The sequence below is a fragment of the Wyeomyia smithii genome, chromosome 3, assembly GCF_029784165.1.
Source record: "Wyeomyia smithii strain HCP4-BCI-WySm-NY-G18 chromosome 3, ASM2978416v1, whole genome shotgun sequence".
NCBI lineage: Eukaryota > Metazoa > Arthropoda > Insecta > Diptera > Culicidae > Wyeomyia > Wyeomyia smithii.
In genome coordinates this window covers 4,010,642-4,298,999 of record NC_073696.1, presented here as the reverse complement: position 1 = coordinate 4,298,999, position 288,358 = coordinate 4,010,642, and the positions used below count along the sequence as shown (strand labels likewise).

General features: G+C 38.8%; 11 protein-coding genes and 2 pseudogenes across 11 annotated transcripts; 4 read left to right on the top strand and 9 right to left on the bottom strand.

Annotated features, from left to right (window-relative positions):
* Positions 1–62,981: 62,981 nt before the first annotated feature.
* Positions 62,982–98,927, bottom strand: LOC129726772 (achaete-scute homolog 2-like). The gene is made up of 2 exons (XM_055683847.1): positions 98,442–98,927; positions 62,982–63,774 (listed from the first exon to the last, which is right to left on the bottom strand). Exons 1-2 carry the CDS (start codon positions 98,650–98,652, stop codon positions 63,401–63,403), a joined length of 585 nt encoding a protein of 194 aa, XP_055539822.1. The 5' UTR covers positions 98,653–98,927; the 3' UTR covers positions 62,982–63,400.
* On the bottom strand, positions 63,983–65,846 carry LOC129726769 (zinc finger protein OZF-like). The gene is made up of 3 exons (XM_055683844.1): positions 65,605–65,846; positions 64,288–65,522; positions 63,983–64,221 (listed from the first exon to the last, which is right to left on the bottom strand). The coding sequence occupies exons 1-3, from the start codon at positions 65,734–65,736 to the stop codon at positions 64,140–64,142; spliced, it is 1,449 nt and encodes a 482-aa protein (XP_055539819.1). The 5' UTR covers positions 65,737–65,846; the 3' UTR covers positions 63,983–64,139.
* On the top strand, positions 71,129–73,267 carry LOC129726764 (zinc finger protein 436-like). The gene is made up of 4 exons (XM_055683839.1): positions 71,129–71,360; positions 71,418–72,861; positions 72,934–73,017; positions 73,078–73,267. The coding sequence occupies exons 1-4, from the start codon at positions 71,220–71,222 to the stop codon at positions 73,188–73,190; spliced, it is 1,782 nt and encodes a 593-aa protein (XP_055539814.1). The 5' UTR covers positions 71,129–71,219; the 3' UTR covers positions 73,191–73,267.
* Positions 73,696–75,505, top strand: LOC129726771 (pyridoxal phosphate phosphatase PHOSPHO2). Its single transcript, XM_055683846.1, has one exon. The coding sequence runs from the start codon at positions 73,835–73,837 to the stop codon at positions 74,567–74,569; it is 735 nt and encodes a 244-aa protein (XP_055539821.1). The 5' UTR covers positions 73,696–73,834; the 3' UTR covers positions 74,570–75,505.
* Positions 98,928–99,343: 416 nt separating the features above from the next.
* Positions 99,344–180,077, bottom strand: LOC129726770 (alpha-tocopherol transfer protein-like). Its single transcript, XM_055683845.1, has 6 exons — positions 179,231–180,077; positions 163,503–163,597; positions 163,156–163,309; positions 99,867–100,171; positions 99,654–99,804; positions 99,344–99,593 (listed from the first exon to the last, which is right to left on the bottom strand). Exons 1-6 carry the CDS (start codon positions 179,412–179,414, stop codon positions 99,559–99,561), a joined length of 924 nt encoding a protein of 307 aa, XP_055539820.1. The 5' UTR covers positions 179,415–180,077; the 3' UTR covers positions 99,344–99,558.
* On the bottom strand, positions 118,968–120,864 carry LOC129726765 (cytochrome P450 9e2-like). The gene is made up of 2 exons (XM_055683840.1): positions 120,277–120,864; positions 118,968–120,228 (listed from the first exon to the last, which is right to left on the bottom strand). The coding sequence occupies exons 1-2, from the start codon at positions 120,828–120,830 to the stop codon at positions 119,154–119,156; spliced, it is 1,629 nt and encodes a 542-aa protein (XP_055539815.1). The 5' UTR covers positions 120,831–120,864; the 3' UTR covers positions 118,968–119,153.
* LOC129726767 (probable cytochrome P450 9f2) lies at positions 130,221–131,904 on the bottom strand. The gene is made up of 2 exons (XM_055683843.1): positions 131,371–131,904; positions 130,221–131,311 (listed from the first exon to the last, which is right to left on the bottom strand). The coding sequence occupies exons 1-2, from the start codon at positions 131,901–131,903 to the stop codon at positions 130,231–130,233; spliced, it is 1,614 nt and encodes a 537-aa protein (XP_055539818.1). The 5' UTR covers position 131,904; the 3' UTR covers positions 130,221–130,230.
* LOC129726766 (probable cytochrome P450 9f2) lies at positions 151,849–153,639 on the bottom strand. The gene is made up of 2 exons (XM_055683842.1): positions 153,009–153,639; positions 151,849–152,945 (listed from the first exon to the last, which is right to left on the bottom strand). The coding sequence occupies exons 1-2, from the start codon at positions 153,569–153,571 to the stop codon at positions 151,880–151,882; spliced, it is 1,629 nt and encodes a 542-aa protein (XP_055539817.1). The 5' UTR covers positions 153,572–153,639; the 3' UTR covers positions 151,849–151,879.
* Positions 153,923–155,659, top strand: LOC129726768 (cytochrome P450 9e2-like; annotated as a pseudogene).
* Positions 180,078–181,170: 1,093 nt separating the features above from the next.
* LOC129730433 (retinaldehyde-binding protein 1-like) lies at positions 181,171–182,706 on the bottom strand. The gene is made up of 6 exons (XM_055689755.1): positions 182,431–182,706; positions 182,164–182,258; positions 181,953–182,106; positions 181,589–181,893; positions 181,368–181,518; positions 181,171–181,303 (listed from the first exon to the last, which is right to left on the bottom strand). The coding sequence occupies exons 1-6, from the start codon at positions 182,609–182,611 to the stop codon at positions 181,266–181,268; spliced, it is 924 nt and encodes a 307-aa protein (XP_055545730.1). The 5' UTR covers positions 182,612–182,706; the 3' UTR covers positions 181,171–181,265.
* A 14,929-nt stretch (positions 182,707–197,635) lies between these two features.
* LOC129730002 (alpha-tocopherol transfer protein-like) lies at positions 197,636–198,832 on the bottom strand. The gene is made up of 3 exons (XM_055688942.1): positions 198,559–198,832; positions 198,032–198,493; positions 197,636–197,973 (listed from the first exon to the last, which is right to left on the bottom strand). Exons 1-3 carry the CDS (start codon positions 198,772–198,774, stop codon positions 197,797–197,799), a joined length of 855 nt encoding a protein of 284 aa, XP_055544917.1. The 5' UTR covers positions 198,775–198,832; the 3' UTR covers positions 197,636–197,796.
* A 579-nt stretch (positions 198,833–199,411) lies between these two features.
* Positions 199,412–200,396, bottom strand: LOC129730003 (retinaldehyde-binding protein 1-like; annotated as a pseudogene).
* A 27,960-nt stretch (positions 200,397–228,356) lies between these two features.
* Positions 228,357–246,719, top strand: LOC129731700 (clavesin-1-like). The gene is made up of 4 exons (XM_055691902.1): positions 228,357–228,909; positions 245,787–246,091; positions 246,160–246,310; positions 246,448–246,719. The coding sequence occupies exons 1-4, from the start codon at positions 228,477–228,479 to the stop codon at positions 246,495–246,497; spliced, it is 939 nt and encodes a 312-aa protein (XP_055547877.1). The 5' UTR covers positions 228,357–228,476; the 3' UTR covers positions 246,498–246,719.
* Positions 246,720–288,358: the final 41,639 nt, after the last annotated feature.

Genomic DNA, 288,358 nt, shown 5'->3' with positions numbered 1-288,358 from the left:
AATTTTATGTTTTACAATTGCTGTTGCTAGCGGAAAAAACCTTGCAAAAATGCATGTTTATGTTGATGTTAATTTCACGACAGCGCTAGGTGTTAGCAGCTGAAATGAGGAAAGACAAAATAGTACCGGTCATCTCGTGCCGGTTTCACCCGTTATGCTGGTGGCTGTTAGTAATAAATGGCTACTGCAAAATACTAAAATGGCTGGAATTCTGGACGAGAATAATCGGAAACAGGTACCTTTTGGAGCCTCGAAATTTGGTTACAGAAGTTTTGTAAAAGAAGCGTTGCAATTCCCTCTACTATTTGCTTCAATGGAATATTTTTTTTTTTTAAGAATACGGTAGTCAACGTCATGCGGTCGTGTCTTGAATACCACCCTCCTACTTTTTTTTATCAATGCCCAGTCCGTTTAGCAATTGTTAAGGCAAAGTAAACAAAATTCAATTTCTAAATTAAAACCAACTTCAAAACAAAATTCTCCAAGCGTACCAGTGACGCATAATTTACCTACTTCTTTGCATACCCGTTTAACTTATGCACAGGTTACAGGTAGTTCGAACATTATACCGCCTAGTGTTGGTAGTTCGAAAATGACCGTTAATGTGGGTAAGCAAAACACGCTAGAAAATAATTGTACACCTATTACTCCAGCTAATATTGCTGCCGAAAATATTTTTTCTAATGTCAACTGCCTGGGGCCTATTACGGCAGGTAAACTTTCTTTTTTGCAACAGGCAATGTTCGATCTTATGAACGCCATGTTTCAATCAGTTTGCTTTCTTCAATAAGTAAACTGTTTGAGAGAATTATTCTTAACAGAATGATGTCACACATCAACGAAAATTCAATTTTTGCAAATGAACAGTTTGGATTTCGCCATGGGCATTCCACAACTCATCAATTGCTCAGGGTTACTAATATGATACGAGCTAACAAATCTGAAGGTTATTCCACTGGAGCTGCCCTTTTAGACATAGAAAAGGCATTCGACAGTGTTTGGCATAATGGTTTGATTGCGAAATTGCAAACTTTTAATTTTCCAATTTTCCTAATCAAAATTTTAAAAAATTATCTTACTGATCGAACTCTGCAGGTTGTCTATCAGAATTCAAAATCTGATAGACTTCCTGTCAGAGCAGGTGTACCTCAAAGTTCAGTCTTGGGTCCAGTCCTGTATAACATATTCACTTCAGATCTTCCTGATTTGCCTCCAGGATGCACAAAGTCATTGTTCTGCGATGACATAAGCATTTCCGTAAAAGGAAAAAGTCTTCGTGTCATATGCAGTCGATTGCAGAAAAGTTTAGATATTTTTTCTTCCTTCTTGCAAAAGTGGAAAATCTCTCCCAATGCTTCTAAAACTCAAATGATAATTTTTCCGCATAAGCCTAGGGCTTCTTTCCTCAAGCCAAACAATAATCACGTTGTCAAGATGAATGGGGTTATTTTAAGTTGGTCCGACAAGGTTAAGTACTTGGGACTAATTTATGATAAAAAACTTATTTTCAAAGAGCACATTGAGAGTATACAAGCCAAGTGCATCAAATATACGAGATGTTTATATCCTCTCATTAACAGGAATTCTAAACTTTGTTTAAAGAACAAACTTTTGATTTACAAACAAATTTTTAGACCAGCAATGCTTTATGCGGTACCGATCTGGTCAAGTTGCTGTTCAACAAGGAAGAAAACGCTCCAAAGTATTCAGAATAAAATTCTGAAAATGATTTTGAAGCGTCCTCCTTGGTTTGGTACACTCGAGTTACATAGACTTACTGGTGTTGAACCATTAGAAGCTATGTCAACTAAAATTATTAACAATTTTCGACAAAAATCGTTGCAATCCTCAATTGCTACGATAGGCTCTCTTTATAGCCAATAAGTTAGCAATTAAGTTAGTTGTAAGTTTACTTCCCCTTTCCTGACAAGTAGGTTTAAATCCCTACGAATGATAAGTCCTAATTGCGAAAGCAAACAAATCCTAACAATTAAAATTACAAATTACTAACAGTGTTGAGAAGTCACCATTTGTGATTGGACACACATACTATTACATTATTTACTAATATTTATCATAAATACTTAAGCTACTAACAAATCCCCCCCTTTAAAAAAAAAAATAAAAAGAGAGATGATCTCCAACTAATGGAAAGTCAGAAACACAGTTTTTGTTTTTACATTGCCCAAATAAACATTTTATCATAATTCTTTTACCCTCATCGAAATCAGGGTCTATGCTCTGGAGGCTAGCAGTGAAAATTTTTATCATTTTTTTATGGGTATTGTAGTGTTGCACATTACCTACAACTTTGCCGAAGGCACTATTTTAATTAAACGCACCAATTATATGTCATATTCTCTTTTCGGGAAAGTATTCGTGAAATCAAATAATACATCAATATTAATTCTATCAAATCAAAACAACTGTGGAAAGGTTAATCAATATCGCAACTTGTAAAGAAGAATAAAATTTGGTTATGTAATACGAAAATTCTAAAAGTAATACATTAAGCTTAAATATACAAAAGCTAATCTGGAATATGCGAATAGTTGAAGTATTCGCTTTATTTATACGAATTAGAAAAAAAATCGCTAGGGGCAATACAAACGCGTGGGGGGGCTAAGCCCCTTCTAGCCCAGGTAACTACGGGCCTGCTATCACATTTGGGCAATCGGAAAAGTTTTCTTTTCGCAATTTACTTCATCTTTCGTGCGAATTGAGATTCTGTTATAATACTCTTACATGCAATGTCTACGTCTACAAACTTGAAACTTGAAAATGATGTCAACTCATAGCACAGCAACCAAACAGCGAGCATAGCACTACATATGGGTCATTCCAAGTCAAGTGTCCGAGGAAATGCATCGACCATCTCCGATTTCGACCAAAACTTGTGAATCGATGTATTTTGGGCTGGAACTTATAACTACAAAGTGTTGTACCGATTGGTGGACCCCTCGGCCAATGGGACTCCCTCCACTTTTTGCGAATTTAACAAAACACCTTTTTGCCTTTCTCCTAGAAAGGTATAGCAATCACTTGCAAAACCGAAAGTATAAAAGTGTTCCAAAGGGCCGAATGGCATATATCACTCGACTCAGCTCGACGAGCTGAGCATTTTCTGTATGTGTGTGTGTGTATGTGTGTGTGTGTGTGTGTGTGTGTGTGTGTGTGTGTGTGTGTGTGTGTGTGTGTGTGTGTGTGTGTGTATGTACAGATTTTTATTCTCACTCACTTTTCTCAGAGATGACTGGACCGATTTTCATGAAATTAATTGCAAATGAAAGGTCTTCTTGTCCTATAAGACACTTTCAAATTTTATTGTAATCGGATTTTTAGTTTAGAGGTTATGTATCAAATGTAAATCATGAAACATCATTATTTCTAAAACCACACAACCGATTTGAACAAAATTGGTTTCAAATGAACGGGCTACCTTGAAAACCCTTAACTTTTGAATTTTATAAAGATTGAATTTGTGGTTCAAAAGTTACGAAAAATAACGTGTTCTAAAGACCGTTTAATCTCACTCATGTTTCTCAGAGATGGCTGGACCGATTTTCATAAAATCAGTGTCAAATGGAAGGTATAGTTGCCTTATAAGACCCTATTGATTTGTTTTGCAATCGGACTATTACTTTGATTGTTATATTTAAAAATGTGAAATCCAGCTTTGAAAAGGAACATATTTCGAAGACTACTTGGACTCACTCACTTTTCTCAGAGATGGCTGAACCGATTTCCACAAAATTCATGTCAATTGATAAGTCTAGCTGCCTCATAACACCCTATTGAATTTTACTGTAATCGAACTGTAACTTCGTCTGTAATGTACCGAAATGTGAAAATCACGAAACTTCATTATCTCAGAAACTACACAATCAACATTATAATCAGACGAGCGGACTAGTAAAGCGTTAACTGATGGACTATGATTGAACACGTGGTTTCAAAGTTTGGCTGCCCTTTACGTTCCCAATTCATTTGATCATAATCGAACTTGAGTAATCGTTATTAAATTGTTAATAAAACAACAAAAGTCTATTATCTCAAAAATTACATGACTTATTTGAACATAACTAGTGTCATACGAACGAGTCATCCCTCAAACTTATAAATAACAAATTTCATAACAATTTGATATGTGGCTCAAAAATTATGGAAAGAAAAGAAATTCAAAGACTATTTAAAACGATACCTGCTTTGATCGATATTTGTGACCTCAATATAATTTAAATGCGGTATCGTACTATTTGAACGTTCCAAATTCGTTGATTCCTTGCGATGTGTTTAAAGTCTGCAAATGCATGGAGAATCGGCCATAGGATATGATCAAATTCAAATAACAAATCGTTTGAAATGACTGGTTTCATCGAAAAGACAACATCCTCGACTTTTGGCTTCTGTACATCGCCTTAATTCTGAATATATTCATATTGGGTGGTATTCGGTCATTTTCAGCAGATTCTCCGGCATCAATCTGACACATGTATTTAGTTATTTTGGTTGTTTTCCAGAAACTAAAAGTGGTCGTCTTTAAATTCAAAATAGTGTCCAGGGTCAATGTTTGGTTTCTATGCATCATCCCGATATCCATATTGAGTATTATTCGGTTATTTTCGACTGTTTCCTAGAAGCCACGAAATAATTCAAAATGGTGCCTGATTGTTTATTTTAGGCTGTTTTTCACAAACCGGAAGTCGTCGTCTTGGATTTCAAAATGATATTTCAGATAATTTCTGGCCTCTGAGCGTCATTCTGGGTGTTATTCGATCATTTTCGGCTGTTTCCCAGGAACCGGAAGTCGCCAACCTATAATCCAAAATGGGTTCTGTGGTCAATTTCAGCTGCTGTGTATCATTCTAGTTCCGGAGATACACATGTTAGGCGGAAATCGGCCATTTTTGGCTGTTTTCCAGAAACCAGAAGTTGCCATCCTACAATTCATAGTGGTGTCTGAAGTAAATTTTTAGCTTCTTGCAACATTCTGGCTCCGGAGATACTCATATTGGGTGGTATTTGGTCATTTTCAGCTGTTTTTCTGAAACCGGAAGTCGCCATCTTAGAATTCAAAATGATATCTGTGGTCGATTTGAGCTCCTGTGTATCATTCTAGTTCCGGATATTATTACATTGGGTGGAAATCGGCCATTTTTGGTTGTTTTCCAGAAACCGTATGTTGTCATCTTACAATCCAAAATGTTGCCTGAGGTCAATTATGGAACATATTGGTTACCACTGAAAACTTTCAATCACCAAATATGGTTCCATATAGGGTAAATGACCCAATAGTGGAGGAGCTAAGCACGAGCTATGCATGTTTAGCCATGTTTTGGCTAGGATAAACGAATCTAGCTGGTCCATTTCACTATTTTCTGTTGAAATGGGTTCTATTTGATAATTTTGCACCTTAAAATTGTTTTTGAACCCGCTTTGAGGGTTTAAATTAACTAAAATATGTTGCACGCTTTTGTTCCAATAGTTGCGGTAGAGTTCCTATAGTTGTGAATGGGTGTTCCTGTAGTTGCGGTATATAAAACATTCGTGTTTGTGTGGTTTGCCTCGCTTGAAGTGGTTTTTGATTGTTTTACTTTATTTATCATATTGTTTTTAATAGGTTGACATAGGTTTGCAAGTAAATACAAAAATGCACGAAGTTAACTAAGAGACGGATTTTGCGCCAATTTGGTCAGATGTTGGCAAAATTCAGTGAGGGTATGTAGGTTTTTTTAAAATTAAACAAATTTTGCATACTTTTTATAAAATGTCTTTAGACTAACATTTGAAAAGGACTGAAATTGGAAGATCAATGGCGCTCATTTTGAAATATTCAGAAAAGTTTTTTTTCACAAATGGTGACTTCTCAACACTGGAAGTTAGAGTCTATTACCTCTGCTTAGTACCATGTTTGCGCCTACATTTTCGACGTTGGTGTTTACTAAAAGAGCGGCCGAAGCTGTGAAAGGCTCGTTAAAAGAATTACAAGACCAAAAGCAGTGGGTAAGCTTCGATGAAGAGGTCATAAATGCATAATACAGCATTTTAGGGGTGAGAGCGATAGCTTTTGTGGCCGATCATGTATGAAGTATCGGTAAACACACGGTGGCAGGGGAAGGTGGGGTTCAAAAATTGAACAGTAATAAGTTACATCATTTAGGTATGTCCCCTAGTACCTGCTTGTCCCTAATATATACAAGTAGGCCCACATACATATGTTCTGATAAACGTAAATCAGAATTGCGAAACATACCGCAACTATAAGAGCATAGTGTATCCTGTGATCCAATAGTGGAGGAAGTAATTTATAAATAATATGAGCATCTATTAACGAACTTCACCTGTGAAACAGTTTCCATAATAAACTATTATCTGGGAAGATAATTATATCAGTAATAATCGTACTAAAACCACACACATAACTTAAAACCTTCGTGGACAAAATAAGAAAATGGGTAGTGAGTGGTGCCTTCCGGGTAAGTTTCTGAAAAATACAATATTCTTCAGTAATTTGGATATTTTCAGTATATATTGTTGTAGTAACATATGTACTTATGTTTAATCTATCATTTCTTCAACATGTAGCATAAGCAATTCGGTTCTAATTAGTTTAAACGATGAATTTAAAAGCGATGCCGCAACTATTGGTGCTACCACAACTATTGGATCATCTACCCTAGTTGATTAGTTCGCGAGATGTGCAGAAATTTGTGCAGAAACATGTGCTTCCAGAAGAAGGAGGGGCGTCGAACCATTATGGACATATTTGTTACCTCTCAAAACATTCTCATTCCAAATTTGGTTGTATTTTCTTGATTGGTTCTAGAGCTGTGCGAAAATTGTGTTTCATTTGTATGGGACCTCTCCCTCATAGAAAAGGGAGGGGTGTCACACCATCATGCACATATTTGTTACCTCTAAAAATATTCACCTACCAAATTTGGTTCCATTTAGTTGGTTAGTTCTCAAGATGTGCAGAAATCTGTGTTTTATTTGTATGGCAGTTCTCCCTTCCAAAAGAAGGAGGGGTGTCAAAACATTATGAACATATTTTTTACCACTAAAAATATTTACCTGCCAAATATGGTTCCATTTAGTTGATTAGTTTTCGAGATGGGCAGAAATTTGTGTTTCATTTGTATGGGACCCCTCCCTTCCATCATAGGAACCTTTATCGGCACCAAAAACCCATACATACAAATTTTCACGCCGATCGGTTCGGTAGTTTTCGAGCCTATAAGGATCAGACAGACAGACAGATCGGACTGCATTTTTAGATAGAGTATAGATTACAACATCAATTTTTTAGAACCTTAAGAGTGAATATACATTTATTGGATTGAAGCGTTCTTGTAAATCTATTTTCATAAATAATAAGTTTGAATGAGAAAGGCTGGGTCTGACCGCTAGATGGGTTAATTTAGGTTTTTATTCTGTGAATACCTCGGGACCCTGAAGAGCTACAGGTGATATTGACATATCATTTTGGAGGGTTTTAGATGTAGAATCGAACTACGTTGTCAATTTTTTTTCTGCAGTGTTGCCAACAATGCATTTTTTTCGATTCAAAACTTAATTTGCAATTTCCTCGAAATACCCCCCCCTTCGATTTTGATTTTGACCACGCCAATATGTTTAGCAGATGATTTTACATAGGAATCACTTAAAAACAAAACAAAATGTAGCGTTCCAGAGATACAGCATTTTCAAAAGTGCAAGATTTTGGATTTTGTCTACGCACGAGAGCGCTTCTACATAAATTGCTGCTATCTTAATGGTATCCTAGCACGCGTTTGTGTAATCGAAGAGATGGTCCTTAGAGGAGCATCCGTTAATTATGTAACGCAAAAAAATCCCCTTCTAGAATCATTTTCACGGAAGGTTACAGGAGAGTTTTGGTTACACTTTTCACATGAATCTTCATTTTAATGGTTTATCACATTGTAAAGATCATCCTCACTCAATTAAACCGTTTCCCAACAGGCGAATGATCATGTTTTTCATGATTTAAGGTTTGCTATGATTTCAAAATTGTAAACAATGTGTCTCATCACGTGTGCAGTCATTTCATTCTTGAAGATGGTGTGTTTAATTGGATTGTATTTAAAACAAATTTGTATCGCTGGAAAACGGTATTGGCTGTCGCAGCAGCTTACGCGATGAGATTTACTAGCTACTAAGGGAGCATGCATAAATGACGTAGCTTTTTTCACCCCCCTTCCCTCTCTCCCACCGTAGCATTTCGTCACAAAGTCAGACCCCCTATAGATAATTACGTAGCTTTATAACAAAACTGAGAATTGTTCGCTTTGGAGAAAAACTTGTCTGAACATCTGTTCCCCAGGTTAGGGACGGCTCAAACTGCGACTAGACCGGAGCGGACTGCTGAACTATCGAATGCGGTGTCCCAGCTACATTCAAAACGGCAGCCCCGTCGAGAGACTAGGCATCGCAGCCCTAGTAAGGCAGAATGCCCACTACACGACATAAAGATCGTTATCAGAGATTTGTACGCACAACTCGGACGAGATGAATTCAGATGTCCGGGTCGGCTCACATTCTCTGGACTAGATTGTCCGGAGTAATGCCAGGCCCGCTCACAACCATCATGTCGCTCCTCGCTCTTGCGAAACGGGGACAAATGAAAAAGACATGCTCAGCAGTCTTCTCCGCCTTCACGCACTTGGGACACATGGAGGACCCCGCGTGTCCGAACCTGTGCAGATATTGCTTGAAGCAACCATGACCTGACAGGATCTATGTCAGGTGGAAGTTCAATTCACCATGGCACCTCCCGACCCAACCGGATATCTCCGGTATAAGTCGGTGCGTCCATTTGCCCTTTGTGGAGTTAGACCATTCCCGCTGCCAGCGGAGCATCGAGAATGACCTTCTGGTACCTCGAAAACCCTTTCTGTCACATTAGTCGAAGTGCTGCTATAGCCGATGAGGCCCTCTTATAGGTATAGTCGACGTGACTCCCGAACGTGAGCTTATCGTCAACCATAACCCCCAAGTTTTGAGCTGATGGTGTAGTCTCCGACTCTGACCACCGCCTGTTGCTCCGATTTACGGTTGTTTACAACCGTGACCTCCATCTTATGATGCGCTAGCTTCAGTTTCATGGAGCGCATTAATGGAGCGCATCCATATGCAGTGTGCGGCCGTTAACTCAACTCCTCCGACCGATTTGTCGCAGACTCCAGCGTTATGTCGTTCGCAAAGCCGACGATCACAACCGCTGCAGGGAACTCCCGTCATACATGACTTTCCACAACAACGGACCCAGGATAGAACCTTGCGGAACTCCTACGGTGATTGTAGTGCACTTCTGACCCTGCTCCGTGTTGTAGAAAATTAATTTTCCTGAATCTTGTACAGCGACACCGGTACATGGATAGACTTGAGCGCGACGCTATGGAGTCCCAACTGGCGTTATTGAACAGCTTCTTCACGGCGAGCGTGACGATTGCGAAATAGCGTATTCCTCTTGGTCTTGGTAACGGAGGAAATGGCATCCAGCGTGGACCTGCCCTTCCGTGAGCCGAACTGGTTGTACACCCTCCGTGTACCTCACCAGGCACCTCTGCATGACTGCCCTGAACTCATTCGTAACCCTTGCCTCCTCCTCAACCTCGACACGGCTGTCGTGGCTCACAGATTGGATGTTCGGAAGGCTGGCCGACCATTCCTGGTCTATGTCTGAAATACTGGAACGTAGGACGTGAGACTCGACCGCCGGAGGCCAAGGGCTTGGATAGTGACGCGAAAACAGTCCCTCGATGACACGCTTCAGCATCGTTGGTCATCGCTCTGCAGGCGCCAGCACGCCTTTAGTCTTGGCCATTACGATCCTGTAGGTGTCACCCCACGTATGGGCACTCGCACATAGCCTATCGAAGCAGGCCCTCTTGCTAGCCTTTATCACACTCTCTTCTTCATTTCGCGCACGCTGCATCCTCCGTCTTGCACGGATGCACGCACTGCGATGGTCGGTTGTCGCGTACGTCCACCAGTAAACCGGTGGCTCCCCATTCCTAGGTTGGTGAGTCCTGGGCATGGTGGCGTCACACGCCCGCGATAGCATGGCAACTAGTTGGTCTGCAGTCGGGCGCAGCCAACGGCCCTCTTCGCACTCTCTTCTCATTGCCTCTTCGAATACCTCGGCATCGAAATGCGATGTCTCCCACCCGCAGACGGTCGGAGTGTTGGCTCTACCCGTCGTTTACCGCCTCTCGTTGACCGGCTGGTGGTCGCTATTGGTGTAGCCATCGTCTACCCTCCAGTTCTTGATCAGTTCTGGGCTGTCGAACGTCACCATTTCTGCTGTATGTAATTTTGTTCCCAAAGTTGACCAGATCTAGGTTGAGCTTTGCCAAACCTTTCAACAAGATCTGACCCCTCTGGTTCGTGAAGCGACTTCCCCACTTAACAGCCCAAGCGTTGAAGTCGCCCGCCGTCACCAACGGCGTTAGGCCCGTTAGCTCCATGGATCACAAGTCGACCATCTGGGTGTACCTTTCGGTAGACCAACGTGGCGGAGCATAACAACTACAGTAGAACACTTCTTCTGAGGTTGAAACAACCTCCTGAACCGGGAACTTGCTCGTCGTCCATATGGCCGCCATACTGGACTTATTCGCAACCCAGTTACCGTTTCCGGGAGGGATATGTTGGCGATTTCCGACAACGACTCAGTGGCTGCTTGGTGTAGAAGCTGCTGGGCCGCGAAGCAATGGTTCAGGTTCAGTTGCGTCACCCCTACGCCCATGGTTTCGCAGCCGGCTTACCGGCTGGGCACCTGGAGCCTCCCATAAAGTGTTTAGCATTCCGTTTCCCGGAACATACCATACACTTGGGAGACTCTCCACAGTCCGTTTTGCTCGTCCATATCGACCATATGCTAATCGACGGTCGGCACTATCCAGACGGCATAGATGTGCGGTTCTCTCGAGGGCCAAACATCGACTCGGATCACTATCTCACGGAAGGTAAGACTCGCGCCCGGCTGTCCATCGTATTTGAATCGAGATCGGCGAGAAAAATACGTCTGGACATGCAGAGTATACTCAGAAACTTGATAGGCGAATCGATGAACCAGCTTGGAGTGGACTCAAACGAGTAGTGGAAGCACATTCATGATGCGGTCAGCTAAACAGTGCATGAAGCGATAGGCATAACAACGAGAACCACGCGTCGTGGGTGGTTCGAGCTGAGTGTCTTGATGATGATGATGATGGTCCCGCCACATACCCCTACAAAGGTTTGAGCTGGACGATTTATCTATAGATAATTAATGTAGTCACATTTAAATCAGTTATACAAAAAAAAAAAAAACGAACTGATTTTACCTCCAGATATAAATTTCTTCAAAAACTGATTACTTGATTCACATCGGTAAGAATGTGAAGAGCTATAGAGCTACACAAAACTAGCACAGGGTTTTCATGACCTTCAGCCAGACTAACCACAACTACTTCATGATTTTTCTCTAAGCATTGTTAAAGAATCCATTTATATCTGAATTCCGCGCGCGAGGCTCAAACTTATGTAGTCACTTTCTATTATTTTTTAAAGCTACAACAACATAAAGGAAAAAATCCATCATCACCACCGTGACGAACACAGTAGTTTTTGTTATTACATTACATATTAAAAAAGATCTAATATAAAATATGAATAAAATTTTACAACACAATCAGATCCGTTCGTAAAAACTTCGTCAGTTACATTCTTCAATAGAACAATAAATAAATAGATAGGTTCCAAAAATAAATAGTTCATCCAAAATAAATCCGTTATTTAAACTTCGTCAGATAAACTCTCGTCATTTTATAAAAGTTTTAATTTTCGTTCTGTACAACAGAAACTTTCACGTGTGAAATACATTGTCTCTTGAACTCCGCAAGCGTTGGTGCACGTTTAACATGTCTTGGCATCGAATTGAAAAAAATTATACCTTTATAAAACAATGAATTTTGTGAAGCTCTTGTTAGAAAGAAAGGTGTTCTTAGTTCATCCGCGTTTCTAGTGTTATATCTATGAAAATCTCTTCCTCTTTCAATTCGATCACACAAATATTGAGGTAGCAAACCATTAATTATTTTGAAAATGAACACCATAGACAAATAAACAATTCGTTGCTTCACGGATAACCATTGCAAAGCGTCCAACATAAAGGTAGAGGAAGTTAATCTATCACAATTTAAAATCAAACGCATTATTCTATTCTGCAAACGCTGTAACCTCAATAATTGTGTGTTATTGGCCAAAAACAAAAAGGTAGGGCAAAAATCCAAATGTGGAGAGATGATTGACTTGTATAGCTGTATTTTACTACTAATCGTTAATTCGTTTTTCAAACGGCATAGAATTCCATACTTTTTGGCAATTTTCTTGATGACATTGTCAATGTGAGCGTTGAACTTTAGGTTGTCATCAATAATCACGCCAAGATATTTAATCTCCCGAACGCGACCAATTGCCTCATCATCAATCAAAACAGAGACATCGTCATTTACAACGGTGCGCGAGAAAATCATATATTTAGTTTTATCTATATTTAATTTCAATTGCTTATACTTCAACCATCTGTTTAGAGAACGTAAATCTTCGTTCAAGTGTGAAACGGCTTCTTCTACATTCTTAGCTGCAATGAATAATACGGTGTCGTCGGCAAAAAGATTGATATCACAAAAACGTAAAACTCGTCGCATGTCATTTATATACATAATGAACAAAAGGGGCCCTAATACACTTCCCTGTGGAACTCCAAGATCATTCTCCACGGGACTAGATACCGAATCATTAAAAACAGTCCGTTGAGTTCTGTCAGACAAATAGCTCTCAAACCATCTGAATGCAGTACTCGAAATTCCAAAGCGCTTGATTGTGTTCAACAATAAGGGCCTAGAAATTGTCTCAAAAGCGCGTTTTAGATCCAAAAAAACAGCAAATATTGTGTCTCTATTCTCTAAGTTGTCTTTCCATTTTGCTAGTACTAAGTTCAACGCGGTTTCACACGAATGGCCTTCCCGGTAGCCAGATTGTTCCGGAATTAATAACGAGTTACTATTTAAATATTCTAACAGCTGACCTTTAACAACAAGTTCTAATATCTTTTCTAACGTGTGTAACATGTTGATGGGACGAAACTCTTCGGCTTTAATCGTTCCAGCAACCTTTTGAATCGGAACAACCAACGATTCTTTCCACACTTTAGGCACGTACCCAGTTAGCAATGATTTATTAATAAGGTTCAGCAGAGTGTGACCAATAACATTGAAGCAATCTTGAATGACCCTAGCATTTACATTGTCTACTCCAGCCGTTTTACCTAATGAAAAACAAATATTTTTAAGGTCATCCATTGTGATTGGGTGAAAACCATCAAATCTACTATTAACGTTAGTCGGCTGTTTTATTTCATCCGGTTCATCGACCAGTTCAATTGATTGATTGATCAATGAAACACTATTGATGAAATAATCATTGAACTTACTAGCAATTACTTGTTCTGTTTGTTCTAATGTGCCATCAAAAGTTATGGACCGCGGTTTATTATTACTAGGTTTTAATAAAGATTTCAAAATTTTCCATAACTCTTTGCTGTTGTATTGATGCTGAATAATCTTCCTCTGTATATATTCACAACGCGTCTTTTTTAACGTTTGTGAATACTTATTACGCGCGATCGTGTACTCCTTCCAATGATTCTGCCTGTTAGACCTACAAAACTTTTTGTACAATTTATCCCTCTTGCGTTTAAGGCGCAAAAGATCAAAATTGTACCAGCTGTTCGAGTTTTTCAGAGAAACTAATTTGTGTTCAACTAATTGATTCGTACACGTTTTCAATATGTTTGTAAGAACAGCTGCCGAATCATCTAAATTACGGCCCGCGATTGGAAAATCCAAGCTTCTTTCAACAAGATTCGAAACAGCCTGTTTCGAATATTTTCTCCAGCATTTCAATTTTATTAAATCATTATAATCATTCATTATATCTAATACATTAATCATCAATGTCTCATGATCGGTTATTTTCAAGTCGGAATTCGTAACTGAACGAATAGAATCAAAATTGGAATAAACATGATCAATCAAAGTTCTACTTCGCTGAGAAATGCGCGTATATTCGTCAACACTTTGTTTTAAATTGAAAGATTCAACTAAGCGCTTCAAATGATTCGAATTTGCATCATCACGCCAGTTAATATTGAAATCACCAGCCAATATGTTCAATTTACTAAAATCAAGAAATTCCTCAAGCCAGTTTTCCAATATTTCAAGGAAACGCTGGTCACTGGTATTAGGAGAATGATATAAAACACCAAAATTACCCAACTTCATGCCACGAATTACTGTAATGCCCAAGAACCAGTTACCATCCTTAGCTTCGTTTCGGCAAAGCTCGAACTGAACCGATTCTCTGACATAAATAGCAACACCGCCAGTTTGTCTAGAGTGTGATAAACAAGCAGCAACGTTATATCCCGGAATACTATATTGATCAAATGCTTCAATATCGACAATATGTGTCTCTGATAAGAACACTAAAAGTGGACGTTTATCTTCAACAACCTGACGTAATGCAACGTAGTTTGTTGTCAACCCTGCAATATTAAAATACAGAAAATCAATGTGATTCACACTCTTCTTGGAACTTGTTTGCTATTTATTGAAACGCAAGCTGCTTCTCTTTTGATTAAAAAGTCTTTTATAAATCACGCACTCTGAACTGAATGCGGCATGGTTGACGTCCAAGTTCATTTTACGCTCTCTATTCATTTTTAAACAATTAACGCATTTCAATACAGTAGACGTGCACTCAGATGTCTTGTGCTTTTGGCTACACCTAGAGCATGTATCACAATTTTTGCAATCCATGCTCTTGTGTCCAAATTCTCCACATTTGAAGCATCTCAACACGTTTATCGCGGGAAGTACTAAGCATCGATCAAACTCTACATTCACTTGCTTAGCAGCTAATAAGCTATTATACGCTTCTAAATCAACTTCTATTACCGCGCTATACTTGTTATAAGTGAAGCGTGGATTTTCAAAGGTATTTACTACTTTTATATTATTTATTGTGATGCCTTCATTTTGACTCTTTAAATAGTCAATGAAAACATCAGGAGAAAGATTCTCGCTCATGCCCACTATTTTCAATCTTGGCACCGATGTGGGTACAACAGCGCTGTAATTTTCACCCAGATTATTTTCAATGCCATTTTTCACATTTTCAACATTTTCGCCAATAGCGCATTCAACAATAATGGAACCATCTTTACCGTTCCTAAAATTACTAACTTTGTGTGTTTTTGGATCTAAGTTAGTTTTCAAAAACTTCCGAGTTTCCTCGCAAGCTTGTTTGGACTCTTTAGGTTTAATCACAATAACCGGACGAGTCTTAGGTTTGGCCGGTTTAAAACCATTATTATTATTACTATTACTAATCATTTGACTTGTACTCGTTTTTTTACTTTTACTGTGTCTTTTAACGACTTCCGCAAATGTTGCGTCGTCATCAAAGACATCATTTTGATCGTTGTTATCATATTCAATTTTGCGCTTTTTGCCGATTTGGTCCGATTCAGAAGGAACCGGCCCATTCCGCGCGCGAGCATCTTTCATCGCAGCTATATTCTGACGCGTATTTAATTCCAAAACTGAGTTATTCAATTTTTCAAATTGCTCACAAAATAATTTTTCAAGAGACTCATTAACATTTAATCTCAACTGTTCAACACCGGCACTCAACGCGTTGTTTATCTGGGCCGATATTTGGTCTCGCATTGCAATGACCGAATCAGTGAGAGAAGATAATTTCTTCATCTCTTCTTCGATACGCTTGACGTCCGAAACCAAATGCTGCCCACCACAACACTGGTTTGATAAACATTCATCACACTTGAAGCAAAGGTTATCGTTATCTGTTATAATCTTTGCCGTTGCCTTGGTGAGTCCAGTGCACTTGTAGTGAAACAAACGTGCACAGTTGAAGCCCACACATTTCAACGGCAAATCCGATAGGACAATTGCCGTTCCACAGCCAGAACAAATCATCGCACACAACACACGTTAACACGGGACGCTATACCAACAGACATGCAGGGAAACAAGAGATAGGCAAAAAAAAAATGATCACCACCGCAGCTAATGCGCTGGGGGGATTTTATTTAAACAAACTTTAATGCGAACAAGCTGCTTAAGCAACTGTTCTTGTACTTAGCCTTGTGTAGATTCACTACCGAAACACGTTAGAATATATCTACCGTGAATCACTTCACTATTTCACACGTAAAATAACGATTAAATATCACCACAAAATAACACGAACTACTCTGTTCGCCATCAAAGAGGTCTTGCGGTGACGGAAGAGAAGAGCCGGGCCTACGCCAACACGTTGATAGCAGCTAATAGTGTTACGCGTTATGTGAGTGAAATACCGGTCTGCCGTCGAGGAAACCAGGTTGGATATTAAATAGGACGGACAAGCTGTGGACCCACAAACATTGGACGAGGTTAAGAATGCTTGCAAAGAGCTGAAGATCCACAACACGGCTTGGGAAAACGGCTTACCGGCAGAACTTTCCAAAGTCGGGAACGGGCGGATGTGAAGTACAATTCACCAGATTATCCTAAGGGTTTCTATTTCGCTTATAAAATTCTCTCCCGTATCCTGTTCCAGCGACTGAGGCCATTCCAGGAAGCCTTTGTTGGAGAATACCAATGCAGTTTTCGAGCGGAACGATCTACAACGGACTAGATATTCGAGAACACAACTTGCAGACACATAATCTATTTATAGACTTTAACGCGGCGTACGATACAGTGAATCGCGACAAGCTATGGCGAATTATGCCTAAACATGGTTTTCCAACAAATCTGATTAAACTCATACGTACAACGTTTGACGGTTTCACATCAAGCGTCAGGACAGCGGACAAATTTTCGTGATGATCTGAAGTAAGGTGCAATACTCAGGCCTTAACCAAGTAGTTCTGATGAAACAAAAATCACGAGGTGAAACCATTCAGAAATTTTCTTGTGACTTTTTAAATCATTTTAACCACAATGAGGTTTACAATTTAAAAATTTATAGAAAGTACATGCTATGATGTAAGGGTAGACTAGGAGTTGTATAGAGAATTCGATAGAAGTGCAAAGAATATCACTCTATGCCGTATGCCGCCAACGATATGGGAAAACGGGCCCAAATTTTGGCACATGGATTCAGAATGTTAAATGTCTCAAAAGGACACATATCCAGTGAAAGAGAATGAAAATTTTCGTTGTACCATTTATAATGGCAACCATATGTCAAATTTTTACCAATGCTCTCCGTTTAAGGTTTGCTAAACTTAGTATTTGGCCGTTTCCTTTTACTCACTTCAGCGCCTCTAGTTGTCGTATCGCGAAACTAACGACGTTTTGATCTTAAAGGTTTGTCTGGAGGTGTTGAAAATTTCGTCAGGATTGGTACACGCGTTGAAAAGTTATCCAAGATGGAACGCGAGATACGAGAAAAATAGTGCACACCTACGTTGAAAACATAACGTGGTCAGGGGAAATTATCGCCAAGGCTCTCAAACTACCGAAATCGACTGTGAATACCGTGCCTAAACGTTACCGGAACACTTTAAAAGTGGATCGCGTTAAACAAACCAAACGTAGAAGTGGAAAATTGGACTGGAAACTAGTTAGTCGAATCTGTACGCGTGAAGGATAACGGTCGTACCATGCCAGGAAACAACCCAACAGGACGTTGAAACAGAAGCTGATTGCCAAAACTCGAGCAAGAAAGCTATACGATCAAGTCCTGACAGACTACAACGGCTGCATTTTGATGGACGATGGAACATACGTCAAAATGGACTTTGGACAAATCCCGGGTCTAAATTTTTACCTTGCTTACCGTAAAGAAAAAGCTCCAGGTAGGTTTAAGTTTGTTTTTGCGGATGAATTCTTCCGCATGTTCATGATTTGGTAAGCCATCTGTAGCTATGGAAAGAAAACAAAAGTTTTCATCACTGGAGAAGTGTTTTCAGGAGATAGTTTTGCCGCTTATCCAGTCACACGAAGGTCCCGTGAAGTTCTTGCCCGATCTAGCTAGCTACCACTACACCCGGGATGTATTGGAATGGTACAAGCAGAATAATATTGATGTTATCAAAAAAAGTCCACCAAACTGCCCACAGTTTCGTCCCATTGATAGATATTATAATGGTCAAGCGTTAATTGAAGAAGTGTGGCAAATCAATCAAATATCATCTGATATGGCGAAGTGGTAGAAAAAATATCCAATACGGAATGTTGCCAATGTGCAAATTGATAGGATGTATTTGACAAAAAGTTCGAGAATTCATCAGAACAGCAGACAAATATTTTTTCTTGTATCTTTACCTCGAAGTTTAATAAAATCCCTGCAAAAACATATTTTTCTTAATTTTGTACGTTATTTCCCCATGGAAAGATCGGAAACTGTATGCAGCCAAATTATAAATGAAACAAACCTTAGCTATAGAGATTTACTGGAGCCGAAACATTCGAAGCTTTGTGAAATAAAATGATAACCAATTTTCTGAAATTCCGGTAAATAATATTCATAAATCATTTTAAAGAACATAAAAACAAGAAGCTTATTTTGCTGTGTCAATTTTTAAAAACAATAAAAAGCCATAACATCGAACCACATTCCGAGAATCACTCCGGTCTCGAACTGACCTCATTATTACCGTTGTTCAGTCAAATTAATACGTAACCTAATATCTCTGCTCTTCCCGTCAAATTTTAGAAATGTGATTATTAAGTAAATATTATCGTTATGTCCCCTGCGTGCAGAGTTGAAAAAAAAACTTCATTTCTCTTTCCACACGTTTTCTTCACGCACACACCCTACTTGTACACAAATTATTCTTTTCTCTCTTTTTCTGCAGTCCGGAACCGCGTTCACCGGCTTAGCATGGGTTCTGCCGCAATCTTTCAACTGGTTAACAACCTCCAGCCACGTCTGAGGCTGGCACTGTTACTGACTCATCGCTGCCCTGATAGATTAACCACTTTTATGCTAACAAGCGATCGTCACACCATAAATTTATGCCCCCAATAAAATTTTACATTAATAATTAATGTATACCCGTGGTCTCAGAATACCAACACGGTGTCAGAATTTCAAAACATCTCCGTGGTCCCGTTCGTCGCTAACGCGCGGTTTCAGTTTTGCAATCGGTCCGACCTGGTGGAAGCAATCAGTCCCGAACGCCTACGAGATCACACGCACTACCGCCTTGGTTCAATCGTGTCAGATGTCTTCCCTAATTTAAATGTCAACGTAAACATTCCACCACCGACCGACCGCTGGCCTGGATCGCGTCGTGGCCCACATGGGAAGTTGCTTATCGTCTCGACCGACGCTGAGTTGTAAATCAACTCATCTTCGGATTGGAGATATTTCAAAACAAATATTTTGAAATGCCACAATTAGGTGACTGTGTTTTGATTCGAATAACCTTGCGTGGTTGTTACGGAAATATCCGAAAACCACAACTCCGTCAAGTTATGCATCAAGTTTTCGCCCTCATCCCCCTGTGTGTATCAATCGCCCCATAACCTAGTTCCCAATTTTTCGTAACCATCGACACGGATTTTCGGTTCGATTGTATTACATCGATTGTCTCGCCAATCTCGCCAACTTGATCTTGTCCTGCTTTCCGGAAAGTTGTATACACCGCTGCAAGAGCTGCATAGCATCGAAAGCCGATATTACATCATACGAAAGAGCGTCTCGAGCATCCACTCTACCCTACTCTACTCTTTCATGCCTCTCTCTGCTCTGGTGCTGCATTGTATTTCCTTTCCTTTTCGGTTGTTGCAACCGATTCGAATGTGTTGTTCACGACGATAGCGAGACGAGAGGTGAGCCACTATGTCAAGAGTTCGCGCGGGTACAGAGAAGGAAAAAAAGCAACTTCGCGCCATGGCCCAAACCTAATGCAATTTTGATCGGCTGGGATTACTGGTGTCGCGAATAGAGAGAGGTTATGGGGGCTTAAGCAGAAGAGAAAAACATTAAAATGTTCGCTCATACAACAACGGCTACGTAACCGACCTCAACAAAAGGACGGGGAGATAAATGCACGTGCGCTGCGGTTCAAATTCGTCTGGTCAGAGTGAGCGGGGAATGGAAGATACACATAAGTGGATATGTGGACATACTTTTTGAATTCTGCTGAAGATGATGATGACTAACATCAGCTAAGCTTTTTTTTCCAAATCGTCTAAACTGTCAGATTCATCATCATCATATCATCATCATCATCATCATATAAATTTTTTAACTTATTTAGTAATATTTTTTTTATCTGTCTGTTATGGAGATGACTCTTCCCTAAAACAGTTTACTTTATTTAAGGTGAGATCATTTGAATGACTGAAAAAAGTAGGAGGGTGGTATTCAAGACACGACCGCATGACGTTGGACTACGGTATTCTTATATTCCATTAAAACAAATAATAGAGAGAATTGCAACTCTAGTATTTGCTGCAATTTTATCTTACAGTGCATTTCTGGATGCTGAGACGTTAAAACGTTATAATAAATAATATATACTAAAAGAATGGATATCTTTTATTTAATCGCTGTCATTTCATACATATTCGAATCAACCCTTTGTTTGCTGCACTACCAAGACAATCATTTAATTGAGCGAATTGGTAAAATTTTCCTATCTAAGCAAAAAGCAAACTTTACGAAACTATCTGAAATTGGAGCCCAGAACGATTCAACCGAAAATTTTAAATTTGAAAATTGTTTGACATTAAATCGATAAAACTCATGCTAGGTTAGTTCCAGCCCAGCATATAACTTCATGTATTTGAAAAAAAAAACGTTTGGTTCAATAACTCAATATAGCAAGAGCTCAATCACACGTTTTTCGGTAGTTGTTATCAAGGTTTGGGCGAGTGACAGGAAAATATCTCAACTTCTTCAGTTGTGATTTAGAGCATTTCTAATTGTTTTGTTATTTTTCACGATAGCGACAAGTTTGTTTCTTTCTCTGTGTGCGAGAAACAAAATCAAAACCGCGCACCGAGAAACAAAAACGAAAATTTAATGAATGCTCATTGAGAAAACTTGCAACTCTTTTTATCAATAATTTATGATACTCATAAGAACCCGTTTTGATCTAAATCAAATTTCTAGTAAATAAGTGTTGATCATTCATAGGTAGTAATTTTTCCTCGATGAATAAAGACTGGCTGAAGAAGTTAAAATCGCTGCTGTAAAATCAAATTCACAACTGTGTTCGTTAAGACGTTTTAATATTTTCAATGACAATAATAATCTTCGATAAACACCCGCTATAGTTATTCACACACATGCTATAACTATCTAAACACGCGTTAAAACTATTCATACACACGCTGTAGCTATAGCTATCCATACACACGCTATTCCTTTCCATACATCCGATACAACTATCTATACACACGCATAAGCTATCCAACCATGTGCTATTACTATCCATACATACGCTATAACTAATCATTACACACGCAGCAGCTATCCACACACAAGCTATAACTATCCGTACACACGCTGAAGATATACACGCAATAGCCATAATATGCTACACATGCTAGTGTCTTACACACGCTATAGCTAGCCATACACACGCAACAGCGCCATCCCTATCATCGCAAATGTCATAGCAATACAGATGCACATACGCTATATGTGCACACTGCACACACACCCAACTTTTTCACCCAACGATATCTGAATTGGATTACCGCTGGTGGGGTCCAACTCAGATCGAAGGAGCACCGAACTGAATGAAGAAATGCAGCTTCCCACTACCTCCGCCGCTGCTGCCTGATACCACCGCTCTGGTTCTGCTGCAGCTCAGTTTGGCCGCTGGAATCAGCCACCGCTGCTGATTATACAAGACCGGCCTGGTGGCCTTTCACTTGTTAACTGATGACTGTTATGAGACGACACAGGCTATTATATAGCCCAAAGCAAAAATCCATCCGCGAGCAAACAAGAAGCGAGCTTGTGATTGGTTGAGTGTGCACGACTTTTAACACAACTTTTAACTAGTTTAGTATCGAAACCATATTTAAATTATTATATGACAATCTTGCGCAATATTTCCCCTATCAATCAAGCCATTGGTGTTTAGAATCTGTTCAGTGGTAATGATAAAAGAAGCATTTTAAAACGGTGTTGAAACACCTGTTGCAGCTACCGAAAGCGAGCTCGTTATTGGTTGAAAGCTGTGAGACTGTTTACAAAGTCAGATCGGTTGTATCCGTTAGTGTCGACTGTGCTTGTGAAGAGAGGTGGTGATTGGTTGCTCGGTATGATTTAGACAATCGATGTGATTTATCAATTTTTCAATAGTGTATCTCGAACAATAGGTTATTTTTGTTACATAAATTCAACCGTAAAAGAATTTCTGATCGGTTGATGCCAAAACCTCGAAATTCTGAAAAGAAATGACTGATATATAAGCGCTCAAAACCTGACCACTTTTCCCTGGTTTTCCCCGGTTGAATTACTAGATTTTCAAATTCAGGTGCCTAACTTCGATATAGACGTTAGTCCAACGTCAAAAGTCATAAACAGGGCAGCACTCAATCTGATTCATCGGAGCATTTTTAGCTGCAACCGAGCGCTACAGGAAATCGGCGGAATTTCGCTGTTACGACATCACGAGTGTGTCGAAATTCATCGCCATCGTAAGAACAGAATTCCTGTTTTTGCATCACCACTCTACTGGTAAGCAGCAGCAACAACTCCGGCAGTACCTCTAGAGTAGGCAGACATTGCGCCTGGTGGTAACGATTACGTGAGCATCAAGCAGCCCGCCAGCCAGCCAGCAAAGGTGAAAGTGATCGTCATGGTAGCACAAGATTGAACCCCGCTTGCTGCGAATTGCAATCGTATTCCCAGAAAATAATTTTTCCTCCACGTACTCGACGGGTTCCTAACAACAGCGACCACAGAGCGGCAATAGAGCAAACCATGACGACGATGACGAAGACAAAGGCACAAGGAACGATCGCAGGCTGTGACTGCTATGCAGGCTATGGCGATGGCGATGACTGTGTAGCATATTACCTCATAGCTTCAGTCGAGTGTGCTGACAGAAGGACCACCACCTTCCAGTACTCCCTCCTCTTGCTGTTGACTGAGGGGGGAGTACAAGCACTATCGGCCGCGAGGGGTGCTTTCCTGAGTAATCCAAACCAACGAAAAAAATAAATAACATCACAATCGTGGGAGCCGTGTGGGGTACAGCAAGGAGTGTCGAAGCAGGAGATCTTAAAGTTTTGTGTTAGTATGTCTTTGGAGCAACCATTAGTGGCACGTGAATTTCTGCTTTTCCCGTGCCACCCGAGTAATGACGGCGACGCCGCGGTGAAGACAAGCGAAATCATTGGCGGAAAGGGTGGCCTACTATGCAATAGGCCAACTCAGGCTGCCGTTGTTGTTTGCTGCATCAGGTCAGTATACTACACTCGCGTAATTCATGCACTTTTGATGCGGAATGACACGCTGCACCGGAGAGAGGTGCGATATGACGGTGAAGCTGCTGAAGGCGTTATAATTGACGTCAATTCGGAATGCGTAAGAGCGGGCGTAGCAAGTTGGAAGCAGTGCGTTGAAAACGATTGATGAAAATAGAAGACTAGCTGGGTACCCAATCCTGCTCGGGATACAATATCAGCTCTTGTTATGATGATGGTTTCAAAGCTACTAAATGTAGGGGAGGATTGTACAAAACGCACCAAAGCATTTACAGCGCTGCGAATCATTTCAAAGCGACATTCAACGTTTAAGATGATTGTAGGATCTATTTATTGTATGTTTACGACGAAGTCTATTATAAAATAATCGATTTCAATGTCTTTTTCGGTAAAAACTACCGTTGCCGCCTAACAAGCCAACCAAAACGCACCACAACAAAGGTCAGTATGCTCCAAGGCTAGTAGGCTAATATGCCACTAGCAGATGTCAGCACGCGAAGTGAGAAGCGCTTGAAGTCTCGAAAGTAAAATAAAAAATAATGGAACATGCTCTAAGTTGTCCAGCAATCTCCTGCAAGCTCTTCATAGTGCATTCTGCCCCAATTTTAATTTTGTTTGTTTTTAGGTAAAGTTGACGAAAGTTAGTGAAATAATTTGAACTACTCATAATATTATAAACTCCGAAAGTATAAAGTTAGGGGAACCATAGTTTTTTTTTGTTTTATTTACAAGTCAATTAATCATAAAAGCTTAAATAAAATTCATAAATAATTACATGTTGAACAGAGCCACAGCCAATTGCACATTTTTTTGAATACTTTAGTCATTATGGGACACTTTTTTATATGAGAACTGTAGAGAAGCTGGGTTTTTATGAGAAAAGCGAAGAATTCCGTCATAATAAGCCACATGTTTAAGTATTTTGGGGAGTTAATAGCATGGGCCATCTTACCCAACTGGTGCGTCTTGTACGGTTCTCCCCTAGACTATCTGATTTGATTCGAGCTGATTGCTTGTTTTTCTAAACTTTTTCGAATTTTTTGATTTTGTTCACTTTTGTATTTTTTTGGCTTCTGTAACTGTCTTGACTTTTGTGATTTCCTTAATTTTTTTTTTTGTATTGTGTGACTTTCTCAACTCTCTTAGTTTTCTTTAATTTCCTGACACCCTCGCCTTATAGTGTCTTCGGAACGATTGTATGTATGAATGACCGGCGTAATCGCAAATTGTCAAAAATTATGAAAAGTCTACTATACTAAAAATAAAACAACTATCTTTTTTGTGTTAAGAGATAGAGGAATAATTTATTCAGAAAAGTTGTAGAAAATTCAAAAATATGGAACTTTGTTGAACTAATGAAAATCCTATATTCATTAGGTACAAAGTTATAATGTATATTATATGTAACTTACCTAAAATTTCGTTGTTAGCTACATTTTACACGAAAGTGTTGTATGGAGGAATCGTTAGAACACACAAAACACACATTTTTGCCAAAGATTATACATCTCCAGGACTTTTCAGTACAATTTCATTGCGGTTATGCGGGTCATTTATACATACAATCGTTCCGAAGAAACTATTAAGCTAGGATGAAGGTGAAAGGTGCTATGGAATTAAGTTCCACTTTTTGCCTTATTGGACCACTGTGTGCTGGTGCGTTCTGTACGGTTGTAGATAGAATTGCGAAGTGTTGGTGGCATAAAGTATACTGTCTTTATCACCAAATTGGCTAACAGACTGGGCATATTTCGGGCACTCGGCAGCGAAAAATTATTTCTATCTGACTATGTTTAAAACCTTGCATAGTTTCAGCAAATAACTAAAACTGAGATTGTCAATGGTATGGCTCGCCAAATAAATATTTTTACAAACCACAACTAAACCCTCTAGTGCTCAGTGCCGCCTTTAGACACGCTTTAGTTAAACCTCTAGAAAGCTTCAATAAATACTTCAAAAATGTTAATAAAGCAAACAACATTGTGGAAAAATTGTAGAAAATAACAAGTTGTACTAACAAAAGGGGTCGTAAGTTGCTGTGCGTTGGTCAGGTAATCTCTAGGTTGTTTTGTGGATGTTCTTGTGGGAGTGGAACGTGCTTCTAACTACCAGTCCAGTGAAAATAAGATCTCAAGCTAATAAAAATTATGGAAATAGGCTCAGAAATCTAGAACAAGCCATAAATTACCACCTTCGAAAGCACGCAAACCTGTCAATATTTAGAAATTGGGCACGAAATTTCTAAAAATCCTTCTTGTACATTGATGAACCAGAAAATGTAAAAAATCAAAGAATATCTTGTTCTGCTCTATTTCAAAAAGCAAATTTTGGTGAGAGCTTGACATGATTGAGTATATATGTTCCTGATTGGGCGTACCTTAACACTTCGATAGTCTCACTGGAGGCACTAGCCTTAGTCTTCAGATTACCCATCTACAGAGCACTATAACTCGCAACGCGGTCTTCGGACGCATCCGTAGTGAAATATATATATCACAATTGGGTACAGAAAATAACTTTATTGAATGTTGCAAAACTTCTATTTATTAATTAAAACTTTGAAATCATTCTCGACTCTTTAGCGCGGGTCAGCAAGATTGCTTAACGATCGAATAAGAACTGAACTGTGTACAAGTGGGGTACGGCATTATATGCCAGTAGTGGTGAATACAGTACTTGATCTCGCACGATGGATTGATTTCTTTCCTTATTGCCCTAATTTGATAAGCGCGATGGCACGGTAAGAGGGAAATATTGTGGATCACGTTTGAGTTGCCAGTAAATCCTGCTTATTAAATCTTAAACAATCGCTGTCGCCAATCGACTGCTGCAACCGAAGCCGAACAGTGAGGGAGAGCAACTTCCATCAACCAGCCAAACCGCTGTTGGCAGCCGTCAGCCAATACCAGGATCATCTTCCGATCCGGACAAAGACGGCAACTTCACTGCAAAGTGAGCAGCCTTCGCTGCGTGCAAGCGAATCTCCATCACGCAAAAGGCGCCTCGGGTGTTCTTTGCAGGAGATTCGCCAAAGAGCAGCTAGCGGCTGCTTTCATCCAGGAGCCGTGGATCAACGAATCCAAAGTTCTCGGACTTAACGCTCCTAACGGTAGGTTAATCTACTGTGACACGCAGTCCAAACCAAGGACTGCAATTCTGCTAAATAGAGAACTAAATTGTTTACCTATTACAGAATTTATCCAACGCGACGTCGTTGCCGTTACGGTTGAAGTACCGACAACCAGAGGAAAGCAGGAAATGGTTGTCGCGTCGGCCTACTTCCCGGGCGACCAAGGTGATATACCGCCACCCGAAGTTGCTGCGCTCGTGCGGTACTGCAAGGCCATCAACAAGCCGTTTCTGATCGGCTGCGATGCCAACGCTCACCACACGATCTGGGGCAGCTCGGACACCAACACCAGGGGTGAGTACCTACTTGAATACCTTACTTCTAACGATGTCAATGTATGTAATGTAGGGAATAACCCCACGTTTATCAACACTATCAGACAGGAGGTCCTTGATCTCACTCTGTGTAGCGCCTCTATTTCTGAAAGGATTAAAAATTGGCATGTCTCCGATGAAACTAGTTTGTCGGACCACAGACACATCGTTTTTAATATAGAGGCTAACCCTCTGAAAAGAGAGCTGTTCAGAAATCCTAAGAATACAGATTGGGAATCCTTTAAGGAACACCTGATCGATTCACGAACTTTCAGTAACAGCAACATTCGAAATTCTGTTGACCTGAATTCGGCAGCAAATGATCTACAAAACAGAATCATGGATGCTTTCGACGCTAACTGTCCACTAACACAGCGGTCAGTATGCCGTGACGTACCCTGGTGGAATGATCAATTTAGTGACCTTCGTCGGGAAACTAGGCGGTTGTTCAACAGGGCGAAAGTCACGTCTAACTGGGACGACTACAGGGCGTCCCTCACTAAGTACAACGCCGAGCTACGCAAGGCTAAACGGAAATCAAGAGTTAGTTTCTGTGAAAGAATCCAAACTCTGCCGGAAGCTACGCGGCTCCAAAAGGCGATGTCCAAAGACCATACTAATGGTTTAGGACAGGTGAGGAAAGAGTATGGATGCCTCACTGTCACTACCAAGGAAACGCTGGAGGTTCTTATAAACACCTACTTTCCTGGATCGACAGAGACCGAAGAACTGAATAGTGATGGGTCGCGGCAGTACAATTCGACACATATGGCGTCTCGGGAGTCCATCTTGCTGGCCCGTCGACTGTTCACGGAAGCTTCAATAGGTTGGGCTCTAAGCTCATTCGACCCTATGAAGTCTCCTGGTCCAGACGGCATACTACCCATCTTTCTACAAAAATCGGCCGCAGTTATCATGTCCGAACTCATCAACCTCTTCAGAGCCAGCTTTATCCTGGGCCATATTCCGGATAACTGGCTGAAGGTGAAGGTAGTGTTTATCCCCAAAGTTGGAAGAAAGGACAAAACCCTACCTAAAACTTTCAGACCCATAAGTCTGACTTCATCGCTTCTCAAGTTGATGGAGAAAATAATGGATAAATATATCCGTGACGAGTTTCTTAAAGACTCCCCGCTGAACAGGAACCAACATGCCTATCAAAGCGGCAAGTCAACAGAAACTGCTCTTCACAGCTTAGTGACGTTGATTGAAAAGTCCCTAAGTTATCAGGAGACGGCGCTATGTGCCTTACTTGATATTGAAGGGGCCTTCGATAACACGTCCTTTGCATCAATCGATACGGCTCTTTCTAATAAGGGAATCGACCAAACTTCAAGGAACTGGATACACGCAATGCTCTCTAGCAGAGTGATCACAGCAACCTTGGGAGATTCGTCTGTTACAATGTCGGCGATCAAGGGATGCCCGCAAGGAGGGGTTCTCTCGCCCTTGTTATGGTCACTAGTCGTCGACACACTTCTCAATAAGCTTTCACAGCTTGGTTACGAGGTCATTGGATACGCCGATGACATCGTCCTCATCGTCAGAGGTAAAGATGACGCAACTCTGTCGAGCCGAATGCAAACGGCTCTGAATACCACCATGTCATGGTGTTTACAGGAGGGTCTAAACATAAACCCCTTAAAAACAGTCCTAATTCCATTCGGCAGACGAAGGACGATCTCCATCACTCCTCCAATACTGAATGGAGTTAGACTGGGCTTCAGCAATGAAGTCAAATATCTCGGAATTATTTTGGACAAGAAACTGAACTGGTCTGCACAACTGGATCATGTCGCTAAGAAAGCGATCTCAGCGATCTGGGCCTGCAGAACTCTGTTCGGTAAGACCTGGGGGCTAAAACCAGACTTGGCACTCTGGTCTTACAAGACCATTGCCCGACCAAGAATCACCTATGCTGCCCTAGTGTGGTGGCCTAAGGTGAACGAAGTGACTGCGCAAGCCAAACTCAAAAAAGTTCAAAGACTTGCATGTCTTTCGGTTACCAGCGCTATGCGAACAACTCCAACTGCAGCCATGGAAGCTATACTTTGCCTGGAGTTCAAACTAACTCCGCTATTAACCACAGTCTCCGACTGGATGGACGTTAGGACCAACATGGATATTCCATATAGAGTGATTGAAACAAACCGCTCTATGTGGAACAATGGAGGGCCTAATCTTCCACCTGACATCGTCAATTTTTATACGGACGGCTCGAAAATGGGATCCCTAACGGGATCTGGTATATACGGACCCGGTATCAGGGAAACGTTTTCCCTGGGAAAATGGCCCACCGTTTTTCAAGCAGAGGTATATGCCATATATATCTGCGCAAAAATATGTCTGCAACGCAACTACAGACATGCGAAAATCGGTATATTCTCGGACAGTCAAGCAGCACTACTAGCACTTAAGTCCGTCAAATGCGCTTCCAAACTTGTTTGGGAATGCATTGAAACTCTACGGGAACTTTCCCGACAGAATTCAGTTTTTCTGTTTTGGGTGCCTGGACACTGCGGAGTCGAGGGTAATGAACACGCTGACTACCTAGCAAGACAGGGATCAGCTCAGCGGTTTATTGGTCCCGAGCCGTTTCTGGGTACGTCCATTTCCGCTATCAAAAGCGAACTATTAACTTGGGAAAGGCTAGAAATAGTATCCCAATGGCAACAGGCACAGGGTTGTAGACAAGGCAAACAGTTTATCTATCCGAACCCTGGAACCGCCAGAAAGCTACTTAGTCTAAATCGTAGTGACCTGCGGATAATCACGGGACTCCTCACCGGACACTGCCCCGCTTTTTATCATTTAAAGAAAATCGGCGTAGTGTTGAACGACACCTGCCGATTCTGCAAATCTGAACCAGAGAGTTCAGAGCATTTGCTTTGCTCTTGCGAAGCTCTTGCTTCCTCTAGGTACAACTTCTTAGGAAGTTACCTTTTAACTCCATACCAAGCATGGAGCTCCAATCCCAAGCAGGTCATTAGTTTCATCAACTATGTTGTACCTAATTGGGGTACAAGTTTACAACAAAACAGTTCTACTCCATCAATGAGTACGAACAATCCGTAACCTGTGCACAGCAATCGGGGCCCGCCACAAGAGACAATCAGCAAGAATGTCGCAGTGGCATTTCAGTACCCAGTGCCCTTCAGGCATACAGAGAAGTGAAAATCTTAAACAATATAGTTCCCACAAGTCCAATATGTTTTTTCAAACGCCCTGTAACTTTTTTTTCCGAGAGAATATTAAGCCATTTCAAGCCAAACAAGCTATCGATCTATCAATCTACCACTCTAGCAAGTAAGTGATAAGCGAAGACTAATATTTATTTCTTAAAACATTACTTTTCAATGTACTAAAAAATGTATGGCACACTGATTCTTAACCGGAAACCACGCTTATCGCTATCGCCCTACAATTTCATATGAATCACCCACATTCGCCGCTGTCATCCTGAAACCACTTGTAAACATCTGGCCTCTAAAAACGCGGCGGTAGCGTGGGAAAAGTGTTGCGTCGCCTTCGAACCAAAGCGATGTAAACAAACGAAAACAGAGATCCTTTTCGAGAGCAAACTGGGAAAAAAGGAAGAAGACCCAACCCAAGGTTCCACATATGGCCTAGAAGCAGCAGCATCAATCAAAGCAGCCATAGTATGCGTTCGGGTTTCCGCTCAGTTCGCTACGCTCCGGGATGGAATTGATCCTTTTTCACCGTAACACTTTCCTTCGCCGCACCGGAGACTAGCCTCTAGGAGTAAGTGTCACCCGCAAACGCCCCGGCATCGTTCAACCGTTTCGTTCCGTTGTTTCCAAACGAGGATCGATAGCGGGGCTGGTGCGGGTGGTTTCGCGCTAACCGAGCTGAAAGGATATTATTACACGTGATTTGAATGCTCGGGCGAGAGGCGTACCCGAAGCTCTAGGGGACCGAACACGTGCAATTATCAGAAGCCCTGTTCTCCCGGCGACATGATGGGAAAGTATTTATGTATACTAGAAGACGACAAATGAGGAAATGATCTCAGCTAATCGAAGCTCGTCACGAAACATAATAATATGCGCTACGACACAAGATGGAACAGAGCGGACGGAACGTGAAGCGCGGACCAGAGCGAAACATAACAATCGTGATGGAACGTAATCGGTTAAATTAGTGCTACTGTTTTTAATGTGTGTGCGAGCGTTGTGATGAACCAAAGTGGCGCACCCTCTCGGGTCGTCGTCGCGTTGCGAAACCCAAGCTGGCCAAAACTCAACCAACAGAGGAAGGAAGATCAAGGGATCCAGTCAGCCAGTATGAGTATGTGACATTTTCAGTTTGATTGGCTCAATTGAAGTTGCTTGAACTGTGAACTGCACGATTTCACAGCCTTAGCCTGGATACGTACAAGCCCTGGGGGAGACACTAGAGTGGTGGCACTCGGTGCACCGGACTGACTTCCTCCGGTGACCCATCATCTGTAGTAGAGTAGCGCAGATAGTTCCTGCGCTGTCAAGCTGTGTAGCGAAAGTGGTTCGAAAAACAAACCGATCGGATTCAAAGGGGAGAGACAGCGAGACAGACAGTCAGACCCCGATCCAATTCACTCTGGCGCATGAGAGGCCGCCCGGTTTGGCTTGCGTTCCAGCGACAAGTGGATACGAAGAATAAAATTTATTCGAATTTATTATTATTATTGCTACTTAGATCGTTGTCTTATTTAGAACGGTTTCCCCTTCGTCCGGGTTTTCGCTCAGCTTGGGTCCCCATTGCGTGAAGATGTTTATTCACTTTTCATATGCATATGATCGGAACGAACGAGAGAAGCTGGAACGGCTGTGGGAGAACTGGACGGAGCACACGGATGCTTCGGAAGCGGCGATCTTCGCGTTGTCGGATGGAGCTTCTTCTGGTTCTGGTTGGCACAGCGTTAATTGGCTGTGGAATGTCAACGAGAATTTGAGGAGAGTGTTTTGTTAAGCGAAGCGATTGGAATGAGCTGAAGTAGTTAAGGTTGTTTCTCCACTGAAACAATGTTGTAGTGAAAATTTAGAACAGATAAAAAGCAGAATTACAATTAATTGGTTTGTAAATGTATGTAAAAGATATTTTGTAAATTTTATATTTAGTTTAAACACAGAATTATTGAGTACTGTGAGAAATCTAAGTGTGGAAATCTATAACCTGAAAATTGAAACCTGAATCTTAGATGTTAAATATTTGACATCAAGAATTTAAACCACAAAAAATAGCAATAAACTAGATGAACTTTAACCTGAAACCAGAATTAATCCTCCTATACTAACTATAGCACTAATAGCATATAGCTCATTATGCCAGTAATAACCGCAAATCGTATACCAACGTAAGAAGTACGATTTAATGAATGAATGAAATGAACTTTAAAGAAGAGAAAGTTTTCCAGAGGGTAAACTAAATACGATCATTGAATCAAAGCATGACGAGGTTTTCACAAATATTATGAATGTTTAATGTTGTTACTAGAGTATACAATATGTGTTTTATTTTTCGATCACAAACCAATTTTTTAAATGCTGGCTAGAAGCAACTTGAGTTATTTGTTTTTGGGTACACAGTACATGAAAAAGCTTACCCAACAGAAAAAAACTCCCAAAAATGACACTCATACGTAATTAATTCATATCTCGATGGTTCATAGATGGATTTTCGATCTTTGGGTACCAATTAACTCTTCATTACGAGTTCTAGTTTATTGTTAATATATAAATCTGAAAGAAAAAAAATGTCAGAGAAAGTTCTACGCGTTGCAAAAATGTACATTTTGACACACGCTACTTTTCAGTAGCGAAACATTTCCAGTGACCTTTGCGAACCTGTTTCATCAAAATTGAATTATTTTTCGTAAAGTTCTGGCCATAAAAATTGACAAAATTTTCCCTGTCTCAATCATCTTGTCTCCTCTGTAACTACAGACGAAAGTTGTCAATTTAGTTCTTTCAAATGCATCATCTGAAAATGAAGGTTTTCTGGGACATTTAAGGATTTAAGCTTTTCAGAGTGTAGTTGAGAATATAAACAGTGGAGTAACTCTGTTTGCACTGAGTCTTAAATTAGAAAGCAATATTTATATCTTATATAAGCATATCATAGCACATATCTTTGGTAAAGCTTTTCAAAACATCAATCAATTTATTATACATTTTAAGATTTTAAGTGAGAATGGAAGCTTTGCAAGCGGAACAGGAGCCAAGTAAGCATTGTTCAATTGTTATAATTCAATCAAAATGTTTCTAACATGCATAATAGACTTTATAATTTATTTTCATTTAAAAAACGCATGCTCGAAAAAATTAACAATTTTCGCTCCCAGACTTTGGACGGACCGGAGCAGAGCCAATCGCACCGGATTTAAATGATTTAGAGAATAGCTTTTCTAGATTAGTGTCTCCAATATGTAATAGATAATTTTCTAGTTTGCTTCAGATTTCATAGTGACAAACCCAAATTCCAGAAATGATGTCACGTCTTGGAAATTAACGAGATTTCAGTGCCGATGAACAAGAAAAAGAAAATTGAACAAACACATTTGCTCCCGGCACTTCCGATTCGATCAACTACCGACGTTTCTACACAATCAAGACAATTTATTTCGATTAGAAGTAAAAAAAAAATTTTTTTTAAATAGTTATCTGGTCACTCTAATTTCGAGGAAATGGTAACCATAGGAGCCAAATATTCGGTGCATATCGGTAACGCACCGAGTATATGAAGTTTGACAAGCACACCATCTCCCTGCATTCATTCCTCGGCACGGGTCGCGTGGCACCTTAGATTAAAGGTTTATTCATTTTTTCACGTAATAAAAGCCATGTATTTCCTATTACCACTAAAACGATCTATTGCAGGCGGAGTTTGAAAATTAAAAAAAAAAATAGCGATACTTGATATAAAACAAAAATAAAATCAGACATTTCAAAACAGGAATTCAAAATTAAAAATGGGAACTTCAGATCAAAAATTTCGGAATTAAACCACAAAAAGTGTGACAGTCGTAGATTGGATTAAAGGCTATGTATAGTTAAAGTTTTATAATTCAAAACAAAACAGTGAAACATCCAAACCAAACTTACCAGACAAGTTATGAATTTTGAATTCTAATGTTCGAAAAACATTACTTACTTTACTTACTTACTTTTAAGGCGACAGACCGATTACACTGTGCTACAGCGATTTAGAACTTCTGAAGTGACCTAGTGTAGATTGTAGGTCATGTTGAGTGTAACATTCGCTCATAATAGAAATTTACAAACACTCCCAAAATCTGAGGTTATGGTCAAAATACGATTTTTTGGACTTCAGCGCATATAATATTTTTTAACTCAGTCATTTATCAACCGATTTTCAATGTTAAAGCAGTTTTAGAAAGAAGACAAATAGAGCTTTCAAAATATATATAGGGTTGTTCTAATATCAATAAAACATGTTGAGTTATTTGAGCTTAAATATAATTTTTTAGACTTTTTCACGCAATTTTCAATTTAATCGTGAATTTTCCGTCTATTTTTGTGAGAAACATACCACACATATAGTATAATTTTGAAAGTTCATTCAATTTCGAATCAATTGAAAGTAGTTTTGTAAAAATCGGTTGATATTTGGCTAAGTTATATATTTTTTAAGAAAACCAGAATTTTTGGCTTCTAACGCACAATTATTTCACGGAGCTACAAATGATGAGAAAAATGCAAGATGTGACTTAGTGTGGGTTGTAGCTTTAGTCAAATGTTACTTGCGCGTTAACTTGAAGTTTTTTAAATACCCCAAAAATTATTCGTTATGGTCAAAACCCTGTTTTTCACCTTAGCTCACATTTTTATGTTAATTCAGTTATTTTTCAACCAATTTTTTATATTTTGGCTGTTTTGGGAAGGCGAAAAATAGAACTCTTGAAACATATAAATATGTCTAAAGAGTTTACCTATATGTGATGAATAGTTTTAAATGAAATAAGATGATTTATATTCAATAAAATAAGTTGATTTATTTTTTTTTCAAATTTTACCTATATGTGATGAATAGTTTTGAAATAAATAAAATAGTTTATGTTATACTTAAATTTTTCCAAATTTATTCGCAATTTTTTACACATTTTTGTAATGAACGAGCTTTAATTGCTGTAGAATTTGAAAAGTACATTTAGTACACATGCCGAACGCAAACAGTAAGTGTTGTTTATGAAAATCTGTTATAATTTGGCTGAGATATGACTTGATATTTTCCACCATATACTTAGATTTCATCAAATCATTTCTTAGCATAATTATAACAGATTTTCATTAACAACACCTATTGTTTTCGTTTGGTACTAAAAAGAACTTTCCAAATTTTACAGCAATTGAAGCTCCATCATTACAAAAATGTGTGATTAATTGCGAATAAATTTGGAAAAATTTGTAAATAACATAAACCATTTTATTTATTTTAAAACTATTTATCACATAAAGGTAAACTTTTTAGACATATTTATATGTTTCAAATGCTCTATTTTTCGCCTTTCGAAAACAGCCAAAATATAAAAAATCGTTTGAAAAATAACCGTTTTAAACTTAAAAATGTGAGCTAAGGTAAAAAACAGGGTTTTGACCATAACTTATAATTTTCGGGGTGTTTGAAAAACTTCAAGTAAACGCGCAAGTAACACTTGACTAAAGCTACAACCCACACTAAGTCACATCAGAAGTTCTTGCATTTTTTCATCATTTGCAGCACCGTGGAATAAATGCGATAGAAGCCAAAAACTTTGGTTTTCTTTATAAAATATATAACTTAGCCAAATATCAACCGATTTCCATAAAACTGCTTTCATTTGATTCGGAATCGAATATACTTTCGAAATTATAGTGTATTTGTGGTATGTTTCTTACAAAAATAGACGGCAAATTTAAAATTAAATTGAAAAATTGCGTGAAAAATCTATAAAATTAGATATAAACTCAAATCACTTAGCATGTTTTATTGATGTTAGAACAAACCTGTATACATTTTGAAAGCTCTATTTGTCCTCTTTCTAAAAGTGCTTTAATATTGAAAATCGGTTGACAAATGACTGAGTTAAAAAAATCGTATTGTATTTTGACCATAACTTCAGATTTTGGGGGTGTTTGGAAAATTTCTAGTATGAGCGAATGTTACACTCAACAAGACCTACAACCTACACTAGGTCACTTCAGAAGTTCTTGAATTTTTTTTTTCATTTGTAGCACAGTGTTATCGATCCAGTGCTGAATCCAGAATACGCCGCCATGTTCCTCGGGCTTCATCTGTTTTCCAATTAGCACGAAACCGACTCCTCTTTCTGCTTTCACGCCGCCGCTATAGTAGATGTGGTAATTAAATGAAGTGTCCGCAATAGGATCTACTACTCGGAATTCGCGTTCTCCCGATTTCGGCTACCGCACCTCTTGGATAGCTGCATCCTTTACATTTACCTTCCGCAGCTCTCTAGCCAGGATACTTGCGCCGGCACGCAAGAGTCCTTACATTCCAAGTACCGAGTTTTCAATAATCGTTGTCCTTTTTCGTTCGCCTAGGTCCATGCCGATTATTCCGTTCCGTATTTATATCTGGATTGTTCGTAGTATTTAATATTCGGTATGCTTCCTTACTAGGATACCTAGTCTCGCGACGGGGCTGCCGTCTTTGGTATAGCTGGCGGGACACCGCGTTTCATGATTCAGCCACCCGCTCTGGATCAAACGCTGTTGTACGCCGCTCCTAACATGGGGAAACAGCCGCGTAAAATTCCACAATCGGAAATTTGATACTAGAAATATGAAATTTTGGTTTGTGTCTTTCTTGGAACAATTTTCTTATTATTTTAATTTTTGAACTTTGAAATCTGTAATCCACAATTTTCAATTTTTATATTTCAATTGCAGAAACCCGACTTGGAGCGTGCTTTTTTTCAAATCCGGTTTTTGGAAATATAAAATCAGAATGCGAAATCTGAATCCAAAGTCTAAAATTCAATAGTTTGCTTTTATGGAGACTTTTTCTGCAAATTTAGAACACGTCTCCACATCTCCATCACATCACATATCCAACAAGTACGGAGCTACCACGGAGTCGCCGGAATATTATCTTCGCTGGTCGCTCTTTCAGCATTCGTGCCAAGTGATCAGCCCACTGTAACAAGTCTACAAACAAATGATGAATGAACTAAATTTACTTCTCTAAACTTGTCAAAGATTAAACGCTAGGTGAGTATTCGGTCCTGATCTAGCACTGGCACCCTCCAACTGTGATTCCTGCAATGGCCTCTGTCTATAAAACCGAAAGTCTTATTTGTAAAATTGAGGAGTGTTATGCCTTGACAATTGCTGCAATCGAGTCGGTGGCCCTTTTTTTATAGACTGAACCAATAAGTCCGTCCAACTAGTCCACTAGTCCAGTTTGTTTTCGACCCATATTTTTAAGTTGACCTGAGCCAATGTGCTCAGATCCGGTTTTTAAAAATTCGCTGGGATAAGGTGATGATTTTTCTGTTTTTATTCTGATTTTTCGATATCGAAATTCAAAATCCACGGCCTCAAATCATCATCAAAATCATTGCAGAAGTTTAACCTTAAATATGAAATATTGTTCAAATCCGGATTCCCGAAATGGAAATCAAGAATGAGGAATCCAAAAATCGAGATTCTGAGTTACGCACGCTTAATCTATCATCTCACGGCCGCCATGAGAGGAAAAAAGTAGTTGCCCTTGGCATGTTTGCTGTACTTTATATTTAGGAAATTAACAATTGAGTACAATTAAAACTAGGCGTTTTATTGTGAACCCAACTTAAGTTGCAAAGAATTTCCGAATATCAATATAACTATGTAAAGGAACAAGCAAAAATATCATTGCATTTTTTAGTAATTTTAGCAAAATTGTCAAACAATCAAACAAAACACAGTTACAGTCAGTTAAGATGCTTTAATGTAGTATAGAAGATGAACCAAGAATGCAACCAAGACGCATTTTATAGAAAAACCTTAACAGGCATTTTTGACCTCAAAAAGACAATAAATTAGTTTAAACAACAATGAAAAACATAAACTAATCATAAAATCGACTTTATATTCTAACTTCTTCTCTTAAAACTTTTTATGTTAAAAGGTTCTTTTCAAATAAATTTCAGATAAATTGAGTAATTATCAAAAATGTCATCCTCCGACTCGGTTGCGTCATAGAACCGCCGCAGATAGAAAATAGTAGGAGGGTGGTATCCAAGACACGACCGCTTAGTTGACGTAGGACTACAATAATTTTATATTTTAATTTTGAAGCTATGTTCGATTTAAGCTCGTTTTTCTTTTGCAGTTTGCTCGATTTATTTCAATTAATTTAAGCTCAACATCTTCCAAAAGGAAGGTATTTTGGTACTAGTTCATTGGTGGCCATTTATACTGATAAGGTCGTCCTTGACTATTTCAAAAGTCAAAAAAGTCATGAAAAAAGAACTGTTCATCATTGGCGTGGTTTGATTTTGGCAGCAGAAAAAATTCTGACGTGTTGCCAAAATCGAACGGGGTCTGTATTTTGATTATTTCTTTGCAGCACTCTATCTTAGAAGAAAAAATATTCTCTTTAACATTCACAAAGGTCCAGAAACCAAATTTAGGGGGAAATTTGGGTCTAGAGCTCTATAGCAATGTTTTAGAGAATAACTTTTTTTACAAAGTTACTTAAAATTATTGGAGCTATAAAATTGTAGAACAAGGTTTTCTATCTACAAAAATAAAAAAGTTAGATACTTGATAGAATCGAAAATTTTGGTCAGACTAATTTTGATACTTTTTCAATAAGCGCTTTATCATATGTAACAAATTTGTAGAAGAAAGGTTTTCTCTCAAATATTGCTACAGAGCTCTAGACCCTAATTTCTCCCTAAATTTGGTTTCTGGACCATTGATGAATACCTCTCATTCTAGTACAGCGAATTTTCTTTAAAACGCGAAAAGGCAACCTCCTATAAAATATTTAATTGAGTACGATTTAGTAGAAATTAAACTTCTTTTTATATCTATTTGTCTTGTTGAAGTTGGCTCACTCACCGATTACAAAGCGGCAAAGATGTCACATAAATTTTTTCCTGCAGGTACAAACTCGTGGAAAAAATATCGATAACAAATTACAGTTTTAGTAGAAAATGTATATATGAAATTGACATAGAATTTTATGAATATGTTTAGATTCAGTTCAGGTCAATTGAAACATTTTATCAGTATACAGAACCAATCAGAAAAAAAAACAACTAGTATTGTCATATTGGACTAAATTCATTTAGCTAGTAAAATACAAGTACCACTCGTTCAACTACCTATTCAAAGATCGGTACGGAGCATTTTGGTTTTCTATTGTCTTTTAAATACCCTATATTCAGTTATTTAAATAAATCTGAAAAAAGCAGAGTGTAGAGTTCAAAAATAAACAACGCATTTTGTCTTCCCCGGCATATTTTGCGGCACCCGAAAAATCATATTGAATTCGATCCATATTTGCTGCTATACTAAACAAGAAGAAGGAGAAGAAGAAGAAGACAATTCAAACGGCAATTCGATTGTGTTCCACGCCCCACTGTGCATCAACAGCGGCGATAAAGTTTTCACTTGGCTTGACTGCACAAAAATGAATTTCGAGTTTTTTTTGCACTGATAGACGACGAGTAACCAGCGCTCTGTTCATACATTGCTCGGTGCAGTACTGTTGCCTGTGCCATCATATTCTCTTTCAAGACATCAGTTTTATTAACATTAACATATTTGTTAACAGCAGAACTTAATACTGTTTGATAGTGGAGGTGGTTACGAATTTTCCGAAAAAGCTTCACCTTCAAGACATCAAAATAGTCTAGGCTCATGGAAGCTAACATTAGTAGACCTATTGGGACGGGGGGATTCTGTCAATTTTTTTTTGCCACTGCTATACAGGATATCACAGCAGGCAGTTGGTGTCTATTCATGAAGTCTGTGCCAGGCGTGCTCGCATATGATTGGTACATTGTTGGTGAAATTTCGACCTTGAAACTTTTATTCAATTTTTCACTGTTTAACAATGAAGTAATAATGAAAATTAAAGAATCACAAAATTGTCCATCATTTTATCAATCCAACGACATATTGACTATGGTGATCCATCATGTGGTTACATCAACCGTTTGAAATCTTTCATTCCGACGATACATCTTGGTTTTAGTTTTCGCGGAATGTATCTCGATAAAGTGCGGTTAGACGTAGTCCTACGTCAAAAAAATTGCACGCCAACTGCGCCTCCGCAACGAAACTCTCACTCTTGCCACGGCTGCAGCCGCTCCGCCGGCAAATGTGCAACAAGTATGCATTGCTCAATTCGCTCGCACATTTCTCTCTCTTCCAGTTCAGCAACCCCGATCGATGAATGGCGGGCATGCTTGGATGCAACGCGCGGGAAGGCGTTGAACGGAATGGAAATGCGCGATCTTTTGGCGAAATGTGGGTCACTACGATTTGTTTCTTCGCCAGCTTTTTTCCCCGCTGCACGTTCGCGTACACGCGCGCGGCATGACTGCCGGCATATGATTTGCGGACACCGTGCGGCAGTCATCGACCCTGTCATTGTTGCGAAGATGTGCCCCTCGTTTCGATCGACTTAGCCAAACTAGGCGGCGCTTGATGGCAGATGTCGATGATCGATTAAAAATAACCGAACACAGGGCCCGTTACCGGCAAAATAAATTGGTCAATTAAAACTTGCTCTAGCTTTTGATTTGTTGTAAATAAAAAAATAAACTTGATATCTCAAAGGAATTAAGTTTGTTTTTATGGCAGTATAAGCAAAGAAATTTTACTACTGTCCAGCTCTAAGCGCACTTTGTGATTCTCGAACGGCTATCGAGAATTTCCTGTTTCAGCACGTTGAACGGAGGCACGCAATTCTGTACGGCCGTCCAAAATTCAAATTTGTTTTAATCCAAATAATTGGATATTTACGATCCCGCTAGTGCGCGGAGGATGAAAAGTGTAAACAAACGATAAATTTGAATTAATAACATGGAAAGAGTTCAGAACGAAAAACAAGAGTAGAAAGTGAAAAAACAATGCAGTGCATACGCACACGCGAGAAACAACAGTCGACCAAGGCGGATAGAACAAAAGCGCATCAAATTAAACCGAATTGAGAACAAATTAGTTTTTTAAAATAAATGACTGCCGGCCGGTCGGCGTTGCCGTCGCCGTCGTCGTCTCCACCTCGCTTATGCTACTGTTTATTTTTTACTAACGTCAGCGAAAATAAAACCTACTTGGTGCATTTTAAGTAATAAATTCATTATGGTGGCGTTCCATTTTCAAACAAAAATCTAGCCTTTTCCGGTCTCCGCTTACCAAGCAATGATGCAGCCGCGTTGTGCAATGAGTGATCTCATCTGGAATTTTGGTTTGCTGGAAAAACGAAAAATTCCGATCAAACAACAATATACGGACGGGACCCGAGAAGCACCTTTCGATCTTACCCATTTCACATAATGGACAACTGCATCCCAACATCCTGTTCTTTGACCACTGTAGCAATAATAACAATAAATGATGCTCGGCAAAAGGGCAGAAATGGACCAACAGAAAAAGGAAGTCAAGTTTTAGGCCGCCGAGGTATGAAGTGAAAAAAAAAGCTGACAGGACTTCTTTTTCCATCATCGATGAATAATGACCGCTTGCTGTGCTGGATTCGAGATATTTTGCAGCGTCGGTCGTCGTCGGTAGGTGTTTACTGCTTTGGAAGTCAATAGAACTTGACGTTTGGTGTGTGTGTGTGTGTGTGTGTTTTTTTCTGTCATCCCAAAATCTTCTAAAGTTGACAATAAAGAGGAAGTTCATAAAAATTCTTATTCGGTCTCGGAAATCAATCATTTCCTTTGTTTGTGCTGCTCGAAAGTGAAGTGCGTAGCATTGGAAAGCCTGCCGCTCTGTGAGTTCGTTTGCTGTCCTTTCGGAGAAATGCATAATCGGCTGGGATATGGGTTTTAGCGGCCTTGTTTTGATAGTGTCAATTACAGTACGAAGTTTGAAAAGAGAAAAGGGAAGTTTTTCTTTTTAATTTAGTAGGTGTCAAAACGCTATTCTAACGAATAAGAAAGCAAGAAGTTCACCCCAATTGGTCCACTTTCCCACGCTTATCCACATCCATCAATCAAGGGCGAGGAGTCCCCAAAAGTCATTCTCGCAGTTTGGCATCGCTGCTGCGCAGTTCACTAGCCTCATATCTCCCTTTCGGCTTATCAAGTATCATTATGTTTTTGGACCGGATGGGTTACACATTTAGTGGTCGGCGGCCTCCGTTTGGCAGGGAGAAATGACGACGACGACGAAGACTGACTGACATAGTCCTCAAGTTTGGCGCAAATTTATGTTTGAAATTTGATGTCCCTTTCATCGTCACCACCGAATGCGGTTGCTTTTTGCTCCGGCGACGGTCGGTTTGCGATCCTCTCGGGTTAATTCGCACATATGTGCCCCTCTCGATCGAAGTGGATGGAGTTTAATGATAGTAACCCCGGGGTATTTTTTTCGCTCTGTCGATCGGCACACCAAGCGAAGTCAGTGATAGTGAACTGAAAACATATTGTAGTTCTAGCGGCTCCGTATCGGATTACCTATCGTAAATAAGTCATCAGTTTTTCTGCTTGTTGCAAACCAGTAACGTAACGGAGGCAAAAGGCATTTTAGAATTACCGATATCTGCGTGTTTTTAAGAGTGTTCTCACGGTCCCATGGGGACCTCCCATGAGATTTTCTTTCTCAAATCAGTAGCGATATAAAAACGAAACGGTTAAAAAAGTGGTTGATTAAATATCGGTATTCGGGAAAAGTTCGAACCTTATCGGAAGCTCAGTTCATCAATTTTTAAGGTACCTAATTTTTTAATTGCTCACTATAAGAGTAAATAAGAATGCAATTCCATACAAAAGAGTCCTCTTCGATATTTCTTTCTCCGATCATGCTCAAAATAGTTGTAACTGGTTTTTCCTGAAATATGTTAGACTCGTTTTTTTGTTTGGCCCTTTGGCCACTCTCTGATACAGAGTGGTCCAAAAAATTGGCATCTACAAAAACGTTTTCCAAATTGCGAGATTTAAACATCCAAAATCCAAAAATTCTTATGGAAAGTCCAATGATCATCGAAGCGATATTTACTGTTTTCTATTCTCTACCGACCGAAATGGTCATTTTAATCTATTATCGATTTGTGTTCAACTAGAATTTTAATTGTTATCCAGATTTCCTAAATTCGAAATACGAACATGTCCACAGGAAAAGTAACGGAATTTCGCTTCGTTCAAAAGTCGGTTCCGAATCCAGGTGCACTAGCCGCGGGTTCCCACATCAACCGCGGCACAATCCAGAAATGGGTCCCGAATTTCTTCGAACCGGACCCCGTGCTTATTGCCGTGTTTGGTATGCAGGAGGTGTTATTTCCTGTCGCTCGACTCAACATTAGCATCATCATTTTCACATCGATTCTCCGTCCATCCATCCATCCATCCATCGGCCGGCCGCGATTCGTTGTTCATTCTAAACACCGTGCAACATTCCAGAGTCGCGCCTGTGGTCATAGTCTCCCCACCACACCCTTTCACCCACACATTATGCTGCCCCGTGGGTGAAGAAAGGGTGCTGATGGAACCGCGCACAGTCACGGCGGACGAGGCAAGTCGATGTGCATATCATTTTCATGGGAAAATTAAATGGTTGTAAACAATTGTTTTTGACGATTTGCGAAGAGAAAGAAGCCGAACTGACAAACATTTCGATGACGAATGACGAACGACAGGCTCGCCTTGAAACGATGATATGCGCGAATATGAAGGAAGGTCGAAACGATTCTGGAAGCTAACACCGATAGGCATGATTCCAGGAATTTATGCATTTATAGAATTGACGACACTCAATCATTTTTTGTTTCAAAGCTAAGTAGCAAGTCATACTTAGTGGACATTAGAAAACCCAGTTCGGAGAGACACTTGCGGGCATCACAACTGGTGCAGTTACCCTAGTGTTGCAAATCACCCAGTCGGAAGGAATGGATTTGCCCATTGGCGACACCCGTTTGGGTATTCATGATGCGTGCGCTTTCACGGGAATTTGTTCGATTGTTTTATGGTTATTATCGGCTGGAAATAAGATATTCCCGATGTACACGGCATTCATTCTACACTGTTATTTAATCCTACGACTAGTGCTAAGAAGTAAACAATCGGAACGCTACATCAATAACTGTAAATAAACCGTTGAGAAAGGTATGTTTCGCACAAACGGAATCATAACGATTTCCACGAACCTGAGCGGCTTCGACCTTGTCGTTCCCCAGCTATTTGTAGTCCGGGATAGAGACGGATGCCTTTGCAAGTACGAAGCTTCAGTGCGTAAGCGAAATACCTAATCATCATATAGCTAAAAAAGTGTCTGTTTACCAGTAAAGTAAACAAATTCACTTCACTTGCATTATCTCGACGATTTACTTGCGGAAACTTTACAAACTCTCATCCGATTTTTACGACCCCCCTGGCTGCTGCTGATGGCAATGATTTCACTCATCTGTTAGCTCATTCCGTCGGGCTTCCTGGCAAGGTTTTTGTTTTTCCGGACACAAGTACGAGCTGTTTATGAGCAACACGTGTTTTCCTAGCCGGCAACATGATGATGACGCGGCTCGTTTCGCTCGCATTCTGTGTCATTATCTTGGTGGGGTGGTGCAGCAGCACGGAGATTGGATTGCAGCGTCTGAGTAACCGCCGAACTGTTTTGACAGCAGTGATCGTAAGTGGTGATTTTGCATAAGATTTATTGTGTTTATTATTTGCACTGTACGGTAAAACTATCATGGAAAATTGTTGCTGAGAATAACATTTAGTTAAGATACAAATATGTTGGGCCAATTAGGTAGTGTAATAACTATCAGTGCGTCTTGAACTGTCCTACAGATCAAACGTTTTTTCGGTTGCTTGTGGACTGGTCTTTGACTGCCTATAGCTTCAAAGTTTGTGTTTTGTCAGTGTGTCTTTTAAAGACTACCTGAAAGTTATTTCCCATCAGTCTTTCTCAAGACTACCTACTTTTGAATTTAACATTTGTTTTAACTTTTTTCGTATCACCTGAAATGGCTGGACGGAAAAAGAAACCTCGCATCGCTGCGGGGAGGAAAAGAGAGGCATCTCTTTCTGACACATCGAGTGTCTGTAGTGACAATTCTTTTGATATTTTGCCTGAGCAAGAAGCTGGTGAAATGGAAGTTATTAATAATGAAACTATACAAAATATAAAATCTTTAAAAAAGGAGAAAGTTCCACCTATTGTGGTAACTATTTCTTCTGAATTTAATATATTCAAAAAGGAACTTTCAACGTTTGTTTCTGACGTTAAAGTTACCTATCAAATTGGCCGTAGAAGTAAATGCCGCTTATTAGCCGACTCAGTAAAGGGTCGTGATCGTCTTGTTCAGTATTGAACTGACAAGATGTACAAATTTTTTACATATGACACCAAGAACGCCAAGCCGTTCAAGGTTTCTTGAAAGGTCTCACCAACGATCAAACCGTTGATGAGATCAAACTTACTTTAAAAGAATTACTTGGCATAGCTCCTACCCAAGTAATTCTAATGAAACAAAAATCACGAGGCGAAAACAGTCAGAGAACTGGAATTTCCCTTGTTAATTGTTTAATTCATTTTAACCGCAATGAGGTTAACAACTTAAAATTTTTTGAAAAGGCTTTGTATAATGTGCGTGTAAAGTGGGAAATTTATAGGAAGTATGGCGGAGGTGAAAAGCATATCACCCAATGCCGTACTTGCCAACGTTATGGCCATGGTTCCAAATTCTGTAACATGGACCAAAAATGTCTTAATTGTGGAGACTCTTCTCACAAAAAGGACACATGTCCTGTGAAAGAGAGTAAAAATTTTCGCTGTGCGAATTGTAACGGCAACCATATGTCAAATTTTTATCAATGCCCAGTCCGTTTAGCAATTGTTAAGGCAAGGCCAGGTAAACAAAATTCAATTTCTCAATTAAAACCAACTTCAAAACAAAATTCTCCAAGCGTACCAGTGACGAATAGTTTACCTACTCCTTTGCATACCCGTTTAACTTATGCACAGGTTACAGGTAGTTCGAACATTATACCGCCTAGTGTTGGTAGTTCGAAAATGACCGTTAATATGGGTAAGCAAAACACGCTAGACAATAATTGTACACCTATTACTCCAGCTAATATTGCTGCCGAAAATATTTTTTCTGATGTCAACTGCCAGGGGCCTATTACGGCAGGTAAACTTTCTTTTTTGCGACAGGCAATGTTCGATCTTATGAACGCCATGTTGCAGGCAAAATCAATGTTTGAAGCCATTCAAATAGGCACAAATTTTACTATTAAAATTGTTTCTAATTTAAAATTTAGCAATGATTTTGAATAAAACAATTAAAATATTAAATTGGAATGCTCGCTCATTGAAGGCCAATGAGAATGAGCTTTTTAATTTTTTAACAGTAAAAATGTGCATATTGCAATTATTACTGAAACATTTTTGAAACCTAACATAAAATTAAAATATGATCCCAATTACGTGGTTCATAGATATGATAGGATTCAGGGTTCCGGCGGTGGAGTTGCAATTGTTATTCATCGCCGAATCAAACATCGTGATCTTCCCCATCTTGAGACGAAAGTTATTGAAACTTTGGGAATTGAAGTTCAAACTGAACTTGGGATTTTATTTATTGCCGCAGCATATTTACCATTTCAATGCACACGCGAGCTCAAAAATTATTTTAAAGGTGATTAACAAAAACTCACCAGAAATCGTTCGAAATTTTTCATAATCGGCGATTTTAACGCTAAACATCGTTCATGGAATAATTCTCAAAGTAATTCCAATGGCAAAATTTTATTCAATGATTGTTCTTCAGGATACTATTCTATTTTGTCTCCGAATAGTCCTACATGCTTTTCTTCTGTAAGAAACCCTTCAACAATTGATTTGGTGCTTACAGATCAAAGTCATGTATGTAGTGATTTGATCACACATGCTGACTTTGATTCTGACCATCTTCCAATAGCCTTTTCTTTATCACATGAATCAGTTTTAAACCCTATGAGCTCTGTTTTTAATTATAACAAGGCTAATTGGGAAAGATACAAAACTCATATTGAGAGAAATTTCAATAATGAGCTTGATTTGCAAAACGAAGTGAATATTGATTCCGCTTTGGAAGCATTAAAATGTGCAATTGTTGATGCCAGGAATTATTCTGTTCCAAAGGCTCAAGTGAAATTTGATTCAACAATAATTGACGAAAATCATCAACTTCTAATTCGTTTGAAAAATGTCCGCAGACGTCAATATCAACGTTCTCGTGACCCTGTTTTTAAAACTATTTATAAAGATTTACAGAAAGAGATTAAACATAGATTTACTCTTCTGAGAAATCAAAATTTTGAGACTAAAGTTGAAAAATTGAAACCATATTCAAAACCATTTTGGAAGCTGTCGAAGATTCTTAAGAAACCTTCAAAGCCTATTCCAGTTTTAAAAGATGGTGAACGTTTTCTTGTATCCAATGAACAAAAGGCTTAAAGACTTGCTCAGCAGTTTGAGAGTGTTCATAACTCAAATTTGAATTTTGTGAGTCCAATTGAAAATGAAGTCACACGTCAATTTGATTTAATTTCTTCCCAGAATTTTTTACCTGCAGAAATAATTGAAACTAACTCGAATGAGATTAAATCAATTATTAAAAATATCAAAAATATGAAAGCACCTGGTGACGATGGAATCTTTAATATACTAATCAAACATCTCCCTGAGAGCACAATGGAATTTTTAGTAAAAATTTTCAATTGCTGCTTCAAAATTGCATATTTTCCCAAATTATGGAAAAATGCAAAAATTACTCCCATTTTAAAACCGGATAAGAACCCAGCTGAAGTTTCAAGTTATCGACCAATCAGTTTGCTTTCTTCAATAAGTAAACTGTTTGAGAGAATTATTCTTAACACATCAACGAAAATTCAATTTTTGCAAATGAACAGTTTGGATTTCGCCATGGGCATTCCACTACTCATCAATTGCTCAGAGTTACTTATATGATACGAGCTAATAAATCTGAAGGTTATTCCACTGGAGCTGCTCTTTTAGACATAGAAAAAGCATTCGACAGTGTTTGGCATAAAGGTTCGATTGCGAAATTGCAAACTTTTAATTTTCCAATTTTCCTAATCAAAATTTTAAAAAATTATCTTACTGATCGAACTCTGCAGGTTGTCTATCAGAATTCAAAATCTGATAGATTTCCTGTCAGAGCAGGTGTACCTCAAGGTTCAGTCTTGGGTCCAGTCCTGTACAACATATTCACTTCAGATCTTCCTGATTTGCCTCCAGGATGCACAAAGTCATTGTTCTGCGATGACACAAGCATTTCCGTAAAAGGAAAAAGTCTTCGTGTCATATGCAGTCGATTGCAGAAAAGTTTAGATATTTTTTCTTCCTACTTGCAAAAGTGGAAAATCTCTCCCAATGCTTCTAAAACTCAAATGATAATTTTTCCGCATAAGCCTAGGGCTTCTTTCCTCAAGCCAAACAATAATCACGTTGTCAAGATGAATGGGGTTATTTTAAGTTGGTCCGACAAGGTTAAGTACTTGGGACTAATTTATGATAAAAAACTTATTTTCAAAGAGCACATTGAGAGTATACAAGCCAAGTGCATCAAATATACGAGATGTTTGTATCCTCTCATTAACAGGAATTCTAAACTTTGTTTAAAGAACAAACTTTTGATTTACAAACAAATTTTTAGACCAGCAATGCTTCATGCTGTACCGATCTGGTCAAGTTGCTGTTCAACAAGGAAGAAAACGCTCCAAAGGATTCAGAATAAAATTCTGAAACTGATTTTGAAGCGTCCTCCTTGGTTTGGTACACTCGAATTACATAGACTTACTGGTGTTGAACCATTAGAAGCTATGTCAAATAAAATTATTAACAATTTTCGACAAAAATCGTTGCAATCCTCAATTGCTACGATAAGCTCTCTTTATAGCCAATAAGTTAGCAATTAAGTTAGTTGTAAGTTTACTTCCCCTTTTCTGACAAGTAGGTTTAAATCCCTACGAATGATAAGTCCTAATTGCGAAAACAATCAAATCCTAACAATTAAAATTACAAATTTCTAACAGTGTTGAGAAGTCCCCATTTGTGATTGGACACACATACTCATTATTTACTAATATTTATCATAAATACTTAAGCTACTAACAAATCCCCCCTTAAAAAAAAAAATAGTGCAATAACTATTGATTGCTTTTCTTCCTGCGTTAAAGAACGCTTTATATCTCACTTTATTCAAGGTAACTAGAAAAATGTAAAGCGACATTTTTAAAAGGTTGCGTTTAGGAGCATTTTTGGCGTAAGACTACGTCTTGTTTTAATAGGTAATGCTAAAAAAGTGTGGAAAAAAGTGCACTTTTTTTTGTTTAACCCTTTATTAGGCAGTGGCAACTATATTGCCACCAGCGAGAAAAAAAATTTGCTACACCAAGAATTTTGTTCATGAATCTTGCTGGTTCAAGTACTTCAAAGGATATCTTGCAACACTCGAAGTTTTCTAAAGCTGCTAGAAGTGTACAATGTTAATTTAGTGATAAATTTTACATTGAAGGCAAAGTGTTCCACCTGGTTCGTTTAGCAAACCATGAAACGAGTTGGGCTTCGTGGGTTCAAGGTCCGGAAGGCGCCGGACCGACGTGATCAACAAAACACGGCGGCCAAATCCCGCGCAGGAAGGCTGTATCGAGAGTGGTTAACGAAACCGATGTATGACGTTGACGATGACGTTGGATTGGTACTAGCGAACCTATACATTAGAGAAATGACAAGGCACTCACCGTTAAGGCAACTGTCAACATCAAAACGGATAACGGCAATGCAAAATTATACAGATCGCCCGTTTTGATGTTGACAGCTGCCTTAACGGTGAGTGTCTCGGCGTCTCTGGTGTATAGGCTGACTAATTGGTACAGAGACAAAACGTTGTTTTTGTACCAAAAACCGCCAAGCCCCCCCCCCCCCCGCCAAAATTCACCAGAGATTTGTCTGGTGGAAAGGTGTTGGGCCATAATGAAGGCCAAAGTTCGAAAATCGACCAAGGTGCTTAAGAACGAGTTGGAGTTAAAAAAAGAATGGATGAAAGTGACCAAAAGGTTGGCTCCACCATTGCACAAAATGTAATGAGGAGTGTCAAGGGAAAGGTACGGGCTTTTAGCAATGGAAAGAAAATTGAATGAAGCTATTATGCCGAAACATAAACATAAATATCTATATGTATTAGTTCATTCCCTGAAGGTTTCAAGAAAATCCGACTTTAAATAATTTTTTGGCGACTTTTGTCTGGTGCGTTTTTTTTTTCGAATACAGGCTATCTTTATCAGGTCTTTAAAAGGCTGACTGTGGATTTTTCCATACATTTTTGAGGTTAGGTTTTTTCTCACTTATCATTTTTAGGCGTACGTTGGTGACGATGGATAGAGAGATGTACAGTGCGAGTTTCGGGGACGCTCTCGAGTTATTTCGAATCTCGAAGAGGATTGCGTCAGGGTGATGAGCTCTCATGTCTGCTTTTTAACATTGCCATGGAGGGTGTTATTAGAAGAGCGGGGATAGGCACGAGCAACGTTGCCAGTATGCCAGATAAATCTGGATTTTGCCAGATTTTTGTTTGCGCGCCAGACAAAAGGATAAACCTCAGAATCTGCCAGATATTTGAAAATGAGACAGAATTTTGCCAGATTTCATTCGCGTCGTCTCGCAAAAAGGTCATCGCGAGACAGGCCGTGGTCGGCCTTTACACCCGGCGACAGCAAAAAAAGGTCTTCACTTTTAATTTTTGTCAGGAATTTTATCCGAAAATGAGTGCCAGATTTTTGCCAGACTTTTTATTTTCGTTTTGCCAGGTTTTATTTAAAACTTTGTGGCAACGCTGATCGTCGCTCTGACCAATCGTGTAATTTTGTTCGGGAACCCGTGTTCGTGCATGATTTGCCATAGCTGATCTCGTTCGATTGTGTCATATGTCACTCTGAAGTAATGAGGTATTTATAGGTGAGGAAGAAGAAGACATTTGTCTGTTTAGTAGCGAAAAATAAGCAAAAACCACGTGCTTTTGGACTGTGACGTAGATTTTTAAAAACAAGCAAATGCCATTTGAAATTGTATTTCGCATTGTTTATTGGCACAGGAAGGCTTTTTCAGCCGTAAACTGTCATAACTTGTAAAAAATACTTTAGGAACGTACCGAACATTGAATTTTGGACATTATACTTCTACGTCATCAATGTTGACAAAAAAGGGTCCTTTTAAAGATTTGCCTTACCTGTTTACAGTCCTTTGGCTTTAAAGTCGATGTAGTTGTTCGATGTTGGGTGGTGGCGTTCGACTTTGACGCGTGCTATAGACCTTTTTACGTACGAATGTGTTAGTGCCACTAGTTGGGGAAAATATTTATAAATAGCTGTTTTGTTTGCAATGCTATGTTTTTAGCAGCTGGACGAAAATTCATTTGAACACTCATTATATGTTTTAAACTTGTTTCTGAATAAATTTTCTCATTCGTGATCAGAGTTCGGAAGTAGGCGCTAAATATAATCGACCAAAAATGGTGAAAAAGTGTCAAAAGTCGAAGCAACGAGATGCGATGATTTACAGGTTGGAAGAAACAAAAGCAACTTTACACGGGTTTACACGTTTACTAGTGTGCGTAGGTGAAAAGTCACTTATCTCTATACACAGTCGAGAGTTTTGAGCGCATGGAAATGCGCATGGAAATCAACTCTCTGCCCAGAGTTGATGCCAAATAGTGACGTAGTTATTTGGATTTACCATTGAGTTCCTCTAGTTGTTTACTTTTGAAGCATTTACTAATACTAGAAAAATGCACTCTACACACTTTGATATTACCACTGAGTACGGTAAAATAAATTACCGAGATTTCAACAGCTGAGATCTCGGTAAAAATTTCGGTAATACATCAAAATACCGAAATTCTTTAAAAGCAACCATTGAAAAATTGTCAAACTTTAACGATAATATTTTATCGGGATACTCATTAGTTAAAACCGAAACTCGTTTTAATTTATTGAACACTCGGACAATTCAACTGTCAAACTATTACGAAAACTTTTACTATTACTAAATTTACTGAAGTACGTATTTTGCGATTTTTCAGATAAATCCATAAAATGATCCAAACAATTGATTATCTGTATAATTTTAATTATGATTAAGTTGATTGATTCAACAAATTACAGCATTGATAGAAATGAGAAAGTTGTGTTGCTTGCTGGAAATAAAACAACATCCATCCCTCTGCCACTTTCATCCTGCGAAGCGAGTCGTTAACCTAAAAAATTGAGGAAAGAAAGAATTAATCGTTTTCTTTTAGTATTATTTGCAATAAACACAAACAAGATCTGAGAAAAAATAGTGTATACTCACTCAATATTTCAGGTCAATCAGAATATTACAGATTTCTCCATAATGATAATTAACTGCAACACCTGCTTCTATCACTTCTGAACCGAAACACGAGCAAAACTGATAGTGAAGCTTTCGTTTTTAACAGCTTTCTTTCTTGGAATCTCGGTAAAAGTTTTTTTGGTTCGACGAGATCTCGGTTAATGATGTCAGGGTTCCGCTATTTTAGTTTATTGAACATGGAAATTTGCTGTTTTACGGATTTTTCCGGCAAACACGGTATCCCGCTAAACACATTCGGTTTCTGATTTCTCAGTGAATTTTTTACGGAACAACGGATTGATTGGCGAGAAATGTCATTGTCAAAAGAATCGCATGTATCCGTGACCGTTCACCAAGAGAAAATTTGTCCTTTGGTCACTTATAAATTATTAAAAAAGGTAAACATCGGTAAACAACAATCACGACAAAATTTTGACCAAAATACTGAATAGACGCCATTAAACTGTCTGACAAACACACTAAACATGTTTGGTCAGACAGTGGAGAAATATTTGGCAGAAGTGTTTGATGTCAAATAAATTTGATCATTACACTGACGGTTAATTTTTTTTTTTCGGAAAAACGTCAAATGTTTGACTATTGGCCAAAGAGTGTACTATAGTTGTTAGAGCGTTCGTAACTTTTTAACGGACCTAATAAACATTTTGTAGTTCCTTGAATTTGTGCTAAGAACACTGATATCAGTTTATACACCCAACGCAAACGGGGAATATTTTATTACTTTTGGGCAATTTTTTGTTACTTTTTGTGCCTTATGACTGCGCATTATACACAAAAAGTAACAAACAAAAAGTAATAAAAATTATGACGGCCACACGCTTGTATGTGTTTCTGGAGAAGAACATACAGCCAAGCACCGCAATGCATGTGTTAGCAAGACTTCACTCGCTGCATTTGTATTGATGCAACGATCAGGTTCATTTTTGTCCCCTTCATCCACACATATTCAGAATCTCAACCGTCAACCTCAAATGACTAATTAGAAACACTTTCGTTTAGTCCCCCAGTGTTTACTTGAAATGGAAATATGTTATACTGTCTGACCAGAGTTGCCGAAGTTGCGAATATTGTTCTGGATGGGCACGAGTTTTGTATATTCAAACAGGTCCAAATGAGTTTCCATGAACCAATGATTATGTGCTGTAAATAGCTTGCAAGAAAGCGAATGTTTTTATTTTTCTCTAACGCAGTTTACAGATAGTGATGTCATTTTAAGGCGCATTTCAAGTCTTTGAAATCATCAACGTTAGCATACTCTATGACAGGGAAAATGCTGCTTGGCAGCTCTTGTCATATTCTTCCTCTACTCCGTATGCATACAACGAGCGAACTAATACACGTTCACCGGATGAATTGGAGATTGAAAAAACTTGTAACATGTGCAACTTATGCGACGGTGTGTGATTTTTTTTTGACTTGAGGTGGAAAGGGAGCATTTTTCGACAGAAAAAACGTTGCATGTGGCTGAAACGACCATAATTAGATAGTCGTACTCTCATAACACGTGCTAAATGTATGACAGTATGTGTTGTTACTTAACTGGGGAAGAATTTTATTGCTTTTTAAGTAATGGATTTGTTACCTAAAAGGTAATTTTGCGCTATTGCTTTTAAAGTAATAAGGAAAAGTTTTGCGTGTACGTATTTATAGCACCTTGCTGATAACATAAATTCAGAGCCGGATTTATGGGGGGGCCCAGGGGGCCCGGGCCCCGGGCCCCCACATTTTTGGGGCCCACACAAATTGAGAAAAAAATTTTTTCTCTTTAAAAAATGAGATTTAATCAAAAGTTTGATTTACAATAAGAAAATTTGATCAGACCATTTCAATCTGACACTTTCTTTCAGTGTTATTTTTTCGCTAGCGCCAATATCACAACTACATCCATAAGAGTTCACCTTGGATCAGGGTTGCCACATTTATTTCTGTATTTTTGCTCGAAAATGTCTGTATTATCTGTTTCACGGGCTAAAAAATCTATATAAAAAATCTGTATCCAGCAAACTAAAAATGTTGCATGAAAATCTTCTTCCTTAAAGAATATATTGAAACAAATCACCATTTTTTGCTTTGGCCTAATTTTTTATTGGTTCCAAACTTATAATTCGGCGAGTTAATCAAATGTAGTAACTGAACACGATATTGCTTATTTATCTTTACGTGATGTTCATGCATGTTTTTGTTAATTTAATTTTAGTAGCTCCTGCGCGGTTAGCAACGTAGCTTTAAGCTTTTAAAATTGAGCTCATAAGCTTAGGGGCCATGAGATTTCTGGCTTTAGACTTGCTGCAATTATATATTGAAAATATGCGTTCTACAAAAGCCGAAGAATGTGGAATTATTGAAAAAAACAGGAGGGTTGTGTGCAAAGCCACGACCGCAAGTTTGAAGTAGAATACTTTTACAAGAAAGATAACCCGGCTGCGTGTCAGTAATTTTTTCTAGTAAATAAACGTTGACTAATCAGAATTTTGCGCTTCAACAAGGATTGACCATTTTCAATAATATAGCAAGTTGCTTGTCATGGTTGAGGCTTGACAATTTTTAAGTTTTGAGATGAAATTTTTTCGGATGTCGTGCTCATGACTAAACGAAATGATAATTCAGTACGTTCTAAGACACGGAGATAAAGTAAAATTTATAACTTTTACAAATTTAAAAATGTGAATTAACTCATTAGAAAATTTTAACTCTTCAATCAAGTTTTTATTTCATCCTGAAAAGGACAATTTGTTGTTCATTTTAGTATCGGATAAGATGCCGATCACATTTTTGCGTTATCACTGACAGTGTGAATAAAATATTCCTTGTGATAAAATAAACAGTGAAAAGCTGATTTAACACTCAAAACTAGACGGGCCACGTGTTGTCAAAATGAGTCAACTTTTCATTGAATGCATTTACTAGTGCCCATTATCGCTCAGAGACTGCATTTCACTAAAGTGCCTCACTACATCAGCCGCTATCGATGCTGAGATCCGCTGCAACTAGTTCGCTACCCATAGCCATGCCACAGTTATGGCCGCTATACGCTGCCATTGGTATTCACTGTCCCTGCATCAGCTGACCCAGCTGCTATCGTTGCTGGAATCCGCTGCAACTAGTGCGCTATCCATTGCTACGCCACAGCTGTGGCCGCTTTCCGCCATCGCTGGTATCCACTGCACTGTTAGTGCTGCTGCTAAGGGAGGACGACTGCTGTTGTCGCTGTCTAGAACTATTATGAGCGGCTTCGGCTGAAACAGGCTCTTATATAGGCCAAATAGCATGTTTTAAATTGCAAGGTATATGATTCTGTCGACCGTGCTTGGGAAGCAATCATATAACGACCAATCAGAGGTCGAATTTTTCGTTTTGACAAGGCTTGAATATTTTCTATAGTACAATAGTGTGAATAATAAACTTACAATTATCTTCTTTCAGGAAGAATCTTAGAAGATTTTCCAATCTATTACTGCAAGAATGAAGGAAATCCATCGAATACTGACCGATTTATTAACATTTGAAATTGGACATATTTTTCACTATTTTCGGTTTTAGATTTTCATTTCACATCCCTATGTAGCCCAACTTCCTGAGAGAAGTATTCTACTTCAAAAATCGCACAAATGATCTCAGTAACGGAAACATGAATTTACCATTGGCATTGTGGCGTCCAACTACTCAGACCAAGTTAAGTCATCTGTTTCATCGAATCTTCCGGTCAGAAAGTTTGTTCTTAGCGAGTAAAATCAGTTACTGTTACGAATTTTGGAAATCAAATCACTTAAATTTTCCAATTTCACGAATGTTTAGAATTGAATAAAGCTACCGTTTTTACAGCAGGATCGATAAAATCGAACAGCTTTGCAATTTGTTTCACAAATTTTAAATAGAAATCCCGTCAAATATTTCGAAACGTTATTTTCCGCCTTCGTCCAAGCCTCATCCCTCTTCTTCTGCAACGATACTAACATAAACAGCATCAGGTTTTTTCACAAAAGTTTGAAAGTCGTTGAATTGAATTTAACCTTCCAAAAAATTGATTTCATTTCGAATAGCAAAAGATCCTGTAAAATCTGTATTTTTGACAATATTCTATAATTCTGTAATACAGATTCTGTATTGCTTTTTTAGTTCAAAAATCTGTAAAATACAGAAAAATCTGTATATGTGGCATTCCTGCCTTGGATTCTCTTGGAATGACACACATTAACACACCATTTGAATCGAACCAGCGCGCATGGGAGATAAAGCAGAGAAAGAAAATAACCCACAAGTTTTTTTAATGCATTGCTTTTGCTAACTTGTCCGAATCAGGAACACCAGATGTGCTTTGCAGAATGCAGATTTTCTGAGTTCGTGTGCAGATTTTATTGACCTGCAGATGTGTGTAGTTTTTTCCTAGTTTCTGTAGATTATTGTCAGAGTCGTCTTATATTTGCGCAGTCTTTCTCAAATTGTGTGCAAATTTTTGCCTGTGGATCGCAATTTTTTCAAATTAGGTTTTTTTTTCAGGTGTCAAGAAAAAAAAATCGAAGATGAAACTAATTAAAAATAGGTTGCGTACGACTGTGGAGAATGAAAGGCAGTCTTAGCATCAGAGCCGGATTTAAGGGGGGGCCCAGGGGGCCCGGGCCCCGGGCCCCCACATTTTTGGGGCCTCCACAACACGAGAAAAAGTTCTTTTCTCTATCAAAAATGAGATTCAATCAAAAGTTCAATTTACAGTAAGAAAATTTGAACAGACCATTTCAATCTGAAACTTTCCTTCAGTGTTATTTTTTCGCGAGCGCCAATATCACAACCACATCCATAAGATTTCACCTTCGATTCTCTTGGAACACATTAACACACCATTTGAATCGAACCAGCGCGCATGGGAAATCAAGCAGGAAAGAAGATAATCCACAAGTTTTTTAATACATTGCTGTTGATTCCGAAAATAAGTTTACCTATCCGAATCAGGGATACTAGATTTGCGTTGCAAAATGCAGATTTTCAGAGTCCGTGTGCAGATTTTATTGACCTGCAGAAGTGTGTAGGGGTAAACAGGGTAAGACCGCCCTGCGGGGTAAGACCGCCCACTGTAGTTTTACTACCAAGTTATAAAATAATTGAAAAATTTCATTAACGTGTCTATCACAGTATAATTACATAACATTTTGCACGTTTTTCTGTTTTGATAGTGCGCGAACGGTCGCAGAAATAATCAAAAACAACCTTTCAGCTGGCAACCAGTCAATGCGCTATTGTTTTGCGGCAACGGGACTTAAGGTTTTTCAGTCTAAAAATCTATTGTTTTGTTCGTGAATATACGTTTAATCGCTTGCCTGAATCTATCTTCTTCCGGGAATATCGAAGGCCGTGAGTAATCTTGTAATTTTGACTACTTTTTCGGTCAAATATGAAAATGTTCCACTGGGGGTAAAGTCGCCCACTATACATGGGGGTAAAACCGCCACGTATACAAGTGCTTGTTGTTTTACTTCAAGACCCAAATACCTCGACACTACAAAGGGAATATTTACAGGATCAGTAAAGCAACTTCAAGCCACATAAGACATCGATGTTAATCGACCATTTTCGATTTGGTTGAAGCTTTTCTAGTAATATATTTTAACAAGACTTATTTTTAAAAAAAGTAAACCTGTGTGAAAATGGTGTTAATGAACCAAAATAATTTTAGAGCCATGACGGTTTGTTTGATTGATATGACGTCTCCGGCAGAATTGAAAATAGTAGTTTTTTACTTCCGAAAAAATACACACTATAAAAAAATTTAAAGAAAAGATATAAAAATAGAATCAAAAATATATTTTTTTTTCAAATTTATTTGAAAAAATATGTTTTTGCCTGTAAAATCTACAAAAGGTAAGCTAAAATTTTATGGTTGTTGGATCATGGAGTAATAGAAATATTAATAGCTAAATTTTTGTGAAGAATTTTTTTTTTGACGGTTTATTTGGTGTATAGAGTCGTTGATAATTTTGTTCTTCAAAAAAAACATAGAAAATTGAAAATATAAATAAACGAAAGAATAATTATTAGTATTTTTCTATACATAATAAGTCTTCAAAAGAATCATACAGACAGGTTTAATGAGTTTTAATTTTTAGCTTAAAGATAGGTATATTATGAATTCAATATCTTGAAAACCCCCAATTCTGAAAAATCTATTTATTTTGAAAACCAAAAAAGTTACCTAAACATTGATCTGAACTTGAATAATCAGAAAACAAAATAAGTTGAAACTTAGAAATTTTTTTTTCAGATTTTTCACAGTGTATATTTTATTTAAAAAGAAAAAAAAATACCATCCACAACTTTGTCAGAGACACTATACCGATAAAATCAACCGTTTCGGCCCTAAAAATATTGTTTATCCTCAAAAAATGGTGGGCGATCTTACCCCGCTGGTGGGCGGGCTTACCCCGCATGAAAAAGATCTGCACATTTTCAATGAATTTTTAAAAATTGGAAAAAAAACTGGAAAATAAACAAAAATATTTCAGTTCTTATTTTTTAAATGCGGGTATTGAATAGAAGAACCTCTTAGCGAAGAAAAAATGAAATTGCAGCCGCAACTTTTTTTTCTATAAACCGAATTGCTTAAGGGCGGTCTTACCCCGCTTACCCCTAGTTTTTTCCTAGGTTCTGTAGATTATTGCCAGCGTAGCCTTATATCTGCGCAGTCTTTCTCAAATTGTGTGCAAATTTTTGCTTGCGGATCGCATTTATTCGAATTGCGGTAGGTTTTTATTTTTCAGATATCAAGAAAAAAATTCCGGATTTCGAGCAGTTGCATACATTTATTTATTTGAGCCTAATGATCTCGAACGCAACTGGAGAAAGGTCTTTATCGAAGATGAAACTGATTGAAAATAGGTTGCGTACGACTATGAAGAGTGAAAGGCTGTCAAACTTAGCATTGTTAAGTTGAGAGTACAATATTCTGAAGGAGCTGAATGTTGATTATTCAATCAATAAGTTCTCTGCAAAAAAAAAAAACTCGTAAGAAAAATTTCTAGCAAATTTTTGGTATCTTTTCAATGAGAAATAAGTGTTTTTAACTCGTACGATAAAAAAACGGGTTTGTTTTATTCTGGGGCCCCCACTGTAAACTGGGCCCCGGGCCCCCACAATCGTAAATCCGGCTCTGCTTAGCATTATTAAGTTTCGAGTACGAGTATACTGAAGGAGTTGAATGTTGATTATTTAATTAATAAGTTTTCTGCAAAACAACACGTAAGAGAAAAATTTAACAAATTTTTGATAACTTTTCAATAGCAAATAAGTGTTTTTAACTCGTACGATAAAAAAAAGGTTTTGTTTTATTTCGGGGCCCCCACTATAACTGGGCCCCGGGCTACCACAATCGTAAATCCGGCCCTGCATAAGTTTCACTTCCACTATATTCCCGATCGTTTCCAGCCAAAATGAAAATTTTGAGAAAAATTACCTTTCTTGTCTGTTATTTTTTATCGTTGCATCCGTTACGGAGAAAACTTTTGATTTATTCATCCAATCTTTTTTGCTACCAAAAAATAAAGTCAATCATATTGATTACACATTTCTACAGTGATGGCATGAACTCGTGCAAAGTTGAACTGAGTAACACTTTTCCAGATTTGAATCCAACTTGAATCTGCTTCCTCTCGATAGTTTGAGTTATTTTTGCACCGCACACTCTGATCGATTGAGTTTAAATGCGTGCAATGCATGCAGTGCACGATGTATCCAGCGATGCAGGCAAAGATGTAACGCGATGAGTTTTTTTTTTAGATCGAATTTATGCTTTCAAAGGACAATGCAACAAACTGTTGCAGCAGACGCGGCGCGAATTTCATCGCATTTCGATTTTTATGCAATTGTTGTTATGTAGGATTAAAACTCAAATCCAACTCAAGTGTGATGCACTGTTAGTAGGGTTTACGTGCAAACCGAAAATAAATGTGCAAGCAAGTTTTAAAACTCACTTGGATACGAGGGCAAAGTCACACTGCCTACTCTGCATTTCTATGAAACTAGAGGTGTTCCTAGAAAATCACGAAAAACTTATTAACAGCATTTTTTATAAGCTATATATTAGCTCAGCGCTCTTATTTGTTATATTTTTTTCTATTCTGTTGATCATTAGCTGAACAGGCTTTTGCCTGTCAATAATTGGGTCACCCCCAGTCTATTTTGAGCGCAATTTTTTTTTTATTACTCACAGCGTATGATTGTTCTTTCAGTTTCACAATGATAGACTTTTCAATGTCTGATAAAAACGAAGAATTTTGCGTATTCATACAGCTAATTTTATTGCACGACGTATGCTTCATGAGTCATTGATTTGTGAAGCATGACAGGTAGGGGAAAGTAGGTAAAGACGGACACTGCGGGTAATATGGACACTTTTAATATTTCACAAACTAGAATGTATTATGATAGTTGAGTGATGCGAATACCTTCTTTATAGTATGTTAATGCTTTTGAGTTGCATTATCGGTTTTCAGCAAGCAAACCGTCAAATTTGTAAGTAAAACAAAGAAAGTTTTCGTGAACGCGCAATTTCATGTAATTTTTAATCCACGGAAAATAGTGAAAAACTCGTGAAACTTACGTGTTTTCATTTGTTTACAATAGTAAAGTGATAAATTAGTCTTTCCTCGGTTTTCTAGTGAAAATCCAGCAGATTTTCGATGTTCCGATGAAGAGCTACGATCGTTTGAAAAATTTACAACCAGGTCGGGCAAGACGGACACACTAAGGTAGGGAAAGATGGACATACAAATTTTCCAAGAATTTTTACATGCAGCATCTGTTATGTACTACAGATGTTCACAAAGTACACCCGCGAGAGAAACCAGCAGATATTAATCACTTAGCAGTTAGAACAGGCCATATAGGCGGAGAATTTTCGCCTTCATCGAAACCCATCCTCTCAAACTGTTCACGTGATGTATAGATGGACTCTAATAACGTAGAGTAATGTATGGCCATCACTTAACACATAAATCAAAAGAATACTTAACGTACTACATCTTTTTTGTGAGTGTCCACCGTTACCTTCGTAGTGTCCATCTTACCCACCCCAAGTGTCCGTCTTTCCCAACCATGTCAAAAAACAGCAATTTGTAGTCTTATTTTTGAAGACCCAAAACACATAAAACTTGGAGGAAGTTCACTAATACCAAAAATGATTATGAAAACAAATGACCTTAAGTTTCAATTTGTATGACTACTGCGATCTAAATAGCAATACCTAAGTAATTATTTAGATTAAACCTTAGGGTGTCCGTCTTTACCTACTTTCCCCTACATTCTACCTATGACATTTTTTTTCTTCGATCGTCATGCTTCGTGCGATAATAAAAAATCCCATGTTAAATCAGCTTTCCACAAAACAATTCATAGTTAGTTTCAATGATAAGAAAACACATTATGTCTGAAACAATAATAATTGACAGCAAAATATGCTTAGATCAAATTCCGAAAATAACTGTCATATAATGTTTAAAGTTATTATTAGAAACATATCCTAAACTACAGGACGAATAACCCTCTAGTGACCAGTTCTGCCTTTAGACACGCTTCAGATGAACCTCTAAAAAGCTTCAATAAATACTTAAAAAATGTTAATAAAGATTCATAGTAATTTTACCAAGGTCCGTCTGAAAAATAACTTGGGTACTAGAGGGTTAAGCCCAAATTGTTAATCAACTGCATTAGAATACAGCTTAAAAAAGGAAACAGTTATCAAGCATACCAACATTTTACGTAATGCAGCCGGAGCTTTTTTTTCAAGATGGTAAAATCGAATTAATCGAAGTGTTTAAATTGCATGGCCTCAAGCAGCGTTTCCTTTTTATTTTCGTTCAATTCAATCTCGGTGATATGTATTTACGCTACTCAGAAGTTCCACATGTTTTTCCCCTCTTATCTTTGCATGGCATTCAGCTGCAATTACACGCATCAAGCAAAGTCCCGTTGGCTCTGCCGGGCGCAGCACAGGTGCCAATAGCCAAGTGACCTGACGCTGAATCTAATCGTGCCAACAATGGGAATTTAATCTCGGTTTTGTTCGGATTAAGAAGGCAACAACAGGAAAAAAAAACAATTAATTGCTCGAACTCTTACTCCATCGAGAGAATGCCACTTCACGTTGGTATGCATGCGCCAACAATTTCGATCGATGAAACGTAAGCAGGAAGAAAGGCTCCATCCAGTATGTAATAATAATCGGAGCTGCTGGTGCCACCCAAGGGCTCCGATCTGACCAGCACAACACGCACCAGAAGCCGGGCCAGTGCCACAGCCGAGGTCATTCGTTCCAATCGGCTAACCACGCGTCATTTGCTGATCCCTCTTCTCGGCCACCACATCACACACAGCCGGGCAAGATTGCCGAGGACGGTGCCCGCGAGCACCGAGAGGGCAACCGCGAAGGAAGCGAGGATGGTCAAAACAAAAAAGCAGAAATAAAACCCAGGTTAATCAACTTTTACGGAATAGAAAAGCAATTTATTATGAATATCAAGTAAATGATGAGGCAGCTAAGCCAGATGGAGGGCGAATAGAACAAAATCACGGTGAAAGAAACTAAAGAAGAAAAAATGACTAGAACAAATTCGAGCTTAAAATTAAAAGGGAGGCAGGCGCAAAATAAGCGAAAAGAAAAGATTAGAGAAACTCTTTTTTCGTCTAATCCATCTCCCTTTCAGTATTTTCTCGGGCGATCCTCCCCCCACGGGAACGACGACGGGAGCGCTTGTAAAACTCGGAGATCGAAGGAGAGCGCGCGCGATAGTTCCCTAAACATCTATAATTTACCAATATTTTAAACCGCAATTACTCAGACTGCAACGTTCCCTAATTAGGCGGCAGCTTTTTCCATCGTCGGTCGGCGGCTGATGGGGCTGCCGTCGATGATTGGGAAGATTTCATCCCGGCACTAGCATCAGTCAGGAAGCTCTCGAAAGTGGCCAGACGCCGTCGGAGTTCCCCAATGTAGTCCACTGCCCGTTTAAGGGTTTTCACTTTCGAGACTCGCTTGGACGAGGATCGTGTCGCTGGCACCATCTGGCGGAGTCTAGCGAAAGCTTCGTTTACCATACGCACACGGACGCGCTCACGCTGGTTACGTCGTTCGATGATGTTGGTGTACCGACGGGCGGTCGCAGCAGGCGATGTTGCTGGAAAAACTCGGGCTGCTGACGGTAAGGATGGTGATGGCGGTGCGTAGCCTGGCGGATTTAATAAAAATAAAATGTTTGATTAATTCGACAATATTGGCATAATTCGAAAAACATTCACAATTGTTTCTAAAATTTGCTTCATATTTTTTCAAGTACGAGAACATGCGTACCAAAACTAACGAAAATTTTGGCCCTCTTTTCGACACATTTTAAAGTAATGCAAAACGTTTTTATAATGCTCACAGACACATAATCGTAATAACAGTACAACACTAGTGGTCTTCTTCATCTAATTAAAACAAACTCAAAGCTGTTTTTACAATTTTAATTGCGAAAACATTCGCTCTGGCATGTACGGGAGTATTTTTAAATAAACACTTTTTGGTCTAAATTGCATCGGGAAATCACAACTTTCACGGTTGATTTTTCTGCTTCATATGAATCAGCTCGTGGCGCATACGATTGGTGGAGTCCGCGAATGCTGCATCGCAGTGCCTGTTGGTAACAAAAGAAAACCTAAACTTCTAGAAAATTTCATTTTGCTTTAGCAGAGTCAATTACCTGCACGGATACGGCCGCTCTCCAGTGTGCGTTCGCATGTGATACGTCAGTTTGTTCTTTACGCGAAAACCCTTATTGCAGACATCGCACACGTACGGCAGGCGATTCTCGTGGGCCAAAAGGTGCGCATGTAGGATCTTGTTTTGCTTGAATGCTTTCCCACAAAGGTTGCAAACAAACCGCGGAACAGCAGCGTGCTTTCTTATGTGATCTTTCAGCTGTTGCGCGGTATAGAACCGTTTAGGACAGATTTCACACGGTACATTTTTCTCGTTTCGATGAATCCGCTCGTGAAGTATCAAATCACTAGGGCTGTGAAACTTTTCACCGCACATTGAACATTGGTGGCGTTTGGGTAGATACTTTCGTATCCGATGCTGCTGCAAACCTTTTTCAGTTGAGAAATGTTTGTGGCAGATATCGCACCCTATGGGACGATCCTGATTGAAACCGATATCGGCTTCGATTTTGTTAAACTTATGAACTGTTCGAGCGTGCTGCATCAGCAACTCGTCGGTGGGGAAGGAACAGTTACAGTTAATTGCACAACATAATTTACCCAGCGTAGCTTTAATTTCTTCCGTAACAATGTTTGCCTTTTTATCATGATTATGGGCATGATTCCGTCGTTTAACGCAGTTCACATGCCGCATCTGACAAATTTTGCACTCGTACACAGTCATCCGTTGAACCTTCTCGCGATGCTCTTTGATAGCCCTTCGTGTCAGGTAGCCTCGGAAGCAAATTTCGCAAAAGTGTCTTTTAACAGAATCGGGTGGAGGATTCTTGCGATGGGTCGATTCTCCGTGTTCCGTTAACGCATCCAACGTGGAGTAACTTTTGAAGCATGCACAGCACACAAAATGACCGCTGGGTATTTCAACTCTGTCAAAGGTTTTTGCTTCGAGGTCATCCATTACATCGGGCTCTACGGATAACTTTGGTTTTGGTTTTCGTCCTGGTTTCTTTGAACGGGTGCTGTGCGCAAAAACATCCGCATCGAGCGGATTATCAGAATAGTCTTCTAGCTTAATTTGGTTCTCATCTTCTAGAAGATCAGCCGATTGTTGTGCGAATTCTTCCAAATCTATCAGTTTGACCTCAAACGCCTGTTTGAACAACTTTCGCAAAAGTTTATCAGTCTCTTTGACCTTTTTGATAAAGCCAACAAAGCTGTTTAGTAGCTTTAAACAATTTTCGCAAATGAGATTAGGAAGCAGTTGATCGTCGGTAATCTAAAATTTTAAAAATATCAGTCCCGCGCACAGATTGAAGTTGGTTTTTGCCCCACATCACTCATTAGTGTATTCTATTTACCTGAACGGCCGTGCACTCCGTCACAACACAGGCGATTGTTGTTTCCTCTAACGGATCGAAAATTGACACAGCATTGGTTGCATTTTGCATACACGTTCGGCAGGTATCGGTTAGCTTCCGTGTCTCGCTCATAACTGGCTAATTTTGCACTGTTTAGCTCAACATTAACATAGAAATCGTTATCAATGTTCACCGAGAGTCTTCATGTTTTGATTTGTATGCGCTGCACTGATTGGCTTTGACACGACCTATCAGCAATTGAAGTGTTAACCCAGCTGAACATGTTTTTATATTGTAGGGTGCCGTCACGAAAGACGTGGTAGGTTGATAAGTGTTTAGAGGCTGCTCTTCTGATAAATACACTGAAGTAGTTTAGCATTTCGAAATAGCGGTAAGTTACAAATAAATTCCGGAATACTTCGTGATAAGGGCGAATCTAACAAACTGTAAACAAAATGAGGTTATACCGAAAACGTATGGAGTGAACTACTATTTACCTTCAAACTTCGAGAAAATAATGTATCTCTTTCATAACTATTGAAAAGTTCGATGTTTGCTAAGAGCGAATACTACTTTATATCAAAATGAAATAGAATGAAGAATAAGCCCTTTTTGCTGTTTACGTTAGTGAAAGGCGAAACTTGACTTCATCTTGATGAATGGGCGAAATCAAAGTTGTCAGCAAAATAAACAACAAAAGCAAAGGGCGTACTCCGATACAATAACGTAATCACGGCGTATAGTAAAGGGCGATACTGTCGAGCAGATGAAAACAAGGCGCATAGTAAAGGGCGATACTGTCGAGCAAATCAAAATAAGGCGCATAGTAAAGGACGATACTGTCGAGCAGTTCAGAATAAGGCACAAAGTATTGGGCGATACTGTCGAGCAGATCGAAAAACGCGCATAGTAAAGGGCGAAACAATCAATTCTTGAATATACCATGTAAAGCGACTGAAATTCAAGTTTTAGGTTTACCATGTACAAAGCTAGAGCAATTTTGCTTTTATTAGAATATTTGGATGACAAACATATTGTTCAATAGTTATTTAGGATTTGAATTAGTGATTGAAAACTTTGTTTGCCTTTTTTGAGTTTTGTTGTCATTGTAAGATTCGCCCTAATCACGAAGTAGTCCGGAATTATAATTTTATATATGAAACTGAATAATAATTAAAGGGTCCATTACTTAGTAAAAAAAAATATTTTATTTTTCGGAGAAAACTTTTTTCTTGAAAAGTCGAAAATACAATTCAATGAGTTAGAACTATAAAAATAATCAACAATCAAAATATATCAAAGCCCCTTTCCTAGGTTGAGGGGCATGGCGGTTTTGCAACCAGTAATATCTAAGATGACATTGCGCATTTAGTAACTCGAACAAAACTAAATGATCGCTGGTGGGCGTTATGTTTCGTTTTTCGTATTTTTTTCGGCTTTGCGGGTTAGATGAGCCGTAGGACAAATGACAATGATAGCTCCTTTTGAGCCTGAAACAAAACTGGTAGTGTGCGACGTGCTCGAAAATAGGGAAAATCGTTCGAATCGAGCTGGCTTTTAAAATTATGAACTGCCAGTTCGCAAATTAAAGTTTACTCCGCGTTTCAAATCCTCCTGATATGTTCAGCGCGTTAAGGCCAGATATCGATTGCAAAAACACTTCAAAAGTCCATAGGAAAGATCGAAACATGGAGGAAAAATCGAACAAAACAAAGATCAACCGGGGAGAAAACACTGATATTTGTTCCTGGAACGTTCGGGGATGTAGAAAAATGAGACAAATTGAACGAAATACTAATTAAATAAGCAGTTACAATTGCTGCAATTGGGTTGTTTAGCTATTCACCGCTTTCTGATTTTTATATATTAGCAAAAAGAGTAACTTTCTGAGCAAAACGTTTAAAGTTTTATATCATTGTCCTTCGATTTTAAGTGAAGAATAAAAATCGCTCTAAATCGCTACAATGACAGTTGATACATTAGCAACTGTCACTGTAGCGACTTCGAGCAGATTTTGAGCAGTTTTATTTCGTGGATTAAAAATTAAAGGACAACGATAGGTATTTTTCTAAAATCACGTTTTGCTTAAAAATGAGGCTCTTCGAGATGATATGAAAACTGATATAACTTAACAACCCAATTCAGGAATCACGACTGCCTGGTGGTACAATCAACGAAAAACTACTACTGGTATAACATAAACGAGACCACGAGAAGGAGGGTACATCGATCGCAGTGGTGAAATTCATCACTTTACTTTTTAGTTCTATCACTTTTCACTTATCACTTGCAATTGCGCATTTTTTTGTGCTTAGATGGACTGAAGAAGGCGCTTTGTAAGCTGCGCATTTGCAAGTAATAAAACTGCGCATTTGGAAGTAATAAAGTAATAAGTGGAAAGTGATAGAATTAAAAAGTGAAGTGAAATAAAAGAGTAGTGTGAAGTATGTATATTCTGTCAACAGCTCATGTAAGAATTAATGAAGAATATGATTACGTTTGAATCCCGATCAACCACTCTTTATGCACCTTCATGAAACGACAACAACTGAAAACAATCGATATAGGTTCAAAACTAATCGATAGCGATCGTTATCGTTTCATGAAGAAACTTAAAGAGTGGTTGGTCGGGATGTTAACGTTTTACCCTGACATATTCAAAATCACCCTCAGCAAAAACAACATGGTTCAACAGAAGTAGCGACGGTTCAATTGAAGTAGCGACATAATACTTCATAACATTCCCAAACGTTTAATGCTTTGTTCCTCCAGATAATATATTACCATTCCAGCTGAAAATAAAAAAAAACGACTAGCGCCATTCATGCTTTCTGTCGCGAAGTGTTATATCGATTTTCAACTGGGACAATAATAAGTGACTATAAAATGTTTTATGCGAATTAAACTACACAGTACCAAAAAATGAAATTTACAACTAATACAAATGAAAGCACATAACGATTTCTAGCACATAAAGTGAAAAACATATACAATTTCACACCGTTAATAATGCACAATACAGAATCGTTTTAACCCATGTAAATTTGTACGTTAATTGATATAAACTTGAAGCTTCGAATATAAATATGCATGCAAATTAACAATATATCCATTTACTTTGCATATGAATATAATGCCACACGGAATATTGGTTTCCAATGCTCCATTTATGTGCATTTAAAGTAATGTAAATTTTTTATACTGTGTAGCCAAAACCTAACCCCTCTATCTTTGGCTAATTAACTAGCCAAAATCTAACCCCTCGGATCAAACTTCCCTCCATCCGACGAAACGAATAAAGCCGGACCTAGAAGGTTTGAAAAATCAAGAGGAAAAGAGGGGTAGATAACAAATCTCACTCAATAGGAAACTACATTCTCACTCACAGAGGAAATTGGCATCGATGGAATCAAAATGGAAAGCGTTAACAAAATCAATGAATGAAGATGGTGAAAATACTACCAAAGCACCAACATCACCAATAACTCCCAGACGAGAAATTGCTAGTAAAAAGTACCACAAAGTTCAGTTAAAAAACAACCAAAATAACCAGATTGCAAAAGGAAGAGGCTTTTGACCAACGTTTTTAAGGGAAAGTGAATAAGTTCTTAGAAGAGACGAATAACGAGACCTCACTGAATGTGATGGTGAAAACATTCAGTTTTATCAAAAACACACCGCAGAGAAGATGAAAAAAGTCGCGGAAAAAACATTTACCTAAGGGACTCCCAAATAACAACAGGTCTGAAGAAACATCACAAATTGATACCGAAGAACAAAATAATAGATCGCAATCCGAATATATTGCAGTAAGGAAGCTAAGCAGTTACATGATCAGCAATAAGATCAGAGTGACCCGACTGAACCGTAAGCATTAAACGATAGCTTTTTACTGGCACTAACTCAGCCTTCCTCATACCAAATAGCTCTGTATAAACTAACCTAATGCATATTACCTTCATATGAACATTACTAATTTGTAATAACATTATGATAAACTATCATTACTGCCAGCAAAATATGTGCTTATAGTGCTACCGCGAAGGCTTTGATGTAGCGCTTGAATGCATTTGGAAAAAGCTTTTGTGCCAAAAACAAGCTTAAAACAAGCGGAGATTCTTAAAAACGGGTATTCTCTGCTCATTCACGTACTTCAGCAGCGGCCGAAACAACAACAAACGAATGCATGAAATAAACCATATGGATTACGTTTGAAGACTTTCATTTGCTTTTTTTTTGGACATCAAAATAACTAATGTTTTTCTTGTTTTTTTTTTCTCTACGTGAATATAAAAGATGTGACATCTCGAGAGTGCACCAAATAAGCTATTATCAGAGTGCATTTTTGAAATTGTTGTGATATTCGCGAGAAATATCGATTTTAATGTTTAAACCGTTATAATCCTGCACAGCCAAGGCAACCTCCGCCCAATGTTGAAAAATGAAGAATGATATTGATACGTTCGTAGCCTGCGTACTTGCATATGTGGAAATGAAATGGCATGTTACAATACTGTGCTTTACAACCCGAAAAAAATTTACGATGTATTTTGCGGTGAGAACAGTAAACGGACAATGTTTTTAATTGTAACCATAATAAACACGGTATTTTTACTGTGAGCTTTCAAACGATTGTTGTCATTATTATGTTTTAACAACGTTTTTTTGTTGTTGAATCTACCACCGACAATAATTTTACCATGTAAAAAATTGTCAGTGACTTCTTAATGTATTGGAAAAATGCCTGAGAAAATGTTGTTGAGAAACATAACGACCCACCTTTTTCATGATGAAAATGGCAAAAACGATGTTTTTCATTGTTTTGGACAATTATATTTAATGTAAAATTGATGTATTTACAATGAAAAACATAGTTAAATTATGGTATGTCTTAGGTATGTGGTATTACAGCAACTTTTAAGGTTTTTTATTGTTATTTTTTTTTCGGGAATACTGCTTCATACCAGTATGAACAGAGATGTCGGCAGATTAGGCAACAATGAACAAGAGTGAAGAGCACATCAGCTCTCTTCCCTTTGCGGCAATTGTTGTTTGGGGCTCTGCATCGAGGGGTTCGTCATAATGAGGGTACTGTCAAACTATAGGTAGCAAAATTACGGTGTCAGGGAGGTGATGGAAACCAATACAAAAACAATATCGCACGCTTAGCCTTGGGGCTAATAGCGGTCTCAATCAACTAGATTAGTTGAGAGAATTCGATACACCGTACAACGATACACCGTGCCCCAGTGCTGAGTCGAGAAAGTTTCCAGCTCGAAGATCCTCGACTCGATCGGGAATCGAACCCGATATCACAACCGTGTGGGAGAGCTAGCCGACCGACATCGCTAACCACAGAACCATGGGGACCACGCGATGATGCGTGATTGAGTTCTTCTGAAAAGAGAGTTATTATCTACCCAAAGTGTAGTACATTTACCAGGACGTATACAACATCAAACAGTTTATCATGACCTCTGAAAAATTTCAATCTACTTTGGTAGAAAAAAAGCAAAAAACAGCGCAGCTGCTGTCAACGATTGTTTGTTATTACGTATGACGCTCGCGTAATAAATAAAATATTTTCAATCTAAAGCGGTTAAAATCGTAAAAAAATGGAAAGCTTTTCTGTTGATAAAAATTACTCTTTGCTGTGCCGGGTGTGTGCTAAGGTGCATGAAAGAATGACACCATTATTTTCGATGCTTGAAGATGTCCTCATCGCAAACATTATAACGGAGTTCACTGCCGTTCAGGTGAGTAATTGCTGATGTAAACAATTCCGAAATCGAATATCCTCTTCTTTCTCCTAGATCCAGGAAGATGATGGTCTTCCGGAAAACGTTTGCGCCGTCTGCGTGAGTGATATTCAACAATTCATAGCCTTCATCGAAAGGGCTAGAAAATCCGATCGCTCTTTGAGAAAGATGTTCAAAGGTGAAGTGAAATCAGATCTCGATAGAATGATGGAGACTGAAATCGTGGACAAGGATAGTCAGCCCATTGAAGAGTTAGATTTGGAGGCAGTGAAAATCGAAACCCTGTCGCAGGATAGCGAGGAAGAATTGCAAGATTTTGAAGATGCGGATTGTGCTGAGTTCACTGGTGATGATCGATCCTGCGAGCTTGATGGACCAAAAATTGAAGAAACCCAAACAGATCGAACAAATGATGAAGCTAGTGCTGTAAAGCAGAAAAAAAGAAGGCGCAAACGAGGGGACGATGGAGAATTTGATGAAGCTCCAGAGTTGGAGACGTTAGATGAGATTGAATTAAAGACATTTCAGGTTATCAACGTTGGTGATAAACTTGTTTGCTGCACATGCTACAAGCTGTATGATACGGCCGACGAGGTGAAGAAACATGGCCAAAAGGAACATGTTTCCAGTAGAAGATCTAAATCTACAAAAAAGCACATTTGTGAGTTCTGCCTGCGCGGATATTGTTCGGCAACAGCTCTGAAAATGCATCGCAAGAAAGTATATAGTACTAAAAAAGTTTACGATTGCTTGAAATGTCCAACTCGGTTCACAGCCACGAAATCGCGTCGAAATCACGCTCACCAACACCCAGTAATTAAAACAAAGTCATCCATAATAGTGGTCCCAATACCACTGGAAGAGCAGGAAAAATTGGGTAAAATCTGCTGCTCTCGGCAGTGCAGCGAGGTTTTTGAAACAGAAGAACAACTTCTTAACCATGCGGCTGACGTTCACAGAGCAAACAAAATTCATTCCGATTTAATCAGTGTAGAACTGCGACCAGTGGAATGCCCGGTCTGCTTCAAACGTTTCGCAGATAAACATGGTCTCAAATGTCACCAGCAGAGAATTTACGCACCCAAAAAGTACGTTTGTTCGATCTGTGGACAAAAGTTTTTAAATGTAAATCAACTGCAGCGGCATGAGCGCGAGCATCGCAACGAGAAAATCTTCAAATGTGAACTCTGTCCAAAGGCTTACTTCGCAGCGGAACATCTGAAGGCACACACGAAGCGTCATTCGGCGACCAGGGAACACATGTGCAACATTTGTGGTCAATCGTATCTGCAAAAGCACAGCCTGCAGACGCATATGCTGATGCACGAAGGAAAACTTCCGTTTGAGTGCGATATCTGTGGTAAGGCATTCCGAACGAAGGCTAAACTTATCTATCACGCCCGGGTGCATACCGGCGTGAAGCCATACCAGTGCCGATATTGCGATAAAGCTTTCGCGGACAGCACCAATCGAATGCGACATGAAATGTCCCACACGGGTACGTGTTTGGTTTGATATTGTTTTTTGAGGGCGTTAATTCGGGATGTTTTTTTTTTTTTCGTTCTTACAGGTGTCAAACCGTACAAATGTGACCACTGCGAAAAAACGTTCATTACCAAACGGTTAAAAAGGGAACATGAGAGCACTCATACAGGTAGATGATTATACGACATTTTGGCTTGTTAAATGTTTATCGTTTATTTTTCCTTCCAAGGGCAAAAACCATATCGCTGCACGGAGTGTTTGGTGTCGTTTAGCACTGGAAGTGCTTTGAAAAGTCACAACACGACAATGCATTGCGATACACTAGAGGTGGATTACACGTGACGCCGAACAAGCATTATCTGGTGAATAAAAGTAGGTACTTCAAAACGATATTTTTAAAGTAACTAATGTCTCAGTCCTAAGGGGAAAAAACTTTTTAGGCATATGTTGATACGGAACAGTGGCCGTTGTTATTACATCGAATTGAACAAACACATTACAAAAAAATCGAATTTATGCCAAATTTTTGCTGAATTTGTTTATTTCTATTAGACCTAGATTGTCTTGAAATTTTTTTAAAGTTAACTAGATACCATACTATTTGATGCGTAGATATTTGATAAAATCCTGGTTTGCCAAGCCTAATGGCAACCGTACTTGTGAGTAAACAAAGCAACTGAGAGCTTAGAGAGTTAAGTTTTTGAGAGTTTGTTTGTTGTCTTGTCTCGCGTTGCTCCCGATCTGATAAGTGCGCTAAATCGGCATGACTATCAGCAACCATAATAATCAACAATCTTCATAGTGTAAACCGACCTTAACCTGCTATCAAGGTCATCAAACATGCAAGTGTTGATTGTTTCGATTCAGTCAAATCTGAGCAGTCAAACCAGACAGTCAACGCAATGCTAAATTTTGTGTAAACATTTGTAACAATCTCTGATAAAATTGTAAATATTATATAAGGCTTGATTTTTTCTCGTGAAAACATGATTTCAAAGCGATTGGCAGTTTTTGATTTCGATCACACAATCAGCGAACACAACACCGACATCGTCGTTCGAGATTTGCTGAAACCAGAATTAATCACCGCGGAGATAAAAGATGTGCTGCATTCTGGGTGGATTCCCTACATGCAACGGATCTTTGGATTGTTGTACCAGAATGGATTCCGCCGGACGGACATTCTTTCTGCGATCGAAGCAATACCTGAGGTGGAAGGAATTAAGTATTGTATCCGAGAGTTGGCCAGGAGTGGTTTTCATGTAATAATTATAAGTGATTCGAATTCCGAGTTCATTGAGACGTGGAACAATTTCAACAGCATTGACCATTTCATTCACACGGTATTTACGAATCCAGCTAACTTCAATAGCGAGGGTCTGCTGGAGGTTCGCCCATTCCACTATCAAACAAAATGCAACTTAAGTTCGAGAAATCTCTGCAAAGGAATGATCATGGAGAACTTTCTGAGCAGCCAGAGTGATAAAGCCGACACAGAGTATGAGAAAATTTTCTACATCGGAGATGGCAAAAATGATGTTTGTCCCATGCTACGGCTGAAAGAAAACGGATTCGCCTGTCCACGGGAAGGATATGCTTGCTGTGATGCACTTCAGTCGGCTATAAACAAGGGTGGAGGAAATTACGCGGCTCAAATACTTAAGTGGAGTACCGGAAAACAACTTTTGAGTCTGATTAGAGAGGAATCAAATGGTCCGTGAAATTTGAATCGGATACGTAGTATCGGTGCAACGTTGTATCAGGGATTGTCGTTTATTTTGATGCTGTACATTCGCTATTTTTGTATTCAATAGAACGTTTTTTGCATATCGAATGTCGTTTTTTTTCACTAGTGTTAGCTGAGTATCGCGAGCGAAACGCTCTTTGTTTTTGCGAATTGGATGTTGTGTGCGTTTTAATTATTTTGAAAATGCAATACAATTCATCTTGTTTTTTTGCGCAGCTTGTATTTCGCACTCGACTTCCCGTTAGATTGTGTGATTCATGAAATTGAAATGAAATGAAAGTTTTTGTTTATTTTTTTTTCAGCTTATTTTGGCTTGATTTCAGTTTGCGTTACATTCCCGGTAACAACGGCGAACAGAGTATATTCTCTGACAAAGTTCAATCAACCGTATTAGTGTTCGACATTGATCACTTTTTTGATATTTTGATTGCTAGACTATATTTTAGGGACATTCTGGTCAAATCAAATTGAAACTTGACGTAAAACTGATGATGACCCCGATTGTCCTCTAGGCTAGAAGTTGTCATGCTGTGAGTTTGCGAGAGGAAGACGAGAACGCTGCTGAAAAAAATATTCATCGCACAATTGACAAAAGACTGTGATGGTCCAAAGCAGTTTCTAGAAATGCCAGCAACCTGAAAAGGAATACTGTTTTAGGTTACCTGAAAACCTTACCTGACCGGAATGCGAATGACTGAACAGATATCGACTGGAATAGAAGAGAGACAACGTTTCGAGCCAGTAAAAACCACAACGCCTCTAACTTGAGCACCACTTCAAAGACCCGCATAACTAAGCCAACACTGCTCCAAGCTTGAAGCTTGCTATTTATTGGAATTTTAGAATGCATAATTTGTTTTATCAATCCCAGCTCGAAAATGATAACAACATTAAAAACAATTCTTTTCAATTTGGTGGGTTCGTACTATACTTAAAACCCTCGGTAACTGTTTGTAACTACTGAATAAATCTGCTTTTCGAAGGTTAAGTAGGGACTAGTCTGTTTCCGGCAGCTTGTTCACTCGTGGCACTAGCTGGAACCAAAAACCACCAACCGCTTCAGTTCCGAGTGAACGCTTGTCGAGCTCAATTGGAACGGTGGTCTTTTGAGACATCTCCACGGTAAAGTAGGTCAGAACATAAAACAGGAAACACTTGGCCTGCATCAGGGCCAGTCTCGATCCGATGCAATTTCTCGGTCCACTTCCGAAGGGCAGATAGGCATTCTGGTTGACTTTCGCCCGATTCTCGTCGGAGAATCGGTCTGGATCGAAAGGCAACGGATCCGGAAAGAAGTACTCGTCCCAATGTATAGCTTGTATAGGAATCACAATCAATTGATCTTTTTCGACTGTGACGCTTGTTCCGTCACTGTTTTCCATCTGGTATGGCTTGGTGCATTTACGAATGGTCACTCCAAACGGTGGCCATCGACGGAGCGTTTCGCTCATTACCATGTCTAGGTATTTCATTTGTTGTCACGTTTCGTAGGAAAGGTTCTGTTTTCCAAGGTTTTCACGCACACTATCAATCTCGGATCGGAGTTTCTCCTGAATGTGCGGATTGAGGGCTATCTCGTAGAGGGCTGAACAGAGCGTACTGGTGGTTGTGTCTATTCCTCCCACAAAAAAACACCAAGCTAAAGCGGCAATATCCATGTCAGTCCATTGAAATTGTGCATCTTCCGGAAGTGCTTGTGAGTGCTCTTTGACTGTTAAATATCCAATATTACTTGATTGTTCGTCGGTTAGGTCTGCTTTGAGCATATATATCCGATCGGTTCACTAATTTCATTTTAGGGGTCGACTGCTGACCTCCTAAAAGCGAAAGTGTTTATAACCAGTGATCTAAACGGAGTGATATTTTTGGAAAGATTCGTTTGTTCTAATCAGGCAGATCACAAAGACGCTATCTTTTCGACAGCCATTGCAGTGCGCGTCACTTGCATACAAGTCTTCGTCTCTCTACCGTGAGTGCTCTCTCGTAGAGCAAATCCTTTCGCTCCCCTGTATCGGTTGTAATTCATCTGAGCGGCTATCGGAAGAAAAAAAACTGCTGGCAACCTATATCACTACTTGACCCCGTGCCAGCGATGTCGCTGGACGGGATGTTTCCACCTCTGCCTGATTCAGGTGGGGGAGGAATATCTCAATACTTGGATAGTTCGTACACCGGCGCAACGTTACCGTCCTACATGGATCCTAATAGACTCCATGGCGAACTGGTGGTATTAAAACTTCAATCAGCTCCCGAAGATGGAAAACTACCATCAAACCCATTCATGATCCGCTCATCGATCGAAGAGTGGATTAAGGGTAAAATTGACGGTGCTATTCCCGAGGTTAGAGGTAAAACCTATGCTCTCAAGGTTAGATCTAAATGGCTAGTGGAACGCTTGCTCTCTATGAACCAATTAGATGATGGAACTAAGATTCAGATTACCAAACATGCAAATCTCAACACAGTCCGCTGCGTGATCAGTTGCCAGGAAATCGCACAGGTGAAAGATGAAGTTATCTTATCAAATCTAAAACAACAAAAAGTCGAAAGTATTCGCCGGATCACGAGACGAACCGGCCCCGGAAACGAAAGGGAACCCACCGCAACAATCATTCTCACAATCGAAGGGACACGGATCCCTGAGCACATTGATATCGGATACCTCCGATGCAAAACTCGTCCTTACTACCCTGCCCCAATGTTGTGTTTCAAGTGCTACACTTTTGGACATACAAAACTGCGATGCCAGCAACCGACTTTTACTTGTGGTCACTATGCCCAGAAACACGCTATTGTGGAAAACTCCCCTTGTACTGCAACCGCTTTCTGCCCCAGATGCTTAACAAACCTTCATTCAATCTCTAGTCGCAATTGCCCGGTATATCAACAAGAAGACGCCATTCAGCGGATTCGGGTGGACAAGGGAATCTCGTACCCCGCAGCGAGAAGGATCTTTGAAACGGCCACTGGCAACAATTCCTTTGCCGGTGTGACCAAAGATAGTAAAGATAGGACGATTGAAACTCTGGAATTGAGGCTGGAATAAGTAATCAAGGAACTTGTTGATCAGGACAGGAAAATTAACGCTCTCGAAGAAACACTAAAGACCAGCCCAGTGGCTATTGGCTCTGATGTACAAACATTAGTCGAATTCAGGCTGGCTATCACCGAGCTCCGCGAAGAACTGCAACGTAAAGACGAGAGAATCAAAAGCTTGGAAAACGCCCTTACAGGACAAGATAGGATGACATTAACGAAAAAATACGGAACAATCTCTGACCTGGTCTCTCAAGTTCAGCAACTCAAAAAAGATGTGGCTTCTAAAGACTACGAAATTACTACCCTTCGTGCCAACCAAACCCAGAACTCCCTACCAACATCAGACGAACTACTGTCAGCTAACACAACAAAACCAACCGAAGATCTAATATCCAATGTAACCAATACCTCCCAATCAAAATCCAAGCATCAGAAGAACACCGGAACTAAGAAAAAAACCACTTCACAGAAGAATATTAAACCAAAAAGAAGAAAAGGAACTGACTCACCAATCATTTTTTCGGACTTCGAAGAAACTCCGAGCCTGAATGGTAGCATGCTCTCGGGTACTACCGATAATCTAGACCTAGCGATATCATCGGGCGACGAGCCAATGAATCAAATAGATTCGTTGGAACTCCAATAAAACCCGTTCATCCTCGTCCTCAGCTTGGCCTAACACCTAACCGACGAACTACACTTCCTACAACACCCATGGCTCCAAAACCTATTCAAAATCGTAACAGCAAAAAACCAACCGCTGAGGACAAAAATCACTCTAACAGAATTATAACCACATCATACACCACAACCCCAACCAACCAAAACCTTGTAACTACTCCCTCGGGATCCGCTACCGCGAACACCTTTTCCACCACCACCACAAAAACAACAAACGTGACCGGATCACAGGAGCACCGAGGCCCTATCGGTACGCACAGCAACGAAGAGGCGGACAACCCTAGGTCTTCTGTTTGGGTCGCAAAAGGGACGGAAAAGCAGGTTATCCTGTATCCCCCTAAGGACAACAACGGACTCAAAAGCTGTTCGAACACTGAAGATGAGATGGCCTATTTGGAAACTCGGTCGGGACTCTTTTCGGGCGTCACCGGGTCGAGTGATAACATCACAATCCCTCAACAGGACACGGAGGGAGGCCCGGAAGCTGAATCGAGTGATAACTTCACGACCCCCCTACAGGATGTCACCAACCACCTGAGATCTATTAGACCCCCCAACAGTAAAACCATACCGATACTTGCCCGTACCGATTCGGAAGTTTACGATCGTTGGTATGCGGAAACAGAAGGCACTGCCTTACCCGTAGCAGGATCGTCATCAACGCCTCACAGTCGATCATTCCCCACCGGTGTGACTCATTCTCATTCGGGGTCGCGTGATAACCTCACTCTCCCCCCGCAAGATCACTGGAAAGGAAATGCCCCATCACTTAATCCCATGGCCAGAGTTTTTCAACCCAATAGGGCCTCGGGACCCTTCACTACCCCCGCATCGGTCAATCTAACCACCCGATCCTTTGAACCGGGAAGATCGCAGCAACCAACTTTTTCCATACAGTGGAATATCAATGGCTACTACAAAAACCTTGGCGACTTAGAACTCTTGGTGAGAAACTACTCCTTCGTTATAATTGCTTTACAGGAGGTACATAGAGCCGATCCATCACATATGAATCGTACACTCGGCGGAAAGTATCGCTGGATCTATAATGCAGCCAATCTAACATCTACCATTCCGTAGCGATTGGCATATCAGAAGACATACAATTCTCCCCGATGCACTTCGACATTAATCTCCCAATCGTCGGTATAAAGTTAGATTACCCTTTTCCGATAACGGTTGTAAGCATTTACTTGCCCAATGGTAAACTTGCCGACCTTCACCCCAAACTTCAGCATACACTAGAGAATATTTCAGGACCACTTTTAGTTCTAAGTGACTCTAACGGACACCATCCTTCGTGGGGAAGTCTAAAAGCCAACCACCGCGGCTCTACTTTCGCCAAAATATTGGAAAATTTGGACCTCGTTATTCTTAACGACGGTTCCATAACATTTATCCGTGGACAAACCGAAACAGCGATCGACGTATCCGCCGTCAGCTCCTCCATTGTTAACAGGTTCATGTGGAAAACTTTGGAAGACCCGGCAGGCAGCGATCATGTCCCAATCATCGTCTCTATGGGAAACATTACCCCAGAAACATCCCGTCGTCCTAGATGGTTATACGGCCAGGCCAATTGGGAGATGTACACACAAACTATGGTTCAGCTAACAAAGGAAAGTCCATTGGTAAACATGGAGGAATTGGAGGAGTGCATTCTCATAGCGGCCAACGCGGCTATCCCTAAGTCAAGTTCAAACCCCGGTCGGAAATCGCTTCATTGGTGGTCTCCCGAAGCTAAAGTTGCAGTTAAAGCCAGAAGGAAGGCACTAGGAACCGCTAAACGACTCCCTGTCGGCCACCCAGATAAAGATAAGGCTATCGAGCTATATCGAATGAGGCGAAACGAATGCCGCCAGATCATTAGATCAGCGAAAACAAACAGTTGGAACGAGTTCTTAGAAAGCATTAACGCTGGTCAATCGGCATCCGATATATGGAGCAAAATTAATGCCTTAAACGGAAAACGAAAAGCGAAAGGGATAGCTATCCGTTCGCCAGATGGTATCACACGTGATCCCATAATTGTCGCTGACACTCTTGCCGATTATTTCGCCACCTTATCTGCCATTGACAGATACGACAATGATTTTATACGGCGAAACAACGTAACCACACTATCGTTGAATGACATGGTTATCCCGGAAGACAACCCTCCCCTAGCTATCAACGCTCCTTTCCGCGTGGAGGAACTGGACCTCGCCCTGAGTCGCTGTAAAGGGAACTCCGCCGGCCCTGACGATATTGGTTACCCTATGTTTAAATACCTCCCAGTCGAAACTAAACTAGCGTTCCTGAACCTTCTAAACAGTCATTGGACAAACAACACCCTACCTGCAGCCTGGAACCACAGCCTAGTAGTCCCTATCCCTAAACAAGGTCAAGCAGCTTCTACTCCAAGCCACTATCGTCCTATCTCGTTGACGTGCTGTGCCAGCAAAATATAAGAAAGGATGGTCAACCGTCGCCTGAATAAACACCTCCAGGACAACGCTCTCCTAGACCACCGCCAACACGCTTTCCGTCCCGGTCACGGGACGAGTACGTACTTCGCAGGGCTCGCAGACGTATTACAAGACGCAATGGAAGAAGATATGCACGTGGACATCGTATCTATGGATTTGGCAAAAGCATACAACCGCGCGTGGACCCCACGCGTTGTTCAACAGCTTATCGAATGGGGACTAGGCGGACATCTATTGCACTTCATAAAGAATTTCCTGCGTGGTCGAACTTTTCAAGTAGCCATCGGCAATCATCTCTCTTCAACCCGAACGGAGAAAACTGGTGTTCCGCAAGGGTCCGTCCTTGCAGTCACCATCTTTTTAATCGCCATGAACGGTATTTTCAAATCCCTCGTGAAGGATGTGTACATCTTCGTATACGCAGACGATATTGTCCTGCTAGCAATGGGTCGCACTCTGAAAAGACTACACACAAAAATTCAAGCCGCCGTATCAGCTGCTACTAAATGGGCATCCAAGGCCGGATTCGTTCTATCAGCGGAAAAGAGTGTGAGGTCCCACATATGCAGATCTCGCCATCGCCCACTACCAAAGGCCGTTACTTCGAACGGAACCCCAATCTCTTTTAAAAAGACTATTCAAATCCTCGGTGTACGACTGGACCGTTGCCTTAAATTTGTAGATCATTTCAACGATACTAGAGAAAAATGTAGGACTCGTTTGAACATACTCAAAACGCTCTCTAAACCACACAAGAGCAGCAACAGAGACATTCTTCTCCGAGTCTCCAAAGCCACAGTAAACAGTAAATTATTTTACGGTATCGAGTTATATTGCATGGCCGGCGACTCGTTTAACACAAAACTTTCTCCCATATACAATCATGCAACACGAATCATCGCAGGACTTCTCCCATCTACCCCAGCCGAATCCGCCTGTGTTGAACTCGGCATCCTGCCCTTCCAGTACCAATTCGCGGAAATATTAAACTGCAGAACCATCAGTTATTTAGAGAAAACCTACGGAAACTCTGAGGTCTTTCTCCTCAAAGAGGGGAATAGAGTTCTCAGCTCCCTCACCCATCTAGAGCTCCCTCCGGTGCCATGCATCCACTGGACTGGAACTAGGAGATGAAATGCGCCAACTCTGAAAATCGATCGTTCCATTAGTAACAAATTTCGAGCAGGAGATAATTCTCGTACCATGCACGCATACGTTGCAGAATTGCTGGGTAAGCAATATCAAGATTTTCACCATCGGTTCACTGACGGCTCCAAGACTGCAAACAGGGTAGGTTTCGGAATTGCCGATCAGACTTGCAGCGTTTTTTCTCGTCTACCAGATCAATGTTCGATCTTCTCGGCCGAAACAGCAGCAATATTTTACGCGGCCACCACACCAGCTAACAAACCTTTATGTATTCTGTCCGACTCCGCTAGTGCCCTCGCTGCATTGGAATCACCGACATCAAAACACCCATGGATACAAGCAGTACAAAAGTGGGCCCCCCAGAATACAGTTTTTGTTTGGATCCCGGGCCACTGCGGAATCCAAGGCAACATTGAGGCCGACCATCTTGCGGCTATTGGCCGTTCCGGCACGCTGGCAACCAAATATGTCCCAGGACACGACGCTAAAAAATTTGTGAAATGTGCTCTTCGTTCTTCCTGGTCTGCAGAATGGTCAAGTAACACGACACTTTTCACCCGCAAAGTAAAAGGCGAAACCACCAAATGGGTGGATGTTTCGAACTGGCGCGACCAACGCGTTTTATCCCGCCTACGATCAGGACTTGTAATACTACAATGACGGTGGAACACATGGTTATAAACTGTCCCTGTTTTCAAAGCATCCGGGATTTCCATGGAATCCCGGACAGTATTAGAGATGCCCTGGCGAACGATCCATCAACGGAAGCTACACTATTAAATTTCATGAAGGATACCAGTATATATAATCAAATCTGACATGATGATAAACAAGACGTCAAGCATTTCATCGACAGTACCTAGACAGGCAACCGAAAACGAAATAACACCGACAAGAACAAACTCCGACAGTGAACACGAAAAACCTCTCTTTTTTTTTCGAATGTATTATTTGTAACTATTATGTATAACTTTTTCGCGGCGACTGTTTGTGATTTCAGGTTTTGGATTTTCGGCTTTGCAGTCTCAGTAGATCTAACCAAATACCATGCAGCAACTGTGACGGCAAGTATATTGGCATGACACGCAACACCCTGAAGTCCAGAATCTACGGCCACAAATCCAACATGAACAAACTCGATCGACTTATAGAGTCAGGTCATACATACACAGACCAAGCAGTGGTAGAGTTGGGAAATAAAACAGCCCTCTTAGAACACTGCATCCACCACCAACACCGCTTAACATTAGAAGAAACCAAAATATTAGACCGTACTCTGAACCCACAAACACTCCCACTATTGGAGTGTTTCCATATCAGCAACACCGCACATACCGTCAACCACCGAAAAGACGTCGACGGAATAAATTGCACATATGCAGGACTTTTACACCAAGTGAAAGCAACACAAGAACGGAGACAAGCCACCAAAACCTTACAACCAAACACAGCCACACACACACAAACACCATTAACAACCATAGTCTCAACCAATAGATTCACCAACAACCCTCCGAGAAAAATACTTGCTCCGCTATTCTCACCAAAGCTCTACCGGTTTAAGTTGAAGCTCACACACAAGGGCTAAACAGTACAGTCAGTGAGTGGAATCAAACACAAATAAGTGATAACGAAAATCGAAGAAAAATTGCCGATAGAAAACGTTGAATAACGATAGTAGAATGGTAGAAGTGAAAAAACAACTAATAGTTAACAGTTTAAACAAAAATCCCCCTTTCCCTTCAGCTCAAAATACCCTAGTTGATTAATTCTGATTACACAAAACCGCAAAGCTCATGCGCTAAACAAAAAACGATACCTTTGTAAGTGAACGATAGACCACAATGATTTTAGAATATTGTTAAATAAACCCATCTATTTTAGTATTCCTTTGAAAAAGGCCGCAACGTCGGATGTGAAGAAAATATTCGTTTAGATCTACTGAGACTGCAAAGCCGAAAATCCAAAACCATTATGTATAACAATCAGGGAAACTCCCTTCCGGGGCTTCCGGAGATGAACCAGCCGAAGGCTGAAAATCTCCTTAAGAAAGAGAAATAAAAAAAAAAGGTTTGAGTTTACCTCTGAATAAAGTCCTTCATTTCCCGCTCTAACCGTTCACCATTCAAACCTTCAGCAAGCTTACGCAAAACACCTTCTGAGTAGGTCGAAATCAGTCCAAACATGTTCCTCATCTTACTGCCGGTAAATGCTGGACTTAATCCCGACCTTCCATGACGCCAACGACTTCCATTGGTAAAAAACAACGTTCGTCCCGCCAACGGATCAACATCCTCTGTCAGATTGTTGGCGTGATCGGTAAAATGATTGAAATCCTTAATCGTGATCTGTTTGATTAGTTCCGGGTCATGGAGCAAATAACCGGGACGACGGAACGCGAACAAACCGGAAAATCTAGCCTCCGGAAACAGATCAAAACCCACCGAAAACGCTTCATTTAAGTGCATTTTCCCGGTCATTAAAGACCAAAAATGGCCGAACAAGGGAAAGGGTTTTCCATATGGAACACGACTGTTCACAATTAGAAATAAGGCCGATTATTTAAGCATCCCTAAGATGTGATCCACAGTAGCGATCATTTCCCCCTATCATTCAATACGAGATCGGTAATCAAAATTTGTATTTGTGTAGGCATGACACGATCACACGACGATCGTGATCCCAATTATATTCACCACTGACCCATCATACCCATCGTTCAATTCGAGGACAGGGGCAGTTCGGTTTTGATAGCGAGAGATAACGCATGTCGTTTGAACACACTGGCAATAAAGTGATAGAAATTGGCTGAACCTAATCGCTAAAATACAATTTATTTTTCGGAACTAGTTGCGTATTATTTTGAAGTCACCCGCGGTCCTAGTCACATTCATAAACATTTTTTGGTCCTTCGAACCGGATACTGTGAACCGGTGGGACTGTACGGTGACTAGCGAACTAGTGAAAGTGCGCGGAACAATTGAACAATAGACGCAGTGGTGTGGATTCGCCATTACGATCGTGGCATGTAGCGTGGCGTGGGTTAGCCGCCATCGCGATTGCAGTTGGAGTGCTTTGTTGAATAAAACGTGGTTACGGTGATGGATGATGGTAGCGGCTAATCAACGTGAGGACATCGATCGGCAGTTTGGACGAGCTCAGTTACTACAAAAATCAGCGGTCAGAGGGAAGTAGACACTTGCTTGTGATCTGTGGTGGCATCAAGCATGTGATGCTCATCAAAAAAGGGTAGAAAATTAAAATGATTTGGTGGAAACTGGTACTTTCATTGCATGCGAATTTTGTGATCCCTGCTTAGATTGACGGTTGGTCTTGGTTCTGCTGGCTATAATTTCGCTCGGTTGTTCACCTGGTTGGTTCCCCTCGCTGCAGTCAAATTGGGTTGATTCATTTTCTGTCATCCGTGGGACGTCGAGTCGAATCGCGATCGCGTATTGTCAACGGTGAATCAAAGTGAACCATTTTTTATGGAATATTAATAATAGACTAACTGAAGTGAAGTTATACTAACATAGTGAACATTACCATTTGATATATTAGTTCGAGAGTGAAAATAATTAAGTATGGCTAGTGATTTGCGTGATTTAAAAAGGCAGGAGAGGCAGTTGTTGGCAACGTTTGAGGGTGCCAGAAAGTTTTTACAGAAATTTAAAGCAGAGAAACATACAGGGCAAGTTGAGAGTCGCCTAGAGCTTCTTGAAACAGCAATGAAGAAGTTTTACACCGTTCGTAGGAAAATAGAATTGCTGGTCGAGGAAGCTGACGAAAAAGAATCAACTGACTCTAAAGAAGCTGTAACTGAACGGGCTACGCGGGCGCAGATGCTTGCTGAAAGGCGGGAGGCCGAGAATGTTGAGGTAATGCAATCGACAGAAGATCTCTATTGTGAGCTTAAGTCATCTTTGCAAGCTCTGCTTCCCAAACCGATCGAGCAGCCAGTGTCGTGTCCTACACCGACCATAGTACAGGCTGCTCCCGAGACGATGTCAAGGGTCAAACTCCCCGAGATACGGCTGCCTAGTTTTAATGGTAGAACTAGTGATTGGGTTACATTTCGAGATATGTTCCAAAGCCTGATTCACAACAATAATCAACTCAGTGCGATGGACAAGTTTTCGTATCTTCGCTCATCCCTTGTAGGAGAATCCCTTCAGGAAATTGAATCCATCGAGATGACGGTAGCCAACTATGAAATCGAATGGGATCTGCTAAAGAAGCGCTACGAGAACCGCAAATTAATAGTAAAAGCGCATCTTGATGCATTGTTTGCTGTGGAGCCAATGAAGCGGGAGAGTTACGACGGCTTAAACCAAGTGATTAGCGAGTTCGATAAAAACTTGCAAATGTTGGAAAAGGTGGGAGAAAATTCTTCGCAATGGAGCACTGTTTTGGCACATATGATGTGTTCGAGATTGTTAGTTTTCTTCGGAGCTAGTTAGTTTTCTTCGGAATCATTGCTCCGTCCTTCAATCAATCGCTCCGCTGAGACCAGCACATGCGGAGGTGAAGAAGTCGAAGTTCACCGTTGTTCATGCGTCAACACAGTCGTTTAAACGATGCCCATTTTGTGGCGAGAGCCCGCATTCCGCTTTCAAGTGCCAGAAATTTTTGAAGATGAGAGTTAGTGAACGATATGAGAAGGTGAAACGAAGTGGGTTGTGTTTGAATTGTTTTTCCCCCATGCATTTGGTTCGAGTGTGCACAAGAGGTGTGTGCCAGCATTGTCAGACGAAACACCACACGCTTCTGCATAACGCGCCATCGTCTGGTGAAAGGTCTGCAACGTCAGCAGCATCGCAGAATGATTCCTCCGTCCCACGAGTCAAATATGGTCCCCAGGCAATGAACACACCGCAAACACAATCACAAGCCCAGAACCAAACCACACCTACTCAGCACACAAGTCAATCTACAAGCTCATACCCTATTGCCAACACAAATTCGCAACATACACCAAACACCACAGATCAAGTAATCAAATCCAACTGCTTCAATACCAACATCTTTGTTTTACTCTCTACCGCCATAGTGCGTGTATCAGACATGTATGGAAATGTCCAGCTAGCCAGGGCATTATTGGACTCCTGCTCGGAGTATTGCTTTATAACCACAAACCTCTCTCAAAAGTTGAAGTTAGTGGAAGGTGCCAGCTACCTGTCTGTAGCAGGTATTGGTGGTTCTGTAGTCAAATCTACAAGAAAGGTTGAAGCAACGATTGCGGCTCGATCATTCTCAATTTCATCATACGTGGAAACTGTTCAATTACATGTACTTCCAAGGCTCACATCCAAACTACCCTTGCATGCAGTGAATTTGCAGAAATTGGCGATTCCGGATACCATAACGCTCGCAGATCCTGAATTTCATCAACCGGCTCCGATAGACCTCATCATTGGGGCGGAATACTACTACGATTTACTGATGAATGAGCGGATGAAGCTTACAGATGACGGACCCACTCTTCAGAAAACTGTTTTCGGATGGGTTGTATCGGGTCGTATCCCTGGTAGTAAACTTGAAGTTCCTAGAACCATTACTTACTCGTGTTCAACACATGATCTTCGGGAGCTGCTAGCAAAATTTTGGGAAGTAGAATCATGCAACATCAAGAGTACGCATTCAGTAGAAGAATCGACCTGTGAAGAACTCTATGAACGCACGACGGTACGTGACAGTGAAGGAAAATTTGTAGTAACACTTCCCAAGAAGGACTACGTAAGTAGTCAGTTAGGGGATTCAAAATCCATCGCACTGAAAAGGTTCTACGGACTGGAGAGACGATTCGCTACGAACGAGGAGTTGAGAATTATGTACAGTACCTTTATGAATGAATACATCTCCATGGGTCATATGCAACAAGTACACGAGGAAGCGAGTGACTATCCCTCGTACTACATGCCTCATCATGTGGTCTTAAACCCCGATAGCACAACAACTAAGCTGCGGGTTGTATTCGACGCTTCCTGTCGTACATCTTCGGGAATATCCTTAAACGACGGACTCATGGTAGGACCCGTTGTGCAGGAAGATTTACTCTCCATCATTCTTCGGTTTCGATTTCGTCAATTCGTATTGGTGGCAGATGTTGCCAAAATGTACCGTATGGTAAAGGTAGTCGGTGCTGATCAATCACTTCAGCGCATACTATGGAGAAGTTCTCCAACCGAACCTGTCAAGTCCTTCCAATTAACCACTGTTACATACGGGACAGCCTCGGCGCCGTATCTGGCAACCAAAAGCCTTCAAAAGTTGGCATCTGAAGGAGAAGCCACACACAAAGCTGCAGCGAGAGTAATCAAAAAGGACTTTTACGTCGATGATATGCTGACAGGTACAGATGATTTGGAAGAGGCAAAGGCACTAGCAGCAGAAATCATCCAGCTCATGAATTCAGCAGGCTTCACGTTGAGGAAGTGGAACTCCAACAGCGCAGAACTCCTATCGACTATACCACAGATTCTGAGGGACGATCGAGCTACTCTCGAACTTGATTCGTCTACGTCACCCATAAAAACGTTGGGGCTGATATGGCAACCAGCTTCCGACAATTTTCTATTTGTTGTTCCTCAGTGGAACCCTGAGCCAACAATCACCAAACGGGTGGTACTTTCGGATACAGCTCGTATATTTGACCCCCTTGGCTTGATCGGTCCTGTCACAGTTCTGGCTAAAATTTTCTTGCAGGATTTGTGGAATGATTTGGGATGATCCGTTACCAGAAGATCTTCAAACATTCTGGAATGAATACCGCAGGAATATCGCAGCTCTCGAATCCCTGACGGTTCCAAGATGGACATGCTACATCAACGATTTGAAATCGGTAGAGCTACACGGTTTTTGCGACGCTTCGGAGGCAGCCTATGGGGCTTGTCTATATCTGCGGTGTGAGATGGAAGATGGCTCAGTCACTGTGCGTTTGATCACCTCTAAATCTCGCGTTGCTCCTTTGGAAGACCTCTCCCGCAAAAAGAAAAAACTCTCCATTCCTCGCTTAGAACTCTCTTTAGCCTTACTTCTTAGTCATCTATATGAAAAACTGCGAAGTAGCATAGAATTACCCGCTAACGCCTATTTCTGGACAGACTCGATGATTGTAAAGCGTTGGTTATCTTCACTGCCGTCCCGGTGGCAGATATTTATAGCGAATCGTGTATCAGAAATACAGCATCTCACCAAAAATGGAGTATGGAGTCACGTTGCTGGTGTTGAGAATCCAGCGGATATCATTTCGCGAGGAATGACGCCGGTACAGCTTCAATATCAATCTTTGTGGTTCAATGGTCAGTTGTGGTTGCGTCAAGATCATGCTACTTGGCCGAATTCATCAGAAACACAACTTGATCTAGATAAATCACTGTTAGAGGAGAGAACATCAGCTTTTCCAGTTCGAGTAATGACCGCTTGTGAAATTTTCACGTTACGTTCGTCGCTGCCAGAACTCATCAGATTGGTTGGCTGAGAACTATCACCGTAAACATTTTCACGCTGGGCAGCAGTTGTTGATAGCTACAGTACGCGAGAAATTTTGGCCCCTTCGTATTCGCAGTCTCGCTCGCCAGGTAATTCATCGCTGTATCTCCTGTTACCGGAGCAAACCAACGAATCAAGAACAGTTAATGGCCGATTTACCATCGGTACGAATAACACCTGGAGCAGTATTTTCGTCGGTTGGACTAGACTTCTGCGGTCCATTTCAAATTAAATACCCAGGTCGTAAAGGAATTCCAATCAAAACCTTCGTATGCATTTTTGTCTGTCTAGTGACCAAGGCAGTGCACATGGAAGTTGTGGCAGATTTATCTACACAAGCATTTATAGCTGCTTTGAAACGATTCGTTGCGATTCGTGGGAAGCCCCATATCATCATGTGCGATAATGCTACCAATTTCATTGGAGCGAACAGAGAACTCGAAAAATTACGGTCACAGCTCAGCGAACAGCAGTTCCAGTACACCACTAGCAAGTTTGCTGAAGAGGAAGGAATTGATTTCAAGTTCATCCCGCCTCGCTCCCCCAATTTTGGAGGACTATGGGAGGCGGCCGTTAAGTCCTTCAAGACCCATTTTCGTAAAACCATCGGAATCCAAACACTAACGTACGATGAGCTACACACCGTGGTTCAGCGAATTTCAGCCATCCTCAATTCTAGACCGTTGACACCACTGAGCAAAATAATTAAAATCAACCTTTCAGCTGGCAACCAGTCAACGCGCTATTATTTTGCGGCAACGGGACTTAAGGTTTTTCTGTCTAAAAATCTATTGTTTTATTCGTGAATATACGTTTAACCGCTTGCCTGAATCTGTCTTCTTTCGGAAATATCGAAGGCCGTGAGTAATCTTGTAATTTTGACTACTTTTTCGATGGAATATGAAAATGTTCCACTGGGGGTAAAGTCGCCCACTATACATGGGGTAAAACCGCCACGTATACAAGTGCTTGTTGTTTTACTTCAAGACCCAAATGCCTCAACACTACAAAGGGAATATTTACAGGATCAGTGAAGCAATTTCAAGCCACATAAGCCACATAATTTTTTTTTAACGCGACTAATTTTTGAAAAAAGTAAACTTGTGTGAAAATGGTATTAATGAACAAAAAAAAATTTAGAGCCAGGACGGTTTGTTTGATCGATATGACTTCTCCGGCAGAGTTGAAAATAGCAGTTTTTTACTTCCGAAAAAAGAATACACTGTAAAAAAATTAAAGAAAAGATATATAAAAAGAATTGAATTTTTTTTTTAATTTATTTGAAAAAAAATGATGTTTCTGCCTGCAGAATCTACAAAAGGTAAGCTAAAATTTGATGGTTATTTGATCATGGAGTAATAGAAATATTAATAGCTATGTATTTTGAAAAAAAAAAAAAAACAAAGAGTTACCTAAACATTGATTTGAACTTGGATAATCAAAAAACAAAAAAAGTTAAAACTTAGAAAAAAAAATTTTTTTTCAGATTTTTCCCAGTGTAGGTATATTTTATCAAAAAAGAAAAAAAATACCATCCACAACTTTGTCAAAGACACTATACCGATAAAATCAACCCAACTTGGCACTAAAAATATTTGTTATTCTCAAAAAATGGTGGGCGGGCTTACCCCGCATGAAAAAGATCTGCACATTTCCAATGAATTTTTAAAATTGAAAAAAGCTGAAAAATAAACAAAAAATTTCAGTTCTTGTTTTTTAAATGCGGGTATTGAATAGAAGAACCTCTTTGCGAAGAAAAAATGAAATTGCAGCCGCAACTTTTTTTTTATAAACAGAATTGCTTAAAGGGGCGGTCTTACCCCGCTTACCCCTACACAAAACAATACCCAAACTCTCAAACACCAGTTAAACTTAAGTTTTGTTCAACGGTTTTAGCGACCTACCGATTTCTCTGGTAGGTCCACGTAGACTGAACCAGAGAAAAAAATCGCTCGCACTGAGCGTTGCGTCCCAAAACCGAAAAAAATCTGATCGCAATGATCTGAATATCCGACAATATTTCATTGCCATTTAAACTGAAGTTTTGACTGTTTCAAATTATTATGTACAATTATATCCAAATATCAGCAAGAATTATAGATACTATTTATAGACCAGGTAAGTAATTTAAAGTAATTCAAAACTGAGTAATTTTAGACCAGCTCAGCTTGATTAAGTTTGATTAATGAGTTTCTTACCAGGATCGAGTGGAAGTGTATCTCGAATATAATAATTATTGCTTGAGATTAGCCATTCGATGTGCATCCCAAATAACCCTTGGATGCTTATCAGTACCGGCCTATCGGGTAAGAACGCAGATCAACGAAGAAAAGAAAAAAAGCTTGTTTTAGTAACGGTTATTTTCCCATCACTTGTTTTTGAAATAATTTTTGGTTCTTCAAATTTGAAAAGGTATGTCACAAATAACAATCAAGCGATTCCTGTAACTTTATCAAATGTAAACATTTCATTCAGTTGTTAAAAAACTTTCGTGATTAAAATTTGTTTTTCGAGGTGCCAAAAAACGCACGAGTTTTTTTCAGTATTCGAAGATTGATAGTAGAGCATGTTTGGCAAAAGTTACCGTCAATTTGCACACCAGCATCAGAATATCCGTCACAGACAGTCTCCCGGAATGCCAGGGGTATCGTGAGGCAGGCGGAACAAGATCGATGCCTATCCAGCTTGAGAGTGTTCAGAATTCTAATTTGAATTTTTTAAGTTCAATTTATTATGAAGTCACTCGTCAAGATAACCTAATTTCTTCCCAGGACTTGAATGAGATTAAATGAATTATTGAAAATTTCAAAAAAATGGAAGCACCTGGTGACGATTGGATCCTCAATATATTGATCAAACATCTCACTGAGAGCACAATAGACAATTTTCCTAAATTATGCAAAAATGCAAAAATCACTGCAATTTTAAACCAGATAAAAATCTAGCTGAGTTTTCAAGTTATCGGCCAATCAATTTGATTTCTCCGATAAGTAAACTGTTTGAGAGAATTATTCTTAACAGCATGATGTCACACATCAATGAAAACTCAATTTTTTCAGATGAATAGTTTGGATTTCGCCATGAGCGTTCCACTACTCATCAATTGCTCAGAGTTACTAATATGATACGAGCTAACATATCTGAAGGTTATTCCACTGGAACTGCTCTTTTATACAAAAAGTCTTCGTGTCATATGCCGTCGATTGCAGAAAAGTTTAGATATTTTTTGTTCCTACTTGCAAAAGTGGAAAATCTCTCCCAATGCTCCTAAAACTCAATTGATAATTTTTCCTCATAAGACTAGGGCTTCTTTTTTATTTTAACCTTAATCTAAAAACGTAAAATCTTTGTTTTACAGGTTTACTGCTCTAAAACTAATCAATATGCATAAAAAATGGAAAGATTTACTTCGTAATGTGCGAATATTACCATGTTGTTTGAAAACACAGCAACTTTATCGCAGAATAAAGTCTAAACAACTACTTTTGTTAACAGTAACTTTAAAATTGACCTTTTGTTAGTATAATTTCTGATAATTCAGACTTTTTCACTAACCACTAACCTTATTATAAAATTTATTTTCAAAGACAGTCAGTACCAGTCGGAGATCTCGTCATGTTTTTTTTCGTTTCCGAGATTTTGACATCAAACATAAAAACAAAACATTCAAATACAGCACTTCCAGTTGTTAGGTTTTCTTCGCTAGAGCCTAGAGAGTAGTTGAATTGAATGAATTGCATTTCTAAAAAAAACTAAAATACATATATTTTTAAACGTTTTTAGTAATGTTGTTTCAAAACAACAATGTGCATTTAAGAGTTAAGTTTAACAAGATTAAATACTTGGGACTAATTTACGACAAAAAACTTATTTTCAAAGAGCGCATTGAGAGCATATTGCGCCAAACATACGAGATGTTTATATCCTCTCATTAACAGGAATCCTAAACTTTATTTAAAGATAGTGTGGCAGAATACAATACAAATTCTGAATAAATATTAGTTAATAATTATTTTATCACAAAACATCCCCCTATTAAAACAACTTTGTTTAAAGAATGGACTTTTAATTTAACAAATTTTTAGACCAGCAATGCTTCATGCTGAACCGATCTTGTCAAGTTGTTGTTCAACAAGAAAGAAAACGCTTCAAAGGATTCAGAATAATATTCTGAAGATGATTTTGAAGCGTCCTTCTTGGTTAGGTACACTCGAATTAAACATAGACTTACTGGCGTTAAAACATCAGAAGCTATGTCAAATAAAATTTTTACCAATTTTCGACACAAATCGTTGCAATCTTCAATTGCTATGATAAGCTCTCTTTATAGCCCATAAGTTAGCAATTAAGTTAGTTGAATGTTTATTTCCCTTATTTTGACATGTAGGTTTGAATTCCTACGAATGATCGATTGGCGGTTGTGTTTTTGCAAAAAAAAAACCCTTCTGTTGATTTGTGCAGAATCGATTGGAAAAAAGTTTTTTGGTTTGTGCTTTTGTGGATAGTGGCATCAACCATCGTATTACCCACGATAATTAAATATTTTTGATGCGATATTCAAACTGGGTTTTGCTAAACTAAGGGAAGTGATTCTAAACTTATGCCGGATAGTGTACATTGGTTGCAAGATAATTAAATTGGGCTTCTGACGCGACTGCATAGCCTGCATCGGAATCTCATTCAATTGATCTGTTTCGACTCTGACGCAGCGGTAAACGTTTTTATTGTAACATTTGTGCGTCGCCCAACAGCCTGATGATATGTTGGTTTAAATCGGATCCACATCGTGTAGTAAAATATTGTGCGTTTCATTAAGATATATGGCAGGCGTGCAGCCGAACCGAATCAAGTGCCAAAAACATTTCGAGTAATTGGAGATTCAAAGTTCAAAGTCGTTTTGGTTCGAAAGAAATTCACTCATCCCGAAGGTTTTTTTTGCAAGCTGCTATTAAGAATCTATGTTATAATTTCATTATGAACTATCCAAATGATTTCGTTTTTTAATGAAATATAGATTCATAATTTTCACATCCACTGGTGTTATCAACTCAGTTTTATAGAAAAATGGCGCATGGTTCGGTCTGGTCGCATGTCAACTATATCACATACAATTGTGCATGGTCCCAATAGGATTCTATTGTCTGTTGGTTGAAATCTGTCTCAAATCAAAAAAATTAAACAATTTTGTGCTTTTTGTGCAACCATTTTGCGTTTTTGAGGTTAACACTTACGTACCCGACCCCTCCGGAGCCGAAAAAAATGAAAAACCTTTTACCTGCCATTCCTCAAGATCTGAACCGATTTTGATCGAACCTTTCTCAAAAGATCACAAATTCATCATAGTTTTTGGGGCTGTAGGAGACATTTTGGAATTTTCCGTTGTTCTCTTTCCGTTGTGGGGTAAGAACCCTTCCAGAGACACAGGCTAGATTAAAAATGATAACGAAACCTTGCTTGGAACATATCAAACTTCAAGTTTTTGCAAAACAACACTATTGGCGATTGGTATTTAGCCACTTGGGCGTGTTTTGGCCGCTCCTGTCCGGGTTTTGTGATATGCCGCATGCTAGGTCTCGGAACCACTCCCAGAACCGATCTCAGGAATTCGGCCAGTAGTAGTAGGACGGCATTCCCGCCGAACTCTTCAAAGTCTGGAGCGAACAGCTGTATCGTGCCATCCATCGGATCATGCAGAGAGTGTGGTCTGTTGAAGAATTGCCCTCGGACTGGTTGGAGGGTTTCATATGCCCGATCTACGAAAAAGGTCCTCGCTTGGACTGTAGCAATTATCGGGGCATAACTCTTCTCAATACCGTGTACAAAATTCTCTCCCGCATCCTGTTCCACAGACTGAAGCCGTTGCAGGAGACCTTTGTTGGCGAGTACCAATGCGGTTTTCAAGGGGAACGCGCCATGACGGACCAAATGTTTACCTTGCGACAATGCTCATAGACTTCAGGGCAGCGTACGATTCAGTTAAGAGAAATGAGTTATGGCCAGGGTTGATATTTGTTGACACTCTTGAGTGAAAGTGAAAAAAAGCATCCGTAAACGTTATTTTTTCACAATCCTTTCAGAGTTCTCCTTTCCCGCTTTTTGCATGCGATGGAAGACAACAAAATCAGTTTATCAGTTAACGAAGATTGTCAAGGCATCGGTCAGTGTCAGTGAAAAAGTGTTTCGGTGAGGTTCTTTTGGTTGAGTACACTGTTTGTTTTTCTTTTTCGCTTTGAGGTGAAGATCATTCGGTTGGATTTGTCGTCAAATTTTATTCCGTAACCGTGAACGATGCGCGCAATCTATTTCATTTGAGTATAACAGCACGTTACTAGGACGAAAATCTAGTGTATCTGAAAGAGTGCTGCGATCATTGAAAGTGAAAATTGAAAATGATTGGCTGTAATTTTCGAAGAATTTTGCTGGGGAAAATTACTTTCATCAGCACTGGTTATGGCAGATTATGCTCGAACATGGCTCCCCAACCAAGCTGAATAGGCTGATATGTGCCACCCTTGAAGGTTCTACTTCAAGCGTCAGGATAGCCGGTGAGATATCGGACTCTTTTGTGACGTTAGATGGTTTGAAGCAGGGTGACGGGCTGTCGAACTTATTGTACTCCTACACTAATCAAAATGCCGATATATGGGTTACATAGCCTGGCATGATTAAGTCAAATTCGTTTTTACGGCAGGACTATACCGCCCCGGACTACACTTTGCAGCTGAAAAAAAAAACACTTTCCGAGCAGTTGCAATGGTGTGTGTAATACCAAAGGTACAGACGGTGTTATGAACAGATACGCAAAGAGTGAGGTCGAAAACTCCAAGTGAACCGTCAAATCGAGGCTCCAAGTGTGCAAAGTAAACAAACTCATGCGTGTTACTTTTCGTACAGAATTTGTGTTGCGATCAGTTTCAATTCTGTGAATCACGTGCAATTATAGTTCCAACGAAAAATGTGTTCGTCACGCTCATGTTATGAGTGATGCATTGGAAATTATTATAATTATATGAACAAGCACTGAAACTCAGTAATATATCCTTACAAAGTTTCGAAATTTCATTACATTTTCTAGTGCGTATGAAAAGTCATGCGAAAATAAATGTGGTTGCCAGAATTGTTTAAAACAAAATATTAGCAAAGGGTTGCCATATTTACTGCTTTTCTCTTTGCGTATCTCTTTATAACACAGTCTCTAACCAAAGGTAGCTGTCACTTTTGTTTTGGTCATTATCGCCATTGTCTTTTTGTCGCATTTGTGTTACTGTATGAAAAATTTGCTAATTTACTGAAAAATGACAAAATAACAAAATAAAATAAATAAAATCCAATCTGATGTGTGACAAGCGAAGAACGACAATCAAAGCAAACGGATTTTGACACATTTCTTTTTTATTTTGACCCATACGTGTGAATGTGTTGGTGTCCTCAAAACTGTACTCTGAGAAACGTTGTTGACGTTCATTAGACCTAAATTTGAATATTAAAACAAAGTATACTGCTCTCTTCCAAGCATAGTTGTCCTAGCGTGCATAAGGTTTGTGTAGAACATGGGACTACTATGATTGGAACGGCTGTATATTATGGGCAAAATACTGGGTGGCCCATAATGTTGAAAAAATTGAATTTCGCGACCAGCATTATGGACCAATGTTCAGCAGCGTATAAGAGTATTATAAATACGAAATTAAGAGTGGTTATTTCGTAATTCGATGAATACATACCAATTATTTGTAGTCCCATTCATTTTGTTTAATAAAACGATGTTTTCAGTGGTTTCTAGCCTTATCTTTTTCGACCGACTTTTTGTGACTGCGGCAAACACAACAAATTATCAGCTGATGATAATCTACCGACATTTATTGGAAAATTTAAGAATTATGCTCATTAGTGCAGGGGTTTCGCACAAAAAACCAAAAGTCTAATGGAATCATCACTATTCGATTCCCTGGAAGTTCTTACAACGAATGAGTATCATGTTCCGCGACGATTTTGATTATATGAATTTCTGAATGAAAATCACAAAAATAAGGTGAATTGGAGCAAGTTACACACTTAAAATTTATTGTCGGGTTAGGTAATTTATTGTCGAGAACGGCACCACTGAGTGCTCGGTTAAAAAAACAATGACAGCTGTCACATTTTTTCGTGAATCTCGGTTCACCTAACTGGAATTTCGGCTCGGTAATATTTTGTGCCGAAATTTCAGTTATATTGAACCGAGATTTACGAGAACATATGACACCTGTCATTTTTTTAACCGAGCACTCAGTGGTGCCGTTCTCGGCAATAAAATTACCGAGACCTGGCAAAAAAATGTAAGTGTGTATATCATTTTCATGACCTGGATCTAAATGGAACCACTATCATCAGATTTTCTGGAACTTTTCACATATGATAAGTTTGCTTTCGAACTGTAAGTTGAGCGGCGTTTGCTGTAAGGGGCCATCCATATTCCACGTGGACAGTTGGGGGGGGTCCATCTAATGTCCACGGTCCATACAAAATTTTCAGAATTTATACGAGCAGTTGTCCACGGAGGGGGGGGTGGGGTCAAAATCGTTAAAAATTTGTCCACGTAGAATGTTTGAGGGCCCCTTATACACGTTTAAGCAAGAAAATTACATAAATAAGGTGAAACGGGGAGAAATATACCATGTTTAGAGCCGGGAAACCGAAATGTTTTCACTTTTGCTCAAAACCACGCAAATATAGGGTGAAAAAGGGCAAAATTGACCATTTTTGAATAAGAAGTGCTATATTTCAGGTTACCAGCTTAGCTGTTACTCAATCAAATTGTTTATTGGGTTGGCAGTTTATTCACAAAACAATCTTTCATTTTCTCATTATCTAATAAATTTACGTATTTTGCATTGACATGAAGTATGAGCATTTTGAGTCCAGTACACCAGTTTTTGACCGCTTTCTTGCCTTTATGATTTTTCGAAAAGGCTGTTTTCAAAATACAACCGTCGAAAAAACCATCACCAGAATGTCGAACCTCTGAATCATGCTTACCATTATCTTCTGGAGGATATCCAAACTGAACTTGTACATCCCTGCAATAATTTCTGCCAAAACTTGTTACTGTTTCCTTATCTGCTTGGTATAACTCAAAACCTTCACTGCACATCAAATCTTTTACACTTCCACTCCAACTGGCATCATTGGAAGAGGAATTCTGCTCGTAGCACTGATGATGAAAATAGCACTCGTACAGTTCTTGCATGGCAGCTTCGGTACGATATGCACAAAATGTGGTCTACTAGGATCACCGACAGGATTCAAACGAAACAATCATCCACTCGCGACGGCAATCGAAATTACAGTAACGATCACTAGAACTACGCAGTTGGCTCGTGCCGGTTCTTGCGTCTTTGTTTTCAAATTAACAACAAACTAATAAAGGATTCCCTACACTACAGAACGTTGATATCGCCCGGTGAAACCTGCTGGTAGCCGCGGCTTCCTTCCAGAGAGATAGACATACAAAAACAGAGAGAGAACAATTATAGCAGCACCGGTACGGTGCGCGGTGGTAAGTGATAACACCTTTCCTCCGGGTTTTTATTTTATTGTATTCCATTTCAAATGGCACGTGGTAGTACCTACCTTCCTACACGCAGTTCCTTTCTGTGCTCTAGCTTTCTTCTCTAGAAGTAATTTTTTGTGAGTTTTGCATTCTCAACCTAACATCTACGGGTATGGCACCGGACAGATGCGGAACGTTCAACAGGCATGACGCACCTTTCCACCATCGTCAAAGTGGCTTATGTGGGTTGAACCTATACATTTTTTTTTAACGAAGAGGAGCCGCTTTAATTGGGGAAGGGCTGTCATCCAAACTTACCGAGCGTCAGTTTTATTCTAGTTCGGTTACGGACACCGGTTTTGCTTATCACCGTTCAAATTAGTTTAAACTCTGAGTCGTAATTTCGTGCTGACTTTTGTAAATTTATTTATTATAGATATGTATACGTTATGTTTATTGAATACTTACAATTCATAACCAGCAGATGACCTTGTTTTAAATTCTTATAATTTAATCATGTCCATAAGCCTGATACTGATTTATCACAAATAACCATGAATTAAAATATTCGCAATCTTTTATCATAACCTGGTGTTCTTAGCATTACATCTTTTTTGTATAGCCATAGGAGTTTGCGACTGAAAAAAAGAAAGAAAGTATATTTAGTTTAGTTGGTTTTCAACCTTTACTTCACTTACTTTCATAATCCTTTTGGTAGTGCGTAAGCAGTTCACCAATGAGTCGGCCCTCGCACTCCGGAGTCTCCAGTGTACCGCCATACCGTGGCCGTAGGCAGCCCGGATCGACCTGGGCCGTGAGCGAAGCCCAATTCCTGTTGTGGAACGTTATCTGAGAACAGTAGCAAATTATGGGTTAATTTTAATCAGAGGAGGAAAATAACTTCGACATACCCGCTTCTTCAGCTTATTGGACAAAAACGGCTTGAAGATGGTGAACAGCATGTTGAACAGGTACGAATTGTTAACGATGTGGATCGCCTTCAGACGCATTGCCGTGCACTCCTGGACCCAGTCGACGGCAATTGCCGCGAAGCGGGGCGAAAATTGGACAATCTGCGACAGCGAGAGACCGTCCATGTCCAGGATGACGATGGCACCGTTCAGCTGGGTACGCGGTTCGGTCATACCAGCCTCCAGGGCGACCTGAATCGCACGGAACAGATCGTTCAGTGGCACTTTCGATGGTTTCCATTTTTCTGAGGAAAGGGAGAAATCGAGAATGAAGTACGGGGTTATTTTTTATTTACTGTTTTAGAATAATGCTAGGTTGTCATTTTTTTCTTTCATAACCCTTCCTCGGGATACAGGAATTATGTTATTAAGTTGTTCTAGAGCATTTGGCCAATTAAAATTGTTTGAACTACACTTGTGATAAAATGTGCAAGTATGAACTTGAAACTTTTCGATTTCGATCGATCGAACACTCCCGCCCATACAAGATAAGTAAAAAGTAAACAATCAAACGCGCGCCAGTCGTATTGAGATAAAATGTTGCTTTCCCAAGCGAAGGAAAGGTAAATAATGCAGTCTGACGCTTTTATATTCTGAACTAATGTGCGATAATATGAAAGTAATCGAGGGAATATGCGGTGGGATGGTAAAATTACAATTGTATAAGAGCTAATAGAAGTTCAGAAGGGTGAGATTAGTGAAGACCAAAACATTCTGAGATAAGATAACAAACGACGCTGTCTCCAAGTTGCTCCTCATTGCGTCATCATCTTCTGCCAATTCAGTTTGCTATAAATACTTGACTTCATCGCGATTACCGCGTAAGTTCTATTCTTGATTCAGTAACATGATGATGGTCGGTGATTAGAAGAAAGCAGCATCCGGCGGATGCAGCCATACTTGGATATAAGCTGTTCCCGCAGAATCGCTTGTCGGGGATGTTTCAGTTCCGTCGACCGGGCTTTATGATACACGATCCTGAATTGGTGAAGCTGATAACTATCAAGGACTTCGATCACTTCACGGATCACTCGAATGTGGTACCAATTGACGTAGATCCCTTGCTAGGACGGTCACTCTTTTTTATGGAAGGTCATCGGTGGAAAACGGCTCGATCGGGGTTGAGTCCGGCATTCACCGGGAGTAAAATGCGAAATATGTGTACTTTATTGTCGAAATACGCGAATGAGGCTATGCAGCGTTTGGTGAAAGATGCTGGTGGTAAAAAGCTGGAGAGAGAGGTTCCCCAAGTAACAATTTAAGTCGTATTGCATTCTTTTAGCGGTTTTCATGACCAATTTCGCAAAATTGCTGTTAAAACTAAAACTATCAGAACCTCCTGATAACCGCTATAAGTTTGCTTTACAGCCAGGTGGCCCATCCTTGCCAAGCTTATTGAATCAATTATAAGAATGGCAATAAAACTACTTTGAAACCACATGGAAAGAGTACCGCATACTATAAGCAGCTGGCATTACCTCTTTAAGAGCGCAATAAGTTTGGTTGCATTATTGCGCTCTGCTACTTGCCACAAGAAGTCCAAATCAACTTTTCATTGTTTGACAGCAACCGTAATAAGTTGATTTGTTGTGCCGTTCCTGCACACACACCAGAACATCACGCCACTTTTTTAATAAGGAAATCTCTCGTCGCGGGAGAAATGTTTTACCTGTGTTGGTTATCATCGTTTATTTGCTTTTATTTGATGGTGATATTGTAGAAAGATAAGGAATAAGGAGGGGTTTTTGGTAGGTTTTGTAGCTCTCAAGCATATGCGCATGAAATTTTGTCGTGCATTTTGAGATCATAGGCGCTTAAAATTTATGCGCCATCAAAATAGTACGGGCTTACAAAAATGATCTCATTGTTAGCAAAAATGAATTGGATTGTTTCAGCTCAGTTTTTCAGAAAAAAAATCTAGCCGTGTTCTTCAATACAGAGACAGATCAAAATCAACTTTGGATATTCAATTTATTTGTTAGTCAGACGACAATTCGATTTTCGTTTCAAGATTATAAAAAGTTTCAAAAATATCGTATGGCGCGGTTGGTAATTAGTTGGCCTTAATCGTAGCCGCAATAAGCCTAGTTCAATGATATATATGTTGTAAGGTGCGGCAAAGGTTGGATGCCTGTATTATTAGAGAAAAATATGGTAAATCCCTGCTCGGGCCTAGACAACTTTATTTTTATGAAAAATCTGACATCACACCGACGATAATGAGAAATCAACAAACTTTGATATAAATAGAGAGGTGCACGAAAAATGCAAAGATACATACTTAGTTCAATTGAATATTGAATATATTTCGAAATATATCAATAGTGTCTTGCCCCTACCTTATTTTTAAGGACGCATAATTTAACGACATAGGAAATTATTTTCAACCAAAACAAGACAAACTGGCGATAAAATTTAAAAAAAAAAACTACCGAAAAGTACTAAGTTTGCTGTGTTACTTTATTAGATTTTTGGAGTTCTTCGTCATCAATGTTTACAAATGCGCTGCAAGATGCTTTGAAGCATTTTACACACATCTTACGGAGACTACGACAGAATTCTGCATCACACTAAACCAACTCAGCCGCTTTTGTCTCACCTTTATGTATATCATTGCCTGCATATATTTAATTACAAGTTTGACAGGTTAAAACTGGGCATTTGAATGACCGCAATAAAACTGGTTTCTATGTTATATGACAGCAAGCTGGAGTGGTTTTATGGGGCAATAGATAGTAATAATAAAACCAATAATAAAGCAAAATCGCATTGACTCTTGCCGGTTTTATTGGAAGTTTTATTAGAGTTTTATTGACAGCTATCAGTGTTCATTACGACTTGCTATTTTTGGCAACGGGTTTAACCGCCATAAAATCGTTGGTAATATTCATTGCTGTGATAAAACCGTTAGAAAACCAAGTAGCTATAGAATTGTTACTTGGGTCGTGAGCTGCTTCAAAAGTGAGTAACCTAATTATTTTGGTGACCTTTTAATAAGCAGTTTTCTTCCAGGTTTGGCAGTGATGTTATTACTTCGATCTCTTTCGGCGTAGAAGTGGATTCGGTTCACGATCCGGATGAAATATTTTATCAAATGGGTCAACGATTGACTCGAACTGGTGGAATTCAAGGCATAAAATTTTTCCTGAGCTTCATACTTCCGTCAACAATTTTCAAGGCGCTGAAGATTCGTTTCCAACCAAAAGACGTAGCTGATTTCTATTTGAATGCGACAACTGCGGCGATTCAGCAGAGGGAACAGCAAAATATTGTTCGCCCTGATTTTATTCACCTGCTTTTGCAAGCGCGGAAGAGTGAATTAAAAGAGGAGCAGATTGATGAAGTGTATAGCAGTGCCGGGTTTTCCACCGTTCAAGAACATATGAAATCGTCAATCGAGAGAAGCAATTATACCGACATGGATATCGCTGCGGCAACTGCTAACTTTTACTTTGGCGGAATTGAAACTACGACGGTTACGCTCAGTTTTGCCATTTATGAGTTGGCGTTGAATCCTTCGATCCAGGAAAAACAACGTGCTGAATTTGACAGTGTTAGGAAAGAGTTGAACAACAAAGATCTGACGTACGAAGCTATCCAGCAAATGAAATACCTAGACATGGTGGTATCGGAAACACTACGGAAATGGCCTCCACTAGGGGTGACCAATCGACGCCGCGGGAAGTCTTACACCGTCGAAGACTACAATGGGAACAAAGTTGTCATCGAAGCAGGAACGCTGATACAAATTCCGATTGTGGCAATTCATCGAGATCCAAAGTATTTCCCCGAGCCACTTCGATTCGATCCGGAGCGATTTTCCGACCAGAATCGGTCGCGCATCAATCAGGACGCATTTATGCCGTTCGGGACTGGACCGAGAAATTGTATCGCCTCGAGATTAGCATTGATGCAGGCCAATTGTTTTCTGTTCTACATTTCGGCTAACTTTGTGGTGGAATTCTCCAGTAGGATGAAACTTCCCATCGAAATTGATAGGACTTCACTAGGTCTGAAGGCGGTAGGAGGATTTTGGTTCAATTTCATACCGAGGAATGCTGATGAAAATGTTGATGATTTTATATAGTTTTATTAAGAATTGACTGGTATAATATGATTTAGTTTAGTCTAAGCGGGATAAATACAATTTTATTTATCTTGTCATCAAGAACTCGATTCCATACGAAAGAACTTACTATCCGTTGTGTGAGATTGGAAAATCACTTGACTATAGCTGAATATTGAAACCTAATGAAACATTACACTGTGCTACAGCGATTTATAACTTCTGAAGTGGCCTAGTGTAGGTTGTAGGTCTTGTTGAGTGTAACATTCGCTCATACTAGAAATTTTCCAAACACCCCCAAAATCTGAAGTTATGGTCAAAATACGGTTTTTTGGACCTCAGTGCATACAATTTTTTTAACTCAGTCATTTCTCAACCGATTTTCAATATTGAGGCAGTTTTGGAAAGAAGATAAACAAAGCTTTCAAAACATCTACTAGTTTGTACTAATATCACTAAAACATGTTGAGTTATTTGAGTTTAAATATAATCTTTTAGACTTTTACATGCTATTTTTCGACACCGAGGAAAATCGACTTAAGAACATCAGTACCAAATCTGCAATTCTAAATTCAAATAAACAATTTTTTAAATTTTGTAACCTACCTCTGGATGAAGTTCTTCATTTCCCGCGCCAACCGTTCACCATTCGAATCCTTAGCAAGCTTACGCAAAACACCTTCCGAGTAAGTCGAAATCAATCCAAACATATTCCTCATCTTACTACCGGTGAATACTGGACTTAAATCGGACCTTCCACGCCGCCAACGATTTCCTTCGATAAAAAGCAACGACCGTCCCACCAGCGGATCCACGTCTTCCGTCAGATTGTTAGCACGATCGGTAAAATGATCGAAATCCTTAATCGTGATCTGTTTGATCAGTTCCGGGTCATGGATCAAATAACCGGGACGACGGAACGCAAACACACCGGAAAATCTCGAATCCGGGAACAGATGGTATCCCTCCGAAATGACATCATTCGAGTGTATTTTCCCGGTGAATAAAGGCTAAAAATTACCGACCAAGGGAAGCGGTTTCTTGTATGGAATATGACGCCGTTCAAAGAAGTCGAAGGGTGCGATGCTCCAGCGGTAAAAGCTATAACCTACCGCCACCAGAACTGCCGGGATCAGCGCCCAGTCAAGCAAATCCATGATGAGACACAAGAACAAAATCAACGCAAGTCACGGTCAAATCACAACTAAGTCGCTACCGACTCCATGGGATCATTTTTAACTGAAAATGCTTAGTCACTGCGAACGGTGCTAGGGTGGATCTGTAGGTTAATATGTAAGATATCATCACCTACAGAAAAAAAATTGAGTAAAAGTACTACCATCCGTATCCCACAATGGAGGAGCCAAAAACATTGATGGAATGTCTCAAGTTTGTGAAATCACAATACGTAATTATTCATCATCATTAAAATTGATCATCCCAAACTAGTGGCAGACTACCAATCAAAACATCACTAAACTTATGATGAAACTAGACCATCACTATGAAGAATATTATTTTGGTCTTTTGGCTCTCTGGAGTTCTTTAGATTGATCGTTTGGGACGAACGCACGTGGAGGTGGCTAAAACTGGATCTGCAAGGTCTTTTATCGCACGCGCTCGCCTACAGATTACCGGCATTTTTTGCTGATTTTTCCCACTGGTGGAACAGCATTTTGTTGCTTTGCCATTATGCTTTGGAAGTTGCATCAGAAATTTTAAAAATAGGATCGAGTAGATTATTAGTTTTGGAATCCCATTAGACAGCGAATGTTCCAAAATGAATTTACATTCGACTAACAGTTCTAATAAAAGCCAATAAGGGACAAGTTGGGCCAAACTGACTTGAAAAACCCATCCAAACGATTGATGTTCAATCAGTGCTTCGAAAGTAGAGACCGCACCAGAAATCGTTTTCTGTTTTCGCTGTTTGTGTAAGTTATGTCATTTTCATGCAAGTGCAATGGTTTTCCATCGCTTATTTTCAAAATGCGAGATTATTCATCGCAGCGCCACAAAAAAATTGTGCATAAAAGGCTATACGAGAACTATCGTGGAAAAAGTTGAGGAAAGAGAAAAAAAAGAGAAAAAACTAAAATTCGCAAGCTTGTATAGGCAAACTTTTTTGAGAATCAAATTGACAAGAAGATCAATAAAAAGTTTAATCGAAAGTTCATCATTATCATTAGTGAGTGAGTGATGTGTTTCATGCATTCTTTCCCTCAAGTGCGGATTTCAGCGAAGAAATAATTAGAGGTCTTATCAGGATCGGATTTTGGTGCTCTGGGCCGGGGTATATATTTTCGTGGGACCCTCTTTTCTTGAAAAATTTAGAGGTAAGATAATTTTAATTTGTGTGCTTCGCTGGTAGGTGACTATCAAAAAAGAGGTCGTCACTCTGTCTTCCCGTCCGTCATGTCTTGTGAGGGGCCTCTCGAGTGGAAGGCAAACCTCCAAGCCGATGGACAAAAAGCCTGAGGTCCTAAGGACGGAATTGCTGGCAACAATCCACACGCGAAGGACATGTAAGACGATTCATGACGAGAAGCAGAGTTCGCCTAGAACTGCAATTTTTTTGACAATACACTAAAATGTTACCATATTAAAAAGTTCATTAACCGTTGGTACTTGGTAGTTTTAACACCCGTGAGTGCTCGGCAGGGTACCCAATTAACCACCAAAAAGAAATGCTTCTAACTATTTCAATTCTTGACCGATTTGTTTATATTCTTGTTTATTCTTCAATTTATACATGTAGAGTAAGGGTTCACCCTTTTTAATTTCAACAATCGCAATTTTGCTGTTCACACCACATTCTACTCAATAAACTTTTAATCAAACTTTATTACTTGAAAAAAAAAAACTTACTATACATATTACCCTGACCATCACTCTACAATCCAACAACTCATGCTAATACCTTTCATTTAGCCAGCTTTTACATACGAAACGGAATCTTTTCGTTGTTTCAATTGTTTTAATTTCATTAGGAAGTAGATTCCAAATGGTAATTGCCCGTACGAAGAAAGTATTGCTGTAAAATGCAGTGTTATGATGCGCAACTACAAAGTTACGAACTCTAGTACTTCTAAATGGTACCAACTTATCAAACAGGTAGTGAGGTCCGTGATGAATAATTTTAAATAGAGAAATATAGCATCGAAATTTGAAGAAATTGTAAAAAGAACAACCCAACAGTTGGTGTTGAAGGTGGGTCACGCTCGAGTATCTAGACAGATTAAAAACCTAGACAGATTAAAAAATTTGGTATCTTGACCCTTCAAAAGGTTGAAAAATTTGACCAAAAGAACCGTTGGAACCATACGGTTTCCGTAAATCCGGAAGTCCAGGACAAATCTCAAGGTCGAAAATTTACGCCGAAATGGTCGTTTCGGGAACAACTCATCAGATGAACTCGAAATGAATTAAAATCAACTCCTGAAGTGATTACATGAGTTTTGATGGCAATGTTGTACGGTTTTCAGTAAAACATGGTCCCGAAGATGCGGATTTGCAGGAACCAGATGTGGCCCCAGGTTCCTGTCGGTTGCAGATTCTAAAAATAGACAAATTTTGCTATATTTTAACGTGTCAAGACATAAAATCGGCTCATAATTGAAAAAGTTAGAAGCATTTCATTTGGGATGGTGCCTAGGTACTCGCCGAGCAGTTATAGGGTAGAAAAATTAAGAGAAACTTTCTTCGACCCCTCCCTCGTCCTGCTGCTATAAACAGTTTGATGATGGAACATGATTTGATTCCCCTAGTTAGCAGCATTCTATGAGTTTTAACTGGCTGAGTTGAGGACCACCTTGTTTTCTAAAGCAATAAAATCTGCAATGGTGCCCGGGTACCCTGCCGAGCACATAACGGTTAAGCGCGACATCGTAGTGATCAGGGCCAAGGTTCCAACCATCAGAGGAAAGACTGACATAGTTATAGCCTAAGCGTACTTCCCTGGTGACTTTCTTCACGCTAATAAGTCCTTTATCATAAATCATCGCTAGCATTTCGCAATCCTAGGGAAACAAATTGACTGGGATATGCGTATCACTTGAATTTTGCTGCTCCCACAAATGATGATAGTTCAATCGAGCAATTTCAAGCTTCTTCTCCAACGCTAAGCGAAATGACCTTTTTTTGAAAGATGGTGGGGACATCTGCAAACAGACATCTGAGAAGAGCACTCAGGGTGTGGGTATGAGACTAGGAGCAAAAACACCATATCAAGAAGACTGGCATCTCTGGATCGATCCCATACAAATGTCAAGCGTCAAATCAAACAGCGCACTCCATCTAATAAAGGTGGAAGTTTGCTATGAAAGTGCTGGTAATACATCGCTGCGAAGACAGATTGTGCGTATGTGGTAGTCCAGCCTGTACTTTCGGCTTGCATTCGCATCGCCAGCACACATACTAGCATGCGTCAGTTCCACTTTTACTCAAAAGACGGTGCTGCCAAAACTGTCGCTCAATCTCAGGCAGAGTTCCCAGTCTTCTTGATATGATGTTTTTGCTAGGAGAGTGATGCTGGGAGAGTTACACTCCTCCAGACACATACTCGGCCTGTTCCGAACAGTGCTTTGTAAAGGATCGCAAGTTGACTGTTAAAACACGAATGCGATCGCCTTCCGCAGTCAACTTGTCTGCTCGGCATAGTACAGCAATCGCCCGGAGAAAGAGCAGTCAAAGTGGAATTGAACATTTGTTTAGTTCCTAGGTGGCGGTCATTCGCTATAGCAGCGCTCGTTTATTTCGTTCAATCTTTCATTATATATACGTTCAAGGCACAAAGTGAATAGGGCAGTTAGTACCATTTCAACAGCTTCGCTGAGTTGCGGGCCAGCGAGGACGGCACCGAAGGCGGGAAGTTAAGAATGGAATAATTTTCGGTCGCTTGCGCGGCAATTAACACCTGTGATTTGCTATTTCCTAATTGTGTGCTATGCATCTGAGGTGGATGACCTTTGAAGGTGTAAAAGAAATCATATTTACTAATCAATATTTTGTACTGTAAAACGGGGTTTCATTAATCAGCGGGGTAACATTGATCAGTTTTACCCTTCTCATGAATAGTTGAAATAAAACTGCCCCGTGATTACTTTTGCTAAATTTGAGTAAAACATCTTAGTCTTGTGTCATTCGAAATCTGAACAATATTGCATTGTTTGAATTTTTTTATTGTTTTGATAACCAAATTTTAAAATCAATTCGACCGTTATATTTCTTACTCTCAGTAAGTGCCAAAAAAGCACTTTATACTAGTCGAATATTAAACATTTCGTATTCATTGACACGTTTTCCAGATCCGTTATCTAATTTTCTCAATCAACTAGAAAAAAATTTATGGAAATTTGTTACATTTACAGTTAATTAATTTATATATGTTAAGAAAGTCCAGTTTTATGCTCTAACCAAGACATCATCCTGGCCTACGTTGGTTTGGAAAGGCCTTGCATATATGATCAACATACGTTTTCTGCAACGATTGCAGACTTACTTTTACTTTTTTTACGCGGTTGGTTGTACTGCGTTGAAAAAATCCGCGTATAAAAAACCGCGTAATTTTTAAAAATCGCTTGAAAAAACTTCATTCAATAATAAGATCCGATTAAAAATAATGGCACGTAAGTAAATATAAACTTGAAAAATGATATGAAAATGGTAACGAAACACACAAAATAAGTTTTAGTGCTTCTAAAATGAAAATTCATTGAAGAACATGACAATAACTTGTTTAATAATAATTACGCTACATGTTTAAGCTTTCGTTTCTTAAACGAAAGTAAATCGCAACGACCCTGACTCGTATCGTAGTAAAATTATTAATGTATTTTTGTTTCTTCTTCCCGAATCAACGGAAATTGCCTGTTTTTTGATAATAACAGCAAATATATTAAAAATATGGATTATTTAGATTAATAAAACAGAATATCTTATTGTCATGAACCATACGATTGATTTTTACTTTATTGCATTTACTTATACTAAACTTATTTCGCGTAAAAATAATCGTCACTGTGCAACAGCGATTTATAACTTCTTAAGTGATCTAGTGTAGGTTGTAGGTCTTGTTGAGTATAACATTCGCCCATACTAGAAATTTTACAAACACCCTCAAATTCTGAAGTTAGAGTCAAAATACGGTTTTTTGAACCTCAGCGCATATAATATTTTTTAACTCAGTCATTTATCAACCGATTTTTAATATTTAAGCAGTTTTAAAAAGGGCACAAATAGAGCTTTCAAAATAAATACAGATTTTTACTAATATCAATAAAACATGTTGAGTTATTTGAGTTTAAATATAAGTTTTTAGATTTTTCAACGCAGTTTTTCGACTTAATTTGAAATTTGCCGTCTATTTTTTTAAGAAACATACCACAATTATATTATTATTATATAATTTTGAAAGTATATTTACTTTCGAATCAAATAAAAGTAGTTTTGTGAAAATCGGTTGATATTTGGCTTAGTTACATCTTATTTTAGAAAACCAGTATTTTTGGCTTCTATCGCTACAAATGATAAAAAAATGCAAGAACTATTGATGTGATTTAGTGTGGGTTATAGTTTTAGTCAAGTGTTACCTGCGCGTTTACTTGAAGTTTTTCAAAAAAACCCCAAATTTTGGAAAGGCGAAAAATAGAAATTTTGATATACATAAATATGTTTAAAGAGTTTACCTCTATGTGATGAATAGTTCTAAAATAAATAAGATGAGTTATAATTAATAAAATAAGATGATTTATATTTTTTTTAAATTTTACCTATATGTGATAAATAGTATGTTACACTCAACAAGACCTATAACCTACACTAGGTCACTTCAGAAGTTCTTGCATTTTTTTTTTTCATTTGTAGCACAGTGTAATCCGCGTTATGTCAAAAAAACCGCGTAAAAATAATCCGCGTTATTGTAAAAAATCGCGTAAAAAAGTCGCGTATAAAAAAACCGCGTAAAAAAAGTCCCCAGTGTACTCGCGAAAAAGTGAAAAAACTAATCAATGTTACCCCGTTTTACGGTATATACCTACCTTTTTTCGTTGTTGCGAGCACGAATGGTGATTTTTCTTTAAATGCTGTTAATCAATATACTCCGATAACTTATTTTGATTTTTGAATTTCATAGATTCAAGTGCACTAATGCAGTGCAGACCATGTAACAAAACGAGACGATCAAAAGAATTGGAATTTTGTATTAAAACGTAATTGTATTTGGATACGACGGCCATGTAGCATGTACCACTTTCACTCTATGAAAAAACAACGGATACAAAAGTTGCGAGCGATTCATTAAAAATATATATATTTAAAACTTATTCCAACCACAAATCGTATTTTTGACAACAACGCGAATGTTAAGCATCATTTCGGAATTCTCTCGCTACGCCTCAAACGTAAGAATGCTTTAGACTAATTGACTGTTTTTTCTGTCGATCATGAACATAAACGAAAAACGGAATTATAATGCAGATAGAACATTGTACGAAGTTTCCCGAACGGCCTTGAATACCGAGGCCGTGCTCCTTTTGCGGAAACAACGCACGCAGCCCGTTGCATATTCGTGAATGTTGAAGACTGATTGACTGTTTTTTCGGACGATCATGAACGCAAACGAAAAATGGTATGTGAATGCCGGTATGACGGACATGAAAGACAAAGCGGCGGTCCTTTTGCGGAAGCAAAGGTTGCACGCAGCTCGTTCCATATTCGTTCTGCTTTAAACCGTTCTTTGAAATTGAACATGCTGCAGATACAAGTTGAAAATGAGCGAAGGATCGCACAAAAAGGAAAGGAAAGCACTGAACGAGAAAACGTTCAAGCGTCTTTTTAAAAAAGGATTTTTCAAAGCTCTGGTTCTGAAACCACTAAATCCCTTTCAAGCCTCCAGCCCCAATCTTCCCGAGACGACGGTTGAGTATCACGTCGGGGAGTAACTTTTGTGCTGGATGCACCCACTTAACTCTTATGACCTCCTAGCTAACTACATGGAGACTGACGTGTTGGTGGTTGACCCGCCACACGCGTTGCAGCTGCAGGACAATTTGAGAGGCGGCCGAGGCAACCGCGCTCCAGATGTGGTGTCTAGTCCGCTCACTGCTGTCGCTTCTGTCCACGTACAAAACATGGGCATGCGAAAAAGACGTGCTCAGCAGTCTCTTCAGCATCCACGCACTCAGGACACATGGAGGACCGAGCATACCGAACCTGTGCAGAAGCAACCATGGCCTGACTAGATCTGTGTCAGGTGAAAGTTCACTTCGCAATGGTGCCTCCGACCCAACCGGAAACCTACGGAATAAGTCGGTGCGTTCATCTACCCTTCGTGGAATTGGAAATCGGACCATTCCCGCTGCCATCGGGATATCGAGATTGACCTTCCCACGTTGGTCGAAGCGTTCTGTCCTCCTTAATGGCGTTGCTGATAGGCATCATGCCCCAGTTCCTGTTTGCCACGATGACTTTTAGTACCTGGAGCTCTGGACCACACCGGTCCACCATACCTAAGTATGGACGAAACCAAGCTGGCAAGAAGTTTTCGCTTGCCGCCATACACCGCTGAGCTATTGGACATCATACGAGACAGTGCTGCAATAGCCAACGAGGCCCCAAACGTGAGTTTGTCGTCGCCCATAGCCCCCAAGAGCTTCAGAGATTTGAGTTAATGGTGCAGTCTCCGACTCTGACCACCGCCTGCTGCTCCGATTTCCGATTGTACACCACCCTGACCACCGTTTCCTGGAGCGCATCCAGCCTTCGACTTTGCGTGTACAGTGCGCGACCTTCTAGATCGACTCGCCGTAGATCTCTAGCGTTATGTCATCTGCAAAGCTGACGATCACAACTTCTCCAGGGAACTTGAGTTTTAACCAGGCTTCTTCCGTTCTCTTGATTTTTGCCCAAATTTCCTTTTCTACCTGCCAAACCTCTTGGAGAACTAGACTTTCTCTCACACAGTCGTATTTCAGTCGCAGTATTTCAGTCGCAGAGTTCCTTTTCACTCTTTATCGTCACGTGTTAGGGATAAACATTTATTTGCTCTCTCAGTTTAAGAGGGAGTAGTTTTCGTTAGCTTCCCCTTTACTAGAAGAGAAGTTGGCCAAATATCAAAACATTTAGGTTCACATTGAAGCCACATCCTAACCGTTTTCTAATTTAATATTATAGGAAGATTCACAACTCACCATGGGTGCGTATTCTGCAGAAAGCTCGATTTTATACTGTTTTTGTCGCACCCCAGAGCGATTAGAACGGTAACGCAACGCTCAGTTGGTCGCCGAGCAATTTATTTCGTTTATCTTGCGTGCGCGGATGAGCAATTTACAAGAGTTTCACTGGATTTTTGCTCTGTCAAATTAGGAGCGTTTTTTTCGTCAGAGAAACTATTACTCTGCGCTCTCTCTACAGCAGATGGTGTGATGCACATTGAATGTAAGCTCGCAGTTGTTAAGAGGGAAAAAAACTCTTCCTCTTTAAGATGAAGATGAGCAAAACATACATGACATTCCACAACACCGGGTCCAGTATAGAACCTTGCGGAACTCCTGCGGTGATTGGGACGCACTTCTGATCCTTAATATCGAAGTCTCGATATTGGAGAATCTTAGAAAAACATCTCGAAAAATGCTTAATAAAGTGAAACGTACCTAAAATTGGGCTTAGTATAGGAAAGCACTTATCGAATAAGAAAATATGAGAGAAAAGCATAGATTCAAACGTGTGAAGTATTGACAACTACGGTTGCTAGGCTACACAAAACGCTTGCCAAAAACTACATTATTGCAATTGATAGCCTAAAGTATCAAAACACAGACTCCTGTTGACACGCTAAATTTGATTATGGATTCCCGGGCTTGGCTATATACTCTTTGGAGATTTTATCGGAGTCTTAACGAGAAGATTTTTTAATTTGAAATATATCTTCAACCACTTCACCATTTCCACTTCAACCAGAATGGAAAATGCTGTGAGATCTTATTATTTCAAGTCTGCAGATGTTGTCGGATTTTTTCCAGCGTTGGTTCAAAAAGATGAGGCATTATTGATACGGTTACTAAGGAATAAGCGGTCTTGCACTTTTGAAACAAAATATTTGGTTATGTCCAAAGTTTCGACACCGAGTGGTGTCTTCCTCAGGGAAAAAATCTAGTTTTGTTCTGAGACTTTTTTTGAAGAACACAACGGTGCAGGATGGCGAAAAAAAAATTCACAATTGAATTTCCTGATTTTCCCTCAAAATTAAATTTTCTGCAATCAGCACAAAAAAGTGCAACTCTGAAATTCCAGTGGCAAAAGTGTTCGATCGGATATGAAACCAAAGCGTAGAGGTCCCGCATTAGCCCTTTACGCTAAATAATCCGTTTTGGCGCCAAAGGGTTCTTTTGAAAAAGAATCGCGTCTCGGTTAAAATTTTTTCCCTGATTCTTTTTCAGTTATACCTGATATTCCCTGATTTCCCTGATCGTAAAATGAAATCCCTGACATTCCTTGATTTGCCAGGTTTTCACCATTCTGACTGTGTGTTTGGTGTAGTTTGCTAATGTTGACATAAATATTTTCCTGCTGTTGACCGAATTCAAAGAAACTTTATGTTTGTTGGCCTTACTGGACTAAGCAACTTTACATATTTTTTTCAAAATTTTATCTGGACCAATATTTGAGTGTTGAAGTTTTTTTGAAAATCGATACATCTAAATAATGACAAGAGATAGATAAAAGCTGTCATTGGGTGATTTCTAGGGAATAGTCTAAACTTCCTTTTGAAAATTTTGAAAAAAAAAATGAATTTAAGATACTACACTGAAAAAAATTTATCACGCCTTCCATCGCATGAGGAAGTAAAGCCGTTGGCGCCGGTCCGTTAATAAACGGGTCGTGAGTTAGGGTCCTGGGTGTGGAGTCGCCTCCCTGGGCGTCCGTGATTGGCCACAACAGTGGCGGAACTAGACCGACGGAAAATAAGCGAGAATAAAAAAAAAGTGATTTTTAAAAATCATGACCGATTCAGATTGTTCTTCAAAATAAGTTCTTTAAATAGATGAACAAATTTAGAAATAAAAGTATTCGCTAGAAAAACTTTTATTCCTCAACAGACATTTGTCATATGTTCAGAAGAGTTTTAGGTAGGTAACCAAATTGTCTATCTGAAAAACTTATTTTAAGACTCATCTGAGATAACTAGCTTTTTTAAATTACTTTTTATTTTTGAATCTATGTAGCACTAAGGCTTCGCTCTTTTAATATCTCAATTTTTTTCAATACTTTTGAATTGAATACAATTTCCTACAACTCACTCAACTTATCTCTATCTCTCGTTATTCTTTAGATATATCGATATATGGAGAAGAGGCTGGTAATAATGTCTACACACCCGCAAACTTTTATTAAATTCTGAAAGGGGACTGCCAGCCCTTCAGTCGAGTTGGAGCATATTCAAAATCTGGATATACTACAGAAGTTCTAATCAATGGACACAGTAGTCTAACTCCACAAAAAAGTAGTGAAACAAAAATGTATCAAACATTGTGTGTTCTAAGAACAGACTTGGTTTGAGGGCATACAAGCAACAGCGTATACTAAAAAGAAGCCAGAAACAAGCAGCATCTGTTTTCAGGCATTGGGAAAAACTAGAAATCATGTGGAAGCAGCAGATATGGTTGATAACTTCAAAGTGGCTACTTCCTTGAAAAAATGTTTTGTTCTGAATCTTAAGAAAAATGCTAGAGGAATGGTCCCCCATCTTATAAATGAATAGAAAAAGTGGAAATATTTCGTAGTTGGATATGTCAGAGTCATTCCATGCTACTTCGCAAATCGATTTTGATCGACCATCTCCGATTTCGCTGAAATTTTTCACAGTTGTTCCTTTATGATAAAAAGATCATTTTGTGATAACCGCTGTTCATGTTGACTCACGATTGTTGTTTCAAATGATGTGGTCTACCCAAAAATGTTCTATATTAGAAAAACGACTTGTTTAATTGAAATGGTGTCTTTAGCAAAGTTATAGGTATTGAAATTGCGGCTCTATGAAAAAAATATGTACACCGCAAATTTTTTTTTCTGTGCAAAATTTTCTAAATTATCATAAAATATTAAATATCTCAAATACAGTCATCCCAGTATTATGGGCCAACACACTTTGTATTGGTTTCTAACGTATTTTAATAACTTGTAATAGTTTAATTTAAGTTTGGTGAATGTTGTTCACGTTCACTAAACCTATATTTGACTACCGTTTTTCACACACTGAAGATGACAATATGCATTACTATCTGTTAAAATTTGGTGATGGTAAGATGAAAAAAGTTACAAAAAATTTTTGAACGCTTGAGTATTTTGACATTTTCACTCTTAACTTTATCTACAACTTTGCTGAACAATTAAACAAGTCGTTTTTCTGATATAGAAAATTTTATTCATCAATCACCATTTTATACCCTTGCTAAAAATATATTTTTTTCCAAAATTCCATGGAGCAATAAAAAATAACGCCCGACTGGATCGACGTCTTCTGTTAAATTGTTGACAAGATCGGCGAAATGATCAAAATCCTAATCGTAATCAGTTTGTTCAGTTCCGGATCAGGGATCAAAAAGCCACACACCAGAAAATCTCGCATCCAGAAACAGACGGTAACCCTTCGAAATGACATCATTCGAGTGTATTTTTCCGGTGAATAAAGGCCAAAAATTACGTCATATCCGACCGCCTCCAGAGGGGGAACCAGTGCCTAATGAATAGTCCGACAAATGCATAATGAAGCACAAAAATTAAACCAACGCAATTCACGGTCAAATCACAACTAAGCGTGCTGTTGATTCGATGGAATCCTTTTATAGACAAAATGCTTACTCACTGCAAACGGTGCTAGGGTGGATGCCTAGGAAAATACGAAAGTCATCATCCTTATCTCTCACTGCAAGAGCCGAAAGCTCTATTGAAATATTTCAAGTTTGCGGAATCATACCCATGCATTTTTATGATTGCTTTACTCTAGTGACAGTAGCGTATAAATTTAAATCATCTTTTTATTCGATCATCCCAAACTCCTACAGTATGCTTCAGATCTAAACTTCACTAACGTTTTGGTTTCTCGGTCAGCTGGTGCCGGTCTTTCAGTCAGTGTGTTGGTTAACGTTCACTTGCCAGGGTGTGTGCTCCTCCATTTCTTGAGTTTGATTGGCAAGGTCTTTTATCGCACGCGCTCGTCTACGGATTACCGGCGTTTGTTGCTGATAACCATTTATGGAACAGTGTTTTTTTCGACTATTCTGTGGTGAAAAACTCCAGCGCATAAACGAAGAGACGTTAAAAACACATAAAACACGTTTTAAAAACAGCTTGGGTGTAGACTAGAGTGGGGCGTTGTTATATGGAAAAAATGAAACTTGATAGCACAAACCCAAATTCAAGTTTTTTTTTGTTCTATTTGGGGCTCCTAACAATCCTAAATTAATTGGAAGTCGATTGGTTTCGTCTCCGCTTGGCGCATTGCATTTCAAATTTTATATAAGAATTTGTATGGGGAAACCTGCTTTTTGCATTTTCCTTTCTAGAGACCTAAAAATGGCTCAAACCATGCGTTTTATGACTTTCAAAGGTAGGTTTTTCGATGCTTAACAACTTTACCGAAGACACTAAAGAGCTAGGATGTCTCTGAAAAATATAATAAGTGTTCAAAGTTGAGTTTGTAGAATTGAATGCAGAAAATATTTTTTTCTGCCAACTGTATCTGTGTCAGTCAGATTTTCATCAGAAGTTACCTCTGCAACATGGTGTAGATCCTTTCTGCGCCTATAATTTTGATCTACATTTGTTTGCTTGGTCCAACTGAGTGTCCAGACTCGATACGTCATGAAACTTCTGATGGTAATCCTAGAGACTGTGTTATAAAGAGATACGCAAAGAGAAAAGCAGTGAATATGGCAACCCTTTGCTAATATTTTATTTTAAACAATTCTGGCAACCACATTTATTTTCGCATGACTTTTCATACGCACTAGAAAGTGTAATGAAAATTTCGAAACTTTGTATCACATTCTGTGATCGCAACACACATTCTGTACGAAAAGTAACACGCAGGAGTTTGTTTACTTTGCACACTTGGAGCCTCGATTTGACGGTTCACTTGGAGTTTTCGACCTCACCCTTTGCGTATCTGTTCATAACACCGTCTGTAGGTAATCCTAATGACGCAGGTACTACTGGTAGTGTTGGCAGAAAAACTGATTTTTTGCATTCAATTCGACATACTCATCTTTGAACAGTCATAACTTTTTTTAGTGATATCCTAGCTCTTCAGTGTCTTCGGCGAAGTTGTTAAGCAGCTAAATTACTTTACTTATACGCAATGTATTGCGTTATTCTAGCAGGTTTTTCAACACAAATTTGAAGTTCAATGTGTCAAGCGGAGATAAAACCAATCGACTTCTGGTGAGTTTAGGAATGTGTGGGGCTCCAAATAAAACCTAAAATCTTGGTTCTGGAAAATCGATCACTTTAACCCACCCTAGTAGGTAGGTATACACCAGGAGTTATAGAAATAGGATTTCTGTGCATAGACTTGGCTGCTATCGTTTGTTCACATTAGTCTTATCATTCTCATGCAAGCCCAGTGTTTTTTCTTTCCTTATTTCCTAAATGCGAGAGCATTCACCATAACGCGATAAACAAATGTGAACAAATAGTCCTTTGGGTACTGTCGCGGAGAAAGTTAGGAAAAAAAGGAGTAAGCATCAAACCAGTTTGTACTGAAATCCGTAAGTTAAAGGAGAAAAACTCGCTCGGAAATTTCCCAATACGTGATCAAGCACATCACTGACAAGATAAAAGAATCGTTCAATCGCGAAAGTTCAACTTTAGCAAGTGACGTAGTGAAATAGATGTGTATCAATCGTTGTGCGTGCTAAGAAGAGACTTACTTTGAAGACATATAAGTAGCATCCTTATGAAATCAAATTTCCCATTGATTAATACATTCACCCTTTATTAAAACATTAGTTTAAAATATTATGTTTCGAAAATATCAATAAAATTTAAAATAGACATGCAAAATAATCTCTTTTTTGGTTAGTTTGTACCTAAGTCTGAACCTTTCGACTACTTCTGACTACTTAAAGACTCTACTTTTATGAGGGCTGATCGCTGATGCCGAATTAGTTTATTTTCGGCAGCTTGTCAACCCGTGGAGTTAAATGGAACCAAAATCCGCCCACCGCGTCAATGCTGAATGATCGCTTGTCAAGTTGAATCGGAACGGTGGTCCGTTGGGACATTTCCACGGTAAAGTAGGCCAGTAGATAAAACAAGAAACACTTGGCCTGCATCAGGGCTAGCCTCGATCCGATGCAATTTCTCGGTCCACTTCCGAAGGGTAGATAGGCGTTCTGATTGATTTTCGCCCGATTCTCGTCGGAAAATCGGTCCGGATCGAAGCGCAACGGATCCGGATAGATACGTTCATCCCAATGTACAGCCTGTATCGGGATTTCAATCAATTGATCTTTTTCGACTGTGACGCTGGTTCCGTCACTGTTTTTCATCTGGTATGGCTTGGTGCACTTTCGGTTGGTCACTCCGATTGGTGGCCATCGGCGGAGCGTTTCACTCATCACCATGTCTAAATATTTCATTTGCTGCAACACGTCGTAGGAGAGGTTTTGATTTCCAATATTTTCACGAGCGTTGTCTATCTCAGATCGAAGTTTCTCCTGAATTTGTGGATTGAGGGCCATTTCGTAGAGAGCGAAACAGAGTGTACTTGTGGTAGTGTCTATTCCTCCTACGAAAAAAGTCGCAGCCGCAGCGGCAATATCCATGTCAGTCCATCGCGATTTTATGTCTTCCGGAAGTGCTTGGGAGTACTCTTTCACTGTTGAAAATCCGAAACTGCTCGATTTATCATCAGCTAGTTCTGCTTTGAGTTTATTTTTCCGCGCCAACGTCAGCAGATGAATAAAATCTGGCCGGACAATTTTCAGCTGCTCGCGCTGAGCGATTGTTGTGGCTACCGTGTGCTCGTAGAAATCGGCCACGTCCTTAGGAACGATCTTGATGCCGAGTGTTGTGAAAAATTCCGCCGGAAGCATCGTCAGGACAAACAATTTAAATCCCTGAATTCCCTTTGTCGATATTAACCGCTGACCGTAGGTGAAAAAATCATTATTAGAATCGTGAATGGAGTCCACCTCGACGCCGAGAGATATCGATGAAATAACATCGGTAGCAAATCTATAATGTAAAGCTTCAATCAAAATCTTTCCAAATGCTGGAACCTACCTCTGGATGAAGTCCTTCATCTCCCGCTCCAACCGTTCAACCTTCAAACCTTTAGCAAGTCTGCACAAAACACCCTCCGAGTAAGTCGAAATCAGTTCGAACATATTTCTCATCTTACTTCCTGTAAAAGCTGGACTTAAACCCGACCTCCCAAGCCGCCAATGATTTCCTGTATTAAAAAATAACGCCCTTCCTACCAACGGATCGACATCTTCCGTCAGATTGTTGGCATGATCGGTAAAATGATCAAAATCCTTAATCGTAATCTGTTTGATTAGTTCTGGATCATGGATCAAATAGCCGGGACGACGAAACGCAAACACACCGGAAAATCTTGCATTAGGAAACAGACGGTAGCCCTCCGAGATGACATCATTCGAGTGTATTTTCCCGGTAAATAAATGCCAAAAATTACCGAACAGGGGAATGGGTTTCCTGTATGGAACACTACGTCGTTCAAAGTAGTCAAATGTGGCGATACTCCAACGGTAAAATCCATATCCGATAATTAACAGAAGGCCCGGAATAAGTGCCCAATAGTCCAGCAAATCCATGATGAAGCACGCAAATTAAACCAACGCAAGTCACGGTCAAATCACAACTAAGCGTGCTGTCGATTCGATGGAATCCTTTAATAGACAAAATGCTAACTCATTACAAATGGTGTTAGGGTGGATGCATAGCAAAATATGAAAGTCATTGTCATTCTTATCTCATATTTTAGAGGCCGAAAGCTTTGTTGAAATATTTCAAGTTTGCGGAATCATACCCGCACATGGATTGGCAAGGTCTTTTATCACAACGCTCTACGGATTACCGGCGTTTGTTGCTGATAACCATTTATGGAACAGTATTTTGTTCGACTATTCTTTGGTGGAAAAATCCAGCACATAAACAAAGAGGCATAGAAACACACGATACCAGCACTACCAGATCAGAAATTGTGAAAATAGAGTTTAGTGAAATATTATTTTAGAAATCGCACTAGGCAGCGAATATCTCAAAGAAAACACCATGAAAAGTCATCGTAAAACTCTCATAAAAGACCTTAAGTATAGCTTCTAATGACTATAACAAAATTTATCCTAAATTGAGCCTTAAACCTCTGAAAACCCCTTCTAAAGATTCAGGGTTTCGTAAAGATAGATCACATCTGAAAATATGGGTATACTGAAAAAACGTCGACCCGTAAACCACTTTTGGTGCGTCGGATTGTCTGTTCTTTTTTGTGCACGTTAGTTTAGCATTTTTTCGCATATTTGAACGCGAATATATTTTTTGCACATCCCTCGAAGTCGGCTTGTTGTGGCTTAAATTTCGTTGTTAGCTTTTCTAAAGATTCTTTATTTTGGTATTTTCTGAGAATAAACCCTTGAAAGCCTACTAAAATTTAATTGCTAGTATTCTATACCACAGAAAGATGGGGAATTTTATAAGGAAAAACTTCCTAGAAAACTCAAAAATACTATCTTAAATCGTTGTTGAGCTATTCGAGTTTCATTATGGAAAGAATATTGTAAAATGTGACAATCATAAGTGTATGCAACATTGAGTGTACCGTTTCTGACTACGGTTTCACTTTTTTTATTACAATTTTTTTTTCACTTGAGAATTTTGCATACGGAACCCAAATATATTTTTTGCGCATCCCTCGGAGTCCAAACTAAAACTAAAAGGAAGAAAAACAGACTATCTGACAAAACTTTATTTTGGGACACCCTATTCTGCATGCCTTATCCACTATGTAGAAAACATTTCGTTTAAACGATAGTTAACTATCCAAGATAACGTCGAGATCTTTTTCATAGTCGACACGTTGAATTTCGATACATGAGAAATACATTTGAAGAAGACCGGATGACGAATACGAGCGAAGGAATTTATAGTGATTTCTCAGGATTGTAGTTTACGTTATACCAATTCATGCACTGCCGCTCATAGCAAGTCCGTCCCATTTGCGTTTTGGTGCTGATGAGAAAACAGCAATTGAAAATCGTAACGCTTTAGGTGAAATTTTGCACTCAAATACTTTTTCAATCAAGACCATCAACAGAATTTAGAACTGCAATGACAATCTAACACTTTTGCATCATAAAACTTGCATAAGAACCGAAATTTGATTAAAATTAGTTAAAAATCATAAGCTGGGATTCACATGCGATTACTTTTACGGTGCATAGCCAGAATGATAGCAAGTCAACCCCATAGCCAGCTACGACCGGTGATGAAAAACAAACCCTACTGCAAATCGATGGCGGTGCTATACTGCCCCCCCCCTTTTTTTAAGGGGGGGATTTGTTAGTAGCTTTAGTATTTATGATAAATATTAGTAAATAATGAGTATGTGTGTCCAATCACAAATGGTGACTTCTCAACACTGTTAGAAATTTGTAATTTTTATTATTAGGATTTGTTTGCTTTCGCAATTAGGACTTATCGTTCGTAGGGATTTAAACCTACTTGTCAGAGAAGGGGAAGTAAACTTACAACTAACTTAATTGCTAACTTATTGGCTATAAAGAGAGCTTATCGTAGCAATTGAGGATTGCAACGATTTTTGTCGAAAATTGTTAATAATTTTATTTGACATAGCTTCTAATGGTTCAACACCAGTAAGTCTATGTAATTCGAGTGAACCAAACCAAGGAGGACGCTTAAAAACCATTTTCAGAATTTTATTCTGAATCCTTTGGAGCGTTTTCTTCCTTGTTGAACAGCAACTTGACCAGATCGGTACAGCATAAAGCATTGCTGGTCTAAAAATTTGTTTGTAAATCAAAAGTTTGTTCTTTAAACAAAGTTTAGAATTCCTGTTAATGAGAGGATATAAACATCTCGTATATTTGATGCACTTGACTTGTATACTCTCAATGTGCTCTTTGAAAATAAGTTTTTTATCATAAATTAGTCCCAAGTACTTAACCTTGTCGGACCAACTTAAAATAACCCCATTCATCTTGACAACGTGATTATTGTTTGGCTTGAGGAAAGAAGCCCTAGGCTTATGCGGAAAAATTATCATTTGAGTTTTAGAAGCATTGGGAGAGATTTTCCACTTTTGCAAGTAGGAAGAAAAAATATCTAAACTTTTCTGCAATCGACTGCATATGACACGAAGACTTTTTCCTTTTACGGAAATGCTTGTGTCATCGCAGAACAATGACTTTGTGCATCCTGGAGGCAAATCAGGAAGATCTGAAGTGAATATGTTGTACAGGACTGGACCCAAGACTGAACCTTGAGGTACACCTGCTCTGACAGGAAATCTATCAGATTTTGAATTCTGATAGACAACCTGCAGAGTTCGATCAGTAAGATAATTTTTAAAAATTTTGATTAGGAAAATTGGAAAATTAAAAGTTTGCAATTTCGAAATCAAACCTTTATGCCAAACACTGTCGAACGCTTTTTCTATATCTAAAAGAGCAGCTCCAGTGGAATAACCTTCAGATTTGTTAGCTCGTATCATATTAGTAACTCGGAGCAATTGATGAGTTGTGGAATGCCCATGGCGAAATCCAAACTGTTCATTCGCAAAAATTGAATTTTCGTTGATGTGTGACATCATTCTGTTAAGAATAATTCTCTCAAACAGTTTACTCATTGAAGAAAGCAAACTGATTGGTCGATAACTTGAAACTTCAGCTGGGTTCTTATCCGGTTTAAAATTGGAGTAATTTTGGCATTTTTCCATAATTTGGGAAAATATGCAATTTTGAAGCAGCAATTGAAAATTTTCACTCAAAATTCCATTGTGCTCTCAGGAAGATGTTTGATTAGTATATTAAAGATTCCATCGTCACCAGGTGCTTTCATATTTTTGAATTTTTTAATAATTGACTTAATCTCATCCAAGTTAGTTTCAATTATTTCTGCAGGTAAAAAATTCTGGGAAGAAATTAAATCAAATTGACGTGTGACTTCATTTTCAATAGGACTCACAAAACTCAAATTTGAGTTATGAACACTCTCAAACTGCTGAGTAAGTCTTTGAGCCTTTTGTTCATTGGATACAAGAAAACGTTCACCATCTTTCAAAACTGGAATAGGCTTTGAAGGTTTCTTAAGAATCTTCGACAGCTTCCAAAAGGGTTTTGAATATGGTTTCAATCTTTCAACTTTAGTCTCAAAATTTTGATTTCTCAGAAGAGTAAATCTATGTTTAATCTCTTTCTGTAAATCTTTATAAATAGTTTTAAAAACAGGGTCACGAGAACGTTGATATTGACGTCTGCGGACATTTTTCAAACGAATTAGAAGTTGAAGATTTTCGTCAATTATTGGTGAATCGAATTTCACTTGAGCCTTTGGAACAGAATAATTCCTGGCATCAACAATTGCACATTTCAATGCTTCCAAAGCGGAATCAATATTCACTTCGTTTTGCAAATCAAGCTCATTATTGAAATTTCTCTCAATATAATTTTTGTATCTTTCCCAATTAGCTTTGTTATAATTAAAAACAGAGCTCATAGGGTTTAAAACTGATTCATGTGATAAAGAAAAAGTTATTGGAAGATGGTCAGAATCAAAGTCAACATGTGTGATCAAATCACTACATACCTGACTTTGATCTGTTAGCACCAAATCAATTGTTGAAGGGTTTCTTACAGAAGAAAAGCATGTAGGACTATTCGGAGACAAAATAGAATAGTATCCTGAAGAACAATCATTGAATAAAATTTTGCCATTGGAATTACTTTGAGAATTATTCCATGAACGATGTTTAGCGTTACAATCGCCGATTATGAAAAATTTCGAACGATTTCTGGTGAGTTTTTGTAAATCACCTTTTAATTAATTTTTGAGCTCGCGTGTGCATTGAAATGGTAAATATGCTGCGGCAATGAATAAAATCCCAAGTTCAGTTTGAACTTCAATTCCCAAAGTTTCAATAACTTTCGTCTCAAGATGGGGAAGAGCACGATGTTTGATTCGGCGATGAATAACAATTGCAACTCCACCGCCGGAACCCTGAATCCTATCATATCTATGAACCACGTAATTGGGATCATATTTTAATTTTATGTTAGGTTTCAAAAATGTTTCAGTAATAATTGCAATATGCACATTATTTACTGTTAAAAAATTAAAAAGCCCATTCTCATTGGCCTTCAATGAGCGAGCATTCCAACTTAATATTTTAATTGTTTTATTTAAAACCATTGCTAAATTTTAAATTAGAAACAATTTTAATAGTAAAATTTGTGCCTATTTGAATGGTTTCAAACATTGATTTTGCCTGCAACATGGCGTTCATAAGATCGAACATTGCCTGTTGCGAAAAAGAAAGTTTACCTGCCGTACTAGGCCCTAGGCAGTTGACATTAGAAAAAATATTTTCGGCAGCAATATTAGCTGGAGTAATAAGGTGTACAATTATTTTCTAGCGTGTTTTGCTTACCCATATTAACGGTCATTTTCGAACTACCAACACTAGGCGGTATAATGTTCGAACTACCTGTAACCTGTGCATAAGTTAAACGGGTATGCAAAGGAGTAGGTAAACTATGCGTCACTGGTACGCTTGGAGAATTTTGTTTTGAAGTTTGTTTTGCATTTTGTTTACCTTGCCTTGCCTTAACAATTGCTAAACGGACATTGGCATTGAAAAAAATTCGACATATGGTTGCCGTTACATTTCGCACAGCGGAAATTTTTACTCTCTTTCACAGGACATGTGTCCTATTTGTGAGAAGAGTCTCCACAATTAAGACATTTTTGGTCCATGTTACAGAATTTGGAACCATGGCCATAACGTTGGCAAGTACGGCATTGGGTGATATGCTTTTCACCTCCGCCATACTTCCTATAAATTTCCCACTTTACACGCACATTATACAAAGCATGTGCTTTTTCAAAAAATTTTAAGTTGTTAACCTCATTTCGGTTAAAAGGGAAATTCCAGTTCTCCGACTGTTTTCGCCTCGGGATTTTTGTTTCATTAGAATTACTTGGGTAGGGGCTATGCCAAGTAATTCTGTTAAAGTAAGTTTGATCTCATCAACGGTTTGATCGTTGGTGAGACCTTTCAATACGACCTTGAACGGATTGGCGCTCTTCGTGTCATATGTAAAAAATTAATACATCTTTTCAGTTAAATACTGAACAAGACGATCACGACCCTTTACTTAGTCGGCTAATAAGCGGCATTCACCTCTACGGCCAATTTGATAGGTAACTTTAACGTCAGAAACAAACGTTGAAAGTTCCTTTTTGAATATATTGAATTCAGAAGAAATAGTTACCACAATAGGCGGAGCTTTCTCCTTTTTTAAAGATTTTATATTTTGTATAGTTTCATTATTGGTAACTTCCATTTCACCAGCTTCTTGCTCAGGCAAAATATCAAAAGGATTGTCACTACAGACACTCGATGTGTCAGAAAGAGATGCCTCTCTTTTCCTCCCCGCAGCGATGCGAGGTTTCTTTTTCCGTCCAGCCATTTCAGGTGATACGAAAAAAGTTAAAACAAATGTTAAATTCAAAAGTAGGTAGTCTTGAGAAAGACTGATGGGAAATAACTTTCAGGTAGTCTTTAAAAGACACACTGACAAAACACAAACTTTGAAGCTATAGGCAGTCAAAGACCAGTCCACAAGCAACCGAAAAAACGTCTGATCTGTAGGACAGTTCAAGACGCACTGAAAACTCTTTAATCATTAATGCGAGCTATACTGCCCCTGTTTACATAGTTGACGTAACAACCAACACCATCGTCGCGAGAAAAACGCGTTTTTGTTATTTTAACCCAAATCATTTTATTGAGATACAATTTCAACAAAATAGTCTGTCAATTTTATTAAGATTGATGTTTGAAAGGAGGCCCCATAAGTTATACGAGTCGGCCCGTGGTAACTGATCCAGAAAAACCGCTACGCCAGTTTATGCGAATAAACATGTATTTTTCTCGCAGATTGTTCGCATAGCTTGGCGTAAAAACTTGACTACTTTCTACTCTGCCTCGCAGTTGATTCAGTTTTATCCATCGTGTTTCGGTCATACGTCAGCTATTGTCCATCGGCAGTTTCAATTAGACAAACACGCACAAACACACATACAAACACATGCATAAAGACTTACATTTACGCTAAGGGGAGTAATCGTTACATGGAAAAATGCAAACTTGACAGCACAGAGCCAGGACAAAGTTTTAATTTGGTTCAATTTAGGCTCCCAGACAATTGTAAACCTGCCGGATATGGATTACTTGTGCCTCTGATTGGTGCATTACATATGCATGTACATAAATTTGTATGAAAATTAATATAGGAAAACTTTTGCGCATGTTTCTTTCTAGAGAGCTATCGATCAATCCACTTCCGGTAGTGTCAGGATAGTTTGGGGCCCCAAATAGAACCTTAAAAACGTTCTGGCAAATCAATTAAGTTTACCCACCGTAATATACACACACGATTTAATTTTTTCAGCTGATGCAAATATCCATTAGTAGGGGGAAAGGACACGGTGACTTTACACCTTCCTGAGGCTGAGTGTTTTGTGAAAAATATTAATGTACAATACAATTATTCAATCCCACTTTCCCCTTTACCCCTTTCCCCTTTTTTATGTCGAATTAAACGACTTAACTTAGACAAACAGACAGTAGTTAGACAGTCGAATAAAACGACCTAACATAAACAATTGCACCTTGTATGGAGTGACGCCAGTTTTAGCAACCAATTGGCAGTTACACCAAAACGTTTTTCCAATATTTCTCAAAAGTTTCAGAACAAAATGGTTTTCTTTTTGTTTGTAGTGTATGTATCTTAGGGAAAGGAAGCTGAATCAACGAAAAAGTGCAATTTGGACATTTTGGCTCTTACGTCAACTATGTAAACAGGGGCAGTATAGCTTGCGTTTGGAATGAATTCATCGCTGGTCAATTCATAAATGACCTTCTCTCGTGCTTCATTAAACAAGTTTTTTGTGAGAAGCATAACACAATGTACCAACTGCGCCGCTCAAAATAAAATTAGATTTAGTGTTTACATTTGATACTACTGATAAATTCAAAATTAGTTTAGGTGTAGGAACTTGTTCTAAATTTTCCTGAGAGCGGTCACACGTTCGTGACGGCGGACAGCTTCCACGTAGCAGTGGAAGCAAATAAGAAAGAACACATATAGCTTAGGAAAATGTTTGCTCCGTTAAAAACAGCTAAGTAGCGTACCGAAGTATTTGATATGACTGACAAATCCTTAAAAACGTAATTCACGACAATAATTGAACAATTCTCACCCACGTCTTTACATAAAATACGGATAAAGTACGAAAAGTAGTATTTACTGAAGAATACTTTAACAAACAATGCAGTGACACATCTGAAGCGTTCACTGTCAACAAACAACAGCTGAAAGAAGCTACTGGTGGAAAATTTGTCTTGAAGGAAACACTATCAGCTAGAGCCACACGATGTAGAACGCGTAAAATTCAATCAAACCTCCTATCGAATATCACATGGTACATCCAATTCTAATCCTGAAGACCATAAGTTGTGATAAATATCACATTTTTCATAATCATTATTGGCTGCGGGGTTAAATTGCGAAGATTTTTTCCATGGGACAAACCGACTCGCTATTTTTTTCATCGTTCCTCGGAACGAAGTATTCAAAAATATTTGTTTTATCGAAAGTAGATATAAAAAGGAATTGATTCTATAAATAAACTCAAAATTGATAAAAATGCAATTGGGACGGACTTGCCATGAGCGGCAGTGCAGGTGTCTACCTTTCGCTGGAGGCAGATTGCATCCACCATCAGCGAAGGATAAACGAGAGCATTTAAGTACTTAGTTAATATCATTGGAGTACAACGATCCCAATTGGCTGCCTTGTAGGAATCTGGATGAGGCCAAAAAGCATTTAATTGAAAATCAACGATTATCACAATCAGTTTCCGACTGACAAGGTCAAAATGGCTCCAACGTGCGATGTAAGACATAAGAGATTTGAGGTTGTTGATCTACCCGAGACGAATCCTTGTTGATCCTCGCTCAGGTGTTGTTTGCAGTGTGACAGCAAAGGAGTCATAATAAAAAGGTTTAAGAACTAGAAAATGGCACAAAGATGATGATATTTCGCGGTAGTTGTTTACATCCATTCGGTCTACTTTTTGTGAACGGGAAACATGTAGGTAGGGTTCTCCATGCAGACGGATATATCCCGCTTGAAAGAGACTGGCCAAACACAAGCTGAAGAGGAGTTATCAGATTCTCAATATGTTTATGGTGGTTCTATTTTTGGTGGTCCCATTGACATGTTTATTCAAATTATCATTTCAGGAACAACGCTTTCCGGTGTCATGGAAAATTTCGTGCATGTTTTTAGTTTTTAAGAAAGGTGATAAATGTAACCTCTACATATAATTCGCTACGTTGTTCCGACAACATGTTACTGCATTTGCTAACCATATGATATTCAGTTAATAAATCCTAAGTATTCATTTAGACACGTTCAGTCCGATGAATGAATAATAATAATAGGAATAATAAAAACGCAGACGGATTTCCATCTGGGACCGATTTTGTCGACAATTTCAATAGTAAGGCGACTAGAGATCATTGCTTCGTTAATGTTAAGTCTGCTTAGCTTATTCTAAACTATAAAGGGGAACGTTGCGAGCAGCCTGGGTTACTTCGTCAGCCAGGATCACTTCGTTGCAGATAGTCGTGATGGAAAATAATTCACCTCATTCCCAAATTAAAACTGCTATTCTTTCATTCAAGTAAAGGAGATTCGAATAAAGGGGATATTATTATCCACGCACGAATATCTAATCATCATATGGTTCTGGTGGCGCAACACAGAATACATCACGCCTTCCTAATCACACCTTACTGATAGCGAGTTCTTTCATATGCAATCCAGTTCGTGATAACATGATAATTAAAATTGTGTTTACTCACACTAAACTAAAACAAATCATATCAGTCTCCTGTTCATAATAATACTATATAAAACCACCGTCACCAACATTTTCACTAGCATTCTTCGGTATGAAATTGAACCAAAATCCTCCCACCGCCTTTAAACCCAGCGAAGTCTTATCAATTTCGATAGGCAACTTCATTTTGCTGGAGAACTCCACCTCAAAATTAGCCAAAATGTAGAACAGGAAACACTTGGCCTGCATCAGAGCCAACCGCGAGGCGATACAGTTTCTCGGTCCAGTCCCGAACGGCATAAATGCGTCCTGGTTGAGGCGCGATCGATTCTGGTCGGAAAATCGTTCCGGATCGAATCGCAGTGGTTCAGGGAAATACTTTCCATCTCGATGAATTGCGAATATCGGAATTTGTATCAGCGTTCCTGCTTCGATGACAACTTTGTTTCCATCGTAGTCTTCGACGGTGTATGATTTCACGCAGCGTCTGTTGGTCACCCCTAGGGGAGGCCATTTCCGTAGCGTTTCAGATACCACCATGTCTAGGTATTTCATTTGCTGGATAGCTTCGTACGACAGTTCCTTGTTGTCTAACTCTCTCCAAACGCTGTCAATTTCAGCGCGTAGTTTTTCTTGGATCGAAGGATTTAACGCCATCTCATAAATGGCGAAACTGAGTAAAACGGTCGTAGTTTCAATTCCACCAAAGTAAAAGGTAGCAGTTGCCGCAGCGATGTCCATGTCGGTGTAATTACTTTCCGCGGTTGAGGATTTCATATGTTCTTGGACGGTGGAAAACCCGGCACTACTGTACTTAACATCGGCCTGTTCCGCTTTCAACTCGCTATTCCGCGCTTGCAAAAGCAAGTGGATAAAATCTGGACGAACAACTTTATGTTGTTCTCTTTGCTGAATCGCCTCGGTAGTTGTGTTCAGATAGAAATCAACTGTGTCTTTTGGGTGGAAGCGAATCTTCAGTGCTTTAAAAATTGATACTGGTAGTATAAAACTCAAGAAAAATTTTATGCCTTGAAGTCCTCCAGTTCGAGTCAATCGCTGACCCATTCGATAAAATATGTCACTCGAGTCGTGTACCGAATCCACTTCTATGCCGAACGAGATTGAAGTAGTAACATCACTGCCAAACCTGAAGGAGAAATCTACTAGAGTGTGACCTTAATTTTGAAAAGATCTCAGCTAACTCACTTTTGAAACATCTCCCGGACTTCTTTCTCCAGCTTCCTGCCACCAGCATCTTTCACCAGGCGCTGCGTTGCCTCATTCGCATATTTAGACAATAAAGAACACATATTCCGCATTTTACTGCCGGTGAACGCCGGACTCAATCCCGATCTAGCGGTTTTCCATCGTTGACCTTCCATGAAGAAGAGCGACCGGCCCAAAAACGGATCCACGTCAATCGGTACCACATTTGAGTGGTCCGTAAAGTGATCGAAATCCTTAATCGTTATCAGCTTCACTAATTCTGGATCGTGTAACAGATAGCCCGGTCGACGGAACTGAAACATTCCTGACAACCGATTCTGAGGAAACTTCTCGTACCCAAGTATAGCCGCATCCACCGGATGCTGCTTTCTTCTAATCACCGGCCATAGATTACCGACAAGGGGTAGTGGCTTCACAAAAGGCACTCCGCGTTTTTCGAAGTAATCGAATGTCGCGACACTCCACCGATAGACGAGATAAACTACGAGCGCTAGTAACAACAGTAGCATCATGTTGCTGAATCAAGAATAGAACTAACACCTTGACCATCGAAAGTCAAGTATTTATAGCTAACTGAATTGATATGATGATGAAATTGAAGAGCAACCTTCAGACAACGTCGTTGGTTATCTTATATTTGAGTGTTTCGGTATTCGCTAATCGCACCCCACTGGACCCCTACTAGCGCTTATAAAATTGTTCGAATACCTTCTCACAAAGTTGTTGCTACTTGCCGTGTTATTTTGGGGTGTATTTCTGTGAAATAAAAATCAAACCATCCGACCGAATGAATGACCTTTCATTCATTTGGAAAAGTAACATTTTATCTAAATACTACCGGCACGCGTTTATTTGTTTACCTTTTCCTAATCTTGTCTGGACGGATGCATTCGACAATCGAAATCATTTGCGGGTGATTGGACACGCTCGAACAGGTTCATACTCGCTCATTTTAGCGCAATTATTGTTCGGACAGGTTCCAGCAAGGATTTAATTAGTCTATTTCTGGGTAATTGACAGAGAAACACAGAATGATTCTCAGGCAAAACTACAAGTTCGTAGACACACCAGTCGAAAAGTGATCAATCCGAAAATCGAGAACGAAAAATGCTACAATCTGGAAATGTATTTTTAAAGCGTATAAACTTCCAAAGTAATCAACACAACAGTTAAAATACAAACTCAGTATTAAAGTCATAGACAAAAGTGAAAACGCTTAATCAGCTTCGGATCAGGTGGGCAGGTGAAAGGTGAAATGTTCTGAAAATCTTACCTACAGAAATGGTTAATCCGGCGAATGGCCACAGCATTCCATGGTACAGAAAATAGTAGTACGTATGTGTAGGATTTCGCAAACTTGAAATATTTCATTCGAGCGTTCGGCTCCTTCAATGTGAGATAAGGATGAAGATGACTTTACTTCCATCCCATCGAGTCGACAATGCGCTTAGTTGTGTTTTGACCGCGAATTGCGTTGGTTCAATTTTTGTGGCTCACCATGGATTTTCTAGACTGGACGTTGATCCCGGCTGTTCTGGTAGCGATCGGTTACGGCTTTTACCGCTGGAGTATCGCCACCTTTGATTACTTCGAGCAGCGTCGTGTCTCATACAGGAAACCTTTTCCCCTGTTTGGTAATTTTTGGCCTTTGTTAACCGGAGAAATGCACTCGAATGATGCCATTTCGGTGGGTTACCATCTGTTTCCGGATGCAAGATTTTCCGGTATGTTTGCGTTTCGTCGTCCCGGCTATTTGATCCATGACCCGAAACTAATTAAACAGATCACGATTAAGGATTTCGATCACTTTATTGATCATGCCAACAATTTGACGGTGGATGTTGATCCGTTGGTAGGACGGGCGTTGTTTTTTACTAATGGAAATCATTGGCGGCTTGGAAGATCAGGTTTAAGTCCAGCATTTACCGGAAGTAAGATGAGAAATATGTTTGAACTGATTTCGACTTAGTCGGAAGGTGTTTTGCACAAGCTTGCTGAAGGTTTGAAAGGTGAACGGTTAGAGCGGGAGATAAAAGACTTCATCCAGAGGTAAGTTGTAGCATTTGGAAGAATTTTCATTTCCGCTTGACATTACAGATTTGCTACCGATGTTATTTCATCGATCTCCCTCGGTATCGAGGTGGACTCCATTCACAATTCCAATAATGATTTTTTCACCTATGGTCAACGTTTAATGTCGATGAAGGGAATTCAGGGATTCAAATTATTCGTAATGACGATGCTTCCGGCGAAAGTTTTCACGACACTGGGCACACGGTAACCACAAAAATCGCACAGCGTGAACAGAAGAACATTATTATTATGAACTTAAATCAGAACTAGCCGATGAAGAGACGAGTAATATCTGATTTTCAACAGTGAAAGAGTATTCCCAAGCACTCCCGGAGGACAAACAATCTCGATGGACTGACATGGATATTGCCTCTGCGGCTGGATCTTTCTTCGTCGGGGGAGTAGATACCACCACCAATACACTCTGTTTAGCCCTTTATGAGATGGCTCTCAACACACATGTTCAGGAGAAACTTCGATCTGAGATTGACAGCGTGCGTGAAAACATTGGAAATCGGAACCTTTCTTACGACGTGTTGCAGCAAATGAAATATTTGGACATGGTGATGAGTGAGACGCTCCGTCGATGGCCACCAGTTGGAGTGACCAACCGAAAATGCACCAAACCATACCAGATGGAGAACAGTGACGGAACAAGCATCATAGTCGAAAAAGATCAATTGATTGAAATTTCGATTCAGGCCATACATTGCGACGAGCGCCACTATCCGGATCCGTTGCGCTTCGATCCGGAGCGGTTCTCCGACAAAAATCGGGCGAAAATCAACCAGAACGCTTATTTAACCTTCGGAAGTGGGCCGAGAAATTGCATCGGATCCAGGTTGGCCCTGATGCAGGCCAAGTGTTTCCTGTTTTATGTTCTGGCTTACTTTACCGTGGAAATGTCCCAACGGACCACGGTTCCGATTCAGCTCGATAAGCGATCCTTTGGCGTTGATGCGGTGGGCGGTTTTTGGTTCCATTTGGTGCCACGAGTGGAAAAACTGTAACTGGAGGTCATCGATTAGCCTAAGTAGGAGTAGAGCTTTTTAGTAGTCAGAAGCAGTTATCGAATGTTTCGAGTTCACTACAAACTGATTAATAAAAAGATATTATTTCGCATTTCTGTTTCGAATGCTATTGACATTTTTGGAATATAACTCAGATACTTATATAGGGTACCAGTGGCTTTTGTTTCTGCCTACAAAACTTGTTTGTTGAAAATTCCCAAGCCTTTCAATATTTTCTTCAATACTATAATACAGAAATCAAAACTTCGAATGATTACAACATCTTAACGTTTTCTTCACTTATGAGACTTACTAACAGGTCTCCTAATTGGACAGCAATCATAATGAAGTTGAAATTTTGAATGAGTTCTCTTTTCGATAAGACGAAACTTTTGAACCCTATTTATAAGCGAAATTATTAGGTCAATTTTTTCCCATATATTTCTATTGGTGCCAAGCTCAAAATTTTTCAAAGTCCCAGAAAGTTGATTTTTTTAAAAGTGTTTTTTTCGAGGAAACCCCAGATCAACGTTTTATGCATTTCTTAGACGTTTGCATATAACGCGGAATGATTCTTGTCTTCTATCACACGATATTCCCGAGTTGTGTCGTTGCATGGAACTGGTGGTTTTATCTATGTTACGTATTACTAAATTGCCGTGAAACGCATATCAGTCTCATCTGGGAAATCATCGAACGGAGAAAACTGCGATAACAGATCTTGAATGTTTAATTCAATAAAATACGATCCGCTTGTGATATTAATGTTTTTTCTTCTCAGATTTTCGTTACTTTCGTTTCATAAAAAGTTAGTTTATAACAATTACAATGAAATAAGTTATAGTGGGACTGATATGCGATTATTTTGCATTACAGCGAGTAAATTAATCGCCTTACAATCCCAGTCTTTATGACCACTGAGAATGAATCAGTTTGTTGCTGTTTATAGTTATCAAACTTGTTAATTTTGCTGGAAGAGAATCATTCAGAAATTGTGAAAATATTGTCTCGTGCAAAATATCATCGTCAGATCTGATCCGTGCTTGTTACGCATATGAAGATAGCTTTGTTGAAGATTGTCTCAGTTTGGATCTGGCTCTTTTTGATGACTTTTTATTTATTTTTTCGTGTAGTTTTACTCAACATTAACAAGGAAGAATACAATGTTGTGGAAAAAAGCATTTGAACTTTGAATATAAGCGTTATTTTTTATAATACTCATTGTGGGACAAAATGACCTGATATTTTTTGAAAATTTTTGAGAACAAACTATGTTATTTTTCACATTTATTTTGTAGAGCATTGCCGATTCTAACCTCTGATGGTCATAACTCAAAATCGACAAAAATTCAGATGGGGGCGTCTTGAGCTGCCCGACAGATCAGACGTGTTTTCGGTTGCTTGTGGACTGGTCTTTGACTGCCTATAGCTTCAAAGTTTGTGTTTTGTCAGTGTGTCTTTTAAAGATTACCTGGAAGTTAACTTACATCATCATTCTCAAGACTACCTATTTCTTTCTTTCTCAATACTTGCAATTTGATATTATTTTTGAACTTTTTTCGTATCACCTGAAATGGCAGGACGAAAAAAGAAACCACGCATCGCTACGGGGAGGAAAAGAGAGGCATCTCTTTCTGAAACTAGCTTATGCAGTGAAAATTTATATGATATTCTGCCTGAGCAAGAAGCCGGCGAAATTGAAATGTTCGAAAGTAAAACTATTCAAAGTGAAATTTCTGTAAAAAAGGAGAAAGTTCCACCTGTTGTTAATATTTTTAAAAGAGAACTTTCTTCTTATCAAATTGGCCGAAGAGGCGAATGCCGTTTACTGGCCCAAACATTGAAGATTGGAATCGTCTTATTCAGTATTTAACTGAAAAGATGTATAAATTTTTTACATATGATACGAAGAGCGCCAAGCCGTTCAAGGTCGTATTGAAAGGTCTTACCAACGATCAAACCGTTGATGAGATCAAAATTACTTTGACAGAATTACTTGGTATAGCCCCTACCCAAGTAACTCTGATGAAACAAAAATCACGAGGCGGAAACAGTCAGCGAACTGGAATTTCCCTTGTAAATTATTTAATTCATTTTAACCGCAGTGAGGTCAATAACTAAAAATTTTTTGAAAAAGCACATGCTTTATATAACGTGCGTGTAAAATGGGAATTATATCGAAAGTTTGGCGGAGGTGAAAAGCATATCACCCAATGCCGTGTTTGCCAACGTTATGGCCATGGTTCAAAGTTTTGTAACATGGACCAAAAAAGCCTCATTTGTTGAGACTCTTCTCACAAAAAGGACCCATGTCCTGTGAAAGAGAGTAAAAATTTTCGCTGTGCGAATTGTAACGGCAACCATATGTCGAATTTTTATCAATGCCCAGCCCGTTTAGCAATTGTTAAGGCAAGGCAAGGTAAACAAAATGCAAAACAAACTTCTAAACAAAATTCTCCAAGCGTACCAGTGACGCATAGTTTACCTACTCCTTTGCATACCCGTTTAACTTATGCACAGGTTACAGGTAGTTCGAACATTATACCGCCTAGTGTTGGTAGTTCGAAAATGACCGTTAATATGGGTAAGCAAAACACGCTAGAAAATAATTGTACACCTATTACTCCAGCTAATATTGCTGCCGAAAATATTTTTTCTAATGTCAACTGCCTGGGGCCTATTACGGCAGGTAAACTTTCTTTTTTGCAACAGGCAATGTTCGATCTTATGAACGCCATGTTGCAGGCAAAATCAATGTTTGAAGCCATTCAAATAGGCACAAATTTTACTATTAAAATTGTTTCTAATTTAAAATTTAGCAATGATTTTAAATAAAACAATTAAAATATTAAGTTGGAATGCTCGCTCATTGAAGGCCAATGAGAATGGGCTTTTTATTTTTTTAACAGTAAATAATGTGCATATTGCAATTATTACTGAAACATTTTTGAAACCTAACATAAAATTAAAATATGATCCCAATTACGTGGTTCATAGATATGATAGGATTCAGGGTTCCGGTGGTGGAGTTGCAATTGTTATTCATCGCCGAATCAAACATCGTGCTCTTCCCCATCTTGAGACGAAAGTTATTGAAACTTTGGGAATTGAAGTTCAAACTGAACTTGGGATTTTATTTATTGCCGCAGCATATTTACCATTTCAATGCACACGCGAGCACAAAAATTATTTTAAAGGTGATTTACAAAAACTCACCAGAAATCGTTCGAATTTTTTTATAATCGGCGATTTTAACGCTAAACATCGTTCATGGAATAATTCTCAAAGTAATTCCAATGGCAAAATTTTATTCAATGATTGTTCTTAAGGATACTATTCTATTTTGTCTCCGAATAGTCCTACATGCTTTTCTTCTGTAAGAAACCCTTCAACAATTGATTTGGTGCTTACAGATCAAAGTCAGGTATGTAGTGATTTGATCACACATGCTGACTTTGATTCTTACCATCTTCCAATAACTTTTTCTTTATCACATGAATCAGTTTTAAACCCTATGAGCTCTGTTTTTAATTATAACAAAGCTAATTGGGAAAGATACAAAAATTATATTGAGAGAAATTTCAATAATGAGCTTGATTTGCAAAACGAAGTGAATATTGATTCCGCTTTGGAAGCATTAAAATGTGCAATTGTTGATGCCAGGAACTATTCTGTTCCAAAGGCTCAAGTGAAATTTGATTCACCAATAATTGACGAAAATCTTCAACTTCTAATTCGTTTGAAAAATGTCCGCAGACGTCAATATCAACGTTCTCGTGACCCTGTTTTTAAAACTATTTATAAAGATTTACAGAAAGAGATTAAACATAGATTTACTCTTCTGAGAAATCAAAATTTTGAGACTAAAGTTGAAAAATTGAAACCATATTCAAAACCTTTTTGGAAGCTGTCGAAGATTCTTAAGAAACCTTCAAAGCCTCTTCCAGTTTTAAAAGATGGTGAACGTTTTCTTGTATCCAATGAACAAAAGGCTCAAAGACTTGCTCAGCAGTTTGAGAGTGTTCATAACTCAAATTTGAATTTTGTGAGTCCAATTGTTCATTTTCAATTCACACGTCAATTTGATTTAATTTCTTCCCAGAATTTTTTACCTGCAGAAATAATTGAAACTAACTTGAATGAGATTAAATCAATTATTAAAAATTTCAAAAATATGAAAGCACCTGGTGACGATGGAATCTTTAATATACTAATCAAACATCTCCCTGAGAGCACAATGGAATTTTTAGTGAAAATTTTCTATTGCTGCTTCAAAATTGCATATTTTCCCAAATTATGGAAAAATGCAAAAATTACTCCCATTTTAAAACCGGATAAGAACCCAGCTGAAGTTTCAAGTTATCGACCAATCAGTTTGCTTTCTTCAATAAGTAAACTGTTTGAGAGAATTATTCTTAACAGAATGATGTCACACATCAACGAAAATTCAATTTTTGCAAATGAACAGTTTGGATTTCGCCATGGGCATTCCACAACTCATCAATTGCTCAGAGTTACTAATATGATACGAGCTAACAAATCTGAAGGTTATTCCACTGGAGCTGCTCTTTTAGACATAGAAAAAGCATTCGACAGTGTTTGGCATAAAGGTTTGATTGCGAAATTGCAAACTTTTAATTTTCCAATTTTCCTAATCAAAATTTTAAAAAAATATCTTACTGATCGAACTCTGCAGGTTGTCTATCAGAATTCAAAATCTGATAGATTTCCTGTCAGAGCAGGTGTACCTCAAGGTTCAGTCTTGGGTCCAGTCCTGTACAACATATTCACTTCAGATCTTCCTGATTTGCCTCCAGGATGCACAAAGTCATTGTTCTGCGATGACACAAGCATTTCCGTAAAAGGAAAAAGTCTTCGTGTCATATGCAGTCGATTGCAGAAAAGTTTAGATATTTTTTCTTCCTACTTGCAAAAGTGGAAAATCTCTCCCAATGCTTCTAAAACTCAAATGATAATTTTTCCGCATAAGCCTAGGACTTCCTTCCTCAAGCCAAACAATAATCACGTTGTCAAGATGAATGGGGTTATTTTAAGTTGGTCCGACAAGGTTAAGTACTTGGGACTAATTTATGATAAAAAACTTATTTTCAAAGAGCACATTGAGAGTATACAAGCCAAGTGCATCAAATATACGAGATGTTTATATCCTCTCATTAACAGGAATTCTAAACTTTGTTTGAAGAACAAACTTTTGATTTACAAACAAATTTTTAGACCAGCAATGCTTTATGCTGTACCGATCTGGTCAAGTTGCTGTTCAACAAGGAAGAAAACGATCCAAAGGATTCAGAATAAAATTCTGAAAATGATTTTGAAGCGTCCTCCTTGGTTTGGTACACTTGAATTACATAGACTTACTGGTGTTGAACCATTAGAAGCTATGTCAAATAAAATTATTAACAATTTTCGACAATAAGTTAGCAATTAAGTTAGTTGTAAGTTTACTTCCCTTTTTCTGACAAGTAGGTTTACATCCCTACGAATGATAAGTCCTAATTGCGAAAGCAAACAAATCCTAAGAATTAAAATTACAAATTTCTAACAGTGTTGAGAAGTCACCATTTGTGATTGGACACACATACTCACTATTTACTAATATTTATCATAAATACTTAAGCTACTAACAAATCCCCCCATAAAAAAAATCAGATGGGACTAATATGCGTTTCACGGCAGTAAATTGCTTGGAATAAATGTAAATCATTCTACCACCTACGTCACGCCGCGCCGTAAGTTGCCTGTTGCGTTAGTCGTCTTCGTATGAATTCAAAACAATTACACAACTAGCAGTTTTGTTAATCGTCACATCGCTATTCCATTCGATTGTCTGGTCGTGGCAAAGATCTCGTGCTGGGTTTCAATTCGTTCATCGTCGAATTTGTCGTCTTTTGCGTAGTGGAAATTATGCGCGTTAGTGCTGGAGTACCTGTCGGCAGTGTTGTTAAACTCGCTCGCATTAAGCATGCGATACTCCAAGTGGCGTTCTCGCTGCAACCGAAATCTCACACTAGAGGTACTCCTGTCGAACTGTTTCTCGTTCTCTATTCCTTTTTTCATTTCACACTACCGAGCGTTGATGCTTGCGAGTTTTCTCGTAAGCCGACTTGTCATGGACACTCACTCTCGCTCGGTGCACGAAGCAAAACTGCTTGACATTTTTCCAGCAATTGACATATCGCATGCGCGAGTCGATGAAGAAGGCATTTTTGTTTTCGGGCACAATTTTCGAGCAATCCTAGTCAAGTACTCTTATTCGAATACTCGCGTACTCGGCATGAGTAAAAAGACAAAAGAGAATTCGCGAGCAGTTGGATGCTGACTGCTGCTCTGGCAAGTGCGTGAATAATAAAAAGTTTCTCGAAAATGTGTATACGAACGACTGGAGATGCACAGTGGTCGAAACCTCGATTTTTCATGTCAATATTTTTTATGTTTTCTTTTTTTCCGAAGATTCTTAAACTGTAAATCACCTTTTCCCAAAGTTTTATGACAATCGGTTGAGATATTGATTTTTTATCGCACTTTGAATGTTACTATATCGGGCAATTTCGATGATTTTTATGTTAGAAATCACAATTTTTAGTTTAACTTCAAACACCTATCACTCCTTCAGTTATGATTCAGTTTTATTCAACAAGTTTCATTTTGAAGGGAAATTTATGTACTTTTTGGTTGATTTTCAAGACTTGCCAAAAATACAACCAATTTCTCAATCGAGGCAAAACATATTGCAGGGAAGCCAAAAAAACATGTATTTCTAATTTCATTTCTACCGTACAATCTTGTGAAACAGTTCAGAACGATCGGATAGCAAACAATCAATGGGAAATTTATTGTACTTTTCAGATTTTTGGGTCCCGTTCTGCACTTCGTTGCTCATAGGGAGATATTTTGAAAATAAAACTATGGAGACGAATTGTGATCAGTTGTAAAATATTCAGTTTGGCGTCGTACACAAATTACGTAACGCATGAAGGGGGGGAGGGGGGTTTAGTCAGCGTAACTTATTGTAACATAGGGGGGAGAGGGGGTTGTTGAGACAGTTACGTAACTGAAAAATTTGCTCAAAATTAAAAATTTGGAGGGGGGTCAGGTTGTTTATCGTTACGCAATTTTAAGGGGGGGGGGGTATATTTAAACAAAATGATTAACTGAGAAGTATACATGAAGTTATTTTCAGTAGTCTCAAGCATTTTTATATAAATTTGTAAATCGCTTTCAGTACTGCAAGATGTATAAAGAGAGGATAAATTTAATTGATGAGAAAAAAATACATCATCTTTTATATTTCAAATGACGTTGAAATAAACTACCGTACGATCTCATAATTTTCCTTAAAAGCCCTCTAAGATGTCGCAGAAAGATTTAGGATTGGTAAAATGGCCTAAAAGCCAAAAAAAAAATCAAAATAAAATAAATTGAATTATGACGACTTTTGCACCACCCTAAATTATAAAGGAGTACCCTAACAACCAAACAAAATACAACAAGGTATACAGCCCTAGGGGTTGTTTGAAATGCTGACGTAGGACAAATATAAACATTGATTTTAATTCTTGTTTAACATATTTAACTGCGCCTGTTATACACCGTGTATTTAACACAGGTATAAGAGATCCACTTGCTATCGTGTTAAGAACAAGAATGAAGTTGAATTTCGGGGTGGCGACTCAATTTCCAAAAGTCAATTCCCTGATATTCCCTGATTTTCCCTGATGTTTCCAATTTTTTCCCTGACTGTTCAAATTCATTTTTAACTGATTTAAGTTACGACTATCATAGGTTTTTCCACCTAAATCTCAAAAGTCAAAACCAAAAAGGATCAGCCTCAAACTGGTTCCTGCTGAAATTCCCACCAGTAATTGAAACAGTTTAGCTTCGCTTTTCCTAACTTGAATCTTGAATAATTTTTTTTTTTGAGAAACACATCCAGTATGATAAAATTTAAAATGAAAATTACACTGGTCGACAAAAGTGAAAAAAAGTTGTCCTAAAGCTCAAATAAGTACCCTAGAAATATTAAAGCTTCTTAACCTGTTCATTTTGGTGCCCCTGGTAAATGCAGAAGTGCGTCAAAACACCGCAGAGTAATTGTACGGCGAAGCGTCGTTTTTCCGTTTACTTACGGGAAAATTTTATTAAAGTCTCTGAAGACTTGAGGCATTTCCGAAAACTCTAGGGGCACCAAAAATCACAGGAATAGTGTTATCAATTCACTGTTTTGAGACACACCTGCTTTGACAAGAAAATCAATCAGATCTGGAATTCTGGTTGGATCAGTTAAATAATTGTTTTCAATTCTTGACTGTAAAAAGTAAAAAATTAGAAATTAACAATTTCGCAATCAAACCTTAATGCTTAACACTGTGGAATGCTTTTTTATGTATAGAAGAGCAGCTTCACTTGAATAACCTTCAGATTTATTAGCTGGTATCATCATAAAATGATTGCTTGACAACTTTAAACTTGGTTTAAAGTTGGTTTCTTATCCGGCTTTAAAAGTTGAGTATTTTCAGCGTTTTTCAATAATTTGGCAAAATATTCATTTTGAGACAATTCCTGAGAATTTCTCAAGAACTTTATTAAAAATGTTTAAAATCCCATCGTGACAAAAATTTTAATGATAGATTTAATCTCATTTAAGTTAGTTTCAATTAATTCTGCTGGTAAAAATTCCGGGGAAGAAATTTGATAATATGAACTCACTACTCACTCAGTATATTTCGAGTTATGAACACACTCAAACTACTGAGCAAGTCTTTGAGTTTTCTGTTAATTGGTTGCAAGGAAGTAATCACCATTTTTAATTACTGGAATATGACAATGGCGATAGTGAAGCTTGCTCAGGCGATGTTAGAAGGTGCGTTGATAGTTTGGAAGCAATTGCAAGAAACCGAAGAAAAAAATCTCGTCTAACCACTGGTTTTATAAAAAAAGAGTAGTGATTAGCATAGAATTCGCGCACTACTTGATGACATGTTAGTACCTATTTGGATACTTTTCAAAAAATTTAATCACTATTTCTTGACATCTTGGTCACTAACGTCACTACAGTTGCATTGTCTAACCGTTATGAGCCCTGTACAAGGTACCATCAGTGCTACAATGCTCTAATCTATTCTCGCGGCAATTTAACTAAAATTTAAACTTTTATTGCAGTTTAACAAATATATTTGAAATTTTTAACGATGGACAACAACAGAGTTCAGAGTTCATGCAAATTGTGCATGTTGCTGAGTAAGAAGAGTTTGAAGGTCCTGTCACTCCGCGGTGATGGGGTTAAATAAAGCCTTTGCTAAAACGGATGCGTTATTCTAGAAAATTACTTTCCTGGAAAAGTCTTCTACCTGGAACAAATTATCATTGACTGTTGTTGTAGGGTTGCTGGAGACCGTCCACAGCAAATGCATTGAAATAAATCCAATTCAGAACTAACTCCGTAAAAAATCCCAAGCCATTAAAATTTTCCCTGATGACTTTTTAAATTCCCTGATATTCTCTGATTTCCCTGATCGAAAAATTAAATCCCTGATATTCCCTGATTCTCCCGGTTTTTCCCGGTAGTCGCAGTCTTTTGTATCGAGTTGAGCGAAGATTGTTGCGTTGAAGGCGTGGCCACGCAGTCTCGAGAAAGAATAACGAGACAAAACACCTTCGATACTAGAAGAAAGTTCACGCTTTCCCGATGCGAAAATTACTCTGGTTCTTAGATTAACTAATTTGCGTCATTGGTAACGGGTGTTAAATAAAAAATGAGAATTTTTTCAATACCTTTCAGTAACTCAAATACAGAGCGTAAAATTTTCTTTCTCCAAGAAAATTGCTCTTTGGGCTCCCTAGAAACAGTAGGCGTGTTTGGTTTTGCTAGTTTGAATTTAGTCAAAGCAAAGGTGGTGTCGAAACAGCACGTGCTCCGCGAACGCATTGTACGGTTCTACGAAACGCATTTCCAGCAAGGAAAAAAGTTCACGGTGACACATTTTAAGAAAGAAAATGTACCTGTCAGTACGGTATATCGTATCCTGGGTTCCCTGAACGTAGAGCGGAAGGTCGGAAGTGGTCGTCCGGTGACGATAATGACGAAGCAGAGGAAGACATCGTTAAAGAAGCTGTTTGACAACAAGGACGCAACCAGCCTGCGTGACGCCGGTCGGAAATATGGCTGCTCCCACGTATTGATCCACCGGACCTTCAAGATGGAAGGAATCGTCTGCAGGAAGAAGACGAGGTCGCCGGAGTACACGGAGGAGCAGATTGAGACGGTTAAAACACAGTGTCGGTGGATGACCAAAAAATACCGCGGGACGTCTTTCGTTCTGGACGACGAAGGCTATTTTCCCCTGTCCAAAACGCATATTCCAGGAAATGATAATTACTACTCCAGCGACAAGTCATACACACCGCCTGAAGTGAAATACAAGTTCAAGCACAAGTTTGAAAAAAAGGTTATGTTGTACATCGCCATTTCCGACCGGGGCATTTCAAAGCCTTGGTTTAAGCCGAGCGGTCTGGCAATCAACCAACAAATCTATCAAGAAGAGTGCCTCGATAAAATCCTGCTGCCGTTCCTGAACGAGCATCACGCGGATGGGAAGTACGTCTTCTGGCCAGACAAGACGTCTTACCATTACGCCAAGAAGACGTATCTTGAGGAGAAATTTTTTTTTATATGTGATAGAAAAAATTCTCATTTTTTATTTAACACCCGTTATTTGACCGATAACGGTGTTCGAGTGGGCACAAAGGAACAATTGAACCGGAAAATCATCCAATTAAGCAGTGAAATTTCTTAAAATGTGGGATATATCTTGCTGCGATAAACTGTTCATAGGCAACACTACCGTTTATCTTTGGTGCCCTGGTCGTTATTGTAAAAATGATTATTGAGAAATACATGAAAATTTCACACTTGTAGTCGTTGCGAAAATTCTCATAACTCTTATCTTCAAGCATTCATAATTCTGAAAAGAACTGATTCCATAATTTTCAAATAGAAGTGTGTACTACAGAACGCTGAAGATCGCACCACCCGGTAGCATCGAATATTTTGCTTGGCCGCACATAATATTTTGCGTTGAATGCGTGACCACGCGGTCTCGATAAAGAGAAACGAAACAAAACACTTTATTGAGTCAGGATATGTAACCAGTGGAATTTGTACCGTCCATGTTATTGTTATCCGTGCTCGGGAAGCAAGGCAATAGCGAGGGAAATGGCACTTTTCACCTATTTTCACCATTTAGCAGTAAAGCAACAACACAGCAACGCAACGAAACAAAAATAACTAAGATGCATTAAGTCGTTCCCTTGCTATAATCGTTTGAAATCTGACGTAAATGTAAACTAGCATAGAAAACAAAGACGTAGTCCTACGTCGACAAAACGATCTTAATGTTTTTCGATGAAGAACAAGTAAGGGAACCACTCCAATATTCATTTTAGTACTTAGATTCTTCTCGTCGCTTCTATTTCGCTCTTCTCACCGCTCTTAACTTCCGACTACTCGGCTGAATCGAGAGAGGAAATAAAACTACTTTTACTTAAAAAAAGTAAAATTTTACAGTAAGTTGGACAAATAAGTGCAATGAGATAAATATAGGTGTTGAGAAGAATATAACAGTGGTTCCCCTATAACAATTTTAAGCATGATTGAAGCAAAAGAAATTTCTGATCACGAGAAAGACCTAATAACACTTTAGGTGCATAAATTGCTATTTTCAACATTTTCTGACATCAGAAATGAGTTCTTAGCCCCAAAATTGTAATAATATGTAACTTCCAATCATTTAAAAAAGACTTTTAGGTTTTTTTTCCGACTTTTGTTAAGAGACCTGCCACTGTGCGATGTGGCGGAATTATCCCACGTCATCTGCACTTGACAATCCACAATGACAAAGAATTGAACAAACTTTCATTCGACGTCGCTACTGCCCAGGGAGGTGTTCTGCCGAACGTCCAAGCTGTTCTGTTCCCGAAGAAAACGGGAAAGAAGGCATTATTTGCTTAATTTCCCGCTTTGTGAAACCTAAAACCAATCGTTAATCTAAGGACAACCACATATTTTCAATTAAATCATTAAAAATAAGTTGACAAATTTGGACATTTTTGATTTATTTCTTGCGTTCTTGTTGTAATAGTTCAACAAATTTTATTTACAGTGGTGGGCACCGTTCCGCTAATTCGCTAATTAGCGACGCTAAAATTCAGTTAGCGATTTAGCGATTTCGCTAATTTTTGAGCTGGTTAGCGAAACTGTTAGCGTCGCTAAAATTTTGGCCTTCGAAACGCTAATTCGCTAAATTTTGTGGAGAAGCGACAATAGAAATATTTAGAAAAACTTTGAATTGCTGATGGCGTACGTAAATTGCTTCGAAAGATGAACATACTTTACTGCGAAAGTTACTTTTGTCAGTTTCTTTTACCGTAGAATGGAGTTCCAGTTATCGTACAAGCTACAGGAGCATTTTGAAGAACAAGCACAAGGTCTAGATTGAATTTGTTGCACACCAAGAACTTTGGTAAATTGCAATGCGCTTGAAATTATGACAACTTTGGTTCTACTTTTTCGATTCAGATAATAATTGAATTTTCATGAAAATATTCCTAAGAGCAAGCCCACCAGTGGCTAAATTGAAGTTTCTAAACCATAACGCGGCAACCCAAGTAACAATTTAAGCCGTATTGCATTCTTTTAGCGGTTTTCATGACCAATTTCGCAAAATTGCTGTTAAAACTAAAAATACTATCAGAACCTCCTGATAACCGCTATAAGCTTGCTTTACAGCCAGGTGGCCCACCCTTGCCAAGCTTATTGAATCAATTATAAGAATGGCAATAAAACTACTTTGAAACCACATGGAAAGAGAACCGCATACTATAAGCAGCTGGCATTACCTCTTTAAGAGCGCAATAAGTTTGGTTGCATTATTGCGCTCTGCTACTTGCCACAATAAGTCCAAATCAACTTTCCATTGCTTGACAGCAACCGTAATAAGTTGATTTGTTGTGCCGTTCCTGCACACACACCAGAACATCACGCAACTTTTTTTAATAAGGAAATCTCTCGTCGCGGGAGAAATGTTTTACCTGTGTTGGTTATCATCGTGCAATCAATTTTATTTGATGGTGATATTGTAGAAAGATAAGGAATAAGGAGGGGTTTTTGGTAGGTTTTGTAGCTCTCAAGCATATGCGCATGAAATTTTGTCGTGCATTTTGAGATCATAGGCGCTTAAAATTTATGCGCCATCAAAATAGTACGGGCTTACAAAAATGATCTCATTGTTAGCAAAAATGAATTGAATTGTTTCAGCTCAGTTTTTCAGAAAAAAAATCTAGCCGTGTTCTTCAATACAGAGATAGATCAAAATCAACTTTGGATATTCAATTTATTTGTTTGTCAGACGACAATTCGATTTTCGTTTCAAGATTATAAAAAGTTTCAAAAATATCAATATGACGCGGTTGGTAATTAGTTGGCATTAATCGTAGCCGCAATAAGCCTAGTTCAATGATATATATGTTGTAAGGTGCGGCAAAGGTTGGATGCCTGTATTATTAGAGAAAAATATGGTAAATCCCTGCTCGGGCCTAGACAACTTTATTTTTATAAAAAATCTGACATCACACCGACGATAATGAGGAATCAACAAACTTTGATATAAATAGAGAGGTGCACGAAAAATGCAACGATACATACATAGTTTAATTGAATATTGAATATATTTCGAAATATATCAATAGTGTCTTGCCCCTACCTTATTTTTAAGGACGCATAATTTAACGACATAGGAAATTATTTTCAACCAAAACAAGACAAACTGGCGATAAAATTAAAAAAAAAAAAACTACCGAAAAGTACTAAGTTTGCTGTGTTACTTTATTAGATTTTTGGAGTTCTACGTCATCAATGTTTACAAATGCGCTGCAAGATGCTCTAAAGCATTTTACACACATCTTACGGAGACTGCGACAGAATTCTGCATCACACTAAACCAACTCAGCCGCTTTTGTCTCACCTTTATGTATATCATTGCCTGCATATATTTGTTTACAAGTTTGACAGGTTAAAACTGGGCATTTGAATGACCGCAATAAAACTGGTTTCTATGTTATATGACAGCAAGCTGGAGTGGTTTTATGTGGCAATAGATAGTAATAATAAAACCAATAATAAAGCAAAATCGCATTGACTCTTGCCGGTTTTATTGGAAGTTTTATTAGAGTTTTATTGACAGCTATCAGTGTTCATTACGACTTGCTATTTTTGGCAACGGGTTTAACCGCCATAAAATCGTTGGTAATATTCATTGCTGTGATAAAACCGTTAGAAAACCAAGTAGTTATAGAATTGTTACTTGGGAACCGCACGTTGCTATGTTGGTTTGGGAAATAGCAACCCCCACCTCGGATAGTAGCGAGTTATTAAATTTGGCAACGCGATAGCAACGTGCCGGATTGCGTAGCTATTTGATGAATAATGTCAAACTGTTATTTGTTTTGTTGTGCTCGATAGTAAATGTTCGTAACAATATTATGAAAATAATGAGTGTTTCGAACATAATTGGTCGGCCCCGAAGACGAAACGCTTCGCCTTGGTTAAACACATCGTAGGACGCAAGTATCGGCGTGAACCAGTCTATTTTAATTTCGATTGAGCTGAACAACAGGGTGTTTTTTCGGGCGGGTAAACATTTATAGTTTTTTTTTGAAATTCGAGATGACCATTTTGGTTGGCACTAATCTACACGAAGCATAAAGCCCAAGTCCTCACAAGATTGGTCAACCATGTCATTATTTCAATAAACCTGGAAGGTTTGAGCGAATTGCTCGGGAGTATTACCGACTATTGCTGCTGACTCTTTGAAGGCATGTTAGTCTCAGTTTCCCGTTGCGTCCGGTTGTTGAATAAAAAACCATTTTTCGCATCTACAGCTGTTTTAATCTTCGATAACAACGTAAGACGAATTCGAAAGCAGCGTCGGAAATGGTCATCGTTATAGACCGGTGTTTCCGAGAAAAAAAAACATTGTTATAACGCTGGATGGCAAACTTCCTCAGCATAGCTGTAGCGTCGTCACGAATTGATACCTTTTTCTTCGTGATAGACTTAATGCTGGCATGTGACTAGGAGTAGGTCCATGTCAAATGAAAACGAAATTGGAATAAATGGGATAAGGCAAAAAGGGATTTTGTCCTTTTTTCGGCCCTTTCGTATTTTCCACGCCTTCTTGCATAGCGTGATTTCTTACACGCCCACGCGTAGATTGGAAGAAGTCTATTTTACTAGTATGTGAGATACACGTGGTGTATGACTTATCCTGCGCGGGGGACATATCGCTGCACTATATTTGATATAAGGAATGAAACTCGCGTCTCGAGTAAACAACGCGTTCTATCAGTAGGTCTGAAATGCTAAGATTAGAGTCGAAGATATTTTCTGTCCTTATCAGGTTGCTTAGAGTTAAGGAAACTCTGTTCAAAGAATGTGTTAGAGAAGGCTACCAACACAATGCATTTAAATTTATATCTCTGTATTGGAGGGAAAGAATTGTATCAAGGATAGGAATACGATAAGTAACTGAATGTTTTGTAAAATTATATTTCTATCGCTGTTCAACAAACTAAGGCTAGGCTTAAAAAATGATTTTAGAAGATATACGAATGTGAAATTCTTCAGCTAGCCTTAAAGTAGTAGTTGTAATTTTACCCCCTAAGATGTGAATTTGTATAAACTTTTTCACTATATAAGCCAATATTTTTGAGAATAAAATTTAGTATCAGTTTAAGATTGAAACTCAACGTGTTTTCCTGTGCTAAGGATCACATCCCGAACTCTGACTAGTAAAAGCGGTTTTCCCGTGCTAAGGAAAACTTTCGTCGACCCGTTTCTGTTCCAAGGAACGTATAAAGAGAGGATCCTTCGCCCTCTTGGTCGCATCAGAAACGCGATTACAATAGCGGTCAAGATTTTACCGTTTTCCAGGGTGAGAGCCACCCCGAATCTTTCCGAAAATCCTTTTCATGCTCGCGTATAAAAAGATTTGTTTCGCGAAATCATTTTCTTGGTCACTAGAATCAACCGCGTTCTACATTTAAATTTTGTTTGGCAGCAAATTTGCAAATATTGATAGCAAATTGTAGGAATCGAGGCAGCACAAAGTACAAAATACAATTAATGATAGTTCGCCAATTTTGCGTTTAATAGTTATTGAAGGCAACGTTGCGAAACGTTCCACGGTCTCACGCGATTACTTTAATTAAACATACAAGGATAAAAAAATCCATGCACGCACAAACGAAGAAACCTGCAACAGAATTGTGTTATCGATAATTTGGGAGAACGGAAACAAAGTTAAAACAGAATTGCTTGAAATAAAGGGGATATTTTATAAAGCAGAAAGAACGCAGATCATTCCGTAAACAATTGGGTTATTTAGCTATTCACGGATTTTCGATTTCCATATACCATCTGAAAGAGTGTAGTTTTCTGAGCAAAACGTGATTTTTTAAAACTTTATATCATTATCCTTCGATTTTTAAATGAAGAATTAAAATTCGCTCCAAATCGCTACAATGACAGTTGGTATATGGGCGAACATTCATTGTAGCGATTTCGAGCAGATTTCGAGCAGTTTTAAATCTTGATTTAAAAAGCGAAGAACAACGATAGAAAATTTTTTTAAATCACGTTTTACTCAGTAAATGCAGATCTCTCAGATGATATAAAAAACTGATATAGCTAAACAACCCAATTGACGGACAGATAAATTGGTTATCACTAGTTGCGCAGAATTTTTTGGGAAATACGACACACACAAACATTTTGCTAATGCTAGCTAGCCGGCGTTCAAAAGAAATAGATGAATTGGTAATCCCCAATAGCAATGACCGGTGCGAACATCGGTTGCTATCCAAAATAGCAACGGCCAGCGTTGTGAAAATAGCAACTCAAATGGCAACTCACCGGTGCGCTTGCTCTAAGAGTATCTATTTTCAATGCAAGCTAAATAACTTTTGTTATTCTTGTTTTTACAAAATCAAATATGAATACCGTTTCGTGAACCTCTTACTGTAAATAGCTTTAAAAAGTAATTGTTTTCGTTTGTTTAACCAAAACAGATCAAAGTTGTCCAAATCTTACAAAACACGAGCAATAAATATAGCGATATGACTATTTACATATTAAAAAGTTAGCGTTTAGCGATTAGCGAAAGTTCCGCTAATGTGGGTTTAGCGTTTAGCGTTTAGTGATTATCGAGCTAAATTTTCCGGTTAGCGACTTAGCGATTAGCGTCGCTAAATTTCGGTTAGCGGTGCCCACTACTGTTTATTTATAATCATTGTGTTTACAATTCTATAATATCTCGTAAAATTCATGAATTTCACCTTAAATTCTCCCTCGAACGAGGAGTCAACCGAAACCAAAACCCATTCTTCGCGTTCATGCCAATCGCTCGCTTGTCCAGTTCAATAGGCACATCAGTCCGACCTGAAAGCTCCACGCTAAAGTGTACCAACAAATAGTACAGAAAGCATTTGGCTTGCATTAGTGCCAACCTCGAGCCGATACAGTTTCTAGGTCCACTACCGAACGGTAGAAAAGCATCCGGATTTAGCTGGTGCCGATTGCGTTCCGCAAATCGCTCCGGATCGAATCGCATCGGATCCGGATAGTAGCGAGCATCCCGATGAATGGCTTGTATGGAAAAGGTAATGATTTGACCCTTCGTGATGGTGACCTTGGTGCCGTCGGAATTCTCCATCGCATACTCTTTGGTACACTTTCGATTCAGCGCCCCGAACGGAGGCCATTTGCGTAACGTTTCGGTGACCACCATGTCCAGGAATTTCATCTCCTGAATGCATTCGTAGGTGAGCGTTTCACTATCCAGATTCTGATGGATTGAGTCGATTTCTGCTCGAAGTTTTTCCTGAATTTCCAAATTAAGTGACAGCTCGTAGAGGGTAAAGCAGAGCAATGTTGTTGTGGTTTCGATACCGCCGAAAAAGAAGGAAGTAGCTGCTGCCGTGATGTCTAAATCACTCCATTTTTGCTGTTCATTAGTCGATGTTTGCAAATGTTCTTCTACCGTAGAGAACCCGGCATTGCCAAGTTTTTCATCAGATGCATCTTTGCTAAGCTCATTCTTCCGTGCCAGCATAAGCAGATGAATAAAATCTGGTCTGTGAATGTGGTTCTCTTCCCGATACTTTATGGTGTCCGATACGATTTTTCGGTAGAAATCGGTCACATCTTTTGGCATGATTCTAATGCCGAATGTCGTCAAAAACTTCGGTGGCAACAAGGTCATTACGAACAACTTGAACCCGTGCAGTCCACTAGTTGAGCTTAGACATTTGCCTTTCAACAGAAACTCATTATCGGGATCATGAACAGAATCGATCTCGACTCCGAAGGAAATCGATGTCATTACGTCATTGCCAAATCTGAAACGGTAAAGTGGCACCTGTAAAGCAGGGAAGGTTGAAAATATCAACAAAAAGTGCTACCTCTGAAACAGGTCTCGCATCTCCCGCTCCAGCGTCCCACCATCAGCATCCTTCACTAACCTCTGCATTGCGGCAGATGTGTAACTCGATAGTAAAGTGAACATATTACGCATTTTGCTACCGGTAAAGGCCGGACTTAATGCCGTCCTCCCGGGTTTCCAGTGTGGATTGTTCATAAAGACCAAGGCTCGACCTAGCAGTGGGTCAACCTCCGGTGTAATGTTGTTAGCCCGGTCTGTGAAGTGATCAAAATCCGTCCCCGTTATCCGCTTAACCAGCTTCGGATCGTGAATCAAGTAACCGGGCACGTGAAAGGTAAAATGACCAGAAAATCGTGCCTCCGGAAACTGATGATAGCCTTGTCCGATGGCATCATTTACGTGCATTTTTCCGGTAAAGAATGGCCACAATATACCAAACAGAGGATACGGTTCCACGAAAGGCACCCCACGGTGCCGAAAATAACCGTGCAAAGTGCGGTTCCACCAGTGGTAGATAAGATAAGCACCGATTGCCGGTAATCCGTAGGCGAGCGCGTACGATAAAAGACCTTGAAAATCCATCTTCAACCGGCGCGCCTCCTTCGCTTGCGCTCGTTCCAAACGATCGATCTGCAGAACTGCAAAAGCACACACCCTGTCAAGTGGATGTTTACCAATACACTGAGTGATGGACTGATTGACCGCCGCCAACTGACCGAAAAACCAAAATAATGTTCTTCATTGTGATGGTCGGGTTTTTTGTGTGGGATGCTCAATTTTAACAGAGTTATTTCAGTTTCGGCTCTATGCATCCACCCTAGCTCCGTTCGCAGTGAATAAGCATTTTGTCAATAAAATGATCTCATCGAATCGGCAGCGCGCTCAGTTGTGATTTTACCGTGACTTGCTTTGGTTGGATTTTTGTGACTCATGATGGAATTGCTGGACTGGGCGCTGATCCCGGTTTTTCTGGTAGCGATCGGTTATGGCTTCTACCGCTGGAGTATCGCAACCTTTGACTACTTCGAACGACGTCGTGTTCCCTACGGGAAAACTTATCCTCTGGTCGGTGGCCATTTTTCGCCGGCAAAATGCACTCGAATGATGCCATTTCGGACGGATACCATCTGTTTCCGCATTCCAGATTTTCTGGTGTGTTTGCGTTCCGTCGTCCTGGGTATTTAATTCATGACTGAAACAGAATACGATAAAAGATTTTGATCATTTTACCGATCATGCCAACAATCTGACGTAAAATGTTGATCCTCTGGTGGGACGGGCTTTGTTTTTCATAGATGGAAATCGTTGGCGATGTGGAAGATCGGGACTAAGTCCAGCATTTACCGGCAGTAAGATAAGAAATATGTGTGGACTGATTTCGACTTACTCGGAAGGTGTTTTGCGTAAGCTTGCTAAAGGTTCGAATGGTGAACGGTTGGAACGGGAAATGAAGGACTTCATCCAGAGGTAAATTCAAACATTTATACAAAGAATGTGTATTAAAATTCGAATTTGTAGATTTGGTACCGATGTTATTTCATCGATCTCCCTCGGTGTCGAGGTGGACTCCATTCACGATCCAAAAAATGTTTTTTTCACCAATGTTAAGCGGTTAATATCTACGAGTGGAATTCAGGGATTGAAGCTATTCATGCTCCCGGAGAAGTTTTTCACAATACTGGGTATCACAATAACTCCCCGAGAGGTGGCCAAATTTTACGAGCACGCAGTTGCCACAACAATCACACAGCGCGAGCAGAATAAAATTGTCCGTCCAGACTTCATTCATTTGATGATGTTGGCGCGGAAAGATGAACTGAAAGCAGAGCTTGCCGATGAACTGTCAAGTAATATAGGATTTTCAGTAGTGAAAGAGTACTCCCATACACGTCCGGAGGACAAAAAATCTCAATGGACTGACATGGATATTGCCGCAGCAGCTGCATCTTTCTTCGTGGGAGGAATAGACACTACCACCAGTGCACTCTGTTTAGCACTCTATGAAATAGCCCTCAATCTAAACATTCAGCTTAAACTTCGATCCGAGATTGACAGCGTCCGTGAAAATATTGGAAATCAGGACCTTTTCCTACGAAGCGTTGCAGAAGATGAAATATTTGGACATGGTGATGAGTGAGACGCTCCGGCGATGGCCGCCGTTTGGAGTGACCAACCGAAAATGTACCAAACCGTACCAGATGGAGAACAGTGACGGAACGAGTGTCACTGTCGAAAAAGATCAATTGATCGTGATCCCGATACAGGCTATTCATTGGGACGAACGCTTTTATGCGGATCCGTTGCATTTCGAACCGGACAGGTTTTCTGACGAGAATCGTGCGAAAATCAATCATAACACATATCTGCCATTTGGAAGTGGACCGCGAAATTGCATCGGATCGAGGCTGGCCCTGATGCAGGCCAAGTGTTTTTTGTTTTATCTTCTGGCCTACTTCACCGTGGAAATGTCGCAACGGACCACTGTTCCGATTCAGCTCGACAAGCGATCGTTCGGCGTTGATGCGGTGGGCGGTTTTTGGTTCCATTTGGTACCACGAGTGGATAAGCTGCCGAAAACAGCATAAATTCACCAAATTACCTCCATAAAAGCTAAGCTTTTTGGCGATAATGATTAACTTTTTAGAGCTTTTAGTATACGAACTAACCTAATTGAGAAGATATTATCTCACATTTCTTTAATAAACCTTATTAATATGTTTAATATATTAATATTAAAATAGTAATCTACCCTTCGTGAAAATATGAAATCATTTGAAGAGCTTGTGGACGACGATTTCAGGATCTGTAAAAGAGTTGTTTTATTGTTATTTTAATTTAAAAGATTCAATAAAACTTACGCTCAAATATTTTTTTGATTTTTGGGCAAATGTGCTGCTTGTGCCGTTCGCTATCGTCACTATTTTTGTTTCGCTCTATGGTTTTGATGTTTCTCAATTGGAATTGCAGCTGTAATTCAATTGATCTAAACAGTGGTGATAATCCATGAGTTATTCATTATAATACGACGGTGATTTCCATCAACCAGTTTTCAACGCAAGATCATTTCATTGGAAAGTGTTAATCTTCGAAAGATCAACACTAAATCACTTCAACTTGCAGTGTGATGTGACGAATTGAGTCAAGTGCAAAAACATTTGAAGTAATCGTGATATTTTTTTATAGTGTACGAAAAAAATGACAGCTGAATGTAGTATCGTTTGAGTGTTCGTTTTCGAGCTAAGAAGTGTACTCCGGGACGGTATACTGCCTATAATCGCATATCAGTTTCATCTGGAAAATCATCGAGTTGAGAAAACATCGCTTGAAGATATTTTTCTTGTTTTGAGTATTTCACCTGTTGGGGTGGGTTATTCTTATTTTTTCGACATAATGTAATGAAATAGACCTCAATCATAACTTCTCCATTAAAGAAATGCCTTTTTCGTGAATATTACAATGAAAAATAAGGAAGAGACTAATATGCGATTATTTAGGCCATCGAGCAGCAAAATAATCGCATACCAGTCTCACTTTTAATCGCTCGGTGTAGGAGTAGTCATATTTTTCTCAAGTATTTTAAAATGGGCAGATTATTCCGCATTAGCCCGTGCATTTAGCATATTGGAAAAGTGGTATTGAGAAAGGAAAGTTTCCAATATCATTACAACAGTTTTTTGACGGAAGGCGACGGCGATGAAAAGAGATACAAGCTGTTTTTAGCTAAGCAACTAAAAACGATTTATTTCGAGCTCTGACAATTTCAACTTGAATGGTCATTTGAAGAGAGCAAATCATCCCCAATTAATCCCTTGCAGAAAGCAGCTTTGCTCAAGGCTATTATCCCTCTGATTGACGAAGCCAATAACCTTTCGGGACCGAACTTTCAAGAAAAGTTGCAGTTTCAGTGTCAACTTTATATTAACTTTTGTGTGGAATTTATTTGAAACATTTGAAACATTATTTGATGATTTTTTAACAGTAAAAAGCTTGAAAAACAGCACCAAGTATTTGTTGTATGGATTGAAGTAACAAATCTGGCCATACTCAGGAAAAACATTTGGTGTGACTGAAATGCGATTATTTTTAAGATGGGATAATTTGACCTCACATTTTTTCTGAATTTTTCAAATAACACATACTTTTTTGTTTCTGCAATCGATAGTAAAGCAAGAAATGAATGGACTCTAATATTTAACTCAAAAACGATTAAAATCCATATGGGACTGGTATGCGATTATAGGCAGTGTAGCACCGTCGCGAAAAAGAATTCGGCATAAGAGAGTGTAAAGCAGCTGTGCCCTGTTCATTTCCATGCAAGCTGTGCAGTTGTGCCTTATTAATTTCCATGCAAGTGTAAGAAGTAGGGTAGTTTGGGATAATTTGGAAATGGACAGGTGCTTTATCTTGGAAAGTATGACTTTTGTGGGTTACGTATACTAATTTATCCTTTCCTTGAACTACTAAACCCTACCAAAGATGACTAGAACAAGATACCTGACTCTTGAAGAATTCATCCAACATGATTGTCGCTGCGCGTGAGCAAAAGTCGAACTAATTTATACACTGTTAATATGATGTATACTTAACGTAAAAATCAACTGATGACAAGGCCGATACATGAGTGTTGAAAGGTGAAACAATTTTTTCAGTATCCATGTGGACGATTGTACGGTGCTGCCATCCGAAAAATGATAATAATGTGTACGAATGTATGTTTAAACATGAAACTTTCCAGAAGAATTGGGAATTATCGGCGCGTCATTAAAAATTAAGCGTACCATAAGAACTTCCTGATAACCCCTATAAGCACGCTCTACAGCCAAGTTTTCCACTCTTGCCGAGGTTAATAAAGCAAAAATCGGGTGTCCCGGTGAACCTGACCATATGCACAATGGTTCTGAAACCTGGCTTGCGACATATCAAACTTTAATTGCCAGATATATTGTTTTTGTATTTGAAAACTAAATTTACATTTTTCGGCAAATGCAGCCATTTTGATTTTAAATCTGATAATTTCATCGTGTTCCTTGGAAAATTTCACATAAGAAACAACTATCATCTCGAGGTAATATGAGCCAATCTCGAGATATAACATTTTTACGAAAAAAGTTGTAAACTTCGTAATTATTTTATTTATTATTTATGGACGTAAGAAACCCGAAAAATAGTGATAGGTGAATTTTGAAGAAAATAAACCAAGGAATCCAGAAAAAATATTGTGTTTGACCAGAAGTGTTGTCAGAATAATTATTTTTTTATTAAAAAGTTAAATTTGCATTTTTTGGCCAATGCAGCTAATTTTACTTTAAATTTGATGGTTTCATCGTATCTCTCGGAAAATTTTACGTAAGAAACACTTACCACCCCAAAGTAATATGAGCCAATCTTGAGATATAACATTTTTACGAAAAATTAATTACGAAATTCAGAACTCTTTTCGTAAAAATGCCCGTATTATTATAGGGTGATCCTTTTTGGATTAGGGTTTCCAAAAATCGACAATCATTTTTCAAAAAATTGTTACTTTTGAGCCGTTTGACCGATTTAAAGATTTAATGGAAAATTGAAGATATTGGATAGGTCTTTCAATGAAAAATAAGGTATTCGTTATATATTTTTTTCGTTTCACGGATTTGGGATAAACGGATTTGGAGTGGCGATATGCAAACCGAGATCCAAAAATTCTAAAAGTACGGTTAATTTCCCATGGGCAGTTGATTATCTGTTCATTCTGAACTGTTTCACAAGCCTGTACGGTAAACATCCCAAGTAACACACGTTGTTATAGAGCAGTTGAGATAACTCCTCTAATACAACCTTCAGTTATAGATTTCAGTTGACATTAACTTTTCCATGACTTCTCTATCACCAGAAAAGCGCAAAAATTAAAGGCTACTAGAACAAGTACTGGTACTATATGAAGTATTATAAAACTTCATGAAAGCAAGCCATCTTGTTAGACCGAAGCTGTAGAATACATCTCGAGTACCAAAACGGTAGAAATACGTTGAAAATAGGTTATTTTTAAGTTGTAATTGCTAACTAATCAAAACATCGTTGACGCAAGCATAAAACTTCAGAATAAAAATTTCGCAGAACGACACTGATTTATATCAGGAACAATAATGAAAAAAAAAGTGATTATGGCGTTTCGAATAATCGAATAAGAAACAATAATAAATCAACCATTTGATGCTTTTAATACAAAGTTTTACGTGCGCGTCAAATTTCATGGTGAAACATTACGTTTAACTTCTGAAAAAATTATGCGCCATTAATTGGGTATTGTTTTCTATTTGCCAATCAGTGGAAAATAGATTAGGCATTACAGAATGTTCACTGATTTATTTCATTGCGAAGAGTCAATTTACACCACAGCATGGGCTTAGTTCGTGAACAACTATCTGGCATCTCTTTCTTACATGCGTAGTAAATCGCAATGTTCTTTTTTTTTCTTGGGTAGATCTGCACTGACCCAGTGCAATGAAGAAATTCGCGCATTCATGGGTCAGAATTCGCCATAACAAAGCGCATGCGCAAATGCGTTGCTATGACAACATTTACCCAGCGCATGTGCAAATGTATTGTTATGCGCAGTGCAACCAGTTCGATGATCGTTTTTGTCAGTAGCATTTTTAATCAATTATAAATTGATGCAATGTTCAACCTTTCAAAATTTATTGTTTCTGTCGCTTGAATATTAAAATTGGTTTCGCATAGTTTCAACGTTATCTAGACATAAAATAATTCAAAACTAGGAAAACGTTGTTGGTTGATATTGGTTGCACTGTAAGCGTTTTGTTTACCTTTTCATGGCGCATTTCGACCCACCTCGAATAGGTTTATTAAAATCGTTTAGATAATTCCATTAACAATTTGATCAAGTAGTTTTACGTTGGTTTTCGAATACCAATAATAGAAAAAGTACTTTACAGGTACGTAGTATTGTTATTAGGCGTATAATATTGAACGCGCACGGCTTCCCTGGCTGGGCATTTCATACACAGTTTTTCTAATACATAGTGAAAACATCTGGAGGACAACTTTACGACAAGTGTCATTTGTGTCATAGTTGTTGTTTGTTCAACTCATGTTATTGAAAAACGTCTCCAAAACCAGGAAAAAATGAGTTTGAGTTCGAAATGTGGTTGAATTACTAATGAAAAACAACTTCTCACAAATGTTGTATTTTAAGTTGCTTTCTGTACTGTTGTGATAACATCATAAACACAAGTTACAGATAAGCAGCAGAAGTTTATATTTTATAATCTATTAAATACACTTATGCTATGAAATAACATCTCGAGAACAAGAATATAACAACACAAGTTTTGAATTGCGCTTATAGTATTCTTATATGACTACTGTCATTGTGAATTATTTTCTAACATGTTTTGTGTGTTACTTGGGATGAGTTCTGCAATACATGGTTTTTGGTATTCCGACAAAATGTTTAAAATGTTTTGAACTTGATTCAAAAACTGATTATATTTTTGGTAAACGTTGGGAAAAAAATAAGTTTTCTATACAATGCAGGTTCAAATGACAATAAACGAACTAAACGTGCAAGAAAAATGGTACAACAAAAGTTAAAAGGTATGTGCCTAAGCGAATAATATTTGCCACCACCCGCTTTCTGCTGCTCCAGAAAGAAACTTCCGCTTTGCCAGTTGTTGAACGAATGAGAAATTTAATTAACAAGCATTTATATTGTTTATATATACTCATTGAACCAAACGATTGGAATCGTTTCATCTACCCTTTTGAAATCTGCGTTAGGGAAATGCGCCACTCGAATGGAATGTGTATGGGAAAATTCGACCTTGAAACTTTTTCGTAGTTTTCACCATGTAATAAAAAAATGGTGGTGTTCAAGGATGGAAAAACTCGTATCGCATAACAATCATTCGGGTATCATTTCTGCACGTGCTATTTATAAGCTTTCAATCCTAGCAAACCATCGCTATTAAAAGTTACATTCTCAAGCTTGCAAGAGATAACTTAGAGAAAAGAAATATATGGTAGCTTTCTTTGATAATTTTGTTTCAGTATTGCCTGCTTTAGGCGGAGCGAGCAACATATAGCGAGTGTTTCACGAAAGAATCGTAAACGATTGCACTCAAGCGATCGCAATGATTCTTTCAAATGTTGGTTGCTTGTAGGCGTAATTCGGCTACTCCACGTCGTGCTTTCATCGTGATATACCACGATGATTCTTGGTGATTTCAAGTATCAGATGCTAATGCACCATGCTACAATTTCCGTAAGCATTGATGATACCTATTTGCTTCGGAAAGCAAACAATTGAACGCAATCTAACGTTCATTTGGATTCATAATTTTGTATCACTGGCGATAATATCTCAAAGCTTCTCGCGATAATGTTGAGAGCAAGTGAACTTGGATACAATAAATAATATCGTGTTTGAATCATTCAGTCTCCTTCTATGTTATTCGGAACTGTTAGAAGCGAAAAACAATCAGCAGCGTTTCTATGGAAAACTTGTACGCGAGTGGAAATAGTTGAACGATAACTGATAAATCAAAGAACACATTTGCATGAAATATTGCTAGTGAGTGAACTTTTCCATGCTTGGTGGTGATGATTATCATCTATTAAAAATCTTCTTCGTTTTAGCTATCCAACGAAATATTAATTATTAAATTCGGTATAGTTGTTTATCGGCTATTCCCATTTGAAATCTTCCGTTCCGCCAACTCAAAACGTTTCCATGCTCATTTCAGTTTTAACAGAATGTATCTTAGTGTAGAGAAGAAAGACGTAGTCCCACATCAAAATGGATTCCCGAAAAGTTTGAGAGTGTCCGAGATATGTCGAAAAAATGTCACAAATGTTTGATCATAAAAATCATAAATCTAGAATGAGAGAAAATTTCGTAAACATGCTGGTAAAATGTCATTTCAAAATAATCGGATATATTTAGGAGAGATTCCAGAAAACAATGTGTCGAAATATGGTGTTAAATAAACAGACGATAAACTTAGGGGCCATCCACATACCACGTAGACAGCTTTGGGGGGAGGGGGAGGGCATGCGTAATGTCCACGCTCCATACAAATTTTTTAGAATATATATGGACAGATGTCCACGGTTAAAATCGTATAAAATCTGTCCAAAGAATTATAGTAAGGCTCAGAAATATATTAAAACTGGCAATGAAATGTTAAAAGTATGTTGAAAAATTGCTGAAAATCTCGAAAATGTGTCAGAATTGGTTAAAACAAAAGCAACGACAAAAGTCAGCCATACGAAAAAGGTCACCAAAATATACAGATGAAATTTTGAAAAGCAACTAATAAATTCTAGGAAATATCCCGAAAATATTTTGTTATCATTAAGGACACCCACATTACAAATGTAATGTGAAAATATATAAAAAAGATTTCTTAAAAAACGAAATGCGAAGCAATAAAGAAATCATGTGTCAAAAAAAAAATTGAACTTGAAAAATTGGTATATAAAAAATTTTAATTTCATTTCAATGAACTTCAAAATCACATGTCATAAATTTTTATAGATAAAGGACAAGACGCATTTTGCAACAAAAAATTAAATTTCATTCTGGTATTTATTCCGTAGCTTTCATTAATCGTAAGTGTTAAAAGTGCATGCGAGCACTGTTTCCGACAGTGCAAAGGCACTCTATATTTCAAAAGAAAATATGGCTACCAAATACCGCTAGCATCGAAGATGTGTCCCGTGAATGTTTTTTTTTCGGCAGTATGTAACACTTTCAATAGAGTTGAAATGCATTTTATTGAAAAACAATTAACATGTTGAGTTTCAAATAAAGTGATTCATTCATGCCAACAGAAAAATTCATTGTTTAAGGTAAGATGACATATATTGAGATCCGAAGTGAAATATAGGCAGCAGAGCTTTGCAAACTAAACCTGGCTCACGAAACATATCACTTGACGAAGCCGTCAGATACCCTTGATAAAAAATATCTGTTAAATAATACTATCATTGTCGCAATGTGTTGAAAAATTCGGAACCTATCGAAATTCGGAACCTATTAACGATTCGCTAAAAATTGCACTTCCATGAGATTTGGGGAATTACTTTCAGTTTCGTAGGGTGTTATAATACACTTAAAAGCATTTTTTTAAATATTCAGGAAAAGGAAAATACGCAATACTTACTGCCTACTTCCAGCACCAGTATCCGACTACCGTTTTGATCACGCAGAGGTTGGAAAAACACCAGCCCTTCCTCGTACACGTGTTTCACCGTCCCCGGAAACAGATCATCGCAGATTTCGGGATGTTTTTGCCTAAACCGATAGTACCGTTGAATCTATTTTCGAAACAAACAAACAAAAACATTACTTTCAAAATTAGCCGAACGAATGAGCCGAATGAAACGCTTCGGTGGTTAATTTACAACTCATTACAGGAAGTGACTTGGCTAAGCGTATATAAGCGGCAGTGGCGGCGTGGCGCTCGATTAATGAGAGAGACGACGCTCGCGTCGCTCCAGGTTGACTCACCAGGGCAAAGGCGCTGTCCGGATAGTATTTGCACGGTCGTAGGAACTTGACGAGGAAGGCGTCATTTTCGATTGGCACGTAGAGTGACTTTTCCTCTAAAAGAAAGAATAAACAAGAAAAATAAGGAAATGAGATTCTGGGTTAGAATTACACGTAATGTTGTTTGCATTGTTAATTACTGTTGACCTGTCGCTGACTCCGCATGATATCTAGTTCCTTTTGTTTAACACTATTTGTGCGCTTGTAACATCTATCAATCAGCAGAAAAAGCACAGTTACAGCTTAATTGCCCGCTGAGTTATAAAGGTTAACGATAACGGCAATGGAATTAATTGTAATCGAAATCGACCTTGGTTACGAACATGAGCTTGCGGGAATATTATATAATAATGAGGTCTAACCGTTATTATCATCTATTCGATGCAATAATTTTCATTGCGTGAGATTAAATAGGTGAATTTTTATATCAAACTAATAACAACGCCAAATTTTCTCACGCAATAAACAGCAAAACCTACCGAAAGCGCAATCGCAAATTTATCAATCAGTTAGAAAAAATGAACAACTTCTATTACGACGCCGGTGCCGGGTATGCGTTACCTGGGCAAGTGTCGCTGTCACACTATGCTACCCTTGACCGAGCTCTAAAGACATGGTTTTTTCCACCGGCAGCAGGTTTTTTTTTCTTTCGTCGCGTCACACGGTTTCTGGGGAATTCTCGTGGTCAAGTTCAAAGTGACGACAGTGTTGACAATCAGAGGACGGAAGCTTCTCTCATATTTGCTCCATAAGCACTGAATGAATGTTGATTGTCATTCCTTCGCGTCAGTTAAAATGCAAATATGATTCTAGAATCATTTCACAGTTTAGAAAACCAGAACTCTTTGCTGGGCGAAAGCCATTGCGTAAACTTAAAATCGAACCACCCGATTCGCAAAACAGGTTTCACACTGTATGCCTTCGTTTGAGTTGAGAATAAGAATTAGCATTTTAATCGGGCAGAGAAAAAACTGAATAGAGTTTCAAATTTGCAATAAAAAGATACTAAGAGCATAGCCTTAGACCATGATTTTTATACAACTCTTAACTGTCTAGAGAAATTCATTTTTTGTCTCCTATAATGAATTTATTTTTAACCTACGCATTGACGTATTGGTTTTGACGATCCTTTCTATAATTTATATCAATTGTATTAATCTTTTTCGTCAATTGTGCTTGAATACATCATATTCATTTGCACTCAAATATGTCTATCTATAATTTCCGGAAGGTGCTTGTTTGTTGACTTGGTTCTTCAGATACTTGTCATCATTGTTACCAAATATAGTGTTGATATTTAAATAGTTCTTTATTACTTCCTGAATTAGAACGGTGTTGAATTTTGTTGTGAAATTCTTAACGAGAAATCAAAAAAGTTGAACCAACACCAATTTAGCTTTCTCATGCAAGTTAAGATGATTTTTAAACACAATTGAGAAGAACCTCAATTAATGTATAAGCAAAGCTTAAACAAGTATTGTAGATTAAACAAACTTAGTATAATTTAAATTCAAAACACAATCTTTTATGAAAAGCATGCAAACGCTTGGAAATGGCTTGGCGGGTAACTCCTAACACCAGAATTTATACAAAGATGTAAGACATATGAAATGACAATTTGCTTACTGATTGGACATATTAATTTTGCGTTGAGTGTGGAGTCCATTGCACAATGGTCTAGAAACCAAATTTAGAGGGAAATTTGGGTCTAGAGCTCTACAGCATTATTTTAGAGAAAACTTTCTTCTACAAAGTTGTTATATATAATAAAGCGCTTATTGAAAAAATATCTAAAATTAGGGTGACCTGCTTTGTGCTCTAACTTTTTTATTTCAATTTTCATCTTAAAAATGTCTTTGAACGACTTTTAGGGCTTTTTAAGAGGAACAATTTGCAATTCAATATCGTGAATATCTCAATTCTACTTTAAGTTATTAATGTTTTTCATAAAAAAAAATTCTTTTTTCATTTGTTTGTCATTTTTTTGGGGCAAACTTAAAAAGTATCTAAGTGTATATAAAGAAATTTAAAAAAATATGTTTGTTTCTTAATTTGAGTAAATTCAGTTTAAAAACATGCCAAAAATTTCAATAATTTTAAATAATTTGCATGTAAAAGCATACAGATCCATTTTTCGAATGCGAATTTACGAATTGTTTCTCTCGGTCGTTTTTTTACGCGGGGGATGCGTTCCAAATTTGTATGGGCCCGCGTAAAAAACGACTTTTTTGAGTTGCAAATATAACAAAGAAAACCGTCCTGAAACGTTTAAACCTCCAATCTAGAGATCAAAATGCAATATTTTAAATTTTGAGTATTTACACCGAAAATTGTGAAATTTTTTTGAATACTGATATATATATATATATATATATATATATATATATATATATATATATATATATATATATATATATATATATATATATATATATATATATATATATATATATATATATATATATATATATATATATATATATATATATATATATATATATATATAAATATTGTACGGGCGAAATGCTGGTTCTCCGGATGGTGATTAAAGTTGGAAGCAGGACCGATCGTGATATCACAGAGTCAAGAATTCGACACTATCTTGTTCCACTGAACAACGTGGTCACTCTCTGCTCTAATCTTTATTGATAGAGAATTAGATGTATGGTGTGGTGTCTATAACGTACTTTATTCGAGTGAGGATGAAATATTCTTTCGATCTAGCTTACAGTAAAGAGAGCGAATAAAATAATGAGTTTCTCTTTGTGTGGTGTGGAGTTGTGTAGAGTTACATTCGATGTTCCCTTTTAGGGTGATAGTCCTAATATAGCGTTAACATTCCGCCCACCATTGAAATTTAATTTAAATTTACAATTATAATAATGTTTGAATCAGTAGTATAGGAATAATTGTCGGTTTCTGCCTGAGTTGAGGTATGCGTTCTCGGTTTTCTTCGCCGGTTGTATCGGATTGCGGTACAGGTCCTCTCGGGGCCCACTGATCGAAATGTCCTTCTGCATCGATGTTCCTCGACCAACGGTTGTGGGTTGATAGGTTGGATCTCGTTACTAAGCCGGTTGGTCAATCCCCAAGGTATCTGTCAAAAACGCGGCGACTTTAGATGGAGAAACCATAGTCTGGAATAAATTGATGGAAACTAGCTACTTAACTTGTGAGAGGACCATAAGGCCCTTTGATAATGTGGCCGTCCCTTCCAGGAAAAACTTCTAGCACTCGACCGTATCTCCACTTCATGGGTGGCAAATTGTCTTCTCGCAGTAACACCATCGTTCCAATTCGGATATTATCTCGTTCATGGGTCCACCGCGTTCTTTGTTGAAGACCAGAGAGATATTCGGTGGACCAACGTTTCCACAGGCGACGCAGATATTCTTGAATGGTTTGCCACTGTGACAATCGATTAGCTGGTATTTCCTCATATGATGGTTCCGGGATGGCTGTTAGAGGGCGGTGTACCAAAAAGTGGCCAGGTGTCAAAACGTCCATATCATCGCGATGATTACTCATAGGCGTCAACGGTCTGGAGTTTAAACAAGCTTCCACTTGACTCAGAAGCGTCAGCATTTGCTCGGTTGTTACGAGTGCAGTCTTGAGGGTTCGGTAGAGATGGGTTTTGAGAGACTTTACAGCAGCCTCCCACAGTCCTCCGAAATGAGGTGATCTTGGTGGTATGAACTGGAACTGAATGCCCTGATTCGAGCACTGGTTGGCTACATGCTCTCGAGTTTGTTGTGAACGGAACAGTTGGGCAAATTCGTTCAAAATGCGATGAGTACCGACAAAGTTGGTGGCGTTGTCGCTGAAAATGGATTTTGGAATCCCACGCCTTGCCGTAAATCGTTTTAGTGATGCGAGAAACGAATCAGCCGAAAGATCGCTAACGAGCTCTAAATGTACGGCCTTCGTTGACATGCAGACGAATACTGCTACATAGCATTTTTGTGGGGCAGCCTTTCGATGAGGTGGCTTCAAATGGAAGGGGCCACAGAAATCCACACCTGCATTTAGGAATGGAAGTGTAGGAGACACACGAGCTGGCGGAAGATCTGCCATAAGTTGGTTCGATACGGTGGGTTTGCATCGAAAGCAAGTGATGCATTGATGCACTACATTTCGAGCAAGATTGCGAAGTCGAATTGGCCAAAATCTTTGACGCAGTGCTGACATTAAGAGCTGCGGCCCAGCATTGATGTGATAATGTCTCGCAATGAGAAGTGTTAAAGGATGCTTACTGTCTAAAATCATCGGTTGTTTCTGATCATACGAAACTAAGGCGTTGCGCAAGCGACCGCGCACACGTAGAATATCATTCACAAGGATTGGTGATAATGCCTTTATCTTGGACGTAGATTTAACTTGGCCATTTGTTTGAATTGACCGTATTTCACCCGGAAAAGATTCCTGCTGCGATAATTGAACAAGGTTCCGTAAAGATGCTTCAAGTTCGCTTGTGGATAAGGGTCCAGTTATTCTTATGTTTCTGTTCCCTTTTTTCGAATTGTAAGAGAATCTTCGTATGTAGGCAACCATGCGTATGAGTTCAGTAAAGGACGATTTAATACCGAAAATACTACTGGTGTCAACAACAGGTAACGAAGTAACGACCTTTTCCTCCAAGTGGTCTGCTTCGTAGAGATCGTCGGTAGTTCTGAGTAGAGTAGGCCAAAACCTGCAGGATTGGCTTAACCAAGCAGGCCCATGCCACCAGGGATTGTATTCGACGAGTTGAGAGGCTGGCATTCCGCGTGAAATCGCATCTGCTGGGTTTTCGGTTCCCGCTACGTGTCCCCATGTGCCAGCTGCCGTGATATGCTGGATTTCTGCAACCTGGTTTGCTACAAATTTCTTCCATCGACTTGGTGTTGCCGCCAGCCAATGGACGACAATCATTGAATCTGTCCAAAAATACGATCGACCGGACACTTGTAATGCTTCTTGTACCCTTTCGTATAGCTGCTGATAATTCCAGTCTTGGTAAAGAGATTTGTCGTTTCTTCCCAGAGTTTAAGGGAGCTGCCTTTGATTTATCGGTCAGGAGGTGAACGGTAATCGTTCCGGTGGCAGTTACTGTACGTAAGAAGAGACACGCACCGTATGCGCGTTCCGATGCTTCACAGAACCCATGTAGTTCTAAGTTTGTTTCACTGATACAAGGAGCTGCCCATCGTGGTACGGAAAAGGTACGTAGAATCTCTAGGTACTCGCAGAACTCTTTCCAGGACCTTTGTAAGGGTTCATCCAATGGAACATCCCACACAAGTTTCAAAGCCCATAATCGTTGCATAAAAAGTTTCGATATCAACACAGTTGGGCCCAACAACCCTAACGAGTCGAACAATCTGGCAGCATCCGACAGTACTGAGCGCTTTGTGATTGCGCTCCTTTCCGGCCACTCTGGTACCTTAAAACGAAAGACATCTTCGAACGGTTGCCACAAAAGACCAATGGTTTTTACTGGAGATGACGAAGAATCAATTTCTAATACGTCGCGGTTTTCTCGGAGCTCAGCAGGAATATTTTTAATTATGTTTGGGATATTGGAAGCCCATTTGTGCAAGTTGAATCCTGCCGATTGCAGAAGTGAAATAAGTTGACTGCAAAGCTCCGTTCCTTCTTCCTCTGTATCGGTACCGCCAAGTAGATCGTCTATTCGTCTAAATTCTATCGTCTAAATTCTTCAACAAAGCTTTAGCAGCCCTTGAGTGGGTCGATTTCCCTTCTGTTGCTAACTGTTGCAGACAACGCGTTGCCAGAAATGGCGCTGACGCGGTGCCGTATGTAACGGTTAAAAGTTCGTAACACTGAATGGGGTCGGTAGGAGAATCACGCCAGAGGATACGTTGCAGGTGACGGTCTGAAGGATGTACTAACACCTGCCGGTACATTTTTTCTAAATCGGCTACGACGGCATACCGATGACGACGAAAGCGAAGAATGATGCTGTATAGATCGTCTTGGTCGTTGTGACCAACCATTAGAGCATCATTTAGTGATAATCCTGTGTCAGTAGCGCAAGATGCGTCGAAAACCACTCGAAGTTTCGTGGTTGCACTGTCTGGCCTTTCAATACAGTGGTGGGGCATGTAGTATGGATTGGTTTGGAGAAGACTATCCTTGGTTGGATCTACAGGCGACATATGTCCAAGCAGTTCATACTCCCTGATAAATGATGCCTCTTTCAGCAATGGTTTTGCTTGCAAACGACGTTCCAAAGACAAGTATCGGCGAAGTGCTATTGCATACGAGTCACCGAGCTGAGCGAGAATTGTTTCCTTTTTCGGGAGTGAAACAACAAAACGTCCAGAGGAATCACGAAAGGTTGTGTTAGAGAAATGCGCTTCACATAAACGTTCCTCTATCGAAAGAGCATTTTCAGAATGGCAAGATTCGAGCTCCCAAAAGCGAGTAAGTTGGTGTTCGAGTTCGGCGTTGCTGCAAACCATTGTCAACGCGGTTTGCTGATCCGGAGTGGTGTCACATTTTCCCGACACAATCCAGCCAAAAACGGTCTCTTTCAGAATCGGCATACTCACTCCTAGTGTCACAAAACCGCCTAACAATAAATGGTAATACACCTCAGCTCCAATGATTGCATCAATTCGATGTGGCTCATAAAAGTGCGGATCGGCTAAGCACAGAGATGATGGTATTTTCCAGGTCGAGACTGGAACACGGTTCGATGGGATGATTGGTTTAAATTCAGGAAGGATGTGGAATCGTAAATCAGTACAGTAATCAGAGCAGCGAGATAACACCTTAACCATTGCAGACTGTTTGGATTTGGCAGGAGTTGAACTAACACCTTGAAACGAAAGTGGATCGTCCTGTCTACGAAGCATCAATTTTTGAGCGAGTTGTTCACTTATCAACTTTCGTTCTGAACAGCAATCTAAGAGAATTCGAGCCAAAAGAGTGTTTCCCTTGTAGTCTGCCAATTTGTTGGGATTCAATTTTTGAAAGGAATCGCATTTAAAGGGAGAATGGGACGGTTTTTGGCAGAAAGGGCACGGCTTGTTTGTTACTGCAGTTGTTGTGAGAGTTGATTCAATCCTCGGTCTCGACGGAGGTTTCACCGTTTCATGACGATGATCGCGATTGCGCTGTTTCGATTCGGAAAGTGGTTGAAGGGTAGCGAGATGTTCACGTAAAAATTTTAACAACTCTTCATACCTCGGCACCTCATGGCTCTTGTGTGTGCGTTCCCAATGTCGCTGAGTGTCTGAGTCAAGTCGTCTGTATAACAAATGAGCGAGAAGATGAGACCATTCTTCAGGTTGCAAACCAAGCTTTTTTAACTGAAGTAAATGGCGTTCAAAAGAGTCGATGAGGTGAACTAAGGCGTCGAAAGACTCTTTTCTCATCGGTTCCGCTTCCAGAAAACCGTCAATCAATGTGCGGGCGATTATCTTTTTGTTTTCAAACCGCTCCTGCAGCATCGACCAAGCCACTTCGTAATTCGCGGCGGTTACCTCTATCGATTTTACTAACGTCCTGGCATCTTTAGTAAGCACGGTTAACAGATAATTAAACTTGTCGAAAGCGGTTAGCGACGGTTCCTTATCGATCATGCTCTGGAAAGCATCACGAAAACTAAGCCAATCCTTTACACTGCCATCAAAAGAAGGGATTTTGAAAACTGGAAGGTGGATTCGAGATGCTAACGGTTGGCAGGGCAAGGATACGGGAGAGGGAGCAGCTACAGCAGTCGGTTTGGCTAGGTGAGAAAGCAGAAAGTCTTTTAAGTCGAAATATCTATTCTCAAAACTCAAACGGTTGGATTTATTCGCAGCATCGACGTCCAGTTTCACCTGTTTCTCTTTTGGGTCGGATGCATCGCTCTTTAAATTCAAGTCCTGCTCTTGACGCGATTCTATTTTAGCTCGATTCGTCCGAAATTCGCTAAATAAAGTTTCCAACCGATCCAGACGCGAACTGATTTTCGGTTGATCTCGGTTTTTGTCGAAGCCGCTAACAAATTGTTCGAGGTTAGATAGCGAATCATCAAGCCCTCGCTCGATTTTGATCATTTCTCGTAAAGATGTCATTACAATATTTTTATACTACCCTACAATTCGCAAATTGATAATTTGATAGCGAAAAACACCTTACATCTAAGTGAAACTAGCGTGCACCTTCTATTGAGCTATTGTACTCACGCTACCAGCCTATTGTTCTCAACCCAAGCCACGCCGATGTGTGTCCCAGCGAATTGGAGGATGAATAATCGAAAACTTCACAAATAACTCCACTCTGCGGACCTGATATCGTGGTTGTAGATTGAGCACGTTGGTAGAATGTCGAGCGTCGAAACTGACAGATTGTCGAAATATCACCGGGTCGCATGTGCTCATACGACGGTACCCTTGTTGGCGCTAATTTACCACCATCCGGTTCGAAGGACCATTAATGTACGGGCGAAATGCTGGTTCTCCGGATGGTGATTAAAGTTGGAAGCAGGACCGATCGTGATATCACAGAGTCAAGAATTCGACACTATCTTGTTCCACTGAACAACGTGGTCACTCTCTGCTCTAATCTTTATTGATCGCGATAGAGAATTAGATGTATGGTGTGGTGTCTATAACGTACTTTATTCGAGTGAGGATGAAATATTCTTTCGATCTAGCTTACAGTAAAGAGAGCGAATAAAATAATGAGTTTCTCTTTGTGTGGTGTGGAGTTGTGTAGAGTTAGATGTTCCCTTTTAGGGTGATAGTCCTAATATAGCGTTAACATATATATATATATATATATATATATATATATATATATATATATATATATATATATATATATATATATATATATATATATATATATATATATATATATATATATATATATATATATATATATATCACTCGTGGCCTAAAACAGAAAACGTGATTGAAATGAGGTCGATATCTTATACCGTTTTTGAGTAATAGAGGTATTTTTTCTTAAAACTAGAATCAATTACCTTCAATTCGATACAAAAATATTGGAAACCGATCAACTGGTTCAAAAGTTATGAATTTTTGAAAATAAAATTACATTGAATAAAACCGATTTTTTTGGTCACCCTATTTCGGAGTTGATCACGCAAAGTTTTCAATTATGCCTAAAATTGCAGGAATGGATCTAGGTTGAAAATAATCAAACCCGCACTCATAACTTTTGAACCAGTTGATCTTTTTGGATCAAATTAAAGGTAATTACTCCTAGTTTTAAGAAAAAATACCATAAAATAAATCTGTGCGCTTTTATATGCATAACATATAAAATTATTAAAAAAATTTTCATGTTTTTAAATTGAATTTACAAAGTTTTAAAAAATAACATATTTTTAGAAATTTCAAAGTCAAATGTTCCCTTCAAATTGAGACCAAGATATATTTTTTATGTTTGCCCCAAAAAGAATGACAAACAAATGAAAAATGCATATTTTTCGATGGAAAACTTTGAGTAGAATTGATATCAGCATTGCGAATATTGTTTCTCTTGGAAAGCCTGGGGAGGCTGGTCGTTCAAAGGCGGTTCGAGCGCAAAACGTGTTTTTTAACATAAATCGCTTGTTTTGAAAATAGAGAAAAACTTTTTGTTATACAAAGTTACTTGAAATTAACGAAGCTATAACTTTGTAGAACAGTTTTTTCTGCTATCTGCAAAAATAAAAAAGTTAGATGATTGATTTTATCGAAAATTTGGTCACCCTAAATTTAGATAAATTTTCAAGAGCGTTTTATCATATGTAACAACTTAGTAGAGGAAAGTTTTTCTCTAAAGTATTGCTATAGAGCTCTAGATCCAAATTTCCTCCTAAATTTGGTTTCTGGGCCATTTTGCAGTGGTCTAAACTCGAAAAATCGTGATCGTTTAAGATTCGATTGTGAAAAATTGTTTTTATGTACTTAATGTCTTCGGCAAAACTGTTTCATAGAACAAGGCCTTACTTCTAGCGTTTTCGGTTTTTCGATCAATCTACCTAACAGTTAGATAAAACAAATATTTTTTCTAATTTTCAATATACCAGACTGCTTCCTTCAGTTGAGGAAAATTTTAAAAGAAAAAAAGTTGTTAAATACTGCGATGTCCTATCTGTACCTTGGACTCGACAAAATAGAGTTTTTTGTGGAACACCCCTCCTTAAAATCAGTTTTTTGTCTATAACCTTTTCTGTAATGGTCAAAATCTTCCTAAAACAATAAATGCAAAATTTGTTAGGATAAGGCTTTAATGTGATTCTACATATTTGTTCTTTGGCCAACTTCTCACCTGGTAACTGAGAAGCTAATGAACACCCAAAGAGAAAACAAGTGTTTATCGCACGCAATGACTGTGAGTGGAAATGAACTCTGCGACTAAAATGCTCTACGACTAAATAAGGGCAGTCACTCACTCTGTGAAGCATCTAAACGGCGATGCAGTAGAGCGCGAGGACGGTATGGCAATTGATCTTGGTGCACGAGCAGAAGACATCAGAATTCCAGCCCTCGATCTTCTGGAGGTGGAGGAGGAGATTGGTCGGCTGAAAAACAATAAAGCTGCTGGAGTGGACCAACTTCCCAGCGAGCTATTGAAATACGGTGGAGAAACACTAGCTAGAGCCGTGCACTGGGTCATTGTCAAGGTTTGGGAGGAAGAACGAGTACCGGAGGAGTGGATGGAGGGTATTGTGTGTCCCATCTACAAAAAGGGCGACAAACTGGAGTGCTGCAATTACCGGGCAATCACTCTGTTGAACGCCGCCTACAAGGTACTCTCCCAAATACTTTGCCGTCGACTATCACCATTTGCGAAGCACTACCAGGCGGGATTTATGGGTGCCCGTGCCACCACGGATCAGATATTCGCGGTTCGGCAGGTTATGCAGAAATGCCGCGAATATAACGTGCCCACACATCATTTGCTCATCGATTTTAAATCGGCGTACGACACAATCGATCGGGACAAGCTATGGCAAATTATGCACGACTACGGATTTCCGGACAAACTGACGCGGTTGGTCAAAGCGACGATGGATCGAGTGATGGTCTCTCGTGCCTAATGTTTAACATTGCCCTGGAAGGTGTCATTAGAAGAGCGGGGATTAACACGAGTGGCACGATATTCCAAAAGTCGGTTCAACTGTTTGGTTTCGCCGACGATATTGACATTGTGGCTCGGACCTTTGTGAAGATGGCGGCTACGTACATCGGACTAAAGGCTGAAGCCAAACGGATTGGACTGGTCATCAATGCATCGAAGACGAAGTACATGAAAGGAAGGGGTTCACGAGAGGACAGTGCTAACCTCCCACCTCGAGTTCAAATTGGTGGTGATGAAATCGAGGTGGTTGATGAGTTCGTGTATCTGGGCTCACTGGTAACTGCCGACAACGATACCAGCAGAGAAATTCAACGGCGCATTATGGCAGGAAATCGTGCATACTTTGGTCTCCGGAGGACGCTCCGATCGAGTAGAATTCGTCGCCGCACCAAGTTAATCATCTACAAGACGCTGATCAGACCGGTAGTCCTCTACGGGCATGAGACATGGACTATGCTTGTGGAGGACCAACGCGCCCTTGCGGTCTTCGAGCGGAAGGTGTTGCGTACCATCTTCGGTGGACTGCAGATGGAAAACGGAGTGTGGAGAAGGCGAATGAACCACGAACTGCAGGAGCTGCTTGGGGAGCCATCTATCGTTCACACCGCTAAGTTAGGCAGGTTGCGGTGGGCTGGCCATGTTGTTAGGATGTCAGACGACAGCCTGGTAAAGATGGTCCTTGAAACCAATCCGTCAGGGACGAGACGGAGGGGTGCACAGCGGGCAAGGTGGATCGATCAGGTGGAAGACGACCTGCGGACCCTACGTAGACTGCAGAGCTGGCGAACTGCAGCCATGGACCGAGTAGAATGGAGACGACTCTTACGTACAGCAAAGGCCACACCACGGCTTGGGACTGTTTGGTAAGGTACTCACTCTGTGCAAGAGGAAGTCTAGTTCTCCCAAGTATTTGACAGGAAGCGGAGAATATATGAGCAAATATCAAGAGAATGGAAGAAGCTTGGAACTCGAAATAAAATCTTTATTTTGTGGATCACATGTTTGGCGCGACCTTGTTCTTAAGAAGTTTTGTCAACCTATACAACACGTTACCCGCACAAATTTACCTAACGAAGTTTCATTGTTACCGCCCATTTCAAGTTACACACCAGAATCACTTCAAAGTTATAATAACATCAGTAGAAGTTTATAATTTCCGTAGAACGATTTTGCGGCTTATTAATGCGCTCTAAATAATACCAAGATTACAATAGCTACAGCCGCAGGCAAACAACTCAGATAAATTCAAGATGGCTGGTATACAATGTTTTAAATATCAGAGAATGCAAAAAGAATCAATAGTAAGAGGCACACTGCGTTTTTTGGCATATTTTGGCAAGGTTTTTGTCTGTAATACTTCTAAAGGAGATTACCGATTATAATTCCACTAAGGGACCGTTCCTAAACCACGTGGTCATGTTTTGCTCATGTTTTGGATGCAGGGACTTTTCCTGGATGTGAAACAAGAAAAAGGAAAGAGATTGAAATCTCCCCCATCAGCTCCCGCTACGTTCCCCAGTACCCTCTCCTGCACCTAACGAAAAACCGAAGGAAGCTTATCCAGATTCCTCGAAAGGTCCTTAGGTTTTTTTTCTTTCGGTTCAAAAATAATTTAATGAATATTATTAAAACTAACAAAGACCTGGCAAAACAGTTTCGGGGCGTAACTGGAACCACAACCCTTACTATCACGCAGAGAACCCTGAGTAACACGATCCGGAGTATTCCGACTCAGGATTCTTATTCAAGAATCCTAAGGCCATATACAGGATGCTTTTTTCAGGAATCCTTTTCAAGGACGCTCACGAATCCAATGTGAGGAATCCTAGAGAATCTATGCGAATCATATGTGTTCGTCCGGGAAAGGTGAGCCCGAACGAACTGCGATTTGTCGTGAGTAGCTTGAAGCGGGTAAACGCGATTGCTAACTACGAGCTCTTCACGAGAGAGTATCACGTGTAAATCCCTGCCAAGGATGTAAAAATCAAAGGTGTGATCACCGACGGGAATCTCACTGTTGATGACATTTTGCGTCATGAGGTGGGTTGTTTCAGGAACCCCTTGATCAAAGTGTGGAAATACTGGATTGCAAGCAGTTGCATCCATCAAAGAAGAGAAGAAAAAAAAATCTGCTTTTGGATTCCTTCCGGATAACATTTGTCGGATCCACACTACCGAGCTACATCGTTTTGGACAGAGTTCGTCTACTTGTACACCTGCTTGTGTCGCGGATAATGCACTGTCAAAACTGCAACAAGGCATCCCCGGCTGTAAATGTGGGGGTGGAGTAAGCTTAGCCACCTTCGACAGGAAACATCTTTTCCTTTTTGCCAACCGATGAGTGTACATCTGACGATCCCGTCGAAGGGATATAAAGATAGCCCTAAGCAGAACGATCAATGGACCATCACAAAAACCTGAAGGTTCCAGAATCGAACCAGGTATACCTACCTCCTGCCGAGACACTTAAAATTCTTTGCATACCCATTGCCCGACCAGAAAATTCATAAGAAAAGAAGGGTTCAAAATCCTCTGATATCGTGGGCCTTAAAACCCTCGACATCCCAGATCCCAGTGAAAACATTTTTGTAGCAACCTCATCATTAACCTCGATGACTAATACGTCGAATGTGTTTAAAAATTAGATCACTAGTATTACAGTATTACGTTCAATAAATACATATAATTGTGACACTTTAGTACTCTGCGAGACTTTCTCAATTCAAAAGATCTTTTTACGATTTTAACGAATTGCGAAGGCCATTGGAAGATATCTTGCACAGATCCCTACTTTTTTTCAAATAAGTTTAAAAACGTGAGTTGTGATAAAATGTTTTATACTGATGGATCTAATACAGATAAGTGTTTTTAATGAAAATTTTACCGCCTCCTACAAACTCGGTCCTCCTGCTTCCAGGCAAGGTTGCATATTCAATTTTTGGGTACTTTTTCACCGCGTGCCGGTAGCTCGCTCCATAAGTACAATTTTGAGAAACAATGTATGACAAACTTGTAGTCCCTAAGTAGTACTACAAGTTTGTCGAATGCTCTAACTCTCAAACCTGAAGTGTGAGTGCGCATATTCAGTGCAAATATTATAATATTCACCGCGAATATTGGTTGAATATTCCACTGAATGTGGGCTCTCAAATTTTGGGCATAAGAGATAGAGCACTGCTTTCTTCCACAAACTTGTAGCATTACTTAAAGACCGCAAGTTTGTCATACATCATGTTTCAAAATTATACTCGTGGAACGAATTATCGGCACGCGACCAATTGAATGGAATTGACACCCCAAAATTGAATATGCAACCTTTGCTTCTAGGTACGTCGCAGAATTCGCTGCTATTCAGAACTCTCTTAGGATCATCTAAACCCTGCACATAGACCACTACTTCATCTTCACTGACAGTCTCAGTGCCATTAAGGCTCTGCGATCGAGCACTTCCCGTATTTCCAGGGGAAAGTACAGCGGTTTTTATGTGCTTTAACATATAATAATTATCAGGGAACCTTAGCATGGGTATCATCTTACAGTTCCATTCCGGGCAATCAAAAGGCTATCTCTTTAGTTAAAGTGGGTGCAATTGATGGCGGTATTTATGATATACCAATTGCTTATAATGAATTTTATAGTATTTTGCGTCAGAGAACATTCAATAGTTGACAATCATCATGGAATTCAGATTAACTGGGACGGTGGCTTCATTCGATTTTGCCTAAGATATCGACAAAAGCATGGTTCAACAGATTGGATGTAGGTCGGGATGTTATTCGCATACACGCATTTCTTTCATACTCTGATTGAGTAGCTGATTTACGAATATATCATCACAAAGAAATTTTTGAATATACATCAATCGAAAAAAAAAATCAGCATACATTATATATTCATCCATTCATAAATTCTGTCACAAAGTAATGTCATTTGAAAATTTTCTTTCTCATTCAGTTTTATTGAAGACAGTTACATAATAGGTAGTCTGGGCTCGGCTTGCACTAGAATATGAGCAAGCGAATAATCATTTCCGGAGGTGTGACATGTCACGTTCGATTCGAATTGTCGTCTAAAGCACTTCACTGTTTTTCTAACCGGTTTGTCAGTCTAAAACAATCTTTTGCGAGGAATTTTTTTCCGCAAGTTCGCCATTAGAAAACAAACACCGTTTATTGTCTCGAAACATTTGGACAAAATCTAGCACTCGCGCGAAAAAAAAATACCTGATTAAATCCTGATTAGCCTGTCGAATGATATTGAATTTCATTAAACGTGTTTCTCGTTTCTCGCAATTAGCCTTGAAATCTCTGTCTTGCCTGCCTGGCGCTCTGTAAAAAGCTCTCCGGTTGATAGGTGCACGTTTCGTTCCTCACCAGAATTTAAATCACCCGCGTTGCTCGCTGGCTGGCTGGCACATTTCTCAGGCGGATGGCCTTGCATTACCGCGCACTTGCCGCAACAATAAAACCTTTACTTGCATTGCAACAACACAGTCTCGCGTAGTCTTTTTTGTTTATTTTTCTTCTATCGATCGTTTATACATTGTATACACTGCTACCAATCGGATATGCTGGGCAATCATAATTGCTAGCTATACTGACCTTGCAATCGAGCCCTTAGAACTCTGAACGCTTCGTCCACGACTTCGGGCGTCTCGCGCAACTCACGTGCGGCTTTTTCCTTGGACTTGGCATCGGTATACTCATCGCCCTCCAGACGGATACAGGCGTCCTTGCCAAGGTGGATGTAGGGAGCATTGTTTTCGTCAAATTTTATGCTGCCCATTTTTTTTTTCTTTATTTCTTCAACACGCACACACCAAAACGTTATTCACAGCACGTTCGAAGCAAACAAACCACACTTCGAGGGCGCTTGGATTTGCGCTTTATTTGCGTTACAAATAAACACTGATCGAAATTGGGCGTAAAGTGGTAAAATTTCTTCGCTGCTCACACACTCACTCCGCGTCGCTTCAGTTGCGAAAAGCTGAAAAAAATAGCCGGTCCGTCGTGGGTATTTTTTTTTTTTTTGGTTTTCTCAGGGGCACCACGATTGTTCTCTTAGTTTAGCTGGTTCACTCTACTCTAGCAAGAAGCCGTGCCCGTTCGCGATGGAGAACTAACGCGGAATGATTCGTCGTCGATGAGCTGACGGCCGATTGGATTCGAGATTTTCGTAACAGTAACGCGTGAGAGCTGTGGTGGCTGTTGTATGTGCTTGCCTAGTCAATTGTTCGAAAATTGCTTTAGCAAGCTAGCTCAGCTGTTCTGTGTTGCCGTGCCGCGAGGGATTGCACCTTGCATGCACACTCTATTGTCAGCACCGCAGCAACTAAAAGGGGTTTCTTGGCGCGGCGATTGTTAGCTGCGTGAGCAAGCGGAGAGATGGGAGGCCGATTGGATCTGGAACTATTAAAATTGGTGAGTTGTTTAAATCGGTTCTACGACTAACTGAGCTCTGCCGGAGGGCTAGAACGAAATGAGCGGTTCATCGCTGTTCGGAAGTCTCGTGCGATGTAGGATTTGAACACCAATACTATGTAGCGATCTGCGTCACGGTGAAGGCGACTGTGCTAATTTTGACCTAGCACTTGTTGACAGCAAGTTTGTCTGTTGATCTGTACTTAGAAAGTGATAGACACGGTATTTTTCGCTGAATTTGGAATGAGATGCACGTCATTTTTGCTATGATCGGACTAATAGGGGAAAATATCAAACAAATCTTAACTAGCATACCGCGGTAAGGGGGCGGGAAAATCTCAGCGTTCTGCGAATTGGGTGTGTGTGATGCATGCATTGCTGGTGATTGTGCGTTATGAATAAATCATCTCACGGTGGCGGCTAACAATGGAAGTTACACATAAGTGGGTTATGCGCAGTAGCGCCCACTCAAAGTTACATTAGGCAGGTATTTTAATTTGAATACTTGGGTTTAGATAATATTTTTTTTTACACAAGTTTGCTTTCAGAATTAGACTTTCCATAACTCACAGAACAGTTATAAATAAGTTTTTGAGTCACAACCATATCATTAAACGAAATAAAATGTGTGTTTTTTTTTTAACTATTTTCAAGACAGAAACGTTCGAGATTATTATTACTAGTGATGCTTAACCTCTTAACACTTGATGAAACCATGATTTCTTAAAAGGATCGAAAAAAGTGGAACGGGTTTTGGTAATTTGCCGCTAAAACGTGGCAGCTTCTAAAATAGATTTTTACGCTAGATTAGCAGTTTTATTCAATAGTCAATTTAGTTAAACGAAATATTCCATCTGTTCATTAAAAAAACAACACGATTTCATCATGAAAAAAGTCAATCGTTGTAAGAAAAAAGTAGGTATCAGTTATGAACGTAGAAAAAGCGTATTGTCGGTATCCTCATAGATAATAAAATGTGAATTTTTATTGCTTTCCATGTTGGATGAGAAACTGGATCGGGTGCAATTCCGCTCTTTCCATTTTCTGCTAAAAAGAAAACTATAGCGCCTTTGGTTATACTATCTAGCTCGTTGCGTTTCAGTAAAACAGTAACAACCCAATTTTTTAACGCTGTTTATTCATCTGTTGTGAATAACATTCATGATTATTTAAATTTTGATGTATCTGTAAATACTGAACAGCTTTCGTTCAACTATCATTTGTCCTTCTGTCTGTACCCATAACAGTTGAGTTCTGTAAAATGAAATGTTATTTGTAGAGGAATCTTTCTGGTTAAAACACTACAATCAAACACTACCGTCGAATTTATCCTGAAACTGTTCCAAAAATTCCACCAGCACCCTACCCTCGTAGTCAATCAAATCCATGCATCCACCCAGCTTCGCTGGCAAGCAGTGCGGTTCAATTTGGTTATGCAGTGCCTCGATGCTGCTGCCATGAAAGTGAATCTGCAAATAGGCAAAACACGGCGATGCGATGCGATCCTAATTGGCAATTCAATTGGCGGCTGTGACTTACCCGTTGACCCCACTTCTGCCCGAGAAAGGGTTTACAGACCTGGAACAGAATGTTGAACAGGGTCGTATTGTTGATGATATTGATCGATTTGATACGCATCGGAGCGTACCGTTGGCCGTAGTCGAGCACGTTGTTCATAAATTTCGGCTTGAACTGGCCCAGATGGGAGAAGCTTAACCTGTCGAAGTTTACAATGAAGACGATTCCGTTCAGCTGGGTGCGCGGTTCCAGCGACAGCAGCGTGAGCAGAGCGTGTGTGGCTCGAATTACCTCCGGAAAGGGAACCTTGGAGCAGTTCCAGTTGGCTGAGAAAGTGAGCTTTAAATGTAGACTTCGTAAGTGGTTTTATTTATTTTTTTCTCACATCCTGCTTCCATGTAGACGATCCTGCGTCCATGCTGATCTCGGAGTGGATAGAGCTGTATAACACGTTCCTCCAAAGCCACGCTGATGGCCTTCGCAGAGATGTTATCAAGCACAAAATCCTTATTGGCTTTCATTTTGTAATATCCTTTGATCTGCATGATAATTTAAAAAGATATTTATAGAATTTCTGCTACCAATTTTGAACCTACCGTTTCAAATGCTCTTTCGGCATGAAATTTCCGAGGTCGAAGAAATCTTATTAAAAAGGCATCATCATCAATAGGAATGTTGAGGTCTTTTTCATCTGAAAATTAGAATCCAGCATAACTGTTTTAAAATTGAGCATTCACTGTATCACATTATAAATGGTACAAAAGAAATGAAACATTGCTTACTAACACAAGTCAAACCGGGTTGCTACAGTTCTGCACAATGTGCGATTCGAGAAGAAATTCAACACCGCATAAACAACTTACTTTTCAACAGCTGCCTCAGTTCCTTCAGGCGGACCTCGATCGTTTCGGAAGTTTCATGTAGCTCTTGCCAAGCTTTATCAAGTGATTGCTTATCATTGTACTCCGTAAAATCCAACGAAATTTGAAGATTACTTCCCAAATCAATGTGTGGAACCTTATTCTTATCGAACCGAAGTGCCATATCGTTTGAGAGAGAAAAGAAAAAAAAACTAAAGGAACCTTTCCCGATCGAGTTATAATTTCTTCTTCACCAGCTGCTTGTCGGGGAGAAACTGCCAGCCTGGTGGAGAATGTAGTGAAGCAAGTCAGCAGAACTGATCGCCGTTCGTCGATCTCGCGAAGAAAAAAAAAATGCCGAATAAGAGAATTTGGACACACGATCAGGGCAGCAACGAATGGCCTGGCGATCGGACGGTTTTCGAATTATTGTGCGGTGAATGAGATAAAGTGTACTGGAGTTAATCGGATATTTCAAATTGTAAGGTTTATTGATTTCAATTTTTTGAAGGAATGCCATGAATTGGGGTGAAGTTCAGCACTTTTCGTAACATTTTCACATAACTCGTATCACTGGTTTTTCCTGAAACATTACTTACTTAAAATGAGTACTGATTTGTGCCCAAGAAACCCGCTACAGCTGTGAGTGAAATTTCTATCGTTTATTTTATAAAATAAATCCGAGAATTCTGGTATGATATAAATAGGAAATTTATGCATTCTATGGGAAATGTGCTATCGATATATACATTAGAATGGGTCATCATTATGTAAAAATCGACGATAGATAGCCCAGAGCCAGAACCAAGTTTATGGGTTCCATTTAGGGTGCCAAACCATCATAAACTCACCGGAAGTCGATTGCTTTTGTCTCCGCATTGCATTTCAAATTTGTGTAAAGGATTTGTGATTTCTTGGTAAATCATCAATATTACATTAAAGGTATGATACACAATCATCGTTGAAAATTGTATGTTTTGATCTTATATCAAATTTTACTAAGTTTTTCAAGTTTAACATAATTTACCCCGAATTGAGTTAATTTTAAATAAACTCAACAATGTTATCGCATCTAGAAACTTGCTCGATCAAATTTGATTGAGTTTTGACGAAGAAATTTTACCATAATATTTAAAATTGCCTCGAGCATTTGAGATCACACATTTTCAGGTGATCATGTTATTTCACGATATTTCACTGAATGATTTACACTGAAAAACGGACTAACGTTTGCGTTAGAAAAAATGGACAAATGTTGACGATTTTTCATGGGTTTACCTTTACACGCACTGACGAAACTACGCATGCAGCATCAATCATATAGACCATTTTACGAACTGACAGGTGTCATGAATCCTGTTATGTCAGGTGCGTTATGTCAGCGGTTCCGAGCATTCTGTCGAAATTTCATTCATGAATTGAGTGCAGAAACGTCTCGTAAAATGGTCTATTAACCCATGAGTCATCAGAAAAAATTTGACACCCTTATCGAGGATCTGTCGCATGGTGAAAATTTGATCCGTCGTGAAACGCCCCTGTCGAAAACCAGCCTGATATTCGCCAAAAAAGGATTCCGTCAAAGGTCTCAATCTGAAGAACAAGAGAGCACTTAATATGCGGAGTTGAGCAACTTAATGCCTCGATACTTGCAACAATCGAATCGATGACCCTTCTTATAGATAGGGCATATGGGGCCTTCTAACCAGTCGTTCGGCATTTGTTCATGTGCCCAGATCCTTAGTATTATCTGATGGATCGTGTAGTACAGCCGCTCGCTTCCCGCTTTCAGAAGTTAACGTCAAAATTTGTCAAAACAACATTTTTCGAACGGGTCGCAAATGTCAATCCGGACGTTACCGGGTGAGATATTAACAAGGATGTGTTCGTAATGATATGGACTTCATGTCCCCCGAAGATTATATAATCGAATTGAGCGGAATTTGATAACTTTTTGACGTAGAATACGTCTTACGGCAACCATTACAGGGACCCAACTTCAATACAGGATCTAACTTCAAAACCGAAAACATCGAGAGCGTCACCAAAATTGTCCAATTTCAAACGTTTTAAAGCCACTCAGTTTCCAACCGATTTCTGTCATTTTTGCAGCAATCGATTGGAAAATCATTTAAGCACCCGTCCAAATGCAGTAAATTAAAATCTAATTGTTCAAACTATTGTAATATTGAAAATTGTTAAACATTAAAGTACGACAGAATGGAGTCCCTAGTTAGCCGGGAATGCACTCTTCGGGCTATATAAGATACTGTTTCTCCTCAAGCAAATCAGTTTACTAGCAGCAGGCAGCAGCAGCGGACATCAACACCGATGGCAGTAGGCGAAGTAGATCAGCAGCGGGTAACAGCGGCGGTGGTAGCAGTTAGCTGCAGTTGTTACCTCTTTCAGTTCGGCTTCCCTTCGATCTGAGTTGGACCCCACCAGCGGTAATCCAATTCAGATATCGTTGGATGAATACAACCCGAAACTGAAAGAGACTCGCACCGCCAGGTGGTTTGAGAAGCCACCATCATTCAGCGTATGTATATATAGGGTGTGTGCACATAACGTGTGTGAATATTCGTAGCGTGTGTCTCTAATATATAAGGTGTGTGGCTAGCGTGTGTGGCTTGCTATATAGCGTGTGTGTTTGTTTATGGCGTGTATGCATGTCTCTAGCGCGTGTGTGCATGTCTATAGCTTGCGTGGCTTGCTATTTAGCGTGCGTGGCTTCCTATGTAGCGTGTGGCTAGCGTGTGTCGCTTTCTATAGAGCGTGTGGCTAGAGTGCGTGGCTAACTGTTTAGCGTATGTGTATGTTTATAGCGTGTATGTGTATGTCTATAGCTTGTGTGGCTTGCTATATAGCGTATGTAGCTTGCTGTATAGCGTGTGTGGCTTGCTATATAACATGCGGCTAGCGTGCGTGGCTTGCTATATATGCTACATAGTTTATAGCATGTGTGGCTTGCTATATAGCGTGTGTGGCTAGCAGTATAGCGATTGAAATTTTCATATATACATAAGTGCTAATAAATCACCTCATGTAGAATTTAATTATCACTGCAAATCATTCAAAACTAAATTAAAAAATTGCCATGTTGAAAAAATATTTACTTGTCATTAAATGACATTGACAAATTAGTAAGCGCAAGTCTTAAGCAGGTATTAGACGACGCAAATATTTGCTATTTTTCAATACAGATTTAATTTTGTGCAAATAAAAATCGTACCAAAAATAGCAAATATTTGCTTCGTCTAATATCTGCTTTACTAATTGCAGCAATCATTTGTAAAATGCAGAAATTTGTTATTTGAACTGTTATATCATAGATGGAGAATGCACTATTTGCCCTTGTCTCTAGCCTCTTCGTAGCCACTGCCTAAATTAAGATATCTTAGTGCAACTTGATACAAAAGACAGCCACAAAACAATTCAATTTCATTCTTGTTTTGGATACGGCAGCAAGTGAAACCGCGGTGCCGGCTACAGAGGTAAACGTCATCTGGAGCAAAGAGACTATTAAATAAATTAAACCCAATTGACTGTATTCCCAAACTTATTCCAAGAAAAACATTGACATAAGACAGGCTGTCGTATTCTACGTTACCTCTGCGGTCGTGTCTTATAAACAACCTCTTCAACTTTTTAATATTGAAAACGCTCGAAAATACATAAGAATCACGAATTCCCAAAAGTGCTTAAGAGTAATAATCGCGAACACAGACGGAACACGACGAGTGATCAGACAAGACACTTATTGCTCTTACAGATATAAAAGGATAATATAATAATTACCTTTCGTCTACCGTTTACGTCGTGTTCCGTCTGTGTTCGCGATTATTGTGCTAGTTCTTACGTTAGCGTTAAATCATTGTAAAGTGCTTAAGAGTAGTTATAATTTTTAATTCCGGAATTTCTATCACCCGGTTTACTAGAATTGAACATAAAGAACTCATTTGCTACAAAATATTGATCAATTGTCATTTTCTTGACGCCTGGCACAAGCTGTTAGTATAAATGATTCGATTCACAGAAAAAAACTTGAAAATTGTCAATGTTTTCAGCACTCTCAGCATATGTATATACCGTTTAAAGTTAATCGAGTGATGGCATTTCGTAAAGCATTCATTTAACCTGCAAAAAAAAATATAGAGGCACGAAAAAGGTTAAAAAAAACTTTTTTTCTGATTTCGGACAGCTTTTTGTTCTAGGTACTCTTCTGTGCGTCGGTTTGTCAGTGAGCAGGTTGCCGTCCTTGTCATTACACATGACCGGCACAGGGAAATTCCTGCTTCTGACAACTTATCGACTCACGATCTGTTTAGATATTTTGAGGCGGCATGCGATTCAGTGAAAAGAAACGAGCTGTGACAGGTAATGCTGGAACACCGTGTCCCGTGATTCGTATAGCGCTGGAGAGATCGGAACCATGCGTGCGGATATCATCGGTATCGACCGTAGGGCCGAGGAGGAAGCCTTTGTACTTTTTAAGAGGGAAGCAGCGAGATTGGGACTTGTCATTAACACTGCCAAAACGAAGTACATGGTAACTGGTAGAGAGCGTGGGAGTTCCCGTGGTGTTAGTGCTGAGGTGGAGATAGAAGGGGAACGATTTGAAGTGGTTGACGATTCCGTTTATCTTGGTACGCTTGTGACATGTGACAACTATATGAGCCGTGAAGTGCAACGACGAGTTGCAGCTCGGGGCCTTCTACGAACTACGTAACCAGCTAAGGTCCCGTAGTTTGCAAACTCGCACAAAACTAGCGCTGTATAGGATGCTGATACTCCCGGTGCACAGTGGTCCAATAAGGCAAAAAGTGGAACTTAATTCCATAACGCCTTTTACCTTCATCCTAGCTTATAAGTGTCTTCGGAACAATTGTTTGTATGAATAACCCGCATAATCGCAAATTGTTGAAAGGTATGAAAAGTTTACTATACTAAAAATAAAAATCTAACTTTTTTTTTGTTAAGAGATAGAAGAATAGTTTGCTGGGCAAAGTTGTAGAAGACTCAAAAATATGAAACTTTGTTGAACGAATGAAAATCCTATCTTCTTTCGGTACAAAGTTATAAAGTATATTAAACGGAACTTACTTAAAAGTTAGTTTTTTGTACTTAACTTTTGTTAGTTGCATTTTACACTGTTCGGAGGAATTGTTAGGGCACACAAAACACACATTTTTGCCAAAGGTCATATATCTTCAGGACTTTTCCTTACAAATTTATATCATATTTTAGCTTATTTTTTCGATAGCTTCAAAATCGTATAGGTTAAAAGGGGCAAGTGGAATCGTGATGTAAATACTTTTCCTTGAAGTTAAGCTGAAGTACTATAAACTCCGTTAGGTTCCATTTGTCCCAATCCACCCATATTAGAGTAAGGCGAGCATATGTTACAGTAGGTTCTCATATATCCAAAATGCTAACTTTTTGTTTTGTGTTAAGAGATAGAGGAATGGTTAATTCGGCAAAGTTTTAGAACGTGCAAAAATATGAATCTTTGCTGAACAAACAAAATTTCTATCTTCATTGGGTACAGAGTTACAGAGTATTTTCTGTAAAAGTTACTTAAAAGTCAACTTCTTGCACGTCGTTGGCCAACAAAGTAAAGTAAGTAAAGTGAGGAGTTTTATTATATCAAAGCACAGTCGTTGCTTATTCTGTGCTCTGGGGGAAATATAAATTGATGTATTACAAAGTTCTTTACCTCATATCGTCAGTTGATACGCGCCAACCCTGATGCCTGGAACCGAAGGAAGATTATTACGATTGAAAAAATTGCATTACTTAATCCTTAGAAGTACTTCTTCATAAATGATATTTTTATCAAGGCGAATAATGACGAAATAATGGAAGTTAAGGTCCACAGTTCAAGTGAGTCAAGTTTCACAGAGAGAAAATGCATCGCATCTGTGTTTTTAAATCAAAACTTCGAATAAATCAATTGTGTGGACGATAAATTTACAATTTCACTGTGAACAGGAGATAGTAAAACAGAGATAGAATTCCTCGCTTCAGTCGGTGAGTTAGCCCTCAAAAGATACGATCGCTGCAAGAAGAGACCATTTAGCAATCAACTGCTTCAAAAAAGTTTTAACTGTAATCGAAAGTGCCAACAGATAGTCTTTTGAGAAAATTAGTTTTGTTGAATTCTTTAAAAATCCAGTCCACATTTTCTGAAAACTTCAGCAGTCCGTTTTTTGGCCGAATCTTGGATGAAAAAGAAGAAATAAGATTTAGATTAAGCCAGCCCGAAGGAGTTCATTCTGGAGTTTTACCAGCATTATTTCGCTACTTTGTTTTGCGGTAGGAATATATGGGGAAGAGAGTTTTTTCTTTTCCAAGAACTCCTGGATTCAACATAAAAAGGTTCTGAATCGTCAAAACTCATCAGACGACATCTCGTAAAGACTCGGTGAAACCAATTTGGTGGCAGTAGCCTCCTTAAGCGTTTCTGTAAAAGTGCGTTTGATTTTGTCTAGGCACTATTTGTATGGGGGGCAAGCAAACAGCTCATGTAGAGCCTACCCACAATAGAGGCACTATGCACTATGCAGCACCTTTATCGCAGGCTCTCCGTGTTTATCGCATTTTGCCTAACTGCAGCTGTTGATGGCCGTATGTTCTATTTGCTTTTGTTTGATGCAATTCATCACCAACAAGCGCACGAATAGACGTACCTTGTCCACGAGCACAAAGCTCCGCAAAGCAGACCAGGCGAAAGTCTTCCGGGTGACTTTTAATTCAATTTAATTTGCACCCTTGTTAAGCGATACTGGACGCAATTTTTTGCAATCCAGTATCTTTACTGGCTGAAGGCCGGAATCCTTTAAACGGTCTGTTCTAGATAGCCTTCAGCAGATCCTCGACGGTCAAACTCGAGTCGGTGACCTGTTAGATTTGTTTCGATAGTCAAGAAATCATTAGTGACGATTTCATCGTTCGATCAAACATAAAACTAGAATTAGAAATGTAAACTGAATTGAAGAAATAATTCAAACAAAAAAGAAGTAGTATTAACGGAAGGTGCACCCCAAAAGAAATGACGCCCAGTCGTTATATCTTATTAAGCCAATAAAGCAAGCCAATCATCAAATTGGATTGCCGATCGCCTTCCGCCCCGCGAGCGCAAAACTAAGTCGCGAACGCACTGACAACTTATTCTTATACGCAGAGTTGCCAATAATATTTTCGATTTAACTGGAAAAAGGCTGAAGAAAAAACTAGATTCCAAATAAATAAAAAAAATGCAAAAAAATGATTGTGAGTGTGCTTTTCTGTTATGGGGACTAGGGGTGTGCGAAACTGGCTTTTCTGGTGTCGAAAGGAAACAAAACGAAATTAACCCTTAATTTCGGTTTCGCTAATTAGCCGAAACGAAATCAAAGTGGATTTCGAGTTCTCGAGACGAAACGAAATTGGGCTCTTAATTTCGCGAAATTTCGAAAAATATAATAAATGTTTCTGAAACATAGTATTACAATGATTTGTAACGTTGGAGCGTACGCTGACGAAGTACGAAGAGTAACGTAGGTATTCAGATATCGATAAACCGATAATGACGAGAAAATCAAAAATGTTAAAAACTAAAATCTTGATGCATTCATTTATACAGATTATATTGCAGGTAATAGCACCTCGATAGACACAAATGATATAAAGGTCAAACTCGAAATGTCTTTGTATATAATAATTTAATAAACTTCTGAACTGATTCTTTTGGTTTGAATGCAACTATGTTTAAAATAGTAATCTTTCTTTCATAGAACTTTCATCATTCAAAATCCAAGTTTTGTCCTAGAGCTCGAACTGGAAAACATGAGAGATGGGCCCTATGCAAACGTAAAAGCGACGAATCCGATAAGCAATTCCTCGGCGGCCTTCTGATGCATTTCTGCATTCTCTAAAAGCAGCAAAATTCACCGGAATGGTTAAAAAGCTGTAAAACCTTTGGAGGGTAACTTTTTTGTCGCTTTTGTCGACTAGTGTTATTGAATTTTTTTTAACACCGTATTGTCAGACTAGACTAAGTGACATCTATCAATTCGAGGAAAACAAAATTTAAGTTAACTATTCTGTAAACTTTAAAGTTTTCAATATTTTTGCACATTTTTTAATATAACTTAAAATTACTTTTTAACTGAGCAGTTCCACAAAAAATGTCCCAGTTTCAATATTTTTTGTCATTTTAGATTTGGCCTAAACTTTGCATAAACGATTCTATAGGCTGAGAAGCTATTTAAAATGCTATTTTGGGAGGGTTATTGTGATCATAAATATTTTAAGAGCCAAAAGTTTTTTGATCAGTGTGACGTCTCTGGAAAAGTTTTAGACAGTAATTTTATCTTTCCGATAAAAAACTCTAAAAAATTCATTTTTTTATTGTAAAAGAAACATTAAAATTAAAGCTTATTTTTCAAAAATCTCTTTTTTTTGTATAAAAATTACAAAAAAATTACCGAAGCGATGAAGGAGTAACAAAAAAGTTATATTTAAAAAAAAATTTACAACATTTTTATTTTTGGAAGGACAATATTATTATCTACAACTTTGCCAAAGGCACTATGCCAATCAAACCAACTGTTTCGATTATAAAAATATTTTAATTACCCACAGAGTGTCCAATTGGAGATTAAAATTATTTTTCCAGCTAAATCGGTTTGTTTGACTGGCATAACTAGTGTCTCTGGTAAGGTTGTAGAAAATAATTTTGTCCTAAAAAAATATGCCCTGTGAGTTTCTGCGAGACCAAAAATAATAAAATGCATTTGGGACCATTCCTAAACTACGTGGTCATATTTTGATCCCTTTTATACCCCCTACTTCCCCGTGGTCTTTTGTGTTTTTTTGTTTTGTGATCTTATTCTGCAAATATATGTACAATAAAGTATGAAAAATTTATAAAAAAAATTAAGGTTCAAGAAAACTGATTATTAGTTATTGCGCAAATTGTAAATAGAATTTTCAGTAATATCATTTTCTCACAACCAAAATAACAAATAGATAATGGTTGTTTAATTTTTGATAATATTTCATTGTCTTTAACAAATATAATAATTTCCTTACCTGAAAGTAATTTAAAATATGTTTTTCTGTTGAGTATATTCAAAATGATTTTTAATTTGTTGTTGAGTATCAAAATAAATAAAATTTGTTTAAGTAGTTTGATCATCTACGATAATTTTTCGCTTATAGTTATGGTAAATTGTATACTCATCTAGAAATCATCTAGAAAAATATTTAGTTGATAATAAGTGAAACCTTACTTTTAGTGATTTTCAGATATCGGATTTGTAACTTAGTTTTTTTTAATAAATTACAAAGTTTTTGAATGTCGAACAAAATATAAACATCTTTCTTTCTTCCTTCAGTTCACGAACATCCAGGTCTTATATATTGTTTTTAAGACCAAAACGTTGATTTGTTTCACCGGTCGTTGAGTATTGAAATATACTTCCAGGAAAAATAACATAAATCCCGACGCATTGCAAAATAGAACTATTATTCTAAAGAAGTAAATGCCATATAAGGCAAAGCCTGTTTAAAACAAAAAAAAATTTCTTCGTTCGGATAAATTTGAAATATGTTTCAAAAATTTGATTACAGTTAATTGCTGACAACTCTCAAACTTTCCGTGACACTTATTAATTAGTCGTGTCAAATAAATTTATTAATTGAAAAATTGCGAAAGCTTCGTCTTGACTTAGTGGCAATAAAAAATTATAAATCAGAAAAAAGACTACGTGGTCTATTCGTTAACCCCCACACCCCCACGTGATTTTTCGTGGTCTTTTGATAACCCCCCCGTCTCCCTATATATGACTACGTGGTTTGGGAACGGCCTCTTTGAAACAAACCAAAAATTATTTTTCTTTCAACCAATCAACAGTTAGAATGGAATGTTGTAATGCAACAAACAAATAGTTTTCTCTTTACTCAATTAAGTTATTCGTAATCATCTTCGTTCTCTAATTTCTCGTTCTTTCTAACCTTTCTTTTCTTCTACCTTGTATATTCGTCAAGTGCAAAGTCAGAATCACTTTTATGCTATAATCTGAACTTGTTTTTGACATTGTAAAATTTTGTGTCCCCTAAAACAAGAGTAACATTTCTCAGTCATGTGTTCAACGAGAGCGAACCATGTATTTTTTATTCATTCATTGATAAAGTATACTTTTTTGGTAACACGTTTAAAATATTTTTGATAAGGTACCTGGCAATTTTGAAACCTATGCTGACTTTGAAGTCAGAGTGTTTTGAAACAATACTAAAAATTCAGGCAATTACAACTTTTTCTGCTTGACACATCGATCACTAAGTCTGCACACTATAAGGCATGATATCCCGTCAGCCTAGTGATAGCAATGAACTATCTGAAAAAAAACACATTTAATTACACTACGGTGTGCGAAGAGGAGTCCTCTAACACAGAGAAATCCGAAAAAACGCTTGAAAATTTTTACAAGTCGAGTAGCATAGAACATTTGGCCTGTAAGATAGAGCTTCAGAGCTTTAGTTTAGACAGAAATTGCTATGCCCTCCTAAACGAAAGACTAAAAGTGACCTCTTTAACCTTGTGGGCTGCAAATATAACCACATTTTGATGTACGTAAAAGATGCGTAAAATGTATTCCTACAAACAAATTACTAGATACCTTGTAGTGCATTTGGACGGCTTCATATTCCTCGAATATGGCTTCAGTGATGACATGAATTTTATGCTCTGCGTGAATAAAAAATACCTCCCGCATGATGTTACGGTTTTGTCTTTAAAAACAAAAATTACCGGCTGAGAGATTATTCTTCTATGTCTGACTTAGTATACCAGATATCTGTTGAGATATATTCAATTTAATTTATAGTCGCAATGAGCACAAACCAAAATAATGTAATAATGTGCATCGGAAATTTGGTCCGAAATTTCGCGAAATTTCGTAATCGTCGAAATTGGAAGTTTAATATCGCGAAATTTTAGGCGGAATTTAGCGAAATTCAACGAAATTTTTCAGCAATTTCGCGAAACCGAAATTACGCGAAATTTCGGGAAATTTCGAGTTTTGCGAAATTATACGAAATGATTCGAAATCTCGCACAGCCTTAATGGGGACTGAATCCAGTGACAGTTTTGAAGTAGAATACTTCTCTCAGGATTTCGGCTACATAGGGATGTGAAATGAAAATCTAAAACCGAAAAAAGTGAAAAATATGTCCAATTTCAAATGCTAATAAAGCGGTTAGTATTCGAAGGATTTCCTTCGTCCTTGTAGCAATAGATTGGAAAATCTTCTAAGATTCTTCCCAAATGAAGATAATTGTAATTTTATTCTTCAAACTATTGTACTATTGAAAATAGTCAAGCCTTGTCAAAACGAAAAATTCGACCTCTGATTGGTCGTTATATGATTGCTTCCCAAGCACGGTCGATAGAATCTTATACCTTGCAATTTAAAATATGCTATTTGGCCTATATAAGAGTCTGTTTCAGCCGAAGCCGCTCATAATAGTTCTAGACAGCGACAACAGCAGTCGTCCTCCCTTAGCAGCAGTACTAGCAGTGCAGTGGATACCAGCGATAGCGGATAGCGGCCACAGCTGTGCAATAGCAATGGATAGCGCATCAGTTGCCGCGGATCTAAGCATCGATAGAAGCTGGGCCAGCTGATGCAGGGGCAGCGGATACCAATAGCAGCGTATAGTGGGTATATCTGACCAAGAAGCATTTATGCAATAATTGAATGAAAATTGCAATTGCAGTAATCGGCCTTTTTCAAGACTACTAAATGTGTTTGGAAGAGCATAATGAATGGTTTTTAATAAGCTGCAACTGAGGTTTGATGCTGCTGCAAATTCACAGCAGTGTGATGTTTATTACGATTTGTTGATACTGTGCTTAACAAGCGGTATATGCGAAACAAATCCGATTTCAAAATGACTGACACGCAAACATCCTGGTTATCTTTCTTGTAAAAGTATTCTACTTCAACCTTGCGGTCGTGGCTTTGCATACAACGCTCCTGGGATTTTTTTATGAAGCAACTAAAGAGATAACTCTTTGCGAAAAATTACTCATTTCAATCAAAACTGTTTTGTTTCGGGCTTACATTTTGTTAAAATTATGGACTGAAAAATTTCCTCTAACAGCAGCGCAATTTAAAATTACGCAATCAATCTATCTCAAAATTAAGAAATTAGAGCAACATTTTCTTCCGTTACATCAGTGAAGTTTAAATTTAAATTATTTCTGACTTCGCTATCTTTTGGTATCTAATTCTTCTAATAATTTTTTAACTGCTACGCAACAGAAAATAAACAGAAATTTTTTCCATGGTCTGGTAAAATCTATTGGTTTGGTTTTATCTCAACCATGTCATACAGTCTTTAATTTGAGCGAGAAGATAGCATACTGAGAATGCTGTTAAGAATTGTCAAAATAATTTATCAATCTGCAATATTTACGTTTTAAAAATATTTTCGAAAATCAATCGGGGCTTTAGTGAATGAAAAACTGGATGAAACTGGTAAATATCTGAAAAACCGGAAGATTTTGGGAATAAACTGATTGACTGAACAGTTGAAAAAAAAATAAAACTGGAGGAATCCAGTTTAAACTGGAACATTGGCAACCCTGCTTATACGCACTGCATATCACGATCGCGGTGTCGGCCAGAGTCAGTGTCGCTCCACACGGTGGGCGGTAGACAGCACACACTCGTCGTGAGCGGATGGCTCGGTGGCAAGCAACAAGCGCAGTCACTGTCGGCGCGTGGAATATTCAGCGATCTGCGTAACCAGACTCGGGGTCTAGAGAAATCGAGGACACGGTACCGTGAATAGTAACGATACGCAAAATGTGTGAAGTAGCAAGGAAAAGATCATAGGAGTCAGGAAGTTAGAAGGGACGAATGATGCCAGTGGATGTGCAAAGCATTGTAAACAAACCATCTGAGTAACATGAAACGTCAACACCACACCTGTTGTCTTTTTATTCAGTTTTGTGTATTTTGGTCTGCTAGTCAGACAGGAGTCGGGTATTTAGTCTTAAACCCACACCTAAAGTTGCAACAGACCACGCCGTCGATCTCCACTACGCTGGAATGTGCACGTGATTCTTTCGCGTAAAAAGCTCGAAAGCAGCAATCTCGTTTGCTTAGTTGAGACTTGACACCAAAACACGAAACTTATTTTGCGGACTTTGGTGATCTCTGTAACGTCTGAATACCTTTTAGCAATATCTTTTGAAACTCGCATCGTATTAATTTTCTTCGCTTCGGGTCGAAAGAACACAACCAACGGTCTCACCGATCCTGCCGGGTACAATTTCATACGCTGAAGCAGCTCTTGAGGCGCTCCTTTAGAGAATCTCGGGGCCTCGTATCCGGATGTATTAGACGGAAAAACGAGTGAGGTTACATCACTGGAATCACATTAATCAAACTGAGTGTGAAGTGCGGCTCCTAATAAAATTATTAATAAATTATTTTCTATCCAAACTAACATATCTAGTGCTAAAAATTAAGCTTAAAGGCTAATTAGTATCTAAATTATTCGGTATGCAACGATTGATCTAAAATTGTGTGAATTATATGCTAATATTTGATACGCTATCTTGAGTTAACCCTAAATTCTACCACATGTATTTGCGAGAAGATTAAATAACTACTTATGAAAAATGCAGCTCCAGTTGAAACTTTTAGTTATATGAGTGCTCTCGAGTCAGTGAAAGTACGACCTTGTGAAAGATTACGCGTACATTGTTTCTGAAATTAGAAATAATTACTGAAAATAGAGAAGACTTAGGAAGTAATTCAATTACAGAACACAAATTATTAAGTTGAAATCGAACTTATTTAAATTTATGATGCTACAGGAAGTTTTTAATACACTTTTCTTGTTATTCACAAACTCGGACTATTCTTAGTCTTACTACCCATTGGCCATCTCACCTTACAGATTTCGAGTATGGATTCTCAATCCACAGGCGGCTTAAGCTGTTTAAAATATGTTCCCTACCCTATTTTGATATAGTTTAAAAATTTTTAACCAAATCCTTTGAAATTTGCATCGTATTTATTTCCTTCGCTTTATATCAAAGAACACAACCAACGGCCCTTACGATCCAACCGGATACAGTTTCACACGTTGGATCAGTTCTTGAGGCGCCTTTACAGAAATGTTGAGAGTAAAAAAACTTAAATGTTAGCTTGGTACCTACTACCTGTGCTTTTTTTTCTTCAGTGAAAAAGTTGTAACTTTGACTGCTTGAGGCATGTGCTCCCGAAGTCCGATCAGAAAAGAATTGAATCGTAAATTTACATGCTCGAAAAGTCACTGAAGATAAAGGTTAAAGAACTTTAAAAACCATTAGGTTAAAAATCAGTAATATAAACAACAAAAAATCTCGCAGTCATTCGAACTATTTACCTCTAAATGCGCAATGTGGTTTTAAAACAGCATTGCTGATAACGTTTCAAAATATATGTATTTTTGTTTTTTTAGAAATATAATTCATTAGAACAGCTCACTAGGCTCTAACGAAGAAAACTTAACAGCTAGAAGTGCTTTATCTGGATGTTTTTTGTTTTTCCTTTTGTTGTCAAAATAGCGGAAACAAAAAAATGGCGAGATTTCCGACTAGTGCTGACTGTCTTGAAAAATAAATTTAAATAAGGTTAATGGTAAGTGAGAATGTCTGCATTATCAGAAATTATACTAACAAAAAGTCAACTTTTAAGTTACTGTTAACACAAGTAATTATTAAAAAATTATTCTGCGATAGAGTCGCAGTGTTGTTTTAAAACACCACAAAGTAAAGCTTTCAATTCTTTTATGCATATCGGTTAGTTTTAGAGCAGAAAACCTGTTAAACAAAGATTTTGTGGTGGTCTCGAGGTACGTTGCTGGCCTAACAAGCCAGTCGTCGTAGGTTCGATTCTCAGCTCGGGAGAGACTTTAAGTGTCGGTAGGATCGTAGCGCTAGCCCAGCAATTGTCCTGTACACTAAACAGTCTGAAGTCTTTGTATAACAAACAGAAGGTCAAGTTCCGAATCGGAATGTAGCACCAAGGCTTTGCTTTTAGACCAGACAGTCACTCGCTGACCTTGAAATTGAAGCAAAAAAGTCGAATAGTGTATAATTTGACAAAATATAGTTTAAAAGAACAAAAAAAAAACAAAATTGACTCAACCACCATTGAGTGAAATGATTTATTTTAAAAAATACTGCAGCTATCAGGTGCACTGAGTTGTAAATATACAGACCGAATCAGGTATTGGAACCCAACAACGAAGTGTTATTATTAGTGAACGATTAGATAACAATTCTACTATCTACAATGCATTGTGAAGATGACGATGATAATGTTGCTACTTGAATCCGGCAGTGTTGAATTTCTTGATAAAATCGGTGTGCTTCTCCATGGTCGGGTACCATTCTTTCGAGCCATAGTCCAGCACCGGAAGAGTTCCTCCGTAGTTGGCAGGCAGACAGCCTGGGTCGACATGTTTGTGCAGCTTCTTCATATCGTCACCGTGGAAGAACATCTATCGATTCGACGCACAATGAAATGTTTATTCTTACTGAAAAAATTTAAAAACTTACTCGACTCTTTAGCTTTTCCTTGACGAACGGTTTCATCAGCGTCCAGACCATGTTGAACAGCACCGGTTCTTTGACGAAATGAACCGCCTTCATGCGGACCGGAGTCGCTTCCTGGATGAAGGTGAGTAACCGTTTAGCCGCGCTCGGTGACATCCCCTTGATCTGCTTCATGCCGAGACCTTCGAAGTCGTAAATCACAACCGCACCGCTGATCTGCGTACTCGGCTCCATAACGGCCAGCTTTTGCACGGTGTACAGGATGGCGAACACCTTATCCTCGCTAATCGATTTGGGATCCCAGGCTTCACCCATTTTGACGATCAACATACGGCGTCCCTTTTGGTCCCGCTGCTTTAGCACCGAGACAACGTTGTTGTTGATGATGTCTTCCTTCAAATCCACCGGAAGAAGATCCTTTAGCAAGTCGGAGTGCGCCTTTTTGAATTCGGCTACATTGCGCATCTGAAAAGTTGAAAACGAATTGTCAGAATCCGTCTGCTTTTTTACAAGTTTTTTGCCCAACTTACCAATTTGATCGCACTTTCCGGGTAGAAATGTGTTGGCCGCAGAAAGATTATCAAGAAATCGTCATCATCCGGGAAGTACAGATCGGAAGCGGCTGCGAGTAGTTTGCGTAGCTCTGCTATGGCAGCCGCTCGTACTTCTGGGGTTTCACGGAGTTCCTGGCGGGCTACCTCAAGCAACTCGGCACTTGGGGGGCTCTGATCAATTTCGAAGGACATCGTTGTGATTTGTGTCTTCTACGGTGCGTGAACCTTTTCCGACTAAACATCGAACTGGCTTATCGCGTCGTATAAGTAGCGCACTGACTTAGCTGGCGGTAGCTTATCTCACCCACAGGGGTTGGCTAGCTTGGGGACCGAATTGTATTGATTACATAATTGTATTTTATTGAACTAAGTCATAAGAGGGTTCGGTTTATGATGGTGTTTACTTTTGCAGGTTATTTACAGGTTCTGTATTTGATGATAAAGGAACAAAAGCCACACTCTGAGTGTTTCCAGCTTAAACGACCTAAAAATACGCCAAACTTTAATTAAACTTCTTGGTCAAAGGAATTGGGTATACAACTGGTAAAGAGAATTAAAAACGCTTTGTAAAAAATCCAATCAGTCATTTGGTATGGAAATACTCCTCAGCGTCTGAGCGTCAATTTCTTATCGATTGCAGTTGATGAACGTTCAGCATTTTTTTGAAACTGTGTACTTTGAACATTTTGGAGATAACGATGAACTTGGGAGGTGGCTTCAGTCTTGATATGGTAATTAGTCTAGGTTTTCTGGTGAAATGTGATACTCAACTGGCGTCAAATTGTCTAAATTTGCTCGAATCATATTTGAATGTTATTGTATCAATAATTTATTTAAATCCAGCAGAATTGAACTTCTTAATAAACTCGGAATGCTTCTCCAACGCCGGATACCATTCTTTCGAGGCGTAAGTCAAAACTGGCATATTTCCACCATAATTAGCTGGTAGATTGTTGGGATCGATGTGTTTATGGAGCTTCTTCATATCATCACCGTGGAAGAACATCTATGGAATAAATCGAAGGTTGACAAAAAAGTCGAACAATAATACAGAGCCCAGATCACTCACCCTGGCCTTCAGCTTCTCCTTAACCAACGGCTTCATCAGTGTCCAAACCATACTGAACAGTGTGGGTTCCTTAACAAAATGGACCGCTTTCATGCGTAGAGGTGCCGCCTCCTGGATGAAGGTCAACAATCGCTTAACTCCACCAACCGATATTCCGTTGATCTGTTTCATGCCGAGTCCCTCGAAATCATAGATAACCACAGCTCCACAAATCTGCGTAATCGGTTCCAACGCTGCCAACTTGTGCACGGTGTACAAAATAGCGAAGATTTTATCCTCGTTGAGGGCCTTCGGATCCCAAACGTCTCCCTGCTTGACAATCACCACTCGACGGCCCAGTTGATCGCGATTCGTCAAAACTGTCACGACGCCGAAGTTCATGATCTCATTCTTTATGTCAGCCGGCATCAAGTCCTTCAACAGGTCAGAATTACTCTTTTGGAACTGAGCTACACTACGCATCTGGAAAAAGACATTGCGACTAGTTAGAACTGTACTAAACAAATATATCTTCTACATTCACCTATTTAATCGCACTTTCCGGATAAAAGTGCGTCGGACGCAGATAGAGCAGCAAAAAGGCATCATCGTCGGGGAAGTTTAGATCTGGTGTGGCTTTCAACAGCTTTCTCAGCTCCGCGATGGCTGCCTCCCTGACTTCCGGGGTTTCGCGAAGTTCCTTGCGGGCGATTTCCATCACCTCCGCACTGGGCGGGGTAACATCGACGTCGAACGGAGCGGACATTTTCGGCACGAAACAATTGAAGTCAACAATAATACTTTACCAATTGGCTGCATTTTGGTTGCACTGCTTATATAAGTAGCCGATATCGGTCGGGACTCATCTTGCGATTACATAATGTTTATTGTATTTACGGGTACGAGTTACGATTTATCGTCAACACCTAGACGAAAGTCCAGCCTTAATCCTGTGCAATACAGACAAGGTTAAAATTCTTTATTTCGGTGGTATGCAATGAAATTGAAATTAGATAATTAAGTGTATTAAAAATACGCTTTCATCATGTCTCCGAATTTTCGTCCTAGAAACAACGATTCTGGTCGATGATAAAAATGATATTAGTTATTTATAATTTAATTATTACTCATCGTATTTTGAACTTTGCGCAATGAAAGCAGGGAGAAGCTTGCTATCTATACCCAACATGTAATCACAGAGTGATCATTTTTGTTTACAATCTGTTGTGTTCACGGTTCAGGCGTGAAACAATTCATCGATGTCGTTGATAACAAGTCATTCGTCGTTTTTTCTCTGATTTTATAGATATAGTAACTGATTAGAGATTTTTTATTGATTCTAGACTAGAAACTGTAAATGGTTGGAAGATTAATGGCTTTGAAACTCTCCCTACCTCTGAATTCAACTGATTTTGTTACACTAAGGTTGTTAATAATTTCAAAATATTCTGAGTTTTGTTCTAGAAAACTGTCTTCTACTAGCTTGAAAGAAACTTTTTCCTCTGATAAATTCGCAGTAATGGTCCCTAGCACTTGCAGAAATTTTTCTCCCTGGTTTGTTCTTCAGCGGGTCTATTCTGACAAAATACGACATACTTTCCGTGTAGGGGAACTGCTCCATTATTCATCTCAGCCCGTATATTCATCTCATTCAACATGTAAACACAATTGAAAACAGGAAAAAACGCATATTTTCTTCTTAAACCAATCTGATATTCCATGGAATGGATTCTTCTTAGTTCACTTTAGATTACTCATTAAGTAGAAACCTCAAAAACTCACTTAAAAGCTCTAAATTTGATATAATAGTCAGGCATCTGCACTCAAAAACTCATTTATTTCAATCACCTACCTCGGAAAACAAAATCTGCGCATTCTTATGTACGGTTACAACGGGACTCGTTTAGCAGCCAACCAAAGTTATTCTCATCACTAGCGCACCATTTTTTATTTTAATCACTAAATAAAATCACTCACTACACTAAGAATACTTTAAACTTTGAAAGGTTCACCTTAAATTTCCTAAAACCTGCTTGAATTAGCAGAAATATATGAGATGAATTTTTGCAATTCCTAAATTTCAACTGTATGTATTTTTATCTGTTTTCACTGCCTTGAAGAAAATAAAAAGTTGCCAAATCAGTTTCTGTTAATACGAACAAATCATACTGAAAATGTTGAATTAATCCGACATAATTGGTATAAATGGACAGCACTGCAGTGGTTACCTAGGTTACCATATTTGCACGTAAACAACTACGACGGGCTGCGGCTACGTTCATTCACGATAATGTGATTCATTCATGATTAACAGTGCATTGCAGTGTGATGAATATGGGGGCGTCGTGAGATGAATAACTGAGCAGTGATTTAAGTTTTGAGATGGATATGGAAGCCTTGTGCAAAATGGTTTGTTGTACAAAATTCAAGATAAATCTAGCTAAATTTATTAAATATACAATACTGAACGATTCTATAAGAGCACGTAAGCGTATTTTGTTTATTTGTTCAATGATTTCATGAAAATATGTTGTTTAATCAGTGCATTCTTCGGGAATATCGGCTTAATGAGATGAATAATGGAGCAGTTCCCCTAATACCATGGAATATGCTTCCGTTCTATCTCATTTACAAAAAAAGTTGATGAGGTACGTAGAGCTTATTCTTTTTGTTTCTCCAAGAAAACCAAACACTGTCAAAAATAAAAAAATACCTACCAAACTAACTAAAGAAGTAAAAATTACTGGTAAACGTTAGTTGTTGATAAAATAAATTTACCCCATCGCCCATCTAAACTTATGTCGCTTTTATAACTTTTTAGTTACATTCTGGTTAAGGTGTGCATTGAAAAAATGGACTAATTTTGGATTGTGCACAGTGGGACGAATTCAAGAAAGACGCATAACATTAGCTTTTACGAAAAAAATGTGAATTCTCTGTTACTGGTGTCTTCACAAAAATTTTATGACTCTTTAAATATTTTTATGCTGCAATGTTATATCCATAACTAAGGGGGTATGTGTGAAGATTTCGATGTTTCGTTCCGAATGACAAATCAAAATTTTTTATGAAATGTGAAATATCTAGTTGTTTGAAGGATTTTTGGTCGAAGAAAAAAACTTCTATTTTTACCTTTGTTATACTAAACAAAGGTTATAAAATCGGTCGGAAAACACAAAATAGATCCAAGATCCTAAGGGCTGAACCGTATATACCATTCGACTCAGCTCGACGAACTGAACAATGTCTGTTCGTGTGTATGTGTGTGTGTATGTGTGTGTGTATGTGTGTGTGTATGTGTGTGTGTATGTATGTTGTCTGTATGTATGTGCCGCAAAATACTAACGCACCTTCCTTATAGAACGCAATATCCGATTTCGATGATTTTATATGCAAATGAAAGCTACTGTGCTCCCCCAGAATGCTACTGAGTGGATTTTTGATTATTGGCCTAGATTACGAGATATTGATCAAAGAGTATTTTTTTAACATAGGATATTTAACTTTAAACACAAAATGAATCTGTTGAGAACCAAGTGTTGTATACCAATCGACTCAGTTCAACTAAATGAACATTGCCTGTATATATGTGTATGTGTTTATGTACGTGTGTAGCTGTAAATATGTTGTTTATCGGTGTGGTAAATCAAAATCAAACAAAGAAAAACAAGAAAAAATCCCATCTTTCTTACAAAACGCATTATCCGATTTAGGTGAATACAAGTGCAAATGCAAGCTCCAAGCTCTTTAAAAATCACACTGAGCGAGTTTTTTCTATCATTTACTTGAATGCTAATATAAATCAGAATTTTTAAACATAAAATATTTTACATTTTGGATCATTTCTCTCTCTATCATTCTTTTTTTTCTATCTCCCTTTCTCTCTTTTTCTCTTGCTCTCTCTTTTTTCAACCGCTATTTATTTCTCAAAAGAAACTAAGAGTTAGAGACATCTGAACTGTGTAACATACTTTGTGTAGTGCGTCCTAACTGGTGAAAATTATTGAACCTTTTCTTCGCTTCTTACTCACCTGATACACTACGCTTTTGTGTATTATAAATATTGCTTTCTAATTTAAAAGTCAGTGCAGACAGCGTATCCATGTTATCTCACTTCTTGTTGTCGCAGCAAGTTTTATAAAGTTCTGGAATTGTTTTGTATTTAATCATACAGCCTAGGCCTTGAAGAAGAGTAACGTTCTCGAATACACTTTAAAAAGCCCAAATCCTCAAGTCTTGCGAAAAACCTTCATTTCTAAATCATACATTCGGAATAGAATTAAACTAACAACTTTCAACAGCAGTTATATAAATTTCAATGAAATCTTTCAGCATTTAATCCTCACAGATTTTATCAAGATTTTTGTTGATTCCTTAAAATAATCACACGTACGATTCAAGTAACTTTTATACGGTAACAAAGCATTTAACGCGTTCCTGGCTAACTCTGAACTATAATTTCTTGAGAGCAAATTTGTAGAACTTTGCTGCAATTTGTAGGAAATATCCGATGATAATGCATAATCTACAATCATTATGTTCTTTTCTAGATTTTGTGATTTTTGAAAACGAAGTCATTGTGGTATTCAAGCTTGGATTATGAGGAATTATATCAATAGTATTGCAATGAACTGACAAACATATTTGCTGTTCTAGAATGAAATCTGCATCATTATTATCTTTATTGTTTCTGGGCGTTCAATTATGTCAAAAATTCATAAATCGTTTCTATCCTAGACAGGATAAAAAAATGTTTTAGGGTCGAAAAAACCTAACCCAGACTCCAGTGATGACATTCACAATATTTGTGAAAACCACGTCGAGGATTGGTTCAATATTCGTATTTGGTTTATCCTCCGGAAAACTATCTTTTGACGTTGACTAACGTCTATATCGAAGTTAGGCCCCTGAATTTGAAAATCTAGTAATTCAACCAGGGAAAACCAGAGAAAAGTGGTCAGGTTTTGAGCGCTTATTTTGCAGTCATCTATAATCAGGTTTTCGAGGTTTTGGCATCAATCGATCAGAAATTCTTTTACGGTTAAATTTATGTAACAAAAACAAACTATTGTTTGAGATACACTATTGAAAAATTGGTAATTAATATCGATTGTCTAGATCATACCGCGCAGCCAATCACTACCTCTCTTCCCAAGCACAGTCGACACTAACGGATACAATCGATCTGACTTTGTTGTTATTGTTGTTGTCACTTTCTGTTTCCGATGTTTATGCTGCTGCTAGCGGAAAAAACCTTGCAAATATGCATCTTTTTGTTGGTGTTAATTTTACGACAGCGGACGGCGCCCCATCATTCTGATTCCAAAACCGCACCAGTGACATGCGGACGCTAGGTGATAGCAGCTGAAAGGAGGAAATACAAAATAGTACCGGTCATCTCGTGCCGGTTTCACCCGTAATGCTGGTGGCTTTAGTAGTAAATGGCTACTGCAAAACACTTAAATGGCTGGAATTCTGGACGGACTAACCAGGAAACTATAATCGGCAACTGGCACCTTTTGGTGCCTCGAAATTTTGGTACAGAAGCGGCTAATTAAATTTTCTGTTTTACCAAATGCTGCTGCTAGCGGAAAAAACCTTGCAAAAATGCATGTTTGTGTTGGTGTTAATATTATGACAGCGGCCGGCGCAGCCTTCAAGAAACATTTGTCTCTACCATTCCATCATCTATGTAGCCCCTCCCTCTTTCTATTTATCTGACGAAGCCTTGGTATAAAACGTATCGTTCGAACATTTCACCCCATCAGTTTCATTATTAAACCGTACCGGATACATACGGACGCTCGGTGTTAGCAGCTAGAAGGAGGAAAAACAAAATAGTACCGGTCATCTCGTGCCGGTTTGACCCGTGATGCTGGTGGCTACTGCAAAATACTAAAACGGCTGGAATTCTGGACGGAAACCAGTAAACAAGAAATCGGCAACTGGCACCTTTTGGTGCCTCGCAGTTTTATAATAGAAGCGGTTAGTTGAATTTTATGTTTTACAATTGCTGTTGCTAGCGGAAAAAAACCTTGCAAAAATGCATGTTTATGTTGATGTTAATTTCACGACAGCGCTAGGTGTTAGCAGCTGAAAGGAGGAAAGACAAAATAGTACCGGTCATCTCGTGCCGGTTTCACCCGTTATGCTGGTGGCTGTTAGTAATAAATGGCTACTGCAAAATACTAAAATGGCTGGAATTCTGGACGAGAATAATCGGAAACTGGTACCTTTTGGAGCCTCGAAATTTTGTTACAGAAGTTTTGTAAAAGAAGTGTTGCAATTCCCTCTACTATTTGCTTCAATTGAATATTTTTTTTTTTAAGAATACGGTAGTCAACGTCATGCGGTCGTGTCTTGAATACCACCCTCCTACTTTTTAATTAAATTTTTAACGATTTATGATTTACTGGCATATTAAGTTTATGTGTAGTAATAGTTAGTATCACAAAGGTTTCTGCACTGCTAGGTGGATTAATTTAGGTTTTAATTTAATTTTTGCTTAAAACTGATGCTCTGAAAAAAAATGAGAATATTATAATTATTACATTCACAACACAGCTTCATTATAGTACAATACTCTCGTGTGAGTCAACATAAACTGTTACACGAATCGACGAGTTTTATCTGCAGTTTTTTAAAAGTTCCACAATGTTCCATCACGTTACGTATATGGAATGAAAGGTACTTGACCTTACTACTGAAAGTCACTGAGATCAGCTGCGCTTTTTTGGGCACTTTTTAAATGTACCGCCTCATACATTGCTTGAAAATATGATGAAATCCACAATACGTCAGAAACCAAAATAGCTAGAACTACACTTTCGGTTGCAAAAGATGTATTTTTATAATATTCTCAATTCTTTCATGTGGCAGGGTAATCTAATGAAAAATAACTAACATAGTTTTTTTAGTTTCAAATGTATCCATAAGAAGCTATTCGGCACAGTTGCTACCCTTATTGTTTTTTTACGTATCTTTCGGATTGAGTTGTAAGTCAGTTCGGTTTGATAAAAAAATAATTTTATTCAGTTAGGGTAGGGTAAAATACCGATTTTCGTCAGTCTAAGTCAGTTGTTATGTTTTTAACTGCCGTCCTCCTTTAGTAAGCAGTCGAATTTCATCTATTATTTTTATTTATGTGTTCCTGCTTTCCATCTTATTAGACAAAATAAGAAAAAATACGGCAAGTTAAACAGCGCTTCTAAATTTAAATATGAAAATGCACTATCACAGTCCTTTTTTGGTCAGCCCATTTACATTGTAGGCATCATTGGTTTTGGTTCGTCGGTAGCATAGAGAGAACTTGTGAAACTATATTTGTTTCTGCTAGTTCCAATGCTTTGAATTGCATGTAAACGTACTCCATTACTCCACTTCAAATAAAAGGTCTTCAGTTGCTTTTTAAAATGAATCAATTAGCAATTATAAATGACTCTATTTATCAGAAGAATATTTTTATTCGTCCTGTTAATTCGTTTGTCACTTTTATCTTATTGCCCTTAAAGTTCTTATTAAGCTAGAGAATTTTCAGCAAATCTATCAAGTCTAATCCGAATTCTTGCAGTTTGAGTGATTATGACGGCATTTTGGAAAAAAAAACTTTAAGGAACGTTTCACCCCAAATGGCGTATCCTCAGGTGAATTAGGTAGTTATGGTAAGGTGAAGTGATTACCCAAATATTCAGCAAAATCTATCAAGTCTAACCGAAAATATTGTGGTTTTCGTGATGTTTGTTTTACCTCATTTGGCGCATTTGGCTTATACATTTTTTTTAGAGATGTTGAGAAGAGTAAAAAGACCCTGAAAATTGACAATTTTCAAAAATAAAATGCATTTTTCGTCATGTTACTTCTTTGCCATATATTGTGACTAAGCGTTTTGAAGTAACTATTAGTGTAAAATAATAACACAAATTTTCTAAAACATCCATCAAGTCTAGCAAAAGTTATTTAACTTTTTGGATTTGGACGTTTTTGGACATAGCCCACTTAACCTCAACGAAAAAAATAGACAATAGATAAATAGAATAGACAAACAAATGCTGAAAATTTCAATCGGAGAACATCAAAACAACGTCCCTCGGAAAGATGGTTGCATTTCTCGCCAACTGGCTCTTAAAATACACGACATCTTTGTAATTCCACCAAACTAAGAACATAACTTTTTTCTGTTGATTATTTGCTTTCGAACTATTTGCAGCTTGTGACCGTTTTAAAAATGGATCATTTTTTTTTTCAAGAACTTGTTACAGGCATTTATGCGCTTCAGTTCATAGGGAACCCAAATATTGAACTTACTAACGCTTGCGCAAATGTCAAATTTGCGTCCATTATTTCAAGCCATGTAATGGCGGTTTGACTCGACTATTGCCATTATTTCATCGCTTTCGGCTTTTACTGGCCTTTCTGAACGTGGAAAGTAGATCGCCGAACAAAACTCAGCAGCTCTATTGAAAAATTCTATTCCAGATTTGAACCACAGCGACAATTGTTTTAATCTTTTGCGATAAAAAGTTTCAATGAAACGCTATTTATTTAAAATTGCTAGTTTGATCAACTTTAAGCTGTACATATCACAAACTAAAGAAAAAAGTTCGAACAAATTCTGGTAAATGGTGGTGGTAAATATGCTATCAGACACCAACTCAGGGAGTGGGGTTGAGCTTGCCAGACTCGATCCACTGAAACCCCCAGTCTCCATCCCTATTGTATGCTCCTTGGAACCACCATATGGTATTACTTTAGGGAACCAGCTTTTGTGGTTGATGCACTCTTTTTTTAGATTTGTAAATTTTTTCGTAATGAATTCCGCTTTGCAGTAAAAGTTTTAATTTTTGACTGATTTTTTTTATCTGTTGGTTTTAACTGCGAACAGAATCGTTTGTCTATTGTGAGATATGCCCGGGTGTCTGCTGTATCCCGCACTTCTATTATTTGCAATACCGCTATTGAGAAGTGGCATGCTTATTATTATTGTTTTATCCGTGCTTGTGCGTAATGTGACTTTACTCTTCCTTTTACACACTATCGGCTATACTATACCGAACCTCCTTCCTTCTGTCAAATATTGCCAATTATAATTCCCTGGAGATGTTTCATCGTGTGTTCTTCTGGCTAGTTTTATTGATAAGAGGGATTTATTTTTTGTGATGAGGAAGACACGCAAAGTTATTATAAAATTCAGCGTAAAGAAAGGATAAGTGGTGGAGTGCCTTAGAATAAACCCATGCTTAAGTTTTTTGACATCGAATGGCTCCCAAAGGTGAGCTTGTCGTCGACCATCACTCCTAGGAGCTTCAAAGATCGCTTTGAAGCAATATATAGTGCATCCACCGTCACTAATTTTGGCCTCTTGCTCAGATTTTCGGTTGTTTACCACAATGACCTACCTCCGTCTTGTGGTGCGTTAGCTCCAGCTTCATGGTGCCTATCTACGGCTTCTAAAGTTATATCGTCCGCAAAGCTAACAATCACGGATCTCTTTGATGCTCGAGTGTCGAATGACCATCCTGTTCTTTGTATGAGAGGCGACGGTTGTTTTACATTTACAAGCGAAAGCCTACTGTGACGCACGTTAATGAAGCGAAATTCAATGAAAGTGCTGACCGTTTATAAGCCTGCATGCAAGTCGCCATCTTTGATTCAAAAATGATGTCTGAGGTTGAATTCTCAGCTCTAACCATCACTCCGGCTATGGAAATACTCTTACAACATATGAGCCGTTGCGGAACAGAGTGGTCTAAAGACCATTTTTTTCGAAAATGAGTTTTTTGCATAAACCGCATCTACTCAAGAAGCTGAAGTTGGGAGATTAAGAAAATTTCGGAAAATCGAATTTTAAAGCTGATTTATTACGTGTTGAAGATTCGTCCGAAACAGAATGGCCGTTTTGTTTCGGAACAGAGTGGTCTATGTACATAAATCTATGTAATACTATCATGTAACACGTAACATGTAGCATATTACATGTGATAAGGAACATGCCACTTGTTTTGTACATATCACAAGTGATATGTAGCATGTTACACGTAATGTAACACGAAAAATGTGACATGTAGAATATTATGTAATATGTAATATCTTGTGTTACATGTAATGTAACACGTGACATCTTACATGTGACATGCTATGTGTATCATATAACATGTGACACTAGCCATTTTATACCATTTACCGTCGTTTTCTTTGTCATTTACCGGGTTTGTGTACATAGACCACTCTGTTCCGAAACGATTCGAGGATTCCAGTGAATATATATATAAAGTCAGAGTGTCTATGTACATTGGTGAAATAAAATCACCGATTTCGCAAAGAAACTGTTAATTTTATGTATCCCAATGTTAAACCACTTCATAAACTTTATATAAGAACATTTTGTTTGAAAGAATCCGTTGAACAGAATTTTATTCAGATATTTTTCGAAAATTGCTTCTCCTGAACAATTTGCTCGATGGCACATAGACCACTCTGGTTCGCAACGGCTCATATATGGGTACCGTAAACTGGGGTGACTTTGATCACTTTTTTGATTGTATCTCAAATATTTTCAGAATATACTGGAAACAATATTATTCGATATTTTTAAAATAAGTACTGGCATGCATTGAAAAAGATTCAGTCACTACTTCCAAAGTTTAACAACATTTTTGCTATTTTTAAATATGCTCTAAAAATTTTACACCAATCATCATTCCGGGATGACTTTGATCACTTCATTATTTTGATGAATTTGGTGTAACACTTTGCTACTTTCACTAAATTGAACAGCCTTAAACGGCTTTAACGAGTTTATAAATATGGAAAGCAATTTGGGGGCCATTTACATTCTACGTGAACAGTTTATAATGGCGAATGTACAAGATTCATACAAAATTTTTAGAATATATATGAATGATTATCCACTGAGAGAGAAGGTGGTCTAAAATCATTAAAAACTAGTCCACGAGGAATATGACTTATGAAATTGGCCAAATTTGCATGTTACTTCATGTGGATAATATTGGGACTCAACATTGCCTTTGAGGAAAAAGTTGCAAAAATAACAATAAAATGTATTGTTATAATATTTGTTCATCTTAAGAACTAATCTGGGAACAAAATAAAAAAAACCTTACGTATTGCAACTTGTTGTTTTGAATCTGCTTGAACCGATTGTTTGTATGCAACAAAAATCGCCAAAAATACACTTTATTTTCAATTAATATTTTAGCAAGAAAAACACTCTTGAAATAGCAGGAAATGCATGAGTAGTAGCAATGCGAACATATATCTACGCATTCAGTGAAGATTACGACAAGTCCCAAGCACTACGAGCGCTTTTTTACCACATTTTCAAAAAAAAGGTACAGTGATCAAAGTCACCCCGGTGATCAAAGTCACCCCAGTTTACGGTATTGAAAATTACATCACGAAATTTCACATTTCTTTATTGCATTTTTATGGTGTTTCGGCTTGCAATCGTTTCGTAAAAATCAAAACAGAAGTTTGTCGTCATTAACTCAGCAATTCTCGCTGAAACCGTCCCACTGATTGATGATTGGTAAGGTGAAGTGATTTTATATTAGCCACGCGTTATGCGTTGAACTGTTCGAAGCTCGGTTTCGAAAAGTGCTCTGAATGGCAAGATAAACTCAATGCTCACCTAATTTTTTGAACGTTTTTTAAAGCATTTTTTTTCAGCTTTCCAATGGCGGTGTCAAATTCAAAATCGGTGGTTGCGAACTTGCTCAAAAACACGTTTTTCTGATAAAATCCAAGATGGCGGCCAAATTTTTTCTATTTCAAAAGAAAGTTCTATCATTTCTCTTTAAAAGAATATGCTGATTGTAGGGGGTTCAATGACAAATTCAAAAAAAAAATAAATCAATGGAAAGATCAAGAATTGCTCAAAATTCAGCTTTTCTGAAAACCGTTTAAAACAAAAACCGTTTAACCACTTTGTGCCCGAGGGGTTCATCAATATGAACTAACCAAAATTGTTTTCTCATTTTTTCTACTTTCAATCATTTAGACATAAAAATATCCTTTTTTAAAGACCTCATGTCACCAGTGGGACGGTTTCAGCGAGAATTGCTATACTGCAGTATTTTTATGTGTAAGCGTCCTGTTATGTACATCAAAGATATTTGATTGTTTTATCTGCTATTAGACCATTCGTTGTTTTGCTTTCGTCTCGATTAGACGCAAATTGTTCATCTCCGTTTGAGTTTGCAAAATAACAATACACGAGTTATCGTACGGGTGTTTTTTTTGTCGATTATTTCTTGTGCTGCGCGATAACAATAGCCGGTAGTTTATCGGCAGAAACATCTTCTGCACACTGGTAGGGGCAGGCTACCCCGCCAGTGATCCGATACGCAGCTGATATATCAGCAAGAATAATTCTCCCGCACCGCTGTTACCCCGCTAGCAGCACGGACCACCATACGATCGAGCGAGTGGAAGTCAACTACAAGTGGCATCTACAAGGTCGCGTGTAGGATACGGCCACTGTATCACAACACGAAGCTGGATCGTCATTGTTTGTTCTGCGGAGACGCTCGATTAATCCTACTATCAGCCGTGAGGTCGTGACTTAGACGTTCGGTGAAGTATTCACTTTAGAATTTTTATCATTATTATTAATAGTATTATTATTGTTATTATTATAATTATTATTACTATTATTATTATTATTATTATTATTACTATTATTATTATTATTATTATTATTATTATTATTATTATTATTACTATTGTTATTAGTATTAGTATTACTGCCTTTTTTTTAATTTTGATCCATTGTAGTTTGAAAAATTGTTTTTAAAATTTAATAGCAACTATTTGACCCCCCCCCCCCCCACATTCGAATATTTATCGTTTGTGTGCGGTAGAGCGTAACGCTCCCGCAAAATGGACGACATGCAGGTGCAACTATTCCTGGATGTGGAAACAACTGGGGAAGAGATTGAGATCTCCCCCATCAATTCCCCTCTACCTTCCCCGCTACCTAGCCCCGTACCAAGGGTACCGGCAACACGGGTGAAAGCTTACCCAGATGCTTCGAAAGGTCCGTTCGTAGTTTACTTCAGGCCCATAAAGAAGCCTCTAAATATTATTCAAATCGGCAAGGACCTGGAAAAACAGTTTTCGGACGTAACGGAAATTACAAAGGTTAGACCGAACAAACTGCGAGTTGTTGTGAGTAGCTTGAAGCAAGCAAACGCAATTGCTAGCTACGAGCTCTTCACGAGAGAGTACCGCGTGTACATCCCTGCCAAGGACGTGGAGATCGACGGTGTGGTTACCGAAGGAAGCCTCACGGTCGATGACATTTTGCGTCACGGGGTTGGCTGCTTCAAAAACCCCCTGATTCAAGGTGTAAAGATACTGGATGTCAAGCAATTGCATTCAGTATCCATCGAAGAAGGGAAGAAGAAATTCTTCCCTTCGGATTCCTTCCGTGTAACATTCGCCGGATCCGCACTGCCGAACTACATCTCTTTGGACAGGGTTCGTCTGCCTGTACGCCTGTTCGTACCGCGGGTCATGCATTGCCAAAACTGCAAGCAGTTAGGTCATACAGCCACCTACTGCTGCAACAAGGCACGCTGCAGCAAGTGCGGAGGCAATCATGCTGAGACCGCTTGCAGTGAGGATACTGAAAAGTGTCTTTACTGCGAGGGAACTCGGCATGACCTTTCGACGTGTCCCGCGTACAAACAGCGCGAGGAAAAAATAAAGCGTTCCCTCAAGGAACGATCAAAGCGCTCTTTCGCAGAAATGCTGAAGAGTGCTGAGCCACCCTCGACAGGAAACATCTTTTCCTTTTTGCCAACCGATGAGGGTACATCTGACGATCCCGTCGAAGGGTGTTCTTATGCCATGCCAGAAGGATCTAGGAAGAGGAGAATGATCAACTCTCCTAATCTTTCTCGCAAAGGTCGCAAGATAACCCCTAGCGGAATGACCAATAAGCCAACACAAAAAGGAAGCGGTGAAGAAAAACCGAAGCAAGTACCTCCCGGTTTTAATTTTAAATCAAACCAGGAGTACCCACCGCTTCCTGGGGCACCAAAAACCCCTCGGGCACCCATTTCTCGATCAGAAGATAAAATAGAAACAGGGTTCATAAAATTTTCTGATATTGTGGACTGGATATTTAAAACATTCAACATACCAGATCCCCTACAAAATATTCTTCTTGCCCTTCTTCCTACAGTGAAAACCTTTTTGATGCAACTAGCAGCAACTTGGCCCCTCATTTCAGCTATCATATCTTTCGATGACTAATACGGCGAAAGAGGTTAGGAATTTTATCACTGTATTACAGTGGAATTGCAGAAGTATCATCCCCAAATTCGATCTATTTTCTCATTTAATAAATACATACAATTGTGACGCATTTGCGCTCTGTGAAACCTTTCTCAATTCAAACGATCAACTCAATTTCCACGATTTTAACATTATTCGTCGAGATCGAGACTCACACGGTGGAGGGGTACTTTTAGGGATTAAAAAGTGCTATTCCTTCTTCCGAATCGACCTCCCCTCGATCTCGAATATTGAAGTCGTTGCCATTCAAACGAATATGGATGGAAAAGACCTATGCCTTGTTTCGTTATATATGCCTCCATCCGCGCGGATTGAACAGGAGCATCTCACTGATATAGCAGAGTTGCTTCCCGCGCCTTTTTTGATATTGGGAGATTTTAATTTCCACTGTTCGCTATGGGGGTCGCTGTACGACGACAACCGATCTTCTTTAATCTGTAACTTGATCGACGACTTCAATATGACAGTTTTGAATACTGGGGAAGCGACACGTGTACCTAATCCTCCAGCACGTGAAAGCGTGCTTGACCTATCCCTCTGCTCGACATCACTAGCGCTAGATTGCCGGTGGAAAGTAATCAACGATCCCCACGGTAGTGATCATCTTCCAATCGTTATATCAATTGCTAATCGTTCAACTCCCCCGAACCCAATCAATATTTCCTACGACCTTACACGTAATATTGATTGGAAGTGTTATGAGTCTATTATAGCGCAATCTATCGAGACTCACGAGGAACTTCCTCCGGAGGAAGAATACGCGTTCTTAGCTGGCTTGATAATCGACGCCGCGGCTCAAGCTCAGACGAAACCGATACCCGGGGTAACGATTAGACAGCGCCCTCCCAACAAATGGTGGGACAAAGAGTGCTCTGAGCTGTACGCGCGAAGGTCCGCGGCGTATAAGGACTACCGGGAGTACGGCACTGTCAACCTGCTTCGAAAGTACGAGGCACTGGGCAGGCAGATGAAGAGCTTAGTAAAGGCGAAAAAACGCGGGTACTGGCGGCGGTTCGTAAACGCGTTGTCCAGGGAAACAGCGATGAGCACTCTTTGGGATACCGCCAGGCGCATGCGGAACCGTGACGTTTCGAATGAAAGCGAGGAGTATTCAGATCGCTGGATACTCGATTTTGCCAAAAAGGTCTGTCCAGACTCTGTACCGGAACAGAAAACCTTTCGCGACGCGTTATTAGTAACTACGGAAGAGCCTCCATTTTCGATGTTGGAATTTTCAATGGCTCTCCTGTCGTGCAACAATAAGGCTCCAGGGTTAGATAGAATAAAATTCAACCTGTTGAAGAACCTACCCGACTCTGCAAAAAGACGCTTGTTGAATTTATTCAACAAGTTTCTTGAGCTAAATATTGTTCCGCATGACTGGAGGGAGGTAAAAGTCATTGCTATTCGGAAACCCGGGAAACCTGCCTCTGATCACAATTCATATAGGCCGATTGCGATGCTCTCTTGCCTCCGGAAATTAATGGAGAAAATGATCCTCTTACGGTTAGACAAATGGGTCGAAACAAACGGGTTACTTTCAGATACTCAATTTGGCTTTCGCCGGGGCAAAGGGACGAACGATTGCCTAGCGTTGCTTTCTACTGAAATTCAACTAGCCTTTGCTCGAAAAGAGCAAATGGCTTCTGCGTTCATGGATATTAAGGGGGCTTTTGACTCTGTCTCTGTAGAAGTTTTAAGCGCGAAACTTCATTCGCAGGGACTTTCACCATATTTGAATAACTTTTTGCTCAATTTGTTGTCAGAAAAGCATATGTATTTCTCACATGGCGATTCGACAACTTCCCGAATTAGTTACATGGGCCTCCCCCAGGGCTCATGTTTAAGTCCTCTCTTATATAATTTTTACGTCAATGACATCGATGAATGTCTTGCAAATTCATGCACGCTAAGGCAACTTGCAGACGATAGCGTTGTATCCATTACTGGTGGCAAGGCTAGCGACCTGCAAGGACCATTGCAAGATACCTTAGACAATTTGTCTGAATGGGCTCTTAAGCTGGGTATCGAATTCTCTCCGGAGAAAACTGAGCTGGTCGTTTTTTCTAGGAAGCATAACCCAGCTCAGCTGCAGCTCCTACTAACGGGTAAAACGATCTCTCAGGTTTTAGTCGCTAAATATCTCGGGGTCTGGTTCGACTCCAAATGCACCTGGGCTTGTCATATTAGGTATCTGACACAAAAATGCCAACAGAGGATTAATTTTCTTCGTACGATTACCGGAACTTGGTGGGGTGCTCACCCAGGAGACCTTCTAAGGTTATACCAAACAACGATATTGTCAGTTCTTGAGTACGGCTGTTTCTGCTTTCGCTCCGCCGCGAACACGCACATTATAAAATTAGAGAGAATACAATATCGTTGTTTGCGTATTGCCTTGGGTTGCATGCAGTCGACCCATACGATGAGTCTTGAAGTGCTAGCGGGTATTCTTCCGTTGAAACATCGTTTTTGGAATCTCTCTTACCGGTTGCTAATTCGATGCACAGTTATGAACCCATTAGTAATTGAAAATTTCGAGAGGTTGGTCGACCTTCAATCTCAATCCAGATTTATGACTTTATATTTTGACTATATGGCTCAAGATATTAATCCTTCTTCATACGATTCCTCCAATGTCGCACTTTTAGCTACTTCTAATAATGCTATATTCTTCGACACCACCATGAAACAAGACATTTCTGGTATCCCGGATCAATTGCGACCCCAAGAGATCCCTAAGATTTTTTCCAATAAGTTTAAACATGTTAGTTATGATAAAAGCTTTTACACTGACGGATCTAATCTAGATGAGTCCACTGGCTTCGGTGTTTTCCACGAAAATTTTACCGCCTCCTACAAACTCGATGCTCCTGCTTCCGTGTACGTCGCAGAACTTGCTGCTATTCAGTACTCTCTTGGAATCATCGAAACCCTACCCATAGACCACTACTTCATCTTCACAGATAGTCTGAGTGCCATTGAGGCTCTGCGATCAATGAAGCCTGTGAAGCACACCCCGTATTTCCTGGGGAAAATACGGCGGTTTTTAAGTGCTTTAACAGATAAAAATTACCGGGTTACCTTAGCGTGGGTCCCTTCTCATTGCTCGATTCCGGGTAACGAAAAGGCTGACTCTTTAGCTAAGGTGGGTGCTATTGACGGCGATATTTATGAAAGACCAATTGCTTTTGATGAATTTTATAGCATTTCGCGTCAGAGAACACTCAACAGTTGGCAATCATCATGGAACTCAGATGAACTGGGACGGTGGCTACATTCCATTTTTCCTAAGGTATCGACGAAAGCATGGTTCAAGGGGTTGGATGTAGGTCGGGACTTCATTCGCGTGATGTCCAGACTTATGTCCAATCACTATACGTTAAACACGCATCTCTTTCGTATAGGGCTTGTAGACAGTAATCACTGCGTTTGTGGCGATGGCTACCATGACATCGAGCATGTTGTTTGGTCGTGTACCGAATACTGTGGTGTTAGGTCTGAGCTTATAGATTCCCTTCGGGCCCGAGGAAAACAACCGAACGTACCCGTTAGAGACATTCTGGGAAGCGGTGATCTCCAGTACATGACACAGCTATACGTGTTCATAAAACACGCTGGTATTAAAATATGAAACTCTTCTATCTATTTGTTAGATTACCATTCCCGCTACACGCTGAAAGAAGATGATACACTAAGCTGGAGACACCCAAACGAAGACTCGGCATCTTCATGTTCACGCAGACACCTCAGTCCAAACTGCTCAAATAGAACATCACTGCTTAGCCATGTACAAATAAATAAATCGTATAACTCAATATAGTTGAAATCAAAATTGTAACTCCCCTCCTCTCACCTTAAATCCCCACTAGCTCGTAGTCGGCCGCGAGAATAAAGAAAAGGCCTCCCTCTTTTCCCTGCTAATTTAGAATTTAAAAAAAAATGTACTTGGCTCAGTTAAACATAAATTGTATCGTGCCGTGTCAAATAAACTATTTAAAAACAAAAAAACATCTGCTATTAGAATAAACTTAGTGGCATAATTTTTAAACTTCACTATACTGTACTGCTTCGGTGCGCTGTACAACGACACATCCACAGTCAACAAACGCACCGACGTAGACGGACTCAATGCTACATTCGCTGGCATCTTGCATACAACACACAAACACAGGAACAAACAGCAACAGATAGCAAACAGCACAAACTAGGTTACAATAATATCCACGATAGTAGTGACAACACACCGAAGCAGTACAGTATAGTGAAATTTAAAAGTTATCCCAATAAGTTGATATAAGGTTGCCGATGAATTGGGCCATTTTTAACTGTTTTTCAATAACCAGAAGTTTACATCTTGGGTTCAAAAATAGCGTCTGTAGTCGATATCTGGCTGCTATACATCATCCCGATCATTTTAGACTTTTTTTCCGCAAAATTGATTGGAATATTTGTTTCATTTGCATGGCAGACCCCCCTCTCCTTCAAACTTTGGAAGAGTGTCAAACCTTCATGGAAACGAGTTTGGCCCTTGAAGATTTCCGCATGTCAAATTTGGTTTGATTTGCTTGATGTGTTCTCGAGTTGTGCAGAAATTTGTGTTCTATTTGTATGGGAACCCCTCCCTTTCAGAGAAGAGAGGGACCTCAAACCATCATAGGAACCTTTCCTGGCGCCAAAATTCCCTATCACATCTATCGGTTCAGTAGTTTCCAAGTCTATATTGATCAGACAGACAGACAGGACTGCATTTTTATATGTATAGATAAATTTAATCTTGTTTTACCAAGTAATCCATGTGCTTAAATGACCGTACGTACAGGACTTTTCGTGTTTTAAATCGTATCGTATGTCCTGGTAAAAATATATTTTTTATTATCGAAAAAAAAAACAATCAAAGAGCATTTGAGAAAAGTCCGTAATCGGCTTTCCGGCATAGCTTTTTCATGTTGCCGGAACAAGAGTGGTGTACGGCATTCACATGGACTTTTGGAATGCACCTCTTGATTCTACCAATCAACTGTTCGCAGTTCGTTGCTCTCGAGTTATTTTCATACACCATGGAAGGCGTAATATAATTATGCTTTGTCTGGACAAAACTCATATCTTCTATGGGCAATGGTGTTTTTGAAGAAATGGAATTGAAATCTCCCACATCTTTCCTCGCAGATTGTTGTCGAGGTATACAGAATGTTATCCACAATCGAAGAGAAGTGAGAGAGAAAAGGAGATAGAGAGAAAGAGAGAGATAGAAAAAAAAGAGATGGAGAGAGATGAAGAAAAAGAGAAAAAGCGAAAGATAGAGAGATAGAGAAAAAGAGAGAGAGAGAAAAAGAGAGATAGAGAAAAAGAGAGATAGAGAAAAAAAGAAATGGAGAAAAAGAGAGATAGAGATATATAGAGAGAGAGAGAAAGGGAGGAGAGAGAGATAGTTTTTTTTTGTCTTCGATTTTTTTCTCATTCGTTTGGTTGATAAGAAGAATATTGTACTCGGTAAACATGTCGTTATGAAATATAATTATCTAGTAATTGTATATCGATGTTCGACATAGAAAATTTAATAATAATGAGATGAACCAATCATGTAACCTCTCTCCAATCATGTAACGCATTGAATTAACTACGCAGTATATAACGCAACATACTGCATGACATTCGACATTTCGAGATAGAATTGACAGAAAAGTGAACGACACGAAAGTATACGAAACCCGAAATTGAAGAAAAAAAATTGACTCCGTTTAATCGAGCCCCGAATAATCGAACTCGGCCTGTACTGGAATTCTAAGTGGTATAGTGGCCTAATTGGCAAAATACAGACTGAATTGAACGTATTATTGAACTCTCACTGAGTGTTGAGCGATGATCCTCGAATGAGATGTTAAAATAATTCAATGGAGTTGATTTCGGTCCCGGATCTCCATGTACACATAAGAAATGTGTGCATGGGTCGAAGAGACAGCTGAGAATCGCTAGGGATGTGGATGTCCCAAGATCACCATTTTTAAGGAGGATAAGTATATCACCATCACCAGCAAGCAAGAGGAGTAAAACCATGACTACTCTAGATCTAAAAGAAGCTAACAATATGGGAAAAATCCAGTCTCGGTAGCTACTGTACGATAGCGGCCTATGGATTCTGTACTGAAAGGTGTTTGACATCTAACAGTCAGTATATAGACGTTCTGACCCTCTATCTTGAGAGAATTCTTCGGAATTTGAATCGAAGCCGAGTTATGAATTCTCCTTGTTTTCATGTTTGAAACATGTTCGAATCTGTATAAAAAACACTTCATTGCAGCAACAATAGAATGAACAACAAAAAGTGAAAGTTTAAAATATCATCTTGAGCACGTTAACTGGACAATCTAAAGTAATTTTTAATTCTTTTTCTAATTGAACTTCTTTCTGCAAACAGTAGCCTCTACGTTCATCGACTGCCTGGTGAGTGAATGAATCACAATTGTGTTGTGCCTCGCATATCCACAAGATGGAAGGTTATTCTATTTTGGGGTTCATTTGCTAGCAGATGAATTGGAAATTTGGTCAACCCTACTCTCTATTGGGAACCGCATATTCGGTTCAAGAGACATGGGTGAACAAATTTCGGTATACTTGAATCTTAACGTTAAAAAACGTATCAAACTCATCTCGCGAAAACTAGACCTGAAGAAGTTGAAACCAGTGCACTGCCTATAATCGCATATCAGTCCCATCTGGAAAATCATCGAGTAGAGAAAACAGCGCTTAAAGATATTTTTCTTGTCTTGCGTATTTCACCTGTTTGAGGTGGGTTATTCTTATAGTTTCGTTATAATGTAATGAAATAGACCTCAATCATAACTTCTTCATTAAAGAACTGCCTTTTTCGTGAAAATTACAATGAAAAATTAGGAAGAGACTGATATGCGATTATTTATGCCATCGAGTAGCAAATTAATCGCATTCCATTCTCACTTTCAACCGCTCGGTGTAGGAGTAGTCATATTTTTCTTGAATTTTTTGAATATGGGCAGACGTTTATGGCTTCTGAATATGCTGCATGGAGAATGGCGGAGACGTCCATCCATTACTAACCCCGACTTTAAGGTCGTCGTTGAAAAGCAAAATATAAGATTGAAGTCTTAGATATGCTACTGAATAATTTCCTTTCTTACGTCTTCAGTGTTTCGCAATACGTGTTGAATAAAATTATTCCGCATTCGCCCGTGCATTTAGAATATTGGAAAAGTGGCATTGAGAAAGGGAAGTTTCCGATTTCCTTACAACAGTGACTTACCGGAAGACGACTGCGATAGAAACAGGTACAAGCTGTTTTTAGCTAAGCAACTAAAAACGATTTCTTCTGAGTTCTGACAATTTCAACTTGAATGATCATTTGAAGTGAGCAGATCATCCACAGGAAATTACCCCTTGCATAAAACAGTTTTCCTCAAGGCTATTATCCCTCTGATTGACAAAACCAATAACCTTTCGGGAACGAACTTTCAGAAAAAGCTGCAGTTTCAGTGTCTGCTTAAAATTAACTTAAGTGTGGAATTTATTCAATATAACCTTGGATTTATTAATTATTTGATGATTTTTTAGCAAAGAAAAGCTTGAAAAACAGCACCATGTATTTATTATAGCGATTGAAGAAAAAAATATAGCCATTCTCAGGAAAAACATTTGGTGGGACTGATATGCGATTATTTTTAAGATGGGACGATTTATCTCACATTTTTTCCTGACTTTTTTCAAACAAAACATACTTTTTTGTTTCCTCAATCGATAGTAGAGCAAAAAACGATGAAAATCCATATGGGACTGGTATGCGATTATAGGCAGTGCACTATGGTCGGAATCGTGAAATTTCACGACAAAAATCTGTAGGGCGGAAACTATAGATGCTAGAGATTTCTTATCTTTTAGAAAGTTACTCTACTAAGAGGAATCTATCTTTTGGTATGACTGGTTACTAGGGTGGTCCTATTGCACTCAAAATAAAAATTGTAACTTTTTTATCTTACTACTAATAGCAATATTGTCTTCCACAAAATTGTAGCTAATTTAATTTCATGAAACTTTGTTAAAAAATTATTGCCTACCTCGTTTCTTCACTGTTTGAGGGCAATTTTTCCAAATTCATTCGGGGTGGGTCTACAAAAATTACTATTATTGCTCTAGTTTTTTCAGCTAATTCAGATAATTGCTAACTTTTCAGAGAAAAAAGTTACATGTATTTTTTCGTTTCAAAATGACACTTTTTGGAGGCACCCTACTTTTTTGTTTGCACATATATGCAACAACAACACGTTTAGGATGAAAGTTCATAGTTTCACCTTCAAAATGCAATTTGTAGAATTAGTCAACTTTTGTTCCCTTTAGGGTTAAAATGCATTTAAAACTTCGAGTTTCCACACAAAAATTTGCTAATCTAGCATTCAAAACCATCTAGTTATTACAATTCGATTTTTATTTGGAAAATTTCTTCGAGTGACTTTCGGGGCATAAAAAACGCCTCTTCTGATGTCAATAAATAGTTTCTAACGCTTGTTAAAAAATTATAGTTGTTTTGAAATGTTGTTTGTGTATCATATTTTTGTAAAAGTAAAATAAATGCATAAAATATACTCAAATTTGGCGTTATTTTGTAACAACGTGTAAAATTCATGTTTTTTATGTTGATAGCATTGCATAGCACTCTCCAGTAATGTTTTTAGTACTTGTTCACATACACGTTGGACGAAATCGTTGCCATTAGTAAAAACAGCCGAAGACAAATTGTATCTAAGAGAAAAAATGAAAGTATGGCAAGGTATTTTATTGGAAAAGTTCAACGCTCGTGTCGATGTACCTAAACAGGGAGGAGGTGGATCATCAACCACTGGGTCGATGTGCCGTAAACTTCTATCGGAGCCAGAGAAGTTGGCATTGACACTCGGTCTAAACGAAAAATTGATAAAAAAAACCTAGCTGTTATAATAGTAATAATAAACAGCCTAGTTCAGGTAAGCAATTCCACAGAAAAATTTTCAGCTTTATTATTTCTTTTTTTTTGATTATCATTTTTGGAACATTGCACTGGTGTTTCTGTAAGCTAAAGATAACATTTTGTGCATTCGAGTGTCTATAAATGATCAAATCTGTTTCTAGCATTTAAACGGTTTGATTGATTGGTATAGTATCTCCGGCAAAGTTGTAGATAATAGTTTTGTCCTTCAAAAATAAAGTATTTGGTATCCCACGCCTGCGACACTTCATAAAATTTTAGCACATTCTAGCAGGATCATGGCAAGTCTACCCCTTTCAACGGGATTTATAGAATAAGGCCCTGAAGCTGGAAACAAATATTAACGGAACGATCGCCAATTTCACGCCCAAAAAAATTCTAGAGCTGCGAATTATACGGATGTGCTATGGATTCTTCAGATCTGCCAGAAAAAGAACAGATATTCAAAGGTCTACGATTGAGTGGAAAGAGTACTTGGATTAATATAAAAACAATTCAGGTTTGTAAATATTTGAATATGTAGAGAACCCTATAAAAATGACATTTTTCAATTCAAAAACAACGATAATTAATTTTCTACGAGCATTGGAAACTATTTATTGACATCAAAATAAGCGCTTTTTCATGCCCCAAAAGTCACTCGAAGAAATAAAAGAAATAAAAATCGAATTAGAATAACTAGATGGTTTTGAATTCTAGATTAGCAAATTTTTGTGTTAAAACTCGAAGTTTTTAAATGCATTTTAACCCTAAAGGGAACAAAAGTTGACTAACTCTACAAAATGCATTTTGAAGGTGGAACTATGAACTTTCATTCTAAACATGTTGTTGTTGCATATATGTGCAAACAAAGGAGTAGGGTGCCTCCAAAAAGTGTCATTTTGAAACGAAAAAATACCTGTAACTTTTTTCTCTGAAAAGTTAGCAATTATCTATTAGTGTCAAAATATGCAGTTTTTCACGCCCTAAAAGTTACTTGAACACCACTTTCAAATCCGAATAAAGCTGAAAAATCTAGAGCAATAATAGTAATTTTTTTAGACCCACCCCGAATGAATTTGGAAAAATTGCCCTCAAACAGTGGAGAAATGAGGTAGAGCAATAATTTTTTAACAAAGTTTCATGAAATTAAATTAGCTACAATTTTGTGGAAGACAATATTGCTCTTAGTAGTAAGATAAAAAAGTTACAATTTTTATTTTGAGTACAATAGGACCACCCTAGTAACCAGTCATACCAAAAGATAGATTCCTCTTAGTAGAGTAACTTTCTAGAAGACAAAAAATCTCTAGCATCTATGGTTTCCGACTTACAGATTTTTGTCGTGAAATTTCATGATTCCGACCATAGTGCAGTGCTTAAGCCTCATTGGTCATTTACAGATATGCTTCGGAAACTTCCATGGAAGTGATCAAAGTCTATTCACAAAACTTGCTCTTGGTTTTTGGGAATAACACAGGGGGGATATTAGATTACAGTTAGACGGTGCATTATAATATCCAACAAAATAAAAACAACCTACATATTTTATAAAAATCAGCAATTTTTTCAGCTGAACCGAAATTTACAAAACTCGTTAACCTATCATATTATTACTTATGGCGGGCAAGAAAACAATAATACTAGCAGTTTACGTATGAAGACTCAAACCATTGTTAGTTTTTCTGGAATTACTCAACAACAAACGTCTCTTCTGAAAAGATCCATGCCAATCAAAAATCGACTCCAAATAAAAAACTCGGGTTCGGGTTTCACAAAAATAAAATATTCAGGTACAGGTTTGAAAAATATCAAACCCGATCATCTCTACCAAATATCTTTCATAGAAAGTTATTCTTCTAATCTTTATGTTGACTGAGAGTGAATCACGCTGCATAGATCAAACATGTTTTTGAATCGACGATAGAATACCGCCTACAGTTCTCTGGAAGCGAATTAAGCAACTTGGTGTAGGCAAGGAGCAGGTGCCAGTTGACTGTGATTTTGATCCCAATGAAATTAACCGTATGTTTCTTGCCAGCTACACGGATAACTCGCCTCGGCGACCACGCTATTTTGAAAACGCTTCCCCTCACAGTTTTTCGTTCCAGACATTCGAAGATTGGGAAATTGTCAACGCAATATGGGACATTAAGTCAAATGCAACAGGTATCGATGGATTGGCCATAAGGTTCATCAAAATCGTCCTTCCTTTACTCCTGCAACAATTCACCTATATTTTTAATGCTATCATTGAGTCTGCAACTTTTCCTGAAGTCTGGAAGCAAGCAAAGATACTTCCACTTCGGAAAAAACCTCATGTTCATGCTCTAACAAATCTGAGACCGATAAGTATTTTGTGCGCGATGTCTAAAGTTTTTGAAAAACTACAGAAGAAGCAAATGACAACGTTTATTACTGCGAATCGTTTACTGTCGGATTTTCAAGCTGGCTTTCGTAAAGGTCACAGCATCAAAGCAGCAACCCTACGTGTATATGATGATTTAGCAGCAGCAATCGACAAAAAGGGCACCGCCATACTGCTTCTTCTGGATTTCTCCAAGGCTTTCGATACAATTTCGCACCATAAGCTATGCTCAAAACTGGTAGCTAACTTTAACTTCTCGCCTAGTGCAGTTAATCTCGTAGAGTCGTATCTCCTAGGAAGGACGCAGACAGTTTTCTGCGGTGAACATTGCTCTGAAATTGGAGAGGTAACTTCTGGTGTGCCACAGGGTTCCGTGATTGGCCCTTTGTTATTTTGCTGCTACATCAACGATCTCCCAACGGTGCTAAGATGGTGCTCGATGCAAATCTACGCAGATGATATGCAACTATTCATTAGGCGTTTTGGACCTTCTGCTCACGAGTTAGTAAGGATGGTGAATGAAGATCTGACACGAGTTTCCGAATGGTCTGACCGTAATGAACTGCACATAAACCAAACAAAGAGTAAGGCAATATTTGTTAAAGGCTGCCGACGTAACACGGTTTCTAGCAGTTCACTGCCTGCTATCGTCATGAAGGGACAAACTATCGAATGGGTTGAAAAAGCTGTGAACCTTGGTTACGTGTTTCAAGCTGATTTGGAGTGGGACGGATTAATTAACCAGCAATGCGGCCAATTTTATTCTTGTTTGCGATCGCTCTTCAGTACTGCGTCTTCCGCACCTATGAAAATTCGACTGAAGTTGTTCAAGGCTCTGATACTACCGCATTTCTTGTTCGGAGACCTTCTGCACGTACGGCCTAACGCGAGCTCCACGCGCAGGTTACGAGTTGCACTCAATAGCACTGTCCGTTTTGTCTATGGTCTGAACCGCTACGCAAGAGTAAGTCATCTCCAGCACAATTTAGTCGGATGCTCGATTCAGAACTTATACGCATACCGATCCTGTGTGTTACTATGGAAACTTTTTAAGACACAATCACCCCCAGTGCTTTTTCAAAAACTGATCCCAACCCAAAGTCGCCGTTCTCAAAACTACATAATTCCACGAAACAGTACGGCTGGCTACGCTAACACGATGTTCGTCAGAGATGTGGTAAATTGGAATTTGATGTCTTCTAAGATTAAGCGTTCGACTTCGGAAGCAAATTTCAAGAGGGGCGGCCTCGAATTTTAGAACTCTAGACAAGCATAATTATATATTATTGTTGTAAAGTTGAAGTAGTAAATAGGATTATTATAAATTAGATAGTTATGTATATGCAACTACTTAACGTTATGCAACTCGGACACTACCAGGTGATAAATGAATTGAATTGAATCTACTTGTTTTCTTCTATTCTGAAAGACACTGTGACTAAGCAGAATTTCGTCATTCCGATACTTCCTAGCACCCGGCTTTGTCATTATTTCATTCACAAAAATATCAATAAAACCGGATCGAAACAGATTGGAAACTGGGGAGATTCGTTCCGGTTGGAATCAATGACTTTGAAAAATGGAAGATACTATATTTTTGAAGCATTGGTTCGGAAATATTAACAAAAAGATATCTGTTCTTTCTAACCAAACCCAGAGAGTCAGCCGTCATTTGTTTTAACTATGAAGTGAACTACGAGCTCTTACAAAAGATCGTCCCACTAACACGATCTGATTTCCTTGTCCTTTGAGCGCAATCGCATTACATTAAACCGCCAGCCATCCAGTTGAGTTCATTCACTTTATAACATAAACTTTTTTAAAGCTAATCATAAACGGTCCCCAAGACAAATCGTGTACCCATCAAGGCCCATTCAAAAGAGCATGCGCGCATCGCACAAAGTACGTACCGCCACTAAAAACTAAGCTTGTTGTTGCGCGACTAAAATCTATCTCTCTCTCTCTGCAGCAGCGTATTTACCAACATTAGAATAGTTGTTATGCGCTAACAGTCTACGGAGAGTTTGGAGCCGTATGACTCAGTCTGCTGGACACAGAAACGAAACTAGTTTATTTGTTCACAACACACAAAATTCTCCACAAACAACCGACGACGCTGGATGGAATAGAAAAATCGTTGCAACATTGGAACTTCTTCAGGCCTTGTTGTTTATGGCTGTGCTTTGAAGGTTAATGAGAGACGACAAACTACAATGCGAGTACATTTGATGATAGTTGCCCCGCTAGTTGTAATTTGATTTGAAATTTTAACTAAGAGAAGATGTTCTAAGATGCATTCTACGAACGGAAATGCACGGTTGACGTGTCATATACTTGAAATTTGACTCCGCTTACCATCATAATGACTTCCGACTGTAAAGTTTTTTGGCTTCTAGAAGCCTAATTATCGTTATACTAATTGTCATTGCAGCCAAAGTTCTCGGTGCTAAACCGTCGAGTCACGCTGTTTCATTTTGATTGTATCCGGTTTTATGGCAAATCATGTCGGATAAAAAGTGCCATAACAAGCAGGTATAATGGCACGATTGAGAAGATGTCATTGCCCTGCGTCATGCGGATTCATCGGTGACAAAATTTGACTTTTGTATGTTGAAATACAGCATTCGAAAGCGGAAGCTTACGCCCAAAATCAATAATTAAACAATGCAGAGCGGGGAAAAACCATTTCAAAGTGCAAGGCCGTTCTGATGATCACAACTACGAATTATGCCCACAGGGCAAAGGGCTGATGAGCCAGCAACCGGTCGAGATGCCAACTTGATGTGATCGCTCACGCGTATGCAGATAAGTAATACCACGCGAAATGGAGAAAATATCTTTTTTCTATCTATATTTATATAAACTATTTTTATAAAATCACAAAATGATCAAAAATAATCGGTTAAGATCGACTTGCAAAGCAGTTTGGAATGGCTTACATCAGTGCGAAAGCACCGACGTGGAAAACGACGACGAGTATGACGACGCCGACAAGAACTCGCGACGTTCGATCATGAATACAAACAGAACAGAAATTAGCACGCCTACTGTATAAAGCAGACGGACACGATCGCGGCTTGCTTTATTCTACCGCCAGCAGTGAGTGAGTGTGGTTCAGAAGAGCTTTTTCCTGTGAAAGCGTACCTTCAAGTGTTTATGGTGAACGATAGTAGTGAGAGAATTTTAAGATGTCCATAAAACGCAACGAGAAGGATTATCCTTACATTGATCTTGGCAATGGGTTTACAATCTTCGTTCAAGCGGACGAGTACACCGATCCGGTGCTGAAGGCAAAGGCGGCCCGGGAAATTAATGAAACACCGGAAAATGTGGAAAAATCACTCAGTCAGTTGCGCGAGTTGCTGAAAACGGAACCGACCCTGTTTGTGCCCACCGAAAGCGATGCGTTTCTGGTGAAGTTTCTGCGGCCTTGCCACTATGACGCCCGCAAGGCATTCCAGATGATCCAGTTCGCGTTCCGGATGAAGGCCAAAAGCCGGGAGTACTACGAAAACACATCGACTCCGTCCTCGGTGCGGCATGTCTTCGACGAGGGAATGATCTGGTTCATGCCGGATCGGGACTCCGATGGAGCCGCCCTATGCGTGGTGGAAGTTGGAAGTGAGTTTTTGTTGTTTAATTTCACAGCAACGAGGAAAAGGTTATTCGTTTGATATCTAGACTTATACTTAAGTTGAATCTGTTCTCCCAGGGGTCAACTAACTGCCCTGCTATTCATCAAGCTGATTGGATGTGTACAGTGCTATGGGAATTTGCGTGAAGTGATTTGTTTGATGCGATGGTTGAATAACGCTTAGGATAATTATTTGATCTTTTGACAATAATTGCTTTCGAATTACCATGTCACATGGTTTTCCTCGTGAAGTATTCGGATAAAGATAAAGATTATATTAAAATCTTTTCGGATAGAGATTATATTAAAATCTAATCAATGCAGATTTTATTCCTAGAATCATGGGCTTTGAACTGTAGATTCATAGTGTCGTGAAAGATGACGATGTGGCGACGGTCGACACAAGATTGGCAGTCAAGAATTACCTGGATTTTGGAAATCATCGTTTTCAGTACTCTAATATTCAATATTTAGATGTTGGAATTTTAGTAACGTGACAGGTAATTAATTGCTCTTATAGTCGGTTGCAAAAACTGGTTCTGAGTTTCGCATCAGTTTGAATTAACTTCCAGGACACAGTTGCATATCGGCAAAACAGGTTTTGCGAGCAGCATTTTTGGCAAACGAAATTTCTCGTCGATCTAAATGGTTTTAGCATATTAGTGATATGATTGTTGTTACAGTTTCTAACATGGCTTGCACATAAGAAATACAGAGGATATTTATTTCGGCTTCGATTCAAATTTTGAGCAAACTTTACTATATTGAGGCTAAACAAACATTTTTCTTACAACAAATTTTCTTGTACTTAGTTTTTATGTGTTCTACTAAAAATTTGTATTTCACAAACTAGAACACTACGCTTAGCTAATAGAGTATAAATCACAATATGTCTCTTATATTTCAGTAAAGGCATAATTTATTAATCTCTAAAAGCGCAATTCCACAAAAACGGGCAACCAATTCAATCAACCATGTTTGATTCGCCTGAAACTTTGCATAGAAGTAGTCAAAAGATGCCATTTTGTGTTATTGGTTTAATTTTTTGGAACTTTTTTTTTGAGAAGCTATTTAAAAATGCGAAAGTATTGATGATAGCAATAATTTTTAGAGCAAGAACGGTTTGTTTGATCGGTATGACGTATTCGGCAAAGTTGTAGATAATAATTTTGTCTTTCCGAAAAAAATATACACTCCAAAAAAGATTTAATTAATTACCAATAGAGCGCACTGCAATGCTGAAATCGTAAATATCTCTATCCTGTTCAAAGTTATTGATGTTCTTCAACAAAAATACGTCCTTTCTATTTGTTTTCCGTTTTTCCTGGGACAAAAATCCCTTGATATTATGCTACCAAATAAGTTTATTTTAATGAACAAGTAAACTCAATTCAAAACATGATGAAAATTTTAGATTTTCTATAATTTTTGCATATTTTATTCCTCGATTCTGTCGATTGTGCCCAAATCTCCAGATCTCCATCGAAAATAATCAGACTCATTTTTTTGTTTGGCATTAGGGTGACCAGTTCCGAAATATGGTGGCCGGAAATTTTTATTTTTTTCCGATACATTTACAATTCAATTTGAGATATTCTGCTTGTATTTTGCTTAACATAGATTTCAGTTTTAAGAATTTTAAGAAAAAAAAAATTGACGCTCTATAGAATTCTTCACATTATCCGACGTTTCGGCTGTTTTTGATAGTCTTTTTTAAGGAAAACTTTGAAGCACGCACACTCATTTTTTTGGAAGTACCATAATTTGAGTGCTTTCAAGGTTACCCGTCCTTTAGTGAGACCGCCATACGCCAGAAACCGAGTCGAATTTACTCTGTTTATTCAATCCAAAAATTAATGAAAATTATTAGAACTGCGTAACTTCCTCTCAAATTTGAGTATAATAATAAAATAATAATAATAATAATAAAATAATAAAATGATGTTCGTGTTTTGTTTAAAAATCTGACACAAGAAATGAAATAATTTTAAAACAGTCAAAAACTAATGTTTATTTTTCATGGAAACGTTACAAATGTTTTCTAAATCGCTTCCGTGTCTGTTTCACTGAACGCGGCACAAGAGGATTGCGGCAAAATCATTATCATTAATATCACAAATAAGAGCTGATTTTTATATTCCCAAACTTTCTGCGTTACTGATGTGGCTGAAAATATTGTGGAATATTGGAATATGGCATCATTATTTCTATGTTGGTGTATCGGAGGAAGTTTCATATAAGAGCTAGAGGTACACAAAAATTGGTTCGGTGAACTAAGGCAGCTTTAGACGGACATCATTGTAAGATCGGCGAATTGCTAACAGTTTCGTCGACCGGCCCGAGTTGATCAAAAAAAAAAAAACAGCTAAATTGCTGGAAGATCCGGCGACCAACCAGCAGGTGGCCCCTTCCAATCCTAATATTCGATCAACAGTCATCATGGTGTAAGGCTGAATGGTCAAAATCCTGCGCACGAAAATCAAGCTTCATCTATAAACATTCCGTCGGGTGTGCTACCCGTGATCGACGTATTGGAAACGCATTCAGAAATATCTATCTTCGCATCTTCGCAAAGGTCCGTACGAAATCGCACCTGGCTTCAACTGCTTAGGTTGGAGGAGCAGGAGCGAGCGTATCAGCAACAACAAGAAGATCACCGAAGACAAGAAGCAAAAATAGCAGTAAACGAGTAGTTGATAAGTAGAAGATCTACTTATTGCTTCCCGAAGACGAATAGAAGAGTGGCTTCAAACAACGAATTGTATACCGGAAGAGAACACTAATCCAGTCGAATGGGAACCAGCCATAACTCGTATAACAGAAGAAAAAAATAATCGTGACGAACAGTTGAAAAGACGACAACGGTTGCATGAGGAAGCCCTAGCTCAACAAGACCTGCAAGAACAACTGCGTCGAGATAAGTTGATGCAGCAACCGGTAAACAGTTGGAGAGGGAACAGCAATTCCGACACTACGAGCAACAACAGCGACAAAAGCTTGCGATGCAGGAGAAGCAGTTGAAAGAGCAACAAGAAGCGTCACGATCCGAATCAGAGGCCGAACAGTAATTGTAACAACAAAGGCATCTTTACGAATAACAACGACAGCTAAAAAATCGTCACAACAATGACTCGTCCATGGTGATCGGAAAGTCTAATATTATTCAACCAAATACCTGAACCACGAGCCAACCGTAGAGCAAAAGGCCAGGAAGTAACTGAAACCATACCGCAATCAACACAGGTTCGTCAAAGAGATTCAGATCTTTTCCCTGGGCCCACTGCTGATACAGGTAGAAGGTCAATACTAAATCCGTCGATCGAGGACAACTACAATTCTCCCGCTCCCAGATCGCAACTCGACATGCGGTTGCCAAAGAATTGCTTTTATTTTCTGGTGATCATGGAGACCACGATGTGCGGATTCACGAAGGATGAGAACATAGTTCGCCTTTAAAAAAGTCTGAAAAAAGAGCCTATAATGACGTGAAAAGCCGGTTGATGCTTACCGAAAACGTCGCTGAAGATGCTGTTTGGGCAATCCTTAGTCATCATACAGTCACTGATAGGGAGAGTGGAATCATTATCATCAATTCGAAAAGAAATGCTGGAAACGTTGGTAGACTCTGCAATGGAAGGGGCTGAATTGGTATGCAAAATAGCTAAGCTTAGCTTAGTAGGCTGTACATATCAATGGTTGCTACTCCACGATGGGTCCGAGCCACTAAAAAATGCACTATGAATTAACTAAAGAACGACTGGGAGTGGTAACTTCTCCTCACTGTACATCATTCAATGACCCGATTTTTCATCGATCAATAACGGCGCCGGCCACGTCCTTACAGTCAGGTGGGGATACTGTCGGTTTTGTGCAACACTGGCACAATCCAAAATTTTTCATTTTTGAAATTTTGATGTAAAACGATGCCAAATACGGTTATGTTTTATTTCACAAAGACTTGTTTCAAAATTCACAAAAAAAACCCGACTCATGGTTCCTTTCTGCGGCTGAAAACATGAATTGAAATAAGTTATTACAACAACATTGCAGCGCTCGCTCAGACGTGTCGCTCCTTTCTACAACTATTCACTGCATAAAGTCATCCAAACAGATCATCCACAAGTTCACGCGTTATCGACAAAAAGTGGAAAAATCGGAGTACCAAAATACGATTCGTAGGTCGAGCGAAACAGGAACGACCCAATCGGCTACAGACCATTTTACGAGACGTTTCATAACTCAATTTATGGATAAAATTTTAACAGGAAACATGAAACAGCTGGCATAACGCACAAAAAAAGCAACATCAACATCAACAAATACCGTGTATCCTACCGTGTAAAATGGCTATACACCTTTGTCAGTGTATGTACGGGAAATGTCATATATCGTCATAAGCAAACGCATAAAGAATGTACGATGAAGATCGAAAAAATCAGCAGGAAACAAAACCCAATATCCATTCTGTGCCGAACACGCATCAGTATCGGACGTGTGATCGGTGATCGCTCCGATAGAATATAAAACAAAACACGTGTGAACAAGTGTTGGCATTGTTTGCCTGGTCGAGTGAAATAAATCCGGGTTCAAGGTCGCGCCTTTGTGCAACTGTTTCGCATCGTGACTACCAGCTGGTGCGTAAGCCGATTTGGCTGCTGGCTGAATTGTGCTACAGCAGTGGACGAGACACAAAAGAGGAAAAAGAAGAAGCCATCAGTTGACAGTGAGTTGTATCGCTGTGTGGAGTGATCTCACACCTGGCTCGCTGCTGGTGGCTGTTTGGTGCTGCTGTATTGGTGCTGCTGGCTGTAACGGCTGCAACTTCGAACGATCGGACAACCAACCTTACTGGAAGGGAGAAGTAAAAAGGTACGTGCTCTTGTCGGCGCTAGTGCGCTAGACTTAGCGGGATGGATGTAGATCCCTCGCCTCCCGCGCCACCATCCCCGAACCCCTCTGACCCTGACCCTTCTGTTACCCCCTCCCCTGTTCATTTTTCAGTCCCCCCTCGCCCCAGGCTTTACCCAGACGGAGCCCAGGGCAGCTATACTGTCTATTTTCGGCCAAAGGCGGGACCGAAATCGAAACAGTTGAACCTCTTGCAGATTTCTAAAAACCTGACGAAGGAGTACAAGGGCGTGACCGAAATTTCCAAGGTCCGGCCTAACAAGCTCCGTGTCGTGGTCAGTAACCTGAAAGAGGCCAACGTTATAGCTTGCTCTGAGCTCTTCACACGCGAGTATCGCGTTTACATACCCGCACGAGACGTGGAGATCGACGGTGTCATAACCGATTCGAGTCTGTCCGTCGAGTGTATACTGGCAAGTGCCAAAGGGTGCTTTAAAAACAAAACCTGTCCCGATGTAAAGGTGCTCGACTGCAAGCAATTGCGGTCAGCATCGATCATCGGTGGCAAAACAGTATACACCCCGTCAGACTCGTTTCGAGTTACGTTCGCCGGGTCAGCGCTACCAAGCCACGTCTCGATCCACCGGGTTCGTCTCCCTGTGCGATTATATGTGCCTCGCGTCATGAACTGCCTGAATTGTAAGCAGTTAGGCCACACCGCCGCCTACTGCTGCAATAAGGCACGTTGTGGCAAGTGTGGGGAGAATCATGCGGATGATTCCTGCAGTAAAAATGCTGAAAAATGCATTCACTGCAGGGAGAGTCAGCATGAGCTCTCGACATGTGCGGTGTTCATGCAGCGCAGGGATAAAATAAAGAGGTCTCTCAAAGAGCGTTCGAAGCGTTCTTACGCTGAGATGCTGAAGAAGACCGTTACCACTTCTCCCATTACATCAAACCCTTATGATCTGCTGTTCTCTGATGGAACCGATTCTGACGATTCACCAGCGGGAACATCTTACGCCAATCCTGGGGAGTCTAGAAAGAGGAAAAATATTTCCTCTCCTAAACTTCCCAGAAAAGGTCCTAAGATTTCTCAAAGTGAAATGAAAGTTACAAGCAAACCAAACAGTGCTGCGGAAAAACCGAAGCAAACTCCTCCTGGGCTTGCAAATTTAAAGTCCCAGAAGGAGTTCCCAGCACTGCCAGGAACATCTAAAACCCCAGTTGCTCCTTTTGCACATCCAGTTGATGAAACAAACTCTGGATTAGTGAAATTTTCTGACATTGTGGACTAGATTTTTGAAACTTTCAATGTACCCGATCCAATTAAAATTTTTCTTACAGCATTTCTCCCAACAGTTAGATCATTTTTGAAGCAGTTGACTGCCCAATGGCCCCTCCTTGCAGCGATTGTATCCTTCGATGCCTAATTCAACTGCGTATATGAAGGATTCTATCTCTGTCTTACAGTGGAATTGTAGAAGTATTTTACCAAAAATTGATTCGTTTAAAGTTTTGATAAATAAAAACAAATGCGATGCATTTTCCCTTTGTGAAACTTGGCTTACTTCAAATATTGATCTTAACTTCCATGATTTCAATATTATTCGCCTTGATCGAGACACCCCATATGGAGGAGTACTTTTAGGGATTAAAAAGTGCTATTCTTTCTATCGTATTAACCTCCCCTCGATTCCAGGCATCGAAGTTGTCGCATGTCAAATGACAATACAAGGTAAAGAGCTTTGTATTGCCTCAATATATATTTCTCCCAGAGCACAGGTTGGGCAACGGCTGCTCTTTGATTTAATAGAACTTCTTCCCTCGCCACGTTTGATTTTGGGAGACTTCAACTCTCATGGCGTGGCTTGGGGTTCCCCTTACAATGATAACCGCTCCTCTTTAATGTATAACCTTTGCGATGACTTCGACATGACTATTTTGAACAACGGCGAAATGACACGTTTCCCGAAACCTCCAGCGCGCCCAAGCGCTTTGGATCTATCCTTATGTTCGACGTCGCTACGGTTGGATTGCACATGGAAGGTAATCCTCGATCCTCACGGTAGCGACCATTTGCCTATTCTTATTTCAATTACTAACGGGTCAACTCGCATGCGACCAATTGACATTCCGTATGACCTCACACGGAATGTCGATTGGAAGTTATACGAGGAAATGATTTCAAAAGCGGTCGAGTCGATTCAACATCATCCACCACTTGAAGAATACAACCTCCTCGCGGGCTTGATTCTCGACGCCGCGTTGCAAGCCCAAACGAAGAAATATCCCGGCGTAACGATTAAAGAACGGCCTCCCACTCCGTGGTGGGACCAAGAGTGCTCCGATGTCTACACGCAAAGATCCGACGCGTTTTTGGCCTACCAGAAGGGAGGTATACCTGGCGACTGTTTACGGTATTCGGAGCTTGATACCAAGCTTAAAAGCTTGGCTAAAGCAAAGAAACGCGGATATTGGCGTCGGTTCGTGAACGAGACGTCGAGGGAGACATCGATGAGCACTCTTTGGAACACAGCCCGAAGAATGCGGAATCGCGTAACGGTCAACGAAAGCGAGGAGTCTTCAAGTAGGTGGATATTTGATTTTGCCAGGAAAGTATGTCCGGACTCTGTTCCTGAGCAAAATATTGTTCGTGATGCGTCTCCGGGCCACGACGCGATAGAATCACCTTTTACGATGGCAGAATTTTCAGTTGCCCTCCTGTCCTGTAGCAATAACGCGCCTGGGTTAGATAGAATCAAATTCAACTTGTTGAAGAATCTACCCGGCAATGCCAAGAGGCGCTTGTTGAACTTGTTCAATAAGTTCCTGGAGCAAAACATTGTACCGCAGGATTGGAGGCAAGTGAAGGTGATCGCCATCCAAAAACCAGGGAAACCAGCTTCTGATCACAACTCTTATAGGCCGATTGCAATGCTATCCTGTATCCGGAAATTGATGGAAAAAATGATACTCCGTCGCTTAGACCACTGGGTCGAATCAAATGGTCTACTATCAGATACTCAATTTGGCTTCCGCCGTGCCAAAGGGACGAATGATTGTCTTGCGTTGCTTTCAACAGATATTCAGCTGGCGTATGCTCGCAAAGAACAAATGGCGTCTGCGTTCTTGGACATTAAGGGGGCTTTTGATTCCGTTTCTATTGACATTCTTTCGGGTAAACTTCACCGACAAGGATTTTCTCCAATTTTAAACAATATTTTGCACAATTTGTTGTCCGAAAAGCACATGCATTTTACGCACGGCGATTTGGCAACTTTTCGCATTAGCTACATGGGTCTTCCCCAGGGCTCATGTTTAAGCCCCCTTCTTTACAACTTTTATGTAAATGACATCGACGAATGTCTGGCAAATTCATGCACGATAAGACAACTTGCAGACGACAGTGTAATCTCTGTTACAGGAGCCAAAGCTGCCGATTTGCAAGGACCATTGCAAGATACCTTGGACAATTTGTCTGCTTGGGCTTTACAGCCAGGTATCGGATTCTCTCCGAAGAAGACTGAGATAGTAGTTTTTTCTAGGAAGCATGAACCTGCTCAGCTTCAAACACAATTAATGGGTGAAACGATTTCTCAGGTTTTGGTACACAAATATCTTGGTATCTGGTTCGACTCTAAAGGCACCTGGGGTTGTCACGTGAGGTATCTGATGAAAAAAGTCAACAAAGAGTGAATTTTCTTCGTACAATAACCGGACAATGGTGGGGAGCCCATCCAGGAGAGCTTATAAGGCTTTACCAAACAACGATATTGTCTGTTATTGAATACGGGTGTTTCTGCTTCCGCTCCGCAGCAAACACACATCTGATCAAACTGGAGCGAATACAATATCGTTGTTTGCGTATCGCCTTAGGTTGCATGCAGTCGACCCATACGATGAGTTTGGTGGTCTTAGCTGGAGCACTACCATTGAAAACCCGCTTCTGGAGCCTGTCTTCTCGTATTTTTATCAAATGTGAGGTCTTAAACCGTCCCGTGATGTAAAATTTCGAAAGGTTAATCGAACTCAATTCTCAAACCCGTTTTATGACATTGTATTTCCATCACATGTCCCAAAATATTAACCCTTCTTCGAATATTCCAAATCGTGTCGACTTATCAAATACTTCTGATTCTACTGTGTTTTTCGATACATCCATGATAGAAGAAACTCGTGGAATCCCGGATCATTTACGCGTGCAGCAGATCCCTAAAATTTTTTCCAATAAATATCGGAACATCAACTGCGACAATATGTTCTACACTGACGGATCACTTCTTGATGGGTCCACTGGCTTCGGTATTTTCAATAACAATTTAACCGTCTCCCATAAGCTCGATAATCCTGCTTCTGTTTACGTCGCAGAATTGGCTGCAATTCAGTACACCCTAGGGATTATCGAAAAAATGCCCACGGACCATTATTTCATCTTTACGGACAGTCTCAGTTCCACTGAGGCTCTCCGATCGATGAAAGATGTTAAGCACTCTCCGTATTTCCTGGGGAAAATACGGGAACATCTGAGTGCTTTATCCGAAAAATCGTTTCAGATTACCTTAGCGAATCCCTTCTCACTGCTCGATACCGGGCAATGAGAAAGCGGACTCTTTGGCTAAGGTGGGCGCAACAAACGGTGATATTTATGAAAGACCAATTGCTTTTAATGAATTTTTCGCACTTGTACGTCAGAATACGTTCATCAGTTGGCAAAATGCTTGGACCAGAGGGGAATTGGGAAGGTGGTTACATTCCATAATCCCCAAAGTATCGACGAACCCGTGGTTCAAGGGGTTGGATGTAGGTCGGGATTTCATTTGCGTGATGTCCCGGCTTATGTCCAATCACTATAGATTTGACGCTCATCTCCGTCGTGTTGGGCTCGGGGAAAGTGGTATCTGTGCCTGTGGTGAGGGTTATCACGACATAGAGCATGTGGTTTGGTCATGCCCTGTACACCGTGACGCCAGGTCTAAATTAATAGCTTCCCTGCAGGCCGAAAGTAGGCAGCCGGCTGTTCCTGTTCGTGATGTCTTGGCGAGCCGTGACCTATCCTACATGTCCCTTATATACGTTTTCCTGAAAACCATCCACGCCCCAGTTTAATCCTATTCCCTTCCGCCTACATCCAACCAAACGACAAGAACACGTTAAGACCCCGGATTCGGAAACAGCAACTAGACCCGCACGATACTCTCAGGTCCCGAGGGAGACAACCCAATATGCCAGTCCGTAATATCTTGGCCCAGCAGCGGAACATATTCAATATGCTGCTTACCTATGACGATGGAAAACCATCAAACAACAAATCAGTGCTTTTAATGCAAAACATTCTAGCTTTAAGTTAGATTTAGTTTCAGCTCGTATTCGGCAGCGAGGATAAAAAATTTGCTTTTAGTTATTAAGATACTTTAGAAAGTAAGCTACCAGATATAATTGGCACCGTTAAACATTAAATTGTATTTGTGCCGTGTCAAATAAATTATAGATGAAGAAAAAAAAACCAATATTGCAATGTAAGCACGGGACATATTTCTGCACTTTCAGTGCGGCGAAAGATAGGGCGTCGAACATTTTTCACTGGGTATGAGCTCGATTATCAACACATAACAAAATCGAAACAATGATTCGTACTCATCTTACTGAACCCATTGAAAATGTTTCATATTCGAGCGTCTCTACAGCCTGCAGCAACCACTCACACCAAACACATTAGTTTCAGCAAACAAAAAACTGATGAAAAACGCTTGAAATATAAGAGTACCCCTCCAGTCGATAATCAGAGGTTAAAATGGTATGCAGAACACTTGAGAAAGTCGATTCTCTCATGATAGAAACCTTTTCTTGAAATGGTGTATGAAATTCGTCTGCACCACCCTTATCAATCTCTTAAACAGCATTTTTCAGCCTGTCGTTCTTACCCTGTTTACGAAAATACCGATATTCGACTGTAAAAATCTTTCAAGAAACGAAAATTGGTGTGACATCAATTTTCGGTTTCTTTGCCTTATGTTGGTTCCAGAAATACCGTCATAAAAGAGTGTTTCAGCATATTTCTCATTTTCTAGACAACTATAGTTGCCATTTTGGTTTCGGAAATAGCATCGAACGTCGATATTTGGTCTATTGTCGTTATTCATTGCGTCGAACACCGATTTCGGGTTGCTGAGAGCGTGATCCTGCACGCAAAAGCTGGACTGTGCGTAACCACATCAGTATTGCGTCTTTATTGAGCATTTTTTTGCGATGTTTCGGAACCAGTACAACGAATGTTGTTGTGTTGTTCACAACGAATTTGGTGCTCTAGCGAATGTTCAATGTATTGCCATGTTGATTCGTACTGGTATTGGTAATATTTTCCAGGCTGCTGCTATCGTTAAAGCAGTGCAAGCAGTAATCAATACTGATGATTTTGGTACTGATTAGGTTAACGCAAATATGAACTGATCGATTCACTAACAGGAATCCGTTCCGAATCCGTTGGTTCCTACTTGATGAATCGAACACTCTGTGTGAAGATAGGAAGTGAGTTTTCTGCACAGTTCACGAATGTCTCTGGAGTCCCGGAGGGTAGCAACCTAGGACCGCTACTCTTCATGATATTCATCAATGATATTTCTTTGTTACTTCCGGAAGGTTGCCGTAAATTGTACGCCGATGATGTTAAACTCTTTAAAGTCGTGAGAAATTATGCGGACTGCGTTGAGCTCCAGCAACTGGTGAATATTTTCAGCCTATGGTTCTCTAGAAACCTTTTTCTGTAAGCGTTCAGAAATGTAGTGTTACCTCCTTCTATCGGACAAGGAAGCCAATCTTATTTGATTATACTATGTCCGGTCAGCCTCTATCTAGAGTGACACAAATTCGAGACCTAGGAGTTATTTTGGATACTGCGCTATCTTTCAAACTGCACTACAACGAGATCATCGCTAAAGCTTATCGACAACTCGGATTCATGTTTAAGATAGCCAACGAGTTTCGTGATCCGTTTTGTCTCAGATCGCTGTATTTCTCTCTAGTGCGGTCTATCTTAGAATTCTGCTCCGTTGTATGGTGTCCATTTCACAACTCCTGGATTGCCAGAATTGAATCCGTACAACGTAAATTTGTACGATATGCGCTGAGATTCCTTCCTTGGCGCAATTCCTCAAATCTGCCAGCCTACACTGATCGCTGTCGGCTTTTGGGAATGCAAACTCATGAGCAGAGACGATTCGAGGCGCAAGCTGTATTCATTGGTAAAGTTCTTTTAAATGAAATCGACGCCCCGGAATTCCTCGGCCACCTGGATATATATGCCCCCGAACGATCTCTCAGACCAAGACCCCTGTTGAACCTGCCTCAACGCAACGCACAATATGGTCAATTTGACCCAATACGCTTTATGTCGGCCAGCTTTAACACAGTAGCAGATGCGTTCGATTTTAATATAACTGGCACAGCTTTTAAAAATAGAATTCGCGTTAGGTAACCTTTTGTGCCAATTTATTGACATTGTTCTAGTATTAAGTTTTTCATTAAGACACACACTCTGTCAGATGAATTTTTAATAAATTATAACAATTATAAAAATTATGAATCCGTTCATTCAAAAACATCATCGAATCAATAACAATTGAAAAGACATTGGATTTGTTCCAAACATTTTGCATTTAACGACGATTCTGGTTTCATTCATATGCATTCGGTTCCACGTAACTGGCACCAGCGTCAGTAAATTCTGTTGCAACGAGGCTCGCTATTGGCTGTTTCGGTTGCTGACGATGGTTAGGTATGCACGGGCCTTTAATACGCACTGATTTGCGAAAGTTACCAGCGGTTTTTTGAGCGCCCCAAAAGTGATCGTTTGCCCAAAACCGAAGTCTACCGAAACATCACGATTTTGTGTGTTTTATACATAGTCTGATTCCGATCTCTGTCAATGTATTCATTACGCAACTGTTGCGTTATCCTGTTGACACATTTGTTGTGCAAAAGCCAGAGCATTCAATGTGCGTTTTGAGAGGACACATCGGTTGATGTAAGCTTCAACTTTTGCGTGTGGTTTCGAATACATTGATCACTTTCATCAATTTTACCTAGCTTTCTAATTTAAAAATAGTGTCATTGATAAATAATCACTGGACATCATTCCGATTACGAAAATATCCATATTGCAGAGTATTCAGATTTTTAGAAACTGAGAAAACCATCTTTCATTTCAAAATGGTAGGTATCAGGCACCAAATGTAGCCATAGATTCCCTTTAAGTCACTAGTCCATGAAATGAAGTTGATGGCTCACTTGAATCTTTTATTGATATATTTTTCTGGATAACCTTACCTTTTTTAGTGCTACTCTCCCCTTAAGACCTCTTATAAAAGCGATTCCGTACGAATTCAATCTGTTTTGCAATTTTCGAGGCCTGGTCCAATCCTGGTCCGCTCTCTCGATAATTCTGCCAATTCGGCCAATTGTCTTTGGTGAACGCGCCGATCGCTTAGCTGGTGAGATAGAACCACATTTTTTGTACATCTGCACAATCCTAGTATCTTTGTGGAATATGACAATATCGGCAGTATAACGGCTTTTTGTGATGTTCAATAATCGAATTTCGGATGCTGATCAAAACTTACACTTTTTCGGGCATTTTGCAACAAAATTTTCCAATTTTGAACACGAAAACTTCAAGAGCACTTATGGGGTAATATCCACCAAAAAAATTGTTTTTTTCTGACATTTTTTTTATTGACCTAAATTATGCTAAAACTATCCTAAAATCAAAATCTCAATCGCCAAGGTACAGATCTAAACTGAAAGTTCGTTTAAATCAATTTTTACCGAACAACTTTTTTGCTCCATTATCACATTTTTCGTTTAATTTGGCGGTGCTTACAAAGTTTCCTATGGCCGATATCGTGTTTCAAATTTAAAGTATAGAGGTCGCTTCATCAAGTTTCGACCGTTACAGCGTTTCTACAGCACGTGTTTACTCACAATTTCCCTTCGATCAGCCGTTCTCGTTGTGTACGTGCTCTGTTTGAGTTTTTCTATACTTTTTAACTGTGAGTCATATTCAAAAGTACTTGAATATGATTGACAAGGTGTACAATGACCACAAAGGCAGTAAAAGAAGAAGTACCAGAATAACCCGGAGTAAAATTAGTAACCGAAACCTGCCTAACCGCTATGCGTTCAAAGGCGATTCGGAGTACGTTAGTACCTTGGCAAAAAATTAAAAACTTCTGATTTAAACCGTGATCGCGATGTTGATAGGCATTTTGGCTACTGTTTCGTACATTTTCACTGTATTTACTTCCCTCTTTAAATTAGGAGTAATAGTTATGTGCGGTTTTCACAGTCGAGCAAGCGTGGACTAGGCGTCAAGATTCTTGTGTCTTGTTTTAACTGCGGTGATGCCGATATTTTTAACTGTTTTCTAATACATAATCATGCTCTTGGGTTAACCGTTGGACCGAACATGTACGAGTTTTGCGTGGGATCGGACGCCAACCGCGTCAAAGTCGCTGAGCATCGCAGGTCCAGTATCGCGAAAGAGTCTAGGCGCATTTAGACAAAAAACATTAGACAAAAAAAGGAAGAAGAGGCGAATAAGGCCCAGAAAGGACAACTTTACGGCGCAGGGATAGCTGACTGATGGTAAAAAAATTATTGTGGGCTTTATTATTGCGATTCTTAAGATTTAAAGCATTTTGAAACTTTAAACGCGTTTTTCTCAAAATCATGTTTTCAAAATCGGCGAGCAGTAGAACTAAAAAAGTTTACATCCGATTGACTTGAAACTTTAACTGTAGCTTGTTCATTAGATTATCTAGTGATGTACACACAATTTTAGCGATTGATTAGCAGCAACAAAAATTATAAACAATAAAAGTCGATTTTTTGGTCGAAAACAGAATTTTTTCTTCCAAACCGTTGCCATTTTGCGAAGAAAAATTTTAAAGATATAATCATGTGTACTTCACTAGCGACACTTATATAGATGATGAAAAAAAAATTGTTTTGGTGATAGGTGGGTTTGGGCACGACTATAAAAAGCGGTTCACGGCAATCGCTTCACAATCGCCATTTTGTAACAAAAATAGCAATAGTTTGTTTTTCTACTCTGCAAGAGTTGCTTAATCCAATGATATATTATTCACATACCTTACATCTCGAATGTCCTTTGAAAAAAATAATGAAAAAACAGTTAGACGCAATGTTCACATTCGAGAAAGTTGCAAAATACACACTAAAACTCTGTAGAATACACCCAAATCGTTGTATGTATTTGGGGGTGTGTAAACTTTTTTAGCGCAACTTTTTACCCTTTTCCATAATTTATCACAAAAATCATAGTATTATAATAGTTTAGACGTAGTTCAGTTTTTTACACACTTTCCTAAATAAAATTGCTCTTTCATCCATATTTAATAAACATAATAGGCAGTTACAAATTTTATTTTTTGTTTGTCATCCCTCTTCCCTTTCAGAAATGTTTAAAATTGAAAAAGGGAAAAAATATTCGAGCTGTTATGGAAGTTTTCAAAGCAGAGTAGTTGCGCACCGGGTTCGTCGCTTCTACGCTTGCTTACTAGAAAACTCACTTGAGTCTCTGAAAAAGCTATCTTTGCTAAGGGTATCTAAGGGTATTCACAGGAATGATTATAATCTTCCATTTTTTTTTCAGTTTGAGCTCTCGTGCAAAACCTGTGCTTGTTGTAGCTTCTTGCTCTTGGCACCCTGTTGAAGAGAGTTTGAACAATTTGGTAGAACAGTTAGCTACTGTTTCTATAGACTTTTGACTTCTGCTATAAATAGTTTAAGCCATTTCTCGACGACGTGGAATTTTTCTCTTTAATTTTTTTTGTGTGTTTGTAATTGCCGTTAACCTCACTCTAGTAGCGCCTTACCGAGTATAAAAAAATCTCACCTTTGAATTTGTTTGTTTCTGTGTTTTTTAATATTCAAAACACAAGGGTATGCGGTCGGAAGTTTTTGCGGATGCTCAAACATATATTTTTTAATTGCCTCAGGAGAAAAAAAAAACACCTTAGCTTCGAGTTTCTAAAAATACTGGAAAGATTTCTCCGAAAACCGTTGTGAATCATACGTGTAAAAGTTTAATGGTACGAAACAACATCAAGATTGTGAGAAAATTTTTGAATATGTGTGAAATCTCGATAATGATAATAAGGACGCATATTTCGTGTAAACATATAATCATACTTTTCTCGTTTTCTGATCAACAAAAACTGTTAGAATAACGCAATGTTTACTAGTACCAGCATCGTAAAACATGTTGGTTCATGTATTAATAAAAGATTTTGAAAGAAGCTGTCCAATCTGCTTCAAGCTGTGTTTTATGGATAACGTTACGCCTTTTGCACATTATTGCGTGTAGTTGAATATGTTTTGCATTTTCACTTAACGATCTTCTATCACGATTCCTAAAACATACGGGATTCAAAAAGCTAATCCCGCTCAATCACGTCTATGTTCTGACAACACATTTCAATTTAGTACTAGAATGTGATGGCATTTCTGCCATTAAAAAGGCATGCCTCGGTTTTGGTCCATTGTTTTCAAAAGTTGCAAACTAAGCGTCACTTGAATCATCACAACTCCGTATGTCATGTGATGATCTGTTTGTTAGGAACTTTTCTAGCATATCCCATCTAGTCATCAAACGTGTCCAGTAATGTACTGACGCTCTAGCAAATAATTCTCAAACAAATCCATCAAATTCTTTCGCAAATGTTTGTCTTCATTTCAAGGTGAACCAGACGGAGCCAAACAAAAGCTAGAACAAATCGTCTTGCCGACAGTTTGATCGTGTTTCTTTGAAAATTCTTCGCTTTGCGGTTCGAATGCAACAAGCAAGTCATAATTGAATTAGCGAAACACCAAAAACGGGAATACACGACTGAGAGCACATTGCCTTGTTGTTGACATTAAATTCGGGTATTTTCGGCGTTCTTGTTTTCATATCATATTTACCGTATCTATTTCCTCCCTTCCCCGTCCGTAACAGAGAAATGGAACACAAGCAAGGTATCGATCGTGGAGCTGATTGCCGCCATTCGGATAAGCGTGGAAGCGGCTCTGCTCGATCCGGAAACCCAGCTGAGCGGCATGAAGGTCATCTTCGACACCGAAGGCCTCTCGATGGCACAAATCGCCCAAAACAGTCCCAAACATGCCGGTATGATACTGGATTGGGTGCAGAAGGCGTGCCCCTTCCGGTTGCGCAGCATTCACGTGGTCAACAATTCGATGATCTTCAACATACTGTTTGCGATCTTTAAGCCGTTCATTTCGAAGGAACTGCGTGAAAAGGTTAGTTAAGCACTAATGAAAGCTTATGATTACGGGTGCAGGTTATTAATTTCTCTCACAATATTCAGATACATTTCCACAACAAGGATTGGAACTCACTTGCCAAGCTCATCGATCCGGCTTGCCTAAGGCCCAAGTACGGTGGCACATTGGCCGCACCGGAGTACGAAGGCCGCCTGCTTGGAGATTTCCTGCAATTGTACGACAAATACTTTGATTGTAAGCAACTCCATATGCTTTTACCGCGGAGGAGAGTCAGACTGAAACTGGTTTCAGAAGAAGAAGTCTTTCTTTCCTTCTCTTGGTTAGTGGTACGTACTAAACGACTAATTGCGTTCTTTTCTTTGTCTTCACAGCGCTTGAAGCGTACGGTTATGAGGACCGTACCAAGGGGAGGTCAAAGTGAGCTGACATGTCATAAACAGTGTGTGGATCTCTCTGTGTTCTGTGCAGCAGCGCCTACTTCATCGCCCATCCAGTAACTCTCGCGCAGCCGTCAATGTTGACGGCTGTTTGCGTAGTATGAGTGTTGAAAAAATAGTGATTTAATACATGAATAAATAGCGAAACTTGTTCTTAGGCCGGTATACTTAGCCAGGTATTACAAATATATAGTTGAAGGTGACAATTTTGCACTAATCAATGGGAAAGAATAGCACCGCACAAGAGTGGGCGATGTGGATGTCGAGTGAGAAGGTAATTGCTTGTATTACCAAACGTGTGCAAGTGGAGAAGACATTTACGAAACCGAATTGATATTATCCGAGGTAGCATCGAAATTACTGCACGAGGTGTGCGTGTAAAGTATTAAAATTTATTACCTCTCGAGGCTGGCGGTTTTCTAGTCTGTCCGATGGATTTCTGCTGAATGACGCTGATTGATTGTCGTCTGGGGGTGTGCTAGTTGAATACATAATTTGCATTCTGATGGATGCACTGGATAGTATCAATCCTTTGGTGACCGTGTCTGTAGAGAAGTTCATAAGCATGTCCCAATGACGACGACGGTAGAATTGACATGCGTATGGAGGAATTAGGATTCCGCGTGCATTTTGGGAGAGAAATGACTGTGTTTATCCATATAACCATTATGGAAAACTGTTCCTGGGTCAGATTTGCTGGCGAATAAACTTTAATAGGTTGTATTGTAATCGGGGCAAGTCTCAAAAGATAACTCAATGCCCATCTGACATACAAGACAATAACGGTAATAGGTTTAATTTTTTTTTTTAAGAGTCGGGGGAATTTGATTTGTATTTAAGATACATATCTGAAAATTTGGAACCGTTCTTTAAGATGCAATAGCAAAGTTTTAAACAAGTTAAAAATTGTAGAATTTTGACTACATAACCTTATAAAAACTAATGAAAAAAATTTATATGCAATTGGAGGGTCTGGTACATGAAGGGGGTTTTGGGGGGTTTAAAGTTTAAAAATTTTGTTGCTTATTTTCCTTTTACCATCGGCATCCACATCACACATCCAGCGAGTATGGGGTCACCAACCTCTTTCGGGCTCTTTGCTGAATATTATCTTTGCTGGTCGCACTGCAGCCTGCCGTATTTTATCAGCTTGGTGGTATCACAGGATATACATTGAATAGTTCGAAACTTCTTTCGAATAATCCACTTAATGGATTAATACCAATGATTTTATCACTGCATCGTGTCGATTTTTTTCTTAGCTTTCCAATGACTCAGATTTATAATCAGTAGTTGCGCGCAGTGTTGCAGAGCTCACTCACTCCAGCTGCTTGGCGGGCCCTCCTGAGTGCGTATTATCAGCTATACACACAGTGGAGTTTACTCCAAGCAACCCATGCACACGCTGGATTTCTATTTCCTTTGCTCCGCGCGCACGTGGAGCATCATAGCAGCCACTCCGACGTGAGCTGCAGGCATATGCATCGCTCCGGAGCGCTCCGCGGAGCGTCACACAGCTTGTGTTTGCTGCGATTAGTTTTCCTTTTCGCGAATAAAATTGCAATCGAAACTGGTGGGATAGGACTTAATAGTAGGATGTTCCTTATCATTAAATACATTTATGACAATAAAATCAAGGATTGAACGGGAATATTTTTTTATTCACAGAACTATATAGATAACCACGTTATAAGAAGCAGAAGAGGCTGGGTTTTTGCTTTTACTTTTAATAGTCTGTTATGTAATCTTAGCACACTTCCCGCGGAGAAAAATAAGTATCTACCTCGATAAACGAAATCCAAACTTTGACCAACTAGTTACAAACCTTATTTGCACAAGCTGTATAGCGTGTTTAACAGTTTTTATTTTAAAATCTGAAGTACAAATGGTAAACTCTGATCAAAGTTTGAATGTCAAGTGATGTCAGTGGTGAATGGGTTGATGCAAATAATAAAAAGTGCAATTTAAGCGAAAAACATTTTTCGAAAGATGAGTCTCTTCACTTGTTGGGGAGTTTATAACGCAATTTAGTTTCAATACTATCTGTTTTCCCCTGAAAAATAAAAATGCAAATACATGTCTGTAAGTGGCAAGTTTCAGCCAAATCAAAAATAACAATTTAAAAAAAAACAAATAAATTGGGCCATCCTAATGGAATTTCTCATCTACAGTGGTAATTCGCTCGTTGAGTGTTCGCTAGGCCGTCACCCAACTAAAAAGCACTCTAATATCAGAAGTCAACATCATTCAAATGCATTTAAGTAAGGAGTCCGAGAATGATAAAAACTACTAAAATATTATTATACTATTTATTGTTGTGAAAAATTTGTAAACATGTTTAGTTATTACGCTTAATTCATTCAGCATTGATAAGTTTGTTCCTCAGCGCTACTAGCTGGACACTTCATGCAGATCATCTCTGACATAATCAATCGCGTAATTTAAATAGTACATGTTATACATCTACAACATTTTGTGTGTAAATCAGAGGTTTACTGTAAGGTTGTTTGTTCTTTAATATCTTTAACGCCTTCACCCGAAATATCCAGCGTCGCGATCCTCCATATTTTAGGCAGAAAAAAGAGTGATGTGCTTGATTATGCTGCTTTTCGTTGGATTTTTAGTATAAAAAAGTATTGACCAAATACATTTACCACAGCAGCAAGACAGAAGAACGAAGTTTATTTTCTTTGACATAGTTTTAAAAACTCGTAAATGACAAACAGACAAATTTTCTCTTAGTGAACGGTTATGGATACATGCGTTTTCTCGACAACGACATTTTTCGATAAACAATCAATCGAAAAACGAACCAGCGATAAATATTTTCTTAGTGTAATGAGTTTGTCAAATAATTTTGACAAACAATTATCTCCGACTAAAAATCTGTGAAAATTTTATCTGTCAAAAAGTGACAAATATTTGACGCTGGGTCAAAGAGTGTATTACAGCCTTAACGAACACGATTCGCTAGTTGGGTGGCAGCCGTGTTCCAATCAACGAATTCCGACTGTACATCCAAACTCCGTTTTCCATTTTACATTTGGTATAAATAATATATGACTTAATATTGTGCATTTCCACGTAAAACAAGTAAATGACAAAATACGAATATTTTAATGTATCAGTTATGCCAAATTCGAATTGGTTTTTTGAAATTTAATATATAAGTTAAGGCGGACGAAGAGTGATGATCATATTGTAGTTTATCTTAATAGTAATCACCCAGTCAGAATTTCATGGAACGCGATTCGGACCATCGGACCCATCTCTCTCAAAATTCATGCGGGTTGAACGAAATTTGCTCGAAATACACGATCTCTCGTATTGGTGTGTGCGCTGGACGCTCTATTTCTGTTTTTCGTCTTTCTCTTTTGGCGCCGGGCATCCCAGTCAGAATTTCATGGAACGCGATTCGGACCATCGGACCCGCTTCTCTCAAAATTCATGCGGCCGTTGAACGAAATTCGCTCGAAATACACGATCTCTCGCATTGGTGTGTGCGCTGGACGCTCTATTTCTGTTTTTTCGTCTTTCTCTTTTGGCGCCGGGCATATTCTTTCGGTTTTTTTCTGTCTTTCTCGCATTGGCGCAGACCTAATTCTCACCGATAGCAACGTCGCGCAAACAGATGCACGGTTTATTGTATTGGTGTGTGTGTTGAACTTTCTTTATTCTCATCGATAGCAAACGTAGCGCAGTTTTTATTTTCAATCGAGTTGGTAATAAAAGTTCGATTATTTCGCGCTCGGCAAAAAAAAATAGTTTCGCGTGTGTAAAAAACAACAAGACTGTCGCGGCGGTTTCAAAAGTGTTTTAAGTGTTTGTCCGGCTGCTGGCCAATAGTGCGTGGTTTTTTCGGTGATAAATTTGCTGAAAGGCAGCAATGTGAAAATATTTGTTTTTTGTGAATAAAACCGTAAAACTTAGGTGGTAAAAGGTGAAGTGCGGTGGATATCATCGGTCAGTGCAGTGCAGTTGAAAATCTAGCGGATTAAAGAAAAATGTGATACGAGCTAGATAAAAAATGCTGGTTGGTAACCAGCAAGTGTGTTGTTTGGGTGTTAACTCTTCTGCAACAAGTGCAATTGCACTCGCCAGGTTAGTGTTTTAACCAAAATTAAAATTCAAACCACAACAATAATTTAAATGAAATTTGAATTGGTTTTTTGAGTTGATTTCTTTTTCCCGACTGCTCTCATATGCATGCTGGAAACAGATTGATCAAATTAAAACTTTGCATTCAAGTTTTGTTGTGAATTTTACTGTGACACGTTTTCTAGCCACTGATTGTCGTTGTTTAATTTTATTTTGGAACATTTCATAAAAATTATTATATATATATATATATATATATATATATATATATATATATATATATTATATATATATATATATATACATATATATATATATATATATATATATATATATATATATATATATATATATATATATATATATATATATATATATATATATATATATATATATATATATATATATATATATATATATAAATTTATATATATATATATATATATATATATATATATATATATATATATATATATATATATATATATATATAAATTTATATATATATATATATATATATATATATATATATATATATATATATATATATATATATATATATATATATACACTAAATATAAATATATATATATATATATACACTAAAGTCGCTTTTTACGCGGGGGATACGTGCCGCGTAAAAAAAACCGCGTAAATTCCGGAATCCGCGTAAAAAAAAAATCGTTAATTTTGCATTCCGAGTGAAGGGAAACCGAAATCCGGGCAAAAAAAAATACCGCGTAAATTCCGGAATCCGCGTAAAAAAAACGCGTAAACTCCGGAATCCACGTAAAAAAAACCCGCGTAAAAAAAATTGTTGTTTCTTTTTTAATTTATGCAAAAATTTATTCCACAATCTATCGGTACACCGCTTTTTACGCGGGTTCTTTTTATGCGTTTTTCTGAACGGGATATTTTTACAATAACGCGGATTATTTTTACTCAATTATAAGATTATTTGTACGCGGTATAAAATAGGTTTAGTATAAGTATGTCTAATCTAATCTTTTAAATGCGGTACAACCAACAGCGTCAAAAGTGACCCCAGTGTATTTTCAAACCGTAGTCTTATGCCCATTTAGTACAATTTTCAACAAGCAAAAAAAAAATTCTTATTGCTGCAAGACTGCTGATGGTTACCCAAAGATGCGCGAAAACCTATTTTCCAACACCTATCAGTCTTTTTAAACCTTGGTTATGCCCATTCAAAGAAAATTTCAACAAGCAAAAAATTTTTTTTTTGATGCACGACTGTGAACTGTTACTGAAGGATGCGTGAAAACCCATTTCGCATTACCTATTAGTATTTTCAAACCTTTCTTATGCCCATTAAGAACAATTTTCGCATTGGTTTCATTGGTTTCTACACTTACTACAAACAGTTTTTTGAAGCATTTTATACCCCATAAACAGTTGCTGTAATATTTATTTTCAATTTCAATACATCTCAAAAAGTCACGTTATATCGAGTTACGTTATATCAAGGTTGCCTTATAGCGAGGTATGACTGTATATACATATATATATATATATATATATATATATATATATATATATATATATATATATATATATATATATATATTTTTTTTTTAAATTTTTTTTTTATAAATATAAATATATATATATATATATATATATATATATATATATATATATATATATATATATATATATATATATATATATATATATATATATATATATATATATATATATATATATATATATATATATATATACTCACACACTAGTTGATCGAGTTGATTAGTTGATCGAATCTGCTATTTTTTAGTTTCACGTAGTTGACGGGGACTACCGACTCTCAAAAGGGATGATTTCTCAATCCTTAAAGCTTCAAGAAACTTAGACTTGATCGACTGAACTGCTGAACTGGAAACTTTTTTGTCCAGTTTTTTTTGTCAAATAAATTTATTTTATGTAAAATAATGTAATGTAAAATACAATATGTTAATATTAGTTTAACACAATACTGCCCATAATTCACAAAACGGCTGATATGCCATTTTCACCAAAATCGGGAAAACAGTTTCTCAAGACGGTTAACACCCTAAACAAGGTCCGTACGTAAGCCGATTGTCAAAAAATGCATTTGGGAAGGCAGCAGAGGTGAAACAATTTTGGCTTATATCCAAAATAATTCAGAAGTTGGCTAATATCCAATATGTTTCTACCAGTGGCATGTTCACGAACCAGTGTATTATTACTGTACTTTGTTTCATCTAACTTTCGAAAGTGTGTTGTAGCCTGGTGGTTACTGGCGACAGGTAAGCGATCGTAAGGCCCTTGCATCAAATTTGACTATTTACGAACAACATATTTGATGCAACAAGAATTTATTTGCGGTGCTGCGAAACCCAATTATCAAAACGCGTGACTGTTTCCTTCTGTCATAAATCTTTACATTCTTAAAAATGCTATTTAGCTCTTTGATTAGAAGTAATATTGAAGAGAAAATTCAGATTTCATTTTATATTTGATGTGAAAAAATAGGAAAGTGGATTGTGAAATTATCATGAATAATAATATTTTCGTTATATGTATTGTTATATTATTGCACGAAACAATTGTCTTGTCGTCCTTTTCGCCCTCACTTGTGCTTCCGTGTTGTTCTACTAAATTACAAACAATTTTCATCACCAACGAGCACGATATAATTCACATCGTACGGATATCAGCCAAATTGCACACCGGTTTGTCGACTGTCCTCTCGTTTATAATTGAAAAAACGGCTACTGCGTTAAAAATACGTAGCGGATGGAATTTTCCTGCAGATTTCTCTGTTTCAACTCAAGGGCAAAGTTCCAGCATATATGAAGGGTGATATACTCAATAAAATGTTGTCATCGACAGTCAAAATATGTTGTACCGACGAAAAACTTTAAAATGCGTTTTTCTCGATTTGATGCCTATGACGTATTAGCCAATTTTTGAATTATGGGCAGAATAGCACTTGTAGAAAACTGCAATTGTCAACAGGCCCAGGGCATGCTAAGTTTAAATGATGTTTAAAATTGGCTACAGGTAATATCATGCCAGTATGAGCTTGATGTTTTTTTTTAATTGTCGGCGTTTTATAAAGTTTCTTAACTTTTCGACTGTCGTGGTTCATCGTTACAGGCCGGACTCGATTATCAGGAACATAGAAAAAAATCATTCTGGATTATCGATTTTTCCGGATAATCGAATCATAGAAAATATATTCAAATTTGTGTTTAACGGATATAAAATAAATATTTCTTTTTTTTTTATTTTACTTCACTTGGAATGCCCGATGCACTGGCGTTTAAATCGCTTTTCACGCGGGTAATACCAGACACGTGGAACAAACATGGTGAGTCCGGAATCATCATTAATTCCAAAACTTTTCTAAATACTTCAAAAGTGGGTAAACAACGAATTTTGGAATTAACGCGTATTTTACTCGAATTTCCCAAAAAAGTCGTTATTTTACGAGATATGTTTCTAAGGGTTTTTTCATATTTATTCCTATATGAAATAGCACTTCTTATTAATTTTTTCGAAAGAATTAAGCAGAAATGATTAAAATTTTTTACGAAATAACATTTTTCTACGCGAATTTCAGAATTTACTCGCGGATTTTGAAATTAACGCGTTTTTTGGAAACTCTCGCGACTCTAGGATACTAAAGTTTTTAAATGCGGTCTACTTAAAAAACGTTTTAACAATCGACGGGAATCAATTTCAATAGACGTTTCTATGGGCAAAAGACGTCATTTTGTGCTTGGTTTAATTTTTTGAAACAACTAATTTTTGAAAAGCTAGTGAAACATGTTATATTGGGAGTGTATTAACAATATATAAGTTATCGTCGGAATCGTCACTGCACCGAAGCGCACCGAGCAGCGACACATTTTTTGTTAATTAATCATTTTTAGTGTTCATGTTTAGTGTAAAATATGGACTGACCCACCATTGTGCACCGCAAAACGTAACATCACTACAATTATGGGTTACTTCACTTATTGCACCGAGCAGAATAAATGTTTTTAGTAACATTTTCAACATTAAATCATTTCAATCGTATGAATAGGGTTACAATTGAGTTATAAAAAACATCACTGCCAATAAAAATTGCTCAGTTTCGTGATCGTAGTGTCGTCTTCGGCAAAGTTGTAGATAATATTTTTTTTCCGAAGAAAATACCCTGAAAAAAAACATTTTTCTTTCAAAAAATAGTTAGCAGAAAAATTAGAAACTAATCAGACTGCTCTATTGGTGATTCGAACAATTTTTAAAGCTAAAACGTTTTCTTTGATTGGCATAGTGTCTTCTGCACAGTTGCAGATAACAATTTGGTCCTTCCAAATATAATAATTAAAAAAAAACCCAAAACATCTTAATTTGTTTTTTATTTCTCCACGATTGAACCAATTTCAGTGTTTAGGTATTTTATTGTATTTTTATAAAAAAAATCGGTATTAAAAAAATGAGTTTTTAAAATATTTTTTTTTGTTTTTCTCTTCCTTTTTTTTCAAACAAAAAATATTATAGTTATATTTTCGGAAAGACAATATTTGCCAAAGACATCATACCTATCAAAAAACCTTTTAAGCGGCTCTAAAAATATTTGTAATTACCAATACCTTTCCAAAATTGCATTTTTAAATAGCTCCCCAAAAATGAGACGTGCTTCAGGAAGTTAAACCAATAGCACAAAATTACATCTTTTGCCCATAGAAACAACTATGCAAATTTTCAGCCAAATTAAAAAGGGTCGAATCAATTGGGGACCCGTTCTTGTGGAATTGCTCTTTACAAAAAAATACAGTCACCTATCAGGGAAAGTTAAGTATGCGTTCATCATTTTTACAATAATAAATTAATCTATACTAAAAGGGGTTACTCTCATGTTAAGGAGAAAAAATCGAAATATATTTTTTATTTCTCTTATTTAAAAGGATACGGAATTTCAAAAAATTGCAATTAAAAAAATTTGATGTTTTAGACTAGATTATTTTTCCTTTAAAAATCAGAATGGTCTGAGCAGTAAAAAAAGCAAAGCCTTGGTGCTACATTCCGATTCGGAACTCGACCTTCTGTTTATTATACACAGACTTCGCAGCCAACTGTTTCGTGTACGGGACAATTGCGGGGCTAGCGCTACGATCCTACTGACACTAACAGTCTCACCCGAGTCGAGACTCGAACCTACGACGACTGGTTTGTTAGGCCAGCATCGTTCCTCGAGACCATCTGGGAGGTGTCTGGAGCAGTAGAACCGATTTAAAGGATGTCTGAGCAGTAGAACCGATTTAAAGTTAATGATGCAAAATCCTTCGTTCAGGTATAGCGTACAGGATTTTTCGTGTTTCCGACAAGTAGTTCTTTCTGTATCATGCTCATTGCGAGGAATGTCGAAAAAATTATATTTTGGTACATGAACTCCAGTGAGTCCAGTTATTATTATTTTCTTTTGAAAAAGAAAGGTAAGATCTCATTATTTAAAAGAAAACTCATTAACTTTTCAACTCTCAAGAAAGATAAAATACTTTTGATCGCGAGCACACAAGTATATATAAACTCTTAAGAACTTTAAATTCAAATCCTTGTTTAGGCGTTTCTATTGAAAACAACAAAAAATGCATCAGTTCTAGAACATAGCCGAGGCGCAAAGCAGATGAATAAATGCAGGGTTTTTAAACCTGATTCGAACCAGTTTCAGTTTTTTTCATGATACACTTTGATTGATCTCATTGATGACAGAGAAAGAATGATCCTGGTTCGAATCACGCTGAAGTTGGTTCACTGATCAAATCGAGCAAACCATTTTTTTACTCTTGTAAAAATGCAATATTCTATCAATGACTCAACAAAATACTGCATAGCATACTAATTGAATAATAAGTTTGATAAAAATAAATTCTTTATCGAAAATATTTAGGCTATTTGACTGAAATATAAAAAATGCGTACCACGAGCATCGGTAGTTCGAAGTGAGGAGCTGCATAGCCGCAAGACTACAAAGTCCGCTTTGTTAAGCGGATGCTTTATATTAATTACGAGCAGGATCTGTATGTGGCCGCAGTCAACAGGAAGCTGAGACCTATATCTGGTGTGCTTCAAGCTTCCCAATGCCGAACTTAAGTGAAACGAACCAGCACAAGGGCACCCGAAAAAAAAATAACATAAAAAAAACTTAAAAGTTGCTATAATTGTACATAGTTTATGTTTTTCATTGTGAATACATCAATTTTACATTAAATATCATTGTTCAGAACAATAAAAACACTGTGTTTGTCATTTTCATTCATTGTTATGCATCTTAACAGCAATTTTTCAGGCATTTTTTATAAATTTAGAAGTCACTGACAATGTCTTCCATAGTAAAATTATTGTCGATGGTAGACAAAAGACGTTGAGACTACTGCAGCTGCTAGGACTATTGCGACTGTTGCTGGAACTGGTACCGACGATGAATTGTTGCCTCTAAGCAGCTCCGTGGAAACTCTTGGAACAACATTACAGCATGGTTCAACAATCAACTGGAAAGTTCAGAAAGCTCCAAAGGGATTGGTAGATTTGCCTCTGCGGGAATGCCAAGGTAAAAATTTAATGTTCCCGTTATGAGAACAGTTGCTTATGTTTTTACTTTATTTTACTTCTTAGATACGAACGATTCAGCGATTGCGACATCGATCGGGCAAACAAGCCAACACAATTGAAAAGCTGCGTACATACACATGTCTTGTGGTTAACAGGAAATGATTCCAATAAATGAACAAAAAGAAGAAATCTTAATTTAATTCAATTTAATCTGTTTACGGTATGTTAGATGTGAAAATGATCAAAATAAACAAAAAGAGTAAAAACTCAATTTATTGTGAACTTTTGTTTAATGATTACAATACCCTTTCCGACAAGTCTAGCGTAGTAGTAAAGTTTATTTATTTTGCTCGTTTGGTTCAGCGTTTACCGGTTCGTTTGGTTGTTCTTGCTTCAGACTCTGCGCCACTCTTGTCATACCTGTCCACTTCTGGGTTGTATATATAAAGTTATATGCGAATTAAGCGCTATTCCCACTGCTTCCGGGCAGTGTCCAAGCCGTGGTGCAAATGCAATAAAAGAACGAAAATATTTCACTGCCACATAGGGTAATCGTTCCATTATTCATCTCAGCACCTAGGTGCACCTATATTAATCTTATTTCTCTCATTTGTTAAATTTCCCGTCAAATTTCTGCAAATTTTGAAAGTAAATCTATTTGCTTCTCGATTTTGTCAAGTGGTTGAAAGTTTTACGTTGAAAATATGGTAAAATTTGACGATAAATTGATCAGAAAGGCGTGATGAGATTAATATAAGAGCGATTACCCTAGTAAAAACATCGCAAGTTGCTGCCGTGCACTCTCCGGGAAGCAAAAAATATCGTCGGCAACGATATTTTTCATTCGCACGGCGACAACATAACACTGTCCCGGACATTACACGGCGGTTTGGTGTGAACAAGATCGAAATAGCGCTGTATTAAAAATTAGAGGCACGTCATCACTTCGGCTGTCGCACTTGGAAATGCGAATGACCTACACAAGTCTAATTATTCATGAACTCAAACACCTGCGACGTTGTAATATTGATACACACTTTTTATTAAATATAATAATTGATTCGATATTATTTACTAGTTGAACCCTTCCGGCGATGCTCGGGATAGATTTGAAATTAACCGTTATGTGCTCGACAAAAAACACCCTTAAATGCCCGGCGGGTACCCGGGTATCCATAAATTGAAACTCTTGTAACTTTCACAATTTTCATCTGATTTCAATAGTTTTAGTACTCAAAGATTCAGCAACTCTACCATCTCCATTGGAATCAGTGTCAGCGGTGCTCCGAAAAGAAATTCTAATTCTCGGAAATCCGTTTTTTTTTCGGTAATATGTTTTGAAACTGAGGATTTTTATGAATATTTGATAATATTATTGGAATAATTACAATTGGTGTCTCACGTTCCGGATATACCCATCTTGGCTGGCATTCGGCCATTTTTTAATCTTTTACAGAAACCGGAGGTCGCCATTTTGATACTCTAAATGGCCGCTGAGGTCGTTTTCAGGTCTCCGGACATCATTTAGATTCCGAAAGTACTCATATAGGGTGCTATTTAGTCAATTATGGCTGTTTTCCAGAAACCGGAAGTCACCATCTCGGTTTTCTAAATTGCGTCTGGAGTTGTTTTCCGGTCTATAGGCACCATCCCGATTTCGGAATTATCTATATTCGATCGTATTCGGTCAATTTGTTTCTCTTCCAGATAGCGGAAGTGGTCATTTTGGAATGCAAAATGTCGTCGGGGTTCGTTTGACAGTCTCTAGATATAATACCGGTTTTGAAAATATTCATAATGGATAGTATGTGACATTGTGTTATCCAATTGTTTTGTATGTCCACTAGAAGCCCCGGTGGAATCTGTTCCGTAAGGGCCATTTCGAAGGAATATCACTATAACACCATAAAAATGGCCTATGGAAGTAGTTTTATAAGATTCTGCTCGAAAATTCATGAAATTCTTCAGTTTTGCAACATATCTCCGAAAACCCAGATTTTCGGCAATGAGAAAATTCTTTCGAGGCACCGCTGAATCTGATTTCAATGCAGAGAAGTAACTGAATCTTTTGATGCTAAAAGTGTCGAAATCGGAAGATAATTGTCAATGTTACAAGAATTACAATCTTTGGGTACGCGGGTACCCCGTTAGGCATATTGTTATTACATAAAAATTAATGTTATCAAAAGTTCCCTTTCAATGAGCTTTGATTGCAGTGAACTATGAAATTCCGTTTTATGAAACTTTAAAAGGTACCCGGGTACTCCGTCAAGCACATAACGGTTATACGAATCATTTTTTTTTTATATTTCTCTGCCGCACTTCACTTCAGAAATATTACGTTTCACCTCTGATACTCCAATCGTCATTTTAAATACAAAATCTATTGGGCTGTTGTGAATAATTTCTGGCCTCTGGGCATCATCCTGTTTCTGAAAACACTAAAATTGGATGGTATTTGACTACCTTGGGCTGTTCGCCAAAAACCGGAAATTACCATCACAAAATTAAATATGGCAGCTGGAGCTGATATAAGATGACCATTTAGGGTTGTTTTTTTTTTATTTTTAAGTTTAGGTCTAACAATCTGCAAGATAAATCACGATTGTTACAATGTTTGTAGTTACGTATTTGATGAAAATAGCTTCGTGTCTGAGATTGGCGGCACACATATATTTGTCATATATTATACCGTTCCAGCAGAAAATTAAAAAAAAATGTTTTGCGTGCGACATTAGATTTTTTTAGCTTATGCACAATGCGCATAATGTCGCATCTAGTGCACCGTTTAGCGTAAAAAACCGCATAAGTTCGAAACGCGGAAAAATAAGATCGGTGCTTAGAATATGGATATTCAAAACCATCACTTCGCGTGCACATTTGAATCAACGATTTAATGTGATTAAAATTTATCAATTTTTGGGCTACTAACTTTCATGATTTTACATGTCTTCGTAATTTTATGAATAATATCTCATTTTTATTTATCAGATTGAGTTATTTGCAATATATTTCCATATTTTCTTCATTTGTCATATATCCTTAAATTTCATTGCTAAGCATTACCGAACATTTCAATGTAAGAAATCACTTTATGTCATTGCTTTGAAATTCGAGTTAGAGGCGAATCACGCACTAAATATCATCATTATGAATGTTTTATGTGGTGAATAATATCTCAATTTTTAGTTATAAGGTACCTGTTGTTTCTCCTCAAATGTCTCTTCTAAACATCATCAAACATTTTTTTTGAAAAAAAAAACATATCATCGCTTTTAATGTTGATTTAGATGAAGTTTGAGCATTAAAAGTCATTATTCACAAAACTGCTTGAAATATGCGTGAAACATATTTCTCCTCAAATATTTTTCCGAACATTTTAATGTAGAAAAAAAAGAACTACGATTTAAAGAAAAAATGGAGCATAAAAAGACATGATTTTGCATTATAAACTCAGTTTTTAGTAAAAAAAAAACCATAACTTTCCCACACATGTCTATCCGAAACAATAACAAACATTTTATTATAGAAAAAAAAAAACACAAATCATCGCTTCAGACTTTGATTTAGAGGTAAATCAAGCATGAAAAGTCACGGTTTTTCATGTTTTTCGAAGTCTTGTGAATTATATCTTTAGTAATCAAATACCTATAATTTCTCCTCGAATGCCTCGTCTGAATATCAACCACATGCCATCGCTTTGAATTTCGAATTATATGGTGAACGTTGAAGGTTGAACGAAAAAAAGTCAGGTTTTATTCATGTTAAATGTTATGTGAATGATATCACAATTTTTATCATTTAGATGAAGAAAAAAAATCACAATTTTTATTATCACAAAACCGTAACTGTTTCACAAATATATTGCCTCGACCTCTACCAATATTTCCTTGCGATAAAACATACATGCCACTGCTTACTTTCTTGATAAGGACGATTTAAAATCATGGTGCTTATTGTGTACCTTAGAAACGGCGGGAATAGTATCAATAAGCTCGGCGTTACTAAATTTCATTTTTATATAGTAGATAAAAATAATTAATCATGCGCCATCCTATAAATGAAGTGCTCTAATCCAATACTGCGCTATCAAAATAATCAAACAAAGCAACCTGCACATCGTCGTTGTTGCGTCGCACCCCAGTCGGTATAATTCGCACAGCCCCGCCGCCACGTTTTACATTATGTGAATGATATCACAGTTTTCATTCTCAAGAAACCCTACATGTTTCACAAATATATTCTTCAAACTCTACGAATATTTTCTTGTAACAAAACGTACATGTAACAGCTTACTTTTTTTGATTTGAAACAATTTAAAATGATGGTGCTTATTGTGCACCTCAGTAACGGCGGGAATAATATCAATAAAATCTGCGTTACGTAAATCCATTTTTATATAGTGGATAAAAATAATTAATCATGCACCATCCTATAAATGAAGCGCTCTAATCCAATACTGCGCTATCGAAATAATCAAAATAAAGCAACCTGCACATCGCCGTTGCTGCATCGCACACAATGAGGTTTGAATCGCACAGCCCCGCCACCACGTTTTACGTTATGTGAATGATATCACAATTTTTATTATTAAGAAAACCCTAAATGTTTCACAAATATATTGCTTCGAACTCTACGAATATTTTCTTGTAATCAAATGTACATGTCACCGCTTACTTTCATGATTTAAAACGATTTAAAATGATGGTGCTTATTGTGCACCTCAGTGACGGCGGGAATAATATCAATAAAATCTTCGTTTCGTAAATCCATTTTTATATAGTGGATAAAAATAATTAATCATGCACCATCCTATAAATGAAGCGCTCTAAACCAAAACTGCGCTATCAAAATAATCAAAACAAAGTAACCTGCACACCGCCGTTACTACATCCCACACCACTAGGTATAAATTGCACAGCCCCGTCGCCACGTTTTACATTATGTGAATAATATCAATTATGTATTAAGAAACCCTAAATGTTTCACAAATATATTGCTTCGAACTCTACGAATATTTTCTTTCAATAAAATGTACATGTCACCGCTTACTTTCTTGATTTAAAACGATTTAAAATGATGGTGCTTATTGTGCACCTCAGTAACGGCGGGAATAATATCAATAAAATCTGCGTTACGTAAATCCATTTTTATATAGTGGATAAAAATAATTAATCATGCACCATCCTAAAATAAGTGAAGCGCTCTAATCCAAAACCGCGCTATCAAAATAATCAAAACAAAGCAACCTGCACACCGCCGTTGCTGCGTCGCATACAATGAAGATTGAATCGCACACCCCGCCATCGTGATCTCTTTGCGGCAGGAGAAGTTTGGTTGTGTTTGTTTTGACCAAGTCCGCATGCCAGCCGCACCGGACTTGCTTCAAAACAAACACAACTAAACTTCCCTCTCGCCCGCGACGCACGAAGACGAATGAACCCCTAGGAGCGAATGAACCCTGGTCCGACATTTTTGTTGCATTTGAGCACGATATCGGACCGATGTTGAGCCAAATGTCCACCCGTTGTCGGACCGATCTATCGGAGAATCGGACGCGAATTGGTCCGACATCGGCCCGACAATTCTTACTGGGCAGTGTTGCTGATATTCGCCTCATACCATTCATAAGCACTCATCTTGGCCAAGCTAGTTCGGAAAAAACTCTCTTTGTATCTGCTCTTGAGCGAACCGAACAATGCCTTCGTTTTGAATCACCGCATGCTGTTTATGAGCAGGGAGTGTTCGTGTTCTCTGCTATTCCGTTTTGCTCGTTGTCGTTCATTCTTCCCGAAGCGAAGCCATCGTCTGCAAGGAGTGGAATCGACGAGCGTTCATGGTGAAGCTAGTTAAAAATTCGTAGTGAATGCAACTGGCCGTAGCAATGAGCCCGCCGAGTGGAAGAGGAGATCTGAAGCCAAAATTGTTGGATGCGGAGGAAGAAGTAAAAGAAATCAATGGAAGCAAACACCGTTGCTTGATTGATTCAGACTTTGAAAGATCGTTCGTTTATATGGGGATGGTTTATGGTTTATGATTGTAAAATCATGGTCTTTCAGAAAGAAATTCAATATTTCCGAAACAAGCGAACTTACGCTAAAACTTATGCAAGGACGTTCGTAAAATTTTGCGCATGTCCTCGCACATCTCATCTTCCCGAAAAACGGAGCACATGTTATTTCACATTTTACGTGTTACATGGTGTTATATCATATGCAACATGTTATAAATCACATGTGATATATTGCACTACATTGCATCTGCTACCTATTACATGTCACACGTCACACGTGATCAGGGGCGTACGAAAACTGATTTTAGCTGCAGGAAAAAACTTAATTCGGCGCCCCCCTTCGTTTTTTCGTTTACAGTCAGTTTTTTTACGCGGGGGAAACACCTCGTAAAAAAACCGCGTTAATTCACAAATCCGCGTAAATTTACCCACCAAGAAAGGTTTTAGAAAAAGAAACCGAGACGCTCGACGACCAGTATTTTAAATTGTCCTCTTTGGCGATTATTTCTGATCGATTCGGAGGACGGAGATTTTTTTTATTAAGTCTTTTACTCAATTAATACTCAGAAGTTTTCGGTTCCAAATCCGCGTTAATTCGAAAACCCGTGAATTTTTTTTTAATTAGCGCGGTATCGCGTGAGAACAACCGCGGTAAATCGAAAATCCGCATAAAAAACGCATTTATTTAAAAAAAAAAAACAGCGTTAATTTAAAAATCCTTTTTTTTCGATGCCAAATGTGTTAAAAATACTTAGAACGTCGAGAACTAGTGTTATCCCAAGAAAATATTTTTGGCCAAGAATCGACTTTCTGGGATTTTTTTGGGCAACCGAGAGCTTATAATGGAATATTCCAAAATTAGGGTAGTTTGTAAGTAACCAAAATAAAAATATTACCAATCGAAGAACAGCGTGCTAGAAAGTAATATTTTATTTGTCCAAAGTTTTCACATTTTTAAGCTTCGCTATACTGCCGCGCATAGCATGTCAGTCCCATTTGCATTCTCCAAGCCGAGAAAAACTCGTTTTTATATGATTTCATACCATTGCATCTTATGAGATGGGACAATATGTTTGGATGTTTCCCGAAGTTTTTCAAACAAAGTTGTTGAGTCCATCTATTTTTACGAGACTATGCATAGTTAGCTACCATTTCCGCCGATTAACTCAATTTTAGTGAAAATGCAAATGCGCGGCAGTATATTTTAGAAAGCTAATCAATTAAACTTTATTAAATATATCCTAATAATTTATAAAAGTGTAAATTATGTTTTTTTAAGTCTGTTTAATTTTCTCAATTATACTGTGGTTGAAAAGACAAAATATGTAATGTTTGTTTGAAAAACTGAGCGCAAATAAACAAGCAAGACAGACATCTCATAATGACAAATTACGACAGTCTAAAATTTTGGTAATTTTCTAGAACGCCGACAAGCTCATACCAACATGATATTAGCTGTAATCAATTTTGAAAATCACTAGAACTTATGGCCTGGTGACAATTATCGTTTTTCTCAAGTGCTATTGTGTAAAACTTATAATAAAAATTTTATTTTTTTGCTGTTGGTTTTTAATTTTTATTTCGAAATCTTACCTTTACCATCCCTTCTGGAATATATGTTACCATTTGTGTCATTTCTGGCATTTTTGGGACATGCTCGAATTAAGTGAAAATAATCAATGTTCAGTTTATTATTTTGCTTCTTAAGATTTTACCCCTTTTTGCCTTAGAAATAATTTCTGGTTACACCACTGCATCATACAAGTGAATTAAAAAAAAGAAAACATTTATTTTATGTTCTTTAATCGCAAATTCAAATATTTGTACTGTGATTCGATTATCCGGAATGAATTTTTTTTTGACATTCCGAATAATCAAGTCAAGTTTCAAAAAAAAAAAAATCAATAGTACTTATTCAGTGGTTCAAAAACAACGTGTCACTTTAAATTTGACAAAAACAACATTCTAAGAAGTCAAGTAAAATTTCACTGAAAAACTCATTTTGTATTGTTTTAATTCAATCAAACTGTTTTTAACATGCATATTAGACTTGATTATTTATTTTTATTAAAATAACGCTTGCTCGAAAAAATTTACGGACCGGAACGGAGCTTCGGATATTAAACAGACCGGAACGAGCTTGTTCCGATTCTCGACCGAACTGGGCCAAAATTCGGACGCAACTTTCCGTAACAAATTTTGCACTTATTGAACAATTGATAGCGTTTTTTATTGACTCGATAAGCTATCCTGAAAAAATAACCAACTTAATTTGCCGAACATTCAAACTATTACTGTGGTTTGAATTTTGGTTTTTAATATTTTCGCTCCCACATTTGGCGCCCTCCAATGATTGACGAGCAGGCGACCGCCTGCTTCGCCTTTGCCTTAATCCGCCCCTGCACGTGATGGTATAACATCGATAAATGTACGTAGACCACTATGTTCCGCAACGGCTCATACCTATATTCGCTACATTGCGCAAGCAATATAGCCTTTCATTTACACGGCTTTGTTCCAGCCAGCCACTAGCGCATCGTACTTGAGTTTATCGCTTCATAGGGAGCATTCGCAGGGAGTGGGAATTAGCACTCTTCGTGAAGTCTTCGGCTTGCAGGCGAGCGTTTGAAACGACCACACTTCACGTAGTAGCGAACAAACGGGTGAGTTGTAATTATTCGGTTTGCCGAAAGAAGTAGGGTTGTTGATATTTTATCGATATTTGATATTATCGATATTTGCTCGTCACAATATCAATATTTTTGACCGATATTGGCGCATTTGATATTATCGATGTTTCGATATTGCGACTCGATATTGCTGTCCGATATTCTCGGTTGCCATCAGGGGAGTGCTGCCGGCAAAATTTTGCCTACCGATCATAAATTCATCATGGCATCAAAATTAAATTTAAAATGCTTACACACAATATAAGATATTCATTGAAAGTGCACATTATACTGAAAACAAACGTTAAGCAGGGTGACACTCAAAACTCGAAATTAAATTCCCGGGTTTTTCCCAGTTTTTCCCGGTTCGTTCAAATATTTTTCCCGGTTATTTGTACTTCAGAATTCTGCATTTTTTCATACAGTTAAGGGTTAAAAAAGCGTGACTGTCGATTTACATCCCATTATCGAATTACATTCTAATATAGTCACTTTTTAAGCGTGTTCACGCTTATTATAATCCAGAGATATTGTTGCAGAAATTCGAAAAATGTGACGGACGTCATCTTTTTCAAGAGGATAACGTTTGCGGTAAAAAAAAAAATGGTACCCCGCCACGTCAAAAACGGACATCGTGCGGCACTTTGTAGACGCCTGCCTGGTATGCCCGTTCCGGCATCTACAATATCTTGACACAATTGGACAACGATCAAAGCATCGGAAGAAAGCCCAGTTCTGGACGGCCAACGACCCTGAACGGCAAGAAGCTTCAAAGGATGCTGAAGAGGTAGACCGAGGGAAAAATGGCTAAATCGCTGCGTGCACTTGGTCGGGAGGTTGGTGCATGCGGTAAAACAGTGAAAAAGTTGTTGGAAAACATGGGCATACATGTCAGGAAGCAGCAGTCCCGTCCACTGGTGCTAGTCTCGGAGCTGCAGGCAATGACGCAGCGACAGAGGTTTAAGATGGTCAAGTCGATTTCCCTGGCAAATCGCGATGTGACAGTGGTAATGGACGACGAGACCTATCTTACCCTAGATGACAACGATTAGTAGGGCACTTTGTATTTTACCTCCCCTACGAAGAAAGTGAGCACCGAGGTGAAGTATATTCACAGACCAAGTTCCCCAAGAAGGTGCGGCTGTGGCTGACAATCAGCGAGAAAGGGATGTCAAAGTTGCTCTTCTTTTGCTCCGGGCTGGCCGTGAACGAGGAAATTTACAGTACGAAGTGCCTGCCAGAAGTTGCGTCGTTTATCAAGAAATACCATAAGGGCGAAGACACGGTGTTCTGGCCAGATTTGGCGTCGGCTCACTACTCGAAGCGATCGTTGGAGGAGATGGAGAATTTCTGGGCATACTTGAAGCGCAAGATCTATTCCAACAATTTTTTCGCGAAAACGGAGGAGGAATTAATAAAAAACACAGAAAAAGCTTGAAAACATGCCTGCACGCAGGTTTTCGTCCGCCATGGCGAATGTTCCGGTTAACTGCCGGAAGGTCGCTCGCAGGGGCGTAGAATTTTTAAAACTTATAAACAACGCATATAATACTCATTACCGGGGACTCCTAGGCTATATTAAGTTTGTAGGAACCGTTTTTACCTCAACCACCGAAGATTCAATATATAAATGAATTACACTTAAACACATTAGCTTCAAGAGCACGGGCCGTGGCATTCTTCTTTCTGGCTTCTTCATCTTGATCTGAATTCTCCTTCTTCTTTGTCTTCAACAATTCAATATATCGGCTATGTGAAACGCGAGCGTAATAGATTAACGACTTGGTGATATCTTTTTTTTTTTTTTTAATGGGGGGGATTTGTTAGTAGCTTAAGTATTTATGATAAATATTAGTAAATAATGGGTATGTGTGTCCAATCACAAATGGTGACTTCTCAACACTGTTAGAAATTTGTAATTTTCATTATTAGGATTTGTTTGCTTTCGCAATTAGGACTTATCATTCGTAGGGATTTAAACCTACTTGTCAGAAAAGGGGAAGTAAACTTACAACTAACTTAATTGCTAACTTATTGGCTATAAAGAGAGTTTATCGTAGCAATTGAGGATTGCAACGATTTTTGTCGAAAATTGTTAATAATTTTATTTGACATAGCTTCTAATGGTTCAACACCAGTAAGTCTTTGTAATTCGAATGTACCAAACCAAGGAGGACGCTTCAAAATCATTTTCAGAATTTTATTCTGAATCCTTTGGAGCGTTTTCTTCCTTGTTGAACAGCAACTTGACCAGATCGGTACAGCATAAAGCATTGCTGGTCTAAAAATTTGTTTGTAAATCAAAAGTTTGTTCTTTAAACAAAGTTTAGAATTCCTGTTAATGAGAGGATATAAACATCTTGTATATTTGATGCACTTGACTTGTATACTCTCAATGTGCTCTTTGAAAATAAGTTTTTTATCGTAAATTAGTCCCAAGTACTTAACCTTGTCGGACCAACTTAAAATAACCCCATTCATCTTGACAACGTGATTATTGTTTGGCTTGAGGAAAGAAGCCCTAGGCTTATACGGAAAAATTATCATTTGAGTTTTAGAAGCATTGGGAGAGATTTTCCACTTTTGCAAGTAGGAAGAAAATATATCTAAACTTTTCTACAATCGACTGCATATGACACGAAGACTTTTTCCTTTTACGGAAATGCTTGTGTCATCGCAGAACAATGACTTTGTGCATCCTGGAGGCAAATCAGGAAGATCTGAAGTGAATATGTTGTACAGGACTGGACCCAAGACTGAACCTTGAGGTACACCTGCTCTGACAGGAAATCTATCAGATTTTGAATTATGATAGACAACCTGCAGAGTTTGATCAGTAAGATAATTTTTTAAAATTTTGATTAGGAAAATTGGAAATTAAAAGTTTGCAATTTCGCAATCAAACCTTTATGCCAAACACTGTCGAATGCTTTTTCTATGTCTAAAAGAGCAGCTCCAGTGGAATAACCTTCAGATTTGTTAGCTTGTATCATATTAGTAACTCTGAGCAATTGATGAGTTGTGGAATGCCCATGGCGAAATCCAAACTGTTCATTTGCAAAAATTGAATTTTCGTTGATGTTGACATCATTCTGTTAAGAATAATTCTCTCAAACAGTTTACTTATTGAAGAAAGCAAACTGATTGGTCGATAACTTGAAACTTCAGCTGGGTTCTTATCCGGTTTTAAAATGGGAGTAATTTTTGCATTTTTCCATAATTTGGGAAAATATGCAATTTTGAAGCAGCAATTGAAAATTTTTACTAAAAATTCCATTGTGCTCTCAGGGAGATGTTTGATGAGTATATTAAAGATTCCATCGTCACCAGGTGCTTTCATATTTTTGATATTTTTAATAATTGATTTAATCTCATTCAAGTTAGTTTCAATTATTTCTGCAGGTAAAAAATTCTGGGAAGAAATTAAATCAAATTGACGTGTGACTTCATTTTCAATTGGACTCACAAAATTCAAATTTGAGTTATGAACACTCTCAAACTGCTGAGCAAGTCTTTGAGCCTTTTGTTCATTGGATACAAGAAAACGTTCACCATCTTTTAAAACTGGAATAGGCTTTGAAGGTTTCTTAAGAATCTTCGACAGCTTCCAAAAAGGTTTTGAATATGGTTTCAATTTTTCAACTTTAGTCTCGAAATTTTGATTTCTCAGAAGAGTAAATCTATGTTTAATCTCTTTCTGTAAATCTTTATAAATAGTTTAAAAAACAGGGTCACGAGAACGTTGATATTGACGTCTGCGGACATTTTTCAAACGAATTAGAAGTTGAAGACTTTCGTCAATTATTGATGAATCAAATTTCACTTGAGCCTTTGGAACAGAATAATTCCTGGCATCAACAATTGCACATTTTAATGCTTCCAGAGCGTAACCAATATTCACTTCGTTTTGCAAATCAAGCTCATTATTGAATTTTCTCTCAATATGAGTTTTGTATCTTTCCCAATTAGCCTTGTTATAATTAAAAACAGAGCTCATAGGGTTTAAAACTGATTCATGTGATAAAGAAAAAGTGATTGGAAGATGGTCAGAATCAAAGTCAGCATGCGTGATCAAATCACTACATACATGACTTTGATCTGTTAGCACCAAATCAATTGTTGAAGGGTTTCTCACAGAAGAAAAGCATGTAGGACTATTCGGAGACAAAATAGAATAGTATCCATAAGAACAATCATTGAATAAAATTTTGCCATTGGAATTACTTTGAGAATTATTCCATGAACGATGTTTAGCGTTAAAATCGCCGATTATGAAAAATTTCGAACGATTTCTGGTGAGTTTTTGTAAATCACCTTTAAAATAATTTTTGGGCTCGCGTGTGCATTGAAATGGTAAATATGCTGCGGCAATAAATAAAATCCCAAGTTCAGTTTGAACTTCAATTCCCAAAGTTTCAATAACTTTCGTCTCAAGATGGGGAAGAGCACGATGTTTGATTCGGCGATGAATAACAATTGCAACTCCACCGCCGGAACCCTGAATCCTATCATATCTATGAACCACGTAATTGGGATCATATTTTAATTTTATGTTAGGTTTCAAATATGTTTCAGTAATAATTGCAATATGCACATTATTTACTGTTAAAAAATTAAAAAGCTCATTCTCATGTCAGTTAAATACTGAACAAGACGATCGTGACCTTTTACTGAGTCGGCTAATAAGCGACATTCACCTCTACGGCCAATTTGATAGGTAACTTTAACGTCAGAAACAAACGTTGAAAGTTCCTTTTTGAATATATTAAATTCAGAAGAAATAGTTACCACAATAGGTGGAACTTTCTCCTTTTTTAAAGATTTTATATTTTGTATAGTTTCATTATTGGTCACTTCCATTTCACCAGCTTCATGCTCAAGCAAAATAACAAAAGGATTGTCACTACAGACACTCGAAGTGTCAGAAAGAGATGCATCTCTTTTCCTCCCCGCAGCGATGCGAGGTTTCTTTTTCCGTCCAGCCATTTCAGGTGATACGAAAAAAGTTAAAACAAATGTTAAATTCAAAAGTAGGTAGTCTTGAGAAAGACTGATGGGAAATAAATAAAGACACACTGACAAAACACAAACTTTGAAGCTATAGGCAATCAAAGACCAGTCTACAAGCAACCAAAAAAACGTCTGATCTGTAGGACAGTTCAAGACGCACTCATATTCGCACACTTTGGTGAAGCTTCTGAAAGCTCACGACTCCAGCCGGAGCGCGACTAGCAAAAGCAACACTCCGGTTACCTACTTTTTTATATACAACGCTCCGACGTGATATTTATCACGCCGGAGTGCACCTATATGAGCGAACACCAGGAGTGAGTCGATTGCTAAAGCCTGTATTACACTCTTTGATCAAGCGTCGCTCTGCGGCAGGATTTGCATCAGGAAACTACAAAAACCTAAAGAAACCGCAGCCGGAGTAGTTCCATACCCCGCATGAATTATTCAAACAGAATTGTGATCGTTTATATTACAAAAAAAATCAGAAATTGTTCTCCATGTTTTTGCACAGTGGTAGAAATTATTTAGGTTTATTTCACGCACAGTTCATCAATTTTTTGCCTTGGCTTCTATGTATAATTTTTTGATGAAGTTTGAAGCGAAAATAAATTCCCCCGAGTTTGAACATATTTAAACTTAAGGGACAACAATGGCACCATTTTTAATTTTTCAGAAATCGGAAATTTTCAATGTTTTTGACGCTATTTTGTTTTAAGGCCAGACATCAAAATTCTAAGTTTGTCCACATTTTAGCATCTTCTAATCCATCTTTGAAAATAAAACAAATCTCAAATTGGACAAAAACTGACCTCAAAACGGTGATTCTACGAAACCGGTTTTGGCATGGTTTTAGTATATTTCAGCAAGCAAAATAATATCGAGTATGTCTGAGCATTAATGGTGATGCGCTAATATCTAACAGTGGTAGTCAAATTGTATCTCATATAAACACTTTATACAACCATTAGATATCTGGATGACTTCTCCCAATAAGGCAGTAAACTTTATTCGTTCAATAATACCTTATTGGGACGATGCCTATATTCAGCAAGTGGAAACCATTCAACCTAATAGTGGTACGACACCCTGATGAGGCTTACATCAAATAGGGGCCCGTCCGGAAGACCCATCACTCAGTCACCTAGCTTTAAATATCTCGGAGTATGGTATGACTCTAAGCGCACATGGGAAAAACACATCAATTACCTGAAACAAAGATGCCAACCAAGGATCAATTTCCTTCGAATGGTAACAGGAACATCATGGGGAGCCCATCCAGAGGATTTGATACAACTCTACCAAACCACGATTTTGCTCGTAATAGAATACGGCAGTATATGCTTCAGAGGTGTCGCAGCTTCGCACATGCTGAAACTAGAGAGGATACAATACCGTTGTTTGCGTATCGCTCTAGGCTGCATGCAATCGACGCATACCATGACTCTAGAGGTCATTGCTGGAGTGCTTCCACTCAAAGAGAGACTTTTCAAGCTGGCTCTACGTTTCCTCACCAGATCGATCGAATGATTGCCAGGAGCGAATCGCGCACTGAAAATATATTTTAGTTTATTACACGAAAACGTATGTTTTATATACAAAACCTTTTGTTGTTTTCTGCAACGAAACCAATGCGTAATAAATATGAAGGTACTTTCGTCAGAACTGTCAAAACTGTTACAGATTTATATTCGTATACGTAACGAAAGGTTTTAAAAATAAACGCAATCAATCGTACAAGAAAGGCTGCATAATGTAAATAGTACGAAAAATTAGTAAGCTCACGCAAATAATTCGTACAAAGAACGCCGCATTATGTAAATAGTACGAAAAATTAGTGAGCTTACGCAATAATGTGTACATTATACGAAATCAAAAATAAAAGAGAGAAAGAGAGAGCTTGATTGATCATCACCGGTTTTGCCACAACGCGATTCTAGTTCTATCGATTGCGAGAGAGCGACGACGCGCGCCTTCCATTCCAACTCAACCCTGGAGACGTACAAATGTTCACGGAAGTTATTTCAAATACGAAACCTGAGCGAAGGGTAAATGTATCGCGGCGGTTCTATCGATGCGAAAGTGATGTTGTTCTAGAAGCGTATAAATGTTCTCTAACCTCACCGTGGGAAAGTAACGGATTCGGACCAAATAAAGGAGTGGAACTCACGACCATCTGCTTGGCAAAGCGGACCCTGTAACCATGTGGCTACCAGCAATGTTTATACGAAATCGAAAATAACAGAACACCTTCAAGTAATTACTCGTTGTTATCCACGTTCATACGAAAGTACATTCGTGAATTGGACAAATTATGCGTGAGTTGCAGTTCCATTCGATAACTTGCAATACGAATGTTCTATGAAATCAACAAAAGTGCGGTACACTCTACGAAATCCATGTTTACGAAATGTGCGTGAGTGGAATAACGAAAAAATATTTGCAGTGCGATGGAATTAAATTTTCGTCACCTGGTACACCAGCAGGCTCTTCTTGCTGACTTAGTGAAAAAGCATAGCGACGCAATACACAAATCGACGTCGACATTGCAGAAAATTGGAATCGTTCAAGAGGCACTCGAACGACAAGAAACTCTATCCGATGAACTAAAACAGTAGCTTTCGTCTGTTAAAAAAGTGAACTCTCCTACAAAAGTAGTGAGACAAATCAATAACCACGTGACGACATTTTTCGACGATGCTATAACTTCCGCTAAAGTTAACATGACTGAGTCGCTTGGGATACTTAGCAACTCGATTACAAATAAGCTGACCAGTCATATTGATGAAATAACTAATGAAGTCGACGAACAGCTTGAAGCTGTTAATGAAAATTTGATCGATGTGGCCACTTCTAAGACTCAATGTAGTGTTCCTGAAATCTTGGAAGAATTTCGAATAATTAGCAGCAGAATTTCTGAGTACACGCCAAGAATGATGCCCATCGAAAACAGCATTGGCTATCCAAGTGTGGCAGAGGAAATAGCTATGGCCGTCCAGCCTTCAAATGATCTTCCAAACTGTGGATGGCGTTTCTTTGGCTCGAGAAAAGTTTGGAAACAGGACTGGACAGCGTACGATACAAAATTACACCGTATTATGCAGCAGCGAAAACAAGCTGACAAAGCAAGAAAACGGAGGGCCAGAAGACGAAATCATTATAGGCGAAATAATTACAACAGAAAACAGAAACAACAACCCTAGGCATAACCATATCATTCACAACAACAACAACGATAATAACAACAACTTTGTCAATAACAATAGAAATAACTACAACAGCAATTGCTACAATAATAAAAGTAGGAGGGTGGTATTCAAGACACGACCGCATGACGTTGGACTACGGTATTCTTATATTCCATTAAAACAAATAATAGAGAGAATTGCAACTCTAGTATTTGCTGCAATTTTATCTAACAGTGCATTTCTGAATGCTGAGACGTTAAAACGTTATAAATAATAATATATACTAAAAGAATGGATATCTTTTATTTAATCGCTGTCATTTCATACATATTCGAATCAACCCTTTGTTTGCTGCACTACCAAGACAATCATTTAATTGAGCGAATTGGTAAAATTTTCCTATCTAAGCAAAAAGCAAACTTTACGAAACTATCTGAAATTGGAACCCAGAACGATTCAAACGAAAATTTTAAATTTGAAAATTGTTTGACATTTAATCGATAAAACTCATGCTAGGTTAGTTCCAGCCCAGCATATAACTTCATGTATTTGAAAAACAAAAACGTTTGGTTCAATAACTCAATATAGCAAGAGCTCAATCACACGTTTTTCGGTAGTTGTTATCAAGGTTTGGGCGAGTGACAGGATAATATCTTAACTTCTTCAGTTGTGATTTAGAGCATTTCTAATTGTTTTGTTATTTTCCACGATAGCGACAAGTTTGTTTCTTTCTCTGTGTGCGAGAAACAAAATCAAAACCGCGCACCGAGAAACAAAAACGAAAATTTAATGAATGCTCATTGAGAAAACTTGCAACTCTTTTTACCAATAATTTATGATACTCAAAAGAACCCGTTTTGATCTAAATCAAATTTCTAGTAAATAAGTGTTGATCATTCATAGGTAGTAATTTTTCCTCGATGAATTAAGACTGGCTGAAGAAGTTAAAACGCTGCTGTAAAATCAAATTCACAACTGTGTTCGTTAAGACATTTTAATATTTTCAATGACAATAATAATCTTCGATAAACACCCGCTATAGTTATTCACACACATGCTATAACTATCTAAACACGCGTTAAAACTATTCATACACACGCTGTAGCTATAGTTTTTTATACACACATGCCGAAGCTATCCATACACACGCTATTCCTTTCCATACATCCGATACAACTATCTATACACACGCATAAGCTATCCAACCATGTGCTATTACTTTCCATACATACGCTATAACTAATCATTACACACGCAGCAGCTATCCACACACAAGCTATAACTATCCGTACACACGCTGAAGATATACACGCAATAGCCATAATATGCTACACATGCTAGTGTCTTACACACGCTATAGCTAGCCATACACACGCAACAGCGCCATCCCTATCATCGCAAATGTCATAGCAATACAGATGCACATACGCTATATGTGCACACTGCACACACACTAAATGGCGGTAGCCTTCCTAGTGGCGGTGCTGGCTCGTGCAGTTTCTGGCAGTTCTGGCAGTTTCGTGCAGTTTTCACCCAACGATATCTGAATTGGATTACCGCTGGTGGGGTCCAACTCAGATCGAAGGAGAACCGAACTGAATGAAGAAATGCAGCTGCCCACTACCTCCGCCGCTGCTGCCTGATACTACCGCTCTGGTTCTGCTGCAGCTCAGTTTGGCCGCTGGAATCAGCCACCGCTGCTGATTATACAAGACCGGCCTGGTGGGCTTTCACATGTTAACTGATGACTGCTATGAGACGACATAGGCTATTATATAGCCCAAAGCAAAAATCCATCCGCGAGCAAACAAGAAGCGAGCTTGTGATTGGTTGAATGTGCACGACTTTTAACACAACTTTTAACTAGTTTAGTATCGAAAACATATTTAAATTATTATATGACAATCTTGCGCAATATTTCCCCTATCAATCAAGCCATTGGTGTTTAGAATCTGTTCAGTGGTAATGATAAAAGAAGCATTTTAAAACGGTGTTGAAACACCTGTTGCAGCTACCGAAAGCGAGCTCGTTATTGGTTGAAAGCTGCGAGACTGTTTACAAAGTCAGATCGGTTGTATCCGTTAGTGTCGACTGTGCTTGTGAAGAGAGGTGGTGATTGGTTGCTCGGTATGATTTAGACAATCGATGTGATTTATCAATTTTTCAATAGTGTATCTCGAACAATAGGTTATTTTTAATACATAAATTCAACCGTAAAAGAATTTCTGATCGGTTGATGCCAAAACCTCGAAATTCTGAAAAGAAATGACTGATATATAAGCGCTCAAAACCTGACCACTTTTCCCTGGTTTTCCCCGGTTGAATTACTAGATTTTTAAATTCAGGTGCCTAACTTCGATATAGACGTTAGTCCAACGTCAATAACAATTCCAACAACAACCGCAACAATAAGAACTACTTCAACAATAACAACAACAATCAGAACCAGAATCGCAACCTCAACTTTAACAGAAATCTCGATAATATATCAAAGTACCAATCGAAACAACTACAACTTCAACACCAATAGTAACTGTAGATATACCAACTACAACCGTCACGTCAACAACAGTTTTTGGAATAATAACAATAGCCCCAACTATAACATGGCCAACAGGCAACAGAATAACGTCACCAACTCCTACAATAATCAACAACACACCAACTCTAATCGTTTCCATGCAAATCAACTGTTACCACCTGACAGAGTGCTTCTTGCAGCAGCGAAAGACCGATTCTCCAGACCTCAATCTAACTTCATTCCTACGATTCAATTTCAAAGAGGCGAAACTCTTAACCCATACCCGGCGAACGACGAGTTTCCACTTTCTCAACCCCAGATGATCAGCGATCCTGCACACCTTCCTTCTTCACAATGCATTGCGTGCTCATCTAGGCACTCGTGTCTTCAACGCAATTGACTCACTCATCAGAGGACCGTTGCTGGTGATAATTTTGTTCAACCTAGAGATGTAGGAAATGACGCGACCTGCTCTGCTCTGGTAAACACTTCTGTTAATAATGACTCTCATTCTTTAGCTTCTACACTCGAACACCCCACCACTACCGAGATCTCTGTTTATTGCCAAAATTTTAACCGCATGCGAGGCGCTCACAAAATTAACGAAATTCAAAAAAATGTACTATCCTGTTCATTTTCTGTTATTTTAGCAACCGAAACCAGCTGGGATGAGGGTGTTCGCAGCGAAGAAGTCTTCGGTTGCCGATATAATGTCTATAGAAATGACCGTAACTATCAATTATCTGAAATGAAATCCGGTGGTGGTGTGTTGATTGCGGTGTCAGTAGACTTTAATTCAGCGCTTATCGACACCATTCAGTTTAAAGAGTTCGAACATGTTTGGGTGAAAGCAGAACTAGCAGGAGAGACACACGTATTTGTCTCTGTTTATTTCCCTCCAAATAATGCGCGGAATGAAATCTTTGAAAAGTTTCTTCATGTTGTTGAAAATATTGCATCTAAGCTGTTACCTGAAGTAAAACTCCACATATACGGTGATTTCAACCAACGCAACATTGATTTTATTCCGGACATCGATAACCATAGCATTTTACTTCCTATTTTTGGCGGAAATGAAACGCTGCAACTTCTTTTCGATAAAACCTCTAGTCTTGGTCTTAATCAAATAAATCATGTGAAAAATGGACAAAATTGTTATCTAGATCTGTTAATGTCCAACATTAGTGAAGACTTTTGTGTGACGAATTCATTACAACCATTATGGAAGAACAAAGTTTATCATACAGCAATAGAGTTTTCTTTATTTGTGCATGTGAATAAAAGACCTGACGAATATGAACTCTAAGATGTTTTTGACTTTCAGTCAGCAAACTATGATGAATTAAAACATAAACTAAATAGTATCAACTGGCAAGATGTATTGTTTGAAGACGGAAACGACGATTCGGCTATGGAAAATTTTCATAACATATTATCTGATTTATTTATTAGCGAAATACCATTGAAAAGAATAAGACGTCATGGCAATTCCAAATACCCAGTCTGGTGCAATAGACAAATTAAAAACTTAAAAAACAAAAAACACACATAAAAAATACAAAACTCATAAAAATCGTGATGCTTTAACAACTTATCTTAACATTTGCGGCGAATTAAACGATGCCATTAGTAACGCGTTTGAAGAGTTCACATTAAAGACTGAGCTTGAAATCAAATCCTGTCCAAAAATTTTTTTCAAATATGTTAAATCAAAGTTAAAATCTGAAAATTTTCCTTCAAAAATGCAACTGCATGACGAAGTTGAAGAGAACCCGACATACATCTCTGATCTATTTGCTGATTTTTTTCAACAAAATTATACAACTTTCTCCGAATCTGATCGTGACTATACATTCTTCACCAACTTTCCTGAGTTTCCCAACTATTTCAATATTGAACATGTCAGCGCACGCGAAATTGAAGATACTTTAAAAGCTCTGGATGCGTCCAAAGGTCCGGGACCAGACGGAATTCCGCCAGCATTCATGAAACATTTAGCTAAAGAGCTAACTTCCCCACTGTGCTTGATTTTCAATATGTCGCTGGAATCCGGTTGCTTCCCGAAATTCTGGAAAAACTCATATCTAGTGCCTGTGTTCAAATCTGGTAAAAAAACCGACATTAGCAACTATCGAGGCATAGCCATTCTTTCCTGTATACCTAAGCTTTTTGAAGCAATAATAAACAAAAAGTTATTCCACAAAATAAAAAATAGAATTACCCCAACGCAACACGGTTTTTTCAAAGGGCGCTCAACAACAACTAACTTACTCGAGTTTATTAACTTTTCTTTGAACGCAATAGATAAAGGTAATTATCAGTGGTGGGCACCGCTAATCGAAAATTTAGCGACGCTAATCGCTAAGTCGCTAACCGGAAAATTTAGCTCGATAATCGCTAAACGTTAAACGCTAAACCCACATTAGCGGAACTTTCGCTAATCGCTAATCGCTAATTTTTTAATATGTAAATAGTCATATCGCTATATTTATTGCTCGTGTTTTGTAAGATTTGGACCAATTTGTTCTTTTTTGGTTAAACAAACGAAAACAATTACTTTTAAAAGCTATTTACTGTTAGGGCATCTTCAGCGGTGGTCCAAATCGTTGTTTTGTTCTATTTTTTTTGGAACAAACTCAAATTCACTGCTGCACCGGTGGTGTAAATTTTGTTCTATACCAGATCTTAATTGAAAAAAATCACAGGAGGGTTGTGTGCAAAGCCACGACCGCAAGGTTGAAGTAGAATACTTTCACACAGCTCTACTTACGGCTGTACATTAACCTACGGCCGGGCGTGTACATTAACTTCGCGCCGCTTTTCGCGTTTAGCCTGGCAGAGGCCTAATGCGCACGGCCATCACAGTAGAAAGGTGTTTTCACATTGAAAATTAGACTCGGCTTTACTAAAGTAAGTGTTGACAAACGATCTACCGCTTATACCGCCGCTATCGTACGAAAGCGCGTCGTTTCATGTGGGGAATAATATCAACAACGAAAAATGACGCGCGCCTAAGCACACCCGACCTGTTTCGCCGTGCTGCTTCCATTTACTTCCTTATAACATCCGCCTCATGGAAGTACCGGCTGCACCTACCGCTGAGAAAACTATTAACTTTTCAAAGTAAGTGTTTTATTTGTCCTCAAAAGAACAATTGTTCAATTGCATATCGGATATAATGCAATCGCATCTGTGTAATATTACCGACAGTAATATTTTTCTGAACAAAATGATCCAACTTTTCCATTAGAGGAAGTGCCGGCTGATGTACGGCAAAAATCTCGCCCGATCGCTCGCGTTGGCCTTCGTTTTCAGGCAGAGGCCTGAGACGTGGTGACCAATCACAGGGCAAGTGATTTGTGAAGTAATTTGAAGGCAGCCACAGGCGCAACCCGGACGGTCCATCCAGCTCACCTTCCGACTAATAAATGTAGCTAGTTTTCCCAGAAACACTCTTTTATAGCCGAAGGGTGCTACGAAATAGGCCATGCCTTTCAGTTCAGTTTTACCATTTCCAAATGTTCTTTAGACGAATTATTCCACATTTCGCATTTAATTTTTCTATCTAGCGAATAAACACCGATGGTGCTCTCACACACGCAACGGTTTTAACCCGTATCTTATTGCGGTTTGTAACATCAAGCGATTTCGTTTGCTCGCTGTTGCGTGTTGCATCATGTTGCAACTTGGCAGCTGGGAGACGACGAAATTCTGTTGATGCTGATTGATTAAATCGACTTCATATTAGCTCTGCATAGTCGAACTAACTGCTTTTGTGAATGCGTTCTAACAGGACAGTTTATTATTCAATGTCGGTTATGCTGATCGCAGCCTTTGCGTTGCCCCTACCGTGGGGGGTTTACTGAATAAAGTAGAAATTAGACAACTACAACAGAATTTGATTGCACCCCGCACAGAATGTCCGCTTGCGTTGATGCCAGAAAATTATTAACCTTCAATTATTTGTTTATTTGCTGATCGCAACCTTTGAACTGCCCTAACAGTGGAGGAATTAGGATACACGGACAACATGCACTGTGGAAGCTATTTAACTTTCAGTAAATTAGACGGGTGCGACAAATTTAAATTGCTAGGATCCAACAAAGAATCTTGCTTGCGTTGTCGAAAATTATTAACTTTCAATGACTTGTTTATTTGCCTTGAAAAAGGCATTTTGATGTTCAAAATTTGATTTCCCAACGCCAATCTTCATGCTGCCCCAACACGGGGGGATAATGGCAGTCTGGCGACACACGCTGAGAGGAACCGCGCTGCTCCTGAGACGTGGTGACCAACCACTGATGCTGCTAATGCTGTTGCTAAGGAAGGATGACTGCTGTTGTCGCTGTCTAGAACTATTATGAGCGGCTCCGCTGCTGAATTGTCTTTTATTTTTGATATTGTTTACAGAGGTATAATTTATGACAGGATAATTGGTCAGCCCTAAAGGCTCGTCCTCTTTGTTCGTAGTAGTGCATTTAGATTGTTTTTTTGAATTATCTTGAAGATTAATTTTACATCTTTGCCTCAATGGCACGGTAATTTTATGAATTTAAATAAAATTGAATAACCTACCTAACTAATACTATCTTAAAAACTAAATTGACAAAGATCGAATTTCCTCGTGAATTGACCTCTGGCAAGCATCCCTGAATCTAGACAGAATTGCCTGTTTGCGCACCAAAAGTGTATCTAGACCGGCTAGCTGGTGGATCTCGGAATTACGCGTTCTTGGAGGACTGTTAAGGATCATCCTTAGGATCTTATTTTGGATAACCTGTAATTTATCATGGTGATATTTGGCACAACTCTCCCAGATTGGCAAACCGTATTCTAATACTGGCAGGATAATCATTTTATGGACAGCAAGCTTGTTCTTCAGGGACAGTTTGGATTTTCTGTTTATCAGTGGGTATAGAGATTTAATTAGGATGTTGCCTTTGATTGATGTTTTTTCCACATGTGATCTGAATATAAGCTTGCTGTCCAGAACAAGACCGAGGTATCCCACCTCTCTCGACCATTCGATGGGTAAATTATTAATTTTAAGCCTGACTTCGTCAGGCGGAACAAGTCGACGTGAGTTTGAGTGGGGAAATAAGATGGCCTGTGTTTTAGCCGCATTGATGCAAATCTTCCAGTTGTTGAAGTAGCCGGATAGAACATCCAGGCCTGCTTGAAGTTTTCTAGTCAGCGAACGGATCACTCGCCCTTTGTACATGATGGCAGTGTCGTCCGCGAACATGGACAGTACACCACCATCCGGAAGGGGAGGAACGTCTGACGTAAAGATGTTAAAGAGGATAGGACCCAAGAGGCTACCCTGGGGGACCCCAGCATCAACATTAAATGTATCAGACTGGGAGTTGTTCAAGCAGACCCTAAATGATCTACCCGACAGATAATTTTTGATGATTTTCACAAGGAAGATCGGGAAGTTGCACCGATGCAGCTTATAAACAAGACCATCGTGCCAGACGTTGTCAAACGCTTTCTCAACCTCCAACAACGCCATGGCAGTTGTTTTGGAAACAGACTTGTTCCGCCTGATAATGTTCGTTACCCGGGTGAGCTGGTGCACAGTGGAGTGCCCCTTCCTGAACCCAAATTGCTCTCTAAGGAAGATGTTGTTCTGATCAGCAAACTTTAGTATACGTCTCAGAATCAGTTTTTCGAACAATTTCGAAATAGATGAAAGGAGGCTAATGGGCCGGTAGCTTTTAGCGTCAGTGGGATCCTTCCCAGGTTTATGGATGGGGATAACTTTGGCGAGCTTCCAACGGGACGGGAAGTAGCCAAGTTCCAAACACTTATTGAAGATCTTTGCGAGGTGATGAAAGAAGTCAACGCTCAAATTTTTCAATTCGAGATTGACCACCCCATCGACACCCGCGGCCTTCATATTTTTACATGATTTGATGGCTGCCATTACCTCGTCTGCAGAAATTATAGATTCCTCTGGGACAACTAGAGGGGTCACAGCGATTCTGGACATTGTAGCTGCCACATCAGGCTCAAAGGGGCTCACCAGGGAACGACCAAGATTGTGAGAATTTACAAAATGCTGGCCAAGTGCATTAGCTTTTTCAGCTGGTGTTATTAGCTGAACTTGGCCAGCTTGTTGATCAGAATGGGAGAGAGGAGGGACAGGTCTCGGCTTGTTTTTCAGAAGTTTAGTTAATTTCCAGAAGGGGTTTGCACAATCTGGGAGAGAGCAAAGATGACTTTCAAAGCTTTTGTTTCTGAGATCCACCAACCGGGCCTTAATGATTTTATTAAGACGATTGCAGTAAGACTTTAAGTGAGGCAGGCCAGTACGTTGAAAATGGCGCCTAGTTGTGTTACGAAGTCTTATATAAGATTTAGTTAGGCTGTCTAGATTCAGAGTGTTACTCACCAGGTCAGAAGCAGGGATGTGTTGGTCACGGGCTAAGGATAGAGCCTCGTCGATGATCTGCAAGCACTGATCGATGTCGTCCGTCGATTCAAGCTCGATGTTGTAGCGGATGTTGGCGTCGATGAACTGCTGGAACCGTGGCCAGTCAGCACGATGGTAGTTGCGACGACGAGCACGAAATCGATTGGCGGAGTAGCCCACTTCGGCCACCACTGGAAAGTGGTCGGAGCTCAGTTCCTGGTAGACGATCGGATTTGAAAGGTTTGCCATGTTGGTGATGAAAAAATCGATAGTCGAATGGACACCGGAGCGACTCAACCGGGTGGGGGAGTCTGGGCTCAGGATGATGTACGAAGATGCTTGTAGGTCATTGTGGACGACTTTGCCATTTGGATTGCTTCGAGTGTTGCCCCAGGCTTGATGTTTGGCATTGAGGTCACCAGCCAAGATGAAGTTTTGCCGATGTCTGGTAAGCTTGACGAGATCTTGTTTCAGATTAGAGGATGAATCGTTCCTTGAGCTGACTTGCGACGGACAGTAGGCGGCTATGATAATAATAGGGCCGACAGGGGTAGAAACCTCGACCCCAACCGCTTCGATGACTTTTAAGTTGAAACTGGGCAGCAGCTTACAGCAGATGTTCTTCCTCAACGCGATGGCTACGCCTCCACCCGCTGAGTGGGTACGATCGAGCCGAACAACTCGAAAGTCGGGGAGGTAGATGTTGACGCCAGGTTTTAGATGTGTCTCGGTGATGATAACTACGTCGATAGTCCGCTCGTTGAGGAAATCAGCGAATTCGATGGCTTTGCTCTTTAACGAGCAAGCGTTCCAGTTAGCGATGTTAATGCATTCACGGGCCATATTTGGTGAGGATGGAAACTGCTGCTTGCAGCTGTTCAGCTCTGGTTTTACAGGTGCGAAGGGCTACGAAAGCTTCGGCCAGGAGATGCACGAACTCTTCTGTAGTGAGAAGGGAATCTGCGTTGTTTTCTTCGGCGTCTGTGCGGGTAAACTTCATTCCAGTGGCAGGAGTTGTAAGCCCTGGGAGCCCCGGGGGAGGCGAGGAACGGCTCGATGCAGCGACATCGGCAAACGAGGTTGTAAGCCGATTATTCAGTGGGAGAGGTGGAAGCACTGGGATTGCACGTCGCGATGCGATGACTGGAAAATTTTGTTCGTTATTCACTGGCACTGGGACTTTTCTCCGACCGGGTTGGTTGTTGGTTGAGGCTCTTTTGCGGATCTCGATGAACTCCGCCCGCTTAGGGCAGGAACGACTGGTGGCCTTATGATCAGCTCCACAATTTGCGCAGACAGGATCGGCAGTTTCCATCAATTGGCAGGCGTCGGGTGCGTGCGTTTGTCCGCATTTGATGCAGCGGGAGGCCATATGGCAGTTTTTAGTCCCATGTCCAAACAACAGGCAGTTGGAACATTGGGTCACATCTCGATGAACTGGTTTGTAGCGCTCCCAGGCCACAATGATGTGGAAAAGGGCACGAATGGACTGCAAATCCGCCAAACATGTTGAATTTTTCTCCAGGTTGATAAGGTACAATTGGTCGCGGTACTTCCGAGTCTTGTTGTGGCGTGACATCTTATGGATCTGTATTGGCTTGAGTCCATTTGCCTTCAGTTCCTCTAACAGAGTGTCAATTTCCATGTCTGGAAGACCACGGAGAACAACCTTGAGCGGTTTTTCTGCTTCAATGTCATGGGAGAAATATTCCACCTTACGCTGCTGCAGTATTACTTGCACCGCCTTGTAGTGATTCAATGTCGGAACCATCAGTTTGTAGCCGTCAGAGCACATACGGATAGTGCATTTCAGTCCTTTCTCGATGTAAAAGACAATTGCTTCACGAAGACCTTCTGGAAATCCTTTCACATAGAAGGGTGGAATTTTCTCTTTTTTCACTATTTCGGGGTCCGTGGAGTTTTCCAAGACAGCAAATCTGTTGTTGGCCAAAAGCTTCTTAGCCGCCGAATCGGGGGCATTTCCAGGTCGAGGCCGTTTACCCGTACTAGAACCGGTTTTCGATTTACCCATGTCAGGGTTCACCGTAGCGTCGGTTTCCAACGCGAAAATAAAAACTTACGAACGAACGTACAAAGTGAACGGAGCGAAAATAAACAACTGTACTGCTCAACACGCTAGCAGAGAATGATGATGATCAATGACTGAGCGGCTTGGACTAAAACAGGCTCTTATATAGGGATGAAAATAGGAATGAATTATTTCACGTACGTGGTGGAATGATATAGCGATCATTTGATAAGCTCCACCTCTTTTTTCAGTTTCTAAAGTTTTTCCTCAGTTTCGTAGCACGGATGCACAAAAATGATTTCTTGTCGAGCCGGACCGATAGCACTCTCATTGAAGCAACAAAATAACATGTTTTGTGTCGTGTTGTGCAGCTTGGTTGAAGAAAATGTTCCCGTCCCCATGTCGCATGTAAGCAGATTATTGCGTTCAGTAGACAGTAGATAGTGTATCCAGCGAATAAACACCGATGGTGCTCTCACACACGCAACGGTTTTAACCCGTATCTTATTGCGGTTTGTAACATCAAGCGATTTCGTTTGCTCGCTGTTGCGTGTTGCATCATGTTGCAGCTTGGCAGCTGGGAGATGACGAAATTCTGTTTATGCTGATTGATTGAATCGACTTCATATTAGCTCTGCATAGTCGGACTAACTGCTTTTGTGAAGGCGTACTAACAGGGAAATTTATTATTCAATGTCGGTTATGCTGATCGCAGCCTTTGCGCTGCCCCTACAGTGGGGGGTTTACTAAATAAAGTGAAAGTAAAAATTAGACAACTACAACAGAATTTGATTGCATCCCGCACAGAATGTCTGCTTGTGTTGATGCCAGAAAATTATTAACCTTCAATTATTTTTTATTTGCCTTGAAAAAAGCATGGTGTGGTTCAAAATCGGTTGCTAATTACAACCTTTGAGCTGCCCTAACATTGGGGGAAATAAGATACACGGACAACATGCACTGTGGAAGCTATTTCACATTCAGTAAATTAAACGGGTGCGACAAATTTAAATTGCTAGGATGCAACACAGAATGCTTGCTTGCGTTGACAAAAATTATTAACTTTCAATGACTTGTTTATTTGCCTTCAAAAAGGCATTTTGATTTCCGAAACTGGATTTCCTGATGGCAATCATTATGCTGCCCCAACACGGGGGGAATAATGGCTGTCTGGCGACACACGCTGAGAAAAACCGCGCTGCTCCTGAGACGTGGTGACCAACCACAGGGCTAGTGCTGCTGCTGAGGAAGGACGACTGCTGTTGTCGCTGTCTGATGCTACGCTATGCCACAGTTGTGGCCGCTATACGCTGGCCTATCCACAGCCAAGCCACAGTTGTGGCCGCTTCCGCTATCGATGGTACCCACTGCTGCTAAGGGAGGACTGCTGTCGTCGCTGTTCAGAACTATTATGAGCGGCTCCGGCTGAAACAGGCTCTTATATAGGCCAAATAGCATGTTTTCAATTGCAAGGTATATGATTCTGTCGACCGTGCTTGGGAAGCAAGCATATAACGACCAATCAGGGGTCGAAATTTTCGTTTTGACAAGGCTTGACTATTTTCAATAGTACAATAGTGTGAATAATAAAATTACAATTATCTTATTTTGGGAAGAATCTTAGAAGATTTTCCAATCTATTGCTGCAAGAACGAAGGAAATCCATCGAATACTAATCGGTTTATTAGCATTTGAAATTGGACATATTTTTCACTTTTTTCGGTTTTAGATTTTCATTTCACATCCCTATGTAGCCGAACTTCCTGAGAGAAGTATTCTACTTCAAAAATTTAATCTGGTATACGTTTTGGTCTATTTTCGTCACTTTTTGGAACAAGAAATTGATCGTTCTAAAACCCTTTGTACGCTACCAATCGGTGGGTAAAATGTCATATTTGAATTGAATACCTCATTTCTAGCTATTTTCATATAAGCGTTTTGCGAGTGTTGGGGAATAAACAAAACAAAGATTTTTTATGACAATTAACAATTCATTTTTGTGGCTTTTCTGAAGAAGAAAATGAACAGGTTTGTCGTTTTTGGCTTCAAGAAAACCGACCAGCAAAAGGGGGAATTCTGGAAGACCATAACCGTAGGCTCAACTACTTGGTTTGCAACCACCAGGATGACAAATATGTTGGCTATTCGCCTTATTTATATTGGGACTAGAGGAGAACTAATTAGGCCAGAAAAATGTTCCTCGAAGACACTGAACTGAAAACGTTCAAAATGCTGGGGTGACACTGAACATTTTGTTTCAAGCAACTCGAACAAAACTAAATGATCGCTGGGGGGCGTTATGTTTCGTTTTTCGTATTTTTTGAATTTGCGGGTTAGATGAGCCGCAGGACAAATGACAATGACTGCTCCTTTTAAGCTTGAAGCATAACTGGCAGTATGTGACCTACTCGAAAATAGCGAAAATTGTTCGAATCAAGCTGCGCAATGCCACCCAATATCCTCAAAACCCAAACCAAGATTTAGGAACTACAAGATTTTGAAAGATTGATGAGACGAAAACGGAAGAAGAACACCTACGCGATCAAATATTTTTCGCTATCCTCCGTAACCCTACTTGTAGCAGGAACTTTCGATCATACCAATCCATGCTGAGAAATGTCACTGACGCTCGGGTCGAACCGTCAAATCCATAAAGTCTTTTGGATATAAAGTGTCTTGCCAAAGTAATCGTTTAATGTGCGTAAAAATTATCGAATTTTCGTTTGTTAAATATTGAATATTTTTTATTATAACAAGTCTCATTAACTGATAGCATGGGGTATTGAATTGTTGACAGTGTGACAGATGTCAGCGGTTTAAAACAACAAGATATACAACACCGGTGCGAAGGACGAAAAGTTGGTCTATATTAGCTGGTTCTTTTCAGATTTCGTTGGTGTAAATCTAGTATAAAGTTGTTTCAAAAATAGACCACCGCTGAAGATGCCCTAAGAGGTTCACGAAACGGTATTCATACTTGATTTTGTAAAAACAAGAATAACAAAAGTTATTTAGCTTGCATTGAAAATACCCAAGAAACATTTTTTGACTAAATAAGCGCTTTTATAACTAATTTATTCAGCTGACGGCTGAATATAGGTCGAATAATGTATTTCTAAGTGTTTAATCAGCTTTTAATCAGTCGGTTTTGGAGAACTAAATCAGCTACATGTTACATTCGGCTTCCTAAATAGCCGAACATGGGCTTAATAAGAAGTAACTCAGCCATTTGAACAACTTTTATACATGCTGATCGGTTCTATAGAAGCGATTAATCATACTTTGTAAAGCTTGTAGAAAAACTCTTTAAC

Coding starts and splice junctions, on each gene's coding strand:
- LOC129726769 (XM_055683844.1), bottom strand. CDS start 65,736: ATGAGCGAGACACGGAAGCTAACCGATACCTGCCGAACGTGTATGCAA. Junction 65,523..65,604: donor CGGAGTGCACGGCCGTTCAG/GTAAATAGAATA, acceptor TTAAAATTTTAG/ATTACCGACGATCAACTGCT. Junction 64,222..64,287: donor GAGCGGCCGTATCCGTGCAG/GTAATTGACTCT, acceptor TGTTACCAACAG/GCACTGCGATGCAGCATTCG.
- LOC129726764 (XM_055683839.1), top strand. CDS start 71,220: ATGGAAAGCTTTTCTGTTGATAAAAATTACTCTTTGCTGTGCCGGGTG. Junction 72,862..72,933: donor ACATGAAATGTCCCACACGG/GTACGTGTTTGG, acceptor TCGTTCTTACAG/GTGTCAAACCGTACAAATGT. Junction 73,018..73,077: donor ACATGAGAGCACTCATACAG/GTAGATGATTAT, acceptor TTTCCTTCCAAG/GGCAAAAACCATATCGCTGC.
- LOC129726771 (XM_055683846.1), top strand. CDS start 73,835: ATGATTTCAAAGCGATTGGCAGTTTTTGATTTCGATCACACAATCAGC.
- LOC129726772 (XM_055683847.1), bottom strand. CDS start 98,652: ATGCAAGAACTGTACGAGTGCTATTTTCATCATCAGTGCTACGAGCAG. Junction 63,775..98,441: donor ATATCCTCCAGAAGATAATG/GTAAGCATGATT, acceptor TAAATCCGCCAG/GCTACGCACCGCCATCACCA.
- LOC129726765 (XM_055683840.1), bottom strand. CDS start 120,830: ATGGATTTGCTGGACTATTGGGCACTTATTCCGGGCCTTCTGTTAATT. Junction 120,229..120,276: donor ATGAAGGACTTCATCCAGAG/GTAGGTTCCAGC, acceptor TTTACATTATAG/ATTTGCTACCGATGTTATTT.
- LOC129726767 (XM_055683843.1), bottom strand. CDS start 131,903: ATGATGCTACTGTTGTTACTAGCGCTCGTAGTTTATCTCGTCTATCGG. Junction 131,312..131,370: donor GTCCGGGAGATGTTTCAAAA/GTGAGTTAGCTG, acceptor TTTCTCCTTCAG/GTTTGGCAGTGATGTTACTA.
- LOC129726766 (XM_055683842.1), bottom strand. CDS start 153,571: ATGGATTTTCAAGGTCTTTTATCGTACGCGCTCGCCTACGGATTACCG. Junction 152,946..153,008: donor ATGCGAGACCTGTTTCAGAG/GTAGCACTTTTT, acceptor TTACCGTTTCAG/ATTTGGCAATGACGTAATGA.
- LOC129726770 (XM_055683845.1), bottom strand. CDS start 179,414: ATGGGCAGCATAAAATTTGACGAAAACAATGCTCCCTACATCCACCTT. Junction 163,310..163,502: donor CGGACAGCGCCTTTGCCCTG/GTGAGTCAACCT, acceptor TTTCGAAAATAG/ATTCAACGGTACTATCGGTT. Junction 99,805..99,866: donor CCAATAAGCTGAAGAAGCGG/GTATGTCGAAGT, acceptor TACTGTTCTCAG/ATAACGTTCCACAACAGGAA.
- LOC129730433 (XM_055689755.1), bottom strand. CDS start 182,611: ATGGCACTTCGGTTCGATAAGAATAAGGTTCCACACATTGATTTGGGA. Junction 182,259..182,430: donor ACTGAGGCAGCTGTTGAAAA/GTAAGTTGTTTA, acceptor TCTAATTTTCAG/ATGAAAAAGACCTCAACATT. Junction 181,894..181,952: donor CGTCTACATGGAAGCAGGAT/GTGAGAAAAAAA, acceptor TCACTTTCTCAG/CCAACTGGAACTGCTCCAAG.
- LOC129730002 (XM_055688942.1), bottom strand. CDS start 198,774: ATGTCCTTCGAAATTGATCAGAGCCCCCCAAGTGCCGAGTTGCTTGAG. Junction 198,494..198,558: donor CGGAAAGTGCGATCAAATTG/GTAAGTTGGGCA, acceptor TCAACTTTTCAG/ATGCGCAATGTAGCCGAATT. Junction 197,974..198,031: donor AGGAAAAGCTAAAGAGTCGA/GTAAGTTTTTAA, acceptor TCGAATCGATAG/ATGTTCTTCCACGGTGACGA.
- LOC129731700 (XM_055691902.1), top strand. CDS start 228,477: ATGTCCATAAAACGCAACGAGAAGGATTATCCTTACATTGATCTTGGC. Junction 228,910..245,786: donor ATGCGTGGTGGAAGTTGGAA/GTGAGTTTTTGT, acceptor CGTCCGTAACAG/AGAAATGGAACACAAGCAAG. Junction 246,092..246,159: donor CGAAGGAACTGCGTGAAAAG/GTTAGTTAAGCA, acceptor CACAATATTCAG/ATACATTTCCACAACAAGGA.